Source organism: Phyllopteryx taeniolatus, chromosome 9, assembly GCF_024500385.1.
Source record: "Phyllopteryx taeniolatus isolate TA_2022b chromosome 9, UOR_Ptae_1.2, whole genome shotgun sequence".
Taxonomy (NCBI): domain Eukaryota; kingdom Metazoa; phylum Chordata; class Actinopteri; order Syngnathiformes; family Syngnathidae; genus Phyllopteryx; species Phyllopteryx taeniolatus.
The window spans coordinates 6515291-6766682 of record NC_084510.1 but is presented as its reverse complement, the minus strand read 5'-3'; the positions used below and the strand labels follow the sequence as shown (position 1 = coordinate 6766682).

General features: G+C 41.1%; 3 protein-coding genes and 3 long non-coding RNA genes across 9 annotated transcripts; 5 read left to right on the top strand and 1 right to left on the bottom strand.

The window, feature by feature from the left end:
- The first annotated feature begins 7223 nt into the window (after positions 1–7223).
- On the top strand, positions 7224–36730 carry gxylt2 (glucoside xylosyltransferase 2). Of its 2 annotated transcripts, XM_061785190.1 has the most exons (7): positions 7227–7677; positions 24022–24208; positions 27257–27388; positions 28814–29065; positions 29382–29505; positions 33506–33678; positions 34388–36730. In XM_061785190.1, the coding sequence occupies exons 1-7, from the start codon at positions 7397–7399 to the stop codon at positions 34562–34564; spliced, it is 1326 nt and encodes a 441-aa protein (XP_061641174.1). In that variant the 5' UTR covers positions 7227–7396; the 3' UTR covers positions 34565–36730. The 2 variants fall into 2 exon arrangements, with proteins under 2 accessions (XP_061641175.1, XP_061641174.1); XM_061785191.1 differs by lacking the exon at positions 27257–27388 and having other exon boundaries at positions 7224–7677.
- A 2413-nt stretch (positions 36731–39143) lies between these two features.
- Positions 39144–54336, top strand: ppp4r2b (protein phosphatase 4, regulatory subunit 2b). Of its 2 annotated transcripts, none has more exons than XM_061786530.1 (9): positions 39144–39296; positions 39899–39980; positions 40072–40242; positions 45464–45557; positions 45636–45673; positions 45758–45832; positions 45949–46095; positions 46167–46468; positions 52845–54336. In XM_061786530.1, the coding sequence occupies exons 1-9, from the start codon at positions 39263–39265 to the stop codon at positions 53231–53233; spliced, it is 1332 nt and encodes a 443-aa protein (XP_061642514.1). In that variant the 5' UTR covers positions 39144–39262; the 3' UTR covers positions 53234–54336. The 2 variants fall into 2 exon arrangements, with proteins under 2 accessions (XP_061642514.1, XP_061642515.1); XM_061786531.1 differs by lacking the exon at positions 39144–39296 and adding an exon at positions 39335–39795.
- Positions 54337–55794: 1458 nt separating this feature from the next.
- Positions 55795–87264, top strand: LOC133484243 (uncharacterized). Its single transcript, XR_009790328.1, has 4 exons — positions 55795–56214; positions 65099–65246; positions 69692–70064; positions 85676–87264. It is a non-coding gene; the product is annotated as an uncharacterized LOC133484243 (long non-coding RNA).
- On the bottom strand, positions 64543–179751 carry pdzrn3b (PDZ domain containing RING finger 3b). Of its 2 annotated transcripts, XM_061786528.1 has the most exons (10): positions 178892–179751; positions 166721–166807; positions 164773–164880; positions 75697–75950; positions 74391–74478; positions 71456–71554; positions 70392–70454; positions 70198–70299; positions 69927–70043; positions 64543–68731 (listed from the first exon to the last, which is right to left on the bottom strand). In XM_061786528.1, the coding sequence occupies exons 1-10, from the start codon at positions 179603–179605 to the stop codon at positions 67229–67231; spliced, it is 3135 nt and encodes a 1044-aa protein (XP_061642512.1). In that variant the 5' UTR covers positions 179606–179751; the 3' UTR covers positions 64543–67228. The 2 variants fall into 2 exon arrangements, with proteins under 2 accessions (XP_061642512.1, XP_061642513.1); XM_061786529.1 differs by lacking the exons at positions 164773–164880; positions 166721–166807; positions 178892–179751 and adding an exon at positions 87989–88158.
- On the top strand, positions 153903–171198 carry LOC133484244 (uncharacterized). The gene is made up of 3 exons (XR_009790329.1): positions 153903–154015; positions 155678–155796; positions 170551–171198. It is a non-coding gene; the product is annotated as an uncharacterized LOC133484244 (long non-coding RNA).
- A 46016-nt stretch (positions 179752–225767) lies between the features above and the next one.
- Positions 225768–250991, top strand: LOC133484168 (uncharacterized). The gene is made up of 3 exons (XR_009790303.1): positions 225768–226954; positions 247334–247440; positions 247522–250991. It is a non-coding gene; the product is annotated as an uncharacterized LOC133484168 (long non-coding RNA).
- Positions 250992–251392: the final 401 nt, after the last annotated feature.

Here is a 251392-nt window from a genome sequence, read left to right as displayed (position 1 = left end):
GCTCACTCAGAGAGAGAACCTCAAAATCTTCATTTCCGCCACCTACAGCTCTGCTTCCTGTTGTCTCTTCAGTGCCACTGTTTCTAATCCGTACATCATGGCTGGCCTCACCACTGTCTTATAAACCTTCCCCTTCGTCCTAGCAGAGAGTATTGTGTTACATAACACACATGACACCTTCCTCCACCCGTTCCAACCTGCTTGGACCCGTTTCTTCACTTCCTGACCACACTCACCATTGCTCTGGACGGTTGACCTCAAGTATCTAAAGTCCTCCACCCTTGCTATCTCTTCTCCCTGTAGCCTCACTCTTCCCCCACCACCCGTCTCATTCATGCACATATATTCCTCTCTTACTTCGACTAATCTTCATTCCACTGCTTTCCAGTGCATGCCTCCATCTTTCTAACTGTTCCTCCGCCTGCTCCCTGCTTTGACTGCAGATTACAATGTCATCTGCAAACATCATGGTCCACGGGGATTCCAGTCTAACCTCATCTGTCAGCCTATCCATCACCACTGCAAACAGGAAGGGGCTCAGGGCTGATCCCTAATGCAGTCCCACCTCCACCTTAAATTCGTCTGTCACACCTACAGCACACCTCATCACTGTTCTGCTGCCCTCATACATGTCCTGTATTATTCTAACATACTTCTCTGCCACTCCAGACTTCTGCATGCAGGACCACAGTTCCTCTCTGGGTACTCTGTCATAGGCTTTCTCTAGATCTACAAAGACACAATGTAGCTCCTTCTGACCTTCTCTGTACTTTTCCATCAACATCCTCAAGGCAAATAATGCATCTCTGGTACACTTTCTAGGCATGAAACCATACTGCTGCTCGCAAATACTGACTTCTGTCCTGAGTCTAGCCTCCACTACTCTTTCCCATAACTTCATTGTGTGGCTCGTCAACTTTATTCCTCTATAGATCCCACAGCTCTGCACATCAGCCTTGTTCTTAAAAATGGGCACCAGCACACTTTTCCTCCATTCCTCAGGCCTCTTCTCACCCACTAGAATTCTGTTGAAAAAGCTGGTGAAAAACTGCACAACCACCTCTCCTAGATGCTTCCATACCTCCACAGGAATGTCATCAGGACCAACTGCCTTTCCATTTTTCATCCTCTTTAATGCCTTTCTAACTTCCTCCTTCGTTGTCCACCACACTTGCATCATCTACTCTTTCTTCTCTTTCATTTTCCTCCTTCATCAACTCCTCAAAGTAATCTATCCATCTATCCAGCACAGTACTGGCACCAGTTAGCACATTTCCATCTCAATCCTTAAATTACCTCAACCTGCTGCACATCCTTCCCATCTCTATCCCTCTGTCTGGTCAACCTGTATAGATCTTTTTCTCCTTCTTTCGTGTCCAATTTGGCATACATGTCATCATATCTCTCTTGTTTGGCCATTCCCACCTCTACCTTTGCCCTACGTCACATCTCAATATCCTCTCAGTATCCCACTTCTTCTTAGCTAACCTCTTGTATGATTTCCTGTACTTTGAGGTTCCCCCACCAGTCTTCTTCTTCCCTTTCCTGCCAGAAGATACACGAAGTACTCTCCTGCCTGTGTCTCTGATCCCCTTGGCTGTAGTGGTCCAGTCTTCTGGAAACTCTTCCCGTCCACCGAGAGCCTGTCTCACCTCTTCCCGAAAAGCTGCACAACCCTCTTCCTTTCTCAGCTTCCACCACATGGTTCTCTGCTCTGCCTTCATCATCTTAACCTTCCTCCCCACCACCAGAGTCATTTTACACACCACCATCCTATGCTGTCTGGCCACACTCTTCCCTACCACTACCTTACAGTCAGTAACCTCCTTCAGGTCACATCGTCTGCACCAGATGTTCTCCACCTACCACTACCTTACAGTCAGTAACCTCCTTCAGGTCACATCGTCTGCACCAGATGTTCTCCACCTGCATGCTTCTACCTCTGCTCTTGTAGTTCATTTTATGTTCCTGCCTCCTATGGGGAAAAAAAGTGTTCACTATAGCCATTTCCATCCTTTTGGCAAAATCTACCACCATCTGTCCCTCCAAGTTTCTTTCCTGATACTCTTTTGACCTCCAAGACATTCTTAGCCAACTCTTCTTTTAAAATAACCATGACTCAATTTCTCTTCCCATCTACACTATGGTAAAATAATTTAAACCCTGGCCCTAAACTTCTAGCCTTACTGCCTCTCCACCTGCTCTCCTGGACACATAATATATCAACCTTTCTCCTAATCATCATGTCAACCAACTCTTAAGATTTTCCTGTCATAGTCCCAACATTCAAAGTCCCCACATTCAGTTCTAGGCTCTATGGATTCCTCTTCTCTTTCTGCCTAAGAACCCGCTTTCCACCTCTCCTTCGTCTTCGCCCCACAGTAGCTGAATTTCCACGGCCACCCTGCAGGTTGACGGCGCCGGTGGCGGGCGTTGTTAACCCGGTCCACGCCTGATCCACTGTGTAATTCTTTGGATGATCATATTTGTTTGGCAAAGTTTTCAGCCGGATGCCCTTCCTGACGCAACCCTCTGGATTTATCCGGGCTTGGGACCGGCCTACAATTTGCACTGGCTTGTGCCCCCGATAGGACTGCATTCTTTGTTTTTCATTGATACTCCCATGAAACTTTAAGATAATGTTTATTGCAGCCTAATCTGCCTATTCCAATGGTCAATTCCATTGATAATTCGGCATTAATTAACCCTTAATTAGCCAAAGCGATAAAATAAGGCAGTTCTCGGAAACAACCACAGACATTCAAAGAAATTACCAAAACATAGTACTTTGACAGTAAGATTTATTGAATTAATAACACAAAAAAAAGTAGTCCTAATTTTGAAAATTCATCCATCCATTTTCTGAGCCGCTTCTCCTCACTAGGGTCGCGGGCGTGCTGGAGCCTATCCCAGCTGTCATCGGGCAGGAGGCGGGGTACACCCTGAACTGGTTGCCAGCCAATCGCAGGGCACATACAAACAAATAACCATTCGCACTCACATTCACACCTACGGGCAATTTAGAGTCTCCAATTAATGCTTTTTTTTGGGATGTGGGAGGAAACCGGAGTGCCCGGAGAAAACCCACGCAGGCACGGGGAGAAAATGCAAACTCCACACAGGCAGGGCAGGGGATTGAACCCTGGTCCTCAGAACTGTGAGGCTGACGCTCTAACCAGTCGGCCACCGTGACGCCTAATTTTGAAAATTATTTTGAACAAAGTTTTCCCCAATGTTTACAAAACACAGACTGGCCAATCAACAACAATTAACTCTATTCTGTTATTAGGAGACCTATCATCTGAGACCTTGCATTGATGTTGAAAGAAATCGTCAATCCTCAGGTTACCTTAAAATGCAGAAATAGCCCATAATAATTTAATAAAATAACTCTACATATTGTTTACATCTATGAAAATGGTGGCTTTCTTGTCCCTGCATTATTCACCAGGAAAAAATTGTTAGAATTATACAAAATCTAAATATTTTGTTGTAACGCAAGTGTGTTATTTTTATCTAACCATGAATGAAACAGTTTTCATGCAAATTTTTTGTTCATTTAGCATGAAGAGCATGGCCACTGCCATTAATTTGGCATGTCCCCAAGGTAAGGAGTCACGGTTTAGTGAAATATTTAGAATGTAAATGAATGCTTTTCTCCTGTTTTAATGATCATAAAAGTAAAGTGTTATGATTATTAATATTTATACATTAAACAAGAAAATGTCAATTATTAATTAAAACCAGTTTACAAAAAAATAGCTGCCCCTTCATTTCATGTCACTGGTGTTACAATTTGTAAAAAGCTATTTAAAAAAAAAAAAACTGCTGCATCCCTGCAAATATCTTTTTGGGGATTAGGTGATTGGAGGTGTGTCCACTTTGAAAAACACATGGTAACTCAGCACCTCCTCTTCTTTTGTTGACAATTTTAAGTATTAACTAGAAATATAATGAGAGGATTTAAGATACATCACTGGTGTTACAGAATTTATAGTGAGGGGAAAAGAAATGTAATTGAAATAATAGATCATAGTACATGACTAGCTGATTAATTTATAAGTTAAGAATTTAAATTTTGCCTGCAATGTCCACCATATTGAATAATCCATCTTTTCTGTATATTTGTCACTGATTTTATTGTCATTGGTGTTGGTTTTCTGGTTAATAACACTATTCAATTAAATGTAAAAAATATATATATATTGAAATACATACATCCATCCATTCGCTTCATAAAAAATGTGTGAGTTGCACAATTTACGTGTTGCCACTCCAAACTCTGCAGATACAAGTGCATAAGTGATCCTAAGTACATATTAAGCCCGTTGCAATCTTGTCTTTATACAACGGTAATAACAGTAAAAACATGCAATAGTTCCAACATTTTCACAAATTCATTTATATCTCAGAAATAACTCAATTTATTTTGCTGTCTGCTATTGTGTGAATGCAAAATGGATGCTAATTCTGGCACTTCTGCGCACAGATCCTTCTGGTGTATTGCAACAACATAATGAGGCTCTCTCCAGAATCAGAATCAGAATCAGAATCATCTTTATTTGCCAAGTATGTCCAAAACACACAAGGAATTTGTCTCCGGTAGTTGGAGCCGCTCTAGTACAACAGACAGTCAATTTACAGAACACTTTGGAGACATAAAGACATTGACAAAAAACAACAACAAACAACAATTGTGCAAAAAGATGCAGAGTCCTCAGTTCGAATGGCTAATATCGCAATAGTCCGGTGCAATGACCATTGTGCAAAGGGCACTGAGACTTCAAGGAGTGTATGCGGTTTAAAGTGACATTAACGGTAAAGACACCTTGAGTGACAAAGAAGGGCCATTTGTAAAAGAACCAAAAAAAGGAACCATGAGCTGCATTTGTGTTATTTTTCATGAACAAGCCATATTAAGCCGTAGGAGAAAAATCCTATGCTGTATATCCAAAAATATAATTAGCATCTTCAGAAAACATGTTGCAGATCATGAAACTTCATTTTGGACCGAATGGTAAAGGTATTTTGCCATTAAAAGTTTGAAAAATATTACTCTAGAATACTTTTTTTCTTAGAAACAATTATGACATTTTGATAGCAATAAAATCATTGATTGGCAAGAATTCAAATATTTATATCAGTAAAATTAATTTATTTTGACTGTCTGTTTTCATAGACCTAAAAAAGCTTTTGATACTATAAATCGTAAAATATTAATAAATCAATTAGAGCATTATGGCATAAGAGGTTTGGCATATAAATGGATGCAAATTCACCAAGAAGACAGATATCAGTATGTGCAGTTTAACAATGTAGAATCAAACCAATTGAAGATCAATTCCCCAGATCAGATCCCCCAAGGGTCTGTGATAGGCCCCAAACTATTCATATTGTACGTCAATGATATTTGCTGTGTCTCAAAACTCGTGTCCTATTCGTTAATGACACAACTCAATATTGCTCTGGAGGAAACATCGAGCAGCTTCATAATAATGTGGAAAATGAAAATTATATACATTAAAAATCTGGTTTGACACTTGCGATTGGCTGGCGACCAGTTCAGGGTGTACCCTGCCTCTTGCCCAGAGCCAGCTGCGATAGGCTCCAGCACGCCCAGGACCTTAGTGAGGATAAGCGGTATGGAAAATGGATGTATGATTTGACACTAACAAATTATCTATGAATTTGAACAAAGTTTATAGTTTTTAGCATTAGACACATCAAACACCAAGTCAAAATCAATGTCAACTCAATCAAAATGGAAAGAGTGAATGAAAATAAATTTCTGAGAGTAGTAATTGATGCAAGACTGTAGTCGAAGTCATACTGTATATAGATAATTTTAAAGGTCCCATATTTTGGCTATTTAGACCTCCATAAAGTGACTCTCTAACATGGACCTAGTATAAAAGTCTCAGTTTCATTTTAAAAAACACCTTGGTTTTGTCATACGAGTGTCCAGAAATGGCCCCTCTGACAGCTACTTCTGTTTGACCCAGTTTTGTATCCACTTTGACCATATTTGGCTTAGACCCCCCCCCTTTCCTCTGATTGTTTGCCTCCGTGGAGAAGACCCACTGGTGAGAGCACATGTTGTTTGTTATGTTGACTGCGCTGGCTCAAAGCGGGGAGGTAAGTGGAGATCTTCGCTAGTGATGTACAGCTAAGTTTGAGAAATTCGAATGACCTGATTTTAAGCCTCTCGGCAGAAAAATGTCTGGAACTCAGGAATGCGTGGATGATTTTAATTCATATTTCACATGTGTACTGAAGCACCATATAGCCCATATAACATCCCAAATAGTAGGTTTGGTAAAATATACAGGACCTTAAAAGACAAATGTTAAAAACTGTACAAACTATGTATCCTCTACAAAGCAGAGCTACACAAATTATCAATCGACCAAATGATATAGAACCAACCGATCCACTTAACACTCCAATTCTATGACCTTGTTGAATTCAAAACAGGACAAATAATGTACAAAGTACACAATAACCTTACTTGTCACAGTATTTAGAAGCTGTTTGAAATCAGAGAGATTTGGTATGGCTTCAGGGCTAAAAGGGTCTTTTAAAAAAATCCAAGACAAGAACAAACATCAAGCAAATGTGTGTCTCAGTTAGCGGTATTAATATATGGAACAATTATGAAACATAATTGAAAAACGGTGACTCACTCGCTCTGTTCAAAAAGTTTTAAAAATAGAGTACTAAAAATGTATATGCAGTAACTCAGGTATAAATATGATAAACTGCAGAAATGTCAGACTTCTGAATGTGTTAGCTTGAGTTTAACAAAACTATAATTATTTTAGCTATTTAGTTGATGTGATTTTCCTTTCTTTACAATTTACTTTGTTATCACTAATGACTTGTGTGTTTATATGTTCAAATAAATAAATAAATCTATAAGATATAAGTTTTTATAAACTGTATATATTTAACATTTAGATTTAAGTTTTGTATTGATATATATTTAACATTTAGATTGAAGATTTAGGTGTAACATTTCAGATTTAAGTATAAAGTTTACAAATATCGTGCAGAAAAGTGACTCTCGAAAATTCACTCCAGTTTTTTCAATACTGTTTGGAGGTAAATGACAAAACGTTGCTGTTATTTTCAGTGACCCCATATGCCCTATGTATATTTGATTGATGCGGTAATACTCCATTGTTTACGGTAAAGCTGGAGAGACCACGCCCCCCGCCGCGTAACCCTCAATGGGCTGTGAGACAGTCCCCTTCGCTCTCCATCATCATCATGAGCAGTAGCAAATTGCAAGCGCGGATCCGCAACAAAATGTCAACTCTGCCAGCTCTCCCTCAACCGCAGACAACATGAGCCGAGTCCCGTGTGCTCCTTCCCCCCGGAACAAGTCGCTGTCGCCATGCGGATCCACTGCAAAGTAGTTGTGATCGCCGTGTGGTGTTTCGGAGTTCTCCTACTTTTCTACTTTTGGGGAGGCAATGTCGCGGACGGTCCGCTGCCCGAAGAAGTTGCCGTGGGGGTGGACAGGACTTCTCCGTCGTCGTTCAAGCTCCGTCTCGATGTTGGTCCAAAGTTGACGAGGAAATCTCCCACTGTGCTCGAAGTGCGTCCGGAGGATCCACCCAAAGGAGGAAAAAAACGGAAAGTGACTAAGCGAGAGGGCAACGTCAACGCCAAGAGGTGAGAGCAGATTTTCTTTCTCCTTCCTTCCACGTTTGCATGGGAGCACAGAGCACACGAGAACATCGACTAATTGCAAATGTCACGATTTAGGGATGTTCCATGAACGCGTACGCAATCTACACTCACGATGAATTGAATAGACATGATTAATAAGTGGAGGGGTTGTCATCTTCACAGAGGCCACGGTGATGAGTTGACCTTTAGTCTCGCTTAATTCACCTTATTTAAAGGCTCTGCTCTTGACACAGGAGTCAATTTTAAATCCACCCTTGGATGGGAAACGCTGACATACATTTCCCTCAACTCGCTATGCAACTGTATTATCAACATCCGCACTGGCATTATGACTTTCATTTTATTTCTGTATTAAGAAGAAGAAGAAAATAATTGTGTTGATGTCGATATTCTTGATCTTTATAATAGATACTTTGTTTCATATCTTTAATATAAGTAATTCGGCATACCTGTTTTGCTTGTGTTGTTGGCCTTGTTTTCATTGTGGAGACTACTGCAACAGTGAATTAGATGAATAAAGTGTCTGTCTGTCGGTCGATCTATAAAGGTTCCCTTGATTTCACCTGCATATTCGTGTACCTTTACAAGATCTTGATCCAAAGGAAAAATAAAATAAAAAATCACTGTCCACACAAAAAATAACATGTCAGAATATTAATTTTATATGCTTATCGTTTTAGTTGTAGGTTAGCAAGGGTTGTGAAACTGCACTGCATCATGACTGACTGACTGGCTGATGTATACACAACACAGTGAGCTGACTGGGGTTTTGCCCCTCACATGTAGTTGCGGGTAAATATTAGAAACAACGCTTTATCGTAGATGCATGTGGCCAACTACAGCCTTAATAATACAAATACAGTATCGTTAAAGTCATACCCCGCTGACTGTGCCAATCAGAATTATGTGTTACTGTCTTTGTAAAGGCTATTAATTAATCAACTTTAGTACAGCTCTTTTTTTTTGCTGCCATTAGATTGTGCTTGTGTAAATAATGTTGAAGTGGGTGAGTTTCAATTGTAAACAAAATAATAATAGTGATGTGTTAATCACTCACGTTCACCAGGCACTTAATTCCACATACACCTGCACAGTCTTAATGCAAGCATGGGCAACCAAAATAATGGCAGGGGTCACATTTTTTTTTGTCAGCGCTACTAGTGGGCCGCAAAGGACCGTGCACTTACTAATCAGATGTATTTAAAAAAATGCCATTTTAAATGTGGACAAAATACTGTATGTGCATATGTCTGTTATTTTTTTTATTGAACCAATGTACAGTACCCCCGCCTCTCGCCCAAAGACAGCTGGGATAGGCTCCAGTATACCCGCGGCCCTAGTGAGGATAAGCGGTACAGAAAATGGATGGATGGAATGTACAGTACATCATATATTGTTAATATATTTTATGCTCAAATGCATGTATAAACGATCAATTCTTCAACAATAAAGGGTTTGAAGCAGAGGTGCGACCAAGTTTTGCAAGTCACAAGTAAGTCTCAAGTCTTTGCCCTCAAGTCCCAAGTCGAGACAGGCAAGTCCCGAGTCAAGTCCCAAGTTGAGGAAGGTAAGTCCAGTGTCAAGTCGCAACTCCTCGACTTTGAAATAGTTGACTTGACTTGGGACTTGCCTGTATCGACTTCAAGTCGCAAGTCCTAGACTTTGAAATAGTTGACTTGACTTGGGACTTGTCTGTATCGACTTCAAGTCGCAAGTCCTCGACCTTGAACTCAAAGTCAAGTCGCAAGTAAAATTCAAAGTCGAGGAGTTGCGACTTGACACTGGACTTGCCTGTCTCGACTTGGGACTTGAATCGGTACTTGCCTGTCTTGACTCGAGACTTGAGGGCAAAGAGTTACTTGTGACTTGCAAAGCAATTACTTGGTCCCACTCACGGCTGTGGTGTCCTTGAGCAAGACACTGATACCCCGAAATGCTCCCCGGGCGCTTCAGCTGCCCCCTGCTCCAGTGTGTTCCACTAACATGTGTATGTGTTCACTGTGATGGGTAAAATGCAGAGAACAAATTTCGTGTGCATGCATCCATGTTCATGACAATAAAAGGTGATTCTTCTTCTTCTTCTCTGGAAGCAAACAACAAAATAACCACATATTGGGATATGGAAGGCTGTTGTGCATTAATATTACAATTCAAAGATGGCACAAAACTGCTGAGCAGCAAACCGACACATTTTAAATAACACATTTTGTGCATTTTATTTTCACAAAATCAACTCACTCAAAGTTTTTAATATCATACCATTTTGCTGCATGTCATTCAGAATCCTCAAATTAATAGGCTGACTCAATCACCTGTATGATACAGGGCAGGAAAGTTCCGTGTGCTTTGTTGAAGGAGCCCTGGCAAAATGCCGCTGCGTTTCCCCTGCATGCCGAGTCCGCCATCTGTCCCAACCGCCGCTTGTCCACCATATCCGTTTGCAATGCTAGAAATTGCGTTAAATATGTTTTTGGAGGACATACAGGACACAACTCCTCATGCACTTAAAATGAACTGTCAACGGTTCCGCTAAGAAAAAAAAAAAAAGAAGCTGTTTGTGTACTTTTGTTGCGATTTGCCGCTCTTCAGTTCCCAGCATGCATTGCGTCATGCGATGCGGAAGTTTTTCCATTATAAGGACGTTAAACATTGTTTAAGTGTGTTTATATTACCCGTAGTTCGTTGAATGTGTGTCTTAATTAACTGTCGGGTTATGAAACTGTGACGAAAACCATGACTGTGACTTTTGTGTTCTGTCAAATGCCAAGCAAAGGTTAGTATTACTGGGCATCTCATCAGAATATGTTAGTGTGCTCTTCTTGGTAAATTATGCAATATATTCCCATTCTTCCATGTGCTGAAAGAGTCTTTATTTACTTGAGCGACTTACCAGCATCACAAAATTAATCATGCCTGACAGTGTCTCTATGTCTTCTCTATAGGAGAAGAACCTGTGGAAGTGCTACTAAGCAAAGTCTGCCTTTTGGTGGTGAATGGTGTGACAACAAGTTAAAACTATGATGTACTTTTATGGTGGAGGACGCATTTTTATAATGTTCAAAAAGTAATCGAGGGGTCACTCCAATTGTATGTGGCCCGCAGGCCGCCAGTTGCCCATCCCTGGTGTAATGATATCTATAATACAACAGCAATATAAAAAACAAGCATTGTTATTTCATCATTACATTAAATAACATATTGTTAAATTCGTACCTGTCTGACATCGTTGACTCAAACATATTTTTGACATTTTTAACGTCAAGGCATCCATGTCATCAGATTGTGCAGGTGTACATTGAGTGGTAGTTTTACTGATGGGCTATTCAGGAAAACTACCGTTGTCAGTTATGATTGGTTATAATAAAGGAAATCGCACTGCAGCCACAATTTGAGCCGTTCAAGGGTGGAGTCATTGAATTATACCTCCCCTTACTCACTAACCCCAACCTCTTACTGAATACAGCAGCCACAGGCTCCTTAAAAGCCTGCAGACTCTTACTTTACCAGCAGCCAATATGTATTCTCCTCTAAAGCCAGACTGCAGGTTGGAGACACTGCTGGTGAGATAAAAGCCATCAAGGCGTTTCACTGAGAAAAGACCTTTGTGTCTGCCTAGAAGCCACACTCCTCCATGTGTGCTCGCCACTGATAAGGGAAATGGGGTGGAGGAGGTGTCATTTGGTGCCGTGAATAAAAAGGCTAAGGGGTTTGAAGAACACACAAGAATGTGTTTGAGGGACACACGCAGACAAATCTTTTTTTTGTTTTGTTATAGTTTGACTTAATAAAACTTATGCTTTAAAATTATTATTTTTGTGAGAATAATCACCAATACATCTCTACATGGATAATTCTAGGTCAACAGGGATATATGTATACATTAGGTGTTGAATATTCTATTTTCAAGCTGGTGTGTGTTTCTCACACTGATTTTCATTTCATCTTTAAATGTGAGCAGGCCTGTTTCCTGGCAATATGCTCAATCGACAAACATCCCTGTTATTGCAAGTCCTATCATTTCCTCTTGACACATCACACTACTTCCGCTGACTAAAAATACAGAGTGTAGCTCCAGCTCTCCAGCCAGGCTCAGTACATTACATGTCTGTAGTCATCAATCATATAATCACTCAGGTTATGAAATGGTAGAAGAAAAACTTGGCCTTCAACAAAATTATAATCCCTTGTGCATCATTTTGCCAATAGCTACAAATGCACCCTCTGTTTAGGGAGTTCATACTGTATAAACAAACAACCATTCGGACTCACATTCACGCCTACAGGCAATTTAGAGTCTTCAATTAACCTACCATACATGTTTTTAGAATGTGTGAGAAAACGGAGTACAAGGAGAAAACCCATACAGGCACGGGGAGAACATACAAACTCCACACAGGCGAGGCCAGATTTGAACCCGGGTTCTCAGAACTGTGAGGCAGATGTGCTAATCAGTTGTCCACCGTGGCGCCCATTGATAACATTAAATAAAAAGCAAAGCAGGTACCAGTCCCAGGTGAATTAAAAAGCAGGAATCAGAAACAAAAATGGCAAATTCAAGAAGGTGGATCTTGTCCAACCCAATAGTGGTGTACCTGTAACCCAGTGTGGTTGATCAAACTCAAAACCCAACAGCCTATTGTATAGTTGGGTTATGAAATCAATGTGTTTTGTTTTATGTTGTAGGCAGAGCATCTCTTGCCAAACAGATGGTTCAATAATTTAACCCAATGTTTGGTAAAACTGACCCAACTTCTGATCCAATAGTGTCAACCCAACAGTTAAATTTCAAAATTATGCCAACACTTTTAAGTGTGTGCCATAAATCTAAATGTAATTAATAACATGTAGTACTGATCATGCCTTCTTGCAGCGATGTCAAAAGTACTGGTATTCAGTACTTAAGTAAAAGTGCTGATAACAGACACAAAACATCTCTGGTAAAAGTAAAAGTACTGAAGCCACTCCCTTAAGTAAAAGTACAAAACTACACACTTATAAATGTACTCAAGTAAAAAAGTAAATTGACATTTTTAACCCAATAATAAAATACATATAGTTAGATTTTTGTATGTATAGGGTCGGTTTACTGAAACTAGTCGGAAAAGAGCAAATTATGGCTATTTTCAGCTTGGGGTTTATTATGGTTTTGTTTTGGCAGTGAGCAAATAAATGTGTTGGAAAGATTGTATGTTAATGCTCAAACGTGACATAATTTACTGCCAGTGAGCCAGACTTCAACAAGCTGGCTTTCTAAAAAAAGTAACGTAATTTATCATGTATAATGCGCACCCATGTATAATACGCACCCCCAAAGTTGACCTAAAAATTCTGGAAAACCCTTCTACCTATGTATAATGCATTTTGACAATGCGTGATTTTGCTTCTACCCATAAGATCAAAAGATGATGTATTATCTGTATTTTGTTAGTTTTTTCAAATAATTATTCTGAAGTTAAGCACTTTATTTGAACATGTACCGAAATTTCTCGTGTATAATGCGTACCCCCAAAGTTGACATCAAAATTCTGGAAAACCCTTCTACCTATGTATAATGCATTTTTACAATGCCTGATTTTGCGTCCACCCATATGATTAAAACATGAAGTATTTTTTTCAAAGAATTATTCTGAATTTAAGCACTTTATTTGAACATGTAATACTTTTTTTATTTACTTGCTCTTATTTTGAAATTCACAGCCTTACTTTTATTTAATAAATGAGAAAACACACAATTGTCGTCATAAGTTTGATTACCCAGGCAGAATTTGTAAGATGGGTACAATTATTTAAAGAAAACATGATGGGCCAAGCGAAACACTTTTAATTTTATTTTAACGGGATTCAAATTAAACTGTCAAGCATTTCAGAAAAGCATTATCATTAAACAAAACATAACCATAGAGAAATTAATGATGGTTGTTGTTCAGTCATCAGTCGTATTAAAAAACTAAAGAAAACAATATTTCACAAATTCTGCCAGGCTATGTAAACTTACGAGCACAACTCTACATATATGTAGTCATATGTACCCCTGTAATATTGGAATGAAAGTGTAGGCTACACCTTTTTCATAACCAGGTGGCAGTGGCACATTTGAATGACAGTGTGCACCTTTCTCATAACCGCTAGGTGACGGTGGCATATTGGAATGAAAGTGTACAGCTTTTTCATAACCTCTCGATGGCGTCATACATTTGTAAAATGTGAAAGTTTTTTTTTTCCATTTTCCCCTACACCTATGTATAGACTCTTTCAAAAAAATTACAATATAATGGAAAGGTTTATTTATATACATAATTAGATTCAAAAAGTTAAACTTTCATAGATTATAGATTCAGGGCCCACAATTTAAACAATTTCAAGTATTTATTTGTTTATTTTTACATAATGTGGGCTTCCCTCTCATAAAACCCACAAAATCAGGAATTCAAAAAATTTGAATATTGTGAAGAAATCAGCCCAAATTTTGCAGGCCATAAATGTTTTAAACTGAGTGTCACACACTAATCATCTACTAAACTCAAAGCACCTGCACAGGTTTCCCCAGGTGTCATTAAATTGCTTCAGTTTGGTTCAATTGTCTCAATTGGGTTCATTTTGGGGAAGACTGCAGACTTGACAACTGGCCAGAAGACCATCATTGATACCCTCCATAGGATGGGTAAGCCACAAAGGTTCACAGCTAAGAAGGCTGTTCACAGAGTGCTGTGTCCAAGCATATCAATGGAAAGTCTAGAGGAAAGACAAAATGTGGCAGGAGGAGATGCACCAGCAAAAGAGATGACCGTGGGATTCACCACAGTCAGACACATCCGGGAGTGAGCTACAACTGTCGGGTTCCTCGGGTCAAGCCACTTCTGAGCCTGAGCCAACGTAGGAAGCGTCTCAACTGGGCCAAGGAGAAGAAGGACTGGACTGTTGGCCAGTGGTCTAAGGTCCTCTTTTCCGATGAAAGTAAAGTGTGCCTTTCATTCGGGAATCAAGGTCCAAGGGTTTGGAGGAGGACTGGTGATGAACAGAACCCCAGCTGCTTGAGCTCCAGTGTGAAATATCCACAGTCAGTCATGATTTGGGGTGCAATGTCCAGTGCAGGTGTTGGTAAACTCTGCTTTCTTAAATCCAAGGTCACCGGAACAGTCTACCAGAATGCTTTAGAGGACTTCATGATTCCTTTCTGCTGAGGATCTGTATGGAGATGCAGATTTCATTTTCCAGCAGGAGCTGGCCCCTGCCCATACCGCCAGAAGCACCAAAACCTGGTTTGATCCCCATGTCATCACAGTGCTGGACTGGCCAGCCAGCTCGCCGGATCTAAACCCCATTGAGAATCTATGGGGTATTATCAAGAGGAAAATGAGGGGCACCATACCCGAAAACAAAGAAGAAACGACAGCAAGCATCAAGTAAATCTGGGCTTCCATAACTCCCAGGCAATGCCACAGGCTGATTGCCTTAATGCCATGGTGCATCGAGGCAGTGATTAAAGCAAAGGGATTCCCAACCAAGTATTGAAGATTAACATGTCGTTTTGAAAGAACCATATTTTAATTGATTTCATGTTACCCTAATTTCTTTCTTTGTTTTCTCCAAAAACTGAGAAGCAAATGGTGATTTCTTAACAGTATTAAAATGATTTGAATTCCTGATTTTGTGGGTTTATGAGCTGGAAGCCCAAATTGTGTAAAAATACACAAATAAATACTTGAAATTGTTCGAATTGTGGGGCCTGAATCTATAATCTATGTAAGTTTAACTTTTTGAATGGAATTATGGAAATAAACTTTTCCATGATTTAATTTTTTTTTAGAAAGGTTTGTATTCCGCGCACTATTGACTTTTGACAATTTTTTGGAGAAAAAAATGTGAATTATACACGGGAAATTACGGTAATATGGTTCATTCATTGCAGGCACTTTGGAAAATAGTCAAAAAATATACTTACCTATTCCCTGTTCGGAATTCCCTTGTTGTGATTATACGACGTGTGCAACCGTACGCAGCACAATGTGCAGGCATCCTTATTATTTTGGTTTCCGACCGTACTGTCCACAAACATGGAATGTGCCAACACTAGCTTAGCTACAAGGAATACGGCGACTTAGCGTTGCTGTAGGCATGTGGCACAAAGAGTGTCGAATCTACGACGTATCTGACAGATGCGTTTGACTCGCTTATTTCCGTTTTTTTACCGTCGTCGCTAATTTTAGGTTTTAAAAGTAACAAGGTCATTTTTAACATAAGGAGTAGAACGCACAGATACTTGTGCTGCCCCTGTTGTGCATTAAGATCTCAGTCCTTATTATATTGTGGAAACTATAATTTTGTCAAACTAAATGACAAGGAAAATATTTGTATAAACATAATTCCACTAGAACATTCAGATCCACATTCATCATGCCAGTCCTAATGTAGAGTAAGTTTCACTGACAACCTTGAAAAAGTTCTTTGCATTCTTTAAATGTTTTACATACGGACGACAACTTTGTGATTATGATAGCTGTTCACAGAGAACTGTAGAAAAAAAACGCTGTAATATGCTTTGGTGGAGAAATACTACTACAGCGCGGTTTTACTGTTGTGACCGTGACATACAGTACGTGTGCATGTCCATATTGAACACACTTATTATTATTATTATTATTATTATCAGTATCATTATTTTAATTATTATTATGAACACATATTGAACACTTAACATGCATAATTCTACGAAACACTGTTGGCTTTTTCCGTTTAATTTGGTAAATGAGAATATCTGTGTATCACATAGTTAAGAACGTAATAAAATGGCTCATAGATGTAGTGATTTTAGTATTTAGTAGTAAATACATTTTTATGGTTGCGAAACGGGGGTAGCACCCAACACTAATTCGCATTCACAAATTCACATATTCCCGGATTGTTGTGTGGCAAAAAATCCAAAAAAATAACATTTGTTTGATATATAGTACTTTGAACAGAAAGAAAATTGCTGTAAATTCCAATGTTCCTTTTAGCAACAATCTGATGCATTCCATCCATCCGTTTTCTAGACTGCTCATTTTCACCTGGAGGGGACATTGGATGAGAGCCGGAGTACACCCTGAAACTGATCGGATGAAAAATCATTCACAGTTGTCACAGTGTCTTTAATTAACCTACCATCCATTTTTCTTTAAAGAAACTGGAGTACCCCAATACCCAGAGAGAAGCTTAAATGGGAACGTAGATTTAAGCTTCAAGTTTCAACTCTAGAACCTCTCAGACATGCTAACACTCTTTTATCACCTGATGCATTTCTCTCTCGTCAAAATTAATAGTTTAAGCTTCAGACACTGTATAAACCAGGGGTGGGCAAACCTTTTGGCACAGGGGCCACATTGACTTTTAAAATTTGACAGGCGGGCCAAGCCAGGACCAGATGCTTACATATAAAAAATAAACCACAAAAAAAAGGCATTGTCGTGTTAATACTTAGATTTACTTTTAATGGGAACAGTGTTGTTTTTACCTTTTTTTTTGCCAGTGAATCAAAGTTAGTTTTGTTGTGGCAATTCTCAGAACACATCTGAGGTGTTGATCACTCAGCTGGGATCTGTAGGATGTTTTGTTTGTGTTCATCACACTAAAAGTCTGTTCACACACATATAAGCCAAACACCACCAGCATCCTCTGTGCCATCATCTGGATTTTTGGAAATTTGTCTGCGCTTAATGAAGCATAAAAACTAATCCAGTTTGAGAGTTGAACTTCTCTTTTAAGACAGTATCACATTGGAGATCAATCAGTTCCATCTGCAGCTCCCGTGGCGCTGTTTCAGGGTCTTGTGTGAGGGAATCTTGGATGGCAGTTTGTCAGATGAAGGTGTTTTGCTGAGCTTGCAAGCTTGATTTTAACCGTTGAGCCGTAGCCATCAGTTCCCACGTTGAATGGCTGTTAGCATAATCAGCATGCTTGGTAGAAACGGGTACCGAACCCTCTGATACGGGCTGTTCGGTCCCTGTACGACCGGAGTCAGAGTTTGGTCCATATCCGGTAGTAAGTCTGACTCGTTTCCGGTGAGGGTTGGACTCCGCCAAGGCTACCCTTTGTCACCGATTCTGTTCATAACTTTTATGGACAGAATTTCAAGGCGCAGCTGAGGCGTGGAGGGGGTCCGGTTTGGTGGCCTCAGTATTGCATCTCTGCTTTTTGCCACTCATGGTTGAAGAAGGGTTCAGAGCAGTAGCAGAGTAAAAACAGAACAGCCAAAGTCATGTCAATGTATCACTGTACCTACCACTGGTGGAACCACTGGGCATTACAGCACAACCTGGTGGAACCACTGAGCATTACAGCCCAACCTGGTGGAACTACTCGGCATTACAGGACAAGGTCAAATGAATGTAGTCATGATTTTGATATGATTTGGGCAACTCTGTAGCAATCTTTGGCGGGCCAGATAGAAATGATCAATGGGCCGGATGTGGCCCTGTAGACCTACCTTCTGGACACTATTGATATGTAATGGACAGATGTAAATAATTGGTCATTTATCACAGTTGTTGTTTTGAACCGGAACTCTGATGGTGAAAGACCCTCCTAATTCATTAGGTTAGTGCATATTTGCAGCAGAGTATGAAGATAATCAAATCTGAAACATTTTACTGTTTGACAAAAAAGTGCAGCAATGTATGGGTTATTTATTGCGTTCTATTTCTTTATCTTTCTAAAAAGAATTGCTGTTGCAAATTTATTACAGTAACAGTAATGATGTTTTTTCATGTACGTTCTCGTGGGTAGGTAGTGTGTATGATGGTGGGGTGTTTAGTTGAACAGCCAAAGCGCAGAGGGCAGTTAGAACTAACCCAAACAATAGAGTTGCTTGACAACCACCTCAAAGTAGTTTCACAGTTAAAACAAAGCAAAACACGAAAGTTACAGGAATGTAATAGAACCTTACGGTGCATTCTGACATTTGATATTTTGTTGGAGTCTTCACAAAACCATGAGACCAAACCACATGTAATTTGGCCTATGGGAGGTTCACAACTATTAGTACTCAAACATTCTTAATGCCTAACAAATGCTCACACTTCCCATGATTGTTCATGTAGTGTATGTCCAAACAAAAACCCTACTGATTTTTGGATGGTATTTGACACATAATTGCAGAGGATACTGAAATAAAAAAAAATCTAACAATCATTGTCATCTCTCTACTGCTCAGTGTAGTTTTTAATCCGTTTTTGCATAAAGGAATAACTGGAATGATGGAAACAGTGGAATGGCTTTGATACACACAATGTTACTTCATGGCCTGGATATATATCCTGATAACTGATAGCTTTATAATGGTTGTTTAACAGTACTACTTAGTTTTTCTTTGATACTATCTTTAAAGGTTGAGCTTTTTTCTCTGTGTTTGGTGCGAAACATTGGCTGTGTTGTCATGTGGTGGAGCCCAGTTTTATGCTTGCTCTGCAGCAGGCATTGAATTCATTCCTTTTGTTCCTTTGTAGAGCTTTTTGACTGATTCCAGATGTTAGGAAGAAAGCGTCATGTCTACTGCTTTAATGAAACTTAGAAAAAAATTGCTGAAGATTTGTGTGTGTGCGTGCGTGTGTGTGGTTTAGGAAGGGATAAATTGAAGGTTGTTTTTTGCATGACCAGGTGTAACATCTTTTTCTGATTGTTCAGAAGATTTGGCTTAAATCATCTTGGGGAAGAACAGGAATGTGTTTTGTTCAACCTTGACAAGGCATTAGCCTTTAAGGTGTGGAAGACAGATTTCACAACTTCTTCACATTAATCCTAAACTGCACTTCGTCATTGTGCCTCAGGCATACAGAACGGTGTCACGCTCGGAGGCTACCCTGCAACCTTTTCTCTTATCTCATTTTAGGCTGATGTTTCCTTTCAAGGTAAAATTATCTGGAATGTTCTTTTGAAACCATTCAGGTAAAAAAAAAAAAAAAAACGATTATTTTTAAAAAACATTTTTTTTAGTTTTCCATGCTTCCTTGACATTCGTGACAATGTGTTGGTCTAATGTGTTTTTGTGTCTCCTGCATGTGCTATGTGTGTACTTAGGCTATAATGTAATGGAGGCCTTCGACCCCCTGCTTGCAAATATTTTTGTATTGCAGTGAGAGATATTTTGTATTTCTGATATTGTATTGATTGTGTTGTGGTTGTCATTCTGCTGAGAGCACCATTTTAAAGTCATGTGAAAAGCAGCAACATAAATGAAGTGGTACTGCTAAAGTTGAATGCACCTTTCTCCAGGTTGCTGGTTGACAACTACTGTAGAAATTAGAACATCATCAACATTTAATTGTAATGCATGCTTTCATACAACTAGAAAAAATATTTTCATCAAAGAAAATAAAAAGGTTATTTCACTCTGTGAAAGTCAGAGTGTGAAATGTCAATCTATCTGTTGAGGACTTACAGTATACAGGTACGCTTCTACTTACACACGATACAATGAATGAGCAATGAGTTGTCAGTATTGGGTTCTTGGACAATGGAAACTAGATTGTTTTTTTTTTTACTGATTTTTTTTTTTTTTTTTTTTTACATTTTTAACCTCATTATTGCAACTTCAGTGACAAATATAAAGATGTGTATGATTAAACAATCCTCTCTGAGTATGCCCTTCACTGTCAGTGCATGTTACATCGCTCAGCTTGTCGGCTGCTTGGTCATGCATAATAGAGGATCTGGATACCTTTTTATGCCAGAAAGGTTTTTCTTCTATGCTACTGGTGAGTTTGATAGAGTTGATAGTGGCTATTTATATTCTGATGGATATTTATTGGAAAATGTAGTCAGACAGAACAAGGTTTGAGAGGGGACAGACGGAGAGAACAGAGCAAAAAAGCCAGAGACCAATAGTAAAATATAGAATGGTATGTGACTAGTAAATCGTTCCATAGGAGTCAGTTTCTATCTATATTTTGCGGACTAGGAAGGCAATGCTCCACCCTGTGAGGAAGGGATGCAACGAGTAACAAATAGGACAGGAAAGGGTAGGACAGGAAGGGGCAGGACAGGTGTAAGCCAGGCAGTGCTACCGGTGTATGATGGAAATGGCGATGCAGTGCTTAAAAACACCTGTAAAAATAAGATGCAGATTAGAAGACAGTCGTGGGGCCTCATTCATCAAAAATTGCGTAGAACAGTTTCTAAGTTTGTTTATTTAGTATGTGTGTAAGTACAAAGAAAATCCGTATTTATGGAATGTGCGGGCTCCTGCAATGTGATGTAATGTAAGTAATGTGTGTTGATACACCCCACTTGTTCTAAACTGCCACGCTTGCGCACGCTGAGCCTCATTTGCATTGAGAAACACCTCCAAGTGACCATGTACAATCCCTTTAAGAATGCACGGCTTGACTTCCCGACTTCCCTCTCCGAAAAAGAGGGCAGAGGAAATTAATAGCTCCGGTAGATCGACATTGATGGAGGAACTTGTCAGAGAAGTGGAAATGTAACCCCGCTGTAATTTAACTAAATGGATTACGGAAACAACCCCAAAAAAATACTGTTTGGAACAAATAATGCATCTGTGTTACCAAAAATAGGAAAAAATGACATGGGCCAGTGTGAGAATATAACCGCTGCTGGTAATTCTATTGATAAGAGAAAAGAGCATGCAAAGTCGGCAGAAATACAAGTGGTTTGACGTCAAACTCAATGCCAAAAAATGTGTCATGGCCCACAGATGGGAATTTTCTTCAAGCAATTAAGGATAGGCCGACCCATATTGCAAGTATTATTTGGGACATGTCATTATACGTCTAGCCAGCCACCCTCAACCACCGCTCCCAAGGCGAGCTATTCTGTAGAATGAATGAATGAATCGTGCCTTCCTCTAACCGATGTAGATCACAGATTATTTGTGCATTAATTGAATGAAATTATTTCCTGTTCACGTAGCTGAATTTGCTGTGTGACAGTGCTTTAATTGAAAAGTGAGCACAATCTATGGCTCGAACTATGTATGGGAAACCCTAATTTCTCTTGTTGGTGATGTCTGTATCGCAACTGGATGTAAATTGCGGCCAGGTAAAGAATTGCACATCGGCATTATTCGTTTTAGTGTTTGTTGTGAAATGCAGCATATGTCTCCAATCTCCCATTAAAATGTCCGGGTGGCCAAAGGTCCCAGGGGCAAAAGGATCTCGATGTCTTTGGTGACGCTCTCAGTGCATTCTAAGTGTCGTTACACTGTTCTACCACAAGGCTTTGTGTGTACGCATGGTCAGAGCTGTGGGTAAATTCATCCACATCCCCATGCATAAGATCAACTTGATAAATCCCTTACTTTGCATGGAAATGTTTGTACGCACGCTTTATGCACACTTCAGGGTGTAGTCACAATTGATAAATGAGGACCCAGGAAGTTAACAAAATCATAGTTTTTTAAAAACTTTTTTTTATAGCAATTAGAGAGTGGCCCCACACCAAGCAATTACAGTGAGTTAGGAAAGTATTCAGATCCCCTTAAATTTTTCACTCTTTGTTATATTGCAGCCATTTGCTAAAATCATTTAAGTTCATTTTTTTCCTCATTAATGTACAGCCAGCACCCCATATTGACAGAAAGAAACTCAGTATTTAGTAGAAGCACCCTTTTGCGCTAATACAGCCATGAGTCTTTTTCAAAATGATGTTTTCACACCAGGATTTGGGGATCCTCTGCCATTCCTCCTTGCAGAACCTCTCCAGTTCTGTCAGGTTGGATGGTGAACATTGGTGGACAGCCATTTTCAGGTCTCTCCAGAGATGCGCAATTGGGTTTAAACTCAGGCCTCTGGCTGGGCCATTCAAGATCAGTCACAGAGTTGTTCTGAAGCCACTCCTTAGTTATTTTAGCTGTGTGCTTAGGGTCATTGTCTTGTTGGAAGGTGAACCTTCGGCCCAGTCTGAGGTCCTGAGCACTCTGGAGAAGGTTTTCGTCCAGGATATCCCTGTACTTTCCCGCATTCATCTTTCCTTCAATTACAACCAGTCGTCCTGTCCCTGCAACTGAAGAAAACCCCCACAGCATGATGCTGCCACCACCATGCTTCACTGTTGGGACTATATTGGACAGGTGATGAGCAGTGCCTGTTTTCTCTACACATACATCTTAGAATTAAGGCCAAAAAGTTATATCTTGGTCTCATATTTCTCACCATCTAGGAGTCCTTCAGGTGCTTTTTTAGCAAACTCCATGCAGGCTTTCATGTGTCTTGCACTGAAGAGAGTCTTCCGTCGGGCCACTCTGCCATAAAGCCCTGACTGGTGGAGGGCTGCAGTGATGGTTGACTTTCTAGAACTTTCTCCTATCTCCCGACTGCATCTCTGGAGCTCAGCCACAGTGATCTTTGGGTTCTACTTTACCTCTCTCACCAAGGCTCTTCTCCCCCGATTGGTCAGTTTGGCCAGACGGCCAGCTCTAGGAAGGGTTCTTGTCGTCCCAAACGTCTTCCATTTAAGGATTATGGAGGCCACTGTGCTCTTCGGAATCTTAAGTGCAGCAGAATTTTTTTTTGTAATCCTGGCCTGATCTGTGGCTTGCCACACTTCTGTTTCTGAGCTTTTCAGGCAGTTCCTTTGACCTCATGATTCTCATTTTCTCTGACATGCACTGTGAGCTGTAAGATCTTGTATAGACAGGTGTGTGGCTTTCCTAATCACGTCCAATCAGTATAATCAAACACAGCTGGACTCCAATGAAGGTGTAGAACCATCTCAAGGATAATCAGAAGAAATGGACAGCACCCGAGATAAATAAATGAGTGTCGCAGCAAAGGGTCTGAATACTTATGGGTGTGTGATATTTCAGTTTTTCTTTTTTAATAAAATCTGCAAAAATTTCAACAGTTCCGTTTTTTTCTGTCAATATAGGGTGCTGTGTGTAGATTGAGGGGGAAAATAAACTAAAATGATTTTAGCAAATGGCTGCAAAATAACAAAGAGTGAAAAATTTAATGGGGTCTGAATACTTTCCGTACCCACTGTAAATCCAATTAGTGTGTGTCCACAGAGACATACGAATGAATCAACACCTTCATGAATGCACATTGGTCATTAAAAGTGTCCTGGAGATGCTGTTCAGGCACAATAAGTACGGTCGGACACTGCTTCACCAATCCAAAAGGGGAGGGCAATCCAGGGTGCCCACCCCAGGGGACCTGGTTCACAGGACACACCGCCCACGCACAGAGACTCAAGGCAGCCCGCCAGCTCCTCTGAAGCACCCTGACCATCACCCAGGAGGAGGACATATTAGGGACCACCATCCCTGCACCCCGTCCCACCCAGCACCCCCCAGAAAACCACAATGTTACAGCTCTCTTATTTGTGTATTTTTAGTAAAGAAGGACGTGCTGTGGCCAGGCGCACCCGCGTAGAGGAAGTCATGCACTTGGCCATGGTGGCATGTGGAAATCGTCTAGAGGAGACCTTAACGCTCGTCAAATCAGCTGTCCTGTTCAACCTGAAGAAGATCAAGTTTCACATTTTTGCTGAGGACCTCTTGATCCCACAGTTTAAAGAAAAGGTAGGATGCCTAAGGCAGCTATTAGATAAATTATATATTTATTTACAGTATACTGTATATGTATTTCCTTATGGCTTGGATTTGGCTCGGCAAAAAACTTACCTAAAAATAGGGGAGAAAAAAAATTGGTCTCCAGCCCACAAGCCAAGGGAGCTCACATTCACCACCGCTCGGTAATAGATGACATTAAGATCAAAGCATTTTTAACCATCCTTTCAGAAACGCTAATAATGACACACAACCCTTTTATCTCTGCACTGGGGTGTGATCTATCACCAAGACACACTGCTGTGATCCAGCACTGTGCATCACTTCAAAGTCACCTTTAGAGGGGAGCTAGAGAGGATTCTATGCTTACGCTTTATAGACAAAGATTTTGGGACATACCTCTCTTACATTTAATCAATGGTTGGTTCTGGCCCAGTTTCCCCCCTTAAACCTCAACATAGTATATCATCTTTAAACCCTTTGAACAATTCTGTGCTTTCAACTTTGTAGGACCAGTTGGGTTGAAGGTCCATAAACTGCATGGTTTGATGGCTTTGGCGTGAATATTGAGAGCCAAGATCAGTAACTATTGACCTCACAAATGTTCTTCTGGATGAATGGACCAAAAGTCCTACAGACAGACCCAAATCATGTAGAAAGTCATCCCACAAGAGTGGCAGCTCATCCCACAAGAGTGGCAGCTGTTATTGCTGTATTCAGGGTCACCATGAGGGGGAGAAAAGGGATTACAATTCTAGGGTTGCACCAATACCACAATATCAGTGCCGATACATCTGTATTCCTACTCATATTTGTAAAAATGCTGACATCGATACCACTTAACTAGTCTGGTGGAGTAGGAGCCATGTCAACCATGTGGAGATACTTGAGGGTAAACACAGATGACAATAATGCTAAAGCCGACTGCAAATTATGCTCCACAAAATGGATGATGAACTCCGCCCTATGAATTGCGGTGACAGGCCATTCACCAAACACCAAGTTTATAGCATCCCGTCTCCCGCTCTGCACTGCTTGGCTCCGGCTGAGCCACGAGCACTCCTGTCACGATGCCACGGCAGGGGAGGCCACGGTCCCCAGATTCTCACAGTAGCATATGCTTGTCTCAAAGATTAATCTGTGCCAGTCTTAAGTACGCACAGACCTGTACAGTGAAACTGGGAGTGGCTCATTAAACCAGGTATGTTTCTTTTAACCGCTCTCCCGTTACTTGGACGTGTGCATTTATCAAACCCAAAACCTATGCGGGGTCCTCCCTGCTCAGGGGGTGGCCTCGACTCTAGACTCAAGCCAACCACAGTGATAACTCATTCGAATGTCTGCCCTTTCAACTTTAGATGGTATTTTCTGAATCCAGAGTAAAGAAAAGTAAGCGGTGGTGTGATAATGTATCACTTGAGTTGTTCTGCCAGTTTTATTTTAGAACTGAAATGCCTTGTGTTACATGCGACATTTTAGTGAACAGTGTTGCAAGACGAAGTTGGATGTTGAAAAGTGTGAAACTTACATGGTTAAGAAAAGTTTTGTTTTTGAACAATATTTGATAAAAATGAAATAAAAACGTTTTTATCATAATTGCAAGACATATTGACATTATCCATCCATCCATTTTTTTAACCACTTATCCTCACTAGGGCGTGCTGGAGCCTATCCCAGCTATCTTCGGGCGGGAGGCGAGCTACACCCTGAACTGGTCGCCAGCCAATCGGAGGGCACATAGAAACAAACAACCATTCGCACTCACATTCACACCTAAGGGGAATTTAGAGTCTTCAATTAACCTACCATGCATGTTTTTGGGATGTGGGAGGAAACCCACGCAGGTACGGGAAGAACATGAAAACTCCACAAAGGCGGTGCCGGGATTTGAACCCCAGTCCTCAGAACTAACCATCCGGCCACCGTGCTGCCTATATTGGCATTATCAAATATAGTAATTAAAGTAGTATTGGCGAGTACTCAAATCTCAGTACTACTCAATATTATTAAAAGTGGTATCGGTGCATCTCTAGACAATTATTATTATTTTTTTTTGTCCTGTTGGGCTGTTAGGTCAGGCAAAAGGAAGATCTGTATCCCTCTTATGCCGGAACAGTTTTATTCTAAGGGTCCACGAATGGCAGGTGATTTACGGTATGAAGTGGTGAGGCCCAACCCGAGTGCCCCTCACTGTATTAACTCCATATTTTCAGTCCCTGTAAGTGCAGTTTTAGTTAATATTGTTAGTTGTGGCAATAGCTGGACATATGCTATATGTATTCAACTGTTAAGGCACGTTGGACAAGTTGTTAGCACATTGGCCTCAGAGGTCAGCGGTTCAAAACGCAGCACGGGCCTTCCGATGTGGATTTTCTCCTACCGTGCTTGTGTGGATTTTTCTCCGAGTAGTCTGGCTTCCTTCCACATTACAAAAAATGCATGTTATATTAATTGAACTCTTTAAATTCTCCTGAGGTTTGAATGTGAGTGTGAATGGTTGTCTGTCTGTCAAAGTGTGCTTTGTGATTGGCTGGCGACCAGTCCAAGGTGTACCCCGCCTTTCACCTGAAGTCAGCTGGGTTAGTCTCCAGCACACCAACAACCCTGATGAGTGTAAGTGGTATAGAAAACGGGTGCATGGATATTGGCAACCTGGCCACAGAAAGTGAAAAAGGCAAAACGTGTTTCTGATCTCCACTGATTCTTGGACGAGAGGACCTGTCATTGTCACTGTTCTAGCTCATGATATGGGGGTCAGGGGTCTCAAGTTATTCCACACGAAACTCATCCATCTATGCCTTCAATCATGCTGTGACAGAAAAGGGTCTTCCAAACTGTTCAGACAAAGCTAGAAGCTAAAATCTCTCAGTCGGCTAGAGAATTAAGATTCAAAGGGAACCAGTTCATTAACTGATAAATACATTATATGTATTTACTGTATATAATGTAGTTTTGATGGATCCAAACTGTTAAAATGGTAATTATAGTTTACATGACACTTATTATCACAACAAATGTATAAAGTGCATACATAAATTAAACAAGTCGCATCTCTTCCAGCTTAGCCAGTGGCCCCAATTTGTCAGAGCCAAGTTCCAGTACAGCCTCTACCCAATCACCTTTTCAGTGGGGAATGCGAACGAATGGAAGAAGCTCTTCAAGCCCTGTGCCGCTCAGAGACTCTTTCTTCCTGTAAGGCTGCAACACATATTTCTGCATTTCATTACTCTGTGTGATTTAAATCCTAATTACTCAATAGCCTTTTTTTTTTCACAAGCTCATCACTGTAATATTTTTTTCGTGTGCTTGCTTATAAATTTGCTTCTTGTTAGCAGACTTTTTATTTTTTATTTTAAATATACAGTCTCAGGGGGCTGGATTCAGTCATTTCTATTGATTTTCCCTTTCATCTGATGTTCATTGAAATAATGTTATAAATGTTAATGGCCTTTTTAATGATTTATTTAAAGAACAATGACTGTCCGAGTCCTTTGAAAGCAGAATAAGCCTCTCTAACCAGAATATGACCACGAGATAGATAAGGTTTGCTAACACGTTATTTTTTAAATTATTATTATTTTTTTATTAACTGCAGACAAGTTTCCTAAATTCATGTGGGCAACTAATGCAGCGGAATTTGCACTAGATGAACTGATCAACAGCACAGGATTCATGCTAAGCTAAACACTACAGTGAAGTGTGAATGAGAGGATCTGGGATGTGTATTTTCCTAAAACATTTCGTTAGTCGTAGATTTTTTTTATACTGCTTGTCCTCATTTGGGTCTTGGGTGAGCTAGAGCCTATCTCAGCTGACTTTGGGGGAGAAGCAGGGTACACCCTCGACTGGTCATCAGCCAATCACAGGGCACATATTGACAAACAACCATTCAAACTCACATCCATAGCTATGGACAATTTAGACTCTTTAATTGAACCTAACATGCACGATTTACGAATGTGGGAGGAAGCCGGAGTACCCGGAGAAAGTCCACACAAGCACAGGGTGAGCTTGCAAACCCCACACAGGAACGCTCAATCCGAGTTTAGTGAAATATTTTCCTACTCCACTGTTTTCTTAGCTAAATTGACCCTTGTCTGAACACGTATTACACCCACTACATTGAACATCATCAATTAATTAAAGAGTTATGACCTCATCTTGACCGTAATTCACTCATTGTCAAATAAGGATTATTCCACTGCAATATTAGCTACACCAACACAATCACTTCATCATACTGGGAGCTGCTTCTAATATTTTGGTTATTGCAATAAGAAGTGCAAAAAATATTCGGTCTTCTATCATTTGCACACGGAAGCTGCCAAAAAATGTGCAGTGAATGCACATTTATGATAAAAAGTATGCGAGACGAAGTAATGTTTTTCTCATGTAAAGAAAAATACCAATATCAAAAAGCCACTGTTCGTCTGTTGATAAGTTGCTTCGTCACTTTGGTCCAGACGGATATGACTCTACAACATTTTACACATTTTGGCTCATTCTAGGCTACCAGAGAATGTCACAGGTTTCCTTTTGAGATGCTGACAATATACACTTTTATACATGTTGGTGGTTCATGATCATGAATTTTCACTATCTGTAATTATGCCGCAGGTCATCCTCAAGGACGTAGACTCATTACTGTACGTGGACACTGATGTGCTGTTCCTGCGACCTATGGATGATATCTGGAGAATGCTGAAGTCCTTCAACAGCACCCAGCTGGCAGCAATGGCTCCGGAGCACGAGGTCCCCAAGATCGGCTGGTACAGCCGCTTTGCACGTCATCCTTTCTACGGCATCTCAGGGGTCAACTCGGGTGTCATGCTAATGAATCTCACAAGGATCCGCAGCACATTGTTCAAGGTTAGACAAAATATTGTCATTTGTTTGCTCTCTTAACACAGAAAGCTTAAGTAAGCTGTGATTCTACTTTTGCATTCTTAATGTTATTTTGTTGAGCTCAAGTGGCAGGCTCAGAGCTTTGTGAGTGGGTCTGATTGAAGTTTTGCGATTACCATGCGAGCATCACAGACGTGTTCCCTCAGAACTCAGTTTAGCAGCTCTTCAATTTGCAACTGGAAGCTGAAATGCAAATGTCCTCCTCCTTTGATGATGTGTTTTTTTTTCTTGTAAAAAGCAGCTCTGAGTTGTGTGTGAGTGAACTATGTTGATATTTCAGAACAGCATGATTGCCCGTGGTCTGTCCTGGGAGGACCTTTTACACCCACTCTATCAGAAGTATAAGAACCACATCACATGGGGAGATCAGGACCTCCTCAACATCATCTTTCACTACAACCCAGGTAGGGTCAGAAACATAGTATTATTTATATTTCATAATAATAAAAATTACTAGATCCATGAAAGTTATAACTTAATTTATTTTGCAGTGAACCCTTACTATTTGCGGGGGTGATGGACCAAGCCCCAACGTGAATTGTGAGAATTTGTGTCATGGATGCTCATTGAAAAAAATACACTGGAAGTGTGTGCTGGCTGGTACAGCGCAGCTTCGCTAGCTGTAAAAATACCAAGTACTAATTTCCTATTTGTCATTATTATTAAGTTTTTGACTCAGTGATACTTAGACTCTCGTGTTTTAAATACATATTGTATATTGCAAAGGACTCTTTACCTTTAGTTCGGCAGTTACTGTACCTTAGGTTGAGCACCAAGCTTCCAACACTGCCAATAGCAAGCCGGACCTGTCTCTGCATCATCAGTGGTGGAGGTTAACAGCTGATCAGCTGGTAACAGCTAGGTGCTCAATGTAAGGTAGTAAAGTAAGTGCACAACTAAAGATAAAGTGTTGTTTGCATACTGCACATATTTTTTTAATGCGAGTATCTACTTTATATATCACAGAGTCTGAAATGTAATAAAATGAGAGGATGCAAGTAGCTCCGTGTAAAGAGACCTACTGTTCGCTTTGCAGTTTACATTATGTTCGTCAGTAATTACACTGGGGAACAATTTGAAAAAAAATAAATCTGTTGAGTTCCTACTGCACTGTTTTCTTAGCTAAATGAACCCTTGTCTGAATACGTATTACTCTCAGTACATTGTACATCATCCATTAATTAAAGAGTTATGACCTCATCTTGACCGTAATTCACTCATTGTCAAATAAGGATTATTCCACTCCAATATTAGCTACACCAACACAATCACTTCATCTAAAATTGGCATGCTGATTCCAAAATTGCAGTCAGTTTTTTTTTTCAAGCACGTCAAGTTCTTTCTCCACAGCTTATCCTCCAGATAAGCAAAATTCCACTGATTAGCTGTGGTAAGACTTGCCAGATTACGATTGGGCTCATCTACAGCTATGTGGCAACTTGTTTGTGCAGTCACAATTGAGACTTTGTGGTGAGAGGCGTGTGCAGCTCTCAATAAGTCAGTACTATCAATATCTGCAAACAGAAAGCTAGCATAGTAGGAATTGAGAGGATTTGTGCTGGCTTTTCTCTTAACCTTGTAACCATGGGCGTACCGTTGTAAGTTCTATTTCGTTTTATGCTGTTTTTTTTAGTTTTCAAAGTTTGTAACTATTCCATCTTAGTGTTTTATTTACATAGGTATATATTTTATTTCTTTTATTATATTTTATTTACATAGGTATATATTTCTTCTCTTTGCCATCAGTGGGTACCCCATTGTAGTAGCATTACAAAAACACAAAGTCAAAGAAAAAAAAACACGAGTCGAGCTACAGTATTTCTCTAGTTCAGGGGTCGACAACCTTAAATAATAAATTCTAAGAGCCATTTGAACTGTCTCCCACAAAAAAACACACAAAAAACGGGAGCCACAAAACCCTTTTGACATCTAAAGTGAGGAATATACTGAAAAAGAAAATGAGTATTTTACTTAATTTAAAATAAATATTTGCAAAATAATAGCCAATGAAAATATCTATTTTACCAGGCTAATGCGATTTCTGCTCCTGAAACTCAACGTACAACCGCTGCACAAAGTGGTCACCTTCATCAACACACACGATTGTAAGCTGTCATCTGTAAGGTGTGAGCGATGTTTGTTTTTAATATAGTTCATGTAGCACTTAGTATTAAACATGCTGTTTTCTTCAGAAATCTTTCTTTGGATTTATCCATGGTGGGTGTCTAATAGCTCAATAAAACTTGCCGCCAGGTGTCACGCATTGGTGCTTGTGACGCATATTTTGAGCGACAAAAAATAAAAATGTTTTTACCCATCATAACCTTCAAAATTAGAATTACATTAAAAAACAAAAGATTTTATTTAGATTTAAATGAAATACTCATTTATTTTCCAAAGTCACAGAGAGCCACAGCAGAAGGATAAAGGAGCCACATGCCACTCGAGAGCCAAGGGTTGCAGACCCCTGGGCTAAATTAGCCATATCCCTCCCACACAAAGGCACTTAAAGTGAGCGCCCAAAAAGATTCCATTGTACTCTCACTAGTGGTGGTGGAGGCAGCATTTCATCACCAAGCACACACTGGGGAAAATGACCTTCTCAAAACAAGTAATAAAATATTAAAGTAAACGGGTTGTTTTTTTAATCTGCCAATGGAACTGGTATGAATTGACTGGATAAGATTTTTAAAGTAAGACCGTGTATCTTGTCTTTTTGTCTTGCTGAAAATTTGAAAAAAACAAACAAAGTCAAAACTATATTAAAATTCTGTAAGTACAGTAAGTCATTTACGGATGTATTATTAATACGTCTTTTAGAATCCAAACGTTCAGTTCCAAGAACATAGTTTTACTTCTTACGTGTTTTGTTTTGTTTTTTTCATGAGGAGGGCTGCGGGAGAGTCTGATGCTGCTCTCCTGTCATTGTGAAGCTTGCAGACAATATTAATGAGACAAAATTGCCAGATGGCAACAATGTACCATTTTAGAATTGAGATCATAATAGTTTGCTCAGTCCCACCCACACATTTTAACGTATGAGGATGAGGGCGTGGTGGTGGTCATAGTCGGACTAGTTGAAGCATTTAACAATCGAACAGATGTATATAATGTATGTGTGTGTGTGTATATATAAAGGTTTCGCAAAGTATGTGTTGCGGTAGTTAGTAGAAGTATGTGTGTGTCATAAATGTGACAAAGTACAATAGAGCTCTTGGATGTATGACGCGGACTACGTTCGCCATATATAGAGCTCCCCTAAACAGTACGTGTCCATCGACATCCGGTGAGTTGTCACTCAACACGTGTATATCGGTAAATACGTTATTATTTTGATATCAAAAGCCATTCCGAAATGTTGTTTTAGCTGGTTCATGGAGTAAAACCACTGTTCAGATGTTAGGGGTGTCTCGAAAGCAAAATATATTTGCATAAGAGTCACTGTGTGCTTCATATTGCTTCGCTTTTAAAAGTATCCCTTTTTTTCCGGTTTCTCAGAGAAACGGACAAATTTAGTAAAGCCTACCTATATTCTACTGCTGATTACTAAAGAACAGAAAAAGGTAGAACTTAACTTTTTGGTTGAAAGAAGGGAGTGTTCTTTCATTTGGTAGATTCTGTGTAAATATAATCATAGAACACAAGCTTCTGTGGGTCTTGAAAAATGCTGTAAAATGGCTGGCCCTTTAGGGGATGTCTTTTCTGAAAATGGCTCGCATTGAATGACGTAAGATGTTTGCACTAGAAATAAGATCAATTCAATAGGTAAGCTTTTGCGTTTTGGCAGTGCATGACAAATAACCCACATTCCTACATCAACAAAGTAGCCATACATTCAAGTATGAGCTGGTTATCAAAAGCTAATGGTGGTAACACTCTCAGCTAACTTTATCTTTTAACGTAACAATGAACCAAAGCACACATCCAAATCAACAAAAGAATGGCTTGACTAGAAGAAGATTAAGATTTTGGAAAGACCAGACCTGAATCTGTAGGGTATGCTGAGGAGGGCTATGCAAAGGAGATGTCCTCGCAATCTGACACATTTTTGCAAAGAAGAGGGTGCGAATATTGCCCACTATAAATAAAATAAAAGCCAAAGATGCTGCAAAAAAGTATTCCCTTTTGGGTGTGCATATTTATGTATACTGTATGTCTATTTTAATAATAATGATAATAATAATAATAATGTCTATTTTGCTGTTCAATGCATATTATTTAAAGGTTGAATTATGCATTTTTTTATAAATGGTTTAATTTACACATGCATTATATATACATGCAATTATAAAAATATCAAATATTATCTCCCGTGAGTCATTATGCTTCTGGTAGCCGTGTGTGTCACGAGGGTTAGTGATACCTCCTGTAGCGTGTAATGGATATTTTTGTTGTTTTTCCCAGAGTGTCTCTTCATCTTCCCATGCCAGTGGAACTACAGGCCTGATCACTGTATGTATGGGAGTAACTGTAAAGGAGCTGAAGAGGAAGGTGTGTCCATTCTCCATGGCAACCGTGGCGTGTATCATGATGAGAAGCAGCCGGCCTTCAAAGTAGTTTATGATGGAATACATGACGTACGTATCTTTGAGGATGTTATTAATGGGACCACAAGTGCACCCAAAATAGCATTACCACTACTGAATAGCACAAAAAGAATCAGTGATACCACACAAGATTGGCACTGAATATTTAATATTCAGTCAAGGAACACTCCTTTTGTAATAGTGATTTGTTTTACTGAAGTTTTTTTGTAGTTGATTGAGTTATATTTTTTACTGGGAAATCTTCAGTTCTTAGTTTTATGGTTCTTATGGGTTTTTTTCGTTGTTGTTTTTTCCATTTAAATTTTATAGGTATTTATTGTGATCAGCTTTGTTTTAAACATAAATACAGTCACAGTTTTATTAGGAGTGTGTTCATTTTCTATATCTACTATAATTTCTTACCCAAGGTCGATTTTTACTCAAGCAGTAGAGTCCACCATATTTACCTTAGAGTGTTGCCTCTAATTTAATGACTACATGCATAACATAATGAGATAATTGTGTTTTAATTGTTCTGAGCATATATACACAGTGATCCAACTTTCTTTCACTCGCATTTGTTTGACTGGAGTGTTATTTGTTTCTACCCTGCTGAGATCAAAGAGTTGAAGTCTGGCAAGCACATAATTAGAGTGCCAATACCATCATGCTGATGGAATTTGTAAATAACATTTTTGGTTGTGGTATTAAAAGAAACAGCTTTGCCAATGAAAAGTAATACAGTGTGATGTTGTTGCAGTTCCCGTTTGAGGACAACATGTTCCAGTCACTGTTCTATCCCATCCAGGCCAAATTCCTGGACACAGTCAACACCCTGTGTGGTCGGATTCCACAAGTCTTCCTCAAGCAGATAGAAAAGACCATGCGAAAAGTGTTTGAGGAGAACGTAATCCGACATATCAGGCCACACAACTGACTGCCGGTGCAATGGACTTCCTGTTAATGTGACTACGGGACCGAGGATCGTGCTGGCATGACACACAGACTGTGTGTCATGCCAGCCTCCCTTTGAGTGAACTTGTAGCACGTACGAAAGGAATGGTATTTCCTAAACTTTTTATATAAACAATAATGACCCATTGGATGGTTTTGGCCATTGTAATATTGTCTTGTTCAGTACTCATATCAATGATGTGGTCGAATAGCTTTTGGCTTATTATCATCAAGCACAACCAGTTACATTTGGGAAAATATGTCTCAATAATTACACCGGATTGTTAGGTACAAAGTGATGTTTCTCCTCATAAACTGGATCAAAAATCCATTCATCAAAAATCCATTCATCTCTTTGCAAAGAGCTGTACTCTAAATGAAGTCAACTTTCGAAATTGGAAGGTTATACTGCTATGTAGTGAACCCTGGATTGCAATGTAAACGTACAAAAACAAATAACTTGAAAGTTAGGCCTAGAGGGTACTTACCTCGTCAGTTCTGTCAGTTTACCTACAGCAGTGATCCCCAACACGACCATTTTTCTACAGGAGGACATAACAAAACACATTAACATCCATAATATAAAAGTAAATAAATACATACTGTACGTGACATACTGTATGCAGAATCTGTGTGCCTGAGCTTGTTTCCCTCTAACCAAATGGTCCCATGTGGGGATGATTGGAGAAAGTAATGGCCACAACATGTTCCTTATGTCCATTCCTCCCCATAATTTTTCAAATACTTTGGTTGCCGTCATTCAAAAACGCTCAATCACAATGTTAGGATGCTGGGAATGGAAGCAGGGTTTTTGGTGCTTCCCTGTCCATTTCTTGACATTCTTACCTTTACGTTTTTCTACCGAGAGGCCTGAAATCAGCTCATTCTAATTTCTTGAGCTTGACTCCGTCACTAGCAAAGATCTCCACCTTCCCTTTCTGCTCCCGAGCCAGTGCTGTCAACATAACAAACATGCGTGCTCTCACAAGTGGGTCTTCTAAAAGGAAGTAACCAATCAGAGGAAAGGGCCAAATATGGACAAAGCAGATACAAAACTGGGTCAAACAGAAGTAGCTACAGAGGGGCCTTTTCTGGACACTCTTATGAGAAAACCAAGGTGTTTTTTGACACTTTTATACTAAGTCCATGTTAGCGAGTCACTCTATGGAGGTCTAAATAGCCAAAATACGGGACCTTTAATACAGAACGTAGCAAGATTTGAAGTAGTCTCAAACTGATTTTAAAGGCCACCATCGTTTGCAGTCTTAGCAGAGAAAAAAGTAGAATCACCTGGCTTGTTCATGGTGAGGTGGTGGATCCATTACTTCCCAGTTTGAACATCTTTTGGGGGTAGCAAATAATGCTCAAACTCTTTTGGAAGTTGAGCTGAGAGAATGAATGCCAAGGGTCAGCTGTACTGTTTGCTGTTGCCATGCAGCTACTGCTACAAAGCACAAAGAAAGTGCCGTGGATAAAGTGAGTCAGTCTTCAAAATGAAATATTCTGCATAGAAATGTAAATTAAACAGCACTTTTTGTCCTTTCTGTTCTGCCTTTTACCAAATTTTCTGAGGCCTGAAAATGGGCTGCGCCCTGGTGGTTTATGACCCTGCCCTAAACCTAGTTTTAAATGCAGCACAAATGGAGGTGTACATGTTACATGTGGAATATTGAAATGCACTTTCATTATTATATTTCAGATAAGTACTGAGTAACCGTAGGTCCACAGTAAAGCAACACCCTTTGATGGACTGGCAACCACTCCAGAGTGTGCAGTCGTTCACATTTTGCCTGAAGTCAGCTGGGATAGGCTCCAGCTCCCCGCAACACTGAACAGGATAAGCGGTATGGAAATGTATGAATAGATGCTACAGCAGTCTGTCTGACTGGATCAAATCCAAAAGTGCAAGTGTTTGTAAGAACTGCAGCAGAGGGTGTGCCATATGAATATTGTCTGTTATGTTTACTGTCAACACAATTAACAGATATTTGTCTTAAATGGTTATCAATTATATTTGTTATAATGTACTGTAGATTTCATTGTGGTGTGATGATGGCCTGTCCAGTATATTTAATCATTCAAACTGGAAACTGATCATGGATGGGCATTCAAAATATGTTTTTGAATAAAACAAAGCAATGGAATGAGACTCAATTATGTGATTTATTGGGATGCAAATGAATGAGTGATGATATTAGGTGAGTTTATTTTAGTTAAATGCATCAATTTGTATTAAATAAGTGTGTGTGTGAGTATATATATATATATATATATACACACACACACACACACATATGGATTGGATTGATTTGATTTCAAAGTGATTTGGTTAACAGGCATCTGGGTAGCAGTCAGCTATGCTTTCACATCTGCACTTCACTGGTTGGATACTAAATAAAAATATTTAAAATGCACTGAATGTGCACTCTACAAACTATACAGTTATTTAAATATATATAAAGGTGCTGGTACTTTGTGAAACAGCACTTACATCAAAATGTGTTTCCCTGCATTCAACCTGTCTGAGGAACAACTGTGTTGCAACTGGAAACATCATAGTGAAGACTTGAAGACACAAACAGGCATTCGCCAATGGCCTCCTCTGTTATAGTCATTTTACCAATATATGGGTGGTGTTCCTCATTGCTACAACTGCTTTTAGTGAGGGGTTGCGCAATATGAAGTGAGGCTGCTCGCTGCTACTTTGCATCTTGCCTATGTATTTGAACAGGAAATAAAATAATTATTGGATTCAACAATTATATTCAACTCATGATTATTTAATCATGATTATTTTTTTTAAGGTACCCTCCCATTTTTTTAATTTTATTATTTCTATCATCTTTGATGTCCTTCTATCGGGTTTTCAAGATAATTTGGGTTGGAAGTGCCCAAAATGTCCTTTTTTCAAGCTATTCTAGTTGTTTTTTCTGAATGGCATTTGAGACGGTCAGATTTCTCATTATTAATTAATGTGTATGAGCTTTGCTCTGACTGGATCGCTCAAATCACCCAATTTTCATTCATTCATTTCCACACTGCTTATCCTCACTAGGCTCACTCCACACAGGCGAGGCCGGATTTGAACCCGGGTCCCCAGAACTGTGAGGCAGATGTGCTAATCAGTCGTCCACCGTGCCGCCATCTTCCATCCATCCATTTTCTGAGCCGCTTCTCCTCACTAGGGTCGCGGCCGTGCTGGAGCCTATCCCAGCTGTCATCGGGCAGGAGGCGGGGTACACCCTGAACTGGTTGCCAGCCAATCGCAGGGCACATAGAAACAAACAACCATTCGCACTCACAGTCACAGTCATGCCTACGGGCAATTTAGAGTCTCCAATCATCCATCCATCCATCCATTTTCTGAGCCGCTTCTCCTCACTAGGGTCGCGGGCGTGCTGGAGCCTATCCCAGCTGTCATCGGGCAGGAGGCGGGGTACACCCTGAACTGGTTGCCAGCCAATCGCAGGGCACATAGAAACAAACAACCATTCGCACTCACAGTCACAGTCATGCCTACGGGCAATTTAGAGTCTCCAATCAATGCATGTTTTTGGGATGTGGGTGGAAACCGGAGTGCCCGGAGAAAACCCACGCAGGCATGGGGAGAACATGCAAACTCCACACAGGCGGGGCCGGGATTGAACCCGGGTCCTCAGAACTGTGAGGCTGACGCTCTAACCAGTCGGCCACCCTGCCGCCATCTTACCCAGTTTAAATATGGAAAACAGATTGGTCCATATCACGGTGGCTTTAACACTTGATAGATGGCCAAGCACTCTATATACCTAACTATCTGCATACAAGCAATTAAAACGTAAATTTTTCATATGTCCCTTTTAAGTGGGTTGGGGACCAAAGGATTGCTGGTTGCTAGAGAGATGCCTGTTTGCGTCCTAACTCCAACTCAAACACATTTGAGGATGACACTGCTGGGATGCTTTGCACTGCTTTCACAGTTAAGAAGGAAGGGCTATAATGGAGGCGGAATATGATGACTGGTTAACACATCTGCCTCACAGTTCAGTGGTTGTGGGTTTGAATTCAGATGACGGCCTTTCTGTGTGGAGTTTGCATGTTCTCCCCGGGCTTGTGTGGGGTTTCCTCGAGTACTCTGTTGTTTCCCCCCCACATTCCAAAAACATGCATGTTCGGTTATTTGAAGACGAAATTGTCTTTAGGAGTGAGTCTATGTTTGTCTATGTGTGCCCAGCGTCCAATCCAGGGTGTACGGAAGCTGGGATAGGCTCCAGCACCGCCTGCGACTCTAAATGAGGTAAAGCAGTATAGAAAATGGATAGATTGATGGGTTAAAATTGAAAATGACTCGTACACTGAGGGTTTTAAATGTAGTTAGTTAGTTTACGGAATACCATGCATGTAGCCAAACGTTTTGTAAATGTAGGCAATTAATTTGATGAATTTGTATAAATTATGGAATTACCTTCTTAATAGATTGATACATGTTAATTATATTATGTACATGAGCACGGCTGCACTCTTTTTTTTGTTGTGGTCCTGTTGCCTTTCACCGTGTGCTTTACAGGCAGTGACCTCACGGCGCCATATTAATATGCTCCCTCCTCCTTTTCCTTGCCTGCTACAGATGTTAGCTTAGCACTAGCAGCTAGCTGCCAGTCTCCTTATCACATCCACTGGGCTGACAGAGGGCAGCGGCGTGATGGAAATTGACTCACTTCAAGAGGCGCTCAGAGGTTTATTCAGTTGATTTAGGATTATTTAGTAATCATCAGTACTTCCCTATTTGTGTAGACTGTGGTCGTGTGATTTTCACATTGTTGAACGACAAAGTGATTGGAGCGCACAGGCTAATGTCGTCGACTAGCTGCTGCTCGTCACTAGCTTACTGTTCCACGGAAATGGTCTGCTCTCTGGCGAATAAGCAGGAAAGCTCGCTGTTATGTTTTTGTTTCGTTTACCCATAAGATCGAATGTTTTTTTAGTGGTATGTGAAAAGTTGTTCGCTTAAAAATAACACAAAGAAGAAGCCAAGTTGAAGTTATTCAACAGTGTCGACGGCTAATGAGCGTTCAACTTCAGCTACTGAGCTAGCTTGAATTGTATGATTCATTAACCGACTACAGTATGTACATTACCACCATTTAAGGAAGCAATTGAATTTTGACACAAGCAGTTACAGTTACCTTGTTAAAACGAGAGAATACTGTTGGTATTACGTATGGATGCTGTTAGGTAATAAGTTCATTCTCCCCGGCTATTGAAGGACATTTTCCCTCGGCTGTTTTGTGACGTACATGTACGCTAATTTACTCAATTGTCACTGTATTTCCTCCAGACTTTGAGAAGAAAACAAAAAGGGAGCCATGTCCTGTACTGGAGCAGTTTTTATGTCATATCGCCAAGACTGGAGAAACCATGTAAAGGAACATTATAATGATCCCTGTAATGCAACATGCTCATTATACTTTGGCACCTGTGTCTAAAAGTACTATTTTACATTTCCTATAGGGTCCAATGGTCTCAGTTTAAGACCTACTTTCTTTTTAAATTGGAAAAGGTAATGGATGATTTCAGAGCCACAGCTCCTGAGCAAAGAGGCCCTGCCAATCCCAATGTGGAGTCCATTCCATTTGAAGATATGAAAGAGAGAATCCTGAAGATTGTTGAAGGATATAATGGGTAGGTAGCCTTTTAATTAATAATTTGAGGAATATTTTTGGTCGAAAGGTTAATGGACACACTCTTCCGCTTGTATTAACTGCTACCTAAATGTTAAGGTTTATGCATTTAGGTATTGTAGTAGATGTGTTCATGATTGTGAAGCTGTCCTATTTGTTGTGCCATGTTAATGTCTGATTAATTCATTATGCAACTTGTAATTCTCCATGTGGGGTATATAAAAATGGTATTCACACGTACTGAAATCTGTTTTTGCCAGAATTTACAAACGGGTGGCTATTACAGTTACTATTACAGCTTGTCAACTTTTTGAATTGGTTGACTTATCAAACTAAATTTAACATTCACCATTCCATCATTTATATTTAGAATGGTTTGTTTTTCTTTGTTTCTATAGTAAAAATAACAACTGTAGCGTTATAATACCTTTAAATGTATAGGCAGTGTTATGCATGAACAGTTCACAAGTTTAAATTGAAATCTACTAATGCCACTAATGTAAGACATAAACACACATGCAGTATAATTTACCTTTTGCTCACAATTGCCAAGTAGTTATATATTTATTCCCTTGAGGGAGCATGGGTGTTCGCCCAACCAGTCTACATGTGTTTTGTGGACTTAGAGAAGGCATTCGACTGTGTCCCTCTGGTGGGTCCTGTGGAGGGTGCTTTGGGAGTATGGGGTACCGAACCCCCTGATACGGGCTGTTCGGTCCCTGTACGACCGGAGTCAGAGTTTGGTCCGCGTATCCGGCAGTAAGTCGGACTCGTTTCTGGTTAGGGTTGGACTCCGCCAAGGCTGCCCTTTGTTACCAATTCTATTCATAACTTTTATGGACAGAATTTCTAGGCGCAGCCGAGGCGTAGAGGGGGTCCGGTTTGGTCGCCTCAGTATTGCATCTCTGTTTTTTGCTGATGATGTGGTTCTGTTGGCTTCATCAAGTCGTGACCTCCAACTCTCACTGGAGCAGTTCGCAGCCGAGTGCGAAGCGGCTGGGATGAGAATCAGCACCTCCAAATCTGAGACCATGGTCCTCAGTCGGAAAAGGGTGACGTGCCCTCTCCAAGTCAGGGATGAGATCCTGCCCCAAGTGGAGGAGTTCAAGTATCTTGGGGTCTTGTTCACGAGTGAGGGAAGAATGGAACGGTAGATCGACAGACGGATCGGTGCAGCGTCTGCAGTGATGCGGACTTTATATCGATCCGTTGTGGTAAAGAAGGAGCTAAGCCCAAAGGCGAAGCTCTCGATTTACGGGTCGATCTACGTTCCTATCCTCACTTATGGTCACGAGCTGTGGGTTGTGACCGAAAGAACAAGATCCTGGATACAAGCGGCCGGAATGAGTTTCCTCCGCAGGGTGTCCGGGCTCTCCCTTAGAGATAGGGTGAGAAGCTCGGTCATCCGGGTGGATCTCAGAGTAGAGCCGCTGCTCCTTCACATTGAAGGGAGCCAGATGAGGTGGCCGGGGCATCTGATTCGGATGCCTACCGGACGCCTCCCCGGTGAGGTGTTCCGGGCATGTCCCACCGGGAGGAGAACCCAGGGACGACCCAGGACACGCTGGAGAGACTACATCCTTCGGCTGACATGGGAACGGCTCGGGATCCCCCCGGAAGAGCTGGATGAAGTGACTGGGGAGAGGGAAGTCTGGGCGTCCCTGCTAAAGCTACTGCCCCGCGACCCGACTTCGGATAAGCGGGAGAAAATGGATGGATGGATGGATGGATGGATAGATCATGAGCAGATACACAAAAGGAACACTTCGAGGCACAATTTTTGTACAATTTTTATTTGCGACCTGGCACAAATAAATGTATGTGTGGGGAAGCGCTGGTGTACTCATTTGATGCGCACTGTAGCTAATTAGCTTGGCATAATACTAGCATTACAAAATTGAAGTGGTTGGTACATTTAACAAAAACATTATCCATAACTAGGAATGTCCTGATGCATTTTTTTTCTCATCTGAGTCCGAGTCACTTGATTTGGAATATCTGCCAACACAGGGTCCTGATCCCTCCGCAGTGAAGTAAGTTTAAAAGAGTGCGAATGGATCAATTTGAAATATAATAATCAAACAAAATGTGCTTATCACACTGAGCCAATTGGTGAACCTGGAATCTCAATCTCTGTATGGTTGAAATTAGGCTTCACACGATCAGGATTTTTGGCGCCGATCAGCAAGTTTAAAAAAACGATAACCGATCACTGATCCGATCATAAGATGGAGCAATGTGTCCATTTACATGACTTGTTCATTTATTGTATATACCTGTGTACTGTATACTGAGTACTCATCCATCCATCCATCCTCTGTACCACTTATCCTTGCTAGGGTCGCGAGTGTGCTGGAGCCCATCCAAGCTCAAAATTCTCTAGCATTTCAGACAAAAGTTAAAACATCAATGACCTCTAGGGGGCAGTCAAGGATTGGCCACTGACATAAGTTTAGGTCGGATAAACATTACAACATGACATAAATAATGGGTGCTAACTTACTGTAATTAAATTACTTTATTGCAATTAAATTTCTTAAATAAATACTGTTAATGACATGCTTACTCCAACTTTCTCACTGTCCCAGCGATATGGACGGGTGTTGTCCAGAGTTTGCATCTGTTTGACTTTTCCATTTTTTATTATTATTTTTTGTTTCCATGCTGCGTTCCTTGAACGCTCCTCCTCGTGTACATTCTTCAGGTGCCCGATCAAATTTGTGTTGAAGCATTTAGATGACGTTCCACACAACGTACTTCAGTTGTGCACAGACTGCAAATAACTTGCGTGTTGTTTATGAGACACTGCAAAATAGTCCCACACCGATGTGTTTTTTAACCGACAAGATTGAAAAAAACTTTATTGGCCGTCAGATAGTTACAATACTGCGCCACAAGACACATGACAAGGCTAAAAATAAACAAGCTTTTGGATTCATACCCAACGGCGACGTGGAGTTAAATGTCTTGTGCGGAGCCGATGATGTCATTGATCGGATCGGTGAATTATGACGAAAGCCGATCAGCATAAAATGCTAATTATCGGCCGATACCGATGACACCGATCAGATCGGCGTAAAGTCTAGTTGATATACATTGATCTACTCTTCAATGCCAATCCATTTGTAGTATATGACTGTAGCGTATATGGGGTTAAATAAAAACGTAATTAAGGAGAAAAGAATAAACCGGAAGCGACGCCTGTGTTACATCCGGTTTAGCGTAATTTTAACTTTCAGCGTTATAAATCAAGCACTCTGTCTCTTAAATGGGCACCACGCCACTTTTAACGTATAAAATTTAGGAGAACGCAACGACAAAGCTTTTATCAGTCTTGTAATCTGAAGGTTGCTACATGAATTAGATAAGAGTTCTCGATAACCACAGGTCTTTTGTCGAACCCAAACACACATACACATATACAGGTAGTGAATTTCTATAGAAAATTTAATGAGATCTACCAAGGGTAATCTACAAGGGAGCAATGTAGGGAAACGCAAACAAAGACAAACAAACATTGGTAGGAAGAGGCTGAGCTTGTGATGTGAGGGTGGAATGAGCGTTTATTGACAATGCATATAGTTCATGTTCTCGTTAATAATTATATATGATTTGCAAATCATGTTCAACCTATAATTCATTGAATACACTGCAAAGACAAGCTATTTAATGTTCAAACTGGTTCAACTTGATTGTTTTTCGCAAATAATGATTAACTTGAATTTTATCGCTGCAACACGTTCCAAAAAAGCTGGGAAAGGTGGCAAAAAAGACTGAGAAAGTTGAGGAATCCTCATCAAACACCTGTTTGGAACATCCCACAGGTGAACAGGCTAATTGGGAACAGGTTGGTGCCATGATTGAGCAATTCAGGGAAGCTCCTTTTATACCCAGTAATTCACTAGCAAAGATGGGGCGAGGTTCGCCTCTTTGTGAACAAGTGCGTGATAAAATAGTCGAACAGTTTCAGGACAATGCTCCTCAACATACAATTGCAAGGAATTTAGGGATTTCATCATCTACGGTCCATATCATCATCAAAAGGTTCAGAGAATCTGGAGAAATCACTGCATGTAAGCGGCAAGGCTGAAAATCAACATTGAATGCCCATGAACTTCAATCCCTCAGGCGGCACTGCATCAAAAACCGACAATGTGTAAAGGATATCACCACATGGGCTCTGGAACACTTCAGAAAACCAATGTCAGTAAACACAGTTTGGCGCTACATCCGTAAGTGCAACTTGAAACTCTACTATGCAAAGCAAAAGCCATTTATCAACAACGCCCAGAAACGACGCCGGCTTCTCTGGGCCCGAGCTCATCTAAGATGGACTGATGCAAAGTGGAAAAGTGTTCTGTGGTCCGACGAGTCCAGATTTCAAATTTATTTTGAAAATTGTGGACGTCGTGTCCTCCGGGCCAAAGAGGAAAAGAACCATCCGACTGTTATGGACGCAAAGTTCAAAAGACAGCATCTGTGATGGTATGGGTAACTTACACATCTGTAAAGGCACCATTAATGCTGAAAGGTACATACAGGTTTTGGAAGAAACATGCTGCCATCCAAGCAACGTCTTTTTCATGGACGCCGCTGCTTATTTTAGCAAGACAATGCCAAACCACATTCTGCACGTGTTACAACAGCGTGGCTTCGCAGTAAAAGAGTGCGGGTACTAGACTGGCCTGCCTGCAGTCCAGACCTGTCTCCTATTGAAAATGTGTGGCGCATTATTTAATTAAGCGTAAAATACAACAACAGAGACCCCAGATTTTTGAACAGCTGAAGCTGTACATCAAGCATAAATGGGAAAGAATTCCACTTACAAAGCTTCAACAATTAGTGTCCTCAGTTCCCAAACGGTTATTGAATGTTGTTAAAAGAAAAGGTGATGTAACACAGTTGTAAACATGACCCTGTCCCAGCTTTTTTGGAACGTGTTGCAGCCATAAAATTCCAAGTTAATGATTATTTGCTGAAAACAATAACGTTTATCAGTTTGAACATTAAATATCTTGTCTTTGTAGTGTATTAAATTAAATATAGGTCGAACATTTGCAAATCATTGTATTCTGTTTTTATTTAACACAATGTCCCAACTTCATTGGAATTGGGGTTGTATTTATGAACTGCTGCACACTATATGATGTGCTTTTGTACAGGCAGCTTTAATGACTCAAGAAGTGCACATGAAGGTTGTCATCTGCTCTTCCTTCTTTCAGAATTCCTTTCACTATACAGCGCTTATGTGAGTTACTTACAGAACCCAAGAGGTACTACACAGGGATAGATAAATTTCTTCGAGGTGTGGAAAAGGTCAGTGATAAGCATGTAAAATATTTTTGCCCCTTAATTGGAAACTGGATCTAACTAATTTAATTTATTTTCATCTAGAACGTAATGGTGGTGAGCTGTGTTCATCCAACGTCAGAGTAAGAAAAGTCATCAAAACAGCTAATACAAAGGTTGTGAAACCTAACCTTGTTGTGAATTTAGCATTGCCCTTCTAATTGCAGGAAAAATGGATGCAGCGCTGTCAATAGAATGAATGGAGTAATGCTACCGGGGAACTCCTCTTCCTTCACAGAGAGGTTGTGGTTTGAGTCCATTATAGTTGCCACTGTTTTAACATATCAAAATGTGAATGGTATGGCGTTTGTTATTAAAAAAAAGTTTTTTTTTTTTTTTTTTTTTTTTTTTTTTTTAGAAAAGTGAATGGTCCGGGAACTCCACGGCCACTCAACCGACCAAAATTATCTCTAGCCAACTCCCTTGCAGCTAATGGACTACCTGACAGCACTGAAAACAAAGACCTCAAAACAGACCAAGAAGGTGTTAAAGATGTATCCGGAAGGTATGTTGGAATGCGTGGAATACATTCTCCTTGCTTTGAAAGAATGAACTCACAATGACCTTTTGTTTCAGTGAGGTTTCAGCCTCGGGAGATAGCCTGGGGAGCGCGATAAAGAACAAACACTCAGACACAGAAGAGGACATGGAATCTGAGCAGCAGGAGGTGAAGAGACTTAAGTTTGGCAAGGATGATGATGATGAGGAAGATGAAGAGGATGAAGAAGAAGAGGAAGACGAGCGGGAAGTAGAAACGCCAAAGCCTTTAAATGCCACTTGCCTCTCAAAAGAAGCAGAAGCCATTGTCCAAGAGGAAGAAGAGAGAGTCAGTTTCAAGGATGAGGCCTCTTGCACTGCTACAGCTGTTGAAGACCAAGGTTTGTGTTTTATTGATTTTGACATGGTACTTGGTCATAAGGTTTGGAGGTAGACCAAATATTTCACAAAAACTCAGGTTGACCAGCTTATGGCTAGTGTTCGACTTTGAAGGTTTCCACTGTATTGTAAGTAGAAAATGGCTCTACACAGTTTTTGGTTTTATCTTTAAATCAGTGGTGATGAGAGTGTGAGTAAGCCAATTACTTTCACAATCTAGGATTTAGTGTTTTGAGTATAAGGCGGTGATTTCCAACCTTTATGGAGCCAAGGCACATGTTTTACAATTGAAAAATATCACGGCACACCAACAAATAAATATGTCACAAAAGGTGGATATATTAATTACTGTATGTACAGTGGGTATGGAAAGTATTCAGACCCCCTTAAATTTTTCAGTCTTTGTTATATTGCAGCCATTTGCTAAAATCATTTAAGTTCATTTTTTTCCTCATTAATGTACACACAGCACCCCAGATTGACAGAAAAAAAACTTAATTGTTGAAATTTTTGCAGATTTATTAAAAAAGAAAAACTGAAATATCAAAGCAATAAGTATTCAGACCCTTTGCTCAGTATTTAGTGGCAGCACTCTTTTGAGCAAATATAGCCACAAGTCTTTTTGGGGATGATGCAACAAGTTTTGTATTTGGGGATGCTCTCCCATTCCTCCTTGCAGATCCTGTCCAGTTCTGTCAGGTTGGATGTTGAACGTTAGTGGCCAGCCATTTTCAGGTTTCTCCAGAGATGCTCAATTGGGTTTAAATCAGGGCTTTGGCTGGGCCATTCAAGAACAGTCACGGAGTTGTTCTGAAGCCACCCCTTCGTTCTTTTAGTTGTGTGGTTAAGGTCACTGTCTTGTTGGAAGGGTAACCTTTGGCCCAGTCTGAGGTCCTGCTTTTCATCCAGGATATCCCTGTACTTGGCCACATTCATTTTTCCTTTGATTGCAACCAGTCATCCTGTCCCTGCAGCTGAAAAACACCCCCACAGCATGATGCTGCCACCACCATGCTTCACTGTTGGGACTGTATTGGACAGGTGATGAGCAGTGCCTGGTTTTCTCCACACATACCGCTTAGAATTAAGGCCAAAAAGTTCTATCTTGGTCTCATCAGACCAGAGAATCTTACAGTATTTCTCACCATCACTCCTTCAGGTGTTTTTATTTTTTTAAGCAAACTCCATGTGGGCTTTCATGTGTCACAGCAACTTCTGTCAGTCTTTGTGCATGCAAAACGGTGTCAATTCACTTGCATGTGTCCGCAGGCACACACCCCTGGGACTCTTTCGCTGGGTGTGGGGCCACTCACTTATTGCGACAAATAACTCATGAATATGTGAATTGCTTGGGTATCCCCTCACTCACACTCTCGTCCTATAGACGCTTATAATTTACATAGTCAATCCCACCACACTTCAGTTTTATAGCCGGTTCACGACCCTTGTCCTGCATGCTTCTTCTCCTGTCCTTGTCCTGTTCTATCTTGTCTTGTCCTTCCCTCACAGGGTGTAGCACTACAGCCCCATACAAAATCCATCCATCCATCCATTTTCTGAGCCGCTTCTCCTCACTAGGATCACGGGAGTGCTGGAGCCTATCCCAGCTATCATCGGGCAGGAGGCGGGGTACACCCTGAAATGGTTCCCAGCCAATCGCAGGGCACATAGAAACAAACAACTATTCGCACTCACATTCACACCTACGGGCAATTTAGAGTCTTCAATTAACCTGCATGCATGTTTTTGGGATGTGGGAGGAAACCGGAGTGCCCAGAGAAAACCCACGCAGGCACGGGGAGAACATGCAAACTCCACAAAGGTGGGGCCGGGGATTGAACCCCGGTCCTCAGAACTGCTAGGCAGACGCTCTAACCAGTCGTCCACCGTGCCGCCCCCCATACAACACTCATATCTAATGTTTCATTGTTGTAGATATGAAATGATTTACTTTTCTCATCCTGTTTACAATTAGTGCTTTGTCTTTTGTCTTCGTTTCTCTCTCCTCTCTAGAAAGGTTGTTCTGTTCGACTGATTGAGTCTGATTCTTAATAAACATCCATTATAATACTAAGAAACCACAGCGGCAGCTTAAAAACTCCACTGTGACCCAGTAAAACTGCTCCGGCCTAAAAGGGATACAGATCCTCCATTCTGCTTGACATAACAGCCGTACAGGACAAAAAAAAAAAAGTTAAGTAATCCTTTATCAAACACAGGGACCGACTTGATAATCCATAACACCTCAATTTTGCAATTAGAAATTCATGGTCTATCAAATCAAATGCAGCACTGAAGTCTAAAAATATCGCCCCCACTAAGCTACCTTTATCCACATTTTAATACCAGTTGACTACAATATGAACCAGTGCAGTGGCAATGGAATGACCTTGCATGCTGAAATTTAGGGAGCAAGCCAAATTTAACAAAAATAATTCTGAATCTGCTCACATACGATTGTTTCCAACATTTTTCCTAAAACAGATAAAATACAGATGGGACAACTATTAACCCCATTTAATGGAGCCTTTTTATTCATCCATTTTCCTCAGCTTATCCGAGGTCAGGTTGCGGGAGCAGTTTCTTTAGCAGGGACTCCCAGAGTTCCCTCTCCCCAGCCACTTTATGCAGCTCTCCCGGGGGGATCCCGAGGCAAGCCGGGAGACATAGTCTCTCCAGCGTGTCCTGGGTCATCCCTGGGGTCTCCTCCCGGTTGGACGTGCCCGGAACACTACCTCACCAGGGAGGCGCCCACGAGGCATCCTAATCAGATGCCCCAGCAACCTCATCTGTCTCCTCTCAATGCAGTGGAGCAATGGCTCTACTCTGAGCCCCTCCCGGATGACCGAGCTTCTCACCCCATCTCTCAGGGAGAGCCTGGACACCCTGCGGAGGAAACTAATTTTGGCCGCTTGTATTCGGGATCTTGTTCTTTCGGTCATGACCCACAGTTAAATTGAGAGCTTCGCCTTTCGGCTTAGTTCCTTCTTTACCACAGCGGACCGATACAAAGTCCGCATCACTGCAGGCGCTGCACCGATCCCCCTGTCGATCTCTCGTTCCATTCTTCCCTCACTTGTGAACAAGACCCCAAGATACTTGAACTCTTCCACTTGGGGCAGCATCTCATCCCCGACCTTGACCTCCACCCTTTTCCAACTGAGGACCATGGTCTCAGCTTTGGAGGTGCTGATTTGTCATCCCAGCCGCTTCACTCTCTGATGCGAACCGCTCCAATGAGAGTTGGAGGTCACGGCTTGATGCAGCCAACAGAATCACATCATCTGCAAAAAGCAGAGATGCAATACTGAACCCACCAAACCGGACCCCGTCTACGCCTCTGCGATGCCTAAAAATTCCGTGTATAAAAGTAATTAACATAATCGTGATAAAGGGCAGCCTTCGCAGAGTCCAACCCCCACCAGAAACGAGTTCGACTTACTGCCGGCAATGCGGACCAAACTCTGACACTCGTCGTACAGGGACCGAACAGCCCGTATCGGGGTTCGATACACCATACTCCCGAAGCACCCTCCACAGGACTCCCCGAGGGACACGGTCGAACGCCTTCTCCAAGTCCACAAAACACATGTAGACTGGTTGGGCGAACGCCCATGTACCCTTGAGGACCCTGCCAAGGGTGTAGAGCTGGTCCACTGTTCCACGGCCAGGACGAAAAACCAACACTGCTCATCTTGAATCTGAGATTCGACTTCCCGGCGGACCCTCCTCTCCAGCACCCCTGAATAGACCTTACCAGGGAGGCTGAGGAGGGTGATCCCCCAGTAGTTGGAACACACCCTTTGGTCGCCCTTCTTAAAAAGGGGGACAACCACCCCAGTCTGCCAAGCCTTTTTTTAGGAATAGGAATTATTTGTTATGTTTTCCACTGAGAAGGAAAAACACAGCACAATAAACACTTATTAAATAAGTGACAAAGGGAAAGGGTAACATGGGTCCCCCTTCTCATGGGCTCACTACCAGTGGGAGGGGCCGAAGGGGTTGGTTGCAGTGTGACCTGTGCGGTGGACGAATGCCGGGACCTTGGAGGTCCTATCCCCGGCTACAGAAGCTGGCTCTAGGGACATGGAGCGTCACCTCTGGCAAGGAAGGAGCCTGAGCTTGTTTGTGAGGTTGAGAAGTTCCGACCAGACATAGTCTGGCTCGCCTCCACACACAGCTTGGGCTCTGGTATCAGTCCTCTCGAGAGGTGTTGGAATCTCTTCCACTATAAAGTTGCCCATGGTGAAAGGCACCGAGCAGGTGTGGGTATCCTTGTTGCCGTAAGGTGGTTGGTGCCTGTCGTGGCAGCAATCTCCGAACCTGTTGGTGGACACTAGCGGTGAGGGATGCCATTAAGCTGAAGAAGGAGTCCTATCGGCCCTTTTTGGTCTGTGGGACTCCTTAGGCAACTGATGGGTACCAGTTGCCCAAGCAGAATGCAGCTTTGGTGGTCGCTGAGGCAAAACCTCAGGCATGGGAGGAGTTTGGTGAGGCCATGGAGAATGATTTCCGGATGGCTTCAAGGAAATTCTGGTCCACCATCCGGTGTCTCAGGAGGGGGAAGTAATGCACCATCAACACTGTGTATAGTGTGGATGGGGCGCTGCTGACCTCGACTTGGGACGTTGTGAGTCGGTGAGGAGAATACTTCGAAAACCTCAATTCTACCGACATTCTTCCCATGAGGAAGCAGAGTCTGGGATCTATGAGACGGGCTCTTCTATCTCTGGGGTGAGGTCACCAAGGTGGTTAAAAAGCTCCTCGGTGGATGAGAGTCGCCCCAAGTTCCTAAAGGCTGTGAATGTTGTGGGGCTGTCCTGGTTGCAACATCACATGGACATCAGGGACAGTGCCTCTGGATTGGCAGACTCTCTAATAATTATTGAAATAATTATCAATGTCTTCTGGTTTAGTTATACGCCCATGGATATATTTGGTGTCTGCAGGTGTAGACTTGTCATGCCCAGCTAGCTTGTTGAAAGTTTTCCAAATCATTTTAGTGTTGTTCTTAGCCTCCCCAAATTTCATCTGAAAGTACCGTTTCTTTTTATATTTATGTAATTTGCAGGTTGCTTTACTTAATTTATGGAATCTGAGTCTAGGTCTGGCTGGAACCGCGTTTTTGCAGGGAGTAACCAACTTTGAACAACAAAATAACAGGCAGATTAATACGTGTTTAGACATAAAAATCTAAAATAATACACGTCCACACAGTGTTTAAATTAATAAGTACGTCACTGCACCCGTCACTTCAGAATGTGGGCAGGTTAAAAGTACATTATTATTATAAGTAAATATTTGTAATATAAGATAACCTTTATTACTCCCACACTGGGGAAATTTGCATCATTTCAGCAGCAATTGTGGCTATAGGAAATATTAATGTAATATTAATAGCAAGCAAGAGAAGACGTAATTAAATTATTTTTTCTTACATGTACTTCTTGAACACGTACAAATACATTTCACAAAATAAAAACCAAAACGTTTGTTTATACATAAACTATCCAATTCAGATCTGAATAATCTGCTGTAATCGGCAAGGGAGGCCTGCAGTTCTGTTTTTTTTTTTTTTGTTACCAGGATTGAATACAGAATTGCCAAAGGTGAATTAATCCATTTTGGTGGAATGTCGAAATCACATATGATGGTACTTGGCTCCAGCATTACAAGGTTGATGGAATAAAAACATTACAATGACAAATATTGAAGCCATAATTTATTAACAATTATGGTTATGACTGTCGGAAATGGTCTTGACTGCATTTTGAAAATATGGAAAGTCAGACGAAGTTGGACAAATTCTTCTGCAAGTGAATTTTCATAGGTTGGCAGCCCTGCGTTAAATCAGAATGTAATATAACATTGTGTCTTCTTGTATTAACCAGTGTGAAAGCATTTCTTTGTTAATCTCAAGTACTTTGGGTGACAAAGACCCCACCTGCAGAGGGGAGAGAGTGTGCATATGCGCATGCTCTCACACACTGCGTGTCTCTCTGTTAGTAACTCTACCGGCACTAAAACAAAGACTTTTGGATTATTCTGTTACTTAGTAACCTTTAAAATGCCAGAAAATTGATAACACCAATCTTTTTCACCCAATCTTGATCAGCTGAAAGTCACGTGATCGACCCCAATTTTCGACCATGTGATCGCATCGGGATGTCCCTACTATTGTTCAGATTGTGTTGGAAGTTGTGTTGTTTGTAGTCTTTTCTGTTGGTTTGTGTGTGTGTACAGGATAATCATGTTAGTCAAAATCAGGGCTGACATAGGATGGTGACTTATTTTTTTTTTTTCCGTTTCTTTTGTAATGTTTCTCATTTTGAACTGTTTTAAGGACTGAAAAGTACACATTGTCCCACTGTGTTACAGAGCCAACAAGCAGCACTCAGGCTGAAGCATGTCCAGACTCGGGCCTTGATGATGAACAGGCCGAAAGGGAGGTGCTGTGCGGATCGCAGCATGACGCCAGTGACATGGATCAGACAGAGCACCCGTCACCTGCTTGTGTCACCAGAAGCCCAGAGACCGGTGCAGACAGTGAGGAGAGTCACAGTGACCCAGTCAGCAGCAGTAGTAGTAGTAGCAGCAGCAGCAGCAGCAATAGTAGCAGTTGTAGCATAGACGAGAGTGTAGAAGTGGCCAGAGATGACATTTCACCCACTCCATCCAGTAGTACGAATGAGCCACCTACAGAGGGCGCCATGGAAAGTTCCAGTGTGGACATGGGAACACCAGATGAGCCCATGGAACAGGACTAGACTGAAAGCCCCCACTCTGCGGTCATGTGACACCACAAACCAGCTTGTCCTTGAATCCAGCTTGACTGTCACTGGAATGGGGATAACGTCACCTCATACACAAACACCTCGTCCACTTTTGGACGCCCCTCCAAAATGGCTACCTGGCATTGATGTGAGCAAACAATTATTTAGTATGAACATTTTTTTCTTTCTTTTTTTACTGGAATTTTGATTTTTTTTTTTTTTTTTTTTTTTTTTTTTTTTTTTTTTTTTGCTAAAGAGTTGGTTTCAAGCAACCTTTCACAGCTGGAGTTTTTTGTGTGTGTCAGTTGGAGCTTTTTGGTGGGCTGTGATGGTCATTTTCTTTTATTTTTTTAATGCCACTCATTCCATTTAAGAAAGGATTGGTATGCTGTGTCTCCTTGAAGCCCAATTGGGTACAAGCAACAGACTATAGGAGTCAGCTGTGTTTTTCTTTCTGAAGCACACTTTGAAGGTGCTGGAGTTGTGCATTGACCTGAGCCCCAATCCCCTACCACCATTTATCCTGTTTGGCCACCAGGCTGCAGGAAAGGAACGTGTTTTTTTAAATTCACTTAGCCCCTTTCACAAGGATGGAGATCTCCACGATGTATCCCATGATTGAAACCTAGTTTTTGCATGATACACTACCAATCCCACGGGACTATACGATCACATGCTACAATGCAGAGGCGTTCTCTGAAAAATAGCATATTGTGGATGCATAAAGTCACCATTATTTATATGATAATTTCAGTTCTCTTGGTTGTTTTTGGAGTTTGTTTTGTTGTCTGCCGGTTGTAGTTTCCAAAACCAGCGGTTAGTACAAAGATGACGTCCGCTTTCTTTGTATTGTGATGTCACTTTCGTTTCACTGACTGACTTCAGAGCAGTCTCTGGTTGCAGTTCTCCACCTATTTCTGCAGCTATACTTTTTGATATTTAGGATTTTAAATTTCTGTAGATTTTTGTAGATTGTAATACAGTATGTGTTCACTGCCTTTGTGAAACCATATATAATTGTGTAATTTCTGTGTATATTCTGAATGCTTTTGCTTTCAAATGGGGTATTCAGAAACAGCAATAAATGTTAACATTTTTATGCGTGTTGGTTCAACTTATATTAATCATGTCATTTTAGTCTTTGCTTCATGTTCGTAGTCTCTTAAAACCCTCTTAATGTCGTACACATATTTAAACCGGGTCCCCTCGATGACCCCCTTGAGCTTCGGAAAGAAGAAAAATTAGCCAGGTTTAGGTGAGTAGGGAGGTCGCTCCAGCATGGCGATGTTCCTCTCGGCAAGGAACTGTTGGGTGCTCGTGGTATTGTGAGCAGGCGTCATGGTGAAGCAGCTATGGATCATCCTGCTGCAGCATCTCCCATCTTCTTGCGTACTGAACGAAGCAAATGCCCCAGGATCTCTGTAGATTTTATGGTGGAGACTGTCTGCATGCTGCATTAAAATGACACGATTCAAAGAAATTCCAGAACAGTCGAGAAATAAAGTACCGTATTTTCACGACCAGGCGGCACGGTGGCCGACTGGATAGAGCGTCAGCCTCACAGTTCTGAGGTGCGGGGTTCAATCCCCGTCCCCGCCGGTGTGGAGTTTGCATGTTCTCCCCGTGCCTGCGTGGGTTTTCTTCGGGCACTCCGGTTTCCTCCCACATCCCAAAAACATGCATTAATTGGAGACTCTAAATTGCCCGTAGGCATGACTGTGAGTGCGAATGGTTGTTTGTTTCGATGTGCCCTGCGATTGGCTGGCAACCAGTTCAGGGTGTACCCCGCCTCCTGCCCGATGACAGCTGGGATAGGCTCCAGCACGCCCGCGACCCTAGTGAGGAGAAGCGGCTCAGAAAATGGATGGATGGATGGATTTTCACGACCATAAGGTGCACTTAAAAGTCTTACATTTTCTCCAAAATGGACGGGGCGCCTTATAATGCGGTGCGCCTTATGTGTGCACTGAGTTCCAACATCTATAAATGTTGTTGAGTGATGAGCGCTCCGCTTGACTTTTTTTTTTATTTTGTGACTTTTTGACCGCTTGAATGACTGGGAGCATTTCCTGCCGACACGCTGCTTATACAGAGGAAAAGAGGATGTGGCTGAGGACAGCATGCGGACGGGAAGGAGGACCCTAAAGCCACTCCCCCAGTAGGTATGCATGCGGGGTGTGCATTTTGCAAAACATCGGTTTGGCTGAAGACCTTCGAAAATGGCGCCTACAAAGAGACACGCTTACAAAGCACAGTTTAAGCTGCAAGCTGTCAGTTACGCGGAGGAACATGGGAATCGAGCAGCCGCGAGATTATTCAAGATCAACGAATCCATGGTTTGCAAGTGGAGGAAGCAGGAAAACGAGCTTCGCCAAGTCAAGAAGACGAAGCTGAGTTTCCGCGGAAACGAGGGGAGGTGGCCCGAGTTGGAAGAACAACTCGAGCAATGGATTAATGAGCCGGGAGAAGCGTCTCTACAAGTCACCATTTGACTGAGTGCAATAACGCTTGCAGAAGATCAAAGATAAAAAAATAACGTGAGTACGTTGTTAAATACTTCAATAAAGTACAACCGAACTCAGTTTTGCTCCCACTGCCTTTTTAATGTTTTAAGCTAGCGTAAGTTTTACCATGCCTGCGCCCAATAATGCGGTGCGCCTTATGTATGCGTTAAATACAGAAATAGACCCCGTAACTCAGACTGCACGTTTTAATATGGTGTGCCCTATGGTTGTAAAAATACAGTAATGGACATCTGAAAAGTCATTTACAAAAGCCATTTGTAAAGCTTTAGGATTCCAGCAAACCAGCGCTATTATCCTCACATGGAGAAAACATGGAACAGTGGTGAACCTTCCCAGGAGTGGTCGTCCTACAATTAGACCCCAAAAGACCAGCTATGACTCATCTAGGAGGCCACAAAGGAACTGAGGACAATTTCTGAGGAACTGCAGGCCTCCCTTGCCTCAGTTAAGGTCAGTGTTCATGAGACAACAATAAGGAAGAGACTGGGCAAAAATGGCATCCATGGCAGAGTTCCAAGGCGAAAACCACTGCTGACCAAAAAGGGTCAACCTGAGTACTTACTTATGTTGATTTATTTATTTATTTCCGGAACAGAAGCACACGCAAACTTTGGCGCTGGTTACAGTGACAGGGTTAAAAGAACCTTAATCATAGTAAAAGCGGTTCCTTTCAGTTTAAGTACATACCAAGAGTTGCTCTTATAGGCAAAAGCAAGTGCAAATTCAGTGGTTAGATAATACAGGTTTGATATTGCTGTCTCAGTGGGGTCAATCTCTGTGTCATCCAATAGAGGGCGCTGTGTAGTTTCCAAGTCAGACAAAGCATGGCCTCTAATCAGAATGCAGTCCTCGCTCTGCTAGTGAGTGTTGTGACATTCAGTATGCCTCCAAATAACCTTCCTTGAAAATCCTGAAAAAGCACAAACAAGACATCATGCTCTCTTTCAGTTCCATCCGGCTCTGTCCGCATGATGAACTCCGGCTCGCCTACGCTCGTGGCTGCCAGACAAGGCTTCAAAGCATGTGGCCTGTGAATGAAGAGGAGTTGACAAACACATTTTCTTCACTGTCTAAATTCTAAGTTCTCCTCCTAAACACGTAGACAAACTAGTTGGTACCCCTCCGGTTAAAGTAAGAAAAAAAAAACACAATGGCCACTCAAATAAGTTACAACTCACAATGATAGTAATTAAAATTTACTGAGAAAGAACTGATGGTGTAGTGCACAAGTGTAAAAATCACATTTTATGTGACCCGCTAGAGCAAATTGTGCATCTAAGTCGACTTTATTTTTCTTTAGAAAATCTATTCTAAAATGGCAAATTGTCTCCACTTTTAATAACGTTGAAATACTGCAAGTATTTTATTTGTTACCAACCTTTTTTTTTTTTTAAATGAATTGAACAATAGTTGAAAACGCTAGCTCGTCTTACTTCTGATTTGAAAACTAGCTATCGATCAATTTCTTGTGTTCAGTGTTCCACCTCTATTGCTATTCATTGTTCATCGGACCATTCATCAGGCCAAAATCTCATTGAGACTTACAGAACTGATTGCAGTCATTGCCTCAAAAGGTTGAACAAACTGTAAAGTTAAGAGTACAGTACCACTTTCTGATGTTAATGTGTTAATTTTCAGTGATTTACTTCTTCATTATTACTTTTAAGTGACCATTATGGATCCCTACAATGTTTTCTCATGATGTAAAACTAAATAACATACTGTGGTCTTGTGATAATTTCTAAGCATATTGATGATATGTTTTGGTGTGTGGTATAAATATTTCAATATGAGCAACATCACGTTAGGCTCCCTTCTTTAAAGTTCCAGCAGTCATGCAAACTTAATCATTTTGTCAGATGCTAGTCAATGTGTTGAGGGAGTCTAAGCAAAACCACTTTGAAGAAACCCACACAAAAAGGAGGCAACAGGGAGGCTCTCAAGACACACTTCAGAAGATCAGTCTCGGTTAAGTGGGGACAAGTGAGAAATACTGTGTATTACTGTATGTGAGATAGAAATTCAATTATCCTCAAGTCCACAGTTTCTGCAGCGCTCAGTATGGTGGTGGCACGCGCAGCAAACAATTGCTGTTTCAATTTCCATTTCTCTGCCACAGTGTCATCATGACTGGGAAGAGTGGAAGACTGCTTTGATTTTGATATTTGTGTCAGCGCCGATTAGTTTTCTTTTGCAGTTTGGCTTTATGTATCACACATCAAACATGTGCAGTTGCATGTTTCTTAAGACATTGCACATTATGTGGTGATGATTCTGATTGAGACTGAAATGTATGCTGCAAGGCTGTTCAACTGTGAAAAATATGAAGGATTGCATTTGAGGCCTACAGATTACAGTGCTTGTATTCAATATGCATCTTGGTATCACTTTTGCCAGAGGTGGCAAAAGTGCACACACTGCGCTTAAGTAGGGGTACAGATTCTTTAGTTAAAATCAGAATCAGAATCATCTTTATTTGCCAAGTATGTCCAAAAAACACACAAGGAATTTGTCTCCGGTAGTTGGAGCCGCTCGAGTACAACAACAGACAGTCGATTGACAGACACTTATGAGACATAAAGACATTGACAAAAAACAGTCACTGAGCAATAAGGGGTTAATAGTTATCTGCTAATGCCTGTACTTTTTTTTTGGACAATTGTGCAAAAGATGCAGAGTCCTCTAGCACTTAGAGCAGTTCGAATCACTAATATTGCAATAGTCCGGTGCAATGACCATTGTGCAAAGGGCGCCGAGACTTCAAGGAGTGGATGCGGTTTAAAGTGACGAGTAGCGCGATAATCTGGGACAATGTTGGTTGCGCAAATGTTGCAGATACTCCTCAATCAGTGTGCAAATGGAGCAGATGCTACTCTGGCATGAGTGGCCAGTATTGGTCAACAACAGATATGCAAATAGTGCAGCGTGGCGAGACTACTACAGTGAGTGCACAAGTAATATATAATTGGCCCCACAGAAATGTGACAATGAACTCAAGTCAAAAAATTGCCAGCATGTTTTAATGGAATTGTAGGTTAGGTGTTTAAGAAGTTGATCGCAAGAGGGAAGAAGCTGTTGGAATGTCTGCTAGTTCTAGTTTGCATTGATCGGTAGCGCCTACCTGAGGGAAGGAGCTGGAAGAGCTGGTGACCGGGATGCGGAGGGTATGAGAGGATTTTGCACGCTTTTGTCTTAGTTCTGGCAGCGTGCAAGTCCTCAAGGGTGGGTAGGTGGGTACCGACAATCCTTTCAGCAGTTTTGATTGTCCGTTGCAGTCGGAGTCTGTCCTTTTTTGTAGCAACACCAAACCAGACTGTGATGGAAGAACGCAGGACTGATTAGATGACTGCTGTGTAGAACTGCCTCAGCAGCTCCCGTGGCAGGCCGTGCTTTCTCAGAAGCCGCAGGAAGTGCATCCTCTGCTGGGCCTTTTTGAGAACGGAGTTGATGTTGGTTGCCCACTTCAGGTCCTAGGAGACTGTAAAACAAAACAAATAAAATCAAAACAAAACTGATAAGTAAAAGTAAGGCGGCACGGTGGACGACTGTCTCACAGTTCTGAGGACCCGGGTTCAAATCTGGCCTCACCTGTGTGGAGTTGGCGTGGGTTTTCTCCGGGGACTCCGGTTTCCTCCTACATCCCAAAAACATACATGGTTAAAAGAAGACTCTCAATTGCCCATAGGTGTGAATGTGAACGGTTGTTTGTTTATATGTGCCCTGCAATTGGCTGGTGACCAGTTCAGGGTGTACCCTGCCTCTCGCCCAGAGTTAGCTGGGATAGGCTTCAGCACGCCCGCGACCCTAGTGAGGATAAGCGGTACGGAAAATGAATGAGTGCCAAATTTAGACTAGTCATAAACAGTAGATACAGAATTAAATTATCAAAATGAAATACTACCAATAGTGAGGTTGTGGTTTTTGGGTCAGGTTTACCACACTCGAGTTAAGTACAATTATTCACATTACTCAACATGGTCCTAGTTGCCGGACTTGTATGATTCCCACCCCCACCCCACCATCTCTCCCTCCCCACAACCACTCAGTGTAATGGCACTGAAGGAGCCTGTTTATAACAGCCTGATGCTTTTAGAGACCATTAGGAAAGATATGATGTGGTCTTTGCACCAGGTTGTAAAAAGTGTGAACATGAGACTAATAAAGGTGCAATTACCCCAATTGAGTGTGCATGTGGTGATATTTATTTTGAGTGCTATTGTATATGTGCATCTTCCAGCTGAGGATGTGGACTGCTTGGATGTTTTATGATGATTATAATGGATTGTTGGGCCACACCGGAGGAACAGAGAGGATTTTACCCTGCCAGAGCTGCTACTTAGTGTTCAGTCAAAGGCCAACATACAGTGTCGCCAATCACTCATTGGAACATCTTTGACCTGGTCAATTGGACACTGCACTAAATTGCATTATTGTTTATTAATTTACATCCCAAATAAATAAGACACATGAAGTGGAATCCTTTAGGACTTAAACTGTATTGATTTAAGTTTCAGTCAAAGGACCATAAAGGTGAAATGTGACTTGTGAGAATATTCCTCAAAGGTTAAGTAAAGTGACTTGGGTGCTTTTCCACTTCAAACATGCTGCTGTTGGCTTGGAGATTTTTGAAAGTGCAGGGCATCCACTATTACAGCAACTACAGTCATCATAATGGCACAATGATGAGTTAGATAATGAATCATTTGTTTTAATTTGCTTCTATGTTGGCCGTCAAATACGTTAAACTGACTCGCCTGGTCGTGGCTCAAGGAAGATTGACCACTGTTGATCTATAGAATGGCAGGCACACTCCCTTTTTTATTGATGGACCTCCAAACATGCAATCAAGCATAAGCACAGTATATTGATTAAATTACTTTTATTGGATTTATTTCATACAGAATAAAAACATGTTTCCCCTCAAAGTGTAGTGTATTACATGTAGTGGTGAACACGTCAGCAGTGCGCATGTCCGACTGGCGATGACACATCCACGACGTAAGGTATTTTTATATTTAAAGTGTGCTATCGTTTTGAAATTGGTGTTGCGGGTCTGGGAGGGATGGCCCTCTTCGTCAGGTTGTCTGGCCTAATGGGCCCAACCTGCAGGAGCCATACCTCTTAATCACTCACTTGGCACACACTCGAACCATTCACTGTATATATTTCTCACTAAACACATCTGGGCACATACACACATCAAAGGGGACACTGGTATGGGATCGGGAGGGTGTGGGTGTCTGATCGGGTTTCAGCACGTCTGTGCTGTTTCCCGGCCCGTGCGCCCTGCCACTCCACCCTGCCTGCCCTCCTGGATTTTAAATGCATCACATTTGGTTCGTGGGTGTGGGGGGTTTGGCCAGTTGGGGACCTGGCAGTCATAGTAACAGGGGGGGAGGTGGGTCTCACTTGCATGTTGGTGCTCCTGAGGCCGGGCCCCCCGGGCTAGATGACTGCTTGGTGTTGGGGCTGACCTCTCATGGCCCGTGGCTGCTCCTTGGTCAAAATATTTGATCTTATCTATTCTTATAATACAAAACAAAATAAATTCCTTATTATGACAGTGTGATTGTATAATGTTTTAGCTAAAGCATTCTGATACAAGTAATTTTATATCCAGTTCCACAATTATGTATGAGAAAAGAACCAAAGAACACATTTGCTCCCGTGTACGGAGTGTCCCTGAGCGCACCACACACACTGATGCAGCCTTGACGTGACTGCCTAAGGTAAAAATGAATGGCGGCCACAGTGAATCAGTTGGCAAATACGACGTTTATCCCCAAATATATGAAGGCTCGTATATAGTTTTCAGCTGGGTTTTCGGTCCTTAACCAAACCTGGCACTCTTGAACGAAAATGAACTGATGTTCAAAAACCGTTCACAGATCCCACAATGAGCGCATTCTCACTAACCTCTTCTGGCAGAAATAAGTTCAGTTCATGTTCGCCCAAAATATGAACAAGTTCATGAACTTGACGTCCAACACTGGCGGCGGAAGCGAATTTTGCTATTATAGCAACTCAATCCGATGCAAAGTGGCACATAGCAATGCTTATTTCGGCCACCCATCGTTTTCTGGAATTTAAAAGTCCGGAACTTATATTATTTAATACCACTAATGTTCAGGGTCATCTGCTGTTTACATATTAGCTCCACCCACCAGGAAATAACTTGAGTGAGGATGGAAAAATGTTTGGAAAATCTTTTCCTCTATGTCCTTCAATTCATAGACATTAGTGAAAGATGACATGTCATCACAGGTAGATCTCCTCTGCTGAGTTATTGTGATGTCTGCCACGGACTGTATGCTCAAGACATCTTTGTTTTGTGTCAATTCAAAGTAATAAAACTCAATGATGAAATGCATTAACAACATGTGATGACTAACCATGGTACTTGATATTATTTGAGGCAGCATTTGAAATGAACATTTCCCTTTATCATGGCACTTCCAATGACTCTCACTTTGGACCAATGTGCAAAAATAATGGTTTATCAATAAGTTTATGTTCATTAATCAAAAACAAGCAGTGTGCAAAGTCTCCACCCATGTAAAATGTACTGAATTGATGAGGTGCCTTTAATCTCCTTGGTGAAGTAGCATCCCAGGTCAGCAGTTGCAGATGATCCACCTTCTTATCTGTTAATGGATGAGTCAGATACAATGCAGCCAGTCTTAATGCTGACTTTTAAAGAGACATATCAAATAGGAGTTGATATAAATGCTCCAATCCCCAAGATAATATAAATATTCCTAAATTAAATGTGCCGTGGAAGTCTTTTACTCTTCTGGCTTGTCCTGTTAGGGGTCGCTATAGCGCATCATCCTTTTCCATGTAACCCTATCTTCTGCATCCTGCTCCCTAACACCAACTGCCCCCCCCCCCCCCCCCCCCCCTACAGTACATCTATCAATATTTTCTTAGGTCATCCTCTTAACTCTCTTTGCTGGTTGCACCATCCTTCTCTCCCTCCGATGAGCTCATTTGAAATTTTATCCAACCTGCTCACTCCTAGAGAGAACCTCAACGTCTTCATTTCTGCTACCTCCAGCTCTGCCTCCTGTCGTCTCTTCAGTGCCACTGTCGCCAAGTCGTACATCATGGCTGGCCATGGTGTTATAAACTTTGTCCTTCATCCTAGTTGAGCCACTTCCATCATGTGACATTACACATCTGACACTTTCCTCCACCCGTGCCAAACTGCATGGATCCCTTTCTTCACTTCCTTACCGCAGTTACTGTTGCTCTGAAGTCTGGACCAGGGGTCGGGAACCAATGTCTCACGAGCCACATGTGGCTCTTTTAAAGGACTACCTCTGGCTCGCAGATAAATCTGAGATGACAATGCTTAATGTGGTAAATAATCAATCATTCTGATGATATTTTAAAGTACAAAATTACAGAAATCACTGTAAAAATAACATTCAAAATTCTCAATAACCCACCCTAAGTATTCATTGCATTCTACATCAGCAGGTGCTTTGTGCTCAAATGTGTGGGGAGCAGCTAGATGGAGTGCTGTCTCTGGTCATTCAGGTGGTCAAGTTTATTGTTGCCCGAGGTTTACATGATCGCCAGGTTAAAACACGACTAAATTAAGTTGGGAATAATTATCCCTGTCTGCTTTTGCACAGCAATGTGCATTGGTTGTTAAGAGGTTTAGGTGATCAGCCTTTTCGGTGCTTGCCTGAGCAAAATCTGGACTTTTCTTGAAAATGAAAGACGTCAAGCATCCTGAGCTAGCTAATACTTACTGAAGTTTTATAATATTGTGGGCATGAGTGAACATCTGAACCAGCTCAATGTGAAAATATAAGGCATTGGAAATACAGTCTTATCCCTTCAACAATCAGTGTTTGCATTTGAAAACAAGATGGAACTACATGGAAATACATTTTAAACTATATGGCTTTCATGGCTCTCTTAGGCAAAAAGGTTCCGGACCCCTGCTCTAGACTGTTGCCCATAAGCATTTAAATTCCTCCACCCTCGCTATCTCTTCTCCCTGCAACCACACTCTTCCCCCTCCAACTGTCTCATTCACGCACATATATTCTGTCTGCTATTATCGTAAGTCTTCTTTCCAGTGCATGCCTCCACCGTTCTTAATGTTCCTCCACCTGCTCAGTGTTTTCACTGTTGGTCTCAATGTTACATGTGCAGTGGAGTCATTTCCCAGAATTACGTGGTGGTGTTTGGAATGTCTCAGAATTCTCAAGTTAATCATGAGATATTAGATATTTTGTGGTGTTGTATTGCGAGCAATTTAGCCAAATCACTAAATATTAATGAGGGTGTATTCAATAGTCTAACTAAATGACAAAAGCTTTGAAAACCCATTAATTTGGTTTTTTTTGAAGGGAACTGAAGTAATCAATGTCATTGTCATCAGTAATGAGCTGCTAATTAAAGACTCACATGGGACTGGAGGGTCCAAGGTCCATCAGACAGATGGGAGTCAAATAAAGAAGCCATTAGGTGATATGACCAATTTTAAATGGAACACAGTGTTATGGCACTTTCAAGTAATGAACTAATTGATGGCTTTATTTATCAACAAGAAAAAATAAACTAATACAAATAAGACATTTTCTCACTGACTACGTAGCTCAGGGGTGTCAAACTCAAATTTAGAGGTGGCCAAAATTTAAAAATTGGGACAAAGTCGTGGGCCAAACACAATATTTATTGAAAATTGGCTGCAATTGTGCATGTTTTCCCTTCGTTCCAGATATGTGATGTTAAACCTTATCATATGAAAACGAACGTAACTGAATCTGGAATAAGCAAACTTTAATATGATAAACACATGGGAAATCAAATGTGCAATAACAGACATAAGTGGTATTTGTTTCTTATGTAAATAGATACAATCTGTAGATCTGAAATCTAATATCTGTCATGAACAGATAATCTGCCTCCCAACTATCTTGAAAGCTCCTGTTTTCCACCTTTCATTTGGCCATTTTTTGGAAGGGGAGGTATACAGCATATTTGCCTGAGGAGACTGGTAGCATGGTTGCTAATGACTGCAACAGAAAAGGCGTTGGCGCTTGCCAGTCTAATCTGATGCACCAACACACGACCAAAGCATTCAGGGATTTGTAGTATTAGCGGCACATGCGCTACATACTAGAGGGCCAGCTCCAATACACATTTGATATGGTCTTGCGGGCCAAATGTAATATATAATGTAATATATATATACAAAACATTCTCAGACATTAATCATTATCTATTTATATATTTCAATTACTGTAATGAAAATGCAAGGTGCGCACACTGCCCCTTCTCGTGATACTGTCGATTTTTTTTTTTCATCTTACAGCAGACCTCTAAGCCATCCGACGTCTCTTTGTGAGCTCTGAAACTACGAGGCTTCCCTCTTTCTTGTCGCCAAGCAGGAAAACTGTAAAAACGCAGTCGGCTGTCGATTCTTTTTCCCTTTGCCATCATGTGACGAAGTGCTCCACCAGGTAACACAGCAACGTCTCACCATACTTACAGTAAGTTCAAATGAAAAATGTGACGTTAACAGCAAGGGAGAAAGCCTTGATTTCTAAACAAGAGACCCGTAACCAAAGAAATGGCGATTATGCCCATGATGCAACCTGGCGTGACAACATGTTTCCAAGCCCTAGTCTCCAAAGTCTGTAAGAGGGCAAAAGCTGCACAGTTGCACACTTACCTGGTTACACAGATTCTTTCGTTCACACAATAGATGGAGAAACCCTAAAATGTGGCTGTTCCCTGTCAAATCTGAGGCCTCTCTTTGCATTTGCATAAAACGGAGCCTGAAAGATGCGTATGAAACTTCCTGCACAAAGTATGTGACCTATCAAAAGAAACTTCAGGGAAAAAACAATGCATCTGTACGGAAACTCTGACCCATTCATACGCACATTTTGGTGACAAGGGAATTTAGTGATGAAGTTGGCGAGGTGGTGAATTGAGGTGGTTGGGCTGCTACAGCCCTTCCTACGAGCGGTCACCAGCGGGTAACTCCTCACCACCTACCACTGCCAACTCTAGAGGAAGAGGATACATTAGACCGCTTCTTTTATTTTAGCATTCCTTTTTCACACATTGTATTTTCCATCCATCCATTTTCTTTACCTCTTATCCTAGCTAGGGTCACGGGCTGCTGGAGCCTATCCCAGCTATCTTCGGGCGAGAGGCGGGGTACAACCTGAACTGGTCGCCAGCCAATCGCAGTACCAGTTCTATTTTGTTTGCAATAAAAGATTGCTCAAGGCTTTTCCGGGTTCATCTATATGACTTCTCAGCCATGTCAATGTCTCCCTCCATTTGCATTCCCAGTGATGGACAATATTTGTGTGTCCCTCTGTGCGAGCTCAGGTGGGCACATGTCCCCACTAGGAGCAGCAACACTCTACTAGATGGGCCGCAGTTTTTATGGGAGGGGATCGTCAACTTTCAAATTGGACCACTTTTTTATTTCTCCTTCTGTCCTCGCTTTTTTTTGTACCCAAAAACTATGAACACAAAACTAAACAAGTCATGTTTTCTGATGGTTCGCACACGGAGTTCACTCTGCCATATTTAGAACAGGCCAGTCCTTACATGCATTTGATAAGAAGTTCATTGTGGGTTTTATTTTAAGTCTGACCAGGTATACTCAACAGTTCTAACAAACAATTCCATCCAAGTGTGCTCATCATATATAAAACAATAATTTATTTCTGTCATTTTACAGGATGTCAAATTTAGCGGCTATCTAAGAATTTATTAAGTTGTTATTGACTTCAGTACATGAAGGCCTAAGAAAGCAAAAGTGACTATAAAGTGTGTTTAAACACAAACGCAGTCAATAATAAATGAAATGCTTTTTTCTAAACATAGGCACACAAACATTATGATGGTCTCTACATTATGTAACAGATGGTATGTCGCTGATGGAAATAACTTTGGGAAATCGGCACCATTATTGGGAAATTACATTTAAATCTTTTAGTTTCTGCAAACATTTTTATTTACAAAATACCTTTTAAAAAGGACTATGTTTTATACATTGCAAGAAAAACAGAGTAAAAGCAGAGTATGCAAAGCAGTAGAATACTGATAAAAGCTATACAGTATAGTAAGAACATAATTATGTAAAATAGTGTAAATGCTGGCTGTTTATATATGGCACATTTCATACTTCCAATAAAAAAAGTATGCTTCCAAGATTATTCAAAAGAGAAAGCAAATAAGTAAAAAAAAAAAAAAAAAAAAAGTATTAATTTGGCAAAGGTTTCCTACAGTCCAGCCCACAACCAAATCTAGTTAAATCAAGTCAAGTCATTGAACCCATGCCGTGGAAACACTGCATAAAAGTCTTATTTCCTATTTACAACAATTTGCCACATTGAACGAAGCAGAAATCTCTACCCCAACTGGTAGTGTCCTATTTACAGTTCACCAACCTCCAATCCGTCCTCTCTGAGAGCAGAACTTAGACTGTAGTCACAGACAAGAGTGAGGTATAAACTTTAGTGCCATCTGGTGACTTGGTACCATGGGTCAGCAGTTCCTGAATGGTCATCCAGTTGTCAAATATTTTCTTATTTCTCTTTTTCATCATCTTTTTGTTGCTGAGTTCAATGATGTTGGGTTCCTTTTTGTCCTCAAGGCTGACTTGCTCCTTCAGACAATCGGCTCGGCTTTGCTTCATGAACTCGCGACGTTGCCGCTGCTCCTTGGAACGGACAGCGTGCTGCTTCCTCTCTTCCTTGCTCCAGTAGCGGCCCATCTTCAGCTCGCTAATGGCATCGTCGTCTGTGGTCATACCGCTGCGCTCCTCGTGTATGCGCAGGGCGCGCTCCCTCAGCAGCTTGTCCCGAATGGGCCGCTTGGTAATATAGCGGGTACCATCGCTGCGGATCTTAACTTTCCACTCCATCTTCTGGCCCAAGTCACTGGAAGCGATCGGGTCCCGACACATACTGACCAGGCTCATCTGACTTTGGGCATACTCTACGGCGGATTTCTGCTGGATTAGCTGCATGTAGCTCTGGTAGTGCTGGGCGTGGGCGGGGATGTGTGCATGCTTATAAGGTGAACGTGGCTGAGCAAAGTTCCTCCCAGGTTTGCTGGACTCTCCTAGTTTCCTCTCCTTGCTTTCTAACTGCAGGGAATCGGGGTCCTTTGTAAGGGCTTTACTCCTGCTGGGGCCACAAACGTCTTGGAGAGGGGACAGGAGAGATTTGAGCTCCCTGCCATTTGCGCTAGATGGCCCAGCTTGGTTCTCAGCCCCACGACGCAAAGAGTTGTCTGGAGACAGCTCCAGTGTAAGAGGAGTGCTACGGCAGCTCTCGCCAGTATTGTAGGCACTGGAGCTGTCTTTGTCAGATTTCTCCGGCATCTCTGTAATGTCTGATAGCTCATGGCGGCGTGCGTCTATGGTAGTATTGTAGTTGCGGAAGCCACTGTTGTGGAGCATCCAGGATTCACGACACTGCTCCCTAAGCTGCTGCATCTTGTGGGCACGGACGATATTAAGGCACTCTAGCTCGATGTTATGCAGCTCCTCATTGAGCAGCTCCAGCTCTTTGTCCACAACCTCCTGGTCTTGGCCTTCTGCCCTGCCACCTTGGGGATACAAGCCGTGAATTCCTCCATTCCTCATTTGGCACTTGAGCTCCAGGAGTTCTTTGAAGCGCTCACATTCATCCGCGGGGATACCAAGAAAGTCGGCGTCGGCAAAGTCTGCAGAGATCAATGACTCGCCGCTGAAAGGCAGGTCGGTACTTCCGAGGGTGTCCTGGCTGAAGGTCAGTTTTCTGTAGCTGCTCAGTGTGTTGGATGCCGTTGTATGGTCGTCAGCGATGTTCTCCTGTTCTGAACTCTCATCATTCCGTGTGCTCTCGTCAGTACGACCAACTCCGCTGTCCTTTTCGTGGTGATTGGAGAATAGTGTGGCCGTGTCAGTGGTGCCCCCATCTTCCTCATGCTTCTTCTGCACAAAAACACAGACCACACATGAGGCTCAAGAGTACTTTGGCACTGTAAAAATTAGCGCCTGACCGATATGCATTATTTGAGGCCGATGTCGATTCCGATATTTGGCAGAATCAAATTCCAATCACTGATTAATCGGCCTACTAATAAAACAACATATATAACGAATAACTTATTCTTTGCCCCCTTAACGCTTACAACAGGCACAAACAACATTTGACTGTTTTACAATACTTTGTCCTTTAGTATTGGTTTTACTCCACAACAGAGAGAAAAATAAAACATTTTTTGCCAATTTTGTTATGTTTGCTTAGATGTTATTATGTTCGTCTTATGTTGTAATGTGTTAATGTGTAAAAAAAAAAAAAAAAAAAAAAAAAAAAAGAGCAAAATTTGGCCCATTTCCGCCGATTTGAAATGGCATAATATCGGTCGGGCCTTAGTACACATATTTACGATTGTATTAGTTGGGACAATTGTAGAATTGAAACATCTTGTTGCATGACAGTCAGAACTCATGATTTAAAAATGTTGATGACTGCACTTCATCAGTTTGTTTCTGTTTTAAGATAAGTTCAACTGCCCTTTACACAATCAGCGATTGACTGGTCCAGGGTGTATCCCACTCTTCTAGATTCCCACTTACATCCTAGTACACAAGTGGATTTTTCAGATTAATTATTTACTATTTATTAGTGTATTTATTTTTCCGTGTTCTTTTTATTTTATTTGTGCCCCGTAGAGCTTTTTGGGCATCAAGAGTTGTAGAAAAACATCCTCTCAAATACAATAAAAAAAATTAATTTGGAATGAATTAAAATTAGTTTCATTCATCCCTAAAAAAAAAATTATCATCATTTGTCAAAATCTAAAGGTGTTTTTGGCACACGATGAGATGTAATATTAATGTAATAAAAGTCATTAAACTGTCCTGTTTTTTTTTTTGCTTGTCACACAGGTATGCAGGCAGGCAGAAAGACAGACACACACAGTCCACCCAAAACATGTTACAATTATAAAAGTCTATAGACTAATAATAATATTAATAATAACGGACAAAAGATTATCACACTGTCTGCTGAATAAAAAGGCAGTTGATTGAACAGCTGCACTTTCAACATACAGTATGTACTAATGCTGAGTAGTAGATCTTTGTGTCTTCACACTGAGGCATGTGTGTGTCTGGAAAGTACCTGCTGTAGCATGCTTGCAGTGAACTGCATGGCCTGATGGTGCTGCTGCTCCAGCATATCCATGTGGAGGTCATCGAGGAAGTCATTCCTGTCGTCATCCATCCAGCCCTCGTCCAGCTGAGTCACAGTAGGGAGAAGGTATGCTTTACTTTACTAAATATTTAATGGAAGCACAACTTTGTGATTCGGTTTAGAAAGTGACTAAATCATCATCCAACAAAAAAAGTTACTTAATGTTTGGGGAGTTTGCATGTGTAATGATCCTTATTACCTGGATGTGTGGTCTGGCAACCAATAGAGAGATGTTCTGGTTCCCTTCACTGGTCAGCAGCACAACAGCAGCTTCACGGTTTTGGATCTCGATGCCATTGATCTTTGGGCACGTGGAGGAAATTTTCATTTAAAACCATCTGCTCAGTACAGATACCGAACATATATGTATAAGCCTAGAATATGAGCTCTCACCTGGACGATTTTGTCACCTTCTCTAATTCTGCCATCTTTAGCGGCAATGCTGTTTGGATCAATCTAAAGAGAGAGTAAAACAATAAGGAACAAGCCATGTAATCCTTTCCACTTGCCTGTCTGTCTTTATGTATGGAATGAATATTTGTTACATTGACAAAGAAAATATTTATTTCACTTTCTCAAACAAAGTCTACTACTAATAATAATAATAATTAAAAAAACAAAAACATACCGCCTCCAGACCTCCGAACCACCCATTCTCTATACCTGTGGTTCTCAAACTGGGGTTCGTGGACTGAGGGTCCACAAAATAATTTGTAATACATTATTATGTTGTATAATTGAAAAAAAAATAAAATAAAATTTGGTGGATGATTGAAAAAGTGCCTATTCTACATATGGGGCCAGCGTGCCAACAAAACAAACATAAAAACCAATTACTTCTCCCTACCTTACCTTTGGGCCAATTAAAAACTCTGTTATTGACTGTGACAGATTATCACGTAAATCTGACATCACTGCAATGCCTACTTTTGGAGAAAAAAAGCCATATTTTAGAGAATATCGGCGTAGTTTTACAGAAACAAGGTGTCTTAAAAAAAGGATAATATTACAAGAATAAAGTTGTATTTTATAAGATTCACTTATTAATGTATTACTTCCTTCATTCATTAAACTTTGACTTCAGTATTTAATAATATTGAATATTAAAAATGTATCTTGGAAAAATAGAATTTCAGTCTTGTAAAATCTTGACTTTTGATCCTGACAAAGTAAATTTTGTTTTCCTTGTAACGAACTTTTCTTGGTGTTGTTCATAACATTACAACTTTTTTCTCTAAAAAAATATGAATTTGCGATTGTAAACTGATTACCCCCGCCCCCCAGTAAGATAACGTTCATGTATTGTGTGGCAGATGTACTAACCACACTACGCCATGTTGGAACCACATTTGAAAATGTTTTAAATGAACAAGTAATTCAGCAAAATAAATGCTGTATATCCTGGAGAGCAGATGAAAACATAAAAATAAGATAAAAAGGAAATAATCCAAGTATACCTCACTAATGTAAATCCCAGCTTCATCCTCATCATCAGTCCTGTAACAGATCGTCAGGCCGAGCTTGTCTTGGATTTTGGCTCTGTATAGATCAACCTCCTGTTGAGATACATTTAGTACACGTTTGTGTCAAATATCCGCATAAAGACAAATTTTTTTTTTGTGTGTGTGCGAAGACATGAGAATAAAAGTGTTGCATTTGTTTTCATGCAGTTCAGGAATGGTGCTAGAATCTGAAATTAGATTACTGAGGGAGAATGACATTTCAATCACGAATGAATCGTGCAGCTTGATGCTGGGCAGCTATTGCCTTTCAAAGAGGCCTTGACAGAATGAGCAACGATGCAGTGAACAGCAGGCAGACGGAGCCCCACTTCCACTTGTCAACTCTTGTAATCTCACAGTTTCAGTAAGCGATAGCAGCTGTGTTATCTGGAGCATAACACACATCTGGGAGGGTTCAATCCCCAAAAATCGGTTCAAAATAAAAGATGGCCTCTCTTCAAGAAACAGCTTTGGAAAATGTTTACATTTTATTTATTTTGCATCAACAAAAGCAAAATTGGCAAAACAAGAACAGATATTTTCAGCAAGAACTGAGTGACAAGTCAAGTTTATTTGGATTGCCCTGAATCACAGACGAGTCTCAAAGGGCTTAGTAGGCCCACAGTTAACAAAGACCTGATTGAGTACCTAAGACGTGTGTCCCAAGACTTTTGGGTAGGTCTGGCAAAACACGCTCCTCACGGTCTCATACAGCATGAACCCGTCCCCCTTCTTTCCCTAAAAAAGCCCCAACAACTTAAGTTTAGGACTAGATTTAGTTTTGATTGTGTCAAAGATTGCCAAAGTCAAATGCTGTTACTATTTGGCGCAGCATAGTTTGGGGGACTTTGGGGCTTTCTGTTTCATGTCTATTGTAATAAATAATGTCAGTTGGGTTATTTACACTTAGTTTCTATGTACATTGTTTATATGCACAATATTTAATCGTATTATAACAATATATACTCCATTATAGGAACGTATGATCTATTTTTGTTTGGTTGTGGTGGGTCGACATTTCTAATTTGACCCTTGAGCTGACGTTTTGAAAACCCTGGTTATGCATATTGAGGGCAAAATAAATAAATGTACGTTTTGTTCAAGCTGAATCTTATAATTAATATAAGTACTGTATGTTCATTGTTGATCTTACCATTATTTGAGGTATTTTCATATCTTGGATCTGTGCTCCTTATATTATGATTCCTAAATGTACAATCCACATACGTTACAGTGTCAAAACAGCTCTTGGATTAGACAACTCAAAAAAAAGCTGCTCATTTTTTTCCACTTGCTGGACTGTACATTTGTATACATATTACAAATCACAAACTTGGCCAGGACTTTTACGAAATTGGAAACACGAAAATGGATAACCTCCAGACACTCAGTGACATACTAAATTATGGGCTTGATCCTGAAATACTGTAACTAAAGCAGCACTACATTTTTGTTGGTGGCCTATTTTTAATGGAGTCTTTTAAACAAAAGATGCTACAGGGTCAGTCAGCGTCAGTGCAGCTGCATCATATCTGCTTTTGGCTGACCCACTCTTCACCTTCCTGCTCTTGCCTGCTTTTTATTTTTTATTTTTTTGAAGCTAGGTGACTGGTGTGTGGGGGGGATCGGGGTGGATAGAGGTCACAGATGAACCACAAAGAAGCCACGGGAGTCTCTGACCATGCAGCTACATTATGGGCTCATCTTGGCATTGTTAACGGGCAACTACAAATCCATCATGACTGATCTATTAGCTGCTCTATCTAATTATCTGAAATCCACTCATCTCTATGGCACAGGGAGGACTTATTAGGCATTATCACGAGTGAGTAATGATTCCTGTCTGGCCTACACATCAGTGTCTGTACGTGGCGGAGACAGATAGTCAATATAAACTAGGATATATTATATTGTGGTCACTCGATTGGCCACTGACTGGAGACACACAGGCGAGGTCAAGTCTGCTTATGGAACAATAACACGTTTGTTGATAGTATGTACAGTTAAGCTCAACATTCTTCAGAACAAAGCCTGATTTTGGGTCGAATTTGTGATAATTTACACAAGATATTGACAGCAGACTAAGAAGTTGTGTGGTACTCTAGGGGTTGTGCAGAATAGTCAACTTTGGGACTCGGCAATGATGTTTAGAGCGTGATGTCGAAAAGTAGCCAATGATGTGTTTTGGCTTGACGAGGAGGCAGTGCGCTTGCAGCAACAGATGACTGTGCCGAATAAAATGAGTCAGTCATCTTAATCGATTTAAATTGTATTCCATTTCGAAATGCACAGCTTTGGTAAGATAGGGGAACCATTTAAGGGGGAAAAAAAGCCAGACTCATTTTTCACCCACACTATTAAAGTTCAATTATTTGCAAACACTGCAAATTCTCACTATGCAGGATTCTCTGGTGTGGTGGGCCAGAACGAGGGCAGCATTCCCTGTTTGGCCAAGTTATGCAAATGTTATTGAAAAAAAAAATATCAATGGCGTCATCAGTGACAAGTCGATGTCAACTTGACTTTGACCACAGCGTCGACTGTAAAAAATGTGAAGTCGTCCAACCACTACTGCGTTCACATTTTGAGAATTAGTCATATACCGGATTTTATCTTCTATAACCTCTATCATAATTTAGACAATCAGATATGCTTGTATTAAAAATAGTTTTGTACAGAACATTTTACATCAAAATGTAAAAAATATTGGAACCAGTGAGTATATAAATTAATCCCCCTCGATTCTTTTACCACTGTGTCATTTCCATTCAAACGATACCCATTTAACAAACGAAAAGGCACGTCAACTAACAAATTGGCCATGGTCGGAATCATTTTGGGTTTAACTGTAAATCTACATTGAAAATATAGGACAATTAATTATGCTTACCTCATACTCTAGCTCTTCACGTTCTATGTCCTGATTAATACCATCCAGGAAATCATTGGGGTCAAAGTATTCATGCCCAGGAGGATGCCTGAAAAAAGACAGAATGAAGGACAAACTAAAAAAGGGAATACTGGGAAAGTAATATCAACTATATGTAGATAGCCCACTCCAATTCTGAAATGCAGTGCTACCCAGAGGCCCATCACAAATGAATATGCTCTGTGGTTAATTTGATGAGGATAGCAATTAAAGAAATGACATTTATTCATTTACAACTGTAGGGTGATGGCTTCTGTTCAGGGAAGCAAAATGTAGCCACACTCTCAAAGCTTAAGGCCTAAGACAGACAGAGACAAAGGGAATATGCAAATATCCATGAACACAACTCTCTACTTAATTTGCCAGTGTACCCCGTGGGAGTTGTCGGCTCCTGTGACAGGTACACGTTCCCATCCAAGCCCAAACACATCCTGTGTGATCACAGCATGGTGATAAGGTGTCGTGCTCCCAATCCCAATTAACTGCCGGCGTGAGAGGTCTGTCTGTGTTTGAGTGCTAAGTACGTTTTTTTTTTTTTTTTTTGTCCCCCCCACCCCAAAGCATACCATAGTCATCATTTATTTGACCAAAGTGATAGAGAAACAATGTGGGTGATCTAGATGGAGTAAAATACCATTAATTACTTAAAGGACAGTTGTGAGAGCACTTAGATCATGATAACAGTAGTTTAAGTTTGCTTTATTACATGACAGTATATGGGTCATTTTCATTTAATTTGGTCAGTAACAGTAAAGACACGTAAAAAAATTATAATTGAGCAATTTTCTTTAATGTCGCCTTGTTTTTATATGAATAAATGTCGCCCATCCTGAAACAGCCATGCTTAAAGCCCTATTTTCAAAAAGGTATTGATGATTTATAATTTTAGGCATTCATGGTAAAGGCAATTCTTATAGACCAAGCAAATGGCGGCGGCCCATTAAAATAACATTCTTTTTAATAACCGTAAAGAAAAAAATTGCATAACGATAAAGAGTAAAAGCTTCATAAAAATTGTGTGAGTTGCACAATTGCACATTTTTTTTTTCCATTGATGGGACTTTAAATTGAATTGATTGTGTTTGCCTTTGAGTTTCCTTAAAATGCATCAACCATCAAGTGTAAATAAAACTACAGTGAGACATATATAGGTTTACCTAGTAAGTCATTAAGTTGGCAAGCTACACAATATTGCAATCCAGAGTAAGTGGAAAAAAAACATTACACATACATTAAATTGATGAATTATTAGTTATTTTGTGCTTACTCCTCTGGAAGCAAGTACTCCTCGAGCACTGTCACGGTGGGTGATGCTGGTGGCAACTTGGCGAGGGGCATAATGTGTTGGAGGGTGATTTCAGTCTGGGTGCTGATATCTGACAGTTGGGTGTCAGCGGTGGGGGAGAGCAGTTTGGGCAGAGGGGCCCGACGCAAAACCTGGACCATTATGGGATCCTTGGCAGTACGGAAGGCTTCCACTGCTTGATCATGGGATGCTTTTGATAGGTCTTTGGCATTGACCTGGAGAGAGAGAGAGAGAGCAAGAGAGAGAGAGAGAGAGAGAGATGAAGAAACAAACAAACAAATTATAAAAAAGATTTATAAAGGTGAGGTACACTCTGTTCATACAAAACTGATAATGTCTGGTGATTGAATCCTAAGCCAATGGTCCCCGCAAAACAGAGCAGCAACATTCTGCTTGACAAATTATTCATTACTATGTCTTTTACCGGGTCACAGTCAGATCAAGCACAATGATACTTTTATTTGGTGGATTCTTTCTGTAAAAAAAAATAAAAAATCTTTAGCTGCATGGAAGGTCTCATATTGAGCTGTGTCAGGATAAATGTGACCTCCAGTCAAACATCGGATTGGGTGCCATAAATTAACATGAGAAGACTAATTTAACAAACATGCTACAAAGAAGAAACTAATAGATGGGAGTTGAACCACCACCAGAAGAAATCATCCATGCATCTTCTAACACTCATTTTGTTCACGTTCAAAAGAAAGCTGGAGCCTATTCCAGTTGACTTTGGGTAAGAGGCAGGGTACACCGTGGAATGATTGCCAGTCAATATTGGCGCCATTAGAACTCGTACTAATAAATGCTGAGCACAGACCCTCAAAATTAGATGGCAAGGTATTGCGTACTTGAATTCATGTTTAATACGGATTCAACTCGTATCCGAACAAAGACTTAGGTATGTTAGCCTAAGTGTATCGGCAAAGTTTCCACCCAAAAGAAGTGAAAGCCAAAGTGAACTGACAACGTCAACCTCTGATTTCTCACAATAATTGTTCTTGTTAGTTTTCTTTCCTTTCTTTTTTTTTTAGGTTAATACTGACACAACATTCCTGCCTTAAATTGGTTGGGCAATCTCTCCCATGGTCCCTCCTCCTGCCATGCAACTGAACACACTCAAAGCTTCCTTAGAATGAGGTTACTTTTGAGCAAAAGCATGCAGTGTTGCGGGTCATTTGGTGTGCCATAAATCTTCAATGTCCTTTGAAAGTCTGTGTTTGGGGACTAAATGTTTCTGGGATAATAGCAGAATATTTTTTCTGTGAAGCAGGGCAAATAGGCACCGCACTTTTGTGGATGTATAAGCTTGAAGCGGAATGATGAATACAAAGGGAAAAATATGCAACTTCATGCAGGAATCGGAAAGAGGATATGTGCGAACTAACAACCAGCACGGATTAATGTTAATCCTGAGCATGAAGGATAATTGGATCATCTCAGCAGACTTAAACTTCTAATTCCTCGACATCAAAACATTGCCAAATTTTTATTAATGTGTGGATCGAGCGAGTTTTTAAACCATTGGACACAAAAAATATTGACAATTGGTGAATCAAAAATGCCAGCTTTGAATTTATGTAAACAAAAATAAACATCCGTTTTGGGTTTTTTTTTTTGCAGCAAATCACTGATAAACCATCCCAAAATCGGACAATATTTCTAATACTCATTTGTGCTCCACAGCGAGCCACGGTGTTGCACATCAGCTGAGAAATACAAGCTCCTTTGTGTTTTCTTCATGCTGGATGTCGTTTCCAGCAGTCAAACCTGGTTGCCAGGAATCTTGGGGCTACTCGAAGGCAGTGAACCAGAGACAAAGCCTTTAGCCCCCTTCTTCTGTTGAGCCTAGAGCATTCTGCTCCAGTGCTCTCAATTGGGTGAGTCTCCTCCCAGCTGTGGAGGGGGTCTCACAGTCTCTATTCACTACTCTCACCTCTGACACTGAGTGGCCCTTTGCGGCACACTGGGAAAAAACACACAACACTCTCCTGACACAATACACGTTGCTTCATCACTCGGGAGATTCCAGCCTATGCTATCATAACCCTTTAATTTAACAAGGTTCAAGTTTGAAAATATATATTTACAACTACTTTGCTTTCATTGATTGCCCTCTGTTAATCTTGGGCCAGATTTGCCTTTGCAGATGAACTTGAGTCGTCGTCTGCGTTGACATAACGAACCGTGACTGTCATGCAGAAATGACTCTGACAACCCCTGGTGCATCCGCTGAGAGAGGTCTCTGTTAAATCCATTTAATGAGAGGAGAGAAGCATTACTTAAAGGAATACTAAATACCGGTAATTCAAAATCATGTCTGTTTTGTTAGTGTTGGGTGAGGAGTTCACACAACTGTGGGTTTTGGAATTCATTGCCTATAGCACTGTTATACAGACCTGAACCGCTTTTCACCAGATTGGTATCCCCATGTATCACACTTGTATACCATATAACATTTCTTTATTCATCTAAAAGACTTGACTCTCAATGCAAAAATGTATGTCTTTTGCAACATACCAGAACAGAACAGAACTGTTATCCTCTTGTATTTAACATTTGCCAGCATCCCTTACTTATCATGACAAAAAAAAAAGGTATTTTAATCACGTTTATTTAAATTATTGGCAAAACTGTCTGTTAGTAATTAAACTAATGAATAATTGAATTAGGCTCTATCACAGTCACACATCACGAACATTAATAACAATAGGATTGTGCACTCGTTCACATCGCATAATGTTGAGGCGCTTGCACAGTGATGCGACGTCACTGATGTGTGAGGTGGTCCCCTACGTCAGACCCACAGCTACATACAGACCGAACTTGAGATAAATGTTATTGTATTTTCTTAGTTGGTTTCGGTTTGTATCTCATGATGATGCAGTTGAAAGGCTTAAATACCTGCGTGTATTCATTGTACGAGAGAGAGGAGCTATGGGCAGGAGCTCAAGTTATTCGATCAGATGGCTTGTTATCTTGCCGCAGCGGTTCTGATAGTTATGTACTTTTTTGTAAAGACACAAACCCTTTATTAAATTGTTTTTCACAGACCCTCGTAAGTTCTCTTTTTACAGTATAGTGGCTCATGTAGGTGTCACTTGCAAGATCGTCAATGTACAGTACATTTATTTGCCTTTTACCCGAAACATAGATGCAATGTTACGATTGCATTTATGTTTCGAGTAAAAAAACAAATAAATGTACAGTAGTATCGTGGAGGGTCCGATATCAAACAGCAGGATTACTTACTTATACTGGAACGCTCAGGTTTGTGTGCCATATTGACTCTCCAATAGTCCTCTGTTGTTATTTAAGAATTCATTATTAACAGTTGTTAATTGATTCAGAATTGTTTGAATCTGCATTGCTGTGCATTTATGGATTGATTATTAATCCCAAACCCTATTTATCCCTCACTAACAGACCTGTATCCCTATCTAACAGACCTATTTTTTTGTGGAACATAATTGCATCTCTATATAACATTATTATTATTATTATTATTGACAGCAGGGGCCTATCCTAAAATACCGTAATTTCTCGTGTATAATATGCTCTCAAGTATAATGCACACCCCCAACATTGACTCCAAAAATCAGGAAAACCCTTCTTCCTATGTACAATGCGCAGCCATGATTTTCTATCCATTGATATGTTTACATGCAATAAATGTTGGGGGTGATGCCCACCTAATTTCTTTTTCTAATTAAGTTGGATCAGTATTATTATTAACACTAAGGTATGTATGTACTAATGTATATATTACCGTGGCGGACCCTAGAGTTTAGTTTCGACACTGTGGGTTTGCAAAGGTATTTCCACCTCCCACGTGACCATCGGCATTGACAGCCGGCTTGCACAACGTACTGAAAGCTAGAGAGGTCATGTGTCCGGTTAACACATCACAGCCTCAATACTTACAAAGAGTAAGGGGGTGGCATTTTAAATGTGTACCTAAATGTGATGTAAACTTATAACTCACAAGATTTAAAACTTAATTGACAGCTTTTCTAAAACACATATCTACTCTTATATCTCATTTTTCTGTGAAGGATTTTTTTGTACTTTTAATGTACTTATGTTCAATACGCAGTATCAACTTTTGAAGATTGTTTTGGGGGGAAAAAATTGCATATTATACAGGTGAAATTACGGTAATTGCTATACCGAGGTTTTATAACATTCTTTGATACAAGTGTTCAATCACCACATAATCCTTTATGTAGAGGAGGATAAGATCATCAAAAAGTTGTTCCACTCCTTAGTGTGGTGAACAGAGCAGAAACTGACAAGCAAATGGTGCCTTTCATAGTCAGGAAGAGAGAGCCCTGGGAAATTCACCCAATAGGCGAACATCTTAAAGAATCATGTGCATTAGAATGCTTGCCTCTTCCTTTTAAGCAAACTTCTTAGATTAATTCTTCAAAGTCTGTGTTTCAGAACAGTGAGGAGGACTGAAATGATTGAGAACAATCAGGCTTATTTTGGGGACCTGTGTAGCATTTTAGTGGCAGCATGAATTTTGGGCCATTCTGTTTGGAAACACACTTAATCCTTCTTTTATTTCACTTCAAACTACAGAGTTTCAAAGGTTGAAAGAACTAGTGAATGATATCCCAATGTGTGTGTATATATTTTACACTATATTTTTGAGTGTGTCTTCATATCATTCCCCCCCCCCTTAATTGACAGTAAAGAAAAAAAACTACTTTTTATTTGCTACTGTGTACTGGGATCTACCAAACATTGCAGTTTCAAACAGCTAGAACCTTTACAACTTTAACTAAGTAGTTAATTTATATATTAATATAACATAATATATTACTTACACAGCACGTTATGTGTTTTTTATTCACAGTTTTAATTAAACAACTGGGAGAGACCTGAGCAGTTTTTAGAATACAAGAAATATATATGTAGAGTAATGATTTTATAGCTTGGATAGTTCTTTTACTTGCTCTAAACAATTCAAGTTGCCGTGACTAAAGAGAAAACACACTGTCAGTCTTGTTGTACAAGGGACAAACCCAACTAAAGAGAAATACAATTTCCAGTGCTCTGATAAAGGAGGTACAAAACCCAGTGAAAGGTGGTGTTTAAAGGGGAATGTAATATCAACCAGCAGCTAAGAGACCCAGAGACATGTCACGCTTCATTAGCACAGTTATCCTACTCTGCTGCCTGGGCCTCTCCCTCTCAGACTGGCCTTACCAGCTCCACATACTGTACAGGGATCTTCGTAACAACCAGAACCCTTCCCCACTCATGAGTTTTTAAATTTTATTTAACTTCATGACAAGCCAGTTTGTTTCAAGGCTCCAATAGACACCAACACAGCTGGACATTTTGCAACCCAGCAGGAAAACAAGGAATGGAATTTCAATCACGACGCCAGAGTATTTGTACGTCTATTGTCCAAAAAGAGAACATGGCATCTTCTGTGCACTAGCAACCACATATGTGCGAGCATCTTGGAATTTAGAATACCAGTTATGTTGTAGGCTGGTCAGAACAAAATTTTAGCATGTTTATGTTCAAACCATCACGTCACCCTCAACTTCTAGTCATGCTAGTTATCGCAGCATACGCAGAGAGTCCGCTACCTGTTTTCCAGGTTTGGTCATGTGATGTTCGCAACGTACAGTAAGTGCGAGAACGGTTGTGACGTAAATGTCGGTCAACAGCAGAGGATGATATTGCCCCACAAGGTGGGCCTGGGGGAAAATTGATGAATTAATGTGTTTATTTCTTATTCCACGAATGCAATATTAATTTCAATACCGTTTTTCAACTAGTGGTGGCACATATATAGTAATCTTTGTATGAAAATGGGTTTAGTTCCTTTTTAAGATGAGAGCTTACATTTATCTGTCACCTAATTTAACTTTGCCCCTTGTGTACTTAATTTACAGTAGAAATTGACACAGTGAAGTGTTTCTAAAGTCAACTTGAACAATGACCCTATGCTTGCACCCAATCAAGCAACGTGATAATGTAACGTAGTCTATATTGAAACAGATTTTGTGTATATTACAGGTAAAACATTCCTCAAACTGTGTCATGTACACAATGACTTAATATGTACAGTTAGGTTTGTTCTCATGATTTATAGGTTGTTTTTGTCGCTGTAATCCTTTCTGCCATTTGCAGTGGACTGACAAAGTACATGCACTTCAACGAGTACTCCCAAGTGGCAACAGCCACCTGCTCCAGTGTCTAACAGATGTGATGGCATAACGGGGCTGATCAGAGATGTTATAAAAAACCCACGGTGGCAGGCTTCAGTACCACAGAGTTGGGGGCTTGTGATCCCTTCTTTGTCACTTGACACCGTTGGTGTCAAGCCTCATTACAGAGTCGTGTGTGTTTTGGTAACCACTTTGATGACAGTGGTGTAGGGAGGCAGATGGCTGACTGTGACTTAAACAAACGTCTCCATCTCAGGTTGCCAAGCTGGCTGTTCAGACGATGTCATACTGAGATCATCTGGCAAAATGACTACTTGGCTTCTTAAACCGAGTAAGACATCTTTGCAACCTTCACTCAGAAATATGTATAATTAGGTACGGGCACCTGGGAAGCCTCAAAGAGGAAGTTTTTGCTAGGCAGATCAATCATTTCTGGTTAAAACGATGTTCCTAGGGGGGGGGAATTGGTGACCACGGGGGTTGGCAGAGTAGATATGAGAGGATTTAGCAGACAAACAATAGTCTGACTCAGTTCAATGTGGATCAGAACTGCAATCGGCATCTTGTACTGAGGGCTCTAATTAAACTCTGAGTCCTCAGCATGGCACCACAGCCATTACAGAATGCTTTTTTTTATAAATTAGGAGCACTTGGACTGTCAAACTGAGTTTCCAAGACCTCTACCGCAAAGTCCCTGACAAAGCAGCTAAACTTACATCTCCACATGGCACTTACCTTGTGCTTTGAAGTGAGGACAGAGGGCTTCCCCGCTGCCATAAGGGTCAAGTTTAAAAAGGAGCCCTGTGGCTGATAAGGCTCAGGGTTTTTATGGTCATTATGAAAAGGTAAAACCATTCTCTCGAACACTGTGAACACTATTTAATGAATCTTGATAATATTTGGACTGTTCACTCTCTGTACACAAAAATAAGGAAAAGTACCATATTTATGTGTGGGAATCACATTTCCATCCTAAGTGTGTGCAATCCTACCAGGACAAGCACAATCAGCTTTCTTTGCATTGGATGAATCTAATTTTCTTGTGTTGGTAGTTATTAAAGACACAAAGTGAGGCCATCAATAAGAGAGTTGTGAAATGGTGCTCAGAGCATATCACACTGAATTAATAAAGAATTCGCTCTGGAGTTTGAATCTTTGCATTTCACAAGCAAATTGTAATTCAATACCCGATTACAATTTTTCATCAACAGCAAACATACAGTACCTTGAGGGTCAAGTCTGAAATTTCAATGGATGATGATCCCAAATAAATGCAACCCAAATCACATGGTATGCTCAAAACAGGGATGATTTGAGCTGATGACCATTGTTGAACGGCAGAATCTAAGACTATGTTTACACAAGAATGATTTTATAAAAACGGGAGATTTTTCATCCAGAAGACGACAAGGTTGTCCACACGATCCGTGTTCGCACAGAACTACAAAAACCCCACAAGACACCAATTCTTTTACGATACTCTTCCACACATCTGCATATCAACTGGTCCTGTCCTAAAGTGTATATTTAATACGACATTCTGTTTATGTTTGTGCAGAGAATTTGACTTATGGGAGTAATGTGTCTCTTTTTGTAAATGTCAACGGAGAAGCATTTTCAAGCTTATTATCTTGACTGGCACAAGTAACAAAAGCCCTGTGTTCAGCCATTCATGAAGGTGTATTTGACATGTATACATAATATGTTTACAGTTTACGATAAGGTGTGTTTCAGTGTTTAGACAAGAGAATAACACAGCTGTGCTTAAGAATGTCCACTTTGAGACCATCCATTCATTTTTCATATAACATGCCCAGGTTACCAGTAAACTGGAGCCTTATACCTGGATCAGACTACAAGACAAATTTGGTCTTTCCCATTTGTCAGATTACTGCCATCAAATGTTGCCGTTTCTCAGGCAGACAGTGGCAACACTACATGACATTTATTCCGATAGCACCATATCCCGTCATTTATGATCACTGGGCTTTATCTTACTCAAATCAAATACTGTCGGAGAGATGGAAGCAGAAAATGTGTCACCAGTCAACGTGACTGGATACGCTCGTTACCCTGGCGACGACAACAACAATGCGCCTCGCCAATGTATTGTTTCTGTGTGTGTGCGTGTCAGTGAGTGTCGGGGGACAAAATGACAAAAAACGTGTGGTGTTTGTCACTGGTGCTCGGGAGAGAACGTTCAAGGATTGCTTGAGGTATGTTCACGTACTTTTAATAGGATATGGCTTGCAAGCAGGCAACAAAACGTCATGTAGCCTACCATGCTAGTGCTAGCACATACGGTTGTACGTAAACATGTCGGTGCTCCGTCGACTCATGCGCTAAAGCTTCGGTAAACATTGACTTGTGCACGTGAATAAATGATGACAACGGTGCGCAACTATGCTGACAACGGCAAGCACGGGAGGCGATGCGCCGGTCACAATACCGTTGTTTGTCGACGTCAAGGTGTGCTGTCGGAGAGTTGTCGATATGTCACACTACACGGAAGATATTAAAAAAAAATCTAACTTGCTAGACTTTTCATTTTGGCGTCATAGGGCTATTGTAGGGCCAAATTGTTGGTCGTGGATTATGTCACACTACAAGAATTTTTGTCGTTCCTGACAAAATATGTCGGGCCCGATCTGGGAAATCGGCTGCGATAGCTAATCGGCCCAATATCGGGGCTAAAGTCCTTTAGTCTTATCGAGGCATCAGGCCTGGTACACACAAAGACTTTTCAAATCTTTAAATATTTTTATCTGTGACAGACCCCACACATAAACATACCGGCTTTGCGCTGTTTCCTGAACGTTCCCGAAGGCTGCCAGAGCTGAGAGCCTTACAAAATGGCGTTGACCTCAAAAAACGACTTGCTTTGGAAAATACTTCTTGCTGTCTGGGGAACCCACTTTTATACAAAAAACCCCCCAAAAAAACCGACATAGGGTAAGATGTGCTTATTTTTATTTACAGTAATTTCCTTTTGTTGAGTCAGGGTGCTTCTTGATTGGCTATATTCCGTTCCACCTCACTATTCACGGCGGCATGACCCGGGAGAAGTCGGTTCTCGCCACACACGAAGACTTTTCCTTGTAAACATGAATATTAAGGCTGTCGGCCCCGACCATAAAAATGGGACGAATCCACTCTTAACACACATCAGACTTAAGGACAATCTTACAAGATAATCTTATAAAATTTAAGGATTGTCTGGCGTTTGACCTGCTTGGTCGGGAAGGGGCAAAATCGGCACAAAAACAGGTCTATTGTCTTTATATGTGTACTGGGCCTAACTCACCTGACTTTGGGGGAAAGACTGACAACACACTGGACTAATCGCCAGTCAGTTACATGGCACTGATACAGACAGACAACCACTCACTGCTAGGCCCAGTACACACATAAAGACTTGCGACTTGACTGCGACTTAAAGTTGAGACAAGCAAGTCCTGAGTCAAGTCGCAAGTCCTTGACTTTGAACCTCAAAGTGAATTTGCAAGTCTTCCACTTGGAAACCAGACCTGCTAAGTCGCAGTCAAGTCACAAGTCCTAAACATTGAACTCAAAGTCAAGTCACAAGTTCTAGACTTCGAATTTAAAAGTTTAGCATTTGCAACTTGGCTCGTGACTTCCCTGTCTTGACTTGGGACTTGTGAGCGATGACTTAATAATAACTACAGTATCTCTGATGTCTGGTGGAATATTTCCCAATGCTTTGTTTCATGGCTGTAAAATCTCTTTCACAGAACCCATGTAAAGGATGGGAACACGAATGAAGACTGCTGTAGGACATGAAGAGTGATCCAACCCAGGATTATTGGCATTGAAGATGCAACCAACCCAATCCAAGATGAGGCACAACTAAGTAAGCGACATTCCTGTTCCACCATCTGCAGGTATTAGCAGTCAGTTGTGAATGCAGGAGTGGCAGGATTTTAGACCTCCAATATTAGTGCTCAAAATCCATTTATTATACTTCTGCCACTTCTTCTTTGAGACTTCATGAAAAGTTAAGTTCCCTTTTCCCGCAGCAGATCAAAGGCTTAACTATTTGCAGACACAGCACAGGACCCCTGTTCTCAATCCCAGCTCTGATATTAGCGCGAGAACTTGATCATTACATTCATTTTAGGAATTCTCTCCTGGGACATAAATAGGGATGCATTTTGGTGTGATAACAGTTGATTGGAGTCCATTATGGATGAAAAGAGAGGGGAAAAACTGATTTGAGAGTGTGCAGTGCAAAACTAGGAAACCGAGCCACACAACCAGGTCTCTCAGTCATATGTTGCACTGCCAATACAAGTCTGTGTTTTCACTCATTCTACCACATTGGAACTTAAAAATCAAAAACACTCTTGGAAAAATAGACTAGCATTGAAAATGTCACAGAGCACTGCACAGAACAGAGAAAGCACTAAGCTGTTGGCTGTCAGTCAGTAAGAATTTCTCCATTTAGGAATAGGGTAGAATCTAACACCTAAATTTGTCTAATCACACTGTGTACAGCAGGGGTGTCTAAAGCCAGGTCATCCTACTAATTCTCAGCAGCATATACTAAATTGAACTTTGCCTACATTGTACTTTTTACATTAGACACTGTAGATTTGAGTGCATGGAAGAATGTTATTGCAGTTGTAAAAGGCTGTAATATTCAAAGACACTATGAACACGTGTTGAGAGGATAGCAGAAAGTAAGGCAGATGAGCTACATTTTGCCATACTGACAAAATGTCACAATCACTAGCATTAGGTGTTTCTCATGTTATTGGTTAGGTGCAGGAAAGGAGAGTGACTTCAAAAGGAATAACATGAATCATGAAAATACAATAATTGAACAAATTTAGCTTGTTCGTACAACAACATTTGAACCTTTAATTCTTTTGAATCACTTCCAATGTAAAATAAGAAGAGATGACACGAACAACAAAAATACTGTAGCTGTTTTTTTGCAAGGAGTTGACAATATTGCGTCCCAACAGACACACCGAGATGCTGATGCTTAATTAGGTTGATTGCCTGACCACAACAATTACTGTCGGCCATAACATACACAACAACACACGTACTGTATCTCTTTTTAGCGAGCCGCAGTCACTCCCAGTTTTTTCATTTAACCTTTATTTAGCCAGTAAAACCTCATTGAGAATAAAAATCTCTTACAAGAGTGTGGTCAAATGAAAAGTTGGAGGAAATGTGTATGTCACTGAGTCGATCAACTTTAAAATAAATTGTGTGCTCAGCTTTGAAATAAAATCTGAACTGAAAATTTTGTAAAAGTATTGATATTAATATTTTCACTCTTGATTACACTGTTTTATTTTGGATGTGTTCGTTTTGGAAGCAAAAAAGTCACAATTGAAATTGAACACAAAGAAATTTACTGTACAGCGCCTGCCTGGCTCACTATAAGGCAGTGGAACCCTGCAATTCCTTCAAGATGATCGAGGAAGTAATTTACATGCATTTAATGAGTAACTCCAAACGACAATTAATACATAAAGAATCTGTCAATTGTCATTATCGAAAAGAAAATACAACACCAAATTAGGTGTCATCTGAGCATTACAAACAAATTACAATTTAATCCCACATTTGGAAGAAACTCATTTAAAGGACGTGTTCATGGACCTTATGGTTCTGTTAAAGATGCATCGACAACATCCCTGCTTCATTTTCATTGCAGGCAAAAAGAATTCACAAAACAAGCACCCCAATGTTAAATATAAACTTTAGTAAAAGTCAAACAGGGGTTAAAGGCAGAACGCTCAGAGTCAGCATTCGAGTGACAATGAGGAGGTGGGCACTGGTCGGCACACACTAGCAGACACATTGAGAGAGCTGTCACCTCTTCATCATCCTTTCCCTTTAAGCAAAGCACGCCACCTCACAATGACCCCTGTGGCCAGAGTTCAGGCTGCTCAGCTGCAGGAGCTCCTGCAAGTGATCCCTTTAACAAGCACCGGAGTGAATGCAGAAGGCTGGTGTTGAAACAAAACCACGAAGCAACAACTTGTAAGACCTTTCGAGCCTTTACTGAAAAAGCTTGGTTACAGTACCTGGCAGACTTCATAGAGAAGTTTGTAATCTTCCTTAGGCTTCTGTAGGGTACAGAGGCTGCATCCCATGGTGGAGGAGGTCACACCATGCAGCCTCGCCCTGCGGCCGCTCAGGCAGCAAGAGACACGGAGCAGATCTCGCTTCCCCTCTGAGGAATGATTCCCCCTGTTTGCGCTGTGTCTCTGACTGACAAGACTGTAGTCCCCCAGCTTGCGGCTGTGTCTCACCCCTCTGTCTCTCACACACTCCCCCCTCCTCACCTCACCTCACATTCTCCCTCTCTGCCCACCCCTCTGCTGAACTACTGGTGGCCAGAGCCTGCGTTGGGCTACATACACCCCCTCATGTTTATTAAACAACTGTTCATTATGTATTCATGAAGAAGGCTAAGTCATGAATTGTATTACCATGGGGCTAATATCCAATCATTCAAGCGGATGGCTGCCCAATTAATGTATAGCATGAAACAAGCAAGTGATGGAGAGTTTGTATATCATGACATGGCCGTTTTGCCCTTTTGCACCTGAAGCTTTTTGTTACACTTATGTTTAACTTCGAAAAACAGCAGCAAGAATATGAAAGCAGAATAAACACCAAATATTACAGAGATGATACAGATAATTTTTCCCATTTAAATAACTAAATAAGATTGTTTTAAAAAAAAATAAATATCAATATGATAAAATGCAGTTCCACAACACTGTAAATTGTAACTACAATATTACATGTATTGTTTCATTAATAGCCCTCAGTATCAAACAAAATTTGACCGTTTTATATTTGTAGGGACGAATTTTGGTTCCCAAAACCATTGCGATTTGCAAGTGTACACTCCACTTCGTAATTCTGCCAATGGGGTGAAAAAAATGCAGGGACCTCTTTGCCTTTGGTGGTTCTCTATTGTTGGGTACTGGGAAAGTGAAATAGCACTACACAGTGGTTTGAAACTGGTCCAAACTCTGTGGATTCTGGTATACTGTACTAATCCATCAAAAGCAAACAATTAATTCACAGTGCGTTTTCCATAAACATGAATCCAAAGCCAGGGGAAACAAATAAATCAGATAAATATTGCTGCTAGAGCTCTCCAGCTTAGCCAGACAAACTTCACCCAGTGGAACATCCAATGTTTTGTGACACACTATTCTTCACACTGTCCAATGCTGTGTGTGTGGACAACTAGTCTGGCTGCATAAGCCAGACCTGGCATCAGTTCTGCGGCTTCCCTATGGTGCCATTTTGCCAACCAAAGATAAATGTGCAGTAGAGACGGCCACAGTAATTGCTATTCATGTTTGAGTTTACAGAAATTGGAGATGTCAAACTTGAATATTTCAACAGGGTTAAGGAATGGTAATATCCCTGCAATATTTTACAGCATTTTTTTTCCCAGGCTTGTATGCTTTGATCCAACTAGTTCCTTGGCCATATAGCAATGGGACACACCTGAAGGTGGTAGTGGCACATCATCCAGCCAGGCGTCTCCACTGATCACCAACTATCAGAACACCTTCATCTTAAAGACAATTACAATTACAGACTTGTTGGTTCCGCTCCCTCAGTCTGTTTGAATGCACACAGTAATTCAGTGACCAACACAGTTAATTCATGCTTTGTCCAAAGTCCCAGTTTACATGCCCTGGGTGTACTTTAGTCTTTTGACAAATATGTCTGCCTCCATAATACTCCAACATTTAGAAAGGTGATGATGATGACGATCATATTTAAGTGTTCAGATGTACTGTATTTAAAAAATCTGGTTTCAACTTCCATTAGTCAGGGCTTGACATTAACTTTTTTTTGGGTCACCAGCGTGTCTACTGGTTTCCCAGAGTTAGTAGTCTCTCAGCATATTGTCAAGCCACAAATTTAGATTGTATTGTATTGATCAAACTTTTTCCCAATCGAAATACAACCTGGGAAAGTGGCTAGTGGACGTAGCGTTAGCAGAGCCACAGATGAAATTGACAAGGAATTAGCGGGTTGGCGGTTGTAATGTCAGGCCTTGGTTACAGTATATATTTTTGTGCGTGCTGTCACTTCATTTCTGTCAAGCGGTGATGCAAAAACTACACAGTACAACTGACCATTTGTGAACTTAAATAACCTTATATTGTACTTCTGTATGGCAGTACGTTAAGTTTGGAGTTTAATAATCATTTAATAGCTCCAATGATGCTTTGTCTTGAAAAATTCACTTAATGGGTGGGATCTTTTCATTCAATGTGCTCATGATTCCTATTTTTTTTGTGGTTGGCTTTCTGTCCCACATAACATAAAGGTGCGTTTGAAAACACCCACATCCACCCACAGCCAACACAGTACTGGACAACAACACCAACAGAAATCTTAGAATAATACACTAAAGGCACATATCATTCTGACAAAAAGTTGCCTAGGGCAAACTAAAAGGTATCTATATGAATTTAGCAATCATTCTTAATCTGTCATCTGGGTGCAAGGCTAAAACTTTCATCCAGTGCACCGTGAAAACCAATTCTATGCTCACATTAGCTGTACTGTTGCGCCTAGGGCTGGGATCAGTGGAGAGTTGTAGCTGGCGCTCTCGTCCCACTAATCTTTCTTTCACACTGAGATTATCCCATTTGGAACTGAGACAACGCTCTGATATGAACAAGTGCGCTAAGGGTGTTATGCTACAGCTGCACAAAAATGTGCATATTAAAGAATAATCTGCAGCAACAGAGTATGAAGAAAGAAAGTCAAGTAAGGACCTTTTCAAGTACAAACAGCAGGTGAATTATCTGCACACTGTCCTTCATTGTGTTCAGAGATTTATTTGGACACTGCTTATTACATTTACTTATCTGGTGACAAGACCTTTTTGGTCCATGCTGTGAGGATTGATTTGCAAGTTAAATACACAAAGACACATGCATGCTGGTCACTCACTGCAGTTTTTATTCATTACTGGTCTAGACTTAAACTCAGTATCAAAGAGGATTCTATCTCAGCAGGAAAGACCAAACAATAATAAAACAATGTACTGTAGCATTGTTTGTTCTGAGAAACATTAACAATTCAGTATTTTTTTTGGAAGGCAACAAAACTCAAGTTCACTGCAACTCTTCTTCATCATCAATGTTGTGTTTCTTCCGTTCATTTGATCTAAATCATTCATATTCATGGAGGCTGTTGGGTCAATGTCCCACAGGGCCTGGTTTAATAGCCATGGTTTTACTTTGACAGTGGGATCAGGTGGCCCCTGTTGTCGCATCTGTATGGTTTAGTAATTCTTTGTCTTGGTTGAACCTGAGGTCCTGTATGTTACACATGAGCTAAAAATGTACAATGCAATTTCATAGCGTCATATAATCTGAGTCAACAGTGGGGATCAGCACTGATATATTGTTCTGTAATACATATTGAATATCTCCTCCATGTCCATTTCTTTTTTTAGCCTATAATGTGAGCCATGCTCACTCAGTTGCTGATCTTGCACGTAAAAGTGTCAAAAACAGTCAAGCGACATTATCTGATTTATAGCGTTATATACTGACCACCACTTCATGCACTCACATTTAATTTCAGATAACAATTTAAACCATCTGTTATAAATAAATAAAATGGTTATTGTAGTGTGGAACTGGCATTTGAGTTTGGATTACAAAGAACATGGTAAATAGACTTCATTTATATAGCGCTGTATCTACACTATCACAGTGCCCAAAGCGCTTTACAAAGCCTCATATTCACCCATTCACACACACATTCAGACACCAATAGGCAGCTGCTGCCATGCAAGGCGCTGCCAGGGCCACTGGGAGAAAATTTGGGTTCAATGTCTTGCCCACTTGCCCAAGGACACTTCGACATGCGGACAGTCTGAGCCGGGATTCGGACCAGCGACCCTTCGGTCACTGCACAACCCACGCTCCCTATTGAGCCATAGCCGCCCATGATAAATTAATTTTAAGCATATCTGCAAACGCTCAGCCTTAAGTGGTTTCGAATTAAGCTCAAATTTGTTATACAGGCACTACATGCAATAACAACTGATACGTTTGGTTTGGTAATAGCACAAAACCAACAATGATTCCATCCACACTGTATTGATTTAAACTTAATTCAAAAATGATAGTGCAAGCTTGGTTTCATGATCTATTTTGCCACAAGATTTATTATAGGTCACGAATAAATGATCATCTTTGTCCACAAACTAGAAGATTAATGACAGCACATCTGTGGAATAATTCAGTTGGCCTTGTGGAAAATCCAATAGCTCCATTGTGCTGAACTTCGACATTAGTGATCAGAGCAGAGATAAGATTTATTTAAATGAACTTTACAGGATATGGTGAGAAAATACACAGAAGGGGATGAGGTGGCAGACATAGGACACTGATGGCTGAAACTGATTAAAAAAAAAAAAAAAAAAAAAAAAAGAAGGAATTATGTCCCTTTAGTCCCACCCTATACTTAATACAGTGTCCAGACAGCAGGATGAGGGAATGGAGCAAAAGGAAGGCTAGACGATTGGACAATGATAAAGAGAAAGGAAAAGGAAAACTAAAACTGGCTCCATATTTAAAATCCATAAAACTACAGCATGTGTTGCGTATAGTGTCATTACTGTGCATAGCAGATGTGAGCACACAACTCATTGTTGCTCTTCAGGGCTTTGGCACAAAACAAATACAATTATTGTTGAGAATTATTTTTTATTTTGTCAGATGGATTGTGGATTAATCATACCTGGAAATTAGCTTTTTACGTAAATTGGAAAGTACTGAGCCAAGCAAGCCTAAACCAACACAGAAGTAAGAGCACTTCTAAGCCATACATATAAAATAATCAAATAATGTAAGGAACTCTAAGCATGGTGGTTACTGAGCGTGCCTCTCGGTGCTACGTGACACCAAATTCTTATGCTGCTATGTAAAGTAGTTCTTTGCGGGCCGTTCATAACATTAATATGTCTGTATCATCCAAAACCTAGAATCCCCTATACAGTGGCTGAAATAAGTATTTAACGTCACCATTTTTCCCACTAAATATATTTCCAAAGGTGCTATTGACATGAAATTTTCACCAGATGTTGGGAATCCAAACATACTAAGATCAGAAAGTTGTGTGTAATAATGTGAAATGACTTGGGGGGGGGGGGGGAGTATTGAACACATGAAGAAAGCCAAGACAACACCTAAAATCTATCAAACAGCAATCCAGCCCCTTGTCAGTGCAAATGAATATCAGCTGGTTCAATCCTAATTGATGGCCTACAAAAAGGTCTGATTGCCAAGGTGTGAGTCAAGACGCATCTCATTATGGGTAAGAGCAAAGAGCTGTCTCAAGACCATCGCAAAGGAATTGTTGCAAAACATAACGATGGCATTGGTTACAGACCCATATCGAAGCTCCTGAATGTTCCAGTGAGCACGGTTGGGGTCATAATATGTAAGTGAATAGCCAATCATACCACCATAAATTTGCCTCGATCATTTGCTCATCGCAAGATTTCTGAGAGAGGAGTGCAAAGAATAATCAGAAGAGTTGTCGAAGAGCCAAGGACAACCTGTGGAGAGCTTCAAAAAGACCTGGAATTAGCAGGTACTGTTGTCACAAGGAAAACAGTGAGTAACGTACTCTGCCGCCATGGCCTGTATGCACGCTCATCACGCAAGACCCCATTGCTGAAAAAAAAAGCATGTCAAACATTTGGACAAGCCAGTTAAATACTGGGAGAATGTAGTCTGGTCGGATGAGAGCAAAATTTAACTGTTTGGATGTCATAATGCATAGCACGTTTGAGGAGAAATGGCACTGCACATCACCCTAAAAACAGCATACCAACAGTAAAGTTCAGAGGTGGGGACATGATGGTGTGGCGCTGCTTTTCAGCAAATGGTACTGGTAAACTTCACATTATTGAAGAAAGGATGAATGGGCAAATGTAGAGAGACATTCTTGACAAAAATTTGCTGCCATCTACCAGTATGATGAAAATGAAGTGAGGGTGGACATTTCAGCAGGATAATGATGCAAAACATACGGGCAAGGAAACTCTCAATTTGTTTCAAAGAAAAGAAATAAAGCTGTAGAATGGCCCAGCCAAACCTGGCCACCTGACTTGAATCCAATCGAAAATCTATGGAAAGGACTGAAACTGGAGGTCCATAAATGAAGCCCACAGAACCTTCAAGATTGGAAGACTGCTTGTGTGGAGGAATGGGCCACAATCACACCATGGAATCCATGCGACTTGTTCTCCATACAGGAGGCGTGCGTCTTGAAGCTGTCATTGCAAACAAAGGCTTTTGTACAAAGTATTAAATAAATACCAGTTGGCATGTTTAATACTTTTTCTCTGTGTCATTTCACATTATTACACACAACTTAATTTCTGAGGTTATTTGTTTTACTTTCTTTGTATGTATGGATTACTTGGGTTGTTCCTAACATCTGGTGAAATGTTCATGTCAATAGTACCTTTGGAAATATATTTAGTGAGAAAAATGGTGATGTGTTAAATACTTATTTCAGCTTCTGTATGTGTAAAAACAAGCAACCCTGCATATGTTCTGCCATTTAAAATTGACATTTAGTCATCGCCAGGCAGGAACCGCCTATGTCCAAATTTGGTCAATTTTATTTATTTTTTTGTACAAATTGATAGTATTACCCAGTCCCCACTTTTTTAACGCTCTCTTTAAATGAAAGTTTGCAGCCTGCTACAAGAATTAGCGTGGTGAAATCGACTTGCTACAGAGGCAGTTAATTAGCTAACTAGCGTTCCTAACATCAGTTTGTTTCCACTGCGATGTTACTTCAAGACGCAGGGAAGATAAATAAGGAGTAAGTAATTTTAATGTTGTACTACAGTTTCATTTTATTTCGAAAAATTGGACAATTTAAAAATTGTTGGAAGGTTTGCTCAGTGGACAGGGAAGAAAGTAGTGCCATAAAAGTCTTAGATTAGAGGACTTCCTCCAAGTTGATTCTGGTCATATTTTAGTTACCTTCCATTTGGCAGGGGGAAAACCCATAAGCCTTCTAATCTGTAGGATATGAGAGGAAAAGAATGCTAGCTCTCTAATGGATATGCCAGGTGAGAGAATAGGATCGGCACTGGATAAACTGTAAGGAACGCATGTTATACTACATATGTGAAGTAGTTAAATAAGCCAGGTCCTCTCAACTGTACAGCTTTGGTATGAGTGCATATAGGCGTCAGTCTATATACATTTCTGGAACAGAGAGCTGTGCATAATTCATTAGACAGCTGTCCGCTTTGTCCTCATATTTATACTATGAGTCAAATCTGGTCCCAGTAGGGACTGTGGCCAGTCGCAATGACAGCAAGAGAAACAACTTCATTGAATCCTAAAACAAGTGATAATGACAGGACCAAAACTGTTTAGTTCCAATGCCCTTTGAAACACAAACTCTTGAAGTAAATCTGCAGTGTCATTAACAATGAATAGCATTATTCAACAGGTTAAACACCATATTTTATTCAAATCTTTTAATCAACACTATGAGGATCACTGCAAGCCCTCCACACCTGAAGACACTCCTGAGATATTGCCAATATAATACAAGTAGTCCACAGACATCAACAATAAAACTACATTTTGCAATAGATATATTATAATGAAACAATGTGACTCTGCTAATCTTAGTCGTGGTGTAGGAAATTTATATTTGTTGGAAAAGTGTTATTCGCTAGACTATCCTTGTGGCCTGTCATTGTTGTGGTTGTGATTTAATGGCACATGCCCTGGTTGAAGAGTGTTCGAAACCATAACTGTTTCATTTTTAGAAGCATTTTTATTTTTGTCTACTGACAATGATTACTGGGCACAAATCTGTATAACTACATTCTCAATGACAAAAAACAGTAATTTACAGCTACTCCAGTTCAAAGTACTCCATAGATCACACGTCACACATAATACTGTGTACTAAATGGGCTACTCAAAATCTAACATGTCACGCATTGTACTGAAAACGCTCAAGACACTTATTTTCACGCTGTTTGGCATTGTACGCCTGTACAGCGTTTCTGGTCACTAGTTATACTGAAACTTTACTCAGTTTTGAACTGTAGGATTCCAGTTTTTCCTAAGGGTGCAGGGTGAGTCTGCAGGACTCTAGCCTCTAAACACGCTGTGCAAATTTTTATTACTCACATTATACATATACGGGCTGGGTACTGGCACATCTGTGCTGGTTTCCTCTCTGGTCGCCCATCCTTCTCTGCCCTGCCAGACCTCCAGTTTTAATGCATCATACACCCATAAGTGGGGGGAGGGCATTGTCGGGGTGGGAAGGAAACTTAGCCAGGTGTTCCGGCACTCCGGCCTGCTCTCTGGTCCGCCATGCCTTTCCCCCGCGGATTTTGTAATGCACCACATGCATTCGCACATCCTTCGGGGAGCTGGTGATGGTTACGGGTCATCATTGCCCTGTGACCGTCTCACGTTACCCCCTCCAGTCTCCCCATTTTTAATGCACGACCCACCACCACACATGATCATGATACAGGGATAATGGTTGCTACACTACAATGACAAGATATTTAATATTAAAACTGATAAACTATATTGTTTTTAGCAAATAATCATTAACTTTGAATTTTATGGCTGCAAAACGTTCCAAAAAAGCTGGGACAGGTGGCAAAAAAGTGAGAAAGTTGAGGAATGCTCATCAAACACCTGTTTGGAACATCCCACAGGTGAACAGGCTAATTGGGAACAGGTGGGTGCCATGATGGGGTATAAAAGGAGCTTCCCTGAATTGCTCAGTCATTCACAAGCAAAGATGGGGCGAGGTTCACCTCTTTGTGAACAAGTGCGTGAGAAAATAGTCAAACAGTTTAAGGACAATGTTCCTCAACGTACAATTGCAAGGAATTTAGGGATTTCATCATCTACGGTCTATAATATCATCAAAAGGTTCAGAGAATCTGGAGAAATCACAGCATGTAAGCGGCAAGGCCGAAAACCAACATTGAATGCCTGTGACCTTCGATCCCTCAGGCAGCACTGCATCAAAAACCGACATCAATCTGTAAAGGATATCACCACATGGGCTCTGGAACACTACAGAAAACCAATGTCAGTAAATACAGTTCGGGACTACATCCGTAAGTGCAACTTAAAACTCTACTATGCAAAGCAAAAGGCATTTATAGTATAGTTTGATTATGTATCCTGTATTATATTGTCTTGTAGATGTATTTTACTGCTTTTTTACATCATGGCCAGGGGACTACAGATGAAAACTAGCCTTCTGGCTAATTCTGGCTTTTTTAACCATGTGTACTTCATGTGTTTTATGAAATTGCATTGTCCCCTTTCAAAAATAAACTGAACTGAACTGAATTTATCAACAACAACAGGCACCATTAATGGTGAAAGGTACATCCAGATTTTGGAGAAACATATGCTGCCATCCAAGCAATGTCTTTTTTATGGACGCCCCTGCTTATTTCAGCAAGACCATTCTGCATGTGTTACAACAGCGTGGCTTCGTAGTAAAAGAGTGCGGGTACTAGACTGGCCTGCCTGCAGTCCAGACCTGTCTCCCATGTGTGGCGCATTATGAAGCGTAAAATACGACAACGGAGACCCCGGACTGTTAAACAGCTGAAGCAAGAATGGGAAATAATTCCACCTACAAAGCTTCAACAATTAGTGTCCTCAGTTCCCGAATGTTTATTGAATGTTGTTAAAAGAAAAGGTGATGTAACACAGTGGTAAACATGACCCTGTCCCAGCTTTTTTGGAACGTGTTGCAGCCACAAAATTCTAAGTTAATGATTATTTGCTAAAACAATAAAGTTGATCAGTTTGAACATTAAATATCTTGTCTTTGTAGTGTATTCAATTAAATATAGGTTGAACATGATTTGCAAATCATTGTATTCTGTTTTTATTTATGTTTAACACAACGTCCCAACTTCATTGGAATTGGGGTTGTAACAGGGTGGGTGGTGGGTCGTCACATTTCTCTTGGCTTGACTCCTGGTGCCTGCCCCCCACCCCCAATCGCTTGTCAGGCCGCGGCAGGATGAGGGTCCGCCCCCCTCCAACCCCTTGGAGCCCCACCTTCTTCTCCACTCTCTGGGCGCCCTCGCCCGTCCTTGGCGCTTAACATGGGCTCTCTTTTAGCGGGCTATGACTGTTTTCGGGTGGCAGCTGGCTCCTGGCTCCTGTTGGTGGCTGGGGCCCCCATACTCTGGGTTGGGTTTGGGGGTGCTGTGGTCTGGTGCCTGTGCCCCTCCCTTTGGGACTGGCACTTCGGTTGGGCTGGGGACCCCCCTGGGCCCTGGAGAGTGGGTGGCGTACCCCTGGATAAGCTTGCCCCCCCCCACCTTGGCCCCACCCTTCCTCAATGTGCAGACTCAGCAACTCCGTACGCTAGTTGACTAACATGCATTGGATATGGTGTTCATTCTCGAATACGTTCGATAGACATGCTATAGGCTTTAATTGCTTGTGCTGTGACCACTAATAATAACACAGGTTATATTAACATATCAACTCACAGGTTCTTACAGGTGTTTTGACACAAAATCCCACCGCAACACTCATCAGTAGCACTGTCTTGCACATTTCCCACATCCCATCCTGCCCTTTTCTGTATTTTCTCATCTTGTTCTCTTGGCTAATTATTGCATGTCCTCACTGGGTGCCCCCCCCCCCCATATCCACTAATAAGGACACGAGTTGACTGTTGTAACTTGTGCTCAAATATCTAGACTGTCTAACTATTGTTCTGTTGTGGTTCGCACCCCTATTCTCTTTGTCCACTCAGTCCCTCTGTCTGTCCCCTAAAACCCTTTTCTGTCCAGCTGCATTTTCAATAAACTTCAGAATAATTAAAAAATAAGCAGAGGGAGTATTTAAACCCCCACCCCAACCCACTCCCCCACGTTGTACAGCCAAACTGTTCCAGCACAAAAGGCATTCAGAGCCATCATTCTGCAAGGCCATGACACTGAACAGGAGAGGTTAGAGGAATAAAATAAACAAACATTTTTTAATTAAAAATAAACAAAAAGAGAAGCATACAGTACGACTTTGAGAAAACATTTTATCATTTGTGTTTTCAGCCTCATAACAAAACCTTTATTGTGTCTGTTTTCAGTTCAAAATGGTGTTAACACTGATAATAAATAACACATTGGTTAGATAACAGGCATTTGTTGATGGGCCTAACACAAACATTATACCACAGAAGTGACATCGCGTTTTCAGCATAGAACCCCTACTGTTCCGCTGCCAACTGGTGGGCAGATTTATCACTTTTCCAAAGAGCAGTCGATCAAGTTTTGTAAATAAAAAAACAACAGCACCGCTAACAAGAGTAGAGGGATGGCTTCTGAGTGATTAAATGAGCCAATATCTAATCCAAGTGAAAGCATGCAATGAGAGGATGGCTTCATGGGTGAATGTCTTGGTCCTGATGTAGAGAGACAACCTCACTAATTCTTCTTGTGTGACTGGCCTGAAACCTGAATAATACGCTAATGATGCTAGGTAAATAAACAACTAACCTTTGTTTCTACAGAACAACAAGTCACATCTGAATGACGGAAAAGTTAAATAAAACAATTTAAAGCCTATTATCCAAATGCCTTCGACATTCCTGCAAAAGGTAATTTGCGTGGTTGTCAACACAATAATCAACAGATGTAAATATATTCTAAAACTCCAATAAAAACCAGCAGGTCACATTTCCAGTCGTGCTGCAGAGAGAAAAAAATTGCAGCTAATTGACAGAGAGATGCTCGTCTGGACTGCTGGTGAGGTGCCTTTGAGTAAGGCACGACTCCGCTGATACAACCCCCCCCCCCCAAAAAATGTCTCAATGCCAGTGAGAATTAATTAAATGGTACACAGACATCAATATATAATGAAATACAAACAATAAAATGTCCTGTAAATGCTTTTCTGAAGATTGGAGATATCGGGGTGTAATCTGTTGATCCCATCACCATTGGGGTTAGCTTTTCACTTGCCTCTTTTAGTCATCTAATCTGTCTGGCAGTGTCAAGGGTTTACACCTTGGTCTATTAGGCAATAATACAGCAATTCCTAAGGAATTTATCAAAACTATGCCCCACTTTAAGGATGATTTGCGGTAGATGTGTTCAGTCATGATTTTTGATCATGACTGAGCACTGCTTCAACGCATCTCTAACACCGTCGTCATAAATAGGAGTATCAGTAAAAAACTGTGAGAATCCTACTATGCTGGGTTAGGGTTCGTTCATTCTTTTTCTATGTCAAAGGAAAGAAAGTAGCTGTTTGAGTGAAAAGTAGTATAGAGTGAGTTATGGCCAAAGTTCTGTGCTTTGCCATTCTCATTACATAACAGTGTTTCTCCGAAGAAACAGTTGTGGTTGAGTGAGGTCATTGAGAGGTAAGTGACGGATATTGTAGATCACATCACTCAAACGTCTCAATACCAAGAGTCTGGCTTAACTGCTCAAAGTCAGTTGTGATTAATGAAACCAACCTTTAGGGAAACATTTTTACACTCGTGCCCATCTTTAGAAAGCCACAGGAATTTAATTAAAGTGCTAGAAACTCTCACAGATGTTTTGACGAGTGAGTAAATCTCCTTATTATTTGACTCTGGGCCAATTGGTCAGACCAAGGCAGTGACCTCAGAGGTCTAATGAGCATCAAAGACTGATTTTCTGCTGGCTTTTTTTTTCTGAGACAGGGAGCAGTTTGAAAGAGAGATGCTGCTCCTCTTCGCAAAGGTCAGGATCCAGTAGATGCCAGACACTCACTCTAAACATCGTGATAACGGAATAGAAGTGCATGATTTCGGTCATCTAAAATGGGACTGCTTTAAAAATGTTTTCATTAATAAATAGTAAAGAATTTATGTCACTGACATGTAGGTTGACTGAATTTAACACCCACGGTTAATTGATACAAATCCGAGTGTGAATCAAAGAGTTTACACAACAGTTTACTGATTAAGCAAGCATTCTCAGGTTACCTGTAATAAATGAGATTTTTTTGATTTTGCCAAAGAACTCTTCTCTGTGTACTGCAGCATTTGTGCTTGATAGTACAAACCACATCAAGGAATTGTTCCATTAGTTAGTAAGTTTTGAAAATGATTACTTTTTAAACAAAACACAATTTGATATTACCTTGAATGAAAAACAATAATGTGGCAACTGTCAATAAAGTATGACTAGAAAACAGAAGGGCGGGTTATTAGAATGCACATGGTTGAGGGATGGACTAAGTGGCCTGAGGAAGAACATACTGCACTTTGGTACAGATCTGTTTAACAAAGTGAACGTCATTGTATTTAGATTATGCCTGAGGGAGCCATGCACTAAAACATTTTACAGTTCTGTATGAAGTATGCTCGAGGATAATGAATATAAATTGAATGAAATCATTCAGGGAAGAACAATAATTCCTCCTTTAACATCTCTTTATATGAAATATTTTATATGCACATATGGTAACCCAACAAGGACAACAATACAGTAGTAAATGTTGTAAAAGCTGCTAAAATTTAAAAAAAAAATTGTTTTTTCAGCAATTGGGCTCAAATTAGAGCAAATATTGAGAGTGGCTTCAAAGCAAAGATTTCTCAATACTTTGAGTGTCATTATCCGAAGCCCCTGTACAAATCATTCCCTTCCAAATGGAATGGGAGAAAAAAAGAGCATGCTTTTAACAAAATCCAGCCTGTCATTTTACAAGAAGAGTGAAGTTTCTACATCGCTCGTACTGAAAATGGGCCCTTTACGGAGGAAAATGCTATGGCTGTAGTGAAGAGGAGCTTGTCTGAGGCCAGCTCTTCAAGATGAGAAAAAGAACAACGCTATACTGTTGGAGGGGAAAGACGAAACAGGAACATACACAAGGGAGCGTAGATGGACAGCTGGATGAGTTATTTGCATATCAAATTTCTTAGGAAAAGGTGGAACAGAAGCGAAAGATGTAGAGAAGAATAGTTTAATGAGGAGACAATGATTTTAGGGGTGAGCAGGGGGATGGTTTGATCTCTGAACTCTCAGATCCCTTGGTGCATGTGACAGGGCCGTGTTCAGACAGGGGATTACGATAATCAGGGAAAGTGATGAGCACAGAGAACACATTCATGAGGCCAGACACTCTCTGAAAGAAACAATTAATCACCTTAGCCACCTCTTTTAAGAAAGTGTCTGTACCTACACATAATCTTTATCTGTGGTCTTCTACTTCAGTATGACACAATGTAGCCAGATTAGACAGAGAATGATGAAGACAGTAATGCCCCAGGATTACCCCAGCCACAATTAATACGATATCCTTTGTTCCTCTTTGAGACAAGTGTATGTGTGATGATGAAACAATAATTTGTGTATAAAGCTTAAACTATCAGAAGGTGGATTGAGATTTAAAAAGTATGATTGGCAAGCAGACTCTTAAAGGAAATGGCAAATTACACAGCAACATGTGGGGAAAAAAATGATTTCACACCTGATGACTAAAGCATCAAGAAGGAATGAAGGTTTGTAAGCCTCATCTGAATGCGTCCTTTTTTTTTTATTTCTCCACCACGTTTGCCCAAATCAAATTATCTTGCATGCTGACTTTGGATGTACATGTGAGAATCACAAGATCACAAGGAAATAATTAAATCAGGGGAAAATTAGATTACAGGAGAATACAGGCCTCTCTGTGGAATCAGTCTCACATTCCATCAACATTATGCACATTTGTTGCCCACATTTGAAACAGATTAAACATGTTTTCTGAGCCATAACTTCTATAATAATGGTAAGACTAAAATGTGTACCTACAAGAAGAAAAAATCCTTTTGCCTCAAACACACGCAACTAGGTGTTGAATAGACTAGTCGACTAGTTGATGCATCAATTTGACTTGTGTGCAGTGACGATAGCTTGATGTTGAATAATCGACAATCATTTGTTTTGGGATTACACGGACACCTCGCTGAAATCAACAGGTGGTCGGCATCAAGCAGCAGTGCCTCATCTAAATGTGATTGGATGAATGAGTGTTTGAATGTCCTTGGATGAATGAGTTGTGGGTGGGGCCAGTGCAACCGAGGAAAGCGGGTAAAGCGCTCACAGCGAGTTGACAACTGAAAAAAATATTAATGAAGTCATTGATTAACCGAGGTTGATTCAACTATTAGCATTGACTACACACAATCTCAAGTCGTTTAACCCCTAATTCACACACACGTGGTATGAGAGAGAATCAAAGTGATGGGACTGGAGAAATTGGTGCTTTGCTCAAGGGCACTCTGGTCCCCTGGTAGCCATCCAGCATCTCTCCAGCAACCAGTTCAGCCTCTACTTGTCTTAATCCAAACGGGTCAGTTGTTTTTGTATCAATGGTGAGTTTCTTTTTTGTGTCTTGGTCGGCTCTTTAGTAGGGCTGCACTATATTATAAATATTGCAATGTCAAATAATACAGGATCAGTGTTGAGAAAGTTCATTTTCTACAAAAACTAGTTCAGTTCATCACCAAAAAAGAGTTAGTTCAGTTCAAAACTTTGAACTAAGGTCACCGCTACAAAAACAGAACAGTTCATAGTTGTTGTTTTTTCCAGTACGTTGCTGACTGGCTATCACCCTCAAAATACTGGCATTTCATTTCCCCATTTTTGCCACCAATTCAGTCCACACAAGTAGCCAGCTGCAGCTTTCACCCTACAATCTCAAAAACACGGGGAAAAACTTGAATAGTGTTTTTTAAAAGGAGGAATTAAAACAAAAGAAACAGGACTTAATGTGCAAATGAAAACATGCAACACAGTATGGCAGGAACATTGGTGAAAGGACTGATAACTTTGCATTCCTCGCAGCTTTGGCTGACTAAATTAAAATAATGTATCTATTCTTACATTACAAACAAAATACTGTAAATTCCATATTATCACAGGGTGATCATTGTTTTAACTGAAGCATTCTGATATAAATAACTTTCCTAGTCATACATTTTTACAATTATGTACTGTATTACAAAAGAACATATTCACTCTCATTTACGCAGTGTCCTTAGTGCATTCACGCAGCTGCTGCGTGCCTGCCTAGTTTAATTCCAAAGAGCAAACTAGGAACGATGATGATGAGAAAATATTTTAATCTTTTGCGCATGTCCAAAAATGTCTGCTGGTCAATTTTAATATTACAGTTGATTAACTGTATGTTACAGTACACCAACATCGCAGCAGACCTTGCGATATGACTACTGCGTACACGTAAGGCAAATATCGTGCAGCCCTAGTCTTGAGCATTGACCTCACACTCCTTGAGCCTCATGTACAAAGACTTGCGTGGACTTCCTACTGAAACGTGGCATACGCTCGAATCCAGAAAATGTCGTACGCACAAAAAATATCCAGATGTATGAATCTGTGCGTACGCATGAATCCAAGCACATTTTCTTCGTTCATCCCAATCAACAATAAGCGCACGTTGGAGTAGCCGACCCCTCCCTGTCCACGCCCACATTGAAACATGCAAATCAAGTCCTTTTTGATGACTTAATTTATTATTTTAATACACAGGAGAGGACACGCACAAAGAGTCCTTTGGATTTGCTTAATTTGAAACATGAAATTATGTCATTTTAACACATTTTAATCATGTGCAACCAATGTACATGTTCAAATTAAGTAAATTCAAAAGACTCTTTTTTCAGTGCAGTCGCAGCCACGCGCTACATATTCGGGAGATTCGTCCACCGTCCCTGGCGTCTCCTCCGCCATCCCCAGGGTCTCCGACGCAATTACGCTCCAACAACCGGCTGCTGCTACACCCATGCAGAAGTGAAGCATGAAGTAAATTCAAATGACTCTTGTTTTCAGTGCATGTGCTGGAGTCACAAGAAGCGATTGTGAGGGCAATAGGCAGCATAAATGATCACCTTGATCAATTAATAGGTGTCCTCACAAATATCAGTGGTTCATTAAATAGACTGGTTAACAAGTGAATTCCGAGTCCTTGCATCTTTTACGTTGTTGAAATCAAATGTTGTCGGGCATTAATTGTTCATCAGTGCTAATTGTACATGTCTCTGATGTGCAGATTTATGATAACAGTTTCCCAGCGTCACCTCTAAGTGTCGCCAAAGCACCAACAGCACCGCACATTTCCAAAGACATTTCACTCTTGATACATCTGAACTTTGCCGTGAAAAAGAATGTACGCCACGTTTTTTGTGGCATTTTTGTACATGAGGCCCCAGGTCTTTACAGATGGGACACTGCTGAGCCAATCTCCCAAATATAGTACTTCAATCCACAGCTGTTGCCAGTAGAAAGGCATAAAAAGATAATTTTGAAGTCACTGTTGCTTGGTGTAGACGCAAGCAGAAATCTGCTTGTCCTCTATACTCCAGCAGATGTCCACAAAGTCCAAGAACTCGAAATACGGTTTTCCATTGCAAGCTCCATAACGGCCTGGTCCTGCTCTGTCCCGGCCTCGCTTGGCCTGGCAGCCATTGCTTTTCCATGACAACAGGCACCAATCAAAAGTGGGAGGAATTGGGGCAGGATAAAAAAAGAAATTGACACGCTCGTTTCCTGTCACGCCTTCCATCTCACTGTATTTCATCTTCTGCCAATATGGACAAAAATGCCAGCACCTCATCAGTCAACCACGGAACAAAAGCTCCTTTAAGCCTGCTGCATAGTGCGCGACGTGGTCCAACCCGACGGGACCAGACCATTGCGTAGAGTTCCCGAGGCACATTGAGCGACTGCAACAAGTGGATGCCCTGAACAGCAAGGCTGTATAGGCATTTGATCCTGTGTATTCAGTATAGTGTACTCTATCACATTTCTTAAACCATAAAAAGATACATTAATAGTGAAGCAAGTTGCTAAAGAGAGAGGGTGTTGGCGAGAATAAAAGTGTGAGTGTGGATATTTGAAAGGAGGCTCGCTGGCTCCATTCATTTGAACGTACCCAGCATGTACCTACGTTTGCGTACATTCTGGTCACAAGCTTAGTTTTTTTTCATGCACAAGCACATGATTCATTATAATTATAGTTAAGTATTGATGTAAAACACAATATTTAATTAGAATTGTTTTCTATACGGTGGACGACTGGTTAGAGCGTCAGCCTCACAGTTCTGAAGACCCGGGTTCAATCCCCGGCCCCGCCTGTGTGGAGTTTGCATGTTCTCCCCGTGCCTGCGTGGGTTTTCTCCGGGTACTCCGGTTTCCTCCCACATCCCAAAAACATGCATGCTAGGTTAATTGACAACTCTAAATTGCCCGTAGGCATGACTGTGAGTGCGAATGGTTGTTTGTTCCTATGTACCCTGCGATTGGCTGGCAACCAGTTCAGGGTGTACCCCGCCTCCTGCCCGATGACAGCTGGGATAGGCTCCAGCACGCCCGCGACCCTAGTGAGGAGAAGCGGCTCAGAAAATGGATGGATGGATGTTTTCTATACTATTTCTATGGCTTCAACCCGGAAATGTGTTTTTCCCGTGAGGCAAAGCTTCCGTTTTGATTGGCTGTAAGCTACGACGTTAAGACGGCGATTTAAATTTTTAATCACAGCAAAACCAGTGGCAGACTGAATGAAAACAGTCGCCAAACCACGCACACTGCGTGACATTGTCTCAATCATGTAAAATTCTGGTTATGGTCTCGGCACCTACAAAGGAATTGGTTAAGTCCTCGTAATGATGCTGCCACATGACAATATCATCTTTCACAGGATCCATCTGACTGTTGCTCTTGTCAGATGGAGTCATGTTCACTGGGGCACATTCCTGCCTCTCTTTAATCTCACGTTTTCAATTACTCTAGAGAGCACCCACCAAATTTGTGTTGCAATTCAATAAGGACAAGATGGTCTGGTCCATTGGGTGCAACGATCCAGGATTGTTCTGGGGCAGATGAGTGACGGGTGAGTTTCAAACCCCAAAACACATAGTGGCTACTTTGTACCTGTCAATCAAGCTATGTGTGTCAGAGCTGGCTGGCTGTCCGAATGCCGATGGAACGCCTCAAGAAGAAAGTGAGGTGAGAGGTCCTTGACCACAGGGCAGTCAACCCAAAGCCCAATCTCCCACCCTGTGCCTTGGAAAACAAAACAAGATACAAGGGGCACAACAGCTGGCTGCTGTGACCCAACAGCTGAATGAAGATCAACCACAATGCACTATGGGTCCTGCAAGGCTGTCTGACTCTGTAAGGCGCCGAGAAAAAGGAATGAATGCACCGTAATTACTCATGTATAATGCGCATTTCCCCACCCCAAAAAATTGTCAAAGGTCAATAGTGCGCATTATACATGGGTATAGGAGCAAATGGAAAAAAAACCTACCATTTTATAAATGTATGCTGCCATCTTGTGGTTATGAAAAAGCTGTACACTTTCATTCCAAAATGCCATTGCCACCTTGTGGTTATGAAAACAAGTGTAGCCTACACTTTCATTCCAATATGACAGGGGTACATATGACTGCATATCTACAGTTGTGCTCATAAGTTTACATACCCTGGCAGAATTGGTGAAATGTTTTGTTTTTTTAAAAATATGACTGATGACTGAACAACAACAATCATTAATTTCTTTATGGTTATGTTTTGTTTAATGATAATGCTTTTCTGAAATGCTTGACCGTATAATTTGAATCCCATTGAAATAAAAACTTTGCCTGGTCCTTCATGTTTTCTTTAAAGAATTTAATCCATCTTACAAATTCTGCCTGGGTAATCAAACATATGATCACAACTGTGTGTTTTCTCATTTACTAAATACAATTAAAAAAAAAAAAAAAAAAGGATTACATGTTCAAATAAAGTGCTTAACTTCAGAATAATTATTTGAAAAAACCCCCCAACAAAATACAGATAATACTTCATGTTTTGCTCATATGGGTAGAAGCCAAATCATGCATTGAAAACATGCATTATACTTGGGTAGAAGGGTTTTCCAGAATTTTGAGGTCAACTTTGGGGGTGCGTATTATACATGGGTGTAATATACATTATACACGAGAAATTACGGTATTTGTTTTGTATTTTTGGCAAGTTTCATGTACAGACAACAACACTGTTTAAAAAGAGGCCCTGTTCAAAAAGACCTATAACAACTGGGCATGGGCCAGTATATGTAGATGGAACTTTGTAAAGTACCAATCCACCAGGATATCACCAAATGCTTGGCATCTTTTGAACCCCTTTTGACACATACAGTATATGCTATGTGGGTGAAGTAACTGATGCAATAATAGCACCATTACTCTTGTATTCACCAATGGATGTGCATTTTCAGTCTATAAAATGCTATTGTCATAAAAGAGAGTGATCAGTTTAATTTTGTGAAAACAGCCCCCTAAGAGCATTGACTACGCAAGTATTAGTATCAAATGAGGGCTTTTCCCCACTCAACTGGAGAAGTTGCTAATTGTCATCAATATAGTCACATATTAAATTCATGTAAAATATGGCTGATAAGGATACATTGAGAGTTTTGCCAAGCCAAGGCCACAGTGTATGGACAATCTATCTACCAAGCTTTTAGGTACCATTGGTATCGGGTTCAAGATTCAGATTCTACTGGTAATTGTATTACATTTACATGATTACTGTTCTGTATATTTACATTCAAAAGTTAAGTAAAATACCAATACTTATAAGTATACAGTATACAGTACTTACGGTGTAGTCCTTATGATATACAGTAGGACCAAATTACAAAGAGAAACCAGGCATCCCGATTTCTCAGCTTGATCTGTTTATCGTTTTCCCTCCTGAGTGCAGGCTGACTACTTTCTTATTGACCACTCTCGGGTTGCAACACCATCATTCGAGTTGTTTCCAGGCCAGAGGAAGTAACTCATGGAAAAAGAAAAAATATATATATTTTTTGCCACTGAAGTAGAGGTGGGGAAGAATTTGTGGATGTGCCAGTCATGGCCGACTGCCAACTGGACAGAACAGTTCCAGACAATAGATCAACCAGACTGAAGCCAACAAAGCTAAAAGTGTGGCATTGAAAACAAAACGCCTGGCCGATTTAATGTTGTTATTGGTATAACATAAAAAATAACATAGTGCTGACTTATCAGTCCAGTTTACCCGTTTTGAGACAGCTCCATAGAAGATCACACCTGACTCCGCAATTCAGCTGATGACAGTAATATAAATCTTAGCTAGTAATACAAACACTATATGAACTTCGTGTGTGTGTGTGTGTGTGGAGGGGACATGGAATGACTCCCAGTAACACAGTATTCATAAGAGAGCTAAAGTGTATACAGTACTGGACAGAACCCCAGTTGTCAAGGAAACGCAACCTATTCCTGACCGTCACTATGGCAACGTACGTCCTAAAATTAGGGGCTCCTTTCTGGAGGTGATGTGCTGTTGTTGAGTTTTCTCTCATAGTTAAATGTTATCTATTAGAGTGTATGCAGCAAACAAGACATTGCAAATAAAAGAATGAACACAATTTATGGTAAGATCCCAAGTTCTGGCTTCAAACATGAACGACGTCAATACGCCGTCTAAGGCAATAGTCTAACATAATCCTCACCGAAATGAGCAAAAAATTCAGATATTGAAATTCCACTCAAATACAATATATATATATATATTCTTTTCGGGCCTTTCCTCCAAAGTTTGGGAGCGAAAAGTGGATCATCATTGGCTGCTCAATTCAAACCATTTTAATTTGTGGGCTGGTCCAAGCTGGAGCTCAACAGCTCAACTTCACACAGTCCTGTTATGCAACCTGAGCTGAGCCGGGAAGGCTGACTGGCCCCAGTGTCTGATTAGCAAACACCAGGAGCAGAGATTAACCCCCGATTACATCACAAATCTACCCCAAACTGCCCCATTCTGACAATGCACGCAGCATTGAGAACTGGATTGTTGACTCTACCTTAAATGGCATTCCAACAAACGCACGAACACTGGTATGCACTTTCGCTCACAAGCCGCAAACAATGGGGAAACAAACAGAAAGCAATTCCTCAAAGAGAGGACTATTTACTACAGAGAGGTGACAGGACTAAGAACCACGTACCGAGCACTGTGAAAGTTTATTTACAGAAAATGAGGTCATTATTTGAAGATACGAACAATGACCAAAGATTAATTCATCCATTCACAAAAGATACACGTAGATGAGAAATAGCAATATAGGTGTTCAAATGTATATGTTTTACTTAATTTGGGCATGTTAATGAATTTTAGCCCTATATTTTATTGGACTTTAGGCTCGTTTCAATCTCACTTTTCATAGCAAACATAGTTGATATTAGTTTTATTATCAATAATACGTAAAACATAATAAAAATAAAACATTTTTTTTGCTATAAAGCTATTGTAATACATTGTTTTGCCATTGTTTTCCAATCCATGTGGGAGATTATTGTGGTTAATTATTAACGAGAGTGCTGTGTGAGCTTGTGAATGGTCATATCGCCACCTACTGGTGATGTTGAGCAGGAAGGGGTTTCAATTTTCACAACTGTACAAGCAAGTATGATGAAGAATGGAATGAAGAAATAAATAAGAAAAAAAAACAAGGAGGCGGGGTGGGGACTAACAGGTTAGCATGGTGGAAAGGGGTGCAGTCCAATTGTAGCGTCCCTTTGGGGGAGGAGGAACCACAATGGTGTTTACATGCTAGATTCTACAGCGGTACATCAATCACAATGTGGGCTTGACACCACTCACCCAATTTCTTCTACTTCTGGCATTTTATCATCCATATCCCCATCCTTCCTGCATGTGTGCATGTGTGTGTGCCTGTGTGTTCGTGTTCAGTTTCAGAAGTCCAGCTGTTTTAGTCTGCAGTGGAAGGAGAGGGAAGAAGAAATAGGGAAAGGAGCTTAGGGAGTCGGAGCCGTGGCTCTGGTCTCGCATGACTCAGTTTAAGAGCATCCATGCCCCTGGGGAAAACATACAAAACATTCCGTCACTCTCCCGAGTCAAGCCTCTGTAATCAGTACATTCAGATACTTACTTTCCCCCTTTAACAAGCATCTCAGTATCTCTTGGCCCATCTGCTCAGAGCAATAAAAAGAGCAATGATAGACGGGCGACTGAAAAAGCATTAGTGCAGAGTCTGTTTGGGCTGCTTCTATTCTTGTGCACTATCCTCAATGTGCAGTCATTATACATAGGCCTGGCGGCACTGTGGACTGGAGACCAACGAAGAGCGAGAGCCAACTGGGCCACATGGGAAGGGCTAACATATTTACAGCACGGTCAGTGTTTGGGGGGGGGGGGGGGGTGCTCGGATGGCCCACCTGTTCAAAAAGTCTGCACGACCTGATAAAATGAAAAAGCAGATCCTGCACACTAAACCTCTTTCACGACCTCATGGGATCGCTCTTCTGTTTCCACAGCTGATTCAGGGACCTCTTCCCCCCCACCCCCCCCCAAGTTGTACATTTAGAAATCCAACAGAACCAAAGCAACAAGGTGAAGAAAATATGTGTTACATGGAAACCTGTTCTGCAGTGTGTCACAAGCAAGTACATAAAAGTTATGGAATCCAGGCCAACTTTAAAATGAATTACAGTTACCGGACCCGGTCCAGACTTAATCATTCACAGCTTGTTTCCACAGAAAGTTCTATTGAGTGAACCGGTTGAACCCTTGCTGTTCACGTAATGTCAAATTCCTGAGAAAAAAAACAAATTATAAAAAAAAAAATATATAAAGGTGCCGTTGATGGCTGGCAGAATGAACGTGAACTGTGACGAGAACTTGGGACACCGGGCCCTGACCAAGGTGCCCTATGACTTAAGCTGAGTGGGATAATTATGACCTCAAAGAGCCGTTCTGAAAAAAAGAGAAGAAAAAAAAGTCCATCCCAGCTGACTGGTAAGTACACCCTTGACTAGTTGCCAGCCTATCGCAGTGTGTGTGTGTGTGTGTGTGTGTGTGTGTGTGTGTGTGTGTGTGTGTGTGTGCACGTGTGCTGGAGCCTATCCCAGCTAACTTTGGGCGAGAGGCGGGGTGCACTCTGAACTGGTCAATCGCAGTGCACAGATAAACAAACAACCATTCGCACTCACATTCACACCTACGGACAATTTAGAGTCCTCAATTAACCTACCATGCATGTTTTGGGATGTGGGAGGAAACTGGAGTACCTGGAGAAAAGCCACACGTGCATGACAATAGAGGAAAAGCCTACCAAGCAAGCGGCGTGCATTTTATTTTTTATTTTTTTTTATGCAGATGACTGAATGCATTCACATGTCTCTGTCAGGTCTGTTCATAATTACAACAGTAACTTCCTAGAATGAGACAGACTCATCTGATGAGTCATACTTGGAAAAGCAGAAGATGAGAACTTTTAATGTATTCAATCACCTCTCCACTTGACGGTTTAAAAGTCTTCATCTGTGTGTGTGTGTAAGTGATGTTTGCATACAAGACAGCCTGCCGCACGACATATTTTTGAGATTTCCATCAGAAAACCTCAATTAAACCTTCGGAAAGGCAATAAATATGTTTTTATCAGGCATAAAACTAAAGCCTGACAGGTGTAGAGAAGTGAGTCAGCTAGTAAAATAAAAGCAACAAATGTTTCTTCAAACTAAAAAAAATCATAATCACCAGCAGGAATTCTCTTCTTTCAGAGTGATTATTTTTTAAAGTGCTTTGAATAGACTTAACTTGTACTGTAGGTGCACGCGTGGGCCACCAGGGGTTGCCCAATCTCTCTTGTCTAGCATTTTCCGGGTGGTGGGGGTGGTTGTGATCGGGAGGGGCGTGGGGGACGAGCTGGAGAGGATTCGGGGGGGGGGGGGCCCAACTCAGAACCTCATAGCAAAAAGAAAACCCAGCCTGCAAGCAGCTGACTGCTCTTCAAGTCTGACTCGTGCTATTTTTCCAGACAAGTCTTCAGCTATATAATACGCATAGCTTAAGAAGTATATATAAATAATTGCTACAGCTGGAATTAACACCTGTAGATGTTTTTATTTTATTTTATTTTTTTAGCAGTTGCCAGAATATTATTGTTGTAGTAGTGCTGTGGATTCCAACTTCAGTGATACTGTGTGCAAAAATGAACATGAGTCAGACCTCATATTGCCAAGTGAAATTATTATTATTATTTTTTTAAACTGCAGGTTTAAGTCCCTTCCTGAGAAGTGACAAATACACAAAGTGATTATTCACATTTTACAGTGAACTCTGCTCTTTGTTGTTAAAAAAGTAATCGTAAGAGTCAGAGCGAAACGAGAGGGTGGTGGAAAACTACATGGAGGATAAATACAAGGATATTAAATGGTCTATTGCTCCTCCTGCACAGCCACAACAATGGTGCAAGGTTCATGTTTGACTCTGCCTGTAGAAAAAGTACAAGTGCATCCATTATGGGTTGACAGGAAGCACCTGGTTCCAAGGGCCAAAGAACACCAAGGGCCCCAAGCAACCCCAAACTTATCACGTCATCAGTTCAACCAGAAGGATCCTACGCAGGCCCATGAACTCCAAACAGTACTTGCTGACTGCCCATGTGTAAACACACATAAATCCTCTTTATGCAAGAATTGTTCTGGGTGTTGTCTCCCCCCTTGTCTCGTACACACCTGCTCCTGAGAGCATCTTCCCCACCTGTGCCTCGTTCACCCTAATTACCCCATGCATTTAACCTCGTGTCTCGTTCTTTGTGGTCGCCAGTTCGGTGTACCTTGTTGTCACGTTCCAGCGTTCCTTGTTTCCACGTCACCGACTCACAGTAAGCCTAGAGCCTGTTCCGATTATTGACCTTGCCTTTTTGCCTCACATTTTTGGGATACTGTGTACCAACCTCTGCCCCTTTATTAAACCTCTCTTTTTAAAACTGTCCATTTGGATTGGAGTCGTGCATTTTGGGGTCCTGTCCTTTGTTCCGTTCATGACAAGAATGGCCAAGAGAAATTCTCTCTCTCAAAGGAAACAGTAGGGAGTCGTGCCGCTGCTCTCTATACACGAAAACCTTTGAATGGTGCTCCTTGGCTGTTGCCTGCCCAATCCAAACTGTAGTGACGTCCACTCCAAAGAAGACTGGCAAAGCTCTGTGAGGTTTTGGGTGGAGCACACAACACAGCTGGGCGGGAGTCCCGGTCAGCTCGGCCTCGAGGGGCATTGGGTCAGTGAGAGTTGCATTGTGGTGACTGTGGAGGCTGCTCCTTTGCGCAGCTCAGTGGGGGGTGACAGTCTGGTCATAGCAGCCAGAGGCAAGTGGCCCAACGTAAACAGCTCATTCTGGTGGTGGAGTTGAGGAGCTGCTGTAATTATGGTTGGGCAAGAGAGGATGACTAGAGATTTAGAGGAGAAAACATAGATGAGGAGGAGAAAGAGAGAAAATACAGTACAGTAGTGTGGGTTTACGTTTCCAACGCTCACATCGATCTTTATATCTTTCACAAATCCCAGGGAGAGAATTACATAGAGAAGAGGCCTGAGGCAGAGACAGAAGTTCACACCAGTGCTGCACTGTGTATCCAAACAGTCTTGTTGCCTTGTTTGCTCGAGAGGCCCTTGGCATATCAAGCAATAGGCTCCTGAAAGCATTTGCGCACAGTGCAGAAAAATGAAGTCAGTTGAAATGTATTCTCTGCTATGATGGATTGTTAGACAGGGAAATAACAAATTGTGAATTGAAAAATACCTTCAAGAAAGTTCACTGAGCTTACATTTTGCAGCATTCCCAAAAGCTTAATTGTGGAAAGGAAAATAAACCTTAAAGGGAACAGATGCAAACCTGACAAACTGTATTGTTTGCCGCAGTCACCTAAAGTGGGAAAACCAGTGAAACGATCTCAGAGGGATACATTAAGGGTTACTATTTAACTCTAAGCCACAAAGTATAACTTGTGTTGAATGACACAAGAGACATTTTGTCAAACAGTTCTGGGGGACCCTCATATTTGGAGTACATTAACACAACAACAACTGAGGAAAAACACGAATGACTATTTCTTTGCTATTTTAGAGTTTCACATACAAACGACAATGTTGTTCAAACGATCCACGCTCACAGAGCTTTGTTGCTGTGTCACTCTGTAAAGATAAACTTTACATTGCTTCAACTGCTTGTTCTCACGGATGAAACACTCATTTGAAAACACTTCACTAGCATACAGGGTACTATGGAAAAAGACTTTGGTAAGTAATGGCACTCCTGTGGGCACAGTAGCAATGTAGTAAATGCCGGAGAAGCAAGCACAAATGAGTACTATGTTTCGCCATTACTGTTTTGACTGTGACATATGCTAAACTTGAGCATGACAGCATCTAAATGCCAAGGCAATATAATTAATTTACATCATTCACAAATCCTGATGTGCCAAAGCATGGTTGAGAAGGGAGGAATTGCTATTAACAAACAACAACTGATTCTTTGGAGGGAGGGCGCGTTTGGGCAGAGAAGGAATTGGTGTATAGTCACGCTACATCATGAATCAAGTCAATATTTGAAAAAATATCACCAAAATTGCACTTTTCTGTCCAGTAGTGAATCAAAAATGGACTGAAAATAATAAGTCTGTATTTTGTTAGTCCATGACAATCAAAAAATAGCACCAATGAACAGTGTAACAGCCTTCAACTGTATCTTGCGTTACCTTAATTCTAAATATTTAATTATTTTTATTTTTTAATGAGAATGTGAAGATCATCAGCAAGACGTTTAGTACTGTATCGGTGTGAACAAATGTAATTTCAAGAATGCAGATAATTAGCCAGTGTCGCAAACGTGTCATGGATGATGAGGGCCTGCGCAATAATGTATGTTATCAAATATTGTCAGAGCAAGTCATCAGACTCTTTAAATTACTCTTACTGTTCAATACTTACTTTTGATCAGTGTGCAATTCGTTGAGCGCCGTACTAAAAAAATGGACAAAGGTATTGTTTTGAGGTACTCCGAGAGCCTTTCAGCATCATCATAACCACAAGAGTCAAGGATGATCTCCTTTGTGCAAAAAAAAAAAAAAAAGAAAAAAGACTACAGAGCTTTCAGTATCACATTTTCCACTCGATTTGTACAAGTTACAGTAGCAAGCAGCAAACGCATCCTCTCTCTAAATATCTCTTCTTCGGTGAAAAATCTGCAGCTAGATGAGCTACAAGGAAAATCTACTAGATACGAGAAGCGGTTCGGTCAGACCAGTTCGGCTTGAACTCAATGAAGCAAAAGGGGAGACTGAACTACACTATTTCAGTAGCCCGATTAATGTGAGCCATGTAAACGGACGTCGTGGGGATGGACTGCAACTCAATCGAACTTTAAAGGATTAAAGATCCTTTATAGCCAGACAATGCAGCATTTAACCTTACTGGTAGACAGAATAGAGGGGGGTACATTTCGGGAAGTGAAAAGGGAAGTGGTGTGAGGTACGCCCTCACAAGCGATTTTTACACTGCAGTCCCAATAAATTGGCGCATCCAAGGCGTAAAAGTGGAGCCAGGATTTATTTTCCTGTGCTTTTCAGACGGAACCTGCTGAAGTGGGACACTGCTGTGTCCGAAGTACGCTTGTCACACACAAGTTGCGGTTTGCCCCTTTGCGACAATACGATGTGTGGCCACGACAGAATGACAGTAATAACTGCTTTCAACACAAAGGGGATTCGACAGTTAGTTTCGGGTGTTGCGCTTCACACACACTGGTCCCAGCTGGAAGAATTCCCGGGTCGACTTCAACTCACCCACTGTACCTCATCAGTATTTTAGACACAGGACAGAGAGCCAGGTATTAAATAATACTAAATATTAAATACCCTCTACCTTTATTGATGAGAAATGTGACAATAATTTCTGTCCAGTATTTTCATTCATTTTTGTGTCATCCTCTGTTGCATCTCAAAATTACATGCTGGATCAAATCCTGTTTAGTGTATAATATAACAGCAGGAGTGGATTTATAGTATCTTAGATGTACTGTATAATAATGTTGGCAGCGGATCAAGATGTGTATCGCATTGGCTTCAGTGATGAAGATGAACATCCCTAAGAAACACAAATGCCTTTAAATCCACGTTTTGTTGCATTTCCAATTCACTAAGTGAGAAATCATTGGCCTATCAACATGCTGGAAGATGCTTGTGTTTCACTAATATTGTGGTGGGCACTGCAATGAAATGATGCTGAGAAGTGGGACAGTGCTGATTCGATATTTTTGGCCACATTACAATGTAAATGCCAACAGATGTGTCATGCTCCAAAATGAACTGAATGGTGCAGGTTGGGGGAAACTGGGCTTAAGGTAGTGCAATCATTCTTCTTAATGAAACACCAGTTAATTTGTTTGGTCTAGACAATCCTAAACTCATCAGCAAAGGCCAAATTTAATTTGATCACTCATCCTATGAATGGCACATGAAGATGATTTGGTGAACAAGAAAATAATTGATACTTTTGAAGTTATTTTCATCTCTTTACAAAAACAAGCCAGATTGTTTTTGGAAGTGCAGATGAAGCCCAGTAAGCAACAGATGGTGGTGTGTTTGTAGTGTTTGCCAAGGTAAGACAAGGCTCATTATCACTCTCTCTTTGTGCATCACTGGGCTCATCAGTCATACAGTCCTGTACCAGTATGATCCTATTTCATACTGTAACACCGCACTCCACCCCACGATGGACTCTCCGCAGTGTGGAGACCGTATGGAGTAGCTTCTCCACTCAGTCTCATTGGGACAGCCGATACGCTCAGTCACCATTTGTGCTGATGAGTAGATACAATGATTGCAAGACGGACCTCTTGACAGTGTACAACTTCTTCGTCAACTGGTGTAAAATCTGACGTTGTGAACCAACCTGGATACTGTGCACAACACCTCCGAACAGGCCTGAATGTGCTGTGCATAAGGAGCAGTCACTGTTTTTACCAGCTGCTGCTGATGTTTTATCGCTGTTGGAACCATTTGTAACCTCGTACTCAAGTCATTACGCATTTTTACAAGCATCCCAGACAACATTCAACCACAACAATGTCATTTCCGTAGCGCATACAGTACATATGGAATTTATTTGACACATATTGTTAGCCTAATAGCATAATTGCCCAAGTCATTTTTAACTTACCGTCACAATACCAATACAAAATACCTATATGCTTGTTAAAAATAGTGTTTTTTCTTTATGCCTGTGTAGATTGTCAGCAATCTAGGTTAGGGTAACCTACAAATGTTGAAATGAGGCAATTGGCCTCTACTTCATTCAATGCGTTGTTTTTTTTTTCTTGTTGGCCAAAAACGTTCAAAAATGACTTAGGCAATTACGCTATTGGGCTAACGATATGTTGCTGTTAATGTTAAAAATCATAATTTCAGATCATATCACTGAGCAAATGTGGTCATCACTGTTTAGAAATACTGAGGGAGACCTCAAACTCTGCTAAGCTGTAACCCTAAATGTAATTGAGGGTAGTTAGCAGTGAAGCAGGGCTGAATATGAGCCCAATCTGAGGTCACAACTGCATGGTTGTGTGTAAGGCTGAATATGCGCAGGCCAGCAGAACTATCGACAGCTAAGGATGTGTGGTCTAGCCAAAGTGGATGACGGTTTGGAACGAAAAAGAGATTGAACGTGAGACTGTACAACATGCTCTGTTCCCCATAACTGACAGTTGGGTTTGTTGGCCAAATCAAATTGTGAGTTTAAACGGACCCTAAATACACCCTGGGCATGATCCTTGAGTGACACAGCTGTTTCTTCTCATGAGAGGCAAAGGTACAGATGGCCCAGTGATGATGTCAACCAGGGTAGTATTTACACGCAAGAAATGGCTCTGGGCTTTAAAGGTGGTGAGACTAGTGGTCAAAATTATTGAATATTAAGCTTAGATTCCTTTAATAGGCACCTTTGCCTTGAAAAAGCATACTGTGGTAAACTGTAAATTTTGCATATGCTCTTGAGGTTACACGTAGACGGCAACGGAACGTCTTACTTTATTACATGTGGCACACCACTTGGTCTTATTGGCATCATGGAGAGTAATAATACTGTGCTAGATGGAGCAGAGAAATAATCTATCGTCCGTGTCGACACCAAATGAAACATTTTACTTTGTCTAAATAATTATTACAAGATTGCGACGAAGAAGTGTTTTTTGTTTTTTACCCTTACAAAACACGTCATCAATAAAAAGTATTCTCATGTAATCGTATGTATTTTTTAAAACTTACAAGTTATGCATCCAGCAGACGTTCGACACCCATTGAAAGCTTTTTTTCTCCACGTCTCACGACAGCAATTTCAACAATGTATTTTTATAGTAATAGTTATATTTCTAAACTGCACAGGTTGTGCTTCGAGCTGATGTAGTGACTGGTTTCAAGGAGAATGACAACCACTCAAGATCCCATTCACTGCCAACAGAAGAATAAAATCCATATGTGGATTAAACTTTGCTAGACTTTATGCGCAAGCTAATAAAAACCTGGACTATTGAGCAAACGGTAGAGGAGGAGAATTTGGAGGAAAAAAGTGCAAGTGTGGGAGGCCCATTTGTTCATGCATTTTTGTCCAATGTAAATTCCGTACATAGTTATACTTGTAAATAAATAATTTTTCAGTCAAAAGTACTTTCTCAGTGTTATTTTATGTTCAGATGTTTGAGATTTTCACTAATGAAAAAAAATATTGGTGTCAAAGTTATTGTTCTGCTTGATGTGTCTGCTTTCACAAAAAAGCTGTTTTCTCCGTTTTTTTTCTTCCAGAAACAGATTTGTCTGAAAGTAGCCTATATTTGACAGCTGATTACTAAAGAACGGTATAAGCTATAGACAAACCTTTTTGTTTTGATGAAAGAAGAGAGTTGATCTTTCATTTGGTGGTTTTGTTGTTTACATCGTCATAGTACATAATATTCTGTGGGGCTTGTTAATCAGTGAAATTGTTCCCTGCTCAGGAAACGACTGACAGCCAATGAGTTAATCAATCATATTCTTCAACTTGTTTTGTGTACAGCAAACCCACGCTATTCACGATGGATCGGGACCAAGCCTTGCTGCAAATTGTTAAAAAAAAGAGAAAAAAAAGTAAATGCAATTAGACTTTACGCCGATCTGATCGGTGTTATCGGTATCGGCCGATAATTAGCATTTTATGCTGATCGGCTTTCATGTCATAAGTCATCGATCGGCTCCGCACAACACATTTAACTCCGCGTCTTCGTCGCGTATGAATCCAAAAGCTAGTTTATTTTTAGCCGTGTCACGTGTCTTGTTGCGCAGTATTGTAACTATCTGACGCCCAATAAAGTTTTTTCAATCTTGTCGGTTAAAAAACAAGTCATCGTTGTGGGACTATTTTGCGGGGTCTCAGACAAACAACATGTAAGTTCTTTGCAGTATGTGCACAACTGAAGTACGTCGTGGGGAACGTCATCTATATCCTTCAACACAAATTTGAAGAATGTACACAAGGAGGAGCATGTCGCGTTCAAGCAACACAGCGTGAATAAAAAAAAAAAAAAGGAAAAGCCAAACGGACGCAAACTCTGGACAACACCCGTCCATATAGCTGGGACAGTGAGAACGTTAGAGTAAGCATGTCATTAACAGTATTTATTTAAGTAATTTCATTGCAATAAAGTAATTTAATTACAGTAAGTTATCACGCATTATTTCTGTCATGTAATGTTGGTCTGACCTAAACTTATGTTAGCGGCCAATCGCTGAATGCCCCCTAGAGGTCATTGATGTTTTAACTTTTGTCTAAAATGCTAGAGAATAAATTTGAGCTGGGATGGACTCCAGCACGCCAGCGACCCTCGTGAGGATATGCGGTACAGAAAATGGATAGATGGATACAGTATACAGTACACAAGTATATACAATAAATGAACCAGTCATGTAAATAGACACATTGCTCCATCTTGTGATCGGATCGGTGATCGGTTATCGTTTTTTTTAAAACTTACTGATCGGTGATCGGCCCCAAAAATCCTAAGCGTGTAAAGCCTAAATGTAATGTGATTGATGGTCCCCCAAAATGTTTATATTGCCTGTCATAATTGAAACTGTAAATATATCCTAAACGATGATCCTAAACCACTAATATCATTTCAACCTCATCTTACATTACCCATAAAAATGGAGGGCTTATAGATGATTTGATTTCTAATAAATGCACTGGCAGCGTGCATGTCCAGTGCATACATGCTGTATGCAAGCAGCTAAGTCAAGATGTGTCACTTTAACAATACTTCCTTGACACCAGTTACTACTTTCTCTATGATCCAGGTACTTGCAGACACGCCTCTAAAACAAACCTCTTGCGGCCTACATCTATTGTTAGCTAGTTCATGAGCAAATTGTTAACAGTTTCACTTCCAAAGTTTAGATTGGTAAAATTTTGAATTTAACCCAAATCGTCAAGAAGCCTTAACAGTTACACGACAACAAGGAACAGTGGCTCCTCTGCCATTCTATAGTATTTATATGTACATTTAAGTTTCTTCTATTTTCGTTGCATTCATGCTGCTGGTTTCGTTGTTTGACAGCAATGACAATAAAGAGTTCATGTCTTAAAGGTGTTTTTTAATCTCATAATTCTTTCCTTTGACTGACTTTGCGCTTCACCCCATGCCCCCCCTCACAGACAATTAAAGCCAATGTCACTCATCTGTTTACCTCTGCATTATTAACTTGTAATAATTACATGCTCCTGACTGCAAGTTACTCTTAAGCACAAGCTTAAAGGATTATGCAAAAGGATAAGTCAATATGGGTTAACTCTATTAACACAGCCGGTATTTTCCCCCTGGCACCCAGTTGTCTCTGGTAAATGGTTCTCTTTGTGGTATTTGCACAATAGAAGAAGAAGGAGAGACAGCATTGGCTTGTCAGTGTCCATGCTTGATTGACAAGCAGCATTCTTAGCATGACATAAGCTAAGGAATGGGAGCTCCCAGATAACAATTTGGGCGACATATCTCCTAATGCTGCTCAAGTGAAGCGGCTGTCACAACAACAGGTACCCTGGGGATAACACGTCCAGGCGCGCACACAGACGACGACACGTCCAAGAAAGGAAGTTGGGGAAGAGGAAGAAATTGTACTCAACTTTGATGACAGATCACAGATGCACACTCGAAATCTCTTACCTGCAGGAACAATGGGAAAGAAAAACATACATCATTGGTTAAAAGCATTTCTTAATTAATGGGTGTTCCTTTCACTTTTAACCTCTTTGGCTGAGGTTCACTCTTGCCTGTCTCACAGTGACAAAGGACTCATGATGACCATATTTGGCCATGAGGCCTCCTCAAAATGGTTTCCACAAGAAAACAGTGACTGGCCTTAGCTGATGAGGACAATGAGAATAATTCCTATTATTAAAGTGTTAACTGGTCTTTAATTCAACATACATGCATTCAAAATATTAATAAAGGCTGTCGTTTAGTCATTCAGTGGACATTTGGATAGACTTTCCATCGAGAGCCGGCTCAAATATTTTGTCTTTACAAAGCTTTTGCATAGATATTCATTTAAATTGCAGTTGGCAGTGGTGTAGAACTGTGATACCTCAAATTGAGAGCTGTTTTTAATAATAACTAATAATAAACGGTTATTTCTGAGATATGAATGAATGATGAATTTGTGATTGTGTTTCAACTTGCATGTCTTTGTATAAAGATGAGTGTAATGGATTTACTAATAGTATAGTTAGTAGTTGGGATCATTTATGCACTTGTATTTGCAGAGTTCTCACAGAGAATCATCAATACGTTTTTGAAAATGGGACTTTAATCGTGGCTGTTTCAGCATGGGAGACATTTACCCATATAAAACCGGCATAAAGAAATTGCCATCTCCCCAAGTGTCTTTACTGTTATTGATCAAATTATACGAAAATGACCCCTATCCAGGCAGACCCTCATCTTGTACAATGTTAACTGTCCTGCTAGCTATCAGCGGACACATTCGTCAGGGATGCACGGGTTGTCACAGTTCGATAAGTGCATCTAAACTTCCCAGAAAATACAGCTTAAAGTTCAGGCGGGTCAGATGAAACATAAGAAAGCAATGTTCCAGTGATGTAAACACCTCAAATGGTGCAGCTGTCCATTCATCTGACCTCCACCTGCGAGTGGAGCTCAACTGTCATATGCCCGCAACACTTCAACACAGATTAAATGGCTTTCACGTAACATGTTTATTTTTTTAATCAGTTCAATTTTCGATTTCTCAAAATATTTACAATAATCTGCATTGATTCCATTTTTAATAGAAAAAGAAACAAATGTTTATCAATGTATTTATGTCGTTTACCATTATCCGTAATTGTTGTGTGATGTTAAGCTTTTCTGATCGTAAATCGAAAAATACAACAGCATACAAGGGAGGGAGTGAGAGGGGCTTTGCCTCCTCTTAATTCCCCGTCTAATTACTTGTCCTCCGGCTCACCCCAGGTCAAAGACCCTGCAGGTCCCACTCTAATCCGTCATTACGGCTCGCTTCAAAGAGACCTGATTACAGAGAGGAGAGGAATGAAGAGCAGAGCAGAGAATACACTTGGAAGACAGAGTTTTAGAAGGAAGGAATGATACACGGAAGGGGGTTGGGGGGAGGAAGGTGGATGGGGCCACAATGGAAACATTTCATCTGTGTCTCAGCAGTCTGGCTAGTGGGGTCTCTTCAGCCCTCTCCCCAGTAAGAAGGCTCAAAGCAAGTAGCGTTCAAATTTGCTGCAATTAAGAGGCTTGTGAGCACATCATTCTCTTTTTCCATTGTCAACTGATAGCAGACTAATTTTTCGGTGCGGCGATGAAAAGGAAACAAGTCGTATAATCATCCTGTTTGTTCAACTGCTATGTGCTTTCATTTCTACGGAGACTGCCTTAAGTCCCTTATTTATTACGTGACTTAAGGAGTCAAATTTCTTCATGACAAGAGGAGGTTGAGTCAACATTTTCCAGAACAACAGCCACTATTATTCTAACCCCAAAGAAGATTATCCAGAACTGTCTGCAGGTCAACTTCAGCTGAATCATCAACTTAACCACAAGTAAGAGAATTCATTAATTCACTCTTTGGAACATATTTTGTGAATCTAATCATGTCTACTTTATTATCTCCTGCTCAGGTCTGCGGCATGACTTTCACCATTGTTTTAACTTTGTATTTTTTTTTAACTGCCATTCTAAACAAACCAATAAAAAACTGAGGCATGTTATGAGTTTTTATTTTTTTATTTTTTTTTTAAAAATGGAAAACATCCTCCCAGGTGCCCATAACACCAAGTGAAAACAGCTGTTGTGCTAATTGAGTCAATGTTGTGTTTAGAGGCACGTGCAGGGGAAAGTGGTTGGACATGTTTGTAGGGAAATATATTCAAAATGATGACACCCAAAATCTAATACAAACATCTAAGAGGCCTGAACTATGAATCACAATGATACATTTTGAAAACAATTTAGCGCTTTTCTCCTGGGTCTGGAGACTTGTAAAACCCACCAGAAATCCTTTTTAGATTATTTATCATTTTATACTGGGCGCCTAAAAAAGAGGCAGGGGAGAAAACAAATGATGGAGGTGAAAAAGCAGAGGCAGCAGTGTGACGACGAGGCTTTAAAAGCCTGGGTCTCTCTCTCTCTCTCTCTCTCTCTCTCTATCACTTTCTCCCTCTCGCTCTCTCGGCTAATGCAAAGATAACCAGAGGCTGGATTGAGGTTGGCTGCTGCCGAGACTTGTCTGTCCACTGGTTTAAATTTAGGCAGGAACAGACCATCTCGGACCTCAGTCAATTGGTGAGTTACTTGTGGTGACCACATCACCCCATTTCTCCTGGCCTCTCAGTGACGAGAACGCCACCCAGTATTCATTTGAATTATGACACACAGCATTTGAAGATAACTGCTCAAAACATGTGCAAAGACTGAGAACTCTGTAGTACTCAATTGTGGAGATGCAGCGTTAAAACAATTTTTCAACATTTCAGTTTTCCTGGTTTTTTTGTTTGTTTGTTTTTTTATGACAGGGAGTGGGTATAATGACATCGTTGTTGTCAGCCGTGAGTGCACGCACGTCACACAGAGAAAGACGCAAGAGCGAAGAGGGGAAAAACAAGACGGACTTGACAGCCAGCGTGTGGACCGGGTCTTTGGTGTGGTGTGGCCGCATTAGAGCACCTTCTTGTTAGCCGTGAGCGCATGCAGAGAAAGATGGAAGAGTGTGGAAGGGGGAATATTTGTCTTTAAAAAGTCAAATTTGACAGCAGCGTGTGGGGCTTCGCACTGGCTGTCAAATTTGACTCATTGCCTTATTGTTACGGCGTAAAAAAGCCATGCGACGAGCCAATGGGATTTATTCCAGCCAACAGACATTTTAAGCAGACACATTTTCATGGCTCAAACATAGTTATGTGTAGACATGAGAAAGATGTTAAACAAAGTAGCATCCACTTTTCCAGGACGAGTAGTGGTATTTAATTGGCAGTTGATGAGCGGGGTATGGTTTCAGCGCATTCAGTGGACATGCCCACAGTGTCTAAGACCGGAGAGAATGGCTTGATTTGATACACAGGCCATGGTGGAAACACAAGTCAGATCAGGGTTTACTGTTCCAAAACGAACCTGTTGTACAAGGTGGAAAGGTTCCTTGGTGGATGGTGTAACATAAATTGGGCTAATTGAGTGACACTTTAATTCACTTCAGTCACTTGTATCTCCACATTTCCATCATGTGGATCAGTTCATTTCTGTTCACCATGGTACAGTTCAGGCATGATCAGACTTGCATTTATAGTAGGCAGAATGCCGATAGCTCCGTCTGCTATGAAAATAGCGTGACAAACTTGCAGCCGGTACACAACTTGCCAATGAATGTAAGTAATAACAAAAACGGAACCCCGAGCAGTTCTGACACGACCACAAAAGAGCAGCAGAACAGCGTCAATTCCCCTTTCTCCTTTGTTATTCACAGTAAGTTCACATTTTGTTTTCTTTATGTTACACTATTCAATTCTACTGAAATGCCCAAGTGACAATTTTTTGTCAACCAATCAACAGACAGCTGAGTTTGCATCTGCATGCATAAGAGAACTAACTGTACTGTATTACCACAACTTGTAATCCAACAAAAGGGTTTTTATACGCTGCACGGTATAGTTGGATATTTTAGGACCCTTTAACAATAGTAACGCAGATAGAACCCTTCCTCTGACTCGGTAGTGTTTAAACACATCGGCAGAGTTCTAATAGCGCCGTCTGCTATGGTAATAGCGTGACAAACTTATAGCCAGTACATTACTTGCCAATTAATTTAACAAATAACAAAAACGTGACACCAAACAGTGTTGACATGACCACAAAAGAGCAACACAACAGCGTAAATTCCTCAATCCATTGTTAGTCACAGTAAGTGACGCAAAAGAAAATGGAAATAATGTGAAACTTTAGCTTCTAGACTATCTAACCAGCGGTTAAATAAGCAAACACATTCAGAAGCATATTTTTCCCATCAAAGAATCAAAACTGGCAAATATCTATTAACGTGATTATTCACTTCCATGTCCTGCTGGCTGATTGTCCACATGGTCCTATCTATTCTGTAATAGCGCCTTATTATTCTGGCATGATAAGGCTATGAGGAAACAAGGACACTGCCTCCCAAGTAAACATATGGTTGCTTTTTTGGCTGGGGCTGTCTTCGCTGTTCTCTCCAAAGTGTGTGTGTCTGTAACTGTGTGTGAACGTTGTGTGTGCGTCACGTTGTGGAGGGCTGTAAAAGTCTGACATGAGACCAGCTCTTCTCTCTGAGGCACAACGACGACAACAACTGAGAACAGACAGCATGGAGTCTGCGCAGCTGTTTCTTCACGGCCGCAGAGGGGAGCTTTCAACTCACTGTGAACGTGACTTGCAAAGCCTTTTAATTTGGCCTTGGCTGGAAAGATACACACTTGAGGTGGGGTAAAACGCACCGCCCACTATCCCCCTTTGGCCCAAACATCATACAACTAATTGGTAGCCCTGGGAAAGCTGGGAACAACAAGATTTCACAAGAACAACAAGAGATTATGATGTGCAAAGAGCAACATCCGCTGAGGCTGACATCTAATTGGGGAGTGCAGACAAAGGAGAAACTGTATTCTTGGGAATAGAGCGGAGAGGTGGACAGTGATGGCTGTGTGATTGGAAGGTGGGGAGGAGACTGTCGTCAGTGCATGTCGGCTACTTCACACAGGCCTTCTATATATTTGAACAGCTGTATTGTGTGATCCCCACTGGGTGGGTGTAGGTGATGAGAAGTCATATTTTTGCTCTCAACCCTTGCTCACTGTAGTGCACTAGGACCTCAGGATTAAACAAAGGAGTTCCAACCATTGGGTTCTTCTGTAATACACGAACCACAATGACCCTTCATCTTAAGGCTGCCGCACACCGAGCGGTGTGGCTGAAACAGACTGAAATGTCGGACTGTGTGCGGGGTTTGACAACTGTTTTGATGATTGGCCCATCAGTCAGCCGCTGGTTTTGCCACAATTCAAAATTTGAATTGCCTGTACATGACGTCATAATGTCGCAGATTACACCCAATGAAAAGGCGCATAGACTTTCACTCATGTTAAAAATACATTTCTGGGTCTTAAGCGAGCCCCCAAGCCAAATAAATACAGTATATAAAGAATCAAATATGCGTTTTATAACCATACTTATACTATACTATTATATTTGCTATATTAATCATTTCTAATGTGCCTATAAATGAAAAAACAAAGCTTGTGGCCAAACTGTACGTGCACGGTATGTAGCGTCCAGAGTGGTTCAAATTAATAGGAGCAAGCGAGACTTAAAATATCCACATTCTTGCTTTATTCTCACCCAAGTCCTCATTCTGTAGGAACCCGCTTCTTCCTGAACTCTAACACTATCTTTTTATGGTTTAATGAATGTGAGAAAGTACAATATACTGTATGTGCAACATCAAACGCCTATACAGGCTCGCTGTTCAAGGCGACCATATACTGTATCTAATTTCTCAATGTGCATGCGTGAGTCGGCAAATGTCATTCTTTGCGACCGTGCGATCCAATCAGGTTTGAGTGCATTGCGCAGTGTGCGGTGGGCCTTAGTCTCATATTCTGCTCTAAAGCAGGTAAGTGAGAAAGACAGTAGGAATTAAATAGTTATAGGGTACTGCCTTCAAGTACTTGACTGACTTACTGTACATACACTTATGCGAACAAAGGCAAAGAAACTGAAACCTGAACTATGGGATTGTTTAGTGTTGCTAATGAGCCCGATTTTTAGTAGCCCTCCCGAGATATACAGTATGCGCATACACAAAACCAAGTAGTCACAATCAGGAAGACCGGGGGAATGCAAACCTTGGGTGTCCAGCAGCGCAGTCTCAGTGCTCCTCCACACCACTGGGACCTGACACAGAGCACCCTTTCAACACACTGGACCAAAGCATGGCTCTCTAGTTAAACAGACTCAGGCCATGGCAGTGGTGCAAGCGCCAAAGGCATGCAAAACACCATACGACAATGAGCAGACAAGCCAGAGTGCATGCTTCTGTCGTTCAAGACATCTTGAAAACTCTGTTCCCACAAGCCACAGAAGCACACTGGAAAACAATGTGCTTTTTTGTCTCCGATTTTGCTCAGTTACCCTCACTTGGGCCAAGCCAAAAGGATAGTACACTTTCAAACTGGAGACAGGAAAATAAATCTGAACTTTAATTTAATGGAATGTTGCCCTCTTCAACAAAGACATGCCTTTGAGGACTTTTTGGTGGCATAAAAGGTGTGCTGTTTTGATGCATTAGTCTTTTAGAGTTAAAATGTTATCTTAAAAGCCACATGAGCCATTTATTTGGAAATATTTAAAATTACATCTGGAGATATTTATACGTCATTAAATTGTGCACTGGCTGAATGACTGGTTCAAATTACAGCCTCAAAATGGATAGAGAAACATGCAAGCCTAACATCTTAAAAAATCATCACAGAGATTTATGTCACAAATGAATTCTAGGCTAGTGAGAAAACTGGTTGAATTTGAAATCAGATATGAGTTCTTGTGAATTCATGAAGAAAAGAAGAGAGTTGGAGGAGAGAGAGTTTGGGATTGGGGGAAACTGAGGTAGGGATGGTGGCTGGAAATGGTCAGGAGCCTCAGCTTCATGTGAGTGTCTGTGTGCGGTCCTTGCCAAGAAAAACAAGGCCTTTGCATCGTTGGGATCTGATTTCAGCATGGAGGCAAGGCAGGAAACGGGTTCTCTGGGGGTGGGGTGGGGTGTTATATTCATGTCTTGCCAGAGAGGAGAAAAGAGATCTCAAGACAGAACAACCATTTTCTGATGGTCGACTGTAAGCTGTGCGCTACGTCAACAGCGTTGTGGCTGCCAGTCTCACTTCCACAGTATACACAGTGCTGGACAGAGCTTGTAAAGAACACAAAGTTCATATCAGTTCAGAGCCTTGTAATGACATTTGGACCACTGATTCTATTGCTAGAGGACCAGAGGGATACCACTCACAACATGTGTGAGGCATTAGCTCTGGCTATATTGTATACAAATGTTTAAAAACATTTTAGTACGTGTAACACTCAACTATGTGTAAAACAGTCTTGTACTAGTTTTTCACTGCAGTTGTTGCTGCTTTTACAGTATTTTAGAAAGAAAGAAGCCACACATAAGAATTATCACTACAAGGGTCGACTATAACTGCAAGTGGCATAAGAGAGAACTAAGGAAATTGCAAAAAAAAAAGAGGAATACATGTTAGATGTTTAGGTTCCAGGAAACCTTCTCATGTAAAGACATTGTAAAATAAAGGTTCTGTAACTCAAGCTGTCTGAGTTATACATTTTAAGTGTAGAACTAATTCTGTAGAAAGATGACAGATGTTCCAGTCTGAAGCTTCTGTCAACATAACATATGCCCTTTCGACACACCCCATCTTTCTTTCTAAAATTACACGACAGAATCGAGGCTATCTGGTGTTTTCAATTGCTCATACAAATGCTTACACAGCAGAAATATGAATAAAACGATTGCAAGAATCCTGATTACAAACAAATAGTGTTTAACCAAGACAGCATGGAAGCACTATGCAAGTCTACCACGTTGTTGCTCATGTTGCTATAAACCTTTCAGCACAACAGTGATTTGTACCTATTACAACAGTAAAGAGTAGGACAGATATTAGCAGGATTATCAAAATACTAGACTTCACACCGATTTTATCGGCCTGATGCGTATCGGCCGATAATTAGCATTTTATGCTGATCGGCTTTAATGTCATAATTCGCCGATCGGATCAATGACGTCACTGATCGGCTGCGTAAAAGACATTTACTCCGCATCGCCATCGTGCACAGTATATTTGAATCCAAAAGAATGTTTATTTTTAGCCTTGTCACGTATCTTTTGACGTAATACTGTAAATATCTGACGACCAATAAAGTTATTTTTAAAAAAAACATGTCGGCGGTGTGGGACAGACAACACGTATGAGACAGACAAGACGTAATGCCCGGATCAGACTACAAGACAAATTTGCTCTTTCACGATTGCACTATGTCAGACTACTGGAATAAAATCTTGTATTCCGATACCACCGCATCCCGTTTTTTACGATCATTGGGCTTTATTTTGTCAACTCAAATGCGACCGGATACACTCGTCATCGTGGCAACGACAACAAGAGTGGATCGCGCCGACTGCATTATAGGGACAAAATGGGGAAAAACGTGTGTTGGTGGTCACCGGTGCTCAGGACAGGAGAGGACGTTCGTTTAAGGCTTGTTTGAGGTATGTACTGCTAGCACTAACAGTTGTACATAAACATGCCGCTGTTCTGTCGAATCATGCTCTAGAGTTTCGGTGTGGGTGAAGTAATTTAATTACAGTAAGTTAGCACCCATTATTTCTGTCATGTTGTGATGTTGGTTTGACCTGACTGATTAGAATACAGGATCTGACTCGAGCAGTGATTTCCAACCTTTATGGAGCAAAGGAACATATTTTACAATTGAAAAATCTCACGGCACACCAACAAAAATTTTTTTTTTTTACAAAAAGTGGATACATTAATTACTGTATGTACTTCCGGCCATCTAATAGAAGACCATTCATTTGTTCTGTCTGTCACTATGCCTCACTGGCATAAATAGATGAAGATACATTATTCATTATAAATATAGTTTTTTGAGCAATTAAGTACACAAGTATATACAGTTAAATACAATGTGTCATGTAAATAGACACATTGCTCCATCTTGTATATCGGATCAGAGATCGGTTATCATTTTTTTAAACTCGTTGATCGATCCCAAAATTCCTGATCATGTAAAGCCTACAAAATACCAAACCAATTTGCATGAAATGTCATTCAAGGGTGACTCGTGGGCCAATTAAAAACCAATTACATTTTTGGTAAGGATAAAAGGATATAGAGACATTTTTATCTTTATTGTTTGAGTCACTACAACATCAATGGGAGCAGCAATAGCCTGGCTCTCCAAAGACTGACCAGCTTTTGCCAAGTGTTTATGAAGGTAAACTGAAATTGAAATTATGCGGTGCTTTTATTTTATGTGCACATGTGAAGGTGCAAGCAAACAAGAGCAACGACTTGTAGGGGTTGAACAACTTCAGATTTTTTTGTAGCCGGCACTAAGGTTATGATCGTCGACGTCAGCTAATCAATGATGTCATTTATATTTTTTTACTTATCGTCCCACTATTCGTGCAACTGTTTCTCTTTAGCCTTCAAATACAAGCACACTCTCCTTGCCATCCCCAGGTGCAGTTGTCCCACCGCCCGACCTTCTCACCCAATTCCATTCAGACACACTCGCTCATCCAATCACATTCAGACACCTTCACTGCTACACAAACAGCCAATACCCACGGAACTGCAGCTTCAATCCACGCAACACAACTGCATGGTTGCAACTCGCTACAGAACTATAATTTATTTAAAAAAAATAAAAAAATCACAGGAGGAGGGAATGCTTTGCAATATTCTTTTGTAGCAATAGAATTGCCAATAATTAGCTATAAATAGCAGCTATTCGAAAATGTTTCCATTGTTTTGGTGCTAATAATTACAAGTACATTTGGAAAATATTCACATTTATGGATTACAGTATTATCTTGTTACAAATATTATTGCAAATAGTACAAACAGTCAGAAATGTATTCACAAAAACTATTTTAACAGTATTATGAATGTTTTTTTCATTTACACGTGCAACTTACAGCTCCAAGTGGATCTACTAGCAACTGTGTTATGAATGAATTCAGTAACTGTCAGTTTATCCCTACCAATATTCATAAAGCAACACTTCAAGGAACTTCAGTGTGTATGTTAATATTGCATAATGTTAACCCAATAAGCAAAAATATGTATATCTAATACATGACTTTTTATACAGCTTTTGTGTACTACTATATTTGGTTTGAATAAACTTTATTGACACGCCAACACGGGGTAGTTAGCTGACGCACAATAAGATCAGCATCTCTGGGGACAATGCTATTTTCGTAAATATTTTAATTCTTGTCATGTTATTAGATAAATATTGATTCGGAACTGCTGCAGGTGATGTATTTTTTTGCATTTTTGCATGGTATTGATCCATCCATCCATCCATCGCGGGCGTCCTGGCGCCTATCCCAGCTATCTTCGGGCGGGAGTCGGGGTACACCCTGAACCAGTCGCCAGCCAATCGCACGGCACATAGAAACAACCATTCACACTCACGTTCACACCTCAGGGCAATTTAGAGTCTTCAATTAAGCTACTACGCATGTTTTTGGGATGTGGGAGGGAACCGGAGTGCCCGGAGAAAAACCACGCAGGCACGAGGAGAACATGCAAAGTCCACACAATAGTGATGGTTACTCTAATTGTGACGTGATAGTGGCGGTATTACAAGGTTGATTACGTCAGGTAAGTCCCAAAACTGAAGGCCCAAGTACCAAAGACAATGGCTGCCACTAATGTATACAGTACATATACAGGTATAGTGGCTTCAGTGGCTTCAAATTGCTTTACAAGTCTGCCAATTAGACCGTTCTGTGCATTTGATCTGAGACAGAAATGAATGAAAACATCTTCAGGTTCTGTGTGACAAAATATCTAAACGGCCAAAGGGTATCCAGTGAGGTGGGGCCCAGCCATCAAACACAACCAGAGCTTTGCTGCTTTAAGCTTAAGCCTTGATATCCAGGCCTCTGTGCAAATTCAGCTCACAAATACCAATACCTTGTGCTATCCCCTAACCCCCACCAAGGTAGAATAAGACAGATGTGACCAATCAGCCTGATAAAGAGTGAGTCTGCTGTGGATTGACGCACAGCTGCGGGTGCAGCTGTGTGCTGTTGTCATGACAGAGAACCAGAGACAGATAGCACAGAAGAAAAACAACGGATGAGACCAAGAGGGAGGAGAAGATCCGGCCACATTCTCCTGAGATAATCTAATGGGATCAAAGCGTCGTCATCTCGCAGACATACTCTCTCAACCAAGATCACAAACTTGAAATATTTCTGAAGCTGCTTTTAAAAATCCTGCTCTCCTTTCTTTTTTTGCTCTCTCACGCCAGATCAGGGTCTGTGTAACGCATTAGGAAGATATCCTGTTCTGACGGCAGCTTTAGCCTAAATCCAGCCATCATGAATTGTAACAGTATATGACTGCAGCAACCAGATGATTTTGGCAATGTAATCCAAATCAAAACAAGAAGGACAAGGAAGGGAGGAAGAACACGAAAAAGTGCTCTAGTAAAAACAGCAATATCTAGAAATGTCATAAAGACCACCACGTTGTATCCCACCGGACACCCTTCAATTGTCGATGACACCGTGCTGTGTCTGTACAGTACACTGTATATCTCTTTAAAGTGGCTCAACATGTTTTTATACATACATAATCATATCCATCAAAAAGTTGGATACAAATTTTAGTAACTGTTTTGACTGACACTGTCATAACAGTATCAATTTAACATTGTTTAATATTGGTTTTCAGCCTTTTCCCAAATGTGTATGACCATTAAGACTGTTAAATTAGTTATCAAAAATGATGCCTCTACTTTAAAGTTTTATGATGCCACCAGTTTGCCCGTGTAATGGATTATTTTTATTTTATTATTTCCTAAGTTGTAAATTGGAGGTCTACTAGTGTTTAAGAACTGATTCTTAAGATTTTGCCCATACATTTGTTTGAGCCTCAGAACTAGTAAGTATGTTAGTAGATAACAGTACAGACCCTTTCCAAAAAATTTTTATCATCATGGAAAAATTTACTTATTTCCATAATTGCATTCAAAAAGTTAAACTTTCATAGATTATAGATTCAAGGCCCACAATTTAAACAATTTCAAGTATTTATTTCTTTATTTATTTTTACATAATTTGGGCTTCCAGCTCATAAAACCCACGTAATCAGGAATTCAAAACATTTGAATACTGTGAAGAAATCAGCCCAGATTTTGCAGGCCATAAATGTTTTAAAGTGAGTGTCACACACCAATCATCTACTAAACTCAAAGCACCTGCACAGGTTTCCCCAGGTGTCATTAAATTGCTTCAGTTTGGTTCAATTGTCTCAGTTGAGTTCAATATGAGGAAGACTGCAGACTTGACAACTGGCCAGAAGACCATCATTGATACCCTCCATAGGATGGGTAAGCCACAAAAGTTTATAGCTAAGGAGGCTGGCTGTTCACAGAGTGCTGTGTCCAAGCATAGCAATGGAAAGTCTAACGGAAGGACAAAATGTGGCAGGAGAAGATGCACCAGCAAAAGAGATGACCGTGGGCTTCAGCGGATGATCAAACAGAGAAGACCTGGCCCCTGCCCATACCGCCAGAAGCACCAAAACCTGGTTTGATGCCCATGCCATCACAGTGCTTGACTGGCCAGCCAACTCGTCGGATCTTAACCCCATTGAGAATCCATGGGGAATTATCAAGGGGAAAATGAGGGGCACCAGACCCACAAACAAAGAAGAACTGACAGCAAGCATCATGGAAATCTGGGCTTCCGTAACTCCCAGGCAATACCACAGGCTGATTGCCTCAATGCCATGGCGCAACGAGGCAGTGATTAAAGCAAAGGGATTCCCAACCAAGTATTGAAGATTAACATGTCGACTTGAAAGTACCATATTTTGTTTGATTTAATTTGACCCTAATTTCTCGCTTTTTCTTTTTCCAAAAACTGAGAAGTAAATGGTGAGTTCTTCACAGTTTTCCAATTTTTTTAAATTCCTGATTCCTGGGTTTTATGAGCTGGAAGCCCAAATTATGTTAAAATAAACAAATAAATACTTGAAATTGTTTAAATTGTGGGCCCTGAATCTATAATCCATGAAAGTTTCACTTTTTGAATGGAATTATTATTATTATTAAATAAACCTTTCCATGAAATTCATTTTTTGGAAAGGGTCTGTATATGCATGTATAATGGCTGAGTGACATTATTGAAATATGTCTGCAATGTGGGATTTTTCAAGAATGTCAGCTTTCTATTGAGACATTTGACTTTTGTTGAGATCTTTCTTTGGTTTTAAATGGAAAGTGGCTAAGGCTTGTTTTCTTTTCCTCCAATGTTTATTTCCATCTAACTTCCAACAAGCGCACCTCCTGCTTTGCCTTCCCCGCCTCACAGTTCAGTCATCTTCGGGAAAAAATGACCATATTAAGACCCAGCAGACTGGCATAGAAGCTTGTGCTGCTTTGTAATAAATCCTTTCTTCATGTGGATTAGAATGTTTTCATTGACCCGCTTTGGAAGAGGTTCTATTATTTTAATGGTAATTTGGGTGGTGTTCATGAGCTGTGTTGTTCTTGGAATTGTTCCTCTAAGTGATAGTGATTTGTTATTTATGGGAATTGGATGAGCAAGGCATTATAGATTAAAATAAATCAAAAAACTCTGGAAAATGTTTTGATCTAAGTAGATGAGCGATTCACTTGAACACTCCCTTAAGTCAAATTGACTATCTGCGTAAAAATGAAGTGTGTTTTGAGGACGTGTGATGTACATATTTTAATCACTAATTGGCAAGAGCTGTGTGCTTTTCTGTCCAAATGAGATTAGTTTATATTGCTAAGGGGGTCCTATTAGAAAAATTATCTCTGTTTTTTTGTGTCAGGATGTGAGGACAATTTTAATAGTTACAATCCCATCGTGTTTTTAAAACAGTAAATTTCTTCTAAACCAGCATCAACTTTTAGGACCAAGTGTGTAAAATCGTAATTGAAATTCAGCATTGATCATTCATGATTACATGATTGCATACTTTGGGAAAACTGATTCTTGCATACAGAACTCAAATTAGTGACCAGTGCATTTTTTATTTTTTTTGCATGTTTTTCCCCAAAAAGGATCTGACACAGCTTAAGTCCTGTCGACACAACAGACGCTCTGTTGTATAGTCGGTGAGCTGCTGGCTAACACTGGGCCTCACTGGATGAATGTGTACCTTCAAGAGTAACCAAACAACACGTCTCCCACTGTACAGGACATAAAATACCACTGCCATTTACACAGAGCCCTCTTACACTTTCAGCTGGCTGCTAAAAGCAGGCCTCCAAGTCTTTAAGGACACAAATGACCTAATGCAGAATAAACATAGTTGGGCAGTGGAAGAGAGGGTTTATATGTTGGCAAGTATGGAGTGAACAGCATACCAGTGTTATGGAGACAAACTACTGGCTTCTCAATGCGCAAATGGGACTTCTAAAGACTTATTAATTATTGTTATTAATAAAGACTGTTTCCAAGGCTTCACCCTGCTGCTTTGATTTTATTAACACACTCAGCAGTAGTTGATGCAGTTACTTATCAGTACAGTACATTCACATGACGTGTGTGGCAAGAGATGTGGTTCCATTGTTGTGTGCTCATCAGCACTATTTGTTTCGCCTCCCCTCCAAAAGGCTGCTTGACACGTTGTGCTGTTTCTGGACTATGATTTAAAAAAACGAAGAAATTCTTTTCGACTCTTGCCAATAAAAATACTGATACCCAGCTCATGTTTCTCTTCCAGGTATATCGATGCCAAGTAAGATATGAGCCAGCTGCAATATCACAATCAGAGGACAAAAACACACCCAAACACAGATCAAGAGCTCTGTTGTAACTTTCAAGACTAATTGTGTTGGAGCACAATGCAGAGAATAATAGTGACACCTTATGAATATGTGTAAGACAATGAAGCGTTCCATCTAGGTTTCAGACAAAACTCAGAAGACGAATAAAAAAGAAAAAGCAAAGAAAACAAAAGAAAAAAACAATCAATGCAATCTAGCAAAAAAAATTAATGTAAAAAAAATGAGACCAAGATAAATAATTTCAAAATGTTTTTCACCAGCAAAACGACCTACAGTATAACCTCTACAGCTCAATTACGGGGGAAAAAAAAAAATAAAGATTTTCCAGGGGGGGGGGGGGGGGGGGGGGGGGGGGGTAGTAAAAATAAACAATCAAGATAATGTGGTTGCACAAGTGTGCACTCCCTCTCATGGCTGGGGTTGTGGCTGTGTTCAAAATGAACGAATCATATTCAAACTCTCCTAAAATGGGAGTCGGCACATACCTGCCACCATATATTTATTTTTTGTTTATTTCATATATCTAAAGTGCCTCTGATGAACCCCAAATAAAGGTTACATGTTCTAGTAGACCTTTCCTGACATTGTTGTGCTACTGACTAATACTATGCACTGTTCATATAACAGATTTTTATTTTTATTTTTCTAGCAGAAGCCTGAAGTTTTTATGTTACCACTAACTGGTGTTTTGAACTGTTAATAATTCCCGCTAAGGCCCTAGTTCCATCTGAAGAAAAACACCCCCTAAGCATGGCGCTGCCACCATTACACTTCACTGTAATGATCAGCAGTGTTGTATTTGTTCCAAAACATACCTTTTAGATTTATGGGCAAAACAAAATTTAATCTCTCAAACACATGGGAAAATTAGACTATTTTACTTAAAACAAAACAAACTCAATCACAGGCCTATATACAGTATGTACCTGTACTCCTCATCCCTGTCAAATCTCACAAAATACACCCACACAAAGACATACATGCAGAAACACTGAGGAAAGATTTGACTCAGTCAGTCCCTATGCTGGTTGACTTTGCATAGAATGCGATTGTCGAGTTTAAGAATGCAGAGTTGGAAACACAGAGAATGGCCAATTTGGTGTGAAAACAGGAATGAAATGGGGGCGGGGGGGGGGGGGGGGGAAATGCATTCCCAAACAATGACTGTCTATCTAGTAATAAACAACCACATGCCAAGAAAAACTAATGAAATCTTCATGTCCTCCATTAACGCCCTTAGTTTATGTCATGTTGTTGAATTAATTCTGTCATTCCACGATGATACTTCCCTATTTATGTAGTTGACATCTATCCCCAAACGGCCTCCACACCCTGAAGTGGGAACACAAGCCAGATAAGAGTTTACTGTTCCAAACCATACCTTGTAACTGAATTGTACTGCACTTCACAACAGCGGCCCTTCTGAAAAGATTCAGTATGTCATGTATATCTTGTTTCCAGACGATGGACAACGTGGTGATACAGAGGTGTAATAGTCTGCTAATGAACTGAGAATGGTTGGTCTGTGTGGGGGTAAAAAACACAGCCAAGGTCTACGGAGCTCAGAAAGCTACCTGTTTTCTGACTGTGCTGGCTCAAGGCAGATTTATAGTTGTCCGAAGGGGGATCAGGGGAATTTTTGGTACAGACTTAAAATCATGACAGAAATTAAGGGCGAGTGATTGCACATGTTGCTTCTCCTGTCTATTAATATGACTGATATATGTACATCTAAGACAAGTGTGATAACCAGTTTCCTAGTTGAGCATAATTAAAAGAAAATTTCTTAAGGAGGTTCTTCCACATTATTAAGCAAGTCAGTTGTTATGCATCACTGGGGAATTTCTGCTGATGAAGAGCACAGAGTAGACTTTACACCGATCCGATCGGCATGATCGGTATCGGCTGATAATTAGCAGTTTATGCTGATAGGCTGATCGGCTTTAATGTCATAATTCAGCGATCCGATTAATGACGCCATTGATCGGCTGCGCAAAAGACATTTAGTCCCCGTCGCCATCGTGTACAGTATATTTGAATCCAAAAGCTAGTTTGTTTTTAGACTTGCCGCTTGTCTTTTAACGTAGTACTGTAAATATCTGACCACCAATAAAGTTATTTAAACAAAAAAAAAATGTCGGCGGTGTGGAACAGTCTGAGACAGACCAATTAATGCCTGGATCAGAGTGCAAGACAAATTTGGTCTTTCAGGATTGCACTACGTCAGACTACTGCAATAAAATCTTGTATTCCGATACCGCCGCATCCCGTTTTTTTACAATCACTGGGCTTCATCTTGTCAACTCAAACGCGACTGGATACACTCGTTATCATGGTGACGACAATAATAATGGATCACACCGTGTGTTTATAAGAACAAAATGGGGAAAAAACGTGTGTTGGTGGTCACCGGTGCTCGGGAGAGGACGTTCGTTTAAGGAAGATTTGTAAGGGTGGACGGCAGTGTAGCTACCTCAAAACACCAACTCTGTGAGACAATTCTCAAATCCTGAAATTATATACAGGCAAAAACTGTTTATGGACTTGCAATTTCAATGGATGAGAGAGTTCTTAAGCTGATATCAAAGAGGGGCTCCTTTGTTAACATCTAATTTGATGGCCAAAGATGCTTTGGGTCTAAATAGCTTTTTTTTTTCTCTCCATTTTTTAAAAAAAGATTATGGAATGACAGGAATACGACAGATTTTTCCAGAGTTCTTCACTACTTTTTAGAATTTGGAACATTGTATTTTGAGTAATTTAGGAGAAAAACTAAACAAAATAAAACTGTCATCTTGGTGGTTTTGTTCAATAATATATATTTATTGATTTAAAGAAAAAAACAGTCACTGTATATTACCTTGACTATGTAGTACAATGAACCAAATAAATAAATAAATAAATATAAGCATGTGCCGTATCATTTGGAACACAGTGTAGCTCTGCACATCTCAGCATAAAGTTTACTGTGGTCTGCACTGAGACAGATCTTGCAAAAATACTTTCAAAACCGCTAATTCCCCCGAGGTAATCAATTACCCTCCAGGCAGATTTATAACCCTGGCAGAGCAACAGTGAATGACAAGCCTGAACAGTTTGAGCAATAAAACACATATATAAATATTGATTACATGCCAGCACCTTATATTCATCCAACTCTGCACCACACCCTAAATAGACCCCATGTGTCGGTAATTTGAAAGATGTAAAGGATTTGACTGATGAGACCTCGGCTGTATCCAAGCACACACTTTTAAGAATTAACCCAGTGGCATTTAACGATGAGGCTTTAGGACTAAAGACGGTACGTGCAAAGGATTGCAAGTATTTACTCAGATACTTGAACACATCCACAGAGCCAGGTCATGATGTGCTCAGCATATTGAGCATATTGAGCTCTTTCCTAAAGAAGCACCAAATTGCTATTACTTATCCCCATAAAATAAAAAATCATGACAGCAAAATTGCTGGAAGTATGACACCAGGGAAAGACAAAAAAACAACACTGATGCTATCATGACCAGTTCTGTCACCTTCATCGCATTGTGTCATTAAAGGTTAAAAGACATTTATAGCCGTAGATATAGATAACATTCTGTAAAACGTTACGCTGCAAACCTAATACAAAATCTTATTAAATATCTTGGCAGCGCACTGTTCAATTAAAGGCTGCGAGGATTGTTTTTCCTCACTGTAATAGCATTTTGAATATCTGAACCATCATAGAATTGATTGCAGCCTGTTTCCAGACAATAAATACTAATAATTTTCACATTCAGCAACATAAGGTTTATATTTGTGGTTTTAAAGAAATGTCCGAACCTTTGGACTGAATGAACTAAATACCAAAATATCTGGGGCAAACATGATAACACCAATGATCCCTGAAGTTTATAAACTATAGCCTTGGAATGTGCCAATCAGCGGGTTTGTGACTCAGTAATGCCAACACAAATGCTATTCTCATCAATGATTTTACTGCAGCTTCCTCATTTAAATGTGCAACACTGGACATATGCCTAAATCACCCTTCAATGTTCCCAGACGCACATTTCGCTGCACTCTTCCTCGTTTCAATTTGCGCACCGTATGCCATCACTTCCTTCTCCAACACTATATTACCACATATTTCCCGATTTGTGACTTCTTTCTAGTTCTGCTTATTTAGAGCCATATTCTCCCATTCATGCAAAATATTTTTTTACACACCTGGCTTGCACACTTTCAAAGCACCCAGATGCTCCCATAATGACTTATGATACATCCACCGTGCGTAACTGGCTCAAGTACAGGCAAGGACTAAACAGCCGTGAATCATTGAAGTCTGAGGGGTGGCTGTAATTCTCGGAGAGTGGAGTTTTCCTGATACATAAATTCCTTAGAAATCCATTTGGGTAAATATGTCACAATTTAAATGTGAAATTAACTTCCGTAGCGGATACGGACGTTAATCGTCGCCACACTGCTGATGACGTTCCCAAGACTCCATTTATAAGCATTACTGTGACTGAACACATCGACACCGGTGACACCGGAGCGTCACTGGAGCACAGTTAACTAAATCAAAACGTGCAACATGATGTTTCACCTCCACGGGGCACCAGACTTACAACAGCCTTTGGAGTGCGCCAGAGGAAAAGCTTGGGAGAATGCACGCTAGGCCAGATTTGACAACACCCACATTTAAGGGTTGCTGCACTCAGAGTGCGTAACTGGGAGGAAGGTGCACAAATGACAGAATTATGTGGACAGGAGAATTGGTGCAGCCAGAAAGGTGCGCAGCTACACGCCTTTTATGACTTAAACACATGGGAGAATATGCCCCTTAGACTGTGAAAGTTGCCAGTGAGCAATAATACATGCCTTCAAAAAAAAAAAAAAAACATCTACGGAAGAGCTACATTCCCATACATAAAGACACACACACGCTTGTTTGTGCATAGGAAAGTCATCCATGGCCGACTCATTGGTGTTCTGCGGGAAATCAGGTGGTGTGGGCACCATGTTGGCACACACAAACACGCTTGTTTGTGCATAGGAAAGTCATCCATGGCCGACTCATTAGCCTTCTGCGGGAAATCAGGTGGTGTGGGCACCATGTTGGGTACACCTGCACTAGTGTAAATCATTGCAAAAAACGGCTTTTTGAGGTTTAGTTCGCAGCTATCATTATATTCAGGTCAGTAGCATTAAAGATATCACATTTGAGAATTAAAACTCAAACTTAGAGCCAGTAGCTGGTCTCACCAACTCAATCCACATCCAAGTTACTTAGAGACAGTAATGTGTCAGTGGCACGTCTGTAGGACAGATTCGATTTAGAATTAACCATTGATTCTAAAAAGATGGAAATACTTCATTGAGTCAAGTTAGCATTTAAAAAAAAAATACAAAAGTACAAACCTAAAGTTGACAGAAGCCAAGTTCCCTTTCTAGTCTTATGAGATCCTGGATTAAGAGGGCCACTAAAACTACCACGCATTGCTCTAGCTCTATCGTAGCCTCCATCATCATCATCATTATATGCAACTTTAATATAACTTTGATGTCATACACATAGTAATAGGTTTATCTAATAGTCTGAGTTGCTGTGTAGGCTTACTTCATCTTATTTAAAAGTCAAAACTGTCCATACTTAGCTCTAGTGCAGACTTTCCCACTCCAAAGATCTACACAACTCAAGATGGCTGTCAGCGTTGGCAATACATGTTCATGGCCACACGTGGATCCAAGCCACACATATAAAGGATTAACATGAAAAAATAAAAAATTAAAAGAAAGAGAGAGACAGAATAACACTCAGTCAGCTCTATGGGTTTTCGTCACTAACCAGCCATCAAAAACAATCATTGGCAGTGTGTGACGATGTGTGTGTGTGTGAGTGTGTGTGTGCGCGTGTGTAAACCAGCTCCTGGCCATCGCACCATTCCGTGTAAATCAGACTAGGATGGAAGAAGTTACCAGGGAAAAGCACACAGATTTTAAACACAATTCTTTTAATATGTCACCCCCAGAATATGATTAAAGTTTCCATGACACAAATTGTACAGTATAGCAAGTTCAGTGTATCGTTGCTGCATGATAGTGGGGCCATCAAGACATCAGATTCAAGAAGTGGAATTTTCTGCCACTACCACCTTCTGACTCCTCCACTTTGTTTTCTCCAGAGCAGACAAGCTCTGATGGAGAGATAAGCTGAAGGTCATGCTGAAAGAACAGAGATTTCACTCGGGAATGTGTGGAATGACACGCTTGTTTCGTGCACAAAAAGCATATTTGATGATACTGGCATGGAGTCATGTGGGCCATGTCATCACTGGGATCAATGTGAGCTGATAGCTTGATTTAAAAAAAAAAGCATAGAAGCTGATGTGCCCACTCAGCAGCGAGATAACAACCTCAATTTTACGTGGCTATTTTTTATTATCTCTAAGGTAACAGGTTAAAATGTAATCAAGACATTTCTTAGACCAAAAAGATATACTTGTAATTAAAACTAATCATACACACATAAAATAAAATTCTTATTTATTGCATTTCCAAGACTACATGGAGACCTAATCTATTTTCAATCTAAATCGTGGGTGAGCAATTCATTTTCCAGAGGGGCCATGTGAAAAACTGGAACTGTAGTTGCAGGCCACACTAACATGCTAACCTCAAAATGTTTTCCAAATTCCTTTAATGTATTTATATCAAGCAGTAAATTGTATTGATTTAATGGCTGCTGCGGCACGGTGACCGACTGGTTAGAGCGTCAGCCTCACAGTTCTGAGGACCGAGGTTCAATCCCCGCCCCCGCCTGTGTGGAGTTTGCATGTTCTCCCCGTGCCTGCGTGGGTTTTCTCCGGGCACTCCGGTTTCCTCCCACATCCCAAAAACATGCAATAATTGGAGACGCTAAATTGCCCAAAGGTGTGACTGTGAGTGCGAATGGTTGTTTGTTTGTATGTGCCCTGCGATTGGCTGGCAACCAGTTCAGGGTGTACCCCGCCTCCTGCCTGATGACAGCTGGGATAGGCTCCTGCACACCCGCGACCCTAGTGAGGAGAAATGGCTCAGAAAATGGATGGATGGAAAATAACATACACCTATCCCAGCTATCTTCGGGCAGCAAGCGGGGTGGACCTTGAACTGGGTACCAGCCAATTTGCAGGGTACATATAAACAAACAACCATTCACACTCACATTCACACCTACGGGCAATTTAGAATCTTCAATTAACCTACCATGCATGTTTTTGGGATGTGGGAGGAAACCGGAGTACCCGGAGAAAACCCACACAGGCACGGGGAGAACATGCAAACTCTTCACAAAAGGGGCCGGGATTTGAACCCCGGTTCTCAGAACTGTGAGGCAGATGTGCTAACCAGTCCTCCACCGTTCCAACGTGCCACCGGAAATAAAAATGTCAAACTAAATTGAATCAGTCATTAAAATTAAATACCCATTAACATATCACTATTTAATCAACATTCACATCAACATGTAGACAGTGTGCATCAATGTTTCCAATTATCTCTTAAGTGTGCTCACATTTTGAGCACCAACGGCTGACTTAAAAGCCGTTCCCAGGTAGCACTCCCAAATCATTACCAGAGTAAATCACCCTCTTACCTCCATTGTGCATGAAATAAGAATGTTGCTAACATGAGGACCACCGTTGACATTGTCAATTGGTGCTTTTATGAAAAAAAGGAAAAAGGAAAAAACAAGCAAACACAAGAAGGGCCGGAAATATTGCTAATTATAGCGACAATGTTGCTAAGATGGCAGGACAAAAAATATAAGGCATTACTCTTACTTGCTCGTAGCGCCCACACGTTAATACCAAAATAAAAACACCAATTTTACAATAAAAATACTGCTTGTTTTTTATTTTAGTTTAGTTTAGTTTTTACTTCATAAAGACTGTGTAAAGACTGACCAGAGATGGGCCACATCTATACTTTGTGCGGGTCTAATTGGACTGGTACTGGTTGCATAAATCTATTGAAAAAAATTCAACTATTGAGTGAGCGCATATCCTACATTCAGTGAATAAATGTTAGCTATGTGAACCACTACATCAGCAATGGCCCAAAAGACTGGAAGTGCTTAAATAAGCAGAACTGGGGTGATCTTCCAGACTGTTGGAGTAATGTAACAAATCTAAGACTGCAGAGAGCCTCTCAACACTACACTTCTTGGAACAACCATCTTTAAATTCCGATCCCCTTTTTTTCCTCTCTGTGCTTACACAAATACAGATCTGTGGCTCTCTTTCCAATTTCCAGAAAGAATGTTTTCTTAAGGCCACAATTACGCCATATCCACCCATTGTCCCGTCTTGTTTTACAGCATAAAATGTTTTTTCACTACCTCAATACAAGGTTTTTACAGACTTGACAAGTCTGGTATGCCACACTTACTACTTGCTCATTTGGCAAATCCCATTGGAAATGTCATAGTTTGTTTCAGACATACAGCCAACACCATGAATCAGCACAATGAATAACCAGTTGCCAGAGTGAAAACTATAAAATAGGGAAAAACAGAAGTACATTTTCAAAAATGTCATTGAAGGACTAAGTGCTGAAAACTGACAAACAATTGAGTTGAATCAATCCATCAAATTCATTATAAAATGATGCAGATAGGCGGCACGGTGGCCGACTGGTTAGAGCGTCAGCCTCACAGTTCTGAGGACCCGGGTTCAATCCCCGGCCCCGCCTGTGTGAAGTTTGCATGTTCTCCCCGTGCCTGCGTGGGTTTTCTCCGGGCACTCCGGTTTCCTCCCATATCCCAAAAACATGCATTAATTTGAGACTCTAAATTACCCGTAGGCATGACTGTGAGTGCGAACGGTTGTTTGTTTCTCTGTGCCCTGCGATTGGCTGGCAACCAGTTCAGGGTGTACCCCGCCTCCTGCCCGATGACAGCTGGGATAGGCTCCAGCACGCCCGCGACCCTAGTGAGGAGAAGCGGCTCAGAAAATGGATGGATGGATGATGCAGATAACAGGATCTATATACCGTATTTTCCGGACTATTTTTCGGTGCGACTTATACTCCGGAGCGACTTATATGTGAAATTATTAACACATCATTATATAATTTCACGGTATTTTCACACTGACAACCGCGGGAGGGCGCTTTAGGCCTGTGTATCTGTACCTGCAACTGACGATGAGTCTGACGAAAGCGACGTAGAAGAGGAAGCAGCACATCGTCTACCTCCGGAGTTGGCGGAGTTGTTTAGACGTGAGACCGAGGATGAAGATTTCATTGGATTTAGTGATTTGGAGTGACATTGATGGTTTGGTAAACTTGTTAGCATGTTCTTTATGCTATAGTTATCTGAATAACTGTTAATATGTTACGTTAAAATACCAGTCACGTTCTCAGTTCGTTGTTTATGCGTCATGTAACGTTAGCTGTATGTGTTACGTTAGCATACCGTACACCTATTCAGCCTGTTGTTCTCTATTCTATTTTTAGTTGAAATTGCCTTTCAAGATGAAATGTTTGTTCTTGGTGTTGGATTTTATCAAATAAATTTCCCACCAAAAATGCGATTTATACTCCAGTGCAACTTATATATGTTTTATTTTGGCTGGTGCGACTTATACTCCGGAGCGACTTATAGTCCGGAAAATACAGTAATAACATATTGTATATCCAAACATCCATCTATTTTCTATCACACCTGTCCTGAGCTGGAGCCTATTCCGACTCACTTTGGGCAAGAGGGTACAACCCGGACTGGTTGTCAGTCAGTTGCAGTAATAATACACTATACTAAACTATACTACTGAATAAAATAATATAACTGTGAAAATACTACATTATACACTCAACAGCCACAGTATTTAGAGCTGTATCAAAAAATAGAAAATAGAAATAGAACCTTATTTAGCTACATGACAGAGGAGAAATCTTTGTCTATATATGGTGGACAATGGTGAAACTAAAATGCCACTTTACGAGATGAAACATCCAAAACATCCCCTTTTCGCCAAGCTGTGCAGTTCGATTCAGTTACACTGAGTCACAAAACAACCAATCCAAATCGTGTCTCCATTGCCCTTTTTGTAGCATACAGTAGGATGTCGTAGTGGTATGGCTTTGGGCTCCTTGTGGATAGGGGAGGGAAATGTTGCTGTCACTTGATTGGATGACAATCACTTTTGAGTTGACAATGGAATGTAAGAGTGTAATGGGTAGAAAACAAAACGCACCACTTAAATAAATACAGTGGATTACGACGGAAGGTGGCTATAAAGCTGTGTTTTTTTGTTTACTGTTAATGTCAGCACACTGCACTGTTTATTTTCTGTGTTTAATTAAGTGGCAAATTACATTTACATTTTTTGGTTTACGTAAGTGGAGTAGCTATTGCCGTCCTGCTTTAACACGCGACGGTGAAAGCGCAAGCCTGACCAGGATTTGCTGATCTGACCAGAACAGCGATGAACTTAACTGTATTGTTTGGTGGAGACGCTGAAATTTTGTCTTCAGTGATCAATTTATTTTGGCATGTCCATCACCTATTCCCTCTTTTAAAATGAGCTTGTTTACAATTTACATATTATATTTTCCAATGAATGGTGCAAAGACAAGATACTGTGTCTTCAAAAGGTGATAAGGTACTTGAATTAAAATCAATCATGCATTTATGGGAGCGAGTTCCTCCCTCGTTTCTAACTGAATGACTTATGTTCTCGTGACGAGGGGAGGGCGATTTTACTCTTTGTGTTGTGTTGACTTTTACTTTCTGAGTAGGAGCTGGACAAACAGCTCAGTCAGCTGTGAAAGCCTGTGCTTGATGATTTTTCCCGGGAGGAACCAGGAGACACCACCACTAGGTATTTCTAGACTCGCTCTGAAGTAAATGATATCCAGTCATGTGGTGTTCCTCCGTCAGAATCAGAATTGCCCAAAAACACATGCTCCACTTCACTACTAAATAAAGTATATTGTATTCTTTAGACTAAATGTGCGGCACGGTGGACGACTGGTTAGAGCGTCTGCCTCACAGTTCTGAGGACTGGGGTTCAATCCCCAGCCCCGGCTGTGTGGAGTTTGCATCTCCTCCCCGTGCCTGCGTGGGTTTTCTCCGGGCACTCCGGTTTCCTCCCACATCTCAAAAACATGCACGCTAGGTTCATTGAAGACTCTAAATTTCCCGTAGGTGTGAATGTGAGTGTGAATGGTTGTTTGTTTATATGTACCCTGCAAATTGGCTGGCAACCAGTTCAAGGTGCACCCCGCCGGCTGCCCGAAGATAGCTGGGATAGGTTCCAGCACTCCCGCGACCCTTGTGAGGATAAGCGGCTCAGAAAATGGATGGATGGATGGATAAACTAAATGTCATGTTTGAGCGAAGGATTACAATAGCCTCGTAAGTGATGACATCCCAAAAAGTCCAGACTCAATATTTACATCCAAACCTTCCATATTTGGTCATAGAAACAAGCAATGAAGCATCAAAACCACAAGGCTACATTTTTTCCTTGGAGAGTCATACTTGATTAATCAGAACTTGGAGGGCAAGACAGAATAAATGTGGGATCAAGATGAGAAGAGAGACAGTGAAAAATGAGAGCCTGTCATGCTTTGAACGTCTCCAGCTACTACTGGTAATTTCAGCATGACGACCCAGAATCTTCCTGGGAAAGGCAAAGCTGGAGAGTTCTTTCAGTGTCCCGCGTCAACAAGAGTGGAGTCTTTAGTCTGGCCCCCTACAGTTTCTGTGTGGCGCAACATAATTCATGGGTGGCCAAAACATAGCCGAAACAGAATGAAGACACATAACCACAACAGGCATTTGTGAATGGTGCTGATTGTGTGTTTTTTTTCCACTGGCCCATCAAACTAGTGTTAGAAACACATAAAAACAAAAAACATTCTAAGTAGCTCCAAGACTTAAGTTAATCAATTTTTCTGCTCTGCAAAAACTAAATACTCAAATCTGAGCTTGCTCTGAGAACTTAAAGGGAGCATTTGTCATACCGGTGCCAGTGGTGGTAGTTTAATAGCGCTTGACCTCATACAGTAGTGTTCGTATGTGCTTTTCAGCAAAAAAGGTGATTTTTTTGTTGTTGTTGATTTATATTTTTCTTTTTCTTTTTTAAAAATCTGACAGGCCCAAGTCTAAGCAAGCTTCTTTATGATACGTCATGATTCCATAAATTGATTGTTTCAGTTTAAGAAGCACAAAAAGAACTTGAACTGCCTCAACACGCACCATTCAGACTATGTGTGCATGGAAAATACAATTCCGTTGAATCATTGATTTGGAAACACTTCAGTCATACAAAAAAGCACAATACAAAGGATACATGTTTAATTAATTGAATGTCCCCTACTCTGACTCATGCTTGTTCTTCATGCCTTGTTTGGTGCTGTACTCAGAGAGGAATTTGAATTCTGTCACTGCTAGGTGGGTACAGCAGAAAGTCTTGGACAGACAGACAGAAACACCATGCCAAAGACTCACTGACTTCACTGCAAGATGTGGTGCTCGATTCCTGAGCGAAAACCTTGTCTGACATGGTGAGCAACCCCACTCCCACTTTAACGCTAGTTTGGACTTCTGTGAGAGTCAAGTCAGAGAAAGGTCATAGATGAAAGAGACTGGTTGACATGTCTGTAATGTACAAATCTACATACAGTAAATATTGACCACATTTAGAGGGGTGTGTAAATTGTTCGTATGTTTAAACACATGAATGGAGGAGTAACATACATGCTGACTTTGGCCATCTTTAAGTGTGAGGTGAGATAAAAGACAAAAACAAAACAGCTAATATAATTTAAATCACCATGGGAAAATTCAGATAGATAGATAGATAGATAGATAGATAGATAGACAGAGGATGCTGCCAGAAGGTGGACTCAAGTACTAAGTTTTTGTATATTTGTCTTAGACATTGTCTCCTGAATGCTTGACAAATGGTTTGGATAAATAAATTCCTCTGAGGATGAACCAGGCCCATTTTATACTGATGTAACCTTGTGGAAGAGTATAAAAACATATCTATTGTCGCTTCAATTCAGCATTTGTGCTGTGTAGGGTTTAGCATAAAGGTTGCAAAGTCCAGCACATTTGGTTCAAATTAGAAAGGTCGTGCCCCACACTGTGTTTATTTGGACCTTGACACCAAAATAATCACAGGGCTTTGACTGCAAGACTGCAAATTATTATTAGTCTTGAACAACTTCTCCTTCTAAGCTAATTTAAAAATGAACTTAATTCCATTTCCTATTCTGCGAACTATGTGACTTGTGGAAATGGAAACGTGACACGTAGGAAGTGAAATGCTTTTTGTTACTGAGGGCAGGACAGTGTGTCAAGATTATGTGCTACATTTGTGGTTTGTGTGCAAAAGTAAGTCAGTCTCTTGAAGCTAAGGAACTGGGAGGAGGTCCAGATGAGACAGAGAGGCTTTCATTTTGCTTAACCTCTACATGCAAAGAAATGCCAAGCAGGGTTTCTGTTTTCATAGCGAGTATCAAATGTTGTGAAAAAGTTGAAAACATTATTGTAACCAACGCATATGTGAGCTGCTAAGACATGAAGGCATATCATAGCATGGCAACAAAAAGAAATGAAAAAACATACCGGACACCAAACGTTGACAAGCCTAACCAAAACCAGGTCATAGATGGGATGACAGATGTTTGAGTTTGGACTGGGCAGTTGTCCCGGTTTTGTTCTTTTAGGTCATTGACGGAGGTGCAGTCGTACTAACCGAAAAGAACCAAACCAACAATCTGTTAAATCACATCAAGGCCTTGTTTTGATCTGCTCATTTGCTTTCAGTTCATGGAATGTCAGTCAGGAAACAGAAACCTTCTAACAGAGTTGCTTAGTAAGGCAGCTGGGAAGCACCAAAAACACCAAGAAATGACAACAAAAGGGGACAACAGGCATTTTTACGTGGTGTTTATGTATTACAGAGATAAAATAGAGGGGTGCATTTCTTTATTTTCCAAGTTGTAAGCCCAAAAACAAAGGGCCATGTGTTAGATCAAGTGTGTGTGGAAGTCAGCATGCCTTTGCTGAGAAGGAGCAGCTGTTGGCCTGATATAGCAGAGCTGGAGCCCAAAGAAACACAGCCTTGTTGCTGCTCCCTTTCCAGAAAAGACCGCAGAGTGTATGGATAATTAAATTCATATTTTCACTCTTGCCATGTGAAAAGCTTCTGTAATCGAAATTCAATAATGGTGTCAAACATCCAACAGAATATTAAAGCTAGGCTCGTGGCTTAACTCTGCTTTTTCGAGATCAGTCCTGCTTTATGGATTCCCAAGCTCAAATGCTGTCATATGTTCCATGTTTTGTATGCACTTGTCACTAAAAAGCGTGTCCTGGTAGGATAAGCCTAGATGATGCCATACAATATGAAAACAAAAGGGACATAGATACAGTATCTGTCGCCTACGTCATGTTGAAAGTTCATGCTGAAAGTGAGTGAACTAAAATTATAACATGAAAAAAGGGAAGACTTTGCACTCAAATAATAGTGAAATAAAGGCTGCCTCTCTATCCCCTTGATAATTTTCCATCGTCCCCCTGACATAGAGGAGGAGGGTGTGTGAAAACTACAGTGACAAAAGGTTTAATTTTTCAGAGTTTAAAAGTCTGCCCAAGGCAACTGGGCGGATGGTGCAGCACGAAAAAGCTTATTGTCCAGCTAGGATAGGCATGACGTTAAACATTAGATGTCATATAACACTTCATGTTCTTTTCATAGCCTGCTTCAGCTTTGTACTTTGAGGCTACTGTTTTCATAAGACGGCAATGAGAGAAAAATATTCTGTTTCAACTAAGCTGGGAACTCTTCCTCAGAAGAATACTTTACCACCTGCACATATCAAATCAACCATTTGGCCAAGCACGCCTTTCCAATCTCGAGGGAAAAATGAGGAAATATTCGCTTGGCTCTTACTCCAAGATGGAGACAAATGGCTGCCTCAGCACGTCAGGTGGTATATTTGTACTATTCATGCTACATACAGTATTCTGTATATGAGCAGGCAGTGAAGATATCTTTCCTGACACCTTGGCGTTGATCTTGGCACAGGTCTTTGCATGCCCAGTTGGTGGTCCTGAGCGTCTCCTGAACCTGACAGTTATGTTCTCAGCTATCGTTTAGCAGAATCTTAAGCAATTAATGGGCCCCAATTTTAATGCCCCAGGTACAAGATGCACTAATGTAGGAAGACAATAAAGGGTACGTTTATACAACAACGGGTGAAAACAAGTTTTTTTTTTTTAAGCTGTCGTGTAAATAAATGGCCAAACAACACTGTTGCAAAAGGCAATAGTGGCTAAGCCATATGAAATATACAGTAAACCACCATGAATGTATAGAGGAATCATACGACAGTAAAGTATGCTCTTGCAGCAAGACCAACTGTGTATTTTTTTTTTGGGGGGGGGGTCCATTGAGAAAGAACACACTTCGCACTGTAGAGGTCCTTTTCCAACGAGGAGAGGAGGTGAAATAAAGATACAACGTGAGCAACTCGCCAGCTCCAGGCTGTTCGTCAAAAAGGAAAGAGGAAGTCTTGAATGAGACATCGAGGCAAAACTCTCTCTCAAGGGAACAAGGGAAAGGCCAATACAAAGCGGCAAGGCAGAGGCGAAGAGCCGACAGACAATGTTTCCTATTTGCACACATTTGCATTAGAAAAGGCAGCGCAGCAGACACCAGTTCCACTAGTTGGTGGGTAAATGGAAGTGACCTCGCCACCTCCACGAGAGAGTCTTGGAAGAATTTGAGTGGTGACAGCTTCAAACAGGCAGCTTTACCACATTTATCTCTAAAAAAGGAGTTGAAGTAGTCCAATTAGCTCAGATATAGCTGAACATCTGTCTTGTACAGGAGGGGCAATTATGCTCAGTGATGCTTTACATCTGTGAAGTCCTAGTGGAGTCTTAGACAAAATGAAGCCTAACATCTGTTAGTAGCAGTGTTGGCCATTGCCCTAGTATAACAGGTATGAAGTAGTGAAACAATGCATCAACATACTGCTCCTATGCATTTTACATATCAGCGCTGTCGGGCAGAATCCTCGCACCTCCAAAATGACTACTTTTCAGGGAATCAAAAAAATGCCATCTTGCATAAGTTCCCAAACACCACTATGTTCAAGTTTGTATTATACCTTATATTGCTATCATATACCATTGTGCACTAACATCAACACAACACAAGCCCACAATCATATTCAATTTAATATGCTAAAAAAGTTGCTAATTTATTATGCTGTCATTGATTAAAATGGCAGGACAAATCGCCAGGGCTAGCCGTGCTCATCAAAGTGTGTGCTCACGCTAAGCCCCTGACTGTAAATAAGCCTTTAATACTGTACGTCATAAAAGCAAACGCCGGTGTTACGTCATCTTCCCAAACTCTTTTTCAAAGGTTTTAAGGCTTCTTTATACTCGCGCGGGCGGCGACCGCGCTGACGTCACTGCGGCTGTCCTACGCATAGTTTGCCTTTATACTCGAGCACAACCCAGGCGCGCAGTTTTGAAAATCCAAGTCGGGGGGGTCGCTACGGCTGGGATTGGCTAGGACACCACAGGGTGGAGTTTCCTCTGCTTTTTTTGGGCCATTTCCAGTAGCCGTTTTTACTTTCCTTTCAGTAACAAGGAACAAAGCAACAACAATGGCGACCGTGGAACTGTGTCTGCTAGAACAAATGGACCACGGCGACGATATGTAATATGTCCAAACTTTGTGTTATGTCCCTGTTTTCTGCCTTCTCTCCACTTTATTTTCTGCCCTCACAGTCAACTTTGGGATTGCTGGTGGGCGGAGCTTCCCTTTTGTACCTGTTGACAATTATTGCCATAGAATATTTAAACTCGGTCCCAGTGGAAGGAAGGTGCTGGAATATTACTCCAGATTGCTTGTCACCATGATATCCACGAGTTATTTAATCCGTCCGTTTCATGCCAGCATGCTTGCTTTCCGTCCGCACCTTTTAGTAAGTACCGCTGTGTTTTTCTGACTTTGTTTTTCTCTTCCTTGTGTAGGTAAGCGCATGCTCAGTGTTTTTTGACACTCCCTCTTGTAGGTTGAGTAGAATTGTTTTTTCTCATTTTAGTGCTTCCTAGTGGACAGTGTAGGTCATTAGTGCCAGTTTAGTATGAAGAGGCACCTTCCACCCTCTGTTAGCTCCATCCACCTATAGTTCATTTTAGTGTACGGTATATACATGTATATAAATTGGGTTTTTTGTCGCGCCAACTTTTTTTGGGGTATTCAGTAGTTTGCTATTTCATGCTTGCTTGCTCCCTGGTTTGTGAATAAAATCGATCTAATTGCTCTAAAGCTGTTGTGTCTGCTTTGGGGTTCACGTTATGTAACACTTTAGGTGTCCATGTACAAATGGGAAGAATGGGTGTTCAGTGCTCCAGAATGCATGCAGCAGGACACCTATCTTTTACTTTGAAAGTGAATATGTATTTTTACAGAAATTTGTGGTAAATAGTGTGGCGGAAGCCCAACTATCATATAGAAATGTCATTCGCTGTTGGTCCGTATCTTAATATAATTAAACGCATTTGCATGGAGATGTTATCTGTAAGGGTACACACCCAACTGTACTGTGTTGTCAAGATGTTGGCATGGTTTGAGTCAATAATTTTGATGGGGGGGAAATACAACTTTGGGTTAGAACCAGGAGATGAATGCCAGACTATTTTGATTAATTCTTAATGTCACCTCTGAGGTTTTGCAACCTGCTTCTTCATTTAATAGTCCTCCACTGTGCAGGCTATCCATTAGCAATCCCCATTCATTTTCTGTGCTTGGCATAAATTTGCTCTTAGTGTAATAATCTATAAAAATAGGAAACTGACATGACTAATAACATTACCATATTAATCAAGTTGCAGTACAGGGAAAAACGGCTATATTTAAGTTTCTTGTTTTGGGGTAAAACTATGATAACACGTAGTAGTAGTAAAGAAGGTTGACTAACAAACAATTTCACATGAGAGCTACAATTTGTCGGGCTGGGTTGAATTGTTGGGCAAAAACTGATTGTAAAACCATGATGGTATTTTACTGCGATTTCAGGGAAGCTGAGAATTTAAGAAGTTATGAATACTTCAGTGCCCTCTTGGTGTTGTAAATTAAGTCCAAGATTGTGTCGAAATGTGATTTGATTCAGATTTTGGAATGTACTGGATACTTTTTTTTTTTTCTTTAAGTACAAACTATCTAGATCATAAGACCTTTGAACGACCAGGAATTTAACCAGATGGGAATATGGTTGTACCCACTCCCTGCTAAACTCATCTTGACCCATATAGAGCGAGAGATAGGAAAGGTAGAAACAGCCATCGAGCAAGGGTGGTGGTTTCAGAAGAGCACCGGGAGGGAAGGAAACGACCATTACAGCGAGTCTGTTAATCAGCCTATTAGGGTTTAATTGAGGGTAGTTAATTAGCAGTCAGTGGGCAGTCTATGCTCGAGGGTCAGGGGCAGACATGAGAAGCAGCTGGCTGAGCAACCTGAGCCAATTGTTGCCAGTCTATTTGCACAACGCCAGTGACTGACTGGCAAAAAAAAAATAGCTTTGTCTATTTCTGCACTCTTTAAGGCTTTTAGGTGTCATAAATTAACCCACTACCTTCCTAAGAACCAGGAGCCAGCCGAGACGATGTCGCACCCAAGCAAACACATTTAGAGTAGACCCAGACTGGATGTCTCCACAGAAATCAAGCACCACCTTGCCTTGGAGGACCCGACCTGTTTAAAGTGAGTGGAAAATACAATATTTTGTGTGTGGTGGGGGACACAGACAAAAACTGCCTTCTGGTTGGACTGAGACATAAGCTCACCTCACACCATCTCCACACTGAGACGACTATACATCTTATAAATCCCCCCTCACCCCCAAAAGGAGCGCTGGAAAACAAAGATGTGCTTGTCCTCACTCCCTAAAACTAGCTCTGCATAGACCCACTAAAACCAGAAGCTGATTATACACTCTTTAAAGTTAGATTTGATTTAATGTCCTGTTCCTCCGTCAGCCAGACCATGGGACACTGGAATGTGATGGGGCTCACAAAAAAGGCTTGGCTTGCTTAGTCTGGGGTGGATTCATCCAGTACAGGTCGAGAGAGGAGGAAGGCCGAATTCGGGTTATCCGTAAACACATAGCGTGCGAAGAGCCTAAAATCCAATAAAGGATTGACAAAGAACTGCCTCTTGCCTCCAAATACAAAACATGTGATCCTCCTTAGGGAAATAACTTGCTTGTCTGTTCTTCTTAGCCCCACAGGTCCAAAATAATGCCTGAGGAAGGTCCTGCTGAGAATGGCTTTTCTCAAATTGAGTCACATTCTTATGCCGAATAAATGCTAAATAGACTCTTTAGAATTACAACTGCATAACGCCACATGTCAACTGGCATTTATTCCAGTGGAGCCATTACAGTTACAGGAATTAACAAAGAAATCGTGTGTGTGTGTTCTGTACCGCGCTTAAGCATGGTACTCTTGTCATCCATTGCAATCACGATCTGTCACATAATCGATCATGCCACCAGTTAATAGGGAAATGAATAAGATAACAATCACTTACAAGTCTGCAGTTAGGCTTTAACAGAAAATTTTAAATTTAGGAGGTATTTAAAAAGATTTTAAATCTAATGTATTTTAGCAAATCAAAAAATATACTTCTATAGCTCAAGGAGAATGTTATCATTGAGGACTTAAGGAGTAAATTGTAGATAGTGGTAATGTGTCATTAAAGACTGGAAAAAATATCTGGAATCTCCATAAGATTTTTCTTTTGGACATTCCAGATATTTTTTCTATATTTTATTTTATTGTATTTTAACAAGTGAGGCTTGTTAACATGTGACATTTTGTTTCCAACATCTGAACAAAGTCGCCATATATTAACCCTTGTACAACTAAAACATGAAAAATAAAGCCGTAGGGCCATGCATGCCTGAGACAAAGCTCAATTTACATTTCTGTCAGTGACTGCTAAGTGCTGGCCGGCTGGCTTTAAAAGCTGTCTCCTGTATGGTGACTTGATACTTAAGGAACTGCAGTCAGGTTTGGGGTGTTTAGTGGCTCACTGTGGGTAAGCTCGGAGCTCAAAACACAAGTGACAAGTAAGGAACTGCAGCTGTGTGCCGTTTAAAAAAAAAATGGAGTCTATAATAGAGACATCATTCAACTCCAAATTCACTGTTTTGCAGCCCAAATGAGATAAGCAGTTCCTTTCAGTGTGATGTATACAATTCACACCCGTACCATCTGAATGTGGGAACAGGCTGTGTCGAATTGGAAAAAAGGGGAGGGAATCAATCATAGCTACATTCATAATTAGTAGTTTAGCTGATTTGTTTTGTATTGCGTTAAACGGTTGACTGACTTAAACATCTATGCATTGTGCTAGCAAGAGGAGCTATGAGGTGCTGTGCAAAAAGAACAAATTATTTCCATGCCATGTCTCAATCACATTAGTTTCTATTTGTCCAAAGTTAATATAATGTGTTATTCACTTAGATGGCTTTTTATCCTGCCCAGTGACTCCCACATGTAATTATGTACTTTTTTTGTAAAGCTATGCCCCTATATTAATGTATTAACATTTTTTTCCAGGAGACTGGAGACAACAGTCGCAATTAAATCATTTTTGGCTTATCTGCGCAAGCGAGAGATAGCATCTTCATATGTACTTGTCACCCGGAATACCACCGATGTCGCAACATTTACAGTTTTGTATTGTGTAATGAAAAATCCTAGTAATATCTTTGACAGTATGATATGGCATAGCTTACTTGCACAACATCGCTCTGTTATGTGTACCATGGACCACATACCACTTTTTTCATAACAAATAATTACAAAGTATTAATCCATTCACGTGGCAGGGTGGACGACTGGTTAGCACATCTGCCTCACAGTTCTGAGGACCGGGGTTCAAATACCGGCCCCGCCTGTGTGGAGTTTGCATGTTCTCTCCGTGCCTGGGTGGGTTTTCTCCGGGCACTCGGGTTTCCTCCCACATCCCAAAACCATGCATGGTAGGTTAATTGAAGACTCTAAATTGCCCGTAGGTGTGAATGTGTGCGTGAATGGTTGGTTGTTTCTCTGTGCCCTGCGATTGGCTGGCGACCAGTTCGGGGTGTACCCCACCTCTCGTCCAGAGATAGCTGGGATGGGCTCCAGCACGCCCGCGACCCTTGTGAGGATAAAGCGGTACAGAAAATGGATGAGAAAATGGATGAGAAAATGGATAATCCTGTCAGAATTGTTCACAGCTGCACCCTCGTTAAAAGTATTATCTTTCACCTTTGCATTTCAGACTTGATTAATTGTGACCACTCACACTCGTGCAACTCATAACTATCTCAAACTGGTTAAATTTAGTGGTGGCTAGACGATAAAGCCGCATTTGTTACAAACCAGAGTTTTGTAGACACAAACATGTCTGCAACTTTTCGTCAGTGCTTATAGATGATTTGCCTTATGGCCTTGTTGAGACTGAATGAAAAGGTTCTTTTGTTGAATTTTGCCCTTCCATTCTGCACTCAGCAGTTCAGAAGTGTATACATTTATATAAATATTGTCTTAGCTGGAACACATTCCTGCTGGTTAGACCCTCCTTCTCTTTTAAAAGACATACACACACACGCACACACACAGTCCTACCCGCCATATTAGAATTGGCATTTCACTTTGTCAGTTTATTTTAAAGTAGTTGTTGCTGTTTGCCCTTTGCAACCCAAGAATATTTGCTGAGGATTTACAAGGTGACCTTTACAACGGCAGCCCAGGCATCGCTATTCTCTCCCTATTTTCACACTCCTTCAAACTCTTTGCCCACATAGAACTCTGCCCCTTCAGCACGAAGAGCTCAGGCACACACACTGCTGGATTGCAATGCACATAGCTCCTGTTATATTTGCGAAAAGCAGAAAGGGCATTTAAATGACAAAATTGGGATTGAATAAATCGCTTCCTAAGAAAAATCTTGTATGTCCACTTTCAATTGTGACTTTGTAACATGTGAATTTTTGTATTCTGCTCCATGTACTGTCAACACTGCAATGCTAACTTCATAACTTCAAATGAAAATGTTCTTTTCCTCGGGGTGGGAATCTCATTGTAAATGTTGATACAATATTATCATTAATAATATTACAATATCATCACATTGAAAGAAAATCATCTACAATACATCATAAGATCTATGCAATTGAAATTTGATCATTTGAATATTAATACTGAAGTATTTTAATTGATTTAGTGCCATTTAGATTTATTCTGATCGGCTTTAATGTCATAATTTGCCAATCCGATCAATGACGTTATTGATCCCTTCCGCAAAAGACATTTACTCCACGTCACCGTCGTGTAGCAATCCAAAATCTACTTTATTTTTAGCCTTGTCATGTGTCTTGTGATGTAGTGCTGTCAATATCTGGCGGCCAATAAAGTTTTATTTCAATCTTGTCGGCGAAAAAACATTCAGCGGTGTGAGACTTTTTTGTGGTGCCTCAGACAGACAACACGTAACGCCTGGATCAGACTACAAGACACGACCGCACTATGTCAGACTGCTACAATAAAATATTGTATTGCGATACCGCCGCTTTATCTTGTCAAGTCAAACGGCACCGGATACACTAGTTACCATGGCGACGACAACAACAATAGAATGCACAAATGTATTGTGTAGGGGAAAATAATAAAATAAGGAAAAACGTTCACGGAATGATTGAGGTATATTCACGTAATTTTAATACGATACGGCTCACAAGCAGCCAAAAAAAATGTTCTGTAGCCTAGCAAGCTAGTGCTGGCACTAACAGTTGAAGGTAAACATGCCGGTGTTCTGTTGAATCATGCGCTAAAGTTTCGGTGTGTGCGAAGTAATTTAATTACAATAACATAATTTAATTATACTAAGTTAGCCCCTATTATTTCTGTCATATTGTAATGTTGGTTTGACCTGACTGAAAATGTAAAATTATGTCAGCGGCCAATCCTTGAATGCCCCCTAGAGGTCATTAATGTTTTACCTTTTGTCTAAAATGCTAGAGAATGCTTTCGAAGATACTCAGTACTCAAGTATATACAGTAAATGAACAAGTCATTTAAAGAGACACATTGGTCCATTTTGTGATCAGATTGGTGATCAGTTAATGTTTTTTTTTTTTTTTTTTAATCCTAATCGCATAAAGCCTACCCAAAATGTAGGGGGAAAAAAAGCCATCACCGCATGTGGTAACTTTGTTTTATCATGTTTAAGTGAGTGCAGTTTACGTGATGAATGGATAACAATGTTTGTTTTCATTGGTGGTTTAAATACGCAGTGAAGACTTATACATAGACGAGGTTACAGGGACTTATAATTAAGTACTTGGGCAGCAATGGTATCGGTATTGTGTACGCTTGTGTACCAAAAATGTACCATAAAAAAAAAAGATCAATCCATGGCAATATTGATATTTCAAGTACATCTTACAGACGCAGTCAAGAAAATGTTCCCTAATGTGTTAATAAACTCAATACCCATCATTTTGATTAATGAACATTATGTAATGGAGTGAAGATTCAAAGAAAAGGTTTAATATGGCTGAACAGAGTCTTATTTATGTCCGCAAATCAAAATGAGCTATTAAGTGTTGAAATGTGCTGATTTCAATGTAAAATATAATTGCAATACTTTATATTAAAAGCCTTGTAGAAAACAGCTTGTTTTACCTTGCTAACATCAACTAAAATTCAGAGAAAGAAAAAGACCTGGCTGCAAACATTTTAGCTGATAGCTGATATTTTTCAGCTTGTGAGGGTCTCTCGAAAATGGCAACATAGCTTAAGCTTTTTATGAGAGAAAACAGCGTGACTGAACAAGGGTGCATTCATGTGCTGATTCATAGCAGCTCATTTCGAGGGAAGCCATGTGTTATCACACCCTCTCGCTAAGAGCCTGTAGTAGAAGTAGGCTACAAGCCGTGGCTCATCATGTACATGCTACATCCATATAGACTTACTGGAATTAACACCGCAACTATAGTGCTGTAGTTTCTGCCACATCAGGTGAACATGCTGTTAGCTGTTTCGTGTTGTTTTACGTCACACCCGATGTCATTGGAAGGGGTGCCTTTTGCCTCTGTAGCTGCCATAATTATTGTTTGCAATTGTTCATGTTTTAGACACAAAGGTTATGTTTATTATTGTGAAGAGAAAATGAAAAGGAAAGTCCATACTTTTCTAATAAACACAACCCACACAGTATTATAAATAGGACAGAGCCACAAGGGATTGGTTTCAAAGTAAGAAAGTGAAACTGCTTTCGGCAATATGGATTCAATTCATTCAGTATAACATTGCAAAACAGAGTTTACCCGAGGTCAAAGATGCAACCAATACAAGCTTGCCTTGATGACAGATTTGTTTGAAGTAAAAATTGTAAGTACATCACATGGAAGTATTTGCTTAAGCCAGCCAACAAAGAGGGTATCCTCGAAATATAACCCACCACTCCTATCAGGTTACCGATGGAATAAAAAGCTATAGTGTCGAACAACAACTCTGAAGTGTTTAAGTATTTTTATGCCTCAGTTGTAATCCCCACCGGCACTGGTAGTGTAGTGATCAAGGCTTCATATACAAACAGCGCATGTTCCAGGTCCAGCAACCTGCCACAGGAGGTCTGCATTGCGGGACAAATGGCACTCCCCCAGGGAGGGCATCCGGCATGAAAACTGTGTCAAACGGATCATGCAAGTGATTCGCTGCTGTGACCCCTGATGTGAGGCGACAATAGTCGACGACAATGTCCTTGGACTTTTTAAAAGAATTGACACTTTATAGGGCTCTTTGCCATATCCTCAGGCTCAGGTTCTTCCTCTTCATGTTTTACATTTTCTCCTCTTTGGAAAGAATTTGTGACTTGACTCCAAATTGCCCTGAAGCTAAATATAAGATTTAATTCATCATTCATTCATTTTCATAAAGTTGGTAAAGAGAAATATCAACAACAACATCATTTCTAACACAGGTTTTCCTGTTGTTGTTGAGTTGGTCAACCAACTATCAAAACATCTGGCCTGTTAATTTGATTCCTCAGCCAAGCTTGCTCTCACACCCAGATAAGCAAATGCATGAATACAAGCACAAACCAAACAGGCCTCAGTTCCTTGTGACATACAGTGGGTACGTAGAGTATTCAGACCTCCATACATTTTTCACTCTTTGTTATATTGCAGCCATTTGCGAAAATCATTTAAGTTCATTTAAGTTCCAAAAATGAACTTAAATGATTTTAGCAAATGGCTGCAATATAACAAAGAGTGAAAAATGTAAGGGGGTCTGAACACTTTCCGTACCCACTGTACATAGTATGTCTATTGTACCTTATTGCTGTGAACTCAAAGACATTTAATTGCTCAACAGTGAATTTAAGTGAGGACAAACACTGTTATGGTCTGATGCTTGAAACCATAATTTTTTTGGGACAATAATTTAAGCCCTGCAACCTCTATGTAAGCATGTATTTTTCAAGCACCGGAATGACAGACAAGAGAGTATTTTCTTCTAAACGCTTCCCACAAACATCTTTGTTAGCAGTGCATTGGTCAAAAAGCTTGGGGCAATTTCATCGAGGTTTTACAATAAAGTCCGTGACAAGCCATATTTGTCATCTTGTGGCATTCAATAATTCACACTTGTAATCCACAGAAACATCTTTGTTCAGTATAGCCACTGTGTGAGATTCTGGCTGACAACACTATCATAAAAGGAACCTTTGTGGAGTTGAGTTTTCGAACGCATCCCATGAGTTGACCTTAGGGTAAATTGGGCTTTCCACATAAGATTTTGTTTAGAGGCAAATAGGATGATGCTCTGTCACTCTGTCATAAGCATCTTATCAGAAAGAGAGCTGACACGAGACTCTCACTGAGAGAAGACTATTTTTGCCCAGGGGTGGGTAGAGTAGCCAAAAATCTTACTCATGTAAGAGCATTGTCATTTTAGAACAGACTGAAGTATAAGTATATATATATATATATATATATATATATTTTTTTTTTATTTTTTTTATTATTATTATTATTTTTTTTTTTAAATCAGAGCATGAACTTCAAATAGACAAAAATATAAAATAGGAACCAACAAATTCAGATATTTTCCCACAATAACTACAATAAACTAAATCTTTCTGAAATAACAAATGGTGGCCGACTGGTTAGAGCGTCAGCATCACAGTTCTGAGGACCCGGGTTCAATCCCCGGCCCCGCCTGTGTGGAGTTTGCATGTTCTCCCCGTGCCTGCATGGGTTTTCTCCGGGCACTCCGGTTTCCTCCCATATCCCAAAAACATGCATTAATTGGAGACTCTAAATTGCCCGTAGGGATGATTGTGAGTGAGAATGGTTGTTTGTTTCTATGTGCCCTGCGATTGGCGGGCAACCAGTTCAGGGTGTACCCCGCCTCCTGCCCGATGACAGCTGGGATAGGCTCCAGCACGCCCGCGACCCTAGTGAGGAGAAGCGGCTCGGAAAATGGATGGATGTATGGATGAAATAACAAATAAACTAACTGAAACGCAAAGTCCGGTGGACCTCAGAAATGGAGGACCAGCCCATGGAGCTGTGGAAAGACAGAGAGTGCATATTTAACATCTCTGCCAAGTTTCTCCACTGTCTTTTTTTAGTATGGGATTTTTCTGTAAAAATTAATCCCAAGACCACCATCATTCCCGCCACTCATGTGTCCTCTTCCATGTTGCATCTTGTATTAATGGGTTGTTGCTATGTTTCTTTTTCTTTGTTTATGTGAGATCACATTTGATCGCGTTTGATTTCCTTCTTGAAGGACCCGATTCCAGATCGGTGGTGTGGTATTCTGTGTTGAAATTATCAGACCACACCACACGCACTTCATCCAAAACTGCTAAATGCCTTACTTTTTATCTTCATGTGTGGGGTTTGTAACAGAGAAACAATCTTGTAAGATTGGAAAAAAAATCTAAATATAGGTAATCATAGGTTAAATGTGAGGACAGTGGTGTTTTGCCTTTTCTGGCTCATTGTTTCTCCCATACTTAATGTAAATGAATCACGGAAATCTTTGCTTCTGTGCGGTTTGTGTGCGGTCATATAACTGCCTGGCTCCGTACGATTGGTGGAGTCAAACATCGTAAATGGTTACTTTGGATTGGTGAAACAGAGTCATGTAAGAGTGCCCGAGGCAGAAGTTTCTCTGTAGATCGCGCAAGCAATTTATAGGTAGAGTTTTTGTTTTTCGTTTTTTTTTAAAGTAGCGCGCGGAATGCAGCTCAATGGAACCGAGTGAAATTCTTTTTCACAAAAATACTCAAGTAAAACTACTCTGACAAGTACAATTTATTCAAAAAGGTACTTATGTAAACGTAACAGAGTAAATGTACCTCGTTACCACCCAGTTCTGGTTTTGCCTTAGTTTAATCATGGAGCAGTGAAGTCCCACTTAATGTCTCGAGTGTTGAATTGAACAACTAAATGTTGCAACTTTCTGCTGTTGAACACCAGATTCATATTCTTGGTTGTGGTGAAATCCCAAAATGCTGATTTCAGGTGTCATGTTGTCATCTGGAGGTGATTTTGTGTGGTCACTGACATAAATATTCATTGTGTTGATAGGCATGATACGTCATCCAACTTCCCATCTGCAAAATCATTTCAAATTTCCTTTTCGCATGAGTAGACGTGGGATCACAAACCTCGATAATCCGGTCGTGGATTTGAAGGCCGTCCTTCTTGTCGGCTGGTCCATTCTCAATAATTTTGGACACAAAGATCCCCTCATTTGAAGTGCTGTCATTATCATCCTATGGAGGAAATTACATACAGTACATCATCTTGACATTTACAAACTTCCAAATTGACTGTTTTTAAAAAAAGGTCTTGGGTGTTAGGAACATGCAATTAAACTCTTAGTGTGCAGGCATTAAAATGGGGCCACATCAAACAACCTCATTTTGTCAGGCTTACTAGTTACAAATTCTAAGAAAGGAAGCACATTTAATGTTAAACCCTTTAATTAGCTATGTTTCCGAAATAACACTTCCAGAGTTATGTGGAACTGTGGTGTGCTTTCTGCATAACCATGACAGAGCATGAGAAAACTCAAATGGAACGTCATCTTTCCAGTATCAAAGCAGCTAAGGTTAATGATCTTATTTACATTTAGAGTTAAACCCTTTAATTAGCTATGCACTTAAGTTTTCGAAATAACACTTCCACAGTTATGTGGAACTGTGGTGTGTTTTTCTGCACTACCATGATAGAGTGTGAGAAAACTCCGATGGAACGTCGTCTTTCCAGTATCGAAGCCACTGAGGTTAATGATCTTATTGATGCCCTCAGCAACCCAAGAGGTGCAGTACTGTGTGAGCAATGAGGTTAAATGAATAAAAGTTTTGTTTCCCCCCACCCCCAACTTTGATTAACTAACCGTTAACTCTGGCCATGATGATTCCTTGACCAAAGGGCTTGACCTTGCCTGGACATAAGGCAGTCCGCAATGAACTCTTTGGTGACGACCCCAGTAGGACCGACTTTAAAGAACTTAGAAGTTGCTGCTAAGCTCTCTTTTGAAATTGTCTTTCAAACCAGTGAAGCACACATGCTGTGTGCACTGCAGTACAAGTACATTTGAATTGAAGTCATTGTCTGCAAAATTGTAACTAACAATTTTCGGTCTGCTTCCTTCCTCTTTTAAAGGAAGTATACAGTCGCAGTGTGGACACTGCTTTATTGCAAATTATTCTACAAGCTCCGTACTCTTTGCCCTATGACTAACCCTTGACATTTGCAGACCAACAAGGTCTAGTGGAGACCACAAAATCTGGCATCTGATTGCTGGTAGTAAAACCATGCCAAAACAACAGCCACATGAAAAACGTGTGTCAAAAGATAAATGGACATTAGCTCTCCCTATCTTAATTAATAGCTTCTTCCACAGACTGTTGGTTTTTGAGGCTTGTAGAAAAGCAAAGGCCAAGTATTATGTCAGCTCTTTCATGCGCTTGATGCATGGTCCTTTTATAACAGCAAGTAGCGTTGGTAAAGCCAAGACTTTTATGCATAGATCTCTTTATTGTTTCCTGCCATAAAATGTTTTAATGTCATACTCAATATTGCTGCGAGAAGGGCGTCACTGTGGCTGTGGAGTTCGGTTGAAATATATACAGAAAGCACCATTTTACTTCCTCAGCAACATAAACATACTCCTTGTTAATAAGTTTCATTCCAATGAGTATGTAGCATCATATTCAAATTCAAATTTGAATTAGAAGACTAGCAGCTAGGGAACGTACTGACCAGACTGAACAACCTTTGGTATGTACCTCACCACCAAAATCTTCTCAATTAGAGACACAAGTCAGGTCACAGACATGACCCCATATTTAATGCTCCTAAAAGTAATTATAGTATTTCTTTAACTTGGAATGGGCCTAAACCAAACCAAAAATATAACAATAAAATGTAATACTTCAGTCCTATTCATCCACAGACCCAAAAAATTCTGGACCATCGAAATGCAGTCATACAGGGGAGGATTGCAGTGCTTTAAGTGTGTGCTTTACATTCCTGGGTTGACATATGACACTTGTCTGATCACTAGGGGGGAGATGAAACTTCCAAGATGGTCTGCTTTTAACCTACCACACATGGCTTTCCTCCCATGATGTTAAATCCCAGAGATCCGCCCTCACGAAGAAGGACAACTGCCACACTTTTAGTATCTCTTTCCTACAAGCACATAGAAAAGAGACACATGGATAAAAACAACAGGTTAATTAGAATATTCCAGTATTGCCTCACATTCACTTGTAGAATTTATTTCCAGAACAGGAAAATAACTGCAGTGGATCTTCAAAAGTGGAAATCTCACAAGACAGACACAATCTTAGTGAAAAATAGATGAATAATACGTCACAAAAATCCAGAGGTCAAACCGTCATTATACATAACGTCACGCAAGACATTGGGGTTGTGACAGTTTGGCATTTGACTTCATTATATCTTGCGAGACTTCAGCTCAGTTAGCATCAAAAAGAGTAAATCCACCAAAGTGTTTTGTTTTTTCTTTGACTTCTTTGTGTTGCACCACTACAGAAGCCAAACAGGTCAAATATGACCATAGAACCCGATATGGAACTTATTGTAATGTCGGAAAGCAGTTTGCACGTCTGTGTCCTACGCTGGCCTGGAAGTGCAAGACAATATAACAAATTGTGAAGCACTTTTACATTTCAAAAAACAACTGACCAAAATCCAAAACACTTTTACATTTCAGAAAACAAATTAACAAAAGCCAAAACACTTTTGCATTTCCGAAAACACATTAACAAAAGCAGAAACACTTTTACAAAAGATGAAACAAATTACAATTGAGACAACCCGGAAAGGGAACGTCCCATTTCACAGACATTCTTAGGAATCCCAGCCAAATTCAGTTGACTTCAATTCAATATTTATCGACCCGCCGTGCTTCAACATGATTGGTTCCTGCATCGCGGGAAGGGTAGGCTACGCATCCCAAATACTGTATAATTAAAAAAACTAAGTTTATTATGGTTAGGATTAGGACTATGGTTGTGGTTAAGGCAGTTTTGGATGAGTTAAGGTTAGGATTGTGGTGGTTAAGGCTGGCGCACACCGAGCGCTGCCGCCGAACCTGACTGAACTATGGCGGAGTGTGCGTGGTTTGGTAACTGTTTCCTTAAGCGGCCGATCGATCGGCCATTGGTTTTGACGTGATTCAAAATTATAGTCTCCATTGCACGGCGTCCTCACGTCCCAGTTTACATTGAGTCAAAATACACAGAAGCTTTCCCCTACGGTGAAAATACATTTCCAGGTTTGCGAGCCGTGCCGCCCGCGTTGTCTTCCTAAACTCTTAATTTATCTTCTTATGGTCTAAGAAATGTGATCAAGTACAATATATTGTATATACAGCATCAAACGCCTATATAGGCTCACTGTTCAGGGCGTCCCGTGTGATCAATAGCTCAATGTGCGGGGGTGCATTGGCAACTCTTATTTTTATGCGATGGTTTGGTCCAGTCGGGTTTGACCACGTCACGCAATGTTCAGCAGGTTTTATGGTTCATGGCATTTACTGGCATTTAACGCCGCGATACTTAATAAGTCACATACTTCCTTTACCGTCTAGAAACAGTAGAGCGTGTTCTACTGGGATACAGCAGCCAATCATAGTGCAGCGGCGTGTCCTAGAGCCAGTAATATTGGAGCAGGGCGTGTCCTTCCAAGAAAATGTTAATAATGTCTGACGTTCCCTTTCCGGGTTGTCTCAATTGTAATTTTTGTTGTCTTTTGTAAAAGTGTTTCTGCTTTTGTTAATTTGGTTTCTGAAATGTAAAATTGTTTTGGGTTTTATTAATTTGCTTTCTGAAATGTATAAGTGTTTCACAATTTGTTGTATTGTTTTGCACTTCCAGGCCACCGTAGTGTCCTGACTGCTCAGTACAATATGGAAAGTTAACATTAAGCCGACTACAATAACCAGAGATGAATAATAGAATGAACACTGCATTGGGATCTGTGTTCATTACCTATCTGTAGAACAAAAAACATTATTACTCGTTTTAAAAATGAGTTAGTAATTCTAAAAATGGTACCTCGAGCATTGCATGTACACTACATAAAAGTTGTATGACATTGACAGCTCTATCATTCAATTTCCATTATGAAAATAAAATTGTAAATAAAAGAATAAATGGGGCTGCAGTAGCTCAGTCTGTAAGGAGTGGGGCTTTGGAGTTGGGAGGACAACAGCTATAAGTGACATTTGAACATTTGACTGAAGCTGTTAATGGCAAATTAAAATAGCAATTATCCCAGGCAACACACTCATTGTCCAGCACTGCAGATTGAAGGTTAAAGTCCAGCGTAACGACATTAGGTTCTAATATATCATAAATGTTTCATTGACATGTATTATATATAGAGTGTATATTTTTACAGTGATTGCAGCTTGCAAGTAGCTGTATTTCTTAACATAAATCTAAATCTTGATTTAGGAAATTCCAATTTAATATCTTAACAAATTTTAAGTATCTACGGACAGTCTGAAAATGGAAAAAGAAATGGAACATGGGAATTATTCTTACTACCATTTTTTTTATGATAATTGAGATGACATCTATCACTCTTTGTCGGTGATCTGATGTGGCCCGTAAAATAAATCATTGCCACATAAAATACAAACGCAAAACAAAAAGCATGGAATACTCAATGATGCAACAATAAAGTATTTGTCACCTGTTTAATTAATTAATTAATTATTACAATTGTAATATTCAATTGTTAATTTCCAAGCTGACAATTACTGAGAATCAATTGTGCTTTGACTTAATGTTTTAAAAAACTAGACAGTGGTGTACTAAGAGTTAATAAGATGAGGAACTGGGTTGCTGCCTGGCTAACGCTCCATACATGTTACACTGACTAAATATAAAGCATAGATATTATCGGTATGTACAGAGCCCTGACTGCCATGGACTCGAAAAAGGCCATCATGTGCATGTCAGGCCATTGAGGAATGTGCAGCCCTGCATTGTGTCTCGCCATTATTAGCAGCGCTTGCTTTCACACCAACAAGGCAGGCACTTCAGCATAAAATGAAGCCAAAAAGATCATTTTAAAAAGAAGATAAGGCCGTTTTGGGCAACTGAGTTAGAGGAATCCGCCAAAAGCCCTGAAACAAATTAGATGGATTTTACAGGTGTTGTAACGTTTAGTGTGCAAGACTTTAGAATGAACTCAGAGTAATTATGGAGCATATTTTTACACATCTGCAAACACTCGCAAAGCTTGGATCACTATATGAAGAGAATCTCTTCAGGAGGTTGTGCATTTCCTAAAGCATCAGGTATTTCCAGGTGGTAGAAATAAGAAAAAACTTGAAAAACCTTTTCTCACTGGTTACTGGGCATTAAATAGGGAGAAAAAGCCTCACTTTCCAGACATCATCCAAGCTCTGTCTGCCTTGCAACCATTAAAGATGACTTATTGAAAGAGGTGGTGGAACCGTGTGGGTGAGGCATGTTCCCCCCCTACATGGCCCTTCACTCCTTTTATGATGCATTTTCTCACCCCTTATTTGTTGCACCGGGTGATGTCTACCTGAGAAAAAAGTTGCGCTATTAAGTCACAACAGAAAATATAGGCTGTTTTGGCTTGCAGAAGAAGCTTTAATGGCCAACTATCCGGTAGACCATGCTTGCATCTTCCACAGTTGGTAAGTTGCTAGGTTAACCTTGCAATACAGTGAACATGGCTGAGATGTCATTATTTGTCATATAATGTCCAGTCAGGGTCTCATGAAATAAAAGGCACACCTATACCAACGTTGTCCAACACAAAATACAAGCAGGAACAAGAGCAATGTTGAGCTAACCTTGATTAACTACATAATGCCTTTTTCTTTGCCGTTTGATTGCTTTCGTCACTTCTGTTTCTTGTCTCAGGCTCTAATTTGCATCACCGACAGCTGACCCTCTTTTCTCATATTGAACCTGGCGAAAACACCCTGCCGACGGCTCATTCCTGCGAGCTACACCTGAAAACTGCCCGACAAGCGACGGCTCATTCATTCAAGTCCTGTCTAAGGGTTAATGTGCATGCATGTGCATTTTTTTTTAGCAGTAAAATGTGCTCCTTGAATACTTGACACAGACACACACCACAAGTAATGAACACAAAATGGCTTTCGCGTGATTAAAGAATTGGGCTCTCACCATGTGGAAGAAACTTTGCAATTTGGTGGCACAATAAGGTCACATGGAAGTAGACTGATCGGTAGCGGCCGATAATTAGCATTTTATGCTGATCGGCTCTCATGTCATAATTCGCCGATCCAATCAATTACATCATTGATCGCCTCCGCAAAAGACATTGACTCCGTGTCGCCATCGTGCACAGTACATTTGAATCCTAAGCTGGTTTATTTTTAGCCTTGTTGCGTGTCTTTTGACGTAGTACTGTAATTATCTGACAGCAAATTAAGTTATTAAAAAAAAATAATAATAAACGTCAGCGGTGTGCAACAGACAACACATAATGCCCGGACTCAGACGAAAAGATCAATGTCATACTACTGCAATAAAATCTTGTATTCCGATACCACTGCATCCATTTTTTTACGATCGTTGGGCTTTATCTCATATCAACTCAAATGCGACTGGATACACTGGTTACCGTGGCGACGACAACAAGAGTGGATCATGCCAACTGTATTATAAGAACAAAATGGGGAAAAACCTGTGTTGGTGGTCACTGGTGCTCAGGACAGGAGAGGACATTCGTTTAAGGCTTGCTTGAGGTATGTTCCCGTACTTTTAATACGATACGGCTCGCAAGCAGGCATCAAAAACGTTATGTAGCCTAGCAAGCTAGTGCTAGCGCTAACGGTTGTACGGAAACATGCCGAATGATTCTGTCAACTCATGCTCTAAAGTTGCGGTGTGGGTGAAATAATTTAATTACAGTAAAGTAATTTAATGACAGTAAGTTAGCACCCATTATTTATGTCATGTTGTAATGTTGGTTTGACCTGACTGATTAGAATACATGCCCTGACTGGAGCAGTGATTTCCAACCTTTATGGAGCCAAGGAATATATTTTACAACTGAAAAATCTCACTGCACACTAACAAACAAAAATGTCACAAAAAGTGGATACATTAATTACTGTATTTACTTCCTGCCATCTAATAGAAGACCATTCATCTGTTCTGTCTGTCACTATGCCTCACTGGCATAAATAGATTAACAAAGATACATTACTTATTGTAAATATTTTTTTGAGCAATTAAGTACACAAGTATAAACAGTAAATGAACAGTTCATTTAAATAGACACATTGCTCCATCTTGTGATTGGATGGGTGATCACCTACATGGAATTACTGTAAAGCCTTACAGACCCTTTCCAAAAAATTTGAATATCATGGAAAAGTTTATTTATTTCCATAATTCCATTCAAAAAGTTACACTTTCATAGATTATAGATTCAGGGCCCACAATTTAAACAATTTCAAATATTTATTTGTTTATTTTTACATAATTTAGGCTTCCCGCTCATAAAACCCACGAAATCAGGAATTTAAAAAATTAGAATACTATGAAGAAATAAGCCCAAATTTTGCAGGCCAAAAATGTTTTAAACTGAGTGCCACACTAATCACCTCCTAAACGCAAAGCATCTGCACAGGTTTCCCCAGGTGTCATTAAATTGCTTCAGTTTTGTTCAATTCTCTCAGTTGGGTTCAATATTGGGAAGACTGCAGACTTGACAACTGGCCAGAAGACCATCATTGATACCCTGCATAGGATGGGTAAGCCACAAAATTTGATAGCGAAGGAGGCTGGCTGTTCACACAGTGCTGTGTCCAAGCATATCAATGGAAAGTCAAATGGGAGGACAAAATGTGGCAGGAGAAGATGCGCCAGCAAAAGAGATAACTGTGGGCTTCAGCAGATGATCAAACAGAGAAGATTCAAGAATCTAGCAGAGATCCAGAAAGAGTGGAATGAGGAGGGAGTCACAGGTTCAAAAAACACCACATTCAGACGCAACCGGGAGATGGGCTACAACTGTCGGTTCCTCGGGTCAAGCCGCTTCCGAGCCTGAGCCAACATAGGAAGCGTCTCAACTGGGCCAAGGAAAAGAAGGACTGGACTGTTCGGCAGTGGTCCAAGGTCCTCTTTTCTGATGAAAGTAAAGCGTGCCTTTCATTTGGGAATCAAGGTCCAAGGGTTTGGAGGAAACTTCTTTCTTATATCCAAGGTCACCACAACAGTTTACCAGAATGTTTTAGAGGACTTCATGATTCGTTCTGTTGAGGATCTGTATGGAGATGCAGATTTCATCTTCCAGCAGGACCTGGCCCCTGCCCATACCACCAGAAGCACCAAAACCTGGTTTGACGCCCATGCAATCACAGCGCTTGACTGGCCAGCCAACTCGCTGGATCTAAACCCCATTGAGAATTGATGGGGTATTATCAAGAGGAAAATGAGGGGCATTAGCCCCAAAAACAAAAAAGGACAGCAAGTATCAAGGAAATCTGGGCTTCCATAACTCCTAGGCAATGCCACAGGCTGATTGGCTCAATGCCACGGCGCATCGACGCAGTGATTAAAGCAAAGGGATTCCCAACCAAGTATTGAAGAACATATGGTTTTGAAAATACCATATTTTGATTGATTTAATGTGACCCCTAATTTTTTTTTTTTCCCTACAAAAACTGAGAAGCACGTGGTGATTTCTTCACAGTATTGTAATTTTTCAAATTCATAATTTTGTGGGTTTTATGAGCTGGAAGCCCAAATTATGTAAAAATAAACAAATAAATGTCTGAAATTGTTTAAATTGTGGGCCCCGAATCTATAACCTATGAAAGTTTAACATTTTGAATGGAATTATGGAACTAAATCAACTTTTCCATGAAATTCTAATGTTTTGGAAAGGGTCTGTATATATAATCTTTGTTTAAGGAGAGATACTTATTCAATCAGACATCTACTGTAATTGTAATGTAATTATATTTCATTCTTTTGAGCTACTAACTAACAAGATAAAGGCCAAACCCTTACAAGGCAATCAATAACGAGCTAAGGCAGGCTTGTCCCCTCAAATCCGGTTTGGCTGACCAGTGTGAGTGTTCCATACTGTGCTCAAGAGCAATGCAGTTCCGTGACCCCATCACGGTTGAAGCAGGTGGACTTTGGCCTGGTACAGTTCATGCATAAGCAAGTGCACGGGTACACAACATAGACATATCGTATAATGGATGCTAATCATTTCCATCGGCTGCCCGTGGAAAGTTGCTGTACATGCAGTGTTGTATCAGGAAATGATGGTTAGGTCTGCAGGCCAGTAGGTGATTGGGGCGGTAGGGGTGAAGGAGTTTAAACATCCTACAGGACAACCGTCCCAGTCTGCCTACACCCTAAGTCAGTGACAGTCCATGTTAGTTTTAGTCAAAACCTTTATATTATATTCAAATGTAATCACTAGTTCAGTCCAACAGAAACTTTTGACATAAAGTACAGTACAAATACAGTATACAGACTGACAAAAATTGTGCAGATAAAGCTTTCATAGTCTGACTAACACATGGCTAATTTGGACCAGACTAAGATGATCTGCACATGCTTTATAGTTCCATCCCCCAACCTTTGACTAAGTAATCAAATACATGAAACCAGTAGAGAAGGAAGAGCATGCCAAATACATTGCAGTCTGCCTTTTTACTTCATACCAAAATGAATTGCCTAATTGTCATCTGTAATAGGAAAAAAAGCATACGGAACGTACAGAATGTACTGCTCTGCAATGCTGTTTGCTGCTGCTACTTATTTTGTGGGGCTCTGTGATGTAATAGGTCCATTGGGAAAAGGTTGATTAAAAAAATTATAATAAAAATGAAAAAAAAATAAAAACAGACTGAATCATGCTGTGTGAACACTATCCATAGCAGCTAAGGGTAACCGTGCCGAAATGTGGCAGAGATTCCTCCTCCCTCTTGCCCACGGCCGGCCTTGCACTTACATTAGGTGTGCCATCACTTCAATATTTTGTTTTCGAAAGTGCAAGGTGCAGTTGAAAAATACAAACATAAATTCCAATGCAGACATATACTGTATATCTTCGCTGGTTTGAAGACACTAGCAAAAAGCCCTTTTGATAGGTGCTCGTTCATTTTGTGTAGAAGACTAAAAATAAATATCCTAATATGATGGACCTCAGCTTGATATACAGTGTTGTCCAAAGGCTTTCCATCAGAATAATAATGCCCCTGTAAATAAAGATCAAATACTAAAACAGTCATATTATTTTACTAGAACTGTAATTGATACATTTAAACCTGATCAGTGACGTCACAAAAATGAAGTTGTGTTCCAAGATGGGTCTCAGCTTGACTGTTCCCAATAAAAGACATTTTAAAAGAAAAAGAAAAACAGCCGCCTGTCGCTTTTGTGGATCACTTCCAGAACAATTTTAATTTCTTTTATGCTTGTTCAAGGCCTGCCAGAACAGTGGACTACACTGGGAATGATGTGATGAATGTATATCTCAGTAGGACTGTGACGTGCTGTCAAAGGAAGGATAGCAACCAGCTGTGTTACCAGTTCCCTATACCATCATGAGCAATTTCATGCCCTACATCAGTGCATCTGATGTGCAATTTATCAGTCTACTGGAACATATCACAGGCTACTACACCCACACTGAAGAAATAAAAACATCAAGTAAAAAGTTATATAAACGGGTGGTTGGAAAAAATTTAATTTATAGACAAACAACTTTGTATGCAACTGTTCAATTCACTTACAGAGCCTGTAAGAGGATCCAAAAAAAGTATTTTAAATTTGACACACCACAGAGAAGAGTGTTGTTAACAAGACTGCCAGATTTGAATGATTTAAAAAAATAATAATAATAAATCACTAATTTGATCAAATAAGGCTCTCAAATCATGAAATACAAAGCCCGCCCTCGAGCTGCAGGACTGTGTGGGCATGTCCGCTAAATGCTCCCCTTCAGCTGTCAATCAAGTACGTGTCTGTGGCTCTCACAGACACAAACTGACTGTCGCTGTGTCTATTAAACAGTCAACGTTCCCTGATGTGTCGCTGTTCCATGGACGCACACAAGACACAAAACCAAGTAAGACGGCGACTTCTTGAACAAGCTGCCTCATTAGCTTGCTAGTCAGCTATCGCGTTAGCACGTGAACTAGCGTAATAAAAGTTACGTTAGTTATCGTTCCCTGAAGTGTCTCTATTGTGAGGGTCCGTGTGGGGCACAGCTGTGGGGAACTGGATGGGCCCTACCACTGTTGCGCTGGACTGCTGGCGGGTTGGTGGCCTGGCAGGCTGGTGGACTGGCTGTTGGATTAGCCACAGCGTTGCTCTAAATGTGACACGTGAGGGCACAAGTAGACACTGTAGCCCAAATAACATATAGCACTTCAGGGAAGATGCATTTTGGGGGTTTTAGGCATCACTTGATAGCCGACTGTATGCTGTAGTGATAGAAATAGGGCTGAAAGGTGAAAGTTATTACCAATAAAGAAGTGACAATTGCGCTGAATAGCCACTGAAGGCGCTCGGTACTCATAATAATAATAATGCATTACACTTATATACAGTGGGTACGGAAAGCTTTCAGACCCCCTTAACCTTTTCACTCTTTGTTATATTGCAGCCATTTGCTAAAATCATTTAAGTTATTTTTTTCCTCATTAATGTTCACCCAGCACCCCATATTGACAGAAAACAACGGAATTGCTTACATTTTTGCAGATTTATTAAAAAAGAAAAACTGACAAATCACACAGCCATAAGTATTCAGACCCTTTGCTGTGACACTCATATTTAACTTGGGTGCTGTCCATTTCTTCTAATCATCCTTGAGATGGTTCGACACCTTCATTGGAGTCCATCTGTGTTTGATTATACTGATTGGACTTGATTAGGAAAGCCACACACCTGTCTATATAAGACCTTACAGCTCACAGTACATGTCAAAGCAAATGACAATCATGAGGTCAAAGGAACTGCCTGAAGAGCTCAGAGACAGAATTGTGGCAAGACACAGATCTGACCAAGGTTACAAAAATATTTCTGCTGCACTTAAGGTCCCTAAGAGCACAGTGGCCTCCATAATCCTTAAATGGAAGACGTTTGGGACGACTAGAACCCTTCCTAGAATTGGCCGTCCAGCCAAACTGAGCAATCGGGGGAGAAGAGCCTTGGTGAGAGAGGTAAAGAAGAACCCAAAGATCACTGTGGCTGAGCTGCAGAGATGCAGTCGGGAGATGGGAGAAAGCTCAACCATGACTGCAGCCGTGCACCAATCGGGGCCTCAGAGTGGCCTCAGTGCAACTCTCCTCAGTGCAAGACACGTGAAAGCCCACATAGAGTTTGCTAAAAGATAAAAATAAAAAAAATAAAAACACCTGAAGGACTCCAAGATGGTGATAAATAACATTCTCTGGTCTGATGAGACCAAGATAGAACTTTTTGGCCTTAATTCTAAGCAGTATGTGTGGAGAAAACCTGGCACTGCTCATCACCTCTCCAATACAGGCCCAACAGTGACCCATGGTGGTGGCAGCATCATGCTGTGGGGGTGTTTGTCAGCTTCAGGGACAGGTCGACTGGTTGCAATTGAAGGAAAGATGAATATGGCCAGGTACAGGGATATCCTTCTCCAGAGTGCTCAGGACCTCAGACTGGGCCAAAGGGTCACCTTCCAACATGACAATGACCCAAAGCACACAGCTAAAATAAAGAAGGAGTGGCTTCAGAACAACCCCGTGACTGTTCTTGAATGGCCCAGCCTGAGCCCTGACTTAAACCCAATTGATCATCTCTGGAGAGACCTGAAAATGGCTGTCCGCCAACGTTCACCATCCAACCTGACATAACCGGAGAGGCTCTGCAAGGAGGAATGGCAGAGGATCCCCAAATCCAGGTGTGCATCATTCCCAAAAAAACTCATGGCTGTATTAGCTCAAAAGGGGGCTTCTATTAAATACTGAGCAAAGGGTCCGAATACATATGGCTGTGTGATATTTCAGTTTTTCTTTTTTAATAAATCTGCAAAACTTTCAACAACTCCATTTTTTTCTGTCAATATGGGGTGCTGGGTGTACATTAATGAGGAAAAAATGAACTTAAATCATTTTAGCAAATGAATGCAATATATCAAAGAATGAAAAATTTAAGGGGGTCTGAATACTTTCCGTACCCACTGTAGCGCTTTTCTTTACAATTTCATGCATTATTCATTCAGTCCCCAGTCACACCTAGTGGCGGTAAGCTACTTGTGTAGCCACAGCGTGCCCTGGGGCAGTCTGACGGAAGCGCGGCAGCCATATATGGTGGGGGAGCTAGGGCCGACTCATGCCAGAAGCACATGTGCATACCTGGGCCCCATTTTAGCCCCGCCCCCAAAATCCATACAACTGAGATGGTGAAAAAGTGTTGAACGCTATATCTGGAAAATTCAGTACTAAAAACTCAATTCTAAATTCTCAGTCTTTGTGCATGTTTTCAGCACTTATCTTCAAACATATTTAATGTATTTAGAAATTTAAAAAAAAACATGAAAATGACTACAGGGTATTGAATTGGTCTGAAAGTTATGATTTATTTGATACAAGTAATGTATCTTTGTTTATCTATGTATGCCAGTGACGTTTAGTGATAGGCAGAACAATTAAATGCTCCTCCACTAAATGTTAGAAGGTACAAATAACCTGTGTATTCACCTGTTGCCATAGATCCGACAGAATAATAATCGAATATTAAAAGTCTTTGTGAGTAAAGTGAGATTTTATTCAAACGACCGTATACATTTTTTGGGTGAACATGTTTGGATTGGTGGCGAGCTGTGAGCATCTTCTAATGTCAAATCTGTGCCTTTGAGAAACTGCTTTTTAGTCTCCCCCAAAGGTGCCAAGTCAAGCCGAAAGTGAAGAAAGTAGATGTATCATTTTTTTTTAGTTCGCTCTGACTGTCTAAATGACAGGACGCCCCCAAACAAGCGTGTTGCCAGGAGGCAATCAAAGTGGGAACCCGGCCCTTATTGTGTGCAGGACTGCAATAAATATTTGCCCCCCCCCCCCTTGACCTGCCAGCTGGCCAGAGGCACAGCTGACATCCATGTCTCAAAGCAGACAGCCCAGAGCCGTAAACTCTGACCTCTAAACAAAGAGGTCTGCATCAGGTTCGTTCGCGCACTCCCAAATACGTTTGTTTTGGGAGACGTGCAACAATGTTGGGGGCCGCTCACCTTGCAGGAGAAAGTCACCGTTCTGGTGAGAGAGTCGATCCTGTCGCTGTACTCCGCGAACTTCTTCTGATATTTCACCGCCGTCGTCTGCAGCTCGGCGTGAGCGGCGGAGAGTTGCGCCAGCAGCGCTTTCTCCCTGTCGTTGGCTTCGATCGTCTGCTTCTTGAACTCGCTATCCAGGCACATCATTTTGTATTGCAGCGCGCCGTTTTGCGCCTTCAGGGCTCTCACGCAGCAGTGCTCGTTCAGTCGCTGCTCTTTCTGCGTCAGCGTCAAGCCGCAGCCGCTCTCGCACATCCCCGCCGGTCGAAAGTCGCACGTCTCCCGCATGTGAGCGTCTACGTCCCGCAGGCTGAGCACCTCGTCGCATCCCTCATTCCTGCACTTGGCCGGAGAGTAGTCGCACACGCCGGCGTGCTCGGCCAGGTGCTGCAGCGTCACCACCGCGTCGCAGCCCCGCACGTGGTTGTCACATTTGATCTCCAGCTTTAGGATGAGGTTTTTCAAAGGCAGGACGTGGTTCAGCTCTTTGGACGAGATCCGTTGGCATTTGACGGGGCAGCTGCTTTGCCGGACGACCCAAGGTAGAACGCAGCCGGAGCAGAAGACGTGGCCGCACGGAGTAGTCAGAGGGTCTTCCAGAACTTTATTGCACAGATTGCATTTCAAATCCGGGTCTACTGTTCCACTGAAGCGGTCCAGCTCGAATCCCATGTTTGACCGAGACCGAATCCCCACTTCTGGGCTCCCCACCCCGCAATGTGAGAACGGAGCAGTGGGGCGTTCTCAGCTGGTCATTGGAGGAGCGCTCTCGCTCCGAGGCTCCTCTCGGTCTAACTCAATTACAGTCATTGAACTGACTTTTTGATGCGTTTAAGTGCAGCTCGGAAGTTTGTCTATTCGAAAAGAGGCCAACTTTAGTTTCACGACTGCCAGAAATAAATGCCAAGAGAACATGTGTTTCTAAATACTATTTGAAAGTGAATACTAGCCAACCCTGATTTCAGTTCCATTAAAACTTAAATCAGCGCTGATCATGTCACCATTCACACACACACACACACACACACACCGATGACATTAAACAATTCTCTTAAATAAGGTCATGGATAGGGAATTTGTTGGTTCAGTGAACTTATTTAATCGTAGTAAATGAAAATATTAATGTTTGTGTACCTCAATGTCATCACTGTCCCTGTTTTTTTTTTATGAGTCCCCAAAATCACAATCAATCAACCGATCCATCAATCAATGCATCCATCAATCAATCAAGATCACTACCGCGGTTGACTTTACCTTTCTGTATTTAAGCCTTTTCAAAGTTGCATCGTTATCCGTGGGGGTTGAAAACATTAAATATATATATGTAAATAAAGAGTAGAACATACAGATAGGTCTATCTGTTTTCAAATGTGAGGAGTAAAAGAAAAATTCGTCAGAAAATTCAATTAGTACAGAGATACCCGAAATATCCACTGAAGTGTCGTAACGAGGCAAAGTATTTGTACTTCATTACTTCCCACTACTACAAATAATATTATGTGAAAAATTAGTTTTTCAAGGATTCATTGAGTTTAATTGTCATATCAACACCTCTTCACACATATGGCCCAAAATTAGATACACAACGTCCCAGATTAGCCCAGTAAGTCAAAAATTGTGACATATAAATAAAATAAGATAAAATAAGGCAAGATACAAAATGTAAAACTACTTATTTGGGTTTGTGAATATGTGCTAAGGTGCAAATGCAGCAAGGATTTGCAAGCAGTGAAAATACAAATGTCAGGGGCTTGAATTGCACATAATACTTAGATGATATTTCAATGGTCCTTGTACTTGAAGAGAATAAAGTGTTCATCGTGCAGGGATGAATACAAGGGAGGGGGGGCTGCCTCCCACAATCTTTTGAGAAGCCAGAAAATAATTTATTTTTTTTATTGTAGCTCTCATTAGGTCATTATTGTGTCACCGGTGGCGGTGAGTGTATGGCTTGGCTTTATTTTGTCGTTCAAAAAGATATCTCTGTACCAAACTGGTGACCAATGCATAAAAAAATGTAAAATTAAAGTAAAAGCATTTTTGCTGAAAATACATACAGAGCAAGAGATGTACAAGGCCAAATATTGTCTATAGTAGAAATGCATATAGTCACACATTTAGCAATACTGATATCATATAGGGCTGTAAAAAAATAAACAGCCAATTTGTACTGATTAAAGGTTTGACAAAGACTTGACAGTTTTTACTTAGTGAGTGTTCAGACACGCACAACATATGTAAACACAAGCTACTTTAGAAGGAGCAAAGCAAAGCAAATGTATTTATATAGCGCATTTCATACACAAAGTAACTCAATGTGCTTTAGATTATCAAAAGCATTTTAAAAATAAAGAGAAACATAAAAAGCAGCTTAAAAACATTTAAAGAGAACAAATAAAATGAAAAACAACATACAGTGCAGGAAAGATAATTTAAAAGTGGATATATTCTACGAAGCATTAAGAAAAAAAAGGATAGTTTTTAACCTGGACTTAAAGACAGTGACACTTGGGGTTGACTTCAATTCTATTGACAACTTATTCAATTTTTGCCTGCAGCATAGCAGCTAAATGCTGCCTCAACATGTTCTCTTTGGACTCTCTGCTTCGTTATCTGATCTGAGTCGGCAGATGTCAGTGCCCTACTGGGCTTATATTCCATTATCATGTCTTTAATGTATTCAGGACCTGAATCATTTAGTGATTTATAGACCAGTAGCAGAATTTTAAAGTCTATTCTAAAGCTGACTAGGAATTGGAGTAATACGTATGTTCTGATCTTTTTGTTCTGGTCAGAACCCGAGCTGCAGCATTCTGAATGAGCTGCAGCTGTTTAATGCTCTTTTGGGGGAGTCCAGTCAGAAGAACATTCCAATAATATATTTGAGATAAAAGCATGAATGAGCTTCTCCTGGTCTGCCTGGCACATGCAAGCCTTCACTCTGGATTTGTTCTTCAGTTGGTAAAAGGCTATTTTAGTGATTGATTTGATATGACTGTTGAAAATCAGGTCGGAGTCTTTCAACACACGGACTTGGTCTGTGGTCTTTAAAGAGAGTAAATCAAAGTATTTGGTCATAGCAATCCTTTTTTTCTTAATGCCAAGATAATTGTTTATCTTGCTTTTGTTGTGATTTAATTGAATAAAGTTTTGGCTCATCCAGTGATTTATCTGTTTCAGACAGTGATACAACACCTCAATTGAACTGTAGTCATCTCGAGACAGTGCATAGCAATGATAGTCAACATTAAGGTTCTTAAGAATTTGACCCAAGGGTAGCATATACAGGCTGAACAGGAGGGGTCGAGGAACTGACGCTTGAGGGACCCCATCCCTCATTGCCATTCGATGAGATTGAACACTTCCAATGGTTACGAAATAACTCCTTTCCTCTAGGAAGGATGTGAATAATTTAAGGACTGTTCCATTTAGCCCTACCCACGTTTCCAACCTGTTCAGCAGTATGTTATGAACGACTGTATCAAAAGCCGTTCTGAGATCCAACAAGACCAGAACTGACACCTTTCCTGAATCAGTGTTCAGCCTTATGTCATCTCGCACTTGAACTGATTCTGTACTGTGATGAGCTCTGAAACCGGATTGAAATTTGTCAAAATAGTCTATTTAAGTTCAAGTAATTGCTGAGTTGATTAAAAACCAACAATATTGGCTATGGAGGGAAGGTTTGAGATGGGTCGATAATTTGCTAACGTGGAAGCATCCAACATTCTCTTTTTTTTTTTTTAGAAGAGGCTTAACGGCAGCTACTTTAAGAACTTTAGGAAACTTGCCTGACTGGAGTGAGCAATTGATTATTTTTTGCAAATCAGCCAGTACTGATTTCACAATAGTTTTGAAAAAGTCAGATGGTGTTGAGTCAAGACAGCTAGTTGACAGTTTCAGCTGCTTTACAGTTTTTATGGTCAACTGTATCAAACTCTGACATGGTAAAATAGTTTTTCCTGGGTGGCTTCAGATGCAGCATCATTTTTTTTCCAATTTGCTGATTTATGCTGATACTTAACCTGATGGATGATATTTTTTTCACTAAAATAGCAGGCTAATTCATTGCATTTATCTTCTGTGAGGAGTCCTGGAGCTATCTGATTCAGGGGGGTTGTGAGCTTGTCAACCACAGCAAACAGAGTGTAAGTATTTTTGAGGTTCTTACTAATTATTTCAGAACTGTTATTGTCTAGCCCTTATTAACACTTGGTTAAAATGACAAAGACTTTGTCTGCAGAGGTCCTCGTCAATTTGGAGTTAAGTCTTAATCCACTTACGCTCTTCTTTCCGACACTTTGATTTAGAGGCCTTCACCATCATAGTCCTCCTCCACGGTGGTTTAGGCTTTAGGTTGTCTTAGTTTTCATAGGAGCAACAGGATCCATGCCAATTTGAGATTTTCCCGGTGAACTTATCCAAAAGTTCATCAACTGTTTCAGCATTCACAGTTTGTGGCACAGCTATGGTATCCATAAAATTTGAGCTCATACTCTCACAACATGCTGAGAGATGACCAGGTCTAAGATGTGACCTCGAGTGTGGGTTAGACTCTTTATATGTTGAAAAAGGTGAAAGGTGTCCAGTACAGTGGAGCGTTTTTTGGAATTCGTTTCCATGCTATTGTCCACATGAATGATAAAGTCTCCAGTTATGAGGAAGTAGTTGTAGTCAGTACAAATCACTGACAGCAATTCCTCCGTAAATTTTCCATTGTACCTTGTAGATGTATAAATGATTCAAGCAATAACCTTTGGATCACCTTTTACTAAAAAAAAAACAGAGATGTTCAAAAGAGCTAAAATCACCTTGTGTAATTTCTTTACACTGAAATAATGATTTAAAACTAGCAGCAATTACGCCGCCTTTTTTTCCCCAATTCGACACTTATTCATAAAATAAAAATTTGCTGGAGTTGGCTCATTTAGAATGGTATTACAGCTGCTTTCACTTAACCGTGTTTCATTTCGTAGTAAAAGTAGCACTGACAGAGCAATCAGAAACAGGACTGTCAAGTTCCAACAAACTTTGCTTGAGAAGAAATGCAAGTAAAAGCTGGAAAAATTCACCTGAATTAAAATGTTTGCTATTAACATATATATAGCGCCAATGTTTCTGTGTGAGAACAGTTTTTAATATAACGAGCGCATGTTTCACTGAGGGGATGTTTTGATAAAATTGAAATATAAATGAAGTTCAGTTGACACAGGAAAGAAAAGAACCTTTGATCATGTGCTGTAATTCAGTGATTCCCAACACAGGTGCCGTGGTATACGAGTGAGCTGTGAGAGGTCATCGAAGGTGCCGAGGGAAATTATCCAATTTCATTTCAATTGGATGAAAATTATGTATTAATTACAAAAAATTCTTTGTTCATCTGTCTATGTTGGTGACATATAGTGACAGGCAGAACAATTAAATCCTCTTCCATTCACTGGCACAAGGTAGAATAAACCTGCAAACATCCTTGCATGATATGTAAGACCATACTTTCTGTATGGTTGTTTTCGTCTCGTTTTTGAAAATTGTTTAAAAAGACCCATTGTCAAACAATAGAACAGGGATGGGCAACTTTAATCATGGAAGGGGCCACAATTTAAACACACATGATCAATGTTATGTTAATCCTTATCGTTCATGAACATTAAAGATTAATGTCTTTATTATTGCAACAGTTCAACATTTTCTGGATCAATGCATGCTGGGAGCACACGGCTTCACAATTCTGCAGCATGCAAAATACAGTAACTCTGCGTGACGTCAACCAAAATCCCATGATGCAGTGGAAACTGTAGTTATTTGCTGTAAAATCACTTTCAAGTGTTTTTCTGTAATGTATGTGGTAAATAACTGTAGAATTTACAACAATGTCTACAACAGTGTATGACAAAAATCTACTTTTAAATATGGTGAAGATATGTGCATGTTTGTTTTTGTACTGAACCAGTGTACATCACAGTGTATTTATATATTCCATTATCAAATGCATGAATAAAAGACTCACTCTTCAATAACAAAGGGTTTCAAGCAATCAAAAAATAACCATGTTTTTTTTTAACCAGTGCAAGTCCTTTTGAACTTTGCGTCCATAACAGTCTTGATGGTTCTTTTCCTCTTTGTCCCGAAGGACACGACGTCCACAATTTCCAAAAACAATTTGAAATGTGGACTCGTCGGACCACAGAACACTTTTCCACTTTGCATCAGTCCATCTTAGATGAGCTCGGGCCCAGAAAAGCCGGCGGCATTTCTGGGTGGTGTTGATAAATTGCTTTTGCTTTGCATAGTAGAGATTCAAGTTGCACTTACGGATGTAGCGCCGAACTGTATTTACTGACATTGGTTTTCTGAAGTGTTCCTGAGCCCACGTGATGATATCCTTTACACATTGATGTCGGTTTTTGATGCAGTGCCACCTGAGGGATCAAAGGTCACGGGCATTCAATGTTGATTTTCGGCCTTGCTGCTTACATGTAGTGATTTCTCCAGATTCTCTGAACCTTTTGATGATATTATGGACCGTAGATGATGAAATCCCTAAATTCCTTGCAATTGTACATTGAGGAACATTGTCCTTAAACTGTTCGACTATTTTCTCACGCACTTGTTCACAAAGAGGTGAACCTCGCCCCATCTTTGCTTGAGCAATTCAGGGAAGCTCCTTTTATACCCAATCATGGCACCCACCTGTTCCCAATTAGCCTGTTCACCTGTGGGATGTTCCAAACAGGTGTTTGATGAACGTTCCTCAACTTTCTCAGTCTTTTTTGCTACCTGTCCCAGCTTTTTTTGGAACGTGTTGCAGCCATTAAATTCTAAGTTAATGATTATTTGCTAAAAAAAAAAAAAAAAGGTTGTGTGCCCTGCGATTGGCTGGCAACCAGTTCAGGGTGTACCCCGCCTCCTGCCCGATGATAGCTGGGATAGGCTCCAGCACGCCCGCGACCCTAGTGAGGAGAAGCGGCTCAGAAAATGGATGGATGGATGAAAAAAAAAGTTTATCTGAACATTAAATGTCTGTTTTTTGCCGTGTATTCAATTAAATATAGGTTGAACATGATTTGCAAATCATTGTATTCTGTTTTTATTTATGTTTAACACAACGTCCCAACTTCATTGGAATTGGGGTTGTATGTTTGTCCTGCATGTCATTCAAAATCTCCAAATTATTAGGCCTCCCCACTTTGCAGTATAGAACAGTTCACTCTGCTTTATTGAAGCACTGATGCATCGCCCCTGTCCTTCCGCTTGTCCACGCCACCATACGAGTTTGCACCACTATTAACGGCGTTAAACAGGTCCATGTTTTCGGAGGACACACATTTTAATAACTCCTCATGCACTTTAAATGAACTGTGGATGTTTCCTGTGAAGAAAAAAATCGCTGTTGTTTGTATACTTTTAATTTGAGAGCTTGACAGCTTCAGTATACTTTTCGCATTAACTTTGGTTACCAGCATGTATTATGCCATTCCATGCTGAATTCTTACCGTAATAAGGAGATTAATCATTATCGTTCAAGTGCGTTTACATTACCCGTAGTTTGGTGAAATTTGCCATAATTCACTGTTGACTTACATTTATGTTGCCCTTTTGTTTGAATGAAACCCCGACTGCATGTGAGTTTTGTGCGATATAGTAACCACTTTGCGAAAGATCCTCTGCTTGTCTTGTATGATTCATCAGCGCCACAAGAGGGTCATGGCTGACAATGTCTTGAAGCAATCTAGGTACATAGGCTTGCCTTTAAATTTGTTGCACATATAAACTGCTTTCTATTCTTGATGCTATTCCTGATGGAGAAGACCCTGTGGAAGCGCTACTAAGTGACGTCTGTGGTCTAGTGGTGATTGAATGGCGCTGTTACAACTTAAAACTGATCATGTATAGTAGAGGAAACGTGAGTATAATCCCCCCCCCCCTCCGAAATGATGATGATTATTATTATTATTTATTATTTTTTTTCTTTTTAATTAATCGAGGAGCCATTTGGAGTGTGAGCGTGGGCCACATGCAGTCTGCGAGCCGCCAGTTGCCCATCCCTGCAATAGAATAAGTCATGGGTTCCTGCGAGTATATCAGCTTTGTGTTCAAATAAATACAGCCTGATTTCTCACTGGGTAAGTATGTTCGTAAATGGAGACAAGCTCATCATCACTTTTCATACTTTTGTGGCATATTTGTTTGGTGGTGTGCCATGAGATTTTTCTAATGTAAAATAGCTCAAAAGGAAACACTGCTGTATTTCATTCTACTCATTGCCTCCTATTTTGACCATGCAGTTTTATGCAATGCCATGCCCAATTAAACATTTCCATATGTGCATTATCCACAGGCAAAGATGGGAGCTTATCATCAGCTTCTTGGACAAAGTGTGACTAAGGGACTATATGAGCACGTAATCCGACACTGATGTTTTGAGATGTCTCGGTTGTGGTCAAAGAATTACTGAGCAGTACCCAACAAACGTCCTTGCATTTTATGTAACACCATACTATATGAGTGTTTATTGCTTGTCATGTTTCTCTTATGTTTAATACAGTTGTACATCAATATGTAGAAGCTCTTTAACTGAAATTATATTTTTAAGGTTAAAATATAATCATTGTTATCTGCGATTTTTAGAATTTACTGTTTGACAAAAAAAAAATGGACAAATAGTAAAACTCTTTTTTTTGTTAAGATGTCAAATGAAGTATTTACTTGTTCTTGAACTAAAAAAATATATAGATTTAGTGAATCTGTATATCATTCCTGTTTCATTTCTTCCTGTTCAGGGAAGCCTAGTGAGCTGGCTCAAATTTGGGTATGCAAAGGGAATTTTTGAAATTCCTCATACCTGTTCAAAATGGCTAAATGTTGAGAGCTCACTGAAATTGTAAAAGTGTGCGTGTACCCTTATTAAGAACTAACTAAATACATGAATATGCAAAATGTATGCTTGGCTCCATTCGATCTGGTTGGTTTTAGTTTCTATCATTGAACTTCTACCAGACCCCTTTGTTGCCGTGCAAAGGACAGATCTTTGCTTTGAGCCAGCAATGTGGGTACTTTGTAAGGCTTTGGAGTTGGGCCATCTTATAATCATCACCTTTTTAGATACTGACAAAAGCATGAGGGCCATGTGTCAGATAAGTTATTGCTGTTTGAAATGCTGTTTCATGTTGTGAAGAAACATGATGTACTCTTGAAAAGTACACACTTAATGTCTGCTTGTGCTTTTTCTTGCGCTTGCAACTTCCCCATGATTTAGCAATATTGTCATCGCTTGTAAAACATATCCCATATTTGACAGAGGCATGATTTGATTTTTTAAATCACCATTTATTGTACTTTTGGTGTTAGTTTAAGTTTGAGTTTTGCTGCTCTAGTGCATAGGGGCGGCTGGTGGAGTTTTCTCCATGGGTGGCGCTATATAAATTATATTCCGTATATATTCTCTCCCTCTGTCTTCCGACATCAATTTGACTCATCATTAACTATATACTATTTATTTTTCTCATGTAAAAATAGATATAAATATAATTTGTAATATTTTGATTAGTTAACTTTTGTCTTATTCAAAATGACTCAGCTGAGCGGCAGGGTGGGGCCCTAGCGCCCTCTATTGACAGGCCGCCGCTGCGAATAAGTAACTGGATATTTGGAAGGTGTCTCACTTTGAATTTTTAGAGAGGTTGGGAACCAACAAGGCTTCAATGGGCTCATCGAATACACTGACAGATGGTGTGAACTAAGTACTCAGGCTGTGAGTTTGAGCTGTCAGTTTTCACAGAAACAGCTTAACCGTCACAGCTTCAAAACGCATAAACATAATCACCACATTCCTGGATCAAAGGCGTAGCATAACACAATTACATCATCAAGTCTGCCCAAAGTCTTGTAAAGTTGACACACCAAAGAGAAGAGTATTGTCAACAAACTGGAAAAATTTGAATTAATAATAATAATTTTTTTTTTAAATCGCAAAGTATGTCAATTCAGGCTTCAAAATTGAGTAATGAGAGGTTCTTTCAGCTTCAAGACTCTGTGGGTGTGTCACTGAATGCTCTGAAAGCCCTGCCTCAGCGGAACTTTCAGCTATCAATCAGATAAGTGCCTGAGTATTCCCAGAGACGGACATTGCACACGCTCTCACGGGGCGCACGGAGCCAGTCTGTGGTGACCAGGCAGCCTCTGAGCTAATTTTCCCTCCTTTGCCTCCAATGGAATTAGGCTGATTTGTGGAATAAAATATGACAAAATAAAACCAAGCAAAAAAAAAAGAAAAGAAAAAAAAACTAAACTGCGGCCACAGCAGTGCGATCCACAACAGTCCCCGTGGATGATTACCCCCCCGCTGTCCCACGATGTCACGGCCAGCAACTGAGGCTGACAACCCTAACGTTACGCTGGACCTCCAGCAGCTACTTTAACAGCTGGCAGGCTGGCGAGGGGCCGCCGGGTCCCGTCCAGTTCACCGCTGTCTCGCTACGCAACACATATAGGACCAGACCGCAGAGACAGTGTCGCCCAAATAACACAAAATACATTACATTTATTTTTTGGAGTTGCGAGCATAGTTTGATGGCTAACTGTACGCTATAGGGGTAGAACTAGGCCGAGGTATTATGAATAAGGAAGTGGCAATTACACCGAATGGCCACTGCGTGGAATAGGGGCACTTGGTGTTTATATAGTGGGGGAGGGGAATCATACCAGAAAGTATATGTCTCAGCTCACTTTCGTCACAGGGCTCGTCTTTAGCCCCGCCTAAATAATCGGGCCAGTTGAGATGGTGAAATAGGGTTGATGCTATAGCTCAACAATTCTGATCTATAGTGTTCTCAGTCTTTGCACATGTTTTCAGCACTTAGCTTCATCTTTTATGGATTTAGGTAAAAAACACAAAAATGACTTTCGGGAGACTTTAATGAGTGTTGTTCAAATAATAGATACAGCATAGAATATGATTAGAATCTGCTTTGTGTTTGCTTCTCACAGTAGACTGTCATGAGGGCGCTCTGGGGGACGAAAAACAGGATGTGGGTCAGAGATTTGAGGACTTGCCCAAAAGGAAAAGTTCATAAGGAAAGAAAACTCCATTTAGTAGGAAATAAGTCAAAAGTGTAAAGAACCAAATCTGACCTAGATCTGAAGTCACATACTGGAGCTAATTAAATCTTCACGTAAGAGAAGGGCATATGGCTGACACTGCACCTTGGCAGGCTTAACTGGTTCAGTGGTCAAAGCAGAAATTTGCATTATTATTGTTGGTGTTATGGCTTTCCCTGCAAACAATAGCTGTAGATACTGTATATTATGACAACATAAGGACAATATGTATTGTAATGAGTTGAAATGGTTCAAATAATTGAGTTGAATGAATACAACTGACACAAACTATGCAGTATCAGACTGTATGTTCTAATGCTTATGATATGTTTTCTACCTGAGGGATCTGCCTTGGAACAGCCTTGGTATTTTATGCTGGACTAGTATAATGCATTAGCTACAGAGATTTCAAAGGCCCAAGTGTGTAATATTAGGAACAGATGAGTGTCCCACCATGGGAGAGGGTGGGGGCTGTGGTGGGGGTCACTTGAGAATCTCTAATCATAAGTTCCTTTCTGCAGCCTATGAAGTACTGCTGATTTTCTGGAAGCTCTGTTCCCACTGGGTCTATAAATAACATACACAGTGTACTGGGCTCCCTTTATCTCTGAGGCTTATTAAACTAAAGAAAAGAGAAAATAGCATTCCAAAGTTTGCTTTCATGTTGATATGAAGTGCATTTGATTATATTATAATATTATTAGATATATAATATTAACATAAATTACCGGTACACTGATTGACTGACCAGCGTGCTATGCGCATGCTGTCATTAAACGTCCTCCGGCAGTCCCTTGAGGGCCATATTAATATTTGAACTTTTCCAATAGGAAAATCTTACTTTCTGATGCAATCCTGCATTTCCTTTCTTCCCATCTTTCATCACCTAAACCGTCTTCTACTTAAGGTCAAATTCTGATTGGCCAAATAAAAGAAACCTATTGAGGATGTCAGAGGCAGGATTAAAGAAAAAGAAAAAGAAGCATAAATTTGATGCTCCATTTCATAAAAGGGCAAAATATATCAGTTAACCATTAAAAAGAAGCTTCAATATTGGCAAAGCTCTTCTTGTGCACGTCTATCACCTGCAGCAGAGCGACAGCAGGACTGTGGCACTCGATAAAAGGTGCTTTGCTGAAAGCTTGCTGATAATGAGAACAGCCACCGTAAACCAGCAAGCTGTGACATCAGTGTTGACAGGTAGTGCAACAGGCGTAGTTCACACTTGCACATACTCCCACCAACTTCTCACGCATGGCTGGTGAGCATGAACATGATACCAGCAGGACTTGATTACCTTTATTCTTTGGAAGACAACTGAATAACTGCTGGTTTCTCAATACAGCAACAAAGGTACAGGCATGTTGTTTTAAAGGAGGATAAATGTCATCGGAGTTAACTGGATAAGTTTAAATGTTTTTTGACTTCTTCAATCAAGATTTGCAATGAATTAAAAAAGAAAGTCTGGTCATTGCTAGTACAGTGGTTCATATGGCCACCAGTAGTGCAAGTTGGCATGAGTTCAGTTATTGATTAACATGTATGACATTCACTACTTTGTACACGTACACATTAGTAATCATTCAATTGAACAGAACCTCTCGTCGCAGTTTACATGCATGAGAAGATATTTTTTCTTTTGACTAAATGTTTATTAGTGTTGTAGTGGTTCAGATAGCTGACTTGCATGCAGTTGAGTAGGGCTTGATTCCTGGTCAAAACCCCATTCATAATCACTCCCACAGGGAATACCATTCCAAGACGTAGTCCTCAATACTAGTTGACAATTAGGATAGTGACGCATTGGAAGCCTAATTTGAGATTTTTTTTCTCTCTCTTCCGATCAGAATTAGCAAAGGCCCCATTCTCGGAAGTCTCTTTGATTCTGTTAAGAGTGGTTTTTACTCCCCAATCTGCTTTGAAGAATTATAAATGTTAAACCTGTTTAAATCTTATGTGTGTGGGGTAGGCAACACCGAGTGCGGCTGAGCCACCGACACCGAGACGGCGACAAACTGTAAGACGTCGTTTTGCCAGATGACTCATGCCTTCATACGTCAGTAAGATGCCTGCCCTTAGTGGCTCAGGACAAGGATTTTATTGCATAAAACAAGAAAAAAACAGTTACAAACAGCTCGAGCAGAATCAAATAAGTGTTACCACGTGGATTTGTGAAAATTTTGTGAACAAAACTTTATGGCCGAATGTTCCAAACTTGAACAACAATAATTTATCAAACAAGTACTTGACGGCGGGCATTGATGGGTAAATTAAACACATGGCTTAGCTTTAGAGGAGTTGAGTTGGTGTACTGGGCATTTTTCATATATGCAACGGGCTGGCGACTGTACTTCCACTCACTTTTGTGTTACATCATGCCTCTCAAATGCAGAGGTCTGACATGCAAACACAAAAGGCATGAAAAAGCTGACACAAAAAAACCACATTGTAGGGGCCCCTGCAGAATTTTTATTTTATTTTAACATAAATAAAGCAATCTGGAAGACTCTGAAGGGTACAATTAGGAGAAATAAACACATTTTCTTCATGCAGAAAAACATTTATTTACACCTCTCAAGTACATGTTGATGTACAAATTTAAGATTAAAATTAAATTTGTACTAGCGCATTAGCTCTTGTCGCCGATGTTACGTGTGCATCTCGGTTCTGCTGGGCCCACAACTAGGACCACGACCCGCAGCACCTCAACACAAAAAGACAAAATACCAGTGCAACAAATACAACAGCTGATCTGATGAGCAAAAATATTGCTTAAACCTAAGAATAGCAACAGAGGATGTCTGCTCCAGAGTAGAGTAGCCAAATATTGTACTCAAGTAAGAGTACTGTTACTTGACAATAATGTGACTCAAGTAAAAGTAAAAAGTAGTCCTTCAAAAATAATACTTGAGTAAGAGTAAAAAGTACGCAATGAAATAATTACTCAAGTACTGAGTAAATAGCGCAAACAATACACAATGTAAAAAAAAAAAAAAAATATATATATATATATATATATATATATATATATATATATTTATATATTTATATATATATATATATATTTATATATTTATATATATATATATATATTTATATCCCCTCCTTGAGCCGTCACCTTGTCGTGGTGGAGGGGTTTGTGTGTCCCAGTGATCCTAGGAGCTAAGTTGTCTGGGGCTTTATGCCCCTGGCAGGGTCACCCATGACAAACAGGTCCTAGGTGAGGGACCAGACAAAGCACAGCTCAAAGACCCCTAATGATGACGACAAACAATGGACTTCGTTTTCCCTTGCCCGGACGCGGGCCACCGGGGCCCCCCACTGGAGCCAGGCCTGGTGGTGGGGCTTGAATACGAGCGCCTGGTGCCCGGGCCTGCACCCATGGGGCCCGGCCGGGCACAGCCCGAAAGGGTAACGTGGGTCCCCCTTCCCATGGGCTCACCACCTGTGGGAGGGGCCATAGGGGTTGGGTGCAGTGTGAGCTGGGCGGTGGCCGAAGGCGGGGACCTTGGCGATCCGATCCCCGGCTACAGAAGCTGGCTCTAGGGACGTGTAATGTCACCTCTCTGGCAGGGAAGGAGCCCGAGCTGGTGTGTGAGGTCGAGAAGTTCCGACTCGATATAGTCGGACTCGCCTCCACACACACCTTGGGCTCTGGTACCAGTCCTCTCGAGAGGGGTTGGACTCTCTTCCACTCTGGAGTTGCCCATGGTGAGAGGCGCCGAGCAGGTGTGGGTATACTTATTGCCCCCCGGCTCGGCGCCTGTACGTTGGGGTTCACCCCGGTGGACGAGAGGGTAGCCTCCCTCCGCCTTCGGGTGGGGGGACGGGTCCTGACTGTTGTTTGTGCCTATGCACCAAACAGCAGTTCAGAGTACCCACCCTTTTTGGAGTCCTTGGAAGGGGTGCTGGAGAACGCTCCCGCGGTGGACTCCATTGTTCTGTTGGGGGACTTCAATGCTCACGGGGGCAATGACAGTGAGACCTGGAAGGGTGCGATTGGGAGGAACGGCCCCCCCGATCAGAACCCGAGCGGTGTTCTGTTATTGGACTTCTGTGCTCGTCACGGATTGTCCATAACGAACACCATGTTCAAGCATAAGGGTGTCCACACGTGCACTTGGCACCAGGACACCCTAGGTCGCAGTTCGATGATCGACTTTGTGGTCGTGTCATCGGACTTGCGGCCGCATGTCTTGGACACTCGGGTGAAGAGAGGGGCGGAGCTGTCAACTGATCACCACCTGGTGGTGAGTTGGCTCCGATGGTGGGGGAAGATGCCGGTCCGACGTGGCAGGCCCAAACGTATTGTGAGGGTCTGCTGGGAACGTCTGGCAGAATGCCCTGTCAGAAGGAGTTTCAACTCCCACCTCCGACAGAACTTTGCTCATGTTCCAGGGGAGGCGGGGGACATCGAGTCCGAGTGGACCATGTTCCGCACCTCCATTGCTGAGGCGGCCGACCGGAGCTGTGGCCGTAAGGTGGTCGGTGCCTGTCGTGGCGGCAATCCCCGAACCCGTTGGTGGACACCAACGGTGAGGGATGCCGTCAAGCTGAAGGAGTCCTATCAGGCCTTTTTGGCCTGTGGGACTCCTGAGGCAGCTGATGGGTACCGGCTGGCCAAGCGGAATGCAGCTATGGTGGTCGCTGAAGCAAAAACCCGGGCATGGGAGGACTTCGGTGAGGCCATGGAGAAAGACTTCCGGACGGCTTCGAGGAAATTCTGGTCCACCATCCGACAGGAGAGGAAAGCAGTGCACCACCAACACTGTGTATAGTGGGGATGGGGCGCTGCTGACCTCGACTCGGGACGTTGTGAGTCGGTGGGGAGAATACTTCGAAGACCTCCTCAATTCCACCGACACGCCTTCCCATGGGGAAGCAGAGTGTGGGTTCTCTGAGACGGGCTCTCCTATCTCTGGGTTTGAGGTCACCGAGGTAGTTAAAAAGCTCCTCGGTGGCAGGGCCCCGGGGGTGGATGAGATTCGCCCGGAGTTCCTAAAGGCTCTGGATGTTGTGGGGCTGTCCTGATTGACACGCCTCTGCAACATCGCGTGGACATCGGGGACAGTGCATCTGGATTGGCAGACTGGGATGGTGGTCCCTCTTTTTAAGAAGGGGGACCGGAGGGTGTGTTCCAACTACAGGGGGATCACACTGCTCAGCCTCCCTGGTAAGGACTATTCAGGGGTGCTGGAGAGGAGGGTCCGTCGGGAAGTCGAATCTCAGATTCAGGAGGAGCAGTGTGGTTTTCGTCCTGGCCGTGGAACAGTGGACCAGCTCTACACCCTCGGCAGGGTCCTCGAGGGTGCATGGGAGTTCGCCCAACCAGTCTACATGTGTTTTGTGGACTTGGAGAAGGCGTTCGACCGTGTCCCTCGGAGAGTCCTGTGGAGAGTGCTTCGGGAGTATGGGGTACCGAACCCCCTGATACGGGCTGTTCGGTCCCTGTACGACCGGAGTCAGAGTTTGGTCCGCATATCCGGCAGTAAGTCGGACTCGTTCCCGGTGAGGGTTGGACTCCGCCAAGGCTGCCCTTTGTCGCCGATTCTGTTCATAACTTTTATGGACAGAATTTTTAGCCGCAGCCGAGGCGTAGAGGGGGTCCGGTTTGGTGGCCTCAGTATTGCATCTCTGCTTTTTGCAGATGATGTGGTTCTGTTGGCTTCATCAAGCCGTGACCTCCAACTCTCATTGGAGCAGTTCACAGCCGAGTGTGAAGCGGCTGGGATGAGAATCAGCACCTCCAAATCTGAGACCATGGTCCTCAGTCGGAAAAGGGTGGCATGCCATCTCCAGGTCGGGGATGAGATCCTGCCCCAAGTGGAGGAATTCAAGTATCTTGGGGTCTTGTTCACGAGTGAGGGAAGAATGGAACGGGAGATCGACAGGCGGATCGGTGCAGCGTCTGCAGTGATGCGGACTTTGTATCGGTCCGTTGTGGTAAAGAAAGAGCTAAGCCGAAAGGCGAAGCTCTCAATTTACCGGTCGATCTTCGTTCCTACCCTCACCTATGGTCATGAGCTGTGGGTCATGACCGAAAGAACAAGATTCCGGATACAAGCCGCCGAAATGAGTTTCCTCCGCAGGGTGTCCGGGCTCTCCCTTAGAGATAGGGTGAGAAGCTCGGTCATCCGGGAGGATCTCAGAGTAGAGCCGCTGCTCCTCCGCATTGAGAGGAGCCAGATGAGGTGGCTGAGGCATCTGATTCGGATGCCTCCCGGAAGCCTCCCTGGTGAGGTGTTCCGGGCATGTCCCACCGGGAGGAGACCCCGGGGACGACCCAGGACACGCTGGAGAAACTACATCCTTCGGCTGGCCTGGGAATGCCTCGGGATCCCCCCAGAAGAGCTGGATGAAGTGGCTGGGGAGAGGGAAGTCTGGGCGTCCCTGCTGAAGCTACTGCCCCCGCGACCCGACCTGGATAAGCGGTAGAGAATGGATGGATGGATGGATATATATTTATATATTTATATATATATATATATATATATATATATATATATATATATATATATATATTTATAAATATATATATATATATATATATAAATATATATATAAAATAAATGTTTTCTCAAGTTACAAGTGAGCTGAAATACCCACGTTTGGGTAGACAGTGCCAGACAAATACTACAATACATGAAAGCTGTTGTTTTTGTTCGTCTAAATGTAAAGAAGAGTAGTGTGCCGTTGCCTTCATGGTAACGACGACCTTCCCTAAATGGTGGCCACCTAGGCACGACGAGCAACCGGGCTGGCTTATCTAGTGTTAATACCTATGCCCGGAAAGCCCAAAAGAAGACATTATGTGAGGTCATGTGACTTTCTTGTGTCATTTGATTGGTGAACTAGACTTAAACGTCACTAGCGCTTAAATTAGATTGTTTCAAACAGAGTCCGATGCGGAAGTCGAAGTTGTAGTCTCGCGCACAAAATATTTGATAAATAAGCAGTAAATGATAAATAAAAGTAGATTATTGTAATGGAGTAAAAGTACCGTTACCGCTAGCTGTCAGCGTTCAAGGAGTACTAAACAGCCTATGACGACGACGACGGTGACAGCGACGGAGAACCCCCCCCATCCCCAGGAAAAACTCATCGGATCTATACGATTCATGGCCTATTTTGAGTTAAAAAAAAACAAATTTAGCCGAAAGGTGACTGATTTGCATGTATGAGAGGTGGGTAGAGTAGCCAAATATTGTCCTCAAGTAAGACTTTAGAATAATATGACTCAGGTAAAAGTAAAAAGTAGTCATCCAAATATTCACTTGAGGAAGAGTAAGAAAGTACTCAATGAAAAAATTACCAAAGTAAAGAGTAACTTGTGAGTAACTTCAGATTTATTTTTTTTTTAAATCAGAGCATGAACATCAAATAAAAAAATAATAATATCTGAGAATCAACACAGACCTGCCACCATTTCAATTTTTAACTGCCCAAAAACCAACAACACATGAATTGGGCCCTACAGAAACATTATTTGCTTTATTCACAGAAATGACTTGATGAAGAAGCTGTTTGCTGGACAGTGATTGTGTGTGCGTGTGCGACACCATATGATAGGGATAATTTTGCCACATCACTGCCAAAACAACAACAGAAACATCTGCAACTTACCGCAAGGTGTTTTCTCAAGTTAGAAGTGGGCTGAAATATCCAAGTTTGGGTAGTCACAATTTAAGAGCTGCATAACAAAGCTGTTGTTTGTTGGAGTCTGTCAAGTACACATGCTCGCGCTGCTGTTTTTTTTTGTTTTTTTACCCAAAATGAGGCATTTTGATTCGCTCGCAAAGGCTACGTACGTGGTCATGTGACTGCCTTGTGTCGTCTGATTGGTGAATTGGAGTCAAGAGACTTTAGTGGTTGGCGCAACAGGCGCCGTAGGTGGAAGTCGAAGATGGAGTCTAAAAATAGACGCATACACGCAAGAACGGATAAATAAAAGTCGCGAATGGCATGTCGATCATTGTAACGGAGTAAAAGTATCGATCCTTCTTCACATAAATACTCAAGTAAAAGTAAAAAGAACGGTGCATTTGAAGTACTCTGACAAGTATAGTTTATCGAAAATGTTACTTGAGTCAATGTAACGGAGTAAATGTAACGCATTACTACCCACCTCTGCTCAAATGCAAGCTGAACCAACATGGGCCTTTTATTTTATGGAGTATTGTGTGCGCTTGTGGTCTGAATGCTAAGCGAAGTTTGAAAAGCAGTCAGCTCACACGTGTGATACGTACTTCGACAGGAAATAACTTGCTATATGCAAATGATGAACGCTGTTTTTCTTATTTTGTTTTGATTCTCTTTTATCTTCATCTCACTGTTAGTACCTAAATTAAATGTACACTTTGGTTGAAATATAAAGATTAGCATGAAAAGGCTAGACGTCAGGGACCTGTGGGAGGGCGCAACTCATTTGGGGGAAGAGTAAGTCATTTAGCAAGGTGTGGCCAGCGCATAACCCCCCATGATGCCGACACTGCACAAAATCTTGACTTGTTTTCCTTTACCACAGCATGTTTTGTTGGAATAGCTTTGGAAGGCCATGACAAAGACAGATGACGTGCCAGATTTGAAAACATTCACAGAGTCAAAGTGACCACAGTCACAAAAGCTCATTAAAACCCTCGATCCGTATCCTGTATATAAAGTCTGTCATCTGTGACTTCCTCAAAACAGTTGGAGAAACATTACATGAGGAAAAAAAGTAGTAACAGGGCCATTATTTTGCATTTGATCAAAAAGAAAAGCAACCAGCCTGATTAGTACAGGCAGTGATTCTAGCTGAGTAACAGCAAGTGGGATTCAATGAGGAATAACTCAATATACATGGAAACAAGGCAATGGTCTGTGTAAGTAACATTAGGAGCTAATCGGAAACAAGTCCCTTCTAATTAGCCATTACTGAAATAACAGGCTGAGGTCATAGTTATTCCTTTCCCTTCAGGGAACCCAAACCTGGATTTGACAGTAGCTGAAAGAAAATAAACCCACTAATCCCTTAATAAAAGAAAGTAATTAACAAATGTTCTTAGATGTTTTTCTTATCACGTGTTAAAGACAATGTAGATCGTTGCCTTTTGCACATATAGTAACAGGGCTACTTTTTGCATATCATATTTTTACATATAAAAGAGTTAGAGTCTGATGTATCAGTTAAACACTCAGATGTTTGCAAGGCTACTTACAATACATGTTTCCCAGGCCAATACTTCTGATGCCTGAGAGGCAAATACCTTAACCCGACTTTGTCCAAAAGAGCCTTTGCTTGAGTGCCCTACCTGGCCAGATTAGATGGGAATGGAGATAGCCTTTCTGCTTATATTCTTTAGCAGAGTGTGAAAATAAACACACTTCCACTCCACAGTTTCCTGTAAACATCGTCCAAAAGGTAAAAAAGCCCACCCTCTTTTATTTGTGTTATTTTTTTATGCTGGTTGTTCTTCTGCTGATTGCGATGCAAGATAAATCCCACAAAGGAACAGTGTGTGGGCAAAATAGCATTTTAAGGCTTTTGTTAAAAGTATTGTGTGCAAAAGTATGTTAATTCTGTGCAGACAGAACAACTATCGTATTACCATTTCATTTCCTGGCCTATTTGTAAGAGATAAATGAGCAATGAAGACTTAGAGTTAAAAATAGCAAAAGAAGAAGAAATCCTTGTTTTGTCTCAGAATGTTTTGTAGATCTTTGTTGCCTACTAAAATTTGCATGGTATGTACTGCAACAGTAGTAAGGCAATACAAGGCAACTTTATTTGCAGAGCACAATTAGTACACAAGGCAATTGAAAGTGCTTCAGAGTTATGTAAACTTACAAGAAGTAAAATAAAATAATTCCATAAAGCACCAAAATGTTATTTTAATCTAATTAAAACCAAGGAGTAGCTGGATTTGAACATTGTCAGATTTGAGGCCTGTCACGTCTTCTGGACAATTTTAGCAGCATAAAAATGAAACTCAGCCTCACTTGGTTTTCTCCTGATGGGAATTTGATGGGAAGTCCATTTGGATGCCTGGGGACGCTTACCTTGTACCTGGGAAATACGTCTCTTCAGGACACACACCGATTTAAGGTGTCTGTTTCATGTTTCATCTCATACTATTGAGATTTATTGTTGCTTGGCTATTATCTCTTTAGCTATAGTGTACTGTGTAGCCAGGACAGATTCATGTTTATTGCCTTTTTACATCAAAATTACAAACCCCAAATCCATTGAAGTTTAGAGGTTATGTAAAACGTAAATAAAAATAGAATACAATGATTTACAAATCCTTTTCAATCTATATTCAATTGTATACACTACAAAGACAAGATACTGTACTTGTTCAAACTGATTAATGTTTTTTTTTTGTTGTTGCTGAAAATATTCCCTTATATTGAATTTGATGCCTGCAACATGTTCTAAAAAAGCTCAGACGGGGCAACCAAAGACTGGAAAAGTTTAGGAATGGTGAAAAAAACACCCGTTTGGAACATTCCACAGGTGAACAGGTTAATTTGAAATATGTATCATGACTGGGTATAAAAGCAGCACCCCCGAAAGGCTCAGTTGTTCACAAGCAAGGAGGGTTCACCATTTTGTAAACTACATGAGCATCTAGTCCTACAGTTTAAGAACAGCGTCTCTCAATGTACAGTTGCAAGGAATTTAGGGATATCATCATCAGATTGAGAGAATCTGGAGAGATCTCTGCCAGCAAACAGCAAGGCCAAAAACCAACATTGAATGCCTGTGACCGTCGATCCCTCATGCGCCATCATATTATAAACCGTTGTGTACAGGATATTGCCATGTGGCTCAGGAACACTTCAGAAAACAATTCTAAGTTAACACAGTTTGTCACTACATCACTACATCTACAAATGCAAGTTAAACCTCTACCATGCAAAGCAAAAGTCATATATCAACAACACCCAGAAACGCCGCAGGCTTCTCTGGGCCTGAGCTCATCTGAGACGGACTGACGCAAAGTGGAAAAGTGTGCTGTGGTCTGATGAGTCCACATTTCAAATTGTTCGTGGAAATCATTGACGTTGTGTCTTCCACGCCAAAGAAGGAGCAGGACCACCCGGATTGTTACCAGCGCAAAGTTTACAAGCAAGCATCTGTGATGGTAGGGGGTGTGTTGCACATCTGTGAAGGCACCATTTATGCTGAAAGGTAAATACAGGTTTTGGAGCAACATATGCTGCCATCCAAGCATTGTCTTTTTCAGGGACATTCCTGCTTATTTCAGCAAGACAATGTCAAGCCACATTATGCACACGTTACAACAGCGTGGCTTTGAAGTAAAAGAGTGTGAGTACTAGACTGGCCTGCCAGCGGTCCAGACCTGTCTCCCATTGAAAATGTATAGTGCATTATGAAGCGCAAAATACAACAACGTAGAACCAGGACTGTTTTAGCAACTGAAGTTGTACTTCAAGGCGGCACGGTGGACGACTGGTTAGAGCATCAACCTCACAGTTCTGAGGACCCGGGTTCAATCCCCGGCCCCGCCTGTGTGGAGTTTGCATGCTCTCCCCGTGCCTGCATGGGTTTTCTCCGGGCACTCCGGTTTCCTCCCACATCCCAAAAACATGCATTAATTGGAGACTCTAAATTGCCCGTAGGTGTGACTGAGTGCGAATGGTTGTTTGTTTGTATGTGCCCTGCGATTGGCTGGCAACCAGTTCAGGGTGTACCCCGCCTCCTGCCCAATGATAGCTGGGATAGGCTCCAGCACGCCCGCGACCCTAGTGAGGAGAAGCGGTTCAGAAAATGGATGGATGGAGTTGTACTTCAAGCAAGAAGGGGAAAGAATTCCACCTACAAAGCTTCAATTAGTGTCCTCAATTCCAAAACCCTTACAAAGTGTTGTTAAAAGCAAAGGGGATGGAACACAGTGGTAAACACACCCCTCTCCCAGCTTTTTTGGAACATGTTCCAGGCAATAAATTCAAAATTAGTGAATATTTGCAACAAAAGAGAGTTTATCGGTGTCAGTATCAGTATCAGTGTATTCAATTGAATAGATGTTGACACAACAACACATAACACATTTCCCGGTTTGCCATCATGAGTAGGCTTCTGTGGTAGCATCACCAAAGAAGATACAAACCAACTCATGCATGCACAAAGTAAAACACATCACCTGCGACCGTGGGGGACCTAGGTTCAAGACCCCAACTGGACCATCCGCCAACATCCGCCGGACTCACGGCTGTGGTGTCCTTGAGCGAGACACTGATACCCCGAAATGCTCCCCGGGCGCTTCAGCTGCCCCCTACTCCAGTGTGTTTCACTAACATGTGTATGTGTTCACTGTGATGGGTAAAATGCAGAGAACGAATTTAGTGCGCATGCAAGCATGTTCATGACAATAAAGGGGATTCTTCTTCTTCTTCTTAAATGCTCACTCAGCTGTAGTCTAACAAGATTTCCAGGAATCTTGACTAATGTCATTCATGCATGATAGCCATTGTTTTTGGACAGATTTCCTGAAAATGTCTGATTTGAAATTTTATTATTTTAGTGTTGCTCAACTTTAATAATTCCACTACACAGCTACGGTTTTCAGTTTTATTTTTCTCTACCTCAGCGAGACATTTACTCTCAAAGTGGAGCTCAGCTCAAGCAGAACAACACTCCCAACAACAGGCCTTCAGATGTTCAGCTGTGATCAACCTTGTGCATGTGTGTGTTAAAAATATTGAGGTGCATTAAAGGCAATGTATTAAAAGTTAACAGGCCTGCAATTAGCAAGATAATGATCACGCTGTGAACAACTACTCTTAAGGAGTCTTTGTACTTTGCACCCCTTAGTGCTTGAAATTAAAGTTCCATTTGACTTCTTTCATCTCTTCTCTTTTAATTGAAACAAGCTTATCTTCAGAATCATATTCATGACTCGTTCCCCTAAAGAATACAATTGTAAAATTCTACCGCTGGTATTTGCAATCCTCTAAGTGTCATATACATCAATACAACTAGAACGTCATCCCGTGAAGGATTTTTTAGTTTATGAAAGCAATATTTGATAATACAGACTCTTTCCAAAAATTTTGAATGTCATAGAAAAGTTCATTTATTTATTTAAAAAAGTTAAACTTTCATAAATTATAGATTCAGGGCCCAAAATGTAAACAATTTCAAGTATTTATTGTTTATTTTTACATAATTTGGGTTTCCAGCTCATAAAACTGACAAAATCAGGAATTAAAAAAATTAGAATACTGTGAAGAAATCAACATTTACTTCTAAAAAAAAGAAATTAGGATCACATTAAATTAATCTTCCTGTGTCATTAGACATTATTACATACAACTTAATTTCTGATCTTATTTCTACTTCCTTTGTATGCATGGATTACTTGGGTTGTTCCCAACATCTAGTGCCATTTTCAGGTCAATAGCACCTTTGGAAATATATTTAATGAGAAAAATGGTGACATGTTAAATACTTATTTCTGTATGTTGCTGGTATAGACAGAAACAAAAATGCATTATTTGTCGTAAAGCTAATCTTTTTCAGACCAACAAAGTGAAAATGGACAATTTCTTAAGGCACACCTGATGATCTCTCATGGAACACACATGTGCCAATGAACGGTGGTTAGGAATCACTAATTTTACTGTCTGTCCAGTATACACTATAGAGCATATACTGTCATGATCTGTGCCCTGCAGTTCCTTCTTTGGAGCTTGGTTGGCGCTTTGCGCCTTGCCTCTCTCTCCCCCCAGCAATCAGGATCACCTTGGACGCGCACCACGTTCAAGCAGCAGTCATCACTGCCTGCATACAAGCCTGTCAGTTCCGGGAAGCCGTCGTCTGAGTATTGACACTTGATTGTGGTACACCGGCCGACTCTTGTACCTCCAGGTTTTTGTTGTATGCAAGTTACTATCCGATGACCCGCATCTGTACTCACCCGATTGTGTTGTTATTCATCTACAGTGCTCCTTCCGTTGCCCCCGCCTCACTGTCTGCTCCAGCCACGCAGCCAAGCTCTTCCACCGGCTCCCCCTCCCGCTTCCTCCTCGTTCCTTGTTCCGACGGTCCACCATCATGCCTTGGATCTCCTTTCCCCTGAGAAAATTCCTAATAAATCATTCTCATCTACTCCCTCCCCCTCAGTCTGCTCTTGGGTCCAATCCAATAAAATACAATTCCGAATCGAATATGTCCGAATGACATATTCGCTCGTGTTCTGAAGTTAGAAAAGGCAAGCAGCTCCACACTTCTCTGACAGCTCCCATTCTGCCGTCCACTTAAAGGTCAGAGGACAAAGATGTTATGGGGTCAGTTAAAATTCCTATTTACATTGTTTATATGTTATGTAATACATGCACATCACTTCCAGCAAGTTGTCAACTATAGTTTAGCTAAAATTTAGGTTTTTATTACGCGTACTGAGCACTCTCCGAACATACCCGAAGATCGAGACGCTGGGGTGTAGTTATCAACCGCAAGGGCTACCGGAAGTGACGTTGCAACGGCCAACACAGCGCACTACACTCTATACACAATTGCGAGCAAAGTGTTGGAATATGAGGAGGAGGAGGATTTGGACATAGAGGAGCATATGTTTCAGTGACACGGAACAAGCTTTTACATAGTATGCAGTACTCCAACAGTATATATTGTGTACCCCTCGTAGCTTTATAACATGCCGCACAGAAAGTCTTTGCCGTGTCTGTTGGCTGGTCATATAGGCAAAAGTACAGACGACAGTAATGAAAAGTACTGTGTGGGACTTTTTTTTCCTACTGCCCAGTGCATAATAACCATAATAGTCGTAGGTACATTATATACTTGGAAATCCTCACCTCTTGTCTGTGCCGCTTTGCTGCTGCACCATGGCGGCTGCAAGATTTAGTTCTCTTGCTGGCGGTTAAGGTCCCGATGGCCGTAGGAGAAATAGTTGACAATGCAGCTGGTTTCAGCCTCTGCCCAACTACACTTGTGTATCCAATGCTTTCTGCTCAGTCTTTCTCAAAACACGTCAGTTCAAAGTGATCAGCGCAGAGTTTGGAATGCTTGCTAAGCACCCATAGCTGACCATGTTTCTTTCCCTGTTGATTGACTTTCCCTATCCACTGGTCACGTATTCCTTTTTCACTTGGAAAGCCAAAGAAACTCTTGCCACTGCCAAAACCATTTGTACAACCAAATGCCACACAATAAACCATCGTGAAATTGCTAAATCATACGACAACAGCAATACAAGGGAGCTGTAGCTGTAATAAGTCTAGCGCCCCGGGAAGGTGAAACATCATATTGCACATTTTGTTTCGCACAAGTGCTCCGAGCCTCCGACGGCTGGTGACAACCCGGCGGCTGACTCATGCTGACGGTGCGTGAGACCCATATATGCTCCGCGACTGGCCAACGGCCGTAATGTGTCCGTACCAACAACTACAGCTTTAATTTTGACTATCATAGCTATTCAGATGACACACAGTTATATCAAGAAGTGTCTCCAGATGACTACAGTTCCATTGAGGTGTTGTGTCACTGTCTAAAACAGATAAATATCTGGATGAGCCAAAATTTTCTTCAATTAAACCACAACAAAACTGAGATAATTGTTTTTGGCAATAAAGAAAAGAGGATTGCTGTTAGTAAATGCCCGGAGTCACTCTCTTTAAAAACCAATTCTGAAATCTTGGTGTTCTGACAGTCATATCAAATCAATTACTAAACTGCCTTTTACCATCTGAAGAACACATCCAGAGTGAAGGCTTGCATGTGTCAAGCAGACCAGGAGAAGCTCACCCATGCTTTTATCTCAAGTAGACGTGATGGTCTTCTGACTGGACTCCCTAAAAAGAGCATTAAACAACTGCAGCTCATTCAGAAAGAGATCAGAGCATATTACTCCACTTTACACTGCCTTCCAGTCATCTTTAGAGTATATTTTAAAGTTCTGCTACTGATCTATGGTGGCACGGTGGACGACTGGTTAGAGCGTCAGCCTCACAGTTCTGAGGACCGAGGTTCAATCCCCGGCCCCGCCTGTGTGGAGTTAGCATGTTCTCCCCGTGCCTGCGTGGGTTTTCTCCGGGCACTCTGGTTTCCTCCCACATCCCAAAAACATGCATGAATTGGAGACTCTAAATTGCCCGTTGGTGTGAATGTGAGTGCGAATGGTTGTTTGTTTGTATGTGCCCTGCGATTGGCTGGCAACCAGTTCAGGTTGTACCCCGCCTCCTGCCCGATGATAGCTAGTGAGGAGAAGTGGCTCAGAAAATGGATGGCTGGATGGATGGATGGATGCTACTGGTCTATAAATCACGGAACTGTTTAGGTCCTGAATACATGAATGAAATGCTAATAGAATATAAACCCAGTAGGGCTCTGAGATCGACAGACTCGGTCAAATAGTAGAGCAGAGAGTCCAAAGCAAACATGGTGAAGCAGCATTTAGCTATTATGCTGCACACAAATGGAATAAGTTGCCAACAGAAGTGACGTCAGCCGTGTGTTTTAAATGTTTATAAGCTGTTTTTTTCTTTTTTCATGTAAAGCACATTGAGTTACCTTATATATGAAAAGGCCTTTATAACTACATTCGCTTTGCTTTGCTTTGCTACCACATTACGCCCATTGACAGCCCAACGTCGACATACTATGTCATTAATCGGCGAAGACAAATGGATTGCCCTATTGATGGCCCGACTGCTGGCCGTCCACCCATGCCTTCACTCATGAGCGCAGTTTTCTAATTACCAGTACATGAAATTTATTTTACAGTATTGATTTAATAGAAGGCGGCACAGTGGACGACTGGTTAGAGCGTCGGCCTCACAGTTCTGAGGACCGGGGTTCTCCCCGTGCCTGCGTGGGTTTTCTCCGGGCACTCCGGTTTCCTCCCACATCCCAAAAACATGTATTGGAGACTCTAAATTGCCCGTAGGTGTGAATGTGAGTGCGAATGGTTGTTTGTTTGTATGTGCCCTGCAATTGGCTGGCAACCAGTTCAGGGTGTACCCCGCCTCCTGCCCGATGATAGCTGGGATAGGCTCCAGCACTCCCGCGACCCGAAGTGAGGATAAGTGGCTCAGAAAATGGATGGTTGGATGATTTAATAGAGAATATAAAAACACATGCTCCTTCAAAGTAGCCTGTTAGACAAGCGGTGCTCACATTTCGCTGGTGACTCCTAACTTCTGGATCTGCTATCGAGGTAAATTCCACATTTAAAGTGTCGAAATATTTTCAAAAAAGATATATATGGCAATCACGTTTCAAGGACACTCCACTTGCCAGTTATAAAAGCCTCCCCCAGTTTTCAATGAGTCAAGCCTCATGGGCGGTTGCACGCATATTTGCCCGGTACGCAAGGGGGTATGTCAGAAGTCATATATGGTAGAATCGGCACACCTTGACAGCATACAAGCCGGACATGTAAAAAGAATACTTACGCACCAAAGGGGGAATATGGCCCTATATGAATACTGCAGAGATCTAGTAAGTCCCCTATGAGGAGAAGATTATGTATAAGACCTGTAATTGGCCTCCATTTTCTGTCACCAGGATATGGCGCAGTGATTAGTTATGGAAATTGATGTTTGTATTTTCTCTGGGGGGTGAACGCCATCATACAATATAGTAAATAATTATTTAGCTCAATCATGTCCAGTGTTGTACCAGAACGAGTTCAATGAACTAAAGTTCATGAAATCATTCATATTTCGTGAACTGAACTTAGTTCATTTCTGCCTGATGAACGTTATTGAGAACGTGCTCTTTCTGGCATCAAAGAACGGTTTTCGAACTAAAGTTCATTTTCATTAAAGAGTGACAGGTTTTTTTTTGGGACTTCCAGGACAAAGCCCACCTGGACACACTATATGCCAGCCTTCATATGTCGGGGATGAACGCCGTATTTGGCTTTTGGCAACTGCCATTCAGCAGGCACTTTGCGCAGGGTCACTTCGTAAATGGGAGCGAATATGTTTTTTTTTTTTTTTTTTTTGTAACTCAGTATGTAGCATATATTGGTGTGGATGAAAAAGTAATTAATTTAGGAGAAAAGAATAAGACGGAAGCGAAACCTGCGTTACTTTCAGTTTAGCGGGATTTTAAGTTTAAACGTTAAAAATAAAATTATCTTATCTCTTATTATTTTTAGATGTGTAAAACTTCAGGACAAAGTGACGAAAATCTGAAGGTTTCTACAGGAATTAGATGAGTTCTAGACAACCAGAGGTCTTTTGTCAAATCCAAACACACAACCGATACAGGTAGTGGGTTTTATATCAAATGTAATTAAATCTAACAGGAGAATCTTCAGGGGATCAATGCAGAGAAAAGCAAAACAAAGGACAGATGAACTTTGGTAAAGGAGGCTGAACCCGTGATGTGAAGGTGGAATGAGCATGCACGGTGACAGTGCGAGAGTTGTGAATCTCTGTAACTGTTATTTCTTTCACCCAAATATGCATTAATTTGTATTAAGTAACAGCATGTTGGACATACATTGTGTAGACCAATTCAGGCAAGCGGGTCAATCTTCCAAGAGCGCTCACGAGGGATTATTTGAAGAAAAAGGAAGAAAAGAAGAAAAAAGACGCACTTCAGGTGCAGGATGGCCAGAGCGCTTGCAGTGGCGTTGTTAGCCACACGGTCAGGGAAAACCTCGCACCACAATTACTGCCCCACACCCAAAAGGGTAACTTCGGGGAGTTGGCAGGTGCTCCCTGCGGTACACGCCTGGCACCGCAGCGGGGAAGTTGGTGTCTCTCAACCTCAAGCACCTTGTGATGAGAGGTGGGGCTCCTGGGCTGAGCCAGATTTTCGGCACTTGAAAAAATGAGAGTGAGAGAGCGAAAGCCAGAGCAAAGCAAAGGACAAAGGAGCTTCAGCCTCTTAGGCTCCTCAGAGAGCAAAGCCGGCCCCCCTTTGACCAAACGGAAGGCAGATCGGGCCTTTAAAATCGCATTTCATTTTAGGATGATTTGTGGTTTAAAACTAGTGGAATAACAAAACATTAATTCCCAACTAATCCACTGTTTACACGCACTTTTTAATCTATGCAATGAGTGTTTTAACCATATGTAGTGGCTAATAACACTTACTGTTTGTTTGTATAACATTTCTGTGTTTGTTTTTAGATAAACACAAGCATATTCAGTTGGCAAACAAATTTAACCAGCAGACATTCAAGTTCGGAGAAATACTAGTGACATTGGTGTGGTGGTAGGCCCTGTGAGCATTCATGCAAAGTTCTTAAAAATGTCACACATTCAAATACGGCGAAGCTGGTCCCAAGTGTTTTCGCTGTTGGCAGTGACCCTCCAACGCCAGTGGGTGTCGGTGGGCTCCATCAATTGTCCCAGAGGTCTTGAGTTGCATTTCAAAGGGAAAATGGTCCTTTAAACTTTTATCATGGCATGCGGGACCAGCAGATTTTCAAACTTTTTGGGTCGGTATCTTGAGCCCTGCACACACAGGGGGTCTTCTGGTGACTGGGAGCCCAGGTTTCTGGGGTAACTGTTAATTAATTTAAAGTCGAAGTGAGAAGTCAGGATTTCTGGTCTCTGCTTTTGATGAGCTCTTTCAGACTGGCTGGTAATTCATTTCGCATCCCTGTGAAATAAACTAGGTGTTTGTCTCAGCGGGGGAGCGGAGACAGGTATGACAGTCCCAGTTGGAGATTGGGGGTCATGGTGCCATCTGGCGAGAGCATGTCTGTTAATAGTTCATCATTGTACAAATTGCCTACTAGGAAAATTATTATCTGTATCAGAATAATTTAGTTAAAACACTGTGCGATCATACTGTCCATCCATCCATCCATTTTATTAGCCACTTATCCTCACAAGGGTCACAGGAGTGCTGTAGCCAATTTTGAGTCTTCAATCAACCTATCACACATGTTTCTGGGATGTGGGAGAAAACCCACACAGGCACGGGGAGAACGTGCAAACTCCACACAGTCGGGGCCGGGGATTGAACCCAGGTCCTCAGAACTGTAAGGCAGACGCTCTAACCAGTCGTCCAACCTCCCGCCGCGATCACACTGTCATAATATGGAATTTATTTTGTTCTACAATATAAGAATATAATTATATACATATAAGCTATATATAGAGATAAAATATTTTGTCAATATAGTTTATATGTGCCCTGCGATTGGCTGCAAAGATAGCTGGGATCGGCTCCAGCATGCGCACGACACTAGTGAGGATAAACGGTAAGGAAAATGGATGGATGGATAGTTAGCCAGAACTGCAAGGAATACAAAGTTATCAATGTCCTTTCACCATCCTCATTCCTCATTTAAAAAAAACTATTCAAACAAGTTTTTTCTCATATTTGTGACATTGTAGGGTGAAAGCTGCAGCTGGCTACTAGTGTGGAATGAATGGGTGACAACAATGAAGAAATGAAATGCCAGTATTTTGAGGGTAATAGCCAATCAGCAACATATTGGGGGGAAAAAAGAACTATGAACTCATTCATTTTTGGAAAGGTGAATTTAGTTCAAAATTTTGAATTATGAACTATGAACTGAACTCTTTCATTTTGTACTAGTTCATGTAAAAAATGAACTTTCCCAAAACTGATCATGTCTCCCTCAAATGTACTTAAGAATTGATGAAGTTTAGTTTTGTTACAGCAGTCATTCACACATCATTCGGGTGGTGGGGGTGGGGGGGAGGCGTGGTGGGGGGGGGGTGGGGGGGGGGTGGTATTGTACAAACTGCTTATGAAAGTTCAATTGCTCCTCTCTTGCCAAATTCATGAAGACTGCACACAAAGTTCTCACACCAGATGGCGCTTAGTCATGTTGCATATTCTGTCATATTTTCCTGGCCGTGCTTCAGCATTTGTTGAAATTAGTCTATGATGTCATGTCTCTCAGTGTTGTGGTCAGACCTGAATTTTTGTTATACTGTACTGAAAAAAAGACAAAGTAAATAAGCTCTGTAAATACTGGTTTTCATGATAACTCAAGGAAGCATAATAAATAATGACTTTGAAATAAAATTTGAAGAAAAGCACCCATTTATGTATGTACTTCAGAAATTTGGATGTGAAAAATGAGGCTGAGACAAACACATTTACATAGAGGTTAAGATTTTGGTTTTCTTTTAGTGCTAGTTTTGGTTAGTCATTCAGTCATATGCAAGTTTACAATGAATGTTTCTCTTGAATTTCAGCTCAGGCCCTCCTGTGTGGAATTCACTTACTGTTGTTCTCATGCTTGCATGGGTTTTCTTCCTTCTCCTTTACATTTCAAAAGCGTACTTCTTTGACTGAAGATTCTAAATTGTCGATATGCTTCAATGAGAATATGAATGACAGTTTTTCTATTTTTGCCCTGTGTTTGACTGGTGACTAGTCCAGGGTATACCCCGACCCACCAGAAGAAAGCTCTAGTAGGCTCAAACTCACCTGCAACCGTAATGAGGACAAGTGGTATTTAAAATGGATGAATGTCTTCCCTCAATCAGTCAATCACTTAGTCACTGTCTCACACACATTAAAACGTTGATTATTTTCACATTTTCCCATTTCAGTGTTGAAAAAAAAACAGTTTTTGACAGTTCTTAAATCTTGCAGAGTGTAATTTAAGGTTAAGGTTTGATCCATCAATTTTCTACCGCTTATCCGAGGTCGGGTCGCAGGGGCAGTAGCGTTAGCAGGAATGCCCAGACTTCCCTCTCCCCAGCCACTTCATCCAGCTCTTCCGGGGGGATCTCAAGGCGTTACCAGGCCAGCCGAAAGACATAGTCTCACCAGCATGTCCTGGGTCGTCCCCAGGGTCTCCTCCCGGTGGGACGTGTCCGGAACACCTCACCAGGGGGGCGTCCGGGAGGCATCAGAATCAGATGCTCCAGTCACCTCATCTGGTTCCTCTCGATGTGGAGGAGCAGCGGCTCTACTCTGAGATCCTCTCGGATGACCGAGCTTCTCACCCTATCTCTAAGGGAGAGCCCGGAGACCCTGCAGAGGAAACTCATTTCGGCCGCTTGTATCCGGGATCTTGTTCTTTCGGTCACGACCCACAGTTCGTGACCATAGGTGAGGGTAAGACTGTAGCTCGACCGGTAAATCAAGAGCTTCGCCTTTCGGCTTAGCTTCTTCTTTACCACAACGGACCGATACAAAGTCCGCATCACTGCAGACGCTGCACCGATCCGCCTGTCGATCTCCCGTTCCATTCTTTCCTCACTCGTGAACAAGACCCCAAGATACGTGAACTCCTCCACTTGGGGCAGGATCTCATCCCCGACCTGGAGAGGGCACGCCACCCTTTTCCGACTGAGGACCATGGTCTCAGATTTGAAGGTGCTGATTCTCATCCCAGCCGCTTCACACTCGGCTGCGAACTGCTCCAGTGAGAGTTGGAGATCACGGCTTGATAAAGCCAACAGAACCACATCATCTGCAAAAAGCAGAGATGCAATACTGAGGCCACCAAACCGGACCCCCTCTACGCCTTGCCTGCACCTTGAAATTCTGTCCATAAAAGTTATGAACAGAATCGATGACAAAGGGCAGCCTTGGCGGAGTCCAACCCTCACCTGGAACGTGTCCGACTTACTGCCGGATATGCGGACCAAACTCTGACTCCGGTCGTACAGGACCGAATAGCCCGTATCAGGGGGTTCGATGCACCATACTCCCGAAGCACCCTCCACAGGACTCCCCGAGGGACACGGTCGAACGCCTTCTCCAACTCCACAAAACAACTGTAGACTGGTTGAGCGAACTCCCATGCACTCTCGTGGACCCTGCCGAGGGTGTAGATCTGGTCCACTGTTCCACGGCCAGGACGAAAACCACACTGCTCCTCCTGGATCTGAGATTCGACTTCCCGACGGACCCTACTCTCCAGCACCCCTGAATAGACCTTACCAGGGAGGCTGAGGATTGTGATCCCCCTGTAATTGGAACACACCCTCCGGTCCACCATCCCAGTCTGCCAATCCCGAGGCACTGTCCCCGATGTCCATGCGATGTTGCAGAGGTGTGTCAACCAGGACAGCCCCACAACATCCAGAGCCTTTAGGAACTCTGGTCGAATCTCATCCACCCCCGGGTGCATTGCCACTGAGGAGCTTTTTAACCACCTCGGTGACCTCAACCCCAGAGATAGGAGAGCCCGCCTCAGAGAACCCAGACTCTGCTTCCTCATGGGAAGGCGTGTCGGTGGAATTGAGGAGGTCTTCGAAGTATTCTCCCCACCAACTCACAACGTCCCGAGTCGAGGTCAGCACCGCCCCATCCCCACTATATACAGTGTTGATGGTGTATTGCTTCCCCGTCTTTACTGTTAAAGCGAAACACTAAAAAGAAAACAAAAAGCACTATGAATCAGAATCAGAATCAGAATCAGAATCATCTTTATTTGCCAAGTATGTCCAAAACACACAAGGAATTTGTCTCCGGTAGTTGGAGCCGCTCTAGTACAACAGACAGTCAATTTACATAACACTTTGGAGACATAAAGACATTGACAAAAAACAATTGTGCAAAAAGATGCAGAGTCCTCTAGCACTTAGAGCAGTTCGAATGACTAATATTGCAATAGACCGGTCCAATTACCATTTTGCAAGGGGCGCTGAGACTTCAAGGAGTGTATGCGGTTTAAAGTGACGAGTAGTGCGATAATCTGGGACAATGTTGGTTGTGCAAATGTTACAGATACTCCTCAAACAGTGTGCAATGGAGCAGATGCTACTCTGGCATGAGTGGCCAGTATATGCAAATAGTGCAGCATGGCGAGACAACTTCAGCGAGTGGACGAGTAATACATAATTGGCCCCACAGAAATGTGACAACGAAGTCAAAAAATTGCCAGCATGTTGTAATGGAATTGTAGGTCAGGTGTTTAAGAAGTTGATCGCAAGAGGGAAGAAGCTGTTGGAATGTCTACTAGTTCTAGTTTGCATTGATCGGTAGCGCCTACCTGAGGGAAGGAGCTGGAAGAGCTGGTGACCTGGGTGCGGAGGGTCCGAGAGGATTTTGCACGCCCTTGTCTTAGTTCTGGCAGCGTGCAAGTCCTCAATGGTGGGTAGGGGGGTACCGACAATCCTTTCAGCAGTTTTGATTGTCCGTTGCAGTCGGAGTTTGTCCTTTTTTGTAGCAGCACCGAACCAGACTGTGATGGAAGAACACAGGACTGATTCGATAACCGGTGTGTAGAACTGTCTCAGCAGCTCCGGTGGCAGGCCGTGCTTTCTCAGAAGCCGCAGGAAGTACATCCTCTGCTGGGCCTTTTTGAGGACGGAGTTGATGTTAGTCGCCCACTTCAGGTCCTGAGAGATTGTAATTCCCAGGAACTTGAAGGTCTCGACGGTTGACACAAGGCAGCTGGACAACATGAGGGGCAGCTGTGGCGAAGGATGCCTCCTGAAGACCACGATCATCTCTACAGTCTTGAGCGTGTTCAGCTCCAGGTTGTGTCGGCCGCACCACAGCACCAGACGCTCCACTTCCTGTCGATATGCAGACTCGTCACCGTCCTTGATGAGGCCGATGACAGTGGTGTCATCTGCAAACTTCAGGAGTTTGACAGTCGGGTTCGCTGAGGTGCAGTCGTTCGTGTAGAGAGAGAAGAGCAGCGGAGAGAGGAAACAATCTTGGGGCGCCCCAGTGCTGATGCTGCGTGTGGATGAGATGGTCTCCCCCAGCCTCACCTGCTGTGTCCTGCCCGTCAGAAAGCTGTAAATCCACTGGCAGATGGCAGGTGAGACGCTGAGCTGGAGAAGCTTGGATGAAAGGAGTTCAGGGATGATAGTGTTGAACGCTGAGCTGAAGTCCACGAACAGGATCCTCGCGTAGGTGCCTGCACTGTCGAGGTGTTCTAGGATGAAGTGCAGTCCCATGTTGACTGCATCATCCGCAGACCTGTTCGCTTGGTAGGCAAACTGCAGGGGGTCCAGCAGGGGACCTGTGACACTCTTGAGGTGGTCCAGCACGAGACGTTCAAAGGACTTCATGACCACAGATGTCAAAGCGACAGGCCTGTAGTCATTCAGACCCGAGATTGCAGGTTTCTTGGGGACTGGAATGATGGTGGAGCGTTTGAAACAGGATGGAACTTCGCACAGTTCCAGAGATCTATTGAAGATCTGAGTGAAGATTGGAGCGAGCTGGTCCGCGCAGACTTTGAGGCAGGATGGGGACACATGGTCCGGGCCTGCCGCTTTGTTAATCTTTTGTTGGTTGAAGATGAGTCTCACATCCTGTTCATGAATGGTTAACGCAGAACTCAGAGGTGTGATTGTGGTCGCGGGTGCGGCCGGGTGGGTGTGTGGTGTGAAACTGTCCTTTTCAAATCTGCAGTAGAAGGTATTCAAGTCGTTGGCTAGTGTGCTATTGTTCTCAGCTTGGGGGGATCGTCGCTTGTAATTAGTCAGCGATTGGAATGCATGCCAGACTGATTTAGAGTCGTTTGCGCTAAACTGTTTTTCCAACTTTGCTGCATAGTTTCTTTTTGCAATGTTAATTTCTTTAGTAAGCTGGTTTCTAGCTCGATTATACAGGGCCCTGTCCCCGCTCTGATATGCGTCCTCCTTAGCTTGGCGAAGCTGCTTAAGTTTAGCAGTGAACCACGGCTTGTTGTTGTTGAATGTGCGAAAAGATTTTGTTGGTACACAAACCTCTTCACAGAAACTGATATAGGATGTGACAGTGTCCGTATATTCATCCAGGGTGCCAGCTGAATTTTCAAAGACACTCCAGTCTGTGCAGTCTAAACAGCTTTGAAGTTCCACCTTGGCTTCATTTGTCCACTTTTTCACTGTTTTCACTGTAGGCTTCGCGCATTTATGTTCTTGCCTGTACGTCGGTATTAAGTGAGATTAAAGTTGTAATTTTATGATAATAGAGTTTTGTATTTTCAAGAAAAATTTATGTTTTATGTCATAATATTGTGATAATAACATTTTATGATGGTGACTGCTACAAGCACTTGCTCCTGTATTTGCATCCAGCAACAACACAAGCATTATGTCACTTCCTCATTGGCTATCATTCAGTTTTACATCATAGTCTTGGAACCATGGCTCAGCCGAACTCTGTGTTGACCACACATAAATATTTATGATTGTAAACAGGGTAACATGTTGGATTGTTGGCTCTGACCATACTCCAAGCAAATTGGGAGGAAAAATCCATCCATACACACCCCACATCTCAGGATAATGTAGACATAGATATGTGATAACTGGTGCTTTGATCAGAAGAAGGGAAAACTGCTCAAATTTAATTTATGATTATGATAACAGTATATATAACTCCACCAGCCACCACTGCTGATTAGTCTGTGTAGTTAGCCTATTTCTCGCCTGCCTATTTCTAGTTTTGTGGGGGTTATGCGCCTTAATTTTGTTTGCCAGTGTTTTATGGAGATTTTTTTCTGTCAGCCAAACATTTTTGCTTTCATAATAAATGTTTTTGTTTGGATGCCTGCATGCTTCTTTGTGTTCGGGTCTAAATGTCAGGCTGGTCTCCATGCGTGACGCAACCTTTGTCTTAGTGCTCCATGGCTGAGGAACTCTGTGCTTGATGCTTTCAATCAGGCAAAAGCATTGCCTGATTAAAACTCTCTTCCCATCGCTCAATGTATTGATTTTTTTTTTAAATGTACGTGTCATGAGCTGCCCTGCAGTTCCATTGTTGAAGCCTGGGTCTCCAACAATGGCCCTCTCGCCCTCTCTATCCCCTCCCCCCCTCTCTTTCCAGCACCTTCCTCGGCCGCGCACCTGTCAGCAATCACATGCATTTAAGTCTGCCAGTTCCCGGAAAATCTTGCCGGAGTATTGCAGCTTCTACTTGGTACCACGGCTCACCTGTCTCAAGTTAGCAACCTAATTCCTTGCCATCGCTCTGACCCCCGTGTTTCTCCGCACATCCGTGCCTCCACTACCCGCCAGCAAATCTCAAGGACCATTCCGATTGCCCTTTCAATAACCTGTTCATCACAAGCTTTCTGCCTCCGCCTGCTCTTCGGTCCAGCCTCTATCCAATTGTGACAGTACGGAGTTTTATTTTATTCCTCATTTTATTGCTATTTCATTATTGCTTTTTCTATTGTGTTGTCTACAGCACTTTAACTTTCTCTGAAAAGTGCTTTATAAATACATTTTGTTTAGTAATTTGATTTAAATATTACTTCATCATCAATTGATAAAAAATGTGATAAATAAAAATAAAAAAATCTCCTGCTTCACTGATACTCATTCCATTTCAGTTATGTTTGACCTACTACTTGATAGTTGAAAGAAATACGAGGTTTATCTGTGTAGATTCTCAGTCATCCAGGTCATGGTAATCTACAAAAGTTGAATTAAGGCAATTGGATTGTTCTTGTTTGTTGAAGACATTTCACCTTTAATCCAATAGACTTCTTCAGTTGTAAATTTTAGGTGTGGAGCCTCCTTGGGGGGACACAGGCATCCCCTGGGGGTGGTCAACAATAGGGTGGTGTTGTGAGATCACTCCCCCAAAAGATTGCCTCAGTCAAAACAAGAGTGGCCCTAAAGAGCTGTTTTGCCACAATATGAGTGAATGATTGATTGGTATGCAGCACGGTCGTTCTACTAACCAAAATGGACAACGGGTGAAACGTCTTCAACAAACGAGAACAGTCCAGTCCACATATTTCATTGAACTATCAAGTGGTAGGTCATACATAACTAAAATGGAATGAGTATCAGTGAAGCAGCAGGAAAAAAAATAAAGATTTAACATTTGACCTTACATTTTCTTAATGTCCTGGTGGTTACTGCTAAAAAAAAACTCCAATTCATCTTTTCATTCTGTTTAAAATCTAGGGATATAGCATTCAAGACGACATTCCAGCTGACATTACGTGAGAGGCAAAGTATTGCCTGGACATGACTTAATCCATTGGTTCTTCAAACTTGTTTAGTGTAAATGTATCGTTTTAACCAACACATCTAACTGGTGCTTGGAGCACTTTACTGTAATGCCATTACCTCCTTGCTGATGTTGGAACTTTGACATGGTGGCCATCCACCAACCATCCCAAGTAGCACAGCATCAACCAGTGAATAAAACTGTTTCTTCATATAGTAGTCAACTGTAGTCTTCATATATTTATAAATTGCCTTTTTTTAAATTGTCATTTTATAACAGTATAGTGAGCATGCACAAAATTTGTGTCTCTACTGCTAGTGGGCAGGGCTCGGAGCCAATGATCTAAACAGGAGAAATGTAAAATGGTTTGTTACATGTGCTATGTAAAAACCCCAGAAGAACTAAACTGAATGTTTATTTAACTTAAATTCTATATAGATAAAAATTTGGAACACAGTGTAGTTTTGATTTTTAAAAATGAACAAGTTCACCTTTGCAGAAAGTCTCAGGCCAAGTTCTTTCGATACTCTGTCATTGTCGTGCTGCATAAAATAAATAAATAAATAAATCTCACGAAGTTTCTCAAATCAGCCTGTGGTTTTTTGGTGGTTTTATGTGAATGAGCTTTACTGTCATCAAAAATGCATGAATAAAAAAAGATCCCCTCGTGTTTGCTGTAACCCACACTTTAAAAACCACTGATTTAATCCAACCTCAAGCTTCTTACAAATGTCCCACGTCAACATCAGAGCTGTAAATTCAATCACAACATGATCAATCTTCACTACAGCTGAAGGCAAAGTTAGTGAAATAAAAAGTTTTCAGACTGTTGCCCAATACTGTGCATAGACGCTAGAATGCTACTAGTTTTGAGTAATTAGGACTAGCTCCTTGATACTTCGTCTTTCTCTTCTTTCATTCAACAATTTTGATACATTTAGGGATTGCTGCTTTGTTAAATAAATCAATAAATTTCAATGATATCCAATTAAAGATTTTCAAGGAAGCTGTGGTACAGTATATTTTACCAAGCAATGCTAGTATTTGTTTCTCTGTGCAATGTACTGTATAAGAAGGGCAGCATGATGGGTATCAAGTTCCTGGAAATTACAGTCTCTCAGGACCTGAAGTGGGTGTCCAACATCAACTCCGTCCTCAAAAAGGCCCAGCAGAGGATGTAATTCCTGCGGCTTCTGAGAAAGCATGGCCTGCCACAGGAGCTGCTGAGGCAGTTCTACACAGCGGTCATCGAATCACAGTCTGGTTTGGTGCTGCTACAAAAAAGGACAAACTCCGACTGCAACGGACAATCAAAACTGCTGAAAGGATTGTCGGTACCCCCCTATGACATAGGTGGTAGTTTTTGTCCATTACCGTGGCAACCAAGAACAACAGTGAAAGCCGACTTTTCATGCCCCGTGGTGCGTATGGATACCTTGCTGGTCCCCTTTTTCTCCACAGTATGGTTCACGGGGATGTCAATAGTGAGAGGGACCTCGTCCATGTTGGTGATTTGGTTGTGCTGGATCTTTTTGTCGGTAATCTTGTTGCTGAAGTAGGTGCAGAAGATGGTGAGCTTTTCTTTGTAATCCGCTGGCAGTTGCTGCGCCACGGTTGTCCTTGCACGGATGGCGAGATGGGGCCTTTTCATAAAATGAAAGCAGCAAGACCTCCTTGAAAGTGTTTGATCTTCATGTCTTGTGCTATCGTTATTGCCTTCAATCGAATGGTGACTGTAGAGACGCTTCTCCCTGCTGTTCTTTGTTCAAGAATCCATTGTTCAAGTTGGTCTTCCAACTCTGGCCGCCTCGCCTTGTTCCCGCGGAATCTCTGTTTTGTCTTCTAAACTTGGCACAGTTCATTCTCCTGCTTCCTCCACTTCTGACCCATAGATTCATTGATTTTGAATTCCCTCGCGGCTGCTCTATTCCCATTTACAACCGCGTAACTGATAGCCTGTAGTTTGAATTGTGCAATAAGTGAGTTTGAATTTTGCCTCATAAGCATGTCTCTTCGCTGATGCCATTTTCAGGGGTCCTGAGCAAAACACATTTTATTTTGCAGCATACCGGTAGTACAGTATACCTACCAGAGGCGTGGCGGAGGTAAGCGTACGTACTGTATGTAGCTTTACTTAATGTTCTCTAATTAGTTTATCGCTGCCAGCGTACGTAGTGTACGTATTACATCCCTATGTCGGCGGGAAATGGGCCCACAGTCAATCAAGTGGAGCGCTTACCAAAATCGCACAATATTTTTACAGATTTTGGAACTCAGTGCACACATAAGGCGCACCGGGTTAAAAGGTGAACCATTGATTTTTGAGAAAATTATAGGCTTTTAAGTGCGCCTTATCGTGCGGAAAATACAGTATATCAGGCTAAGCAGGGAGCAGTTTGAAAGCTTCCTGCAAAAACATCAAGGTATATCTTTTTTTTGTTTTTTTTGTTCTGCTCAGCTGTTAGGTCAAGCAGAATGGAGGATCTGTATCCCTTTTATGCTGGAACAATTTTACTGTGTCACAGTGGAGTGTGTCACCGTCCCACGCGCTGCGCAACCACCCCTCCAAACCAGCAGGCCCCACAGCCCGCAGGGGACAGCCCGGCCCCCTCACGAGAAGAGGAGGAGGCGACCGCACCGGGGCGCAAGAGGAGGAAGCAGGCCCGAGGAGCAACTTTGGGACCCTACCGCCCCCCAACCAGTACCCAGAGCGGGGGAACCAAGGCGGGCGCCAGCTGGCACCGTCCCAGCACCCATGGAACATGGGCGAGTCCACCATCACACCATTAATGCTCTCCAGGTGGTCAATCCAGTGGTCGAGGACAGGCATATCATCTTTCTATTGTCCAAGAGCTTGGGACACTGTAACACCGCACTTACTATGACTTCCTCCATTTTCCCCATGCCATTTACCAACAGCAACCCAGCAAAAAACAACACCAATATAAAATACTGATCTGCACCTTCAAGGCCATCATAACCTCGCTCCACCATGTCTGGCTGACCTTCTTCACATTGTAATACTCTCCCGCTCTCTCAGAGTTTCATCCTGCATCCACCTCACAGTCCCTTCATGCCACCATGGGGGACAGAGCCTTCAGCTGTTCTGCTCCCCCCTGTCTTTGGAACTCCTACCACTCGACCCCTGAAACACGAACTCATTCACCCTCTTCAAATCCAAACTCAAGACTGCCTATTCACTTTAACATTTCCCATATTAGTTGCCATTTTAATTGATGTTTTATGTTCTGTTATTTTTATTGTATTGCTTGATTTATTTTAACTATGTTTGTTCGGTGACCTTGAGTAGCTTGAAAGGCTCCTATAAATAAAAATTATTATTATTATTATTAGTAATGACATTGATTCAGTTATGTAATTTCTTCTTGCTAAGCTCTTTGCAGATGATGCCAAACTTTATGGCTACTTTAGTCAATTTGAAGACGTCAGTGATTTAATCCAGTCTCACTTAGATGCAGTTTATCGTTGGTCTCGAAACAAGCTGTCAGAAATAGCAGCTGAAGAAGAATAGAAGATATAGAAGTTCTCACTTTGCATGGTCATTACACGTACAAAGTTTTAATGTTTTAAGATTTATTAACTCGGGATGATTGTCTGTTAGTGCAGTTCATGACATGCGCAATGAATAGGAACAGGAATGCAATACTTTTCTTGTTTACACCCAATTATTTGTTCACTGCCCTTTTTGGTTGCCATTGTCATAAAATCTTGAGGCGTGAACCAGAGATATCATGGGAAATGAGGATAAAATGAGGAGTTGACTAAAGCACAGTAATCTTCAACCTTAAAGGTTATCTTACAACTAGTGTGGCAGCTGAATAGTTAAGTGTCACTGCTTAAACCATTTCAGCAATAAACCTCAGATGACTTGTAAGAAAGATGCAAAGTCCCCGTGGTCGACGCCTCATTATATATCTGGAACGGTACCAATTCTAGTGTGAGTGTGGCTTAGCTATGGGCGGTCAATGTCATTTACCAGTCAATGTTTAACTCCAGTTTCTCCAAGGTGTACTATTATAAAGAGTTCTTTGTTTTAATCAGCTTTTCCAGGCGCTAACAACTTATTCAAGTATAATGATCAGTAGTTACCATGGGTGTTGTGGATAAAGTGTTGCTGTGTGTGTACAAATTACATGAAATGAGAGGCTTCTGGAGGTATCTAAATCATGTTATGGTAGAGACATTTGTTCCAAACAGTTCCAAATTCCAAGATACTTCAACAAGTGCTCTTGAGTGTATCTGGGGTTAACCAATCTAGTGAACACACCAAACCTTTAGCCAAAGAGTTTGTAAACTATCCTAACCACACATGCGGCGCTGATATCAACTGCAGAAGTGTGGGCCTTTCCACACAGTAAGTCTTGAGCCCCTTTTACACAATTAAATTATGACACATTGCTCAAAATATCTTCAGCAAATCCAGGAAAAAAAAAAATACAGAGTGGATAGAAATTATTTTGGGGGCTACTTATGTCACATGTTACATCCTTGCTGAATGCGTAGGCAGTGCTTCCAAGGACCTCTGCAGCTTGACATATGTCTTCCATTACAGTTCATTTTCAAACATTTCTGCAGGGCTTGTGGCTTCACAGTCTGCTTGAGAAGGAGGATTAGACCTTCCTGAAATTGATTTATTTCTGCTTTCTAACTGTTTATTAAATATAATTGACCATCAAAGCTGTCAAAGAGAGGGAGGAGGGGGGCCTACAACAAAAGGCGAGCTGTCTTTCAATGAAAGACTGCATCTGCACAAAGAGAAATACATTTTTAACTTTTCAAACTAACATGTTTCACTACAGAATTATTCATCCATCCATTTTCTGTACCGCTTGTCCTCACTAGGGGCGCGGGTGAGCTTCAGGCTATCAATGCAGAATGTGTGGGAGGTGTCCATCCATCCATTTTTTGAGCCGCTTCTCCTCACAAGAGTCGCGGGAGTGCTGGAGTCTACCCCAGCTAACATCGGGCAGGAGGCGGGGTACACCGTGAACAGAAGAGCTTGTCCTACCTGAATGCAGCAGCCAATAATATTGCAGCAGCATGTGTCCTGGAGCCAATCATATTGCAGTGGGCCGTGTCTGCCCTACCTAGCCAGGGGTGGGGTACACTCTGAACTAGTCACCAGCCACTTGCAGGGCACATAGAGGCAAACAACCACACTCACATTTAAACCTATGAACACTTTAGAGTCTTGAAGTAACCTCAGAAACATGGTTTTGAAATGTGGGAGGAAGGCAGAGTACCCGGAGAAAACCCACACAAGCACGGGGAGAACAAGCTCCACACAGGAAGACCATAGCCTGGACTTGAACTGCCAACTTCAGAACTGTGAGGCGGATGTGCTAAACACTCGACCTCTGCAGAATTAATTACAACCAGTTCCATAGCCAAATAAGAAAATTACTTGAAGCAACCAAGAAGTCAACTATTTAAGAGCATTACAAAAGCAACTGTGCATCATGATGAAGCAAATTACAGCCAGACCCAAATAAAATCTATAGCAAAGTGAATGTTTCACAGCCATGGGGATCTGGTCTGCTCTTCTCTTCATTATCTGTCTTTAAAATCTGGTGTCTATTAAATGCCACTCAGACCCCAGAAACACTGCACAAGGCTTATTTTCATTGAGTTTTGTAACTGTAAGTTACTATTCATTTTAACCGGAAAGTTTATTCTTTAATTACTTTGAGTTAGAACTTGAAAGAAAGTATGAAAAAACTGGTAGAACCTTTTGAAGAAAGGCTGTGAGCTTTTGTGAAATCATCAGCAAATTTATGACATTACATCACCGGGGGGCGCATCGACAAGCATGCAGAATGCATGAGAGGAAAACACAAGCACAAGCAGGAAGGAAAAATCGGAGCCAGAAAGAAAACCCAATCGATTCAGTGTTGCTGCAAACGTGGGAGTATATTCGCCAGGAGACCCAGACTAACAAGAATATGTTTTCCCTATTTACCAACAGATTTCGTCTACATTTGCCAGAGGAGGCAAAGTAGTTAGTGTAAGCTATTCAAAGAGGGAATTGCTGTTAGTGTTTTACTTTTGTGTTAACATTATTATCGTTTTTGAGCTACTACTTTGCCATGCACACCTTTCAGATTATGCATCAAGCAGCTGCTGACCCACGTTTATAGCTTGCTGCTAAAGGTTGATGGTCAATTCTAGAGGCCAGAATTCATCTGGTGATCGCGTGTCGCTCAGCCTCATCCACACGTTGTGACACTTTTTGTTAGTGATTTGCAGAGTCACACGGCCAAGAGGGTTTTAAAATAACTTGGTAGACATATGGAAATACTGGAATTAGTAATTGGCTGTGAGTTCTCTCATTTCTAACTCTTTTTCTCTCCTCACTTAACTCATCCTGTTTTGAGATTGTGGCAGTGTCTCATCCAAATCAGCGACTCCTCACCCTACCCCCCTCTACTGCACGGTGTGTGAATGCATCTAGGACTGGAACTTAGTGACGCAACACGGCGTTCCACCGTCGCGCTCTTGCAGAACATATACAATGAATGGGTTCGTAGACAGTGCGCTGCGCCCCGCTAAGTGCAGTATGAAAAAGCCTTTATGGACAAGTGTACACACACGCACACACACACGCACACGCAAACACACACACACACGCAAACACACACACACACACACACAATCTTGACCGCTGCTGAACCCCTGAGACTGACTCACCAAACACCTGAGGTTCGATTGAACCAAGGTTAAGAACCACTGCCCAGCTCCAAAAAGTTCTAATTATACTGTATGTCTTCCTTTATATAATTTGTCGCAGGGGTTAAATTTTGGCGGCACGGTGACCGACTGGTTAGAGCGTCAGCCTCACAGTTCTGAGGACCCGGGTTCAATCCCCGGCCCCGCCTGTGTGGAGTTTGCATGTTCTCCCCGTGCCTGCGTGGGTTTCATCATGCATCTTCCTTCTTTTAGTAGCTTTTAGTAAGACACGGAAGCAGTTTGAATCTGTAATGACCTGTGACACAAATGAAAGTCCCTCACAAAACTGAACTTCAGGCATTTTCTGAAAACACTGATTCATTCTCTACATATGGAACAACTGTGCAACACATGAACAAACTGCTAGGTTGGCTGTTGGGTTTGTTGCCATAATCACAAGGAACTCAAAGGAGAGGAAAGCAGCAAGAGAACAAGTGGAAAGTGGAATGTAAACAGGACTGACAGATGAAACCAAGGAGGTCTTCTGAAAAGCTTCATGACCCCTGCTAACATGCCCAGATTACAAGGGAAGGAGATTTCTTCTCTAGGGGCAAAATTACACTGCTCTCGCTGTGTCCTTACAGTATATCAAAGTCACATCTGAGACATCCGCTGCTTGTTTTCCTGCCTGACATTGTGACCTATGGGTTCATGGGCTGCTGGGCTCGTCCATGATGTGTAAGTAATGTTCAAAGAGCATTTATTTTTGCAAAGTCAATTTCCAAGCTTAACTCACTTGGCCTTCCAAAGAGGAAGCACCAGGGGACTTGAGTCAGAGTACTGAGTAGAGCGAACTGTTTGCCAAGATGAAAATGAGAGACAGCTTATAATGCGGTATTGAAGAAAAGCAAACCCCCAAATGAAAATAAAATTAATGCAATGAAATAAAAAAAACAAAAGTCTGTCACCTTGTTGTGTTGTTCAGTGTTTGGTGAACACTACTTGCCTACAAACTTGGCAACGCAATTACATGATTTTATTTTTTGAAAGTAAGAATTTTGTAGTCTACGGGTGTCATGATCATGCAACAGTTTGAGAATTAAAACAATGCCCCCAGCACCTAATTTTATTTTTGTTAACGTAAATATTGAACAATATTTTTCAACATTCATGATAAAACCTAACTTTTCTGAGCTGACTGAGAAGGGTAAAATAAAATTAATACTCGTCACACTGTTGTAGCAGACATACTCCCCGCATCCTGAGGTGACACAGTGACTCCCCCCCACGGCTTGATAAACTGCATTCTTCCAAGTGGCCCTGCTGTGAGACTACCATAAGAAGACTCCTACTGGACCCTAAAGTCATTAGCAGGTCCCCTCGAAATCTTGGCTTGCAGTCAGCAAAGAGTCCTTGTCTTCGTTTGAACTGACAGCAATCCCAAAGGGACTGATAGACGATGGAATGCAAATACAGCAACTATTTGCTTAATATTCAAATGTGCACGCAAGGCGCCACCCGCTGGCGTTGAGAGGGACTGCAAAGCCGACCCGTGAACTCGCATTTGATGTTTAACCAAAGGAAAATTTCTGTTTTGATATTTTACCAACCCTGCCGAATTATTCCAACTGTACGCTTTGATGTCCGTCAGTGTGCCAACTTTACAAGTGCAGCTGTGAGATTTTAAGAACTGTTTGTCTTGATTTGACTCCAAGCAGCATGAAATTTGATTTGAACCATAAGCAGTTAATTTGTCAAGACTAAAGTATAAACAGCCAGTCTATATGCTTGACCTGTGAGTAGAGTACAAAGTTGGGATATATTATATTAATATATGATTTTAAACCCATTTTATGGGTCAGAATTGTAGACTAGATTCAAGCTGATGGGTGTGGTCTTGTCTGGTCCTCGGTAGTCTTCGACACGCCCCCGGGGTATTTAACTCCTGACTCCCGCCTTCTTGCTTTCTCTTGTGTTTTTTCTCTCTTGGTGTACCGGCTGGCTAACCTCGCCAGCCACGGGCTGGCCTCGGCCACACCTCCCCCCTCTCCTTTCTTTGTTAGGGCACGCGGCTCGATAACCGCGGGCCTTGGGGATGGAGACTCGGCTTCCCAGCCTCTCCGTGGGCCACCGCTAGGTGATCAGAGCAGCTGCTACTAAAGTACCAGGTATGCTTCCAGCCAAGCGTGATCGCTCTGAAATTGCTAGCGAGTCCCTGAAAAGGAAGGAAGAGAGACGGTCATATTCTCCCAACGAGGCGTGACGAACAACAATTTGTCTGCTTCCGCCTCTTTTGTTTTTGTTTCATTTTTCTGCATCCTTTTCTCATTCAACCAAACCTGTCTCCGTGCTTCCCGAGATGACTGAGACAGTCCACCCCATCTACCAGCTGATCTACGTTTGTGAGTAACACACCAGTCATTGCCAGACTGTACAATATTAGTGCCTAATAATTTTGGGGAAATTACTAGCTTCACAAAAAATCCCAACTTCGTCCTCTCTCTCTCCCGTCCGGACTGAACGCGTTAAACGCTTGCGTTTTCAACTTTAGTCCAACACACGATGTTCTAGTTCCCTATTTTCCTTCTTTTTACCATTATTCGTGTTATTTTCTTTCTTTAGTTAGACCCCTTTGTGTGTTTCCCTCTTGCAGATGTCATTAAATAGACCAAAAATTCCACTCTTGTTTGTGCTTTGTGTGTGTTCTGAGTTTATGTAAGCCTCTGTCATCTAGAACTTCAGATTACGAGACTGATAAAAAGCTTTCTCGTCACTTTCTCTAAATTTTACACATAAAAAGTGACGTGGTGCCTCTTTACCAGACAAATTAGTTTGATTTTAACTTTAAAGCGTAAATCGGGCTAACCCGGAAGTGAACGCAGGCGTTTACCTTCCTTCGTATCTTTTTCCAAATGAATTACATTTTCATTTCGACCAATATACGCTACACTGTCATGATGATGTTTATGTCATGATCCAAGATCCTTCACCCTGTTTAATGCTTTAATTTTGTTGACACATCCGATCATTCACGCCTACTTGACACTTCATTAGCAGTTATGGTCTTCAACCTCATTTTTATTTAATTTATTTATTTCTCTGCCATCTCTTGAGTGCTCAATTGTATCTTGCAGTTTGCAGTACTCTCCAGCTAATCTGTTTTGGATCTAAACTTCTTATCTGGATCTTGTTCTGCCTCTTCCCATTCGGACTTTTGATGCTTTTCTGATTGTCAAACCTGCACTACTGTTTGGATTTTGCTCTCCGGATTCGTTCGGATCTGTTGCCACTCACAGATTGGGACTTGAACTGTAATTTGACTGTGGATTAGGAAATTTGATTCTTGATTTGTCAGCCTGGTCACAGTGCCAATTCACAGTAGCAGTAGTCTCAAAGCACTTGACATATGGAGCATGTATAAGACCATGCTCCTCACCAGGGACGTGTGCAGGGGGAGGGGGGCTATGGGTTGCTCTGGCACCTGCGCCTTTTCCTCTTGATGCCCAAACCTCCCATTTGTCAAAAAATAAAAAATAAATAAATTAAATTAAATTGCATGTGGTTTTGTGTGAAAGCCTGTCTGTGGCCTTTCAATGCTAGAATGTTATATAACTCTGCCCAAAAATGCTTTCAGTCCCTATTTAACATGTTGTTATGTGACGTTGTGTGTTGTTCTTGAACCTGTTACCAATGGCGCACACACAAGCAGTTACAGTACTAATGACGATGGTCATGGTGGTAGAGAAACAGAGCTGATATAATCTTTAACAAGTAATGTAAATTGAGTCAAACTGTTACATGTTGATAAGGAAGACAATTTATGACAAATTAATGAGTAACGTAACCGTGAATGGATCATGTGGATTGTGGAGTGAGTCGGTCATTAGGGTGAAAAGTCCACCAACTGGGAGGCGTCTATGTGGTCCATCCTTTAAGATAAAATATTTAGAGTATTTTGATAGATTATGTGTCATAAAGAGAAATAAAAGTTCTAAACTCAGGCTGATATTATTACCTAGCCTACATACCTGACTTGCTATACCTATTTTAATGAAGAAGAAACATTCCTCAATTTGTGCTTATAATTTGTGATCACTGATTTGCACAAAAATGGAAAAAATCTAGACCATACTCGTTGTTTCTTTTAGTTTCTTGTTAATTTTTCATGTCTGGTGAAACTAAAAGTGCATTTGTTTGGACAAATATAATGATGGCATCAAAAATAGCTTGAAGGAGTTTAGAGCTGATATCGTTTTCTTGATAATAAATAAAAATCACTTGGATATGCTGCTGTATATTTTGTCATGTTAATTGTATTCTTCAGGTAATATAGCTTTAGTGGTACCAGACATTAGAATAAATGAGAAATTGAAGAAACAAAGGGTTGTCTAATATTTTTGTAAATATTTTTTTTATGGCCAAAATAGATATAGTATGTACACAAAATACTAATTTGTTGGTTAAATTTTCATAATCAGTTTTGACATCTGGGTAAGCAAATGACACAAAGCCTGCAATGCAAGATTTTTCAGAATTTCTTTGATGTTCTTTTCTAGCCTAAAAGAAAATTCAATCTTACTAGTGTATCCCTGTCCGCTGTCTTTAGCCAGTCTCTACCTTAACGTTTCCGAAGAAGGATCTCTCGATTTGCTTACCCAACTGTCCAGTAAGGAGCTACAAATTTGTATTGCATGGCCACAAATGTGCATTTTCTGCTCACATTATATTTACATAGTTTTTACAATTAAAAAGAAAAAATCCATGTGCCCACTTTTTACTTTGAGCATCTGCCCCTTGAAAGCTCTCTGCATGCCCCTGCTCACCACACATTGAGACCAAATGAACCCTGCATGAGCCGGAAGGCAGCACTAGGTGACGGAGAAAAAGGAAACTCCCTTTTAAGGCCCAGTACTCACATTAAGACGGGCTGTTTTTGTCCCGATTTTGCCCCTTTCCGACCAAGGATGTCAAATGCCAGACTAATTTATGTCTTCTAAGATTATCCTATAAGATTATCCTCAGATCTCAGGTGTGTTAAGAGTGAATTTGTTCCAATTTTAGGCTCTGAAACGGGTTTGGGGCCGACAAGCTTAAATATTGAACGTGTTCAATATTACGACTGAAACGATTTACAGTATGTGTATTTGGAAAGACGGCGCCTCCCAAGTCATGACGCCGTGAACTGTGATATGAAACAAAATGTGACGAATCAAATAAGTGCCCTGACATAGGAACAAGGAAAGGACCGTAAATAAAAAAAACGTCAAATGTCTTTTTGTTTTTTGTGTGAAAGGGGGTTCCCCAGACGCAAAGAAGTATTTTCCAAAGTAAGTCCTTTTTTTTTATATTATTTTTTTTACGACCGCCATTTTTACAACGGTGGAGATCACAAGAGGATAAGAGGATCACAAGAGGATAAGTACATAAGTGGGTCACCAAGTAATATTTTCAAACACAAGAGTATAAATTAGAGAGTCGGCCTGTGTACCACGGATGGGCACGAATACTCTGGTGCTGGATCCCTGGATCTGGCAGGCTTATATGCAGGCTGTGATGAGTGGTGATTGAAATCAGGTGCGCGGGCAAGGAGGTGATGATTGCTGGAGAGAGAGGGAAAAGCAAGGCACAAAGCGCCACCCAAGCTTTAGAGGAATGACAGGGCAAAGATCATGCCACAAAAAAAATCTTTTAAGATTTGAAAAATCCTTGTGCGTGTACAAGGCAAAACGTCAAATAAAAAGGAGACTACTTATGTCGTTTGCCTCCTTACTCACCTGCATACCAAAGATCTAATTTCAGATTGTCATCCATTTTTCTTCACCAATCTCCAATTTATTATTTTCTGGTTCTTATCAATTTTATTATTTTCTTAATGTGCTCCTCAAACAACACTGCTGCAACCTAAACTCTGAAAAAAAGACCTTCTAAGCCAGATACGTCACATTTCAAACTCAGGCCCGTGGGCCAAATCCGGCACGCAATGTAATCATATTTGGCCCGCGAGAACATATCAAATGAGTAATAGAGCAGGCCCGCCAGTATATCGCGCATGTACTGCTAATACTACAAATCCCAGAATAGTTTGCTAGTGTGTTGGTGCGTCAGTTAAGACAGGCAAGTGCCCCCTCCATTTTTGTTGCAGTCATTAGCAACTATGCGACCAGTCTCCTCGGCAGATTTATACCTCCCCTTCCCCAAAATTGCCAAATGAAAGATGTAAAAGGGGAGCTTTCAAGACAGGGGGGACGCAGGTTATCTGGTCACGACAGATTTTAGATTTCAGATCTACAGATTTTATCTATTTAAATAAGAAACAAATACCACAGATCTATCTTTTATTGTACATTTGAGTTCTATGCGGTACAATTTTTTATTTTTGCCCACTGTTAATTTGAGTTTGACACCCCTGTTCAAGGCACTCTCTACATTTCGTCGTGCATTTGGATCCACTTTGGTATAGCTGAGCATGACACTAAAACCTGACTGCTGACCTCCTCAGATGGGAGAAACTGGGTTAAAAATTGGACAGATTAACTTTGTGAGGTCCCCACTTAAATCTTCTGATCTAACAGACATCCTGCTAAAATTACGACATTATTGGTGTTTTATCACAAAACCCCAGTCAAGTTAACTTGAACTGAAGTAGTTTGTGTTCTGCGATTGGCTGGCGGCCAGTTGAGGGTATACCCCACCTCTTGCCCAAAATCAGGTGGGATTGGCTTCAGCTCACACTGAGCGGACTGCATGGTATCCTGCTAATCTTACATGAGAACACTTGGAAAAAAGGAGCAATTGGTCAGACCTTGACTTGTCTAATGAGACAAGGCTGCTGGGGCGAGGTGTCACTCCAGGCGAATGATGAATCTTGTGCAGCATCACTGCCCTACATGCCTGCCCTTACCATAAAATGCAAAACTATGTCAGAGGAGAATCACACTTACTCCTAAATGATTTTAAAGTGTCTGCTGCACATCATGAGGCTCATCTTTTCGACATTATGTTGGCTCAGGATGAAGAAATACAGCAGTGTGTAAATGACTGCAAATACATTTCCAGTACATTTCATGCCTAAGTGCCCGTTGGAAAAGAATTTCAACATATGCAGTGAAAACATTTATAAGATGTCCAATAGTACGCTTATGCTTCTTTCTGGAAAGGATCACACACATACAGTAATTCTACGCACAATTTTATCTTATATATTTTATATATATATCTTATCTTTATATTTTAAGGTATATTATAAGCCATGCAAATGTGGCAAAAAAGAGGACGAAGCCATCTCTTTGAGACAAACCACACGTTCTGTCAGGTTGCCCTGGAATGCCTCGTCTCAAAAAAACTATGACAAGATGAATGACTGAATTGTTTTCATGCTCTGTGTTTTTTTTTTGTTTTTTTTTTTAATAATTGCAGTATTGACGCAATTACCATTGCATAATAAAATATGATTTCTTCCATGTGAAAGTTCTTGGCAGTTCAGTCATTTAAAAAAAAAATCATCCATATGATTTGTTACACAGAAAGATTTTTTGGGGGGCTGTTTTTAAATGCAGCCACTATGTATACCACCCCAATTCCAATGAAGTTGGGACGTTGTGTTAAACCTAAATAAAAACCGAATACGATTTGCAAATTTGCAAATCATGTTCAACCTATATTTAATTGAATACACTACAAACAGGCGGCACGGTGACCGACTGGTTAGAGCGTCTACCTCCCAGTTCTGAGGACCTGGGTTCAATCCCCGGCCCCGCCTGCGTGGTTTTTCTCCGGGCACTCCGGTTTCCTCCCACATCCCAAAAACATGCATGCTAGGTTAATTATGTGCCCTGCGATTGGCTGGCAACCAGTTCAGGTGTGTGTGTGTATATATATATATATATATATATACACGTGGTGATGGTGTTTTTCAATTATTCAGTCGGGCTAGGCACTCAGGGAGTCTTCAATAAAACAAAACATGGCTGTTATCAGAGTGATCAATTTATTTTCTGTTAGCTAAGACCTCTATCTCACTGGTCTAGAGACTAGATGGCGACCTGATGGAGACTTGAGTCTCCGTTGGTTATGGAGACGTCTCTGTGACGTGTCCTGGAGACTAGCCGAGTGGCCAAGGAGTCACAGTGAAATGGGGCCCTTTTGGCGACTCCTTTATATGCTCAATATGGAGAAAAAGCTTTACACAGCTTCATGTCACAAAGCTGCAATGAGTTGTTACCAAAATATATGTGGACATTTTTATGTATGCTCACTTCAACCTCTGAAAATAGAACGATCTCCCCAACATTTTGGATTTTTATGGACATCAAGATTTTTTCTCTTACATAGCAAAAAGATTCTAACATTGTTTAATATCACAAAACTGTAAGCAATCCTCACCGAAATTTATATAAACATCTCTACCAATGCCCACTTCAACCTCTGAAAATATCAGAGTGATCGCCGCAGTGTTTTGGATTTTATGGTCGTCAAATGTCAAGATTTTCTCTCTTATATAGAAAAAGCTCAACCTCAGTAAATCAAATCAAATCATTCATTCATTCATATTCCGTACCGCTTATCCTCGCTTGGGTTGCGGGCGTGCTGGAGCCTATCCCAACTATCTTCGGGCAGGAGGCGGGGTACACATTTCCTCCAATTATATGAATCACAAAGTGCTTTATATACTGTAGTTAAAATCAATCAACTCCCACCACTCATCCACACAGATACATACATGTGCACACACACACACACACACGCACACACACGCGCACACATGCACACACACATACACACACACACACAGGCACATGCACGTACGCATACACACGCCCTCTGACAATATCAGAATGATTGCTCCCATAGTTTGGATTTTATGACGGTTACAGCATATTCCTCATTGGATTCATTAGAGTGCGGTCAGCCACATGGACCCAGAATGCACACACAACACATATACAAGCACAGACATGCACACACACACTAACACAAACACACTTCATTCTCCATTTATTTAAAGAATATATACTGTATATCCTGTATATAGCCTATGTCAGTGACTTTTGGGTGAATTGGTTGTCACGTTATCTCCCGGGTCCTGGAGTCGCTGTAATATGTTTGTTTCCACTAAAAAACCTCTAAACCCTCTTTTACAGTCTTTCTTAAACCTTATTCTCTGAACAAAATGCTCAGTGTCCATTCCTTGAATTGGAACCTTAAGCACTTTTTACCTAGTTAGACAAAACATATTCTCACCGAGTACAGTTTTTCACAATTGCTAAAACACTAAAACCTCAAGAATATAATTAAGAATAGGAAGCATTTTATATATTCAACAAATTTAAAAGCAAGCCTGCTGTATTTACCTAGTTTGCTTATAGAAACATTGTCAGCCATGATTGTTATGTGGCGCTGATGAGTCAAACAAGAAAAACGGAGGCTCTTTTACCTCGCGTAAATACGAGGATGAGCACACTAGCATCTTAAATATTTGTTAAGATGCAAGGTAATGCTTAGCTCAGCTCAGCTCAGAGGTTACTGCACACAATTTACAGTGAGGGTTTCATGCACACAAATGCAACAGAAATTTAAGACAAAGACAAACATTCAATGAACTACAAATAATATAAATACACTTGAACAATAATGGTTAACATCCGTATTACGGCAAAAATTCAGCAGTGAATGGCGCAATCCATGCTGGAAACCAAAGTTAATATGCGAAATGTACTGAAGCTACCAAGCTCTCAAATTAAAAGTACAGTGATGTTTTTTCTCTTCACAAGAACCATTGACAATTGGTTTAAAGACCATGACGAGATAAAACAATTAGGGTGGGGTGACGACGTGCGGTTTCTGTAGAGTGTGAGTGTTTTCTTCAGGTATGTGTTTTCTACCTAGTTTTTTTTTGTGTGTCGTCTGCACACATTTCCCCCATATAAATTTACACATACACATACTGTACATCACGTAATCCCACATTTCACATTGATTGATGTCTTTACTAAGTAATGCAGTAATTATGACATAATTTCATTATATATGTATATATATATGTATATATAATTGCAGGTGGCAAACGTAAGGGTTTATAACTATACCGACATGTACTATCATGGATAAAGTATGTCTGTAATAATAGTAACATAAATATCATCAAATCAATTATTCAACTAAGACGGTGTTTCTCAAATTTTTTACAGCAAGTACCACCTAAAAAAATACATCGCTCTCCAAGTACCACCATAATGACCAACATTCAAATACATTAACTAGGTGGACCTAAATGTTCAAAAAATGAAGCAGAGATTTTATTTGAAAAAGTATATCTGTATTTATTATTGCAAGCCACTCCAACATTATGCACAGTTCGAACATTGACATTGTGTTTGAAAATAGTAAAATGAAAATGGACTTAAATAAATATTACATCCAAATTTATTCAATATAATTGTTAAATAAGAGTCATACTCCAATACATGTTTAAAAACATCCATCCATCCATTTTCTGAGCCGCTTCTCCTCACTAGGGTCGCAGGCGTGCTGGAGCCTATCCCAGCTATCATCAGGCAGGAGGCGGGGTACACCCTGAACTGGTTGCCAGCCAATCGCGGGGCACAAGCAAACAAACAACCATTTGCACTCACAGTCACACCTACGGGCAATTTAGAGTCTCCAATTAATACATGTTTTTTTGATGTGGGAAGAAACCGGAGTGCCCACAGAAAACCCACGCAGGCACGGGGAGAACATGCAAACTCCACACAGGCGGGGCCGGGGAGTGAACCCGGGTCTTCAGAACTGTGAGGCTGACACTCTAACCAGTCGGCCACCATGCCTCCTGTTTAAAAACAGAAATTTCTTAAACATAAAATACAAATGTATAGTACCGTACTTGAATGCAACTCAGCCACAGTATTTGTAAACTTATGAGCACAATTGTACATAATGTACAGTGTATGCGGTCATGCGTACGTACCCCTGTTATATTGGAATGAAAGTGTACAGCTTTTTCATAACCTCTAGATGGCGGCATACATTTATAAAATGTGAAAGTTTTTTCATTTTCCCCTATACCTATGTATAATGCGCATTTATGCGAAAAAATTTGCATTATACACGAGAAATTTTTTATATCCTGTTTTGTTTGCTTGTTTCCTGTGTGGAATTTTCTGTTGTGTTGCAGTCCCTGGGTGCTGGTCGGTGGGCGGAGTCTCCCGTGACGCAGCTGATAGTGATTTGTCATCAGCAGTGTATTTAAGTATGGGAGACGCTGGGGGAAAATGCTGAAATATTTGGTTGTTGCCATTGCCTTACCAGCTTTGTTACATTCTCACGCATTCCCACGTTCATTCCATCCTGCCAATAGCTATTTTCGTCTGCTGTTTTTCTAGTAAGTACTACTGTGTTTTTCTGTTCTTGCTTCTCTTCCTTGTGGAGGTTAGAGTTAGTTCTCCTAGTTCCGTTTAGTGTTTTCCTCCTGTGGCTCCCCGTCCACCGTCCTTATTTAGGTACCGGTCCGCTAGATTGTTTTCACATTGACCTTCTGTCACGTCACGTTCTGTTAATAGTCTTTTTTTTACGTCAGCGTGCTCCCTTTGTTGAATAAAGTCTGTAAACTTGCATCTTCTGTGGTTTTACTTTGGGGTCCAAATATATTGTGTATGATTCAGCTGTAACAAAATTATGGTATTCATGTGCACCAACCAATGTTTACTGAAGCTTTAAAGCATGATTCGACAGAACGCCGGCTTGTTTACATACAAACGTTACTGCTTGCTAGGCTACATAACATTATGTTGCCCGCTTGCGAGCCGTATTGCATTTAAAGTATATGAATATACCTCAAGCACTTCTTGAATGGACAGGCCACTCCCGTGCATCGGTGACGACACCACGCTTTTCTTCTTTTTGTTCTTTTCCCCCCAACACCGTACAATACATTGGCGCGATCCATTGTTGTTATCGTCGCCATGGTAACGGGTGCATCCTCTCGCATCGACCAGTGACATGTTTTCTGGCTTCCTCTCTCCGACAGTGTTTGATTTGACAAGATAAAGCCCAGTGATCGTAAAAGTCGGGATACGGTGGTATCAGAATACATGTCACTTTTCACCGATTAGCAGAAAGATCTGTGCGTTGTGTAACTGTCATTGACTCTGCGTCACGCAATGCGACCCTAGTGAGGAGAAGCAGCTCAGAAAATGGATGGATGGATATAGTGAGGATAAGCGGTATGGAAAATGGATGGATGGATATTTTATAGTATATTATATATTGTCACATGTGTACAAGTAGTCAAGCAATAAGAGGGAGTTTAGCATTCCCAAAAAGTTGTTTTAATAACAGTTAACTTGAAATGAGTTTATTCTTTAGTACACTGCATAATGCATTAGCTGACAAGCAAAACATTTAAAGACAGAAATATTTTTAAATTTATCCACAAAACTGTACCAAAAATGTACAGGTGGTGGCACAAAAACTGAGGTACGGACTGTACACCATCAGTCACTCCACAAATGTTTCAACATAAAATAAGTTACATGCATCTTAAAACAAACCAAAAAGACCATATTTTAGCAGGATTTAAGTGACTGCTCACAATAAATAAGGCAGGATAAAAATAGTGGCCATCATTTGTCCTGATAAAATTCACAGTGTGCATACAGTATGCTAAATATAGACACACTGTCTGGGTCATTGCTTTTGATCATCGTCTTGATTGTAGGAACACATCAGGTCATGAATAACAACATGAAGGGAGAAATCTCTTACAGATGTTCTCTGCTGTGTTTTTCTTAACTTGAATGCAGGAATGACTTGACTTCATAATGTCACTTCTTTTTGGATAGGATTTTTGGAAATGTGTTTGTTTGACTGTATGACAAATCTGTATTCTGTTTTTTCTGTCTGTATTCCTTTTGATGATTAAAGGAGCTGTCTGTTAACATAAATTAAACTGTTTAAAGACAAAAAAATAATAATGTTCAATTACAAAATGCCTGACTTTTTATTACTTTATTCAGTGACCGACAAGATTAATTTATTTTTTACTTCTCATCAAAGTATTTTTTTTTTTACATTGCATCATGTTGAGAAGACACAAAGTCTGTCCTACAGACAGACAAGACAATACTGAAAGTTTTTGGCAAGGCACAGTTCTATGTTCACAGATGTAAAAATGAACCATGCCAAGAAAGAACACTGTCCCTACTGTGAAAGACGGAAGAGGCTCTGTTATGTTCTGGGACTGCTTTGCTTAATTTTGCCCAGGGTGTCTTGAATCTGTGCAGGGTACAATGACTTCTCAAGGCTATCAAGGCATTCTCGAGAGAAATGTGCTTCCCAGTGTCAGAAAGCTTGGTCTCAGTCACAGGTGATGGGTCTTGCAACAGGATAATGACCTGAAATACACAACTAAAATCAACTAAAAAAAGTTTCCGCGAAAAAAAAAGACAAACAAAACGCGAAAACAAGGCGAGGTGGCCCGAGTTGGAATACCAACCCGAGCAATGGATTAATGAGCAAAGAACAGCCGGGAGAAGCGTTTCAAGTCACCATTTGACTGAGTGCAATAACTCTGCCATGTATAGCAAGTGAGGAAGCTTGCCATCATTCCGGTAGGCTTGACTAAGGAACTCCAACCGCTGGACATCGGTGTAAACAGGGCATTCAAAGTGAAGTTGCGAGCGGGGTGGAAGCGATGGATGACAGATGACGAACACAGTTTTACTAAGACTAGGAGGCAGCGCCGGCGAGTTACGCCACAATTTGTGAAAGGATTGTGGATGCTAGGGCTATTGTGTCTGCTTGCACTGTTGTTCGAGCTTTCGTAAAAGCCGGCATCATTTCTGAGGAGCCGCACGGCAACGAGACTGATTCGAACCTGCCGTGCTTGATTGAGAACTTGCCCAGCTGTTCATTTCGGATACAGAAGATGAGGACTTTGAGGGATTTGTGGATGAGGATGGATCAAAAAATAACATGAGTACATTGTTAAATACGTTACTAAAGTACAACCAAACTCAGTTTTGCTCCCGCTGCCTTTTTAAAAACATTGTTTTAGCGTGCATGCATACTACCGTATGTTTTAAGCTAGCGTATGTTTAACCATGCCTGCGTCCAATAATACGGTGCGCCTTATGTATGTGTTAAATGCAGAAATAGACCCGTAACTTAGACTGCACCTTTTAATACGGTGCGCCTTTTACGTCGTGAAAATACGGTATATATTTGATCCGCGCTGAATTAACAGTCTCCAATATTTACAGTATGTTTGTTTATTAATGATGGTAAAAAACAAAATATAATAAAAAATGTATAAAACCACAATACAAAAGTTATAAACTGTTGGGTATTTTATTGAGTGAAATAAGAATGTGATCCCTGACAAGTCAGCCAGCATTGACTTGCACAGATTGGCTGGTGCCCATGTGGCACACACACCTATACTCAATCAACCCATTACCGATACTCCTGATGTGTTTAAGGCACACCTTTTTCTGTGCCTCAATTTCTTATTTTTCAATCTCTGTATAACATCATTAAGGATTAAAACATTGATAAAAGACTATATACCAGCATGTGACACAAATAGTTGTGTATTGGCATCATTATTAGAAAGTGTATCAATAATTGTTTGACAGTGAAAAAACAATTTATGTACTCACCCTTTAACTAGTGGCGGATGCATGATGCGGTGATGAATGTGCAGAGGAAGGATTATTAAGTGTGCTAACAAGAGTCAAGTCTCATCACGTTAACGTGTTACTCCCCCTAAACGGAGCTTAAACTGCAATGTACGTTTTATTCTTTTTTTTTTAAATAATGATGTCAATTTATTGTTGCTTTAGCCATACAGTACTGTACTGAGCTGACATAGGAGATGTGTGTAGTGCTTGGGAAAAAAAAAGGAGAACCAATTACATTTTGTTGGGATAAGGTACAAGAATGTACTTTATTGCCTAGTAAGTCATGATGTTATCATTGGAAAGGTGCACCTCCCAGAATCATAAAGGTACCTCACGTTTGTTTGTTCTACTAATGAAATTTTAAAAAAGATAAACAAACAAAAATATAATACTATGAATTATTTTCAGTTTCATTAACAATGCAGCACTAGTGAAGGTCTGCACTCTACTTTGCGGCATTATAGTTGCATAGAGTATGACCATAATGGAATTGTTAAAACTACAAATCTATTTGTGGCTAAAACAAAATTGCACAGTACTGCATATAATTCTGCTTTAAATTAAAAAAAAATAAAAATAAAAAAGGTCATAACTCTCCTACGTGCATGTTCACAGTCTGGTCCTCAGAGTGTATGGAAAAAATAATCATTTGTGGCTCTCCTGTTCAGTATTGAGACTTTGAAGTTGAAGTCTCACTAGATTTGCAAACTTTTGTGTGAATAGCTGTGTATGTCAAGATATGTTGAAAAGAAACTTACAATTTAACAACTTTACCAGTGTTCACCATTGCAGGTTCCACTGTGTATAAAATATGTCTGCAATTTGCCTATTTTTTTCGAGGTGAAAAGAAGATTGACCTTCACTTATCAATCTCTTAAACATTAAAACGCATATGCTGAGGGCGTTGATGCCGCCCAGGAAGCTTTATGCCAAGCCGATGTGATTGATCCCTCTGGGGTTAAAACCAATGTGCCTGCTTCCCATGTTAGCTCCCCGACCTCCTGGAGGAGCAGCTGGTTCTGTTTAGCATCGGCACTCATATATGACCCCCATCATTGAAAAAACAGTCGCTGGTTATCTCTAAACTCTTAGACTATTATTAAGTCTTATTTAAGGATATTCTACATATTCTAGCCTTCTATACCTCTTTTTCCCCCCGGGACAATGCTTTACAGCACTAATAATAATTGGGTTATTTTGTACAGAATAGAGAAACAAACAACAGTGTTCCAAAATTGCTCCTCCTGACATGGGAGATGCTGCCAGCATTGATTTATTCTGTCATTCAAACTTCATCCACAATGTAAATTCTGGAAGAATTGCTACACTGCTTCTCTAGCTCAGAAGCCACCTGTCTTGTGTCCTCACTGCCTTTCTGACCCCAAATGGCTTATTACTGCTGTGTTGTTGTGTACATACAGAATTTTGCAACATAATAAGACGCATTAGGAAGCTGGCAACATTCTTCATCAGCTAAAAGAGACCTATAAAGAATGTTAACCCCAGAAGCCTTTGTAGGGATTTTTAAAACAAGTGAGGCTTAGACAAAGAAGATTTACTGCTGTTACTTCACCAAAGCTCGTACATAAGCAACCAGGTCAAGTCATTTCCAACGTCAAACTCGAGCCTCCTCCCCTGAGCTACTCACATGTGAGCAGGAGATGGAGAAGAAAGATGGAGGGACTTTCCTCTCAGGATATGCAAGAAAATGAAGAGTCAGAGAATCAGATGGAGTACATTAGCAGACCAGAAAGGTAATGTGGCCAGGGGAAAATTGGCTTCTGATGATGATGACTCTAACAGGACATACGCTCAGTCACACTCTACTGCCTTATGATATTGCAAACTACTGACTGGGAGAGGCTGCAGCCCAAACTATCCTACACGAGTCATGTTGTGGTTCCTCACAGGCAGTCAAGAGCATGCGTCATTCTGGTCTAACAATGTGACGCTGACCCCATTGTTTAACATATTTGAAAGTTTCCAGTCCACTTGGGATTGGTGACAGGCACAATGCAACTGTTTTTTGTTTTTTTTTAACAAATATGATTCAAGTTTGCCCAAGCTCCATTTCTCCTGTCTTGAAAACCTTTCAAAGTAAACATCTACTGACCTAAAAGCCCTCATTCTGCTGTCTACGACATCACGACTCAAACCACTAGGAGTCTGCAAACCACTAAATTAAATAGAAAATACTCCATCTGGGGGACTGTTGAAAGAGAATTTGTAGTATTTACATATTTAGGAAAAATGTTGCTTTTTAGATGAGCAGGCACCACATAATGTCACAACTCAATTATGCTTGTGTAGCCCATGATTAGAGTAGCTTATCTTGAAAGTAAGAAAGAACACATGCAAGAAGCATGTTGACTTGTTAACATGAATTCTGAAGGAGTTCATGCTCCTATTTAAAAGAAGGATCCATTTCACAAAGGGAAAATTCCTTTTATCCTCTTTATTATTTTTTTTTTTTTACAACATGCAAATATTTCAGGGTTGTCCAAAATCAAGAAATAAAAAAATTAAGAGCGGCCCGCAAATGGTCATGCAGTAAACCAAAAGGACATATTTGGGTCATATATGATTAATACAAGTGTAGTTGCTTTGTTATTGTTATACTCCCAGTAGGACATGCAGTGCAATACAAGATAATGACAGCTCTACTCTACAAAATTAAACAATTTGTATTAGCTTTTGACTGGTATAAAGCTTTGCGCCAGGTAAAAAAACAAAAGCTACCGATGGCCACGTATATAGTATCCTCAAGTAAGACTTAATATTAGTCTAGTGAAGTGCTTTTTCGTGTGGTATGAGTACCACTAGTGTTACGTAAGCTCTCTCTCGTGGTACGCAAAAGAATCACTGACGAAGTATTGTGCAATTGTATTTAACTTTTAAGTTCAACACGTTTGCATTTAATCTTTAAGAACTGTTCTTTTTTAAACATTAAGGTAAATGTTTTATTCAACTTGATAGGGTAGATAAAGCAGTATTTACTTGTAAGTGCAGTTTATTTACCATTTGATCTGCAATATATTCTAATGTAATTATTAATTATGTCTTTAAAGTGAACTCTGATTGCAATGACATGTTTGGTATATATGATCTCTTTCGACTTGAGTAACATAACAATAAGATACAACTTCCGATAATCATTGCCAGATTTATATATTTTTACAAATCGTAATTTCAGCATAGGCCGCCATTGTTTTTTCGTCACAGTGCATTCTGGGTAGTGACGTCAAATGGGGATGTGCCAGACGCCCGGAGTTTTTAGCAGTAGCCACAGTAGCAGCCACTGGCAGCGATGAACGCTGTTCAGCCATTTCAGTTCGAGCCAGACTGTGATCAAGGAAAGGAGAGTGAGGAAGACACAAGAAAAGAGGGTGAAGATGACGGGTGTGAAGAAACTCGAGTTGGTCATATTCAGTGGTGTATTTATAGCTACTGCTAAAGTAGGCTGATCAAGGTGCGTGGCCAGCACCTCCTGTCTTTCTGCTCGGCTTTCGCTTGTCACACGCGGCCGTTCAGGCTCCTTGTGAGGAAAGAATAAAAAGAAAGAATCTGGGCTGAAGTGACGAGAACACAGCCGCGGATCATTCGGCAGATCAACTCTTCCCACTGCATCCTCCCCCTTCCGACCACATCCTCGCACCGTTTCCTCAACTTTCTCTCTTTGGGAAAGCTATGAATGCTTACCTCCTTTGTTGCATTCCGTCCTGATTGGAAATTGCATCCAAAAGCGCCGCAGTGTGGTATTTTTAACTCTTTTCGCTGACGATAAATTGTTCGCAAGTGGCTAGCTTAGCTCTGCAGAGAGTAGCCACGTAACAATTTTCCAGCAGCCATTCTATGTCATCATTCCCAGAATGCGTAAAAAATATTATTTTTTTTACTTATAGTTAGTAAATTATAAATATATACCACTGTATTTCATCCATCCGTCCATCCATTGTCTTCCACTTATCCGAGGTCGGGTCGCGGGGGCAGCAGCCTCAGCAGGGAAGCTCAGACTTCCCTCTCCCCAGCCACTTCCTCTAGCTCTTCCGAGGGGATCCCAAGCCGTTCCCAGGCAAGCTGAGAGACGTAGTCTCTCCAGCGTATCCTGGGTCGTCCCCAGGCTCTCCTCCCGGTGGGACGTGCCCGGAACACCTCACCAGGGAGGCGTCCAGGAGGCATCCAAAACAGATGCCCGAGCCACCTCACCTGGTTCCTTTCAATGCGGAGGAGCAGCGGCTCTATTCTGATCCCATCGCGGATGACCATCCCGAAGCACCCCCCCACAGGACTCCACGAGGGACAAGCTCGAACGCCTTCTCCAAGTCCACAAAACACGTGTAGACTTGTTGGGCGAACTCCCATGCACCCTCGAGGACCCTGTCGAGGGTGAAGAGCTGGTCCACTATTCCACAGCCAGGACGAAAACCACACTGCTCCTCCTGAATCTGAAATTCAACTTCCCGGGGACCACCGCACCAGTCTGCCAATCCAGAGGCACTGTCCTCGATGTCCACGCAATGTTGCAGAGGCGTGTCAACCAGGACAGCCCCACAAATTCCAGAGCCTTTAGGAACCCTGGGTGAGTCTCATCCACCCCCGGGGCCTTTCTACCGAGGAGTTTTTTAACCTTCTCAGTGACCTCAACCCCAGAGATAGGAGAGCCTGCCTCAGATACCCCAGATTATCCTTCCTCATGGGAAGGCGTGTTGGTGGAATTGAGGAGGTCTCCGAAGTATTCTCCCCACCGATTCACAACGTCCCGAGTCGAGGTCAGCAGCGCCCCATCCCCACTATACACAGTGTTGATGGTGCACTGCTTCCCCCTCCTGAGACGCCGGATGGTGGACCAGAATTTCCTCGAAGTCGTTCTCCATGCCCTCACCGAACTCCTCCCACGCCAGAGTTTTTGCCTCAGCGACCACCAAAGCTGCATTCCGCTTGGTCAGCCGGTACCCATCAGCTGCCACAGGAGTCCCACAGTCCAAAAAGGCCTGATTGGACGACTCCTTCAACTTGACGGCATCCCTCACTGCAGGTGTCCACCAACGGGTTTGGGGATTGCCGCCACGACAGGCATCGACTACCTTATGGCCACAGCTCCGGTCGACTGCCACGGCAATAGAGGCGCGGAACATGGTCCACTTGGAATCAATGTCCCCTGCCTCCCCCGAGACGTGGGTGAAGTTCTGACAGAGGTGGGAGTTGAAACTCCTTCTGAAAGGGGATTCTGCCAGACGTTCCCAGCAGACACTCACAATAGGTGTTAAATAAATTGTAGAAGTTATCATTTATTTGCTTAGCTTGCATTAGTATTATGGACGATTTTGATGGCTGCTTGCTAACCGTGTCTCGCCTTCAAGAAGATGACTCAGCAGGAATCATCAGAGAGAAGGGCGCCTTGACCAAGGACCCTTACTGTCCAAGATTCTCAAGAAAGCAGTTGCCAAACAGCTGTATGATTCACATTAAATTGGTTTCAAATCTATTTGTCAGATTGCATACAGTATGTAAAGGTCAGAGGGTTCCATACTTGGACCTGTACAATTCATTCTTTCCTTTGATAATATTATTAGAAAATGCTTTGTTAACCTCCACTGTTATGGAAATGACTCACAACTTTATTTATCAGTGCAAGCTGATGGAACCAATGACTTAGCCAACCTTCAAGCATGCCTAAGGAATTAAGAAATCGATGACCGGCAATTTCTGACTAATTTCAGGTATAATCAAAATTATATTTATTGCCTCCCAAAACCTAAGAAGCCACATTTGTAATGTCATAGCTGCTTTAGATTTCTTTGCCTCAAGCATCACACTGAGGAACCTTGGCGTCATCTTTAATTAGGAATTATCATTCAACACCCACATAGAACAAGTTTCAAGACAGCATTTATTCACTTGCGCAACATCAAAAGTGTAATTTCTTGCCACTAGCTGTTGCTGAAACATATGTGCATGCTTTTGTGAACTCAAAGCTGGATTATTGGAACACTCTTATAGCAGGTTGCTTGAGCAAATTGATAAAAACTCTCCAGTTGATCCAAAATGCTGCAGCCCAAGTACTGACTAAAACAAAGAGAATAGATTATATTTCACCCATACTAGCTTCACTGCACCGGCTTCCTGTGAAAATTAGAATTCAATTTCAAAATTCTTCTCTTTACTCATAAAGAACAGATGGTCAGGTACCATGACACCCGTAAAGCTTGCGGTACCTTTTGAACCCACGATAGCAAAACACTCCCGAAGCTCCCATTTACTTGTAATTCCCCAAATGAGAGGCAGAACATTTAGTTATCAAGGTCCTCTCTTATGGAGCCATCATCCAGATTTACTGCCGAAGGCACTCTCACTACTCAATAGCAGACTTAAAACCTTCTTCTTTGGTTATAGTCAGGGCTAATCAATAGTCAGGATTGACCTCAAGACCGTTACGGCATCTTCTTGTTTTACTTCTGTAATGATGGATTGTCATGGGATTTTTTTTTTTTTTTTACAATGATGACAATGATGACGATCATGATGATATACAGTATATTCAATATTATTATTGTTATTGTTATTATTATTAGTATTAGCAGTAGTATATTCAAGCTTACAGTATGTCTCTCTTTTGCTTTACTACTGCTATTACACATTCTTGTTATACTTCTGTAATAATGTGCTGTTTTATTTCTGTTATAAATGGTTATGACATTTTCTCTTTTTGTTCATTTCATATCTGTGTTAATGGACATTTAATATATTTCCTTAAGTTTACTTTTGAAAGGATGGAAAGCTCAGATATTTTCTCATTCCTTCATTTTATTACTTGCCTGTTTTATAGTGCTTGCTCATGAGGGCCTTCGTTTTTTGTTGCAAATTTATTGAACATGGCAAAGAAAAAGAAAAAGATAAACAAAGTATCATTGGATTCTATAAGCTATAAAATAAAATACATTCGATCCTTAACAACAACAACAAATGAACTCAACATGAATCATGTTCAAAAGGGACAGATTATGTATTGGGATTTGATTATGTATCCTGTATTATATTGTCTTGTAGATGTATTTTACTGCTTTTTTACATCATGGCCAGGGGACTACAGATGAAAACTAGCCTTCTGGCTAATTCTGGCTTTTTTAACCATGTGTACTTCATGTGTTTTATGAAATTGCATTGTCCCCTTTCAAAAATAAACTGATAAACAAGATAAGTTAATTTCTTCATGTGTGAGAAGCATGGTGGTAATATGTAAAGTGCCTCAATATAACTTCTGTTGTGAATTGCCACTCTATAAATAATACTATATATATATATATATATATATATATATACTTGACTTGATAAGGGAGCACAAATTATAGCCCAATAAAGACTTTTTTATTGCATGAACAAATTACAACACAAGGAAAATGCAAGGATTAGTGCAATTTCACTCAGTACACAACATCAATTTCTCTGACCTGAAGGGCTAAAACACATGGGAAGCTTGAAGGCAGCATGCATAAAAGTGGAGGAGGGAAAGGGGAGAATTACGAGGAATGCTGGAATTCCTTAATGCACACGTGCGAGTCAGAAAGTGGGGACTTGTCCGAACAGTCCTTTAAAGAAACTCGGTGGAGGTTTAAACACAGTCACCATCAAACTCATCTTGCTGTAGGGCTGTTGTAAACAGTATACAAACCATACCAACGGAACACAATAAAATGCATAATGCTTTTTTTTCCCCAAAACCAGCATCTGCTTCATGACTTACTTTGGACAACAAATACTGTATGTTCTCAAGCTTATCTGGGACAGGTTCGCTGACCAGCTGCCTCTCATATGATCAAATAGGAAATACTGGCATATGGCCACGCATTTGTTGTCTCTCCCAATTAAAATGACACAATCTTTCTCAATAAGTATTTCAAATAGAAAACATTGTTCTTCTAGCCATTTGTGCACCGAGATTGAAAGGAAGTCTGATTTGTTAGGAGTGGATGCTGCTGATGCTAATGATGATTAAATCATTAAGAAAGAATGTGTCATGAGCTGCCCTCCAGTACCATTGTTGGAGCCTGGGTGACGCTTTGCGCCATCTCACCCTCTCTCTCTCCTCTTCACTCTCTCTCTTTCCAGCACCTTCCTCGGCCGCGCACCTGTGATCAATCAGCCCTCGTTACCACCTGCATAAAAGCCTCTCAGATCTCGGAAACTCTCACCAGAGTATTGAAGCTTCTCCAGCGGTACAACGGCTCCCCAATTTCCACGTAAGCTACGCAACACCTTGAGATCGTTCTGACCTCCGTCTTTTTCCTTGTCCTCAGTGTTCCCTCCATGTCCCTCACCAAGCCAGCCGCCTGTCCTCGTCACTGCCTGCCACGCATTGTCTGCCTCAACAACCCACCAGCCCATCTCAAGGACCATCTACATTTCCATTTTCAATAAACTGTTCATCACAACCTCTCAGCCTCCGCCTGCTCTTGAGAGCAGTCTCCATCCGTTCGTGACAGAATGTGGTGATGGTGACAAGGGTGGCAATGATGGTAGTTCTTGAAATGAAATGAAAAGTCTTGATTGGGGCGGGAACAACGACAATGATCACGACAATCAGCTGAAAAGATAAATAACAAGGTCGTTGTTTTCAGATTACCTACTTCCGTGCATATTTTAGTGGGGACTATTTTTGTATGAATAGTGGGTTGAGGGTGCGGTAGTGACAGAGAAAATAATAGAAGTTGTTCATAATTTTTTGTAACTAAAAATGTTTTGCCACATTTTTGCATTGCCATGTCACAACAGACTTATGGTTGGACATATTAGGATGATGAGTAGAAGTACAGCAGTAGTGATTAACAATGTGCATTGATGATTACTTGTAGTCTACAATGTAGAGATCATACTAACTAGAAACCCCACCCCCCACCACCAACCACCCTCTGCCCTGTAATGAATGTTACTATGGTTATACTGTATATTATTTCAGTGTCAGTAATGACTAGTTTTGGAAACATTGGAAACATGGAAAAGACGGGATTTTTTTTACTATATTTTGACTCACAATTACGTTAGTGTTTTGTTGATCAATTCATTATGGTTGGTGATAGGGCAGGGCCATTCAGTGCCCTTGGAAGTGGGAGGTGCTCAAAGTTAAAAGGGGGCCCATGGAACAACAGTTTGAAACACCTGACAAACCGACTTTCCTATATAACTGCTAATCTACTTTGTACAGTATATGGCTGAAATGATGTGCTTTCTCTGCCCCAATTACTTTGTGATAAGATTGTTTTTATGTTGTAATGTGAGAAACTAAACAATTAAGCACCTTCAGTAGTACAAAACAATAGTTGCAAAAATATCTCAACATTACATTCAAAATACTCCTGATCTAACATTTTCCTCACAAACACATACATTAACAATGAGACACACGATGAAGAAAATCTTAACATTAGATGTTCTGCCTCGCTCTCTCCAACTAGTCTAGTAATTATAACTCGTCTCACTAAATTTCAATTTAAGTTAGCTCACACTATAACACAATAATAATAACAATAAATCTGGATGAGTGTCAGACAAACTTAAAGTACATATGGCAGCTACAGGACATGTCAAGGCACAACTATGTGAATCATGTAAACCAGGGTAGCAAGGTCATTTTATTAATATAAATTATTATTTTGTCAGGCGGCACGGTGGTCAACTCATTAGCACATCTGCCTCACAGTTCTGAGGACCGGGGTTCAAATCCCGGTCCCGCCTGTGTGGAGTTTGCATGTTCTCCCCATGCCTGCGTGTGTTTTCTCCGGATACTCTGGTTTCCTCCCTCATCCCAAAAACATGCGTGGTAAGTTAATTGAAGACTCTAAATTGCCCGTAGGTGTGAATGTGAGTGCGAAGGGTTGTTTATTTGTATGTGCCCTGCAATTGGCTGGCGACTAGTTCAGGGTTTACCTTGCCTTTCGCCCAAAGATAGCTTGGATAAGCTCAGCACGCCCGTGACCCTAGTGAGGATAAGCGGTACAGAAAAAGGATGGATGGATTATTTTGTCAAATTTTGTCTAAAGGTCAGAGATAAGGTTTTATAAAAAAAATGCTACTTGGGCATCAAGCACAGAAGAGCAGGTGCTCCAGCACCCACCACCCACTATACGCCACTGCTTCATAATAATTGTTTCTAAACGTTTATACACCATAATACCGGTCCTAATAAATCGAACTCTATTGGAAAAAATAAAAAATAATGCAGTATATGGAAAATTTAAAACATGATCCTAATCCGGAAATACATTTGATTTACAAGGCTGTCACTGGACAGTAACAAGAGTATATACCTTTTTACTGGGCATCTTTTGAACTATTTGTTATGCCCATCTGAACTCTGAGGGCCTGTACAGAGATCCCAAAAAGCGATCACTAAATTCCGTGCTCACTAAAACAAACTTCAATTTAATTCAATTCAATTCAAATCCTTTATTTAACAAGATTCACATCATTGAGATGAAAATCTCTTTTACAAGCGTGATCTGGCCATGCACTGCAGCAAAAACAGTTACAACACTGGTAAATAACATTCCAAGAGCCAAAGAATGAACGTTCACAACAGGTTCAGACTTACAGGCAAGTTGTCAGACACAGTCTCAATGTCTGAGAGAGCTGCTTTCGTAGGCTTTTTAAAATAGTTTTAAATTCTCCTTGTGCAACTAGTCCTAGCAATTTGAAGTACTTTAGTAGGTCATTCCAGACCAAAGGACCAGCATAGTTAAATGCCTTTTTCCCTAATTTGGTTCACTTTCTGGGGAAACCAGCTGAAGGGCATCTTTGGATCGAAGGGCTTGCTGCTTCTGCTTGATACGCAAAAATGCGCTTAAATAAGAGGGTACCAGACCATTCAGAGCTTTGAGCAAAAGAGACAGAGCCATCATGTAAATATGAGTGTGGGAAGAGATGAACAATTTGCCGCAGCATAAAGAGTGCAATGATGCACTCGATTTTCACATCTGGTTATACAGCGTAAGGCTGAATTATACACAGTGTCCAGCTTTTTAAGGTACTGTTTAGTTACGTGCATGTAGTGTACATCATCGTAACTATTGGGTAGATTTTGGTGCAATTTGCAACAGGTGTAAAAGTGGTGGAGACTGTCCTATTTTTATCCTTAAGGTATGTCCCATTTTTTTGTGCTAAAGGGTGCTCTGATGGTTTTCACCAGATCGCCACAAGCTAAAAGATGGTTTGAGGTGATGGAATTGGAAGTGTTCGTGGAAGAGACAAACTAATCCTGAATACTGTACTGCGTCACAGCTTTTGAATCACACTCAGTTTGCACATTTAAAAAATGTTTCCTTGCGATGTTTGAGGCAAGAACAAGTTTCATATGAGTGCAGTCTATTGTTCCGATAATTTTGTGGATGTCATCAACCATATAAAAGCCATGTTTTGTTCAATTTAATTTGTCCCAAGTGCATCGGTATTGGATTTATCTGCCCATCCAACATCGCATTTATAACTTGGGACAGCAAACTGGAATAACTGCTCTGGGACAGGCCAGCGATGATTTCGACACAGTGCTGAAACAACCAACAGACAGGATTTTTGTCCAAGGTTATATGGCTTGACTCCTTCTTGTGACTGGCTCCAAGCAGCCTTTAAATCATTCGGAAGCTCCAAAATTCCATTGGCAAATAAACAATATGTAATTTTTGTTACTATCATTTCAAAAATGTTTACATGAGTGGAAAACATTTGTACTCCGCGGCCGGTTGCCTCCAATCAGCAGTCATCGTTATTCACAATGGTGCCGGTTTACTCCTGCCTTTAAGACACTGTATTTAAAAGCTCAAAATCAACCACCACAATTCATTTAACATTTAATATTTAAACATTTAAACTTAAGAAAATATATTAAATGTCCATCTATTTGTCAAGTCAAGTCAACAAGTCACAAAAGAGTCTCAAAGATCGATGTGATTAATCAAAACTCATAGAGCTACAGACGTGCTGAAACCCGGTCCGACACCCACACCCTCCCGACCCCCTACCAGTACCCAGGAACCCTTTGATATGTATATGTGCCCAGATGTGATTAGTGAGAAAAATACATACAGTGAGTGGTGTGAGCGTGTGCTAAGTGAGTGATTAAGAGGCATGGCTCCTGCAGGTTGGGCCCATCAAGTCGGAAAACCACCGACAAAGAGG

What these genes read in the sequence shown, in the direction of transcription:
- gxylt2 (XM_061785190.1), top strand. Translation starts at nt 7,397, where the DNA reads ATGCGGATCCACTGCAAAGTAGTTGTGATCGCCGTGTGGTGTTTCGGA. An exon ending in TCCGCAGCACATTGTTCAAG is followed by an intron (nt 29,066 to 29,381) that starts GTTAGACAAAAT and finishes TTGATATTTCAG; the next exon opens with AACAGCATGATTGCCCGTGG. An exon ending in CATCTTTCACTACAACCCAG is followed by an intron (nt 29,506 to 33,505) that starts GTAGGGTCAGAA and finishes TGTTTTTCCCAG; the next exon opens with AGTGTCTCTTCATCTTCCCA.
- ppp4r2b (XM_061786530.1), top strand. Translation starts at nt 39,263, where the DNA reads ATGGAAATTGACTCACTTCAAGAGGCGCTCAGAG. An exon ending in TTCTTCGAGGTGTGGAAAAG is followed by an intron (nt 45,558 to 45,635) that starts GTCAGTGATAAG and finishes ATTTTCATCTAG; the next exon opens with AACGTAATGGTGGTGAGCTG. An exon ending in TACAGCTGTTGAAGACCAAG is followed by an intron (nt 46,469 to 52,844) that starts GTTTGTGTTTTA and finishes ACTGTGTTACAG; the next exon opens with AGCCAACAAGCAGCACTCAG.
- pdzrn3b (XM_061786528.1), bottom strand. Translation starts at nt 179,605, where the DNA reads ATGGGATTCGAGCTGGACCGCTTCAGTGGAACAGTAGACCCGGATTTG. An exon ending in GAGTACTTGCTTCCAGAGGA is followed by an intron (nt 74,479 to 75,696) that starts GTAAGCACAAAA and finishes GTCTTTTTTCAG; the next exon opens with GCATCCTCCTGGGCATGAAT. An exon ending in AAGGTGACAAAATCGTCCAG is followed by an intron (nt 70,300 to 70,391) that starts GTGAGAGCTCAT and finishes ACGTGCCCAAAG; the next exon opens with ATCAATGGCATCGAGATCCA.